This window comes from Grampus griseus (genome assembly GCF_964374135.1).
Source record: "Grampus griseus genome assembly, chromosome: 19".
NCBI lineage: Eukaryota > Metazoa > Chordata > Mammalia > Artiodactyla > Delphinidae > Grampus > Grampus griseus.
The window spans coordinates 43,988,585-44,226,693 of record NC_139013.1 but is presented as its reverse complement, the minus strand read 5'-3'; the positions used below and the strand labels follow the sequence as shown (position 1 = coordinate 44,226,693).

The following is a 238,109-nucleotide window of genomic DNA, read 5'->3' as shown; positions in this document are numbered from 1 at the left end:
TAGATGCAAAAATCCTCAATAAAATAGTAGAAAACAGAATCCAACAGCACATTAAAAGGATCATACACCATGATCAAGTGGGGTTTTTTCCAGGAATGCAAGGATTCTTCAGTATACACAAATCAATCAATGTGATAAACCATATTAACAAACTGAAGGATAAAAACCATATGATATCTCAATAGATGCAGAAAAAACTTCTGACAAAATTCAACACCCATTTATGATAAAAACCCTGCAGAAAGTAGGCATAGAGGGAACTTACCTCAACATAATAAAGGCCATATATGACAAACCCACAGCCAACATGGTTCTCAATGGTGAAAAACTGAAACCATTTCCACTAAGATCAGGAACAAGATAAGGTTGCCCACTCTAACCACTATTATTCAACACAGTTGTGGAATTTTTAGCCACAGCAATCAGAGAAGAAAAAGAAATAAAAGGAATACAAATTAGAAAAGAAGAAGTAAAACTGTCACTGATTGCAGATGACATGATACTATACATAGAGAATCCTAAATACACTACCAGAAAACTACTAGAGCTAATCAATGAATTTGGTAAAGTAGCAGAATACAAAATTAATGCACAGAAATCTCTTTTTTTGGGGGGGGGGGGAGGGTACGTGGTCCTCTCATTGTTGTGGCCTCTCTTGTTGCGGAACACAGGCTCCGGACACACAGGCTCAGCAGCCATGGCTCATGGGCCCAGCCGCTCTGCGGCATATGAGATCTTCCCGGAATGGGGCACGAACCCGTGTCCCTTGCATTGGCAGGCAGACTCTCAACCACTGCGCCACCAGGGAAGCCCAGAAATCTCTTGCATACACTAATGATGAAAAATCTGAAAGAGAAATTAAGGAAACACTCCCACTTACCACTGCAACAAAAAGAATAAAATACCTAGGAATAAACCTGCCTACGGAGGCAAAAGACCTGTATGCAGAAAATTATAAGACACTGATGAAAGAAATTAAACATGATAGAAACAGATGGAGAGATATACCATGTTCTTGGATTGGAAGAATCAACATTGTGAAAATGACTCTACTACCCACAGCAATCTACAGATTCAATGCAATCCCTATCAAACTATCAATGGCATTTTTCACAGAACTAGAACAAAAAACTGCACAATTTGTATGGAAACACAAAAGACTCCGAATAGCCAAAGCAATCTTGAGAGAGAAGAACGGAGCTGGAAGAATAAGGCTCCCTGACTTCAGTCTATATTACAAAGCTACAGTTATCAAGGCAGTATGGTACTGGCACAAAAACAGAAATATAGATCAATGGAACAGGATAGAAAGCCCAGAGGTAAACCCACACACATATGGTCACCATTTCTTTGATAAAGGAGGCAAGAATACACAATGGAGAAAAGACAGCCTCTTCAATAAATGCTGCTGTGAAAAGTGGACAGCTACATGTAAAAGAATGAAATTAGAACACTCTCTAACACCATACACAAAAATAAACTCAAAATGGATTAAAGACCTAAATATAAGGCCAGACACTATCAAACTCTTAGAGGAAAACAGGCAGAACACTCTATGACATAAATCACAGCAAGATCCTTTTTGACCCACCTCTGAGAGAAATGGAAATAAAAACAAAAATAAACAAATGGGACTTAATGAAACTTAAAAGCTTTTGCACAGCAAAGGAAACCATAAAAACGACAAAAAGACAACCCTCAGAATTGGAGAAAATATTTGCAAACAAAACAACTGACAAAGGATTAATCTCCAAAATTTACAAGCAGCTCATGCAGCTCAATATTAAAAAACAAACAACCCAATCCAAAAATGGGCAGAAGACCTAAATAGACATTTCTCCAAAGAAGATATACAGACTGCCAACGAACACATGAGAGGATGCTCAACATCACTAATCATTAGAGAAATGCAAATCAAAACTACAATGAGATATGATCTCACACCAGTCAGAATAGCCATCATCAAAAAATCTACAAACAATAAATGCTGGAGAGGGTGTGGAGAAAAGGGAACCCTCCTGCACTGTTGGTGGGAATGTAAATTGATACAGCCACTATGGAGAACAGTATGGACGTTCGTTAAAAAACTACAGATAGGGTTTCCCTGTGGCGCAGTGGTTGAGAGTCCGCCTGCCGATGCAGGGGACACGGGTTCGTGCCCCGGTCTGGGAAGATCCCACATGCCGTGGAGTGGCTGGGCCCGTGAGCCATGGCCGCTGAGCCTGCGCGTCTGGAGCCTGTGCTCCGCAACGGGAGAGGCCACAACAGTGAGAGGCCCACGTACAAAAAAAAAAAAAAAAGAAAAAAAAAAAACTACAAATAGAACTACCATATGACCCAGCAATCCCACTACTGGGCATATATCCTGAGAAAACCATAATTCAAAAAGAGTCATGTACCAAAATGTTCATTACAGCTCTATTTACATTAGGCAGGACATGGAAGCAACCTAAGTGTCCATGAACAGATGAATGGATAAAGAAGATGTGGCACATATATACAATGGAATATTATTCAGTCATAAAAAGAAACAAAACTGAGTTATTTGTAGTGAGGTGGATGGACCTAGAGTCTGTTATGCAGAATGAAGTAAGTCAGAAAGAGAAAAACAAATACCGTATGCTAACACATATATATGGAATCTAAAAAAAAAAAAAAAATTGGTCATGAAGAACCTAGGGGTAAGATGGGAATAAAGATGCAGACCTACTAGAGAATGGACTTGAGGATACGGGGAGGGGGAAGGGTAAGCTGGGACAAAGTGAGAGAGTGGCATAGACATATATATACTACCAAACGTAAAATAGATAGCTAGTGGGAAATAGCCACATAGCACAGGGAGATCAGCTCGGTGCTTTGTGACCACCTAGAGGGGTTGGATAGGGAGGATGGAAGGGAGACACAAGAGGGAGGGGATATGGGGATATATGTATACATATAGCTGATTCCCTTCGTTATAAAGCAGAAACTAACACACCATTGTAAAGCAATTATACTCCATTAAAGATGTTAAAAAATTTTACAAACATATGAGAAAAAAAAAAACAATCGAAAACTGGACATAAGACCTAAATAGATATTTTTCCAAAGAGGAAATACAAACGGCCAATAAGCATATAAAAAGCTGCTCAACATCATTAATTATTAGAGAAATGCAAATCAAAACTACAGTGAGGTACCACCTCACACCGTCAGAATGGCCATCATCAAAATCTGTACAGGGGCTTCCCTGGTGGTGCAGTGGTTGAGAGTCCGCCAGCCGATGCAGGGGACACGGGTTCGTGCCCCGGTCTGGGAGGATCCCGCATGCTGCAGAGCGGCTGGGCCCGTGGGCCATGGCCGCTGGGCCTGCGCGTCCGGAGCCTGTGCTCCGCGGTGGGAGAGGCCACAGCAGTGAGAGGCCTGCATACCGCAAAAAAAAAAAAAAAAAAAAAAAAATCTCTACAGATAACAAATTCTGGAGAGGTTGTGGAGAATAGTGAACCCTCCTACACTGCTGGTGGGAATGTAAATTGGTACAGCCAGTATGGAAAACAGTATGGAAGCTCCTCAGAAAATTAAAAATAGAATTACCATATGATCCAGCAGTCTCACTCCTGGGCATATAGCTAGACAAAACTCTAATCCAAAAAGATACATGCACTCCTATGTGCATAGCAGCACTATTCACAATAGCCAAGACATGAAAACGACCTAAGTGTCCATCAACAGATGAATGGATAAAGAAGATGTGATACATATATACAATGGAATACTACTGAGCCATATAAAAAGAACGAAATAATGTCATTTACAGCAACATGGATGCAATTAGAGATTGTCATATTGAGTGAAATAAGACAGAAAGAGAAAGACAAATACCATATAATATCACTTATATGTGGAATCTAAAATATGACACAAATGAACCTATCTACAAAACAGAAACAGACTCATGGACATAGAGAACAGACTTGTGGTTGCCAAGTGGGAAGGGGTTGGGTGAGGGATGGAGTGGGAGGTTGGGGTGAGTAGATGTAAGCTTTTATATATAGAATGGACAAACAACAAGGTCCTGCTGTATAGCACAGAGAACTATATTCAGTATCCTATGATAAACCATAATGGAAAAGAATATTAAAAAAAAGAATGTATGTGTATATATATATATATATATAAAATGGAATCACTTTGCTGTACAGCAGAAATTAACACATTGCAAATCAACTATCCTTCAATTTAAAAAAATCAATAAAAGATGAGTATTTTTGACAAGACAAGAGATTTCTCTGGTGAGGGGGCAAGTGGGGAGGTGCTGCTGGGAGAACAGGCCCTGAAGATCTGTACCAGAGATGCCGTTTCTGTTTTTCATGACTTTATTGATCCCCTTCCTCTTGAGCCTATAAATATGATTCAGTCTCGTCCTTCCCGAAAAATAGCCTCCCTTCCTTCTGGCCGTGGCCTGTCTCCTACTCTTCTCATCCAGGAGTGCAATCTGGTTCCTTGTTAGCAACTTCATGATCTAGCCAAACTCACTGACACCGTCCAAATACAATGGACACTTTCCAATCTTGAAATCACTAACTTCTCTATGATAAAAAATGTTTATAGCTACCAATATCTGACTTTCATTGAGCACTTGACATTCTTTGAGTATTTGTCTTTCATTGAATATTTAACATTCAGTGACCATGCTCTCGGCCACTTGGCACTACTTACTGATCGGTTGCCCCTTCTTGTTTATAAACAATATACTTCCTTAATATTGCCTAAATCCACTTCCTCTCCATCCCCAATGCCAAGGCCTTGGCTTGAACCAGCTTTCCCTCCCAAACATCCTGGAAGGTTATTTCTATAACAAATTTGACTGAGGTACTTTCCTGATAAAAAGCCATCTCTGATGGTTCCACACAGCCTGTAGTCACAAACCTAGCATGCACGCCAATATGCAAATATTTATTTATAAATTATATCCGTGTACCACTGTACTAATATATTGCTTATATTTACATATCATAAATCAGATATGGAAAAAGAAATTCCCAAAGAAATAGCATTTACAAACTAAATAGAAGTTCTAATTTCTTTCCCTGCACTGTAGTGGAGGTTGTATGCGCTTTGCTCAGAAACCACAGACCCACAGTGGCTAAGTCCAAATACATATGGCTGACTTTCAAGGATTCTCATGATCTGGCCCCTGCCTATCTTTTCTGTCTCTTCTCCCTTTGCTTCCTCTCTTGCTCCTAATGCTTTGGTCCTAATGGAAGGATTTGAACTTAAAGTTCCCCAAATCTGCCTGCTTTCTATTTGTTGCCCTCTTTGTTTAGAAGGCTGTCCCCTGCCTTGGCTCCCGAAGCCCCAAGCCCCTCCGTCTTATTTATTCCTAAAAGCTCTCATCCGGCACTCCTTCCTCTAGGAAGCTGTTTTTTGGTTACTTCTGCCTCACACCCCACCTACACCCCATGCACATCTTTTCTTTTGCAGTAAAACACAATGTTTACTTCTCTGCCTCTTTCATTAAGCTGTGAACTCTGTAACAAACTGTCTAGCTCACTTAGGAGTCCAGAGTGACTGATAAACAATAACAATGACAATAATAACAGCTAATACTTATTATTTATTTTTTTGCAGTACGCGGGCCTCTCACCGCTGTGGCCTCTCCCGCTGTGGAGCAACAGGCTCCGGACGCGCAGGCTCAGCGGTCATGGCTCACGGGCCCAGCCGCTCCGCGGCATGTGGGATATTCCCGGACCGGGGCACGAACATGTGTCCCCTGCATTGGCAGGCGGACTCTCAATCACTGTGCCACCAGGGAAGCCCAACAGCTAATACTTCTATAGTGTTAATATATGCCAACTACTGAGTCAAGTTTGTTGTAGACATATTTGCTTTATTTAATCTTATGATATAGGTATAATTATCCCTATTGTGCAAATGAGGACACTTGGGCACAGAGAGGCTAAGTAAGCTCCCGAGGTCATTTATGTAGTATGCAAAGTTCAGAAAGTACTGAACTAAACTGAACTGCATCCTTTCCATCCACCTGTGATGAAAGAAGTAGAGTCACCCAGGCCCAGGAGAGGGTGTATAGTGTGGGCTGCCCCAGCCTGAGCCTGCGCTGCCCCCTGCTGGCCAGCTCTGCCCTCTCTGCAGGCTTAACCAGCTCAGAAGTGCCCCCTGCCACCTGAGCTTGAGGGAGAGAGGGAGCCAGAAGGTCACGTGGAGAATATCTAGGGATCTCCCCTGATCCACACACCTGAAGGCCATCTCCCTGATAGGGATGCTGAATGAAAGCTCTCAGAGTTACAACTGGGGAAGTAAACTCTCTGCCACCAAATGCCATAGAATTTACCCCAAACCAATACAAATGTTTATTTTTTAAGGAAAAAATTAGGTAACTATTTGGATTATTCTTACATTAGGCTCTTCTTTAGGATAAAAAATTGAATGCTAACTTATATTAACAGATTGGTTCGCATATGGGTTGCCCCATGGAATGAGTGAAAAATACAGACGCCCAGGCTCCACCTCAAGCCTGGTAAGCCAGAAGCACCAGTGCTTTACTATTTCTCCTCATGTCACATTTTTCCAAACCCCCAAATCTCTAAGACCATTTAACATCCCACTTTTCCAGTTTAAGCAAAGGCAATGCCTTTCCATATGTGCTTCAGTAGAAAATGATGCTATTTTTTCAACTCTGTAAATTGTAGGTAATTGATAAGTGATGAAAAGAAAATTCTTGCCTGTAGACATGCAAATTCTACCCTGTCTGATAGAGGTTCAATTGATTTTCCTTTCCCTCTTTGGAAGAAATGAGTTTTGCTTCCTTTGTACATTGATTTCCTTATTCCTGATTTATGATGAGTCTATCTTCAGGTTCTCTTCTGAACCTGCTGTAACATCTGCCTGATTCCCTCACTGATTATTGAGTTAAATAAAATCTTTAGCATGTGTTCATTTTATATCTGAATGACAGTTGTCATTTTACCTTTTTTTGGAAAATTATCTTTAATACACAAATGGCAAGCATTTTCCTTTTCCCTCCTCTTCAGTCATCTGCTACTTGTGCTCTTTGCTTTAGTTGAAAACTCAGAGGGTTTCCTCAGAAAAGAGTCGCTGCTCTTATAACCTTCTACCATCTGCATAACGTCTAACCAAGCATTCCTGGAATAATAATGGAATGACCAAAAGATGTTACATTTTTCAAGGCAAAAGTGAGGTCAGGGCATTGGTTCCTAACCTTCTACAAAAACTAAAATAAAAGGACATAAACTTTAAATTAAATAAAAACACCATATTTTTATTGGGCTCTAACTTTGAAATATCTTATTTACTTATTTCCTCCTTATCTGTGTTGTTGATGGATTTATTAAAAATTATACACATTAGGATTGTTTTACTTTTAATGCATTTTATGCCATCTTGTGCCTTATTCAAGATGTTATGGAAAATATAAGGTCCCTGTCATCTTCCTGAGTACACAGATTCATCTAAGAACTAATGTTATTCACTCAACAATTACTTATTAAGCAGCAACTGTGTGCCATGTATAATAGCAAAGACATCGTCCCAGGGGGCTGACAGACTAGAGAGAGGAAGAGACAACACAAATAAATGTATAATTTCAAAGTTTGAGACCCACAGATGAAATGCATGTTTTCCATTCTTCCCCTCACTCTCACAGCTTTATCCCCAAATTTTTGGTTGGGTACCTAGCTACACTTCCCAGCTTCCTTTGCAGTTACCTATGGTCACGTGACTGTCTTCTGGCCAACAAGATGTGAGCAGAAGTGATGTCTCCAACTTGTTGGTCTCGCTCTTAAAGAAATGAGGAGAGCCCTTACCAATCCCTAATTTTCTTTCCTTCCTATGGGCTGAAATGTCAACACAGTGTTGACATTTTGGACCTTGTAGATGACGGCAGCAACTGAAGAGTGACAGAACAACAACATAGAAGGAGCCTGGACTTCCAAGAACTTCAGAGAGTGGAGCCACCAAATGGGCTTGGACTTTTCCAAGAGAGAAATAACTTTCTATCATGCTTAAGATACTGTTGTGTTGGGTCACTGGCTCATCCAGCCCATCTTATAACCTAACTCTGACAAGTCTCAAAGGAACAGGGGATACTCTGAATATGGAAGTTAACAGAACATTCCTATGTGGGGCTCAGGAGCAAGCATTCTCCAAATGAGGGAGCATCAAGGGAAGTGAGATCTTCAGAGAAGAGGTGGGTCAGGCCACGAGGCACAAGATGAAACCACAAAGACTGATGAGCATATCAGCATGTTTCTCCTGGTGTCAAAAGCATGTCAGAGGCAGCTTGAAGGGACTCCCACTGGCCAAATTTGGGAAATTTTAAGTATAAAAAAAATTAATAGGTTATAACACATTATTAGAGAAAAATTGTCTATCAAGTTAATATAATAGTTTGACTCCGTTTTTGACATCTGACTGCTGACATCTTTCAAGCCCCATCACTCCCCTTCCCCTTCTGTCCCATGTCTGCGCAAGTTGATAAGAAAGCCCAGGTACGCCCTTGACAATGGCAGGAAGTTCACACCATGCAAGTTCTAGTCCACACATAAGAACCTTCACCCCAGTCCTATTCCCAAATTACAATAAAACCCCAAAGCTAGTCACCTCTTCCTGCTTTCTCAAGCCATTTTCAAACCAACCTGGGAAACTGTTCTGCTCTCACCAGAAATCCTCATTATGTGAGCAACAAACATACCCCATTGGTGCATTTTTGACATCGTCAGTCTTGACATTGGAACCAAATTGGGGGTCGGGTGTACAAACTGCTTCTGCAGGATGGTCACAAAAGATGGAAGGGAAAGTTCTTCATGATAGAAGAATGCCAAAAAATCAATAAATATAGAAAGATTGATAGAGTTAGAAACTACACCTCTGCAACCACCATTGTAATAATTCATTCAGGCAAGAAAGGTTAAGAAGGAACATACAGTCTCAAAGTTATTAAATACAAATGGGAGGGGTTTCCTTTAAAATGGAGAAGATGATGGACACCACCTTATCCAAGTGATCAAATGTAACATCACCAATAATGGGACAAACTGATATCTGTGCCTCCTGATAGAACATACAAAGAAGGATATAACATCACCTATTTTAATATTCCTGCCAAAAGTATTAAACTAGTATTTAATCATAAGGAAATGATCAGACAAATTCAAATTGAGTAAGTAAGCATTCAGTGGGGAGAGTCATGTGTCTGGAACTTACACTCCAATGTTTCATCAAAAAAAGTTTATATATATATATATATAAACTATATAGCTATATAGACTATATAAACTATATAAACTATATAAACTATAGTTTATATAGTTTATATAGCTTATATTTTATAGTTTTATAGTTATATAAATATTTATTTTATATTTATATAAATATAAAATAAACTATATTTTATAGTTTATATAGTTTATATAGCTATATAAACTATATAGCTATATAAACTATATAGCTATATAGAGAAAGATAGAACAAATGTGGCAAAATACAATGTTTATCAAGGTAAAGATACAAAATAAAGCAAATGAAACAAAAAGGTAAGCTGGTATGAGGGTTTGTTTACTCAAAAAGAAGGTTCCAGAGGCCCAGAGGGAAGGTCTGAGAGAGAAAGGACCATCCTGTGTCTGCTTGTTCACAGAACTCTTCTCTAGCCATAGTTGTTCCGGGTTCAGAACAGGGTTTTGTGCAAATAAATATTTGTAGAAGGTCCCAGGATTTGGCCCCACCTTCTCCACTCTGGGAAGAAAGCTGTTGGAGTTCACAGGAGTGCTTCTGTGGGAGGGAGGTTGGTGTCTGAGCAGATAGGCCTGGTGACCCCACCCACCTCGGTTTCCTCCTATCTCACTCCTCACTTCTTAATCCTCTTGCTTTTTGGCTCTAAATGTTAGTTTTCCCTGGGCCTCTATTCTAACTCCGTCTCTCCTTAAAAGAATAACATGGCTGTTGAGGATATGACAAAAACTAGTTAGACCCTACTAGGCCCAAGATGGCAGAAGATTCGACTTCCAGTAGACCTTGAGCCTCATTATATGCTTACTGTAATATGTTAGCATATGCTAAATGACACACCCACAGGCGCCATGACAGTCCTGAGACCAACCATAAAAGGCCAAAAAGTGGGCAGCGGCCCAACTCCTGGAAATCCCCACCTCTTCCCCCCAAATAGTTCAAATAATCCTCCCACTCGTTAGCCTATGAAATTACCCAGCCCATAAAAACGAACCGCCCGTATTTCGGGGCTGCTCTCTCCTTCTGAGATGGACTACATTCTGCCTATGGAATAAACCTGCTTTCACTTTACCATGGCTTGCTCTTGAATTCTTTCCTGCACGAAGCCAAGGATCCTTACTTGGTGGCCTGTCCCAGGAACTCGCCTGAGACCTGGGACATGACCATCCTCTCTCATTTTCCTGCAACATCTTTATACAAAGGATGAGGAAGAAGGTAGTCCTCTCTCCCTCCCTACTTTTGCTTTGATTATAAATATGTAGCCCACTTAGTTCTCGAGGCAGAGCCCTCTTGCCTGCTCGCCTGTATCCTTCACAAGCATCCTATATTAACAAATCTACATCTTACCTACCGCTTTGCCTCTCGCTGAATTCCTCCTGTGCCGAGACATAAAGAACCTGAGCTTCATTAAGTCGCGGGACGAGTCGTGTGGTTTCAACACATCCAAAACGGAACTCTCCAAGTTTCCCCAAACCTGGTTCTCTCCAGTCTTCCCATCTCAGTAAAGGGTACCTCCATCCACCCATCCTTTAAGTTATTCCTCCAAACTTCAACCCAGATCTGTCCACTTCTCACCGTCAACTCAGCCACCATCACCCCTCACCTGGATTTCTTCAGTAGCTTCCTAACTCATCTCTTGACTGTGCTCTCAGGCCCAAGCAGTCCATCTTCCTCACAGAAGCCAGAGTAATCTTTATTTTTTAAAAACGTAAATCAGAGCAAGCCACTCAGTGTTTCAAAACACTTCAATATTTCCCTGTTGCTCTTTGAAAATGAAGATTCTTCACCATGAAGACCCTACACCATCTCCTGCTCTACTTCTCAGCTTCATCTCATGCCCCCTCACTCTGCTTGCAGTGACATTCTCTTTTTTTTTCATTTAAAAACTTTTGGAGCATAGTTGATTGCAGTGACCTTCTTGTACAGCTCTCTGCGTAAGTCAGGGTTTCTCTCTTTCTGGAACATTCTCTCAGCTCTCCTCAAGGCTGCCTCCTTCTCTTCTAGGCCTCAACTCAAATGTCCCCTTCCCAGATCTATATAAAGAAACCTGCTTCGTCAAAATTTAGACGTCAAATCGTCTTCTCTGTTTCTTGCCAGTTCTCCTTTTCCACACACAGTAGAATGGACGGACGCACGGTACAAGGAGGGTTCATTGCTGGATCTCCCGCGCCTGCTAGGCTAGGGGCTCACACATATTCGTTGAAAGAATTCATTAATAGACGGCAATTTTGTATGTTTTTAAATATCCTTCCCTGGCAAAAGAAAAGGCTGCCAATTCTGTGTGGTTCATCATTTTTTTAAAAAACATTTATGAGTCCAGGACTCTTGGATGAACTGGCCTCAAGTCCCCCACAACGTAGTTGTTGTAAGGATAGCAGGAGAGGGAGCAAGAGACGGACAGTGGCTGGGGGGCCGGCTGGGTGGCTGAGTGGACGGATGGGTGAGAGAGCGGATGGGTGAACACTCTGGGGAAGCATACCCAAGGTGCTAAGTTGAGAGCACAGTTCCCTAGGCAGCCCATCTTGAGGGGTCGCGAAGCGGATACTTCAGGGCCGACGGGGCACGGCGGGAGGGCGGGAGTCCCCTCCTCTGTGTGTAAAGCAGCAAGGCCCTCCAGGCTCGCACCGCATCCAGGCGCACGCGCGCCCAGACCCCGCGCCGCGCTCAGCAGCGTCCCCTGCCGGCGCGCGCGCTCAAGTGAACGCTCGCCTGGCCCGCAGCAGGGTTAGTGCGCGTGCGCGCAGGTGAGCGTCCCGTCCCGCCCCGCCCTGCCCCGCCCCCGGGCTTGGCCACCTGCCGGGGAAACTTGTGGATTGTTGCCCTCGGGTCGCTCAGGGGCGGGACGCGGAACAGAGCCATGGAACAACATACGTCGGGGAATCGCGAGTCCCGGGCCCGGCCGAGAGAGCGGGACCCAGACCGGCACCCCCGCCCGGACCGAGAACGCCACCCCGAGAGACAGCGGGACAGAGCCGGGGACCGGCGCAGGGAGAGAAACGGGGGCGGGCGGAAGGACGAGGACCGGGATAGGGGGAGGGACCGGGAACCCCGCCAGGACAGATACAGGGCCGGGGACCATCGTGGCGGTGAACAAAGAGTTTGGGAACAATCCCGCCAGAGTCGGACGCGGGACGGACCCCGGCGGCCGACCTGGGACGCGGCCCCGCCCCTCTGGCCCGCGCCTTGGGAAACCGCGGAGCCACCGCCCCTGCGGAAGGAGGGCCTCGGACGCCGAGGACCAGAAAGGTGAGGTGGGGCAGCGAGGGCCCTCTACCTCGCCCCGGAGGAAGCCTGGGTCTGAGGCCATTCTGCGCGGTTCTGCTGTCCCGGCTACTTGTCCTGGGAAGCTGGTTTAAAGGAAGTGTCATTCTTCCCTTTTGAGCTCTTAGAGGTGACCTGCGAGGGAAGGAAGACCTTACAGTGCCCCCACACACACACAAACACTCCTTGACCTGAACCTGATGAACAACGCAGAGACCTACCCCCCACCTCCCTCCACCCTCCACCCGCCCTGCCCCCCACCCCCCCTTTAGCAGTGGAAGGACCGGGGACCAGGTAAAGAGGAAGAGAGGACTTCAGGACTAGAAAGGGAAGGGGTGGGAAGGAGATTGGGTGGGTTGGGTTAATCTGAGGCCCCTCTCTGACCCCCACCCATGTGGTCACAGGACTGCCCCTTGGGGCTTCAGACCCTTGTCCTGTGCTCCACAACCAGCCCTCCCCAAAGTCCCGTTCCCTGGAGGCCCGGGCCTAATAAAAGACCAATGAAAAGCTAATAGTTTAATGTGTAATCCCTTCCAGGGGTATATGCATTTCAAAACCAGACAGCTGGGAGAAGATACACTTTTAGCCAAAGAACTGAATGTACCTAAAACTCTGCACAAAAGGGCAGAGATTTTTTTTCCCCCTTTGTCAGTGAGGTCTTTCTGGGCAGCCTCATTCAAACCCCATGATTGTTTCAGACCCCACCCTCCTGAATGAACAAACTTTGCCATCACTACCTTGTAGAACAGAGTTCCCATGAGGCCTGTGGGGTGAAAGCATCATGACGTTCTGGAAGACTGTGAGCTGGCAGAGGGCAAGGATGGAAGGAAAGAGAGGTGGTGGTCCTAGACCCCACTCCCCCTCTAGGGAAGTGGTCTTTTTTCCATTGCACATTCCATCCAACTCCACAAATATTACTGAATGCCCAGATTAGATGCCAGGCCAAGAAGGAGACAGGCAGGTACTGGAGTGATGACTGCCTTCCGGTTTTTGCCCTCGTCCCTAGGAGGAGTCCAGGCTCCTCTCTGCTATGGAACTTGGAGGCTTAAGCCCAGTCTCTCTTCTGGTTGTGTCCACACAGCGGGAAAGCTATTATCCTGAGTTTATGTTACATTATCTAGAACTAACTAGCCAAACTGTGACAAAGGGTGTGCCCAGTTACAGTCACAGGCACTGGCTACTGTCTCCCTGCCTAAAGCCACACTGCATTGCAACTGCCAGGCCTGGGAGAATCCAGAGCTTCATGTTTAGGTTTCCTTCTAAACTGGTGTCCTGGCCCCCCTGTCCCCACCCCTGCCAAGCCCCAAAGCTAGTGAAGGGAATACTTTTGCTTCTTTTGCTCACAGTTGGTGGTTTAAAACCAAGAGCAATTTATTTCTGTTTCTCCTCCACATAATAAGTATGTATTTAATGGATGGGAGGTAGGGCCAGGAACTACAGAGATCTACTCACGGTGTCTACAGGACACTGACAAGTAAACAGACCAATTTGCAGCACCTGTGAAACGTGCCACTCCAGCGCGGGGACAGACACAAAGAGAACAGAACTGGGGCCCTGACTGGGCTCTGGAATGTTTTCTGGAGGAGATAGCCTCAAAGCTGAGTTCTGGAGAAGGAGCAAGAGGCTGTCTCAAGCAGAGAAGTAGTTTCCACGGTGACCTGGAGGCATGGGAATGCAGGTCATCTTTTGGGGCGGGGAGAGGGGCAGTTCACTATGGCTGGGTCTGTGAACATGAGGTTGTGAGTGGAGAGAGATGAGCACGGGCCCTCCCTTGCTGTGCTTAAAGTTTGGACTTTATGGATTTCAAATGCAAAAAATACATGGTGAGATCTATGTTCTAGAAGGATCCCTGAAGCCCAGCTAGTAGAATGCAGCCCCCACCGTTCACCACTGAATCTTGGACAAAGCCCAGGATGTGCTGGATAAAGTGATAGGGAAGGGTGTGGGGCGGGGGGGGGGGTGGTGAGGAGAAGGAACAGAATATTCCAGGGCTGGCAGAGGAAGAGGGAGAGATGTGAAGATGTCCAAAGTTGTCTGTACCACCCATAGCCTAGAGAATGATTGTGGATTCAACTCTTTCCAAAGTAACAAGGGAAGGAAGAGAATGCCAGCCTGGGCATCAGTCTTGTGAATGCAAACTAGTTTTGAAGAGGGCCTAGTCCTCACTGAACTGAAAAGCTCTCCCAGGTGGCTCCCAGCTACCTGTTAGATATCCCCCACAACACACACACACCCTCCCCCGCAGACCAAGCCAGCATGGGAGGCGGGGCTCAGAATTACTGAGATAAGTGATGTGCTTAATTAGCAGAACTGGGCCAAGTGTTTGCAGGCCTTGTATAGCCAATAAACCAGAAAATCCTCTGGAATATGAAATCTGTGGCAGATTTTCTGTTCTGTGCATTCTTTAATGTCTGAGCCCAGCGTGAGGTGTCCAGAATTCTAATGCTGAACAAGCTATTGAATTTGAAGCCCGCTAATGGCCACACATGTGTTTGATTATAGTGAGCCCACTTCAGGGAGATATCCGCTTTCGACCCCCAGGCCTGGAGTACAGGAAGTGGAATATTACCAGTCAGAGGCGGAAGGGCTCCTGGAATGCCACAAGTGCAGATACCTGTGCACCGCGAGAGGTGAGCCATTTTGAAGGCAGCTTGACCAATTACTTACCCTTGCTGGTGGTTCTGGACGGGGTCCGAGATGATGGAGCAAAAATTCAAGCCGACTTCCCTTTTGGTTTCCTCGTATTTTCGTTTTCATACCTGCGTGAAGTTCACACTTTCTAAAGAAGGGTAGGAACATCTGAAAGGGGCGGCTAGGTTTCCCGTGTTTCTCCTCGGACGGGCCCGGATGTGGTGAGGCAGTCGTGCCTGCAGTTTTCAGAGCCAGCTCTGAGTTGCCGGCTGTCAGAGGGGAACCCCTCTGGCAAGGCAGGCCGAGTTAAAGAGAGATCACCGGAGATGGCAGCCAGGTTGAGCTCATGCCACAGGACAGGAGATCTGATGCCTAAACCTGCCATCATGGCTTTTAAATATTGTTGACTGAGACCCACAGCAAGAAATAGGTTTCACATTAAGAACAAGTTCACATGTGCGCGCATGTGCACACACACGTCATGAAACAACACGCCATCACCTACGAAGGGCAGTAACTTCTATTTCATTGAAAACAAACAAAAACAAAAAACCACACTTATTAGAATCCACAGTATGAAGAACACTTAAATAATATCATGTGTCAGCTCCAAATGTGGTTTCCCAGAGTTCCCATCCTAGCACCAGGCCTGGCCTTGCCAACAATGAAGAAAATCTGGTTTGTCAGGGTGAAGAAAATCTTACCCTTATGGCTCACATGATTGGGTAAGAAATTTTCCTCGGCTACCTATGACTAAGAGGGGAAAACTTCTTGGCCTAAGGGGGAGAAATCATGGAACTTATACCTGAAGATGTCTCTTTTTTATTTATTTATTTTTGGCTGCATTGGGTCTTCATTGCTGCGTGCGGACTTTCTCTAGTTGCGGCGAGCGGGGGCTACTCTTCACTGTGGTGTGCGGGCTTCTCATTGCGGTAGCTTCTCTTGTTGTGGAGCACAGGCTTTAGGTGTGTAGGCTTTAATAGTGGCACATGGGCTCAGTAGTTGTGGCTTGCAGGCTCTAGGGCATAGGCTTAGTAGTTGTGGCACACAGGCTTAGTTGCTCCGTGGCATGTGGGATCTTCCCGGACCAGGGCTCGAACCCGTGTCCCCTGCATTGGCAGGGGGATTCTTAACCACTGTGCCACCAGGGAAGCCCCTGAAGATGTCTCTTAGAGTGATTACAATGAGATAAATTATTATGGGATTATGTAGAACTTTCATGGAAGAGCTCTAGGCAATCCAGGTACAAGAATCCTCGCTCTAGTTTACGTATGTTGGCACACCCCGTTGCTTTTAATTCTCTCAACAACTCCTGAGGCTCAGAGAGGTACAGTAAGTTATACAAAGTCACACAGCAGTTAAGTGGAAGAGCTGGAATTGAAAGTTAGAGCCTGACTCTAAGGCCTGAAGTGGTTTACGTGCTTGACCTTCTTTTCTCGATGATATAAAGAATAGGAACAAGCCAGACGCTCTTTAACAGGTTTCTCTCTAGAGGTATTCTTCTTCAGCGATTGATTTACCAAGAGGAGAGGGCAGAGCTTGAGGCCCCTGATTTAGCTTTGATTGCTTCTGGCTGTTTGGTTGGGCCTAGATGTTGGGTTTCTGAGTCAAGATAGTGAAAGGATAGTTCAGCAGTCAGAAGCTAACAAATGAGGGCTTATAAAGATCTCTGGACATGCAGGGACCCATATAAGTACACAATGCTGTGTTGTGTTGAGAGCAACAGCCATTAAACACTGGGAACTTGTCTCAAACAGGAAATTCACACCTGGGTAAAGGTCACCTGAAGATTTTCAGGCTCGTCTTAGAGCAGATCTTTTGTGATTTCTTTTCCTCATCAGTGAAATCATGTCCTCCTCCAGCAAACTGGCAAAAATGGGAGGCAGCTGTGGCTCTCTCTAACTTCCTAGGGAGACCCTGCAGTTTGGGCTGAGTCACCCTTAGGAAGTTCAGTGGAACACTGACAAAAATAGATAAGCCCCGAATTCACGGTTACGGGCAAGACACCTCAGCTACTAAAATCTTTAAAGGCTGAGGATAAAGATCAGATAAACAGCAAGTACAGACGTCACATGTGCATATCAGATCACTAGGAATCCTGTCATATATAGGTTGTGTTATAGGTTTATTATTTGGAGGGACTGGTGAGGAATTACAAGTTCCCTGGGGAGAAGGTACATGGCCTGCTCCCCTCCTGGCTCCCTCCGATGATTTGCATTTGGAGCAGCTTCCCCTTTCCCTTTTGTCCTTTTCCTCTTTCTTTAGACCTTTGGTGCTCAAATCATGATGGAGAAGATTGTAAAAGGATAGCTAGGCCAGTGTAACAAGGAAATTGTGAAAAAAAAAAGGGGGTGATGTTTGCATTCAGCTTCATGCAAGGGCTTGATGTTTCCCTTACTTGCAAACCATCCTTAAAAATTTAATTTCATTCTCTCTCCAAACGTTGTAATCTCTATAGTCATGCTGTCTCTCACTCAGAGCCTGGAGGTTTAGGTTTTGAGATGGCTTCTCACTGCCAGTGGCATTGACTTGTGACCACACTGAAAAGGTTCAGAGGGACAGTGGTGGGGGTTTTGCCCCCCAACTTGCATTCTCCCTCCCCCTTTTATATGCTTATTTAATACCCTAGCTCAGTGCTTATGGGACTGAGCCTATGTCAGCACGTACAACTCCCAGCTCAGAAGCACCCAGCTTTATATTATGCTGAGAGAAAGAAGTAACACACAGAAGAGTACATTAACTGTATGATTCCATTTGCATGAAATTCGAGAAAGACAAACCTAGTTCCTAATGACAGAGAGCAGATCAGTGGTGGCCTGAGGAGGAAGGTGAGGGGTTGACCACAAGGGGTGACTAGGGAACTTTCTGGGGGGATGAAAACAGTCTATATCTTGATTATGATTACATGGCATACACAGTTGTCAAAACTTACTAAGCTGTTTGCTTAACACAGGTCATTTTGTTGTGTATAAGTTATATAACAGTAAAGCTGACTTTAAGGAAAGTAGCCAGCTTTGGTGGAAGATCTGGGGCTCTTTCATCGTCCAAGATAAAGCAGCCAAGGGTCCTGAAAAAATCCAGCCCTGGGAAAATATCACAGCCCAGATTTGCTCTTTAGGGAAACGAAAAGAAAACAAAATTAAACTTTAAAACATACTTATTGAATTAAAGTCTAAGAACAGTAAAACCAATTATGTTTCTCTAATTCAGTAAGCCTTATAGGTTTAATTAACTTAACCTTTCCTATCCCTAATATATGTGAACCACGGTTAACATTGTGATGGATAACTTCCATGCTTTTTTTCTAACGTCATTATATTTTTTAAGCACTATAAGTTCCTTCAAATTTGGAGAAATTTCCTCTTTCAAACTGAAGATGGCCACAAAACATGTCTAAAGAGGATATAACTATTTTTCAGTCTTCTTGGCAGGGAAGGGCTAGGGCAGAGAATGTTCTTGCCTTCCATAAAGGACACCTTTCTTTCTGCTCACTGGCCTGATTTTTGCCCCCATCGTCCTGCAGCCCACCTGGAGCAGGCTGCTTTGCTCTTTTGAGAGTTACCCTTTTCAGTCCAAAGTACCTCTGACATCATTTCTGGAGACCACAGTTCCCTGCTACCATCTAATGCTAATCATGTAGCTTTGGCTGCTCAGGCCTTGCAGGGGGCAGAATGAAGAGCTGGCTGTGGTGTGAGCTGCCACGGGGAAGATAAGCCTCAAGGTGGAAGTCTCCAAGTGCAAAGTAGCATCTCTCAAAATGGTAACACGCCCTTCTTTTGCAGCCTGCTGCCAAATGCTGGAGGTTCTCCTGAACTTGCTGATCCTGGCCTGCAGCTCTGTGTCTTACAGTTCCACAGGGGGCTACACGGGCATCACCAGCCTGGGGGGCATTTACTACTACCAGTACGGAGGGGCTTACAGTGGTTTCGATGGTGCTGACGGGGAGAAAGCACAGCAGCTGGACGTCCAGTTCTACCAGCTAAAGCTGCCCATGGTCACCGTGGCAATGGCCTGCAGCGGAGCCCTCATGGCCTTCTGCTGCCTCCTCATCGCCATGGGCGTCCTGCGGGTCCCGTGGCATTGCCCCCTATGGCTGGTGATTGAAGCCTTGTTGGACGTGCTCATTGCTGGGGCATACATCCCAGCCTTGTACTTCTACTTCCACTACCTCTCGGCTGCCTACGCCTCTCCCGTGTGTAAGGAGAGGGAGGCGCTGTACCAGAGGAAAGGATACAGTGGCTTCAGCTGCAGTTTCCATGGGGGAGACATAGGTGCTGGAATCTTTGCTGCCCTGGGCATCGGGGTCTTTGCCCTGGGGGCCGTGCTGGCCATAAGGGGTTACCGAAAGGTTAGGAAGCTGAAAGAGAAGCCTGCGGAAATGCTGGAGTTTTAGGCTTTTTAAAACGTTCCGGGGCTTCCCTGGTGGCGCAGTGGTTGAGAGTCTGCCTGCCGATGCAGGGGACGCGGGTTCGTGCCCCGTGTCCGGGAAGATCCCACATGCCGCAGAGCCATGGCCGCTGAGCCTGCGCGTCCGGAGCCTGTGCTCCGCAACGAGAGAGGCCACAACAGTGAGAGGCCCATGTACTGCAAAAAAAATTAAAAAGTTCCGAAAAACTCAAGTGATGGAAGTTACTCTGAACCACTGTCTTTCGTGGAATATTTTGTTGCAGAACTTGCCAACCCTTGGAAAGTAACAGACCAATTTTAGTTTGCTGGGCCTAGCTCCAGGCTACATAGAGCAGCACTGCCTGATGTAATAAACCCTGGTCCTGGAGCCCTCTGTCGGCAAGGGACCAACCAAAATTACTTTAAAAAACAAAAACAAAACAACAACAAAAAACAACCAAAACTAGAGCCCAAGACCCACAAGGAAAAGGCATATGCTGCAGCAAAATGCACTTCTTGAGTGAATAAAGGGAGATAACCAAGTGAATTTGAAGAACCTTATCCTCAAAGTTCACGAAAAGCCACACAGACATGAAAAACATTTCGGCCTGAAGTTCTCTAAACACAGCGGTCTTAAGCAGATTAGCCTCGAATATTTTCCTCACTGAACTCTAGGCCCTTCACTTCCTTAATGCTCTGGATGGCAGGGGATGGGGATGCCTGGGAAACTGCTGCTGTAAGATGGAAGCTGGAGGGAGATGTGGGCTGAGGAAAGAGCAATCACATTAATTCACTGGGTTGCAAAGGAGGTATTCTAACAAGCCCCTTACAATGGGCTTGAAAGCTCAATAAGTGTTTTGTACCTCTTGTAAATGTACCATTGTACGACGAATTCAACCCGACATCTGGAATTCAGGATCCATCCAAAATTAAAGAAAGTAAAATCTTTCCCAGGATAAGTATGCTACTTTTGGCCAGACAACTTCATGGGTTCTTACTGCATGTTAAATTAGGACTTATGGCCCATTATAATATATTCTTGGTACAAGTGAATATGTTCTTTGCTTTACGTGACTCCAATAAAAATCCAAAGAAAAATTTTAATTTGGAGGTGATGGTTCTCTTTACAATATGTTTATAATATTATTTTCTTTTCACATTTAAAAGATGTGTTCCATTTGGGTTTACAAAAGGAAATACATATAGTTGTTGCTTGTATATGATTAGAAAACTTCTTGAAGAATATATAAGAATGTATTAACAGTATTTGCTTCTGGAGAGGAAATTAAAAATTTTTTTTCATTTTATGTAAGACTTGACTGCACATGTCTTAGCCTTATTTTAGAAAAACATGTTTTAATTTGATTTGCTTTCCTCAGTTTTTTCACATTTACAGTGAAAAGGCAGATAGTAGATGTTTAGTTAAGCAGAGTATTAAATGATCAGCCACAAAAGCAGCCTCACCCAAAAAGATGCTATTTTACAATAAAAATCTCCTGTCTGTTTCAGTTTCCACTTCCCTCTACAGTTTATCCCTCCATAGGGATAAACCGCTAGCTCTAGTAGGCCACTCTTTTCTTTTCTCCTGATGTCTGTGAATCTTTCTGCACTAACAACATGCTTGGAAATACTTGAACCTGTTCGATGTTTTCAGCAAAGCCAGATCAGGCCTGGCTGGTGCTCTGATAATATCCAGTGGCCATATTTCTTCATCATTGGCCCCAGCAACAGACCATTATTCCTCTTGATTGTTGCAGTCAGTGGAGTGGTTGACAAGATCTATCAATAGATATATTACATTTCAGCCTGGCAGATATGGGCTGCGTGGACTATACTGCTGCTGTTTTGGCAGAATCTTGTCCCAGAAGGAAACATTCAGGTTGCCCACATCTTGTAGTAGCACAGTATCCCTGCTTCCCTTCAGGGGGTGAGAGATTAACTGCATGCAGAAGGAAAACGAAGGCAGAGAAAGGTGTTGGGTGGGGGAGATAGCTACTCCCCGTGAATTAGAATGATGTCTGGGTCAATTAATTTGCGCTGCTTGTAGGGATAGAGTAGCCAGTAGCTTATGGTGCCTGGGAGGAGAGTGGGCAGTTCTGGTCTGATGTTATTTTCAGATTTAAATTAGAGGAATGTAGCTTCTCAACTGTCAGAGCCCATAACTGCTGCGTTCCGTGGACCTCCTAGGAATTTGTGTGGGCCCAGCAGGAGATGGAATCAGCAAGCTCAGTAGCTATTGCCTAAGTACATTAGACATACTGGTCTTTAGCTGCCCAGTTTATAAACGTTGTGGTACCCCCTTGTGTATCAGAGGGTTTTCCTGACTTCTGGGAAACCATGCTTTTCATAAATTTGTCCCTTTTCTTCTTCTTTTTTTTTTTTTTTAATATTTATTTATTTATTTTGGCTGCACCGGGTCTTAATTGCGGCATGCGGGATCTAGTTCCCCAACCAGGGATTGAACGCCAGGCCCTCTGCATTGGGAGCGTGGAGTTTTCCCCACTGGACACCAAGGAAGTCCCTGTCCCTTTTGTTCTTAAATCTCTTATTAATCCCCTTTATTTTATTTTTTTTGGCCGCATTGGGTCTTCATTGCTGCACACGGGCTTTCTCTAGTTGCGGTGAGCGGGGGCTACTCTTCATTTCAGTGCCCAGGCTTCTCATTGTGATGGCTACTTTTGTTGTGGAGCACAAGCTCTAGGTGCCCGGGCTTCATTAGTTGCAGCACGTGGGCTTAGTAGTTGTGGCATGCGGGCTCAGTAGTTGTGGCATGCAGGCTCTAGAGCACAGGCTCAGTAGTTGTGGCTCACGGGCTTAGTTGCTTGGTGGCATGTGGGATCTTCCTGGACCAGGGATCAAACCCATGTCCCCTGCATTGGCACGTGGATTCTTGACCACTGCGCCACCAGGGAAGTCCCTTCTCCTTCCATTTTATATGTTACTGGGTAGCATCACCGTCCACTTGTATAACATTTTATAATTTTCCAGGTATTTTCACATACTCTTTTCATTTGGGCCTCATCCCAGCCCTGTGGGATAAGACAGGGAGGCATTACGTTCATTTGTCCGGTGAAGTGTCTGAGGCTTAGAGTCAGTGACTTGGGCACAGTCACAAGGCAGTAAAGAGCGGGGATGCGAGCCTGGCATTCCCACTCTAGGTTCATATGCTTTTCTCTTCATTCTCATCTCTGACCCCTGAGAGAACAACAGGAGACCTTCTCCCAGGAAGACGCCTAACGAGAGGCTGGGGCCCCTGTCAATGACAAATGAAAGGTGACTTTGGACAAGTCGACATTCATCTCCATTCACCTCTTGGCTTCCACTGCCTCATGGCATTTGCGGGTTCCTTAAACTTGTAAGAACCCCCCCCAAGTGAACAGGCCGAGTATCCAGCAGTAGGATCCTGGCTGAATAGACTGGTCCACCCACACAGCGGGCTTGGAGGCCACGTAACAGAGCATGTGGACACCGTAGGAGCTGATCTGAAAACATCTCCAGGAAGAGTAAAGCACGATGCAGAGCAGAGTGTGTGGTGTCCTCCCTGTGACACAAGCAGGGAAAGGGGGGATGAAATTCAGATTTGAGTGCTTTTACCTGCATAAACGAACGCTGGAAAGTTATATCAGAAAATAATGAAAGTGGTTGGAGGTAGAGAACAGGGTGGACAGGGACATGGGTGATTTTTCTCAGTTTATGCCCTTTTATGTCATTTTGATTTTTTTTTAAACTTTAAAATTTGAAATAATTATAGATTCACAAAACGTTGCTAATATAGAACAGAGATCCTGTGTATCCTTACCTGGTTTTCCCCAGTGGTGACCATAGTACAAAATCACAACCAGGAAATTGACACTCTCCAGAGCTTAGTTAGATTTTACCAGTATTACACGCACTCATGTCTGTGTGAGTGTAGGTCTGTGCGGTTTTATCACCTGTGTAGATTCGTGTGACCACTGCCACAATCAGCTACAGAACTGTTCCATCACTGAACTTCCCTACGCTCCCCACTTATAGTCACACCCATCCCCCTCCCGCTCCCCCAATCCCACTCCTCCCTGACAACCACTAATCTGTTCTCATTTTGAGACTGTTATGTAAATGGCATCATACAGTATGTAACCTTTTGAGACTGTTTTTTTTCACTCATCATGAATCCCTTGAGATCCATCCGAGCTGTTCCGAGTATCAGCTGCTCATACCTTTTCATTGCTGAGTAGAGTTTCCCCTGGGGATGGCTGTACCAGATTGTTGAACCATTCGCCCATTGGAGGGCATTAGGGTTTACTGTGACATCTGTGTACATGTTTTTGTGTAGCCCGAAGTTTTCATTTCTTTAGGATGAATGCTCAGGGGTACAGTTGCAAGGTCACATGGTAAATGTATGTATAGTTTTTAAAGTAACGGCCAAAAGTTTTTCCACAGTGGCATTTTGATTTTCAAACATGAGTATTAAAAAACAAAAACCAAGGATGTTAATGTTGAGTCTGACCGTGTCCTCACAATCAGGTGGTATTTCTCTTGCCTGACCTAGAGAGCTTTCCTGGGTAAGTGACGTCAGTGTTAAATTCCCAATCTCTCTCCTCCTAGGTGTGATACAGATAGTGGAGGTGATATTGAATGGGATGGTTCTCATGTGTATCGTGGCCTCCTACTTTGTCCTTGCTGGATTCAGTGCCAGCTTTGCCAGCGGCGGTGGCTTTGGGAACGGCTATTACTCACCGTTTGAGGGCACTGAGCTGGAGCAGGTTCGGCAGCTGGACCAGCAGTACACGATCCTCCGGGCGCCCCTGATATACAGCGGCGTGGCTGTTTCTCTGGGGCTGGGTGTCCTCACCTTGGGTGTTTTACTCCAAGGAGCCAAGAGTCTAAACAAACTGCCGGGGAAGTGGCTCCTCTTTGAGGCCGCCTTCAGCCTCCTCGCGGCATTGGGCTACTGCGTAGGCATCGGCCTTTACCTCCACGCGGCCTTGCGGATCAATGCCACAGACACCTGCAGGACAAGAGAGAGTGTCTATGCCCGCAGGGGTCTCACCTGGATGAACTGCCAGCTGGCAGGCACTGATGGAGCAGCAGCCACCTTTGCTTGTCTTCTGGTGGTGATGTATGGCGCCAGCGTGGTGCTGGCCCTGCGGAGCTACCGAGAACAGAAGCACTACAAGGACAGCCAAGAACAGCACAGCAATTATAATGATGCACCAGAATACCTATGGTCTGGGATACTCTGAGATCTACTACTGGAACCTAAAAGTCAACCCAGCTTCCTTATTTCTCTCAAAAACCACATTACATAAATGTGGTTTTCATGTACTTGATTTTATAAATGTTCCCTTTGGCACCAGTGCAAAGCTAGATGATCATCCCATTTTTCTATCAATGTCTTTGTTGGCTGAGAGGTAGAAAAAAAATACCTCCACCTTCGCTACAAAGATCAACATTGGAAGTTTGCATATACGCTTATGGTTTGACTCTCTTACCAAATGGTAAGGTAATAATACTAAGTAGCCAGAGAAATTCTGAAAGATGAGAACAACACATCAGGGGTAGCAGGCCCAGTGTTACAGTGGAAATAGCTTGCCTGACCAAACTAAAGTCACTAAGAAAAACATGCCATTTCCCCCTGTATTTGATCCCAGGGGAATGATTATAAAGCATTTGTGTGATTAGATTCCAAATGAGTAATTACATTCTGGCTCTCTCCTGGAAGAAAACTCTCCTGCCCATTCGACAGTATACCATGACTGCATGGGTCCCAGAGGTTGGATCCCTGAAACCTGAAGACAGGTAGGTGCATTTAGCATGCATGTTCCTCCTCGGGATTCCTGGGGTAGGGCTCAGATAAAATGGTTTTTGCCACCTTTCCAAGCTAGTTGCTTTCTTGTTTCAAGTCATTTGATTGGAATTCACTTTCCTGAAATATTTTATAATTTCCTGAAATATGACGCCTCCAAATAGTGAGAAATAAAATTCATAAACTTCTTAAACGTGTTATTCAGCTGAGTACAAAGATAAAGCAGTTGATTTTACTAGACTATACAGGCATTTTGGAGCCTTCTTTATTTCTGCATCCCTTCCAGCGCCCTACAGAGTAGGCCTTCAAAGGTCGATTGTAATCTCTCACAATTCTGAATTGTTTCCATAATGTAACAGATCATTAACACTGAATCTCAAAAATAAAGTTCTTTCAGTAATTTTAACCTAAAGTTTTATAGCTCTGCTTATACTTTACAACTAGTCTCAGATATTCCGTTCATGTAAGGTGCAACTAGAAATATACATGTTCTTATTATAAAGGGTAGTTTTTCTAGTTGCCATCTTTTTTTATAACATTGTTTTATTTTCATATTATAAATGAGATTAAACTATTAATAAGTTCAAACCAAATTTTTAGTATACTTCTAAAAACAGCAATTTTGACAGAAATCTCAGACTGTCTATACAGTTAGTAAGAAATCAGCAAACGTAAGCCCGTTTCAATGTATGCCAAAGTGGCTATTAAAAAAATTCAGTCAATGTCATTTTCCTCTGATGTGTGTTGGCCATTTTTACCCCTGCATGTTTGCTGACTCTTCTCTCTGGAATATATTACCTTTCCTCTCTCCTCTTAAATCCTTCCTATTGCTAGTTCTTATAGAACCTATCCAAGGTGAAGGATCAAAACTAAACCTCAAACAGAAATGAGAAAATATCTAGATTCTACTTTTACAAAAAGTAAAGCTTGGAGGAAAACAACAACTAGAAGTCTACACTGCTAGCTTAAAATACAAACACCAGTGCCACAGAAAGCTGCTTCTGCTCCACCACCTTAGCCCGAGGCAGTGGCTGGAGTCCCGCAGAGTTTTCACTGAGTGGTAAGACAAGTCTAACAGCAGCAAAAATCAAACAACCCATTTCCCACCCGAACCCCCCCAAAAAACTTCCCAACACACACTATTCTCACCTAGGATTTATTCCCTGAAACATCCCTGAGTAGAGCCTTTGCCCGTGTCTGGGTCCGGGGCTTGGAAAAATGAGGACTTTGGCCACTGCGACCCCTGTGTGGTGCACTGGTCCAGCTCAGCTCCTCTCAAATCACTGTAGCGACATTCAAAACGCCTTAGCAAAACTTGCCTTAGTTACTACCACTTGGCAGGTTGGCAGGTCAAGATTTCTTACTCACATTTTACAGATGAAATGAAGGTTCAAGAAGGCTAAGTGGCTCGCCCAATGGTTGACATTTCATTGAGTGCTCACTGTGCCGGGTCCAGTACTGAGCTAAGGAAGCATTTGTTGACATCATCTCATTTTAGCTCACAGCTGTTGAGAGAGAGACTATTATCTCCATTTAACAATCGAGAAAAAAACACCTGCCTTGGAGAGGTGACCTTAACTAAAGTCAAATCTTTTTAAGTAGCAGAGGAAAAACTCAGACCCAGTGAATCACACACGGGAAAGTGTTCTGAGTGACTAACGTGCTCTTGTGGTGCGTGATGTACCAGGGAGACAATATCACACGAAGGAGAGAACACACTCAGAGAAGTTCACTTCTGCCACCCTGTAGGCAGGTGTGCGTGTCATGGAACCGAGGTATGAAAGTAGATGGTGGCATTGAGCCCAGCACATTGGAGGTGCTCAAGGAACAGTTGGTGAACCAAGTTTTCAAAATTTCATTCTGCTAAACGAGGAGGACACCTGCAAAATGATTTCAACTGGGCCTTTATTTGGAGTGAGAGGTAGCTAATCTTGCTTGGAAGTCCAGAGATTATGGGAGACAACCAATGGGGAGAGGGGAGGGGAACAATTTAGAGGCTTAGCTAGATTAGACGTACCGTGTGAGCCAAAACTCACCACTGTCTTAAACTCTAACACCAAAGCCATTAGGACAGACACGATGGCCAGATTACCCACTTAGTTCCTCTGTATCACTGGTAGTTCTGTGGTTTGTTTAAGAGGAGCTGTAGGTTATTTACAAATTAAGTTCCCTCTAGTCAGCTAATAACCTGCATGGAAATAAGGACCATGCTTCCTGTCTTTGGGATTTCTTTAAACATATAAACCAAGTTAGAATATAATATTTCTTAATGTAAAAAATCTTTATTGCTATTTCAGCTTAAATGGTGATCAAAAATATTTATTCTTGCCTTAACTCATAGCTTCATAGAGTGTTATGGAATGTGGTTTCATTTGTTATCTTCCCCTACAACAAGAAAAAGCAGAAAAATCCTAAAGGTGCTTTTGGTTAAGAAACTAATTTCACATACAAGTTAGAGAAAATTACAGTTTCATGCTAAAAAGTATTTATAAAATAACAGGTACTCCATTTTAAAACAAAGCCATGAAAAAGATTCCATTTTATTTTATTTATTATTATTGTTATTTATTATTATTTTTTTTACAAACAATAGATTTGCTGCAACATGCTCTGGCTCATATTATTGAATTAAAAAATTTAACACATTTCAAAAATATCAAAAATACACTATAATGAGTCTTAGGACTACAATATGACAATGATTGCACAAAACCATAAGATATGAACTCACTGTCTGGATGACATCCACTGGCGACAGTGAGAGAAAACCCTACAGCTTCTGAGAGATGTGCGTGAAATTTTGAAGGAGCTTATGTGTGATTGAATGATCATCAAATGAGGGAAACAGAGCAGGATTTACTGTAGCTGCTTTTCTCAACCCAGGAAGTGCTTACCCAACTATGGGGCAAAAGTCACTAACTGGAGAGAAAGATTAACTTGCCATTGGGGGAGTCTGAAAGTCCTCACCCAGGGGGAAGTAAAAAGTGACACAAGACAGTTCTATAGTGATGCTGAGGACATCACTGAATGGCTTGGAGACTATTTAATAGTTGGTACATTTATCAATAACAGCCAAGTGCTCCCTTATGGAGGTCTCTTCATTAGTAATTATTGAGTAGATAGAGAAGGTGAGCCTGTGGCTTCCAAGTACCTGCTTTTGCTGAAAGCCTACATGGAAAGAAGGGCATCATTTGATATTCAGTAGATCAGCCAAACCTCACTGGCTCCATCTCCTAGAAAATAGCACCCAATGATCACCAAGCTGCTTGTGTTGGCTCTTCTATACACCAGGAAAATGAATTCATCAACTTATTGCACACATACACTCTACAGTAGTATAATAAAGCCCTCTCTTGTAATGAGGAGTGGTAATTCAATGACTCTATGGCAGCACGGTAGATGTATGACATACTAGCATTCAAATTTTCAAATGCATTTTCAATCCATTTGGATAAAAATAAAAATACCATGGCTGCCAAGACTTGTGTATTTTTCTTTCTTCCATGGGACTCCTGGACTGCTCCCATTAAGCAGGAGTGATGTTCTTTCAGAAATTCTCTTAAACATCTCTATTAAATGGGAGGTGCTCACAAGGACCTGAGAATCATGCAGAGGCTGGGATCTCTGGGCTAGAGATCAACGGGCCTCTGCCCACCTGGGGAACACATCTCTGGGTGAAGTCCTGGGAAGTAGATTACATTCACCTGGAGACAGATTACTGGCTTTCACCACCTGACAACCTAATCAGATCACACAATAACTGTAAATGACTTCATAGGTCAAAAGAGTTCTGTGTATTTTTGGTGATGGGCTATGGCCTTTTCATCCCCTGTTTTAACAAAGAGCAATTATAGAGGGAAATGAATCAAAGGAAGTTACAAAAAAGAGTAGTCAGTTTTGGTGTAGCCTATATTAAAGGTTTTCATACAACCTAACATTTCCTGAACATAAATCTACCACATAAAAGAACATCTGGAACTTTAGGGTCCTTCTGACTAAAAAGTAAATACATTTACTTTTAGTAAAGTCATTTCATAACTGGGTTTTGTGGTGGTTCCAGTTAGTAGGGTGGGAAGCTAAGACAAGAAAAGGTTCACAGATAAAGGATTATACTATACTATTGAAGTGGTATATTCCCAAAATAATTTCCAACACTGTCATCTTGGGTTTTTTCCGTCATTTTCATTCCCCCCCCCTAATTTTTCTATTAAAAAATAAGGCGGCAACATACTACTGTTCCCATCTTTCTTACAGCACCTGAACTTTACATGAACCACTATGTTCCCCACTTCAAATCAAGACCTGAGTTCTAAAATTTTGCAGTAGCTAACCAGTAGTTTGACACAGAAAAGCTGTGTTCCTGGTAATTTGGGGACTCAAATTCAGATCCTTGATGGGTTGAACACTAGACAGCCATTGGTATGGAACCCCCCCAAGAGTGTACCCCACTGACACACGCACATGGGTACGGGGCCTCTAAGATGAGGATACATAACCATTTGTGGAGTGGTCATCTGGTTTTCTACCACTGCTTTAACAAAACTTCCCTCCGCCCAAAAAAAAAAAAAAAAAAAGACAAATATATGTATAGATTAACCTTATCTTTAACATTTTGTTTCTCATGAAACAAATTAAAAATGGTTCCACTCTATTTTCTTTTTAATTGTGAAAGTATTTAAAAATTCAAAGCACATTCCCCACTGGGTAACATTAAGCAATGTCAAAACTTCGCAGGAATAAAGAGGAATTAATTTTCCTAAGTAAATCTTCTAAAAGAAAAGGCAACAGAACAGAATTATGGAAGGAACTGCATTTTGCAAGGGTTACATGGAATGTGCAAAAAAAATCAGTAAACCAGGTTTTCTGTAAGCTTAGGATTTTCTCAATTAAGTCTTTCAGAAATTGAGCCCAATACTGTGAAACCATGTGAGATGGATAAGCATTTTCAGAAGAAGACTCTGTTAAACATTAAGAGGTGAACCCTCAACTCACTCCTGATGTTTTAGAAAACCATCTCTCTGCTCTACAGTAAGAGAAGGAACCTGCCTAACCCGGAAGCTCCATCCATCCACCTGTGCTCGTTCGGCCTCAGTCTGTTCAGAGTCATCTATAACTCAAGGTTACTTGCACGTAAGCAGCAGCAGCCTTGGCCCTACGTGCTAGGAGGCTGACTGCCACCTCCATCACATGTTATGGAAAGAGGCCAATCCCCAAATGCCTCTCTTGTGACCTGCTGGGAGGTTCCTAGCAGGTGTCACATTTGTCAAGGAGTTATTCTTTTTGTGATTTGGGGGGAAGTAGTCTTAGTCCTCACTCCTTCCCTACCTTCATCCCCCAAAGAAGGTCCTACTCCCCTGTGTCTCAGGAACGTTCACAGCCTGACATCCAACAGTTAAATCAATTTCCCAGGGCCCCTCCTAGAACCTCCTAGAACCCTCACAGCCGGCGCCAACACCCGACGATCATCCTGCCTGTGGAGAAAGGCGCTGGGCTGCCTCTAAGAAGACTGGCTCGAGCGCAGATTCAAAAATAAAAAGTTCACAGTCAATGAAAAGTGCTCTCACTACATCACATACATAAATGATCTGTTTGATTGGTTCTACATTTCCAATAAACATCATTTTGATAGGCTGTATTCTCGTAGAGAAGAAGGAAAAGCCATGTGACTAGTCACGTTGCATCCCGTCAGGTTGAGATATAAGGTGATTTCTCTGTCACAGAGATCCAACAGCAGCAATCAGTAAAGGGAATCAATCTTCAGTTATTTCCTCCACAGAAATAGTCCCTTTCCTGCCCAGGCAGGCAAATTCTCAAAATCATCCTAGGAGAGAAAGGGTTAATGGCAGGTGGTAGGACTGGTACAGGGCAATGCCTGCCTGCTCCCCAGTAGCCCTGGGGATCCCAATGCAGGTTAAATGTGAAACTGAACACTGATGGTGTTTACTAGCTTATCCAGAGCAAGACCCTGACAGCTCTCACCATGTCTGGCTCCGAGTTCTACCCCCCTCTCATCTGTGGTTTAGAAATGCAGAGGCAGAGTGCCCCTGGTAGGGTGCCCTACCCCACACCTCACAGCCTTCCCAGCGCCATGGCCCCCAGGGGAGTACTACAGCGCCGTGTCAAACTCCTCTGCGAGCTCGGTCCGACCCTCTTCGCTGGAATCAGGCTCAGGCCTGCTTTCCTGGTGGTGTTTCATTTGTTCCTTCACTTCTTCTTCGAGGTCACGAGGTACAACGAACTGGTCCTCCGGCTCCAGCTGAGCGGGGGCAGCAAAATAGCCAGTTTTCTTCCTGGGTGCTTCTGTGGCCACTTCGATGAGGTTCAGACTATCTTCCAGGGGCACAATGGAGCCATTGGAGAGCTTCTTTCCGTAGAGACAGGAAGTGGAGGGAGACTTCTGTAACTCCGTCTTGTCTTTGTTCACTGGCAGAAGGATGCCACTATTCACACTGTTCTGTCTTCGGATCCCAAAAACTAACCCTCTAGCACGTTCCTCGAGGCACGGGATAGGAAAATTCTCTCTAAGAGTGAGAGAGTTCTCAAGCTGCCTGCCCCTACAGCAGTGGATATCTACTTCTACTTCCACCTTGCTGCCATTTGTCATGACCCCTTCAACGGGCTGGTCGTCATCACTGTCCAGGCCGTTGTCGGACTGGTTACTGGAGAAAGTCGCACAGGATGGCTGGCGCTGAAACACCCCTGATGTGGGCGTTGGGTGGAGGCTGCAGCGCCTCTCTGGCCTTGAAAGCAAGGCAGCATCCAGGCCAACAGTGTTATGCTCGTCAGAGGCAGTGGATCCCACCTCACTGCTCACCTCTGAAGTGGACATCTCGCTGCTGAACTCAGAGGCAATACCACTACTGGAGGAAGGAGTGGTTGGCTTGGGCGGGTCCTTGATGGCGGCGGTTGAAGCAAATCCCACAGGACCTGGGAGGGTGAGCCCATTCATTTCACAAGTGCAGCCTTCCTCGCCAACGTTCAAATAAACCACCATCGCACCCACATTGTCCTGACAACCATAGCTCTGCGCTAATGTGCACAGCTTCTTGGCAGCCGCTAATGGGTCTTGTACATGGCATACTGCGTTGACTGCTTCTGTGTATGACAAGTGTTCCCACAATGCTTTGTTTCCCAGAATCAGCAACTCATCCTGAATGGTAAGTGGAGTGGAAGATATGTGGGGCTTGGGGAGGATCCAAGGGTAGAGGTATGTACAGCCCAGCAGCCGGGTACAGCAGGTTACCCCATTCACTTTGTTGTCCTAGAGACAAGCAGAATGCAAACTCTGAGAAACAAGCAACAATGACACCGAATTTTATATCTCTCTAGATCACAATGCTTAGGGCTCTACAATAAAACAGAATTGACATGTTATGTGGTTTTTCCTAGGATCTGTGTAATTTTAAGTGGACTTACGAAAAATAAATGTGTAGAATTCTAAAAGGACAAAATATCAAATGGGTATTATTCTGCAAATAGTTCAGAGGACTGAGTTAAAACCAGTTAAAATTAAGTGGCTAAAAGGCACCTCCGTCTCAAAAGATATTTGCTCTAACATGAAGTATAGGCCTCAGCATGTTCTTAAATAGAGAAACATCTGTTAGAAAAACAATAAGCAAAACTATCAATTCCCCATCACTAGTATTCTTGGAGGGGCCAAAACTCAGATGGGTCACTAAATATGACTTCTCATTTAAAGGCAGAGTTGGGACTGAAGATACTGAATGGCTAAGAGAATTTTTATAGCTAAAGCACCGAATAATGCCTAAAGTCTGAAATCTGTGGCATGATTTACCTACTCTGTAATGGTTGTACCAAGAACGATGTAATTCTAAACTCAGAGGACAAGGAATAACCCTGGTTGCGGGCTGGGAATGTTTATCTGCCAGATGCTTCATATTGATGTCTTCTCAAGATAAAACCACACAAAACTGCTAAAGCCCTCAATATGCTAATTTCACAGTTGCAGTCATTCTTTGGGTGAAAATCCTGCCTCATTTATCAGAATTTGTCACAAACTCTCGAAATTTATCATCTTATTTTCCTTACCTGTAAAATGAAAATAAAAGCACTTCTATCATGGGGGTTATTGTGAAGCTTAAACAAAACAGTGAAAGTACAATGCTTAGCAAATAACAAGAAAACAATAAATGTCCGTAGTTATAAAAATGTTTCCTACTTGTCCAGGACTCCCTAAGAAAAATCTGAACATTATCTAAATTCTGTAATAGACTAATCAAGCAAAAAGTTATCTTTTATCTTTCATCTTTCATTTGTTTTGACTGAAAGACTCTCCTAAGACCAAATTTCCCGAATCTCCACAGCATCAACCACATTATAATGATACTTTTTTTGGTTTTGTGCTTCCTTGGATGGAATCTTTTATAGTCCTTATTACAGAATTCTGACAGAACAGACAGCCTAGAAGTGGACCCACACATATAGTCGACTGATCTTTGACAAAGGAGCCAAGGGAATTCAGTGAAGAAAGGACAGTCTATTTCAAAACACGGTGCTGGGTCAACTGGACATTCACATGCCAAACATGGTGCTGGGTCAACAGGACACTCACGTGCCAAAAAAGAAAAAATACCTAGACATGGAGCAGCTTACACCTTTCACAAACATTAATCCAAAATAAAACACAGACCTAAATGTAAACTTCTAGAAGATAACATAGAAGAAAATCTAAGTGACTTTGGGTTTGGCAATGAGTTTTTAGATACAACACCAAAAGCATGACCCATGAAAGAAGAAAATTGGTAAGCGGGACTTCATTAAACTAGAAACTTCTGCTCTGCAAAAGACAGTTAAAAGAATGAAAGACAAGCCACAGACCGGGAGAAAATATTTGCAAAACATTTCGGATAAGGACTTGTATCCAAAATACACAAAGAACTCAACAATAAAGAAACAAACAATCCAATTAAAAATGGGCAAAAGATCTGAACAAAATTCTGCTTTGCAGTAAACAATGTCCACATGTAATTGCTAAAGTCTTTTTGAAAGCAAAAAACGTTATGCTAACTTCTGAAAAGGGAGAAAAGTTATAGAGATACTGATGCTTCTTTATTAAAAAAAACAATACCAGAGTATACTAAGCCATATACAATATAAAAAGGAAAAATACTGTGAAACTTTTCATTTCAGAACAGGGATGTCAAACTATAAAACTTTTTTTCTTCTGTTTGGAATAACAAACCAGATGAAAATTAACCAAGGAGGACATTTACATTTATTTTACATGCTATATATGTCTCAAGGACCACAAATTAGGATTTTTCATTTCTAATTAATTTGCTTTTTCTTTCTGCTAGTCATTAGCTGCTCATTAGATTTTCTTTTATTACTATTTTCAGGATTGGATACAATTTACAGGGCTTGATAGGAAGAAAATGGACATTCACTGTTCTATGCAGAACAGCATTCATTAGATTCGGGGAGCGGAGGTGACCGGTGGAGAGCAAGATTCACCTCTGTTATGATGGCTTTTTGGTCCTTCACCCTCTGAGCCTCCTCTGGGTCCTGTTCCAGGCTGAAGACTTTAGACAGGGGCAGTGGCTTCCCACTTCGGCACAGGACTGCTTGGCACGTGCCAACGTTGGCCACGGTCAAGCTAAAGCTACTTGTTGGATCGGCAGTGTCAGGGCGGATATAACAAAGGAGAGCAGAAGAGCCCAGCTTCTGGCCAGCCATTCCTAATTTCCTGTTGAGAAAGAAAAGAAAATGAAAACATGGCAGCTAGTTTTAGAAGAAAGCAGCGGTCCTTCCTGTCCATGACTCCCTCGTTTTTTGCCGTGTGACTGAAGCCGCTTCACCCTCCTCCGTCGGAGGGCAGCCTCTTGATGTGGGTGATGATGGTGAAGACAGCCTTGCCTTCTACTCTTAGCTGAGAAATTTTACCAAAAGGGTCCGGGTAGAGGAGACAAGGTGTGGCTTTCTCTGTTGCTTCTGCTTGTCTGATCATAGACTACAATGACCTAATTCGGCGGCTTCCAACGGTAGCAAATCAGAAACACCTGAAGGGCTTGTTAAAGACAACACTGGGCCCACCCCCAGAGTTTCTGATTCAGTGGGTAAGGGGCTGGCCCAATAATCTACATTCCAATAAGTTTCTGTGATGCTGAGGCTGCTCGTCCTAGAATAACACTTTGTGAACCACTTACTTAGGCTGTAAGTTCCCTGAAGGAAGGCCCATAATTTTCCTTGTATTTCTCCCATACACATGGCATCCATCCCCCTCAGCGCTTGGTACACAATGCTAAGTACAGAGCAGATGCTATCAGAAAGATCTGGTTTCAAATTCCAGCTCTGCCATTTACGGGCTATAGATCCTCAGCAAGTTGATGCTCCTGAGAAATTTTTCTGATTAAAATACGCACCTCCACGGCTTGTTTTGAAAATTAAAGATACAGTATGAAAAATGCTTGGTACAGTGCCCAGCTCTTGAGAAGTGCTTCATAAACTGAGTTTCCTTTCCCACACCCTTTATTTTGCCAAGTCCCTAGGCTCAATTCTATTACTGAAAAACAGAATCCTTTCTCAACATCTTTGTGTTATAATGACAGATAAAACCACCTCGGGCTCCAGGTTGTTCCGTTTCAACCTTGATTATACGAAGGTACACCCTCTCAGTTGTATGTACCCTTTATGCAGCCCACCTGATGTGCAAGATGCTCTATTAGCCACTAAGAGATTTTCAACAGTTTGGTTTATAGGGTTTTTGCCCTTAAGTGGCTTAGATTTCAGTGAGGAGATTACTTGGTAAATCCCCAATAATAAGTATTTTAAACACAAGAATCTGATGAGTGCTTAACCTTTTGTAGGTCTCTTATAAAGGATTACCACCTTCCTTCCCCGAAATGCGCATACACACACACAACCTTTTGCGCATGATTTCTGGGCTTTCCAGCTTCTCAGAAGCCTTCGGTTTCAACAGAGAAAACAGATGCCTCTTCAAAGAGCCAAAGTCCCCACATTCCATGCTGATGGAGAGAATGGTCACAGAACAAAGAGCAAGATCTCACCTTGCCCCTGTACTTATAACTGAGACCCTGACCTTCTGGCTTAGTGAGATTTATTTTCCAAAAGCAGGGCCGAGTTAGGAATTATTCAACCCACCTGCTTACCTGTGAGATACCAAGAAGGTGTGAGCCATGAAAACTGTGTCATTTGTTGACTGCTGTACCTCTTCCAAAAGCACATCTGCCATGGTACACTGGAGTAGGCGAGGGAGCTCCTCATTTCGGTCCCCATCAAACATGCCATACACAGCTCCCACGCCCTCTGCAAAGTTATCCACAGCTAGAGCAGATATACATAGCCTATCACAGAAACAGGAGAAAGACAAACAACGAAGAAAGTTAGTGGTAAAGCATTCTTCTCCAGGGAGGCTTCTTTAAAAAAGTAAGTATTGATTGAGGGTGGAGAAGAATAGTAGTAAATCCTAATCTACACATGAAAAAAAGTGTTACAGAAGATAAGTAAGCAGCATCTTAAAGAGTTGATGCCATAAGAAAAGGGGGAATTCAGCCACATTCAGGAGCAGTACATATTAGCTCTGCAATGCTGTGGAAGGCTGGGAAAATTAGATGTTTTCTCTTCGTAGTGATTAAGGACTAGTATCAACACCCTTCAGCCAAACACTCCCCCGGGTGCACAACACACCTGTGGTTGCATAAGTTGAGTTTATTATGCCTTGCAACAAGAGAAAGCACACCATGGGACTCTGGGGTATATAAGAGGGTATTGGAAAAACTCTAGTACAGGATTTGTGTCTGCCTGGGTCATTTTGGGGAAGATCTAACAAAGTGGGGGATCATACTAGATTGGGTGCTGTCAGAAAGCAGGGCTATTCTATGGTTGCGTACCTCAATAAATCTTATCTACAGGGAAAGAAGATTAGCATGGGGACAAAGCTGTGATTGATAAAGAAAGCAGCAGTCACCCATCTTAGTCATGAGATGGGGTGTGGGTGTTTTGTGGACTGCACATTCATTTTGTTTTGTCTTACTGGATCATGGTCTCAGAGGAATCTTATCTGATGTTGGCATTCTGTGATTTGTTTATGTCCAACAGGAGAACAACATGGCCTAGCTTTCAGCACCAGATCCTTTCCCAGATGTCAGGGGAACTTTCTCAGTCTCCATGGCCATGATACTCACTTGTTTCTCTGTCCTGCCATCTCAGCCAGTCCATGGCTCCAGAAGGTTGATGTAACTGTAGAATCAGTGGTTGGCAAAGGTTTCTGATCAATTTTCAGGGTGGTGATATGGCTGTGGGAAGTGGAGGAAGGGAAGTTTAAACCGTATATGCTTCTGTACTTTACAGAAGCTATCCCAACAATAATTTACGTTTTTATAAAATAATCTGTTGACAGACCAAGACTAATTTCCAGAGAGACCAAAGAAAGTAGTATGCTGACCCACTAGCCAAGAAGAGAGAGAGGGCTTCCCTGGTGGCGCAGTGGTTGAGAGCCCGCCTGCCGATATAGGGGACACGGGTTCGTGCCCCGGTCTGGGAAGATCCCATATGCCGCGGAGCGGCTGGGCCCGTGAGCCATGGCCGCTGAGCCTGCGCGTCTGGAGCCTGTGCTCCGCAACAGGGGAGAGACCTGCTCACTGCTGTGGGAGAGACCACAGCAGTGAGAGGCCCGCGTTATCGCAAAAAAAAAAAAAAAAAGAAGAGAGAGAAAGGAAAGGGGTGGGAGGAAGAAATAGGGGCCAATTTTGTTATAATCGATGCCGTTCATTTCAATGAAAAACTAAGCACAACAAAGATTTCTAAGTTTCAACTGTCTACTTATTTTAAGTATTTTGATACAGTGAAGTCTTGGTACAATGAATGAGCTTGCATTGTCTTAGATGTAATGTAATGCGATCTGTGCCACCTAAATTACCTATGCCTGCTGTATAATCACACCCACTCAGGATGGCTGTTCTCTTGCTCTCTGTATGACCCTGCCCAACCAGTGCCTGCCTCACCCACACCCTACTCGCCTGACTGACCTTCCCTCTGAATCACAGAGCCTGATCGGTAAATGCCTGCATACCTACCTCCCCACCCCCACGTCACTCGGCCCCAGCTAGTGACTGTTCTCATCTTTAGATCAGAACTCTCTCTACTATGAGAGTTTTTCAAAGGGCTGGCAAGGGGGCGTGCCTCTGCTCGTTTCCCAGGTAACTGATGAGCCAACCTCCCTCTATAACTGGTAACCTCCCTCTCCCCCAGTAGTAAAGACACTACCATGTCCTGCCCACCAGATGCTGCACACAGTGGGGTGTTGCTCCGGGACCTTGCTTCAGACATGTAAGATCCTCCTACCCGTTAAAACATGATGTCTCTGTTGCTGACTCTGGGCTCTTTCTTTGGTCTCGAGGTTGGCCAAGTACAGGGCTTGCAGGCCTGTGGGGTGCAGCCCCACACCTGCCCTGTAAAGATACTGGGGTACGGCTGAGCAGTACCCACGATGTTGAGTTCGAATATCTATGGGCTGACTGCTGGACAGAACACCCATCGAAAACTGACTCAAAGAAGAGAACTGAGGGGCTTTATGATCTAATTCATTCTACTCCTTTAATGAACTGAGGTCTCCACAGTCCTTAAGAAGAACCACACAAGGCTGGTGGGAGTTACAGCACATGTGGATTCAACTTCGTAAGTCTTCCTACCTAAATGTGTCTAGCGTCTTGTGTTCCAGAACCAGATTTGTATTTCCAGTTAGGTCCAGGTCTTGTAAAGTAGCAGGCAGAGACTCTGGAATCAGGATTTCGGTCAAGTCGTTGCAACTTAGGTCTACAAACTGAGAGGAAAACACAGAGATTAAGTTAATTCTTAACTCCCTAAGGGTCAATGTCCTACTATATCCTCAAAGGGAATTTAATTTCTTCCCAGAAGTCAATTAAATATACTGTGATCCCAAACCGCCACTTTCCTCTTCCTTAGAAGAGAACTGTCTCAGTCACACGCCTCCCATCACCCCCAGACACCATTCCAGCACACAGAAGTACCTGTATCTGAGGCAACTGCAGTATTTCCGGGAAAATGCTAATGTGATTGGAGTGCGCCACCAGAGTGTGCAGCCTTTTGCAGTTTGCGATGGTCGTGGGGATGGTTTTAAGCTTGTTGCCACTTAGGTTCAGTTCCTCCAATTGCTCCAATTTATTTAGTTTGCTGTAAAGGAAACACCAAAATACCATACTGCACCCGAATGAGCAGCTGCCAAACAAGTTCCACAGCTGCCAGAGTACAGAGGTGACCGACCTGCTGCCCAATGACCAGCCAGAATGAAACAGCCACGAGGGTGGACAAACACTCTCGCCGAGCCTCAGCCGCATCTCCCTCCCTCTCAGTGCATTTCAAGGGCTGAACCCTCCTTGCGCTTCTCCTGCAGCTGCTGGATCTTTAGGGCATGAACATCTTCCTATTATCTGACTTCTAGGAAGCAGCTGAATTGGCATCAGCCTGGGGTTGGTCGACCAGTTACAGTACTTGCTTTGCCACTAACTAGTTGCAAAATACTGGGTAGATTAGTGTCAGCGGACATCAACAGCCTTGGCTATAACGTAAAGAAGTTGTACTAAATCATCACTAAGATTGTTTTTAGTTTTATTTATTTTTAATTTATTTTTTTAAATTTAATTGATTTATTTAATTCTTGGCTGCTTTGGGTCTTAGTTGCGGCACGCGGGATCTTTGTTGTGTTGCACAGGCTCTTTGACGTCATGCACAGGCTCTTTGTTGTGGCGCGTGGGCGTCTCTCTAGTTGTGGTGCGCAGGCTCCAGAGAGCGTGGGCTCTGTAGTTTGTGGCACGCGGGCTCTCTAACTGAGGTGCGAGGGCTTAGTTGCCCCGAGGCATGTGGGATCCTAGTTCCCCGACCAGGGATTGAACCCGCGTCCCCTGCATTGGAAGGCGGATTCTTTAGCACTGGACCACCAGAGAATTCCCTCCTTTTAGTTTTAAATTTCTAGGGACTTCCCTGGTGGCACAGTGGTACAGAGTCCTCCTGCTAGTGCAGGGGACACGGGTTCAAGCCCTGGTCCGGGAAGATCCCACATGCTGCAGAGCAACTAAGCCTGTGCGCCACAACTACTGAGTCTGCGTACCACAACCACTGAAGCCCACACGCCTAGAAACCGTGCTCCGCAACAAGAGAAGCCACCGCAATGAGAAGCATACACAGCGAAACGAAGAGTAGCCACCCGCTCGCCGCAGCTAGGGAAAACCCTTGTGCAGCAACAAAGACCCAACACGGCCAAAACTAAATAAATAAAATAAATTTTAAAAAAATAATAAATTTCTACAGTTATTCATAACATAATCCACCTTCAGTAAACATTTATCAAGTGCCTAGAATGCACACAGCGCTGTGCTAGGGACTGTGATGCAGGCGATTCACACTGTCCCTCCAGTAAGCAAAGTTTTCCACACAGTAAGCAAAACATCTTAAGGTGGCCTAACACCTTTATCAGATTATTACAAATTGCTCTGATTTCTCTTTATCTACCAATTTTAAACACTGTAAAAATAATAAACTGTTGTAACATAGAAAGTTTAGCAAATAAAGAAAATAAATCAATGATAATACCAATTTGAAAAAATTACTATTTTCATTTTGCTGAATTTCCTGCTAAATTTTTCATATGTAGATTTTACATGAAATTTATATCCTGCCCTTTTCACATATCATAAATATTGATAATTTTCATTGCTAGAAAATTGATAAATACTTTGTAATAGTTAAGCTCAGTAAAATTGTTTTCTTTCTTATTACAATAGTAATACTCACTGAAAAAAACTGAAAAATAAAGATGAACATAAAAAAAAAACCTTTTAATCCCACAACCAGATTTAATCTCCGACGACAATTTGGTGGAGAGTAGTCTTGGCCTTTTTAATGCATGAAACTCTATGTTTCGAATTAAAACATGATGCTTATCATATGTATTGTTTAATAATATATTTTTAAAATATTCCCACGTCCAAATTTCACGCTTTCTCTTACACAATTCCGTACTTGGATCCTTCTGACTTATAGATAGAAACGCAGCATCTGTATCTCATTCAGTGTCTTACTAAGCACCCAGAACTGTGCTAGATTCTGAAAATAGTCCAAAGGAAACAAAAGACTTGGGATTGTGCCTGTGCAATTATAACACTGTTCAGGAGATAACTTGACAGGAGATTTATTATTCAGTACGGAACATACATTTTCTTTAAAATAATGCTCTAAATTCCATTCATTCATTCATTTATTCATTCATTTAGGCTCTGTTGGGTCTTTGGTTGCTGCGCGCGGGCTTTCTCTAGTCGTGGCGAGCGGGGGCTACTCTTCGTTGTGGTGCGCAGGCTTCTCATTGTGGTGGCTTCTCTTGCTGCGGAGCATGGGCTCTAGGTGCGCAGACTTCAGTAGTTGTGGCTCATGGGCTCAGTAGTTGTGGTGCATGGGCTCAGTTGCTCTGCGGCATGTGGGATCTTCCTGGACCAGGGCTCGAACAAGTGTCACCTGCACTGGCAGGCGGATTCTTAACCACTGCGCCACCAGGGAAGTCACCCATTTAGTTTTATCATCTGTATTCAGATTATTCTAATTTTGTGTAATCTCCTGTTGATCCTTGTCCTTACTTCTAACTTCTTAGTTTCATATTCTTAGGTGTGTTTTAAGTTTTCTATCAGCCTGCTTTTGACCACTCCAACAGTAAGAGTGTCGTCAAATTAGGTGGAATTCATTAGTTTCAGAGTATTACGTCTGGTATCTCCCAACAGCTTCATAAACTAATGTAACTTGTCAGTGGTGCGTCATTTGCACTTTATATGAACATATTTGAGAAAAACTGAATTAATCTGATAGGATTTCAAGAGATCTATCACATCCTGAAATTAAGATTCTGTATTCACTTTAAAAGCCATTGTTCAGGGACTTCCCTGGTGGCCCAATGGTTAAGAATCCGCCTGCCAATGCAGGGGACACAGGTTCAAGCCCTCGTCCAAGAAGATCCCACATGCCCCAGAGCAACTAAGCTCATGTGCCACAACTACAGAGCCTGTGCTCTACAGCCCGTGAAAAACAACTACTGAAGCCCGCACGCCTAGAGCCCATGCTCCACAACAAAGAGAAGCCACCACAGGGCTTCCCTGGTGGCGCAGTGGTTGAGAGTCCACCTGCCGATGCAGGGGACATGGGTTCGTGCCCCGGTCCAGGAAGATCCCACATGCCGCGGAGCGGCTAGGTGCGTGAGCCATGGCCACTGAGCCTGCGCGTCCAGAGCCTCTGCTCCACAACGGGAGAGGCCACAACAGTGAGAGGCCCGCGTACTGGGGGAAAAAAAAAAAAAAAAAAAGAGAGAAGCCACCACAATGAGAAGCCCATACACTGCAACAAAGAGTAGCCCCCGCTCACCACAACTAGAGAAAGCCCCCACGCAGCAATGAAGACCCAATGCAGCCGGAAAAAAGGGAAAAAAAATTAATTAATAAAAGCAATTCTTCAAATTCATTCAAGGAAGCAATCAATATCTCCAAATATCTCATTTTATAATCACAAAAATTACAATTTCTACGTTTTTCAACTTTAACACATTTCTAAGAAAATTTGTGAAACAAAATTAGAATAAAAATACAGTTTTCTTTTCATTCAAATTGTATCAAACATGATATAATTTTATATGAAATATATATATAAAATTTCATTCAAATTATATCAAATGTCATTTCCCTATGTTCTTAGTTTTTGAAAACATGATTTTTAATGACTACCTTTATGGTATAAATGGATTTTTCTGGTGTCAAATTTTCTTTTTTTTAATAATTTGTTTGTTTGTTTGTTATTTTGCGGTACGCGGGCCTCTCACTGCTGTGGCCTCTCCCGTTGCGGAGCACAGCCTCTGGATGTGCAGGCTCAGCGGCCATGGCTCACGGGCCCAGCTGCTCTGCAGCACATGGGATCCTCCCAGACCAGGGCATGAACCCGCATCCCCTGCATCAGCAGGTGGACTCTCAACCACTGCGCCACCAGGGAAACCCCTAATATTTTTTTAAAAAAGTATTTATTTATTTGGCTGTGCTGGGTCTTAGTTGCGGCATGCAAAATCTTCGTTGCCACGAGTGGGATCTGCAGTTGTGGCATGTGGGATCTTTTAGTTGTGGCATGCGAACTCTTAATTGTGCCATGTGGGATCTAGTTCCCTGACCAGGGATCGAACCCAGGCGTCCTGCATTGGGAGCATGGAGTCTTGGCCACTGGACCACCAGGGAAGTGCCTCTGGTGTCAAATTTTCTAAAAAAAATTTTTTTTAGTCAAATGTATTTTGGAAGATACTTATTTCTCCACTGACACTGTTTAAAACTTTGACAAGGGATATATGTATATGTATAGCTAATTCACTTTGTTATAAAGCAGAAACTAACACACCATTGTAAAGCAATTATACTCCAATAAAGATGTAAAAAAAAAAAAACTTTGACAACACTAAATATCCCTCTTATGTCTTATAAATGTAGCCTGGCTAAATACTATTCATCTCTTCAGTGCAGCTACCCGTGCATATCTTTAACATCCTGCATTTATTACACTGCACTGCAACTGCCTATATACTTGTCTATTTCCCTAATTTGACTGCAAGTTCCTTGAGGACAGAGACTGTAACTTAATCACCACTGTTTCCCTAGTACTTACACAGTACTTGACATACAGTAGGCATTCAACATATATAAAAATGAACAAATTAATGGACTCAACAGTATTTTATATATCAGTGCTGAAAGGAGAAAAGAAAGAATTATCTTCAGAATTTAATTTATTTCATAAGCCTGTACTTTCTAGGTTGAAAATTCTTAGTCCACTATTAAGTAAATAGAACTAAGAATTCAACACATTTTAACCACAGTGTCTGTGGTTACTGATACTTAACAACAGGGTACAGATTTTCCCATTCAAGTAGTAGAATCACAGCACCAGTAAGTCGGTCAACATAAAGCAAGAGTACCCAGTAAAATAGCTGTGATGTAGTCTGACAAATGCAGAATCATGTTATGTATCTGATACGATCAAAGTTCGCGTTTGCTTACCTTGCGGGAAAAGTCTGTAGCTGGTTGTTTGCAAGATGCAAGATTCGCAGGTGCGGGTGCCCCACCAGGACGGGCACACACTGATCTGTCAGGAGGTTGTTGGTCAGGTAGAGCAGCTGCAGTGCACTCAGACTCTCCTCCCCAGTGCAAGCAGAGGGCAGAGACTCCAGACTATTCGCAGATGCATTCAAGTATCTGAGACTGACAGAACACATGCAAATCATTTCCTTTATGGCTACTGGTTGCCTTCTTGTGTGGAAACCGTCATGCCATCTCAGTATGTAACACTGCCTTTCCGTGCTCCCAAACTCATGACAAAAGTAATTTCCTCCAGGTAGTTTTCTCTGATTGAGCCTACCCAAACAAAATTCCTTCTACTCAACTCATGTAAGCCAAGCAGAGAGGGAAGAATGCAGGCTTAGTTGTGTTCCCGGGATTCTGTGGTAGTCTAATTCTAACCCAGCTTCATGTTTTACTGTCTGCATGACCACCGAAACGATGCTGTTGAGTATCGTGCACAAATATATGAACTGTGAGGACACCCTTTAGAAAAATGTTTGTCTGATTTTAATAGGATCGTATTTATTTAGCCAATCCCCCTATAATCCCCTAATAATGGGCATATCGGCTGTTTCCAATTGTTTGCCATCATAGACATTACAGTGAGCACCTTCGAGTCCTCACCCAATTATTTCTTTAGGCCATATTCCCAGAAGCAGAATATGTGGGGTCAAAGGCTACATATATCTTTAAGATTTTTATACATATACTGCCAAAATGAGCCCCAGAAAGGCTATATCAAAGTATACTTCAGAAAGGCTATGCCACTAGAAGGATATACGATTGCATTTGCTCGCACCTTTGTCAACACTGAGTATCATAATTCATTTTAATCTTCACCAATCTAAGAAGTAAAACATGGTATGATTTAAAAAATCTGCCTAGCATGGTGTTTGGTACATACAGAACATGCTCAGCAAAAGGCAGCTAATATTATTAAACTTCTGTGTTCTTAAGTCTTCTTCAAACTGTATGATCCACATTGCGAATTAGCTTTTAAGTTGTTGAGGGAACTGTGTGTCTGTTTGTGTCTTCATATATCCCGAAAGTGCTCCGTGCAGAGTTAGTATTAAATATTATTGATTTGCTACAACTGCTAGGTAACTTCCTTACTAAAGATTCTAGAGCTGAAACTAATTTTATTCAGACTGTCATCAGAATGAAATGCACTGTAATGCATTACTAACAAATACTTATTAATTAACAAATGTTACTGCACTAAAACTTTCCAAAAAGAAAATTTCCCTCAAATGTTTTTTTAGAATTTCCAAAGATTTTATTTTTAGGAAACTCCAACCAAGCATATTACACATTAAGAGATGTATTAACTGACAGAGAACAAGCCAGACACTTGAGGGCTAAATGCTTTTTGTGTGCCTCCTGCCGCCTAGTTAAATTACCACTGTTTCTCTCTGCTTTCTCCACGTCAGAATTGAAGAAAAATACTGCCTTCTCCATATTACAGAAAACTATAATTAAAAACCAATTTTCATTTAATGGTGACATACGTGTTAAATAAACCTGATTACAGGTATTAAAATAGGAAGACATACTATTTGTTAATTTACAATGAGAAAATAAATAATACTTTTGGAACAACATAACTTTAAATGCACAGTTTTCAAAGTAGGGAGTAAAAAAGCCCTGCAAATAAAGAATATAACTTAGTGATAGCTTAGCAAAGCTAGAAGCAAAAACTAAATTAACTTCAGTGGTATGCCCGTTTCTCCTAATACAAAAGCTGAAAAGTACCCAAAGAAGCTGTAACAGAATGCTGAAATCTCTATTTGAAGATCAAAGAGGCTTTCTGAGATGAAAGCCTGAACCTTCCTAAGCTCTTTAAATCTGTTTACAACACTGTAACTTCCTAAGTACTTGATGGTTATTTCACCTTTTGAGTTGAAGATTCCTGCCTCATAAGGCAGTGTCATGGGGCTTCCCTGGTGGCGCAGTGGTTGAGAATTCGCCTGCCAATGCAGGGGACAGGGGTTCGAGCCCTGGTCCGGGAAGATCCCACATGCCATGGAGCAACTAAACCCGTGTGCCATAACTACTGAGCCTGTGCTCTAGAGCCTGTGAGTCACAACTACTGAGCCCGTGTGCCACAACTACTGAAGCCTGCGCGCCTAGAGCCTGTGCTCCACAACAAGAGAAGCCACTGCAGTGAGAAGCCCGTGCACTGCAGCGAAGAGTAGCCCCCGCTCGCCACAACTAGAGAAAGACTGCATGTAGCAACGAAGACCCAACACAGTCACAACTAAATAAATAAATTTATATAAAAAAAAGACAGTGTCATATTTTATTCCATACAAATTGCAAGTAAGTCTTCACATAGCTGGATTATGAGATAAACACTCTGTAAAGATGGTTCCAAATGTTACTCCAATGACAAGTCCAGGCAATTTGCTTAGCCAATGATTCTGCTCTTCCAAATAAAATCTACAGTACTTACTTTAAGGCCTTAGAGAAGAGGGTATCTGGCAGCCTGGTGAGCAAGTTATGCTGAATATCCAACACCTCGAGAGGGATGTGCTCCACCAGTGCTGGAAGGTTCTGCACGTGATTGTGTCCCACCATTAGTTTTCTAAGACTCAAGCTACTAAGGATTCTAGGGGGATAGAGCACAAAGAAACAACAACAAAAAACGGACTTAAATCTCTCTTCCTGAGTCTTCCCTTGGCTATTTAACTAAAATCAGTAAACTAATAGAATTGTGTTCTTCTAGACAGTATAATCACTGACAGGTGCCTGAGCCAAGAAAGCAGCCACAACCATATGTTTACCCACCACCCACCAGGAAGTCATTCAGGTCATTCTGGGAAAAGGTGAATTAATGAAAGCACACAGCCCAGAACACATCTAAACAAAAAAAGCAATTTGTGTAATAAATCAATTTAGATTTTAGGTCTAGACAGATAGCACCAAAAATTCAGTGAATTTATTATTATTAATATAATTGATTATAATAAGCTAATAACAAAATTTATTATAACAAACACTACTCCTTATTCAATTCTTAAAATATGCCAGGACATTTAACTATTAGGTCCAGAAGGGTTAAGTGACTTTGATTTGCCAAAGATCTCACATCAAATGTAGTAAATGGTATAGTCAGGATTTGGATTCAAGTCTGACTCCAAAGCTGTGTTCATACCTACTATGCTACAAACCCTCTAATTTACTTTTAAAGACTCCACTAAGTAATAACCTCACATTTCACATTTTGGTACTTTTTAATATACCCCCCCACACCTCCCAACACCTATATCTTTCCCCTCCACATACAGAAATCCTACCATCTTATAAAGGTCAATTCAAACAGGCATTCTCCATGAAGCATTCTCTAATTATCCAAAGTTCTGAATTTCTAAAACATTTTATTTATATAGTGTAGTGACCAAGGGTGAGGCTTTGGAGTAAGAATGACTACTCCATTCAAATGCCAGCTCCTATTACTTCCTAGTTAAGTGCAATGTTGGACAAATTACCTACCCACTCTAAGCCTTAGTTTCGTTATTTGTAAGAGGAGGATAAAAGCACTTATAAAATAAGGTTGATACAGGATTAAATAAGATAATGAAAGTGAAGGTCTTAGAACATTGCCCAGTTCATAATAAATCATCCAATACAAATGTTCTATTATCACTATCATGTCACCGACCTATGCCAGCAACTCTTGTTACATTTTATCAGTTATCTCTGCACAAGTCACCCCAACTATCTGTTTACTAAGTTCCTTGCAGGCCAAGACTATGCCTTAGGCGTTACTGTATTCCTTACGGCACTCACGCTGCCCTGCACTTAGCAGATACTCAATATTTACTGAACAAATGAATCTAAGTACCCTTGAAAGGCAACCCAAATATAGGAAAATTAATTAAATACACACATAATATATACGTTAACACATGCATACCTCATAGGAATCTCTGTCAGGAGATTATAGCTCACATCTAATATTTCTATCTTCTTTGCTTCACAGGCCCAGTCAGGGACACACTCAAGCAGGTTTCTGCAGAAAATAAATAATTAAAAGGCATCATTTAAGATGATGAGTGGAACTCATTCCATTTCACTAGTCTGTAATGTACCGTTGATGGTCCCCTGAGCTCCCTGGGGCAGAAGCACTATCCCCAAGGCATCCCTGATGCACTGCCTGGAATACAGTAGGTGCTCAATGAATGTCGCTGATAGAAACGTGGAGAGAGACAAGCACACACACATACCTGACACTGGATCAAGCGTGCTGCGGGCTCAATGAAGATACAAAAGCCTTCGGTATAGAAAAGCACATAGGTGGTGGGGTGGGATGGGATGGGGAGGAAAGCCTTAAAGGAAGAAGAGGCATTTTAAACAAATCTTCAAAGATGAGTAGGATTTCCTCAAGTAATGATGCGGGGAGAAGAGAAGCAAATTCTGGGAAAAAATGAACGAAATGAATAAAAGTGAGGAAGTAAGGACAAAAGATAACTAGTGGGGGAAAAGTTCCGGATCATTTAGAATGTGAATTCAAATATTTACTAGTGCACTGGGCAGATACTCAGTCACAGGAATTTATTTTCAGATGTTACTTAGCTTCCCCAAGCCTCAAAGTACCTACTGATCGATGGATCAATATGATGAGGCAGAATGAAATAAGTGCTGTAAGAGAAACGCAGATGCTGCTCTGACTGCTTAGTGAAGGAAGCACTTCAAGGCAAGCTCCCTAAGAAATATGACATCCGGGGTAGAATTTGAAGAATGCTGTACACACCGGAGGTGTGGTGGACATTCCAAGTAAGAGGTGACAACATGAGCTAGAGCACAGAGGCAAGAAAAGAATAATAAGCAGTTTGGTGATGCTGGAACAGCCAATACAGAGCACAGAGTGGGAAGAAACAAGGCTAGAAATATCTGATCATGTCTAGGAGGTTGTGACTTTATCCTGCAGACATAGGGGGATCGCTGAAGGGTTGGTGAGCAGTTTTGCACTTTTAGGAGCTCACTCTGTGCATACACGGAGGTCTGGTTGAGGTGGTGATATTAGTAAAAGGAAGCGTAATCAGGAAGCTGTTATAATGAGAATTCCAGACAGGGAATGATGAGGGCCTCAATGAGTAGTAACACACCTGGAAGGGAGGGGAGGGGGGCCAGAAACATGTAGGAGACAAAAATCAAAATGACTTGGAGATGGATTAGACATGTGAGTGGAGCAGAGGGAAGAATCAAAAGTGATATTTAGGCTTTAGCCTAGATGACCAGAGAGGAAATCCTATCCAGAGAAAGGACTGATAGGCTCCAAATGAGGTTGGGAATCATGAATTTCAGTGGTGTCCATCTGGATCTGATTGTCTTATGATAACGCCAAAAGCCAAAACAGAAAACAAGTTAAAGTGCGGGTGGAGGGGTGGATAATAAATTTAATTTTGCACATATTTGAGGTACTTGGAGAAGTACAGGTTGAAACATCTGTTATGAAATTGGACATACAGGTCTGAGGCTGAAGGAAGGAGATCTGGACTGGTGATCTGGGTGATGCTGACATTGAAGTGTAGTGAAATCCTGGGAGTAAATGAGATCATGTCAAATGAGAAGTGCAGTGGGCCAAAGAGAGACCCTGGGATAACTGACCTTTAAAGGGCTAGCTAAGAAAGAGGAGTTAAGGAAGAGGCAGAAGAAATGGTTAGAGCAGCATGAAAAAAAATCAGTCTCAACCAGCCAAGGAAACAGCACATTTGAAGAAAAGAAAACAAGATGAACAGTGTCAATACAGAAAAGTTCCACAAGAGGAGATCTAAAGCCAGTTGTGGTGGGGTGAACAAAGGGGAACAGGAAATTGAGCCAAGAAATGCAGATAATTCTTGAGAAATTTGGACAAAAAGGGATGAGAGGGATAAGGGAACAGACAATAACTAGAGGGGTTGCAAGATAAAGGGAACATTTTTTGTTTGTTAAGACAGGAGCTATGAGTGTGCATAGAGACCAAGGAAAAGAAAAACACCAGGGCTTCCCTGGTGGCTCAGTGGTTGAGAGTCCGCCTGCCGATGCAGAGGACACGGGTTCGTGCCCCGGTCCAGGAAGATCCCAAATGCCGTGGAGCGGCTGGGCCCATAAGCCATGGCCGCTGAGTCTGCGCGTCCGGAGCCTGTGCTCCGCAACGGGAGAGGCCACAGCAGTGAGAGGCCCACGTACTGCAAAAAAAAAAAAAAGAAAGAAAAAAGAAAAACACCGAACACGCATGAGAGGAGGAGGAGGAGGAGGATGACTAACAGAGCAAGGTCCAGGGCAGTGGGAGTGCACGGGATCAAAGGCACAGATGGCTGGACTGGCCTTGAACAGAGGAAAGAAGCAGAGGACGGATATGAATCTACATGAATTTACACAAGGGGGTAGGAAGTTGAGAGAGATCACCCATGATGACCTCTGTATTCCCAGTCAAGTGGGAAACTGAGCCCTGGAGCCAAGGAGATGAGGGGCAGTGGGGCTGAGAGAAGCCAAGCAATTTGGAACAGATGTCAGGACACTCGAAGGAGCTGACGGCAGAAGAGACTCCAGATGAGGCTGGAAACTAAATACATGATCTTCTTCAGTAATGATCAAGCTCAGTGGGGAAGGTCAATCTTAGTCTTGATCCATGTTGGGGTTTTGATGGGAAGATATGACAGAAAGAAATGGATGGAAGGGAATCTAGAACAACAGCTTAATAATAATGATGATAAAGTAACAACAACAAAAAGAAACCTGGCTATCACAGCTAATATTTCTTGAGAGACTTATTTTATGCCAGGCACTATGCTACATATTTTGCGTTTACTGTCTCCTTTAATCTTTTTTTTTTTTTTTTTTTTTGCAGTACGCGGGCCTCTCACTGTTGTGGCCTCTCCCGTTGCAGAGCACAGGCTCCGGACGCACAGACTCAGCGGCCATGGCTCACGGGCCCAGCCACTCCGCGGCATGTGGGATCTTCCCGGACCGGGGCACGAACCCCTGTCCCCTGCTTCGGCAGGCGGACTCTCAACCACTGCGCCACCAGGGAAGCCCTCCTTTAATCTTTATGAAAACCCTGAGCATATAGGACTCTGTCCACTGCCCCTTGTACCTGCTTCTAGCACTCTATACTCACAGCACTTACGATGCTGCCCTCTTACTGCTTATTTGATGGTCAAACTCTCCACTAGACTGTAAAACTCAGCCAGTGACTCCTGAATGCCTAACACAGTATTAAAAATGAATGAAGGAAAGAAAGCAAACTTCATTTACATTTGTTCTTGACCACAAACAGAAGAAATAAAATCCTGAATATAATTAATATCTCTCTGAAAATCAGATTAACATGGGTCACAAGAGTATCAAAAAAATAAGAGAACAACATTTTAAGTCACTAAAAACCAAGAATTATCTGATTCCAATTGGAAAAAGAAAATCACTGCCATGGAGAGGAAAGAGATCTTTGTTTACAACTCATGCTAAATCCACAAACTTTAACAACGAGTAATTCAGAGGCACCTTCCTGTTTCAAGAGGACCTTCCTTTATCTAAATAGCATGGCCATTAAACTTATTCCTTCACTCAACCTTTGCTCTTCTCCTGGTTATCCAAATATTTCAATGTATTAGCATTTCTTGTACCTCAAAACTGTGCAAGTGCCCACAGACATCTCTTAAATACAGGAATCAAGCAAGCGCCACCCTCATGAGACACACTCACCGGGAGAGTTCTAGAGAAGTGAGCAGACTGGGTACTGGATAGACATTCACTGCTGTCAGCCCTAATCAGAAAACAGATTGGTGTTAGTGACGTTCTCCAAAGAAGAATGTAACTGAGAGTAAACAAGGGGGAAAGCTAATGAAAATTGATGTCACCTACTGACATGAACTAAAGATGAAAACCAGTGGGTATCGCAAAGCACTGAGCTGATCTCCCTGTGCTACACTGCTGCTTCCCACTAGCTACTTTTAATTAATTAATTTATTTATTTTTGGCTGTGTTGGTTCTTCGTTGCTGCACTCAGGCTTTCTCTGGTTGTGGTGAGCGGGGGCTACTCTTCATTGTGGTGTGTGGGCTTCTTATTGAGGTGGCTTCTCTTGTTGCAGAGCACGGGCTCTAGGTGCACGGGCTTCAGTAGTTGTGGCTCGTGGGCTGTAGAGTGCAGGCTCAGTAGTTGTGGCACACGGGCTTAGTTGCTCCGCAGCATGTGGGATCTTCCCGGACCAGGGCTCGAACCCATGTCCCCTTCATTGGCAGGTGGATTCTTAACCACTGGGCCACCAGGGAAGCCCATTCCACTAGCTACTTTACATTCGGTAGTGTATATATGTTGATGCTACTCTCACTTCGTCCCAGCTCAAGAGGAAGGGGATCCGGGGACGTGTGTATGCATGTGGCTGATTCACTTTGGTGTACAACAGAAACTAACACAGTATTGTAAAGCAATTATACTCCAATAAAGATCTATTAAAATTAAAAATTTAAAAAAAACAGTGGGTAACTCACATTGACTAACTTTATTTAACTGCTTGATCCCCATTTGAAAACCAAATACGACAACTAATTGGAGGATTTTGGGTACTGCAACGGAGTCACACTGGATCAGGCAGCTGTTAAATGTTAATAATAATTGCTTAGCTTATTAACCTTAAAAATGAATAACTGAATTTTCCCTGGCAACGTTTTTTTTTTTTTTGCGGTACACGGGCCTCTCACTGTTGTGGTCTCTCCCTTTGCGCAGCACAGGCTCCAGACGCGCAGGCTCAGCAGCCATGGCTCACGGGCCCAGCCGTTCCGCGGCATTTGGGATCTTCCCGGACCGGGGCACGAACCCGTGTCCCCTGCATTGGCAGGCGGACTCTCAAGCACTGCGCCACCAGGGAAGCCCAACATCTTAATTTTTAATTAAAGCAAAACAAATAAAGAAAAGTACAGTAACCTTAAATGTATAGATCAATGAATTTTTACAAAAGAACACACTGGTATAACCAGTAGGCAGATCAAGAAACAGAGCAGTACCAGCTGCCCGGAAACTTCTCCTCATCCCCCCTCCCTCTAGTCACTACCCCACATACAGATTACTTTTACCTATTTATATAAATATACACATCATTATATATAATTTTTTTGTCTGGCTTCATCACTGAACATTGTGCTTGTGAGATATTTGTTCATATTAGTGAATATGGTTGTAGTTCATCCATTCTCATGGCTGTATAGAATTTTTCCTGGGAATATACCACAATTTATTTACCCATTGTAGAGTTGATGGGCATTTTAAGTCTTGTCTAGCTGGGGGTTACTATGAATAGTGCCTCTGTGAACATTTTGTCCACGTCTTTTGTGGACTAACATAAGCATTTATGTTGAATACAAGCTTAGGAGAGGAACTGCTGAGTGAGGTGGGTGCATATGTGTGACTTCAGGAGATACTACCATGCAGTTTTCCAAAGTGGTTGCCCAACAACGGGCACTGGTATTTTCAGCCTTTTTTATTCTCGTCATTCTGGGAGGTGTGCAGTGGTGTCACACTGAGGTTCCAATTTGCATATCCCTGATGACCCTGGTGTGATGGCACCTCCTATGCTAGCTGGCCATTTGGAAAAATGCTTTTGTGAAGCTGAAAGCTGAGTTCTTTACTTTTGAGGTGTCAAAACTTCAAGTGTTGATGTGAATTCTTCCAGGTTGTACAATTTAAGGATTCTGTGAACAGAACAAGCCCCATTAACAGTACTGTGACAGAATCTACTAAGAAGGCCTACATGTATGTCAATGGGTCTTCTCCCAGAGGGCCAGTCATTCAGAGTCTCTAGATACTTTAAGAATACACATTAGGCCTGATAACAAGTATTTCCAGGACAAAAGAACTACTACCATCTCACAACATGTATAAACAGCACGACTCAACAACAGCCCTAACAATTAATCTAAGCTACAATTTGAAGCTTCTATAACATGATAAAAGGCAATGAAAAGAGAAGTCTTAACTCTCTTTTATCCTAATAATATATTTTAGCGATACAGAAAAGGGAATAAGGTAATGAATATTCTTTCACCCATCACCTAGCTTTTAACAAATCGTGACATTCTGCCTTATATGCTTCAGCCTTTTTAAGAATTAAAACGCTGCACATACCAAGAGGCAAACACCATCCGGAATATGATTTTTATCATTCCCATGGATTCTTTCATACTGTCATGGCATACTTAGAGCTAAGCAGACAACATTTTTATGTGTTTTAAAATTTTATATAACTATCATAGTGTACTCAACCACTGACTCCTGAATACCTAACATAGTGTTAAAAATAAGAAAGCAAACCTCATTTATGTTTATTCTTGACCACCAGTCAAAGTAATAAAATCCTGAATATAATTAATCTCTCCAAAAATCAGACCAATATGGGTCACAAGAGTATCAAAAAGGGGAACAAAATTTTAAAAAGTCAGAAAAACCAAGAATTATCTGATTACAATTGGCCAAAAGGAAATAACACCATGGAGGGGTAACAGATCTTGGTATCTCATTCTAAATCCATAGGCTTTTATTTTTTTGTTTTTGTTTTTTTAATAAATGTATTTATTTATTTATTTTTGGCTGCATTGGGTCTTCATTGCTGTATGTGGGCTTTCTCTAGTTGCGGCGAGCGGGGGGCTGTTCTTCGCTGTGGTGTGCGAGCTTCTCACTGTGGTGGCTTCTCTTTGTTGTGGAGTTCGGACTCTAGGTGCACAGGCTTCAGTAGTTGTGGCACGTGGGCTCAGCAGTTGTGGCTCGTGGGCTCTAGAGCTCAGGCTCAGTAGTTGTGGCACACAGGCTTAGTTGCTCCATGGCATGTGGATTCTTAACCACTGCACCACCAGGGAAGTCCAATCCACAGGCTTTTAGAATGAGTAATTCATAGGTACCTTTCTGTTTCAAGAGGACCATTCTTTTCACTGCTGGATATCAAAATATGCACTTTCTTTTTTTGCTCAAAAGATTTCTGAGATTTATCCATACTAATACACAAAGCTCTAGTTCATTCATTTCCACTGCTGTGCAATATTCTATTATATAAATTTATCATTGCTTTGTTTACCCATTTTCCTATTTATAGTCATATTTTTAGTTTTTTTCACTATAACATACAATGCTGTGATAAACATTCTAGGACACATCTCCTATGTGAGTGTCTGGGAGATATTCCAAGCAGGGAAGCTGCTAGAACACGGGCTCTGTGTATCTTACTTCTCTGACACCATCATGCTGCTCTCCATGTTGGCTTTACCAACTCCCCCTGGCAGCGTTTGAGAGGTACTGCTTCTCCACATCTTCAGTAAGCACTTAGTGTTATTATTTTTATTTGATGAGTATAAAATGGTATTATCTAAATTTGCATTTCTTTGACTGATACTTAGTGAAATTAAACATCTTTTCCTTTACTTCTTTAAACACAGAAAAAGTAGTTACAGTTGACCCTTGAACAACGTGGGGGTTATGGGCACTGACCCTCTGTGCAGTTGAAAATCCGCATATAACTTTATATATATATATATGTAAATACTACAACACTACACAATCCGTGGTTGGTTGAATCTACAGATACGGAATCACGGATACAGAGGGCTAACTGTAAAGTTATACTCCCACTTTTGACTTTTTAGAGGATTGGTGCCTCTAAACCCTGCATTATTCAAGGGTCAAATGTATTTACTATTGAAAAAAATCCATGTTTAAGTGGACCTGTGCAGGGAATCCCCTGGCTGTCCAGTGGTTAGGACTTAGTGCTTTCACTGCTGTGGCCCGGGTTCAATCCGTGGTTGGGGAACGAAGACCTTGCAAGCCGCACAGTGTGGCCAAAACAAAACAGAACAAACAAAGCAAAAAAAACTGTGCAGCTCAAACCCATGTTGTTCAAGGGTCAACTGTATAATTTCTTTGGTAAAGAAGAACTCTCTATAAACAGAATGGCCTCAACAAATATGTGGCCTTTTACACTGAAAAATATTCCTGAGGCAAACAAATCACTATTGAAATGAAGGGCTTCTCATTCTGGAACTGAGGCAGCACAAGGTTTTAGACTAGAGATTGGCAAAGTTTTTCTGTAAAGGGCTAAACATTTAGTAATATTTTGGCCTTTGTGGGCCACGTGGTCTCTCTTAAAACTACTCAATTTTGCCACTGTAGCATGAGAGTGGTTAATATGTAGACAAATGAATGTGGATGTGTGCCCATCAAACTTTATTCACTTAAATTTGAATTTCATATAACTTTCCCATGTCAAAATTATTCTTCCTTTGATTTTTTTAAAATCCAACCATTAAAAAATGTAAAAACCCATTCCACGTGAGCCATACAAAAACAGATGGTAGGCCAGATTTAGCCCCTGGGCTGTAGCTGGACAACCCTTGTTTTAGACCATCACTGATATTCTCTTTTGAACATGCTTGCCCACCCTCCTGACTTCCTGTCATTTTGCAGAATGCCTCTTATTATTATGTTCACTTAGTGAATCTCAAATTGTCCTGCAATGTCTTTTTATGCATATCTCAACCACTGAAGTGTTGACGGCAAACTTAAAGCTAGGTCTCAGTGAACCTCAAACTCCGCTTCGCAGAGTATCTGAGGAACACCCCAGATGCCATCGTTCTTGGAAAGCTTGGACAAGAGCTACAAGAGGAAATACAGGAGACTGGGTAGAGAACTCACTGTTCGAATTGGCGTAGAGAGTTCGAAGGGAGAAGCCACTGAGCGTCAGCTCCCTCAGCTGGTTCCGCTCACAATGCAGCTGCTCCAAGTTGCACAAGGAGCTAAGATCTAAGTCAGTCAGCTGATTGTCCCGCAGATCCATGTGGGTGATGTACTTATTTCCCTCCAGATTCTCAATGACCATGGTTTTCAGATGGTTCATCCTTAATATTCAGAAATAAGAAAATCATTAGAAATAAATTTTACTAAATGTGCTGACCAAAAGAAAAATAGAAGTATGATCCTTTTTTCTCTTTCCTAAACAGCATAAGAATTTCACTACTTGCCTCATTTTGCAAGGTACTAAGTAAATAACCACAGATAGCTGTACCTCGAGTTCTTTGTTTATAAACTAAGTTAGAGACGATCCAGATTGGCAAATACATGTACAAATTAAATAAAGAGAAAGGAAAGGGGACCATGCCCACAAACAGTTTAAAACTTGCACCCAAATACCAAGTACATTAGGTAGGGATGAAGGAATAGGACAAAGGAACAAGAAGATGAAGATAACTTGTCGGGTTAGGAGTAGCAAGGCATTCACGGAGTAAGTACTGGGTAAGAGCAAGAGGAAGCAGTCATACTTCCTCTCACTGCTCTGCCTACTCTCTCTAGTGCTAAGATTCCCATTACCTCAATTAATGAAGAGGAAAATACTCTGTATCAATATGGAATAGTTCAAGGGCAAATTACAGAAAATGACTTCTTTGTTCTCTTCTATATAAGTATCTGATTTAATGCATGCAGGCCTGTTCATTTTCCTGCATTTCAATAAATTTTTCTGTTACTATGTCTTTGTAAGGGACATCGATGACTTAGTGTAAATGACAGAACATCCAGTATGTGTGTTTTACTAGCTTCCTTTAGGAAAAGATTATAAATAAATAATATATTTAAAAAGGAAATAAAACTCTTATTAAAAATTGTTAGTAGTAAAACTGTTAACATTTTAATTATAATACAATAGATATCAAGAAGCAACCCAATGATTCAATAGAAAAATGGTCAAGTTTATGGAAAAATACAAACTACCAATAAGTATACAAAAAGACACTCAACTCACTCACCATAAATGCTGATTAAAACAATGAAATACTATTTTCTACCTACTACATTGACAACAAGGAAAAAGACTGCTAAAATCCAACAAAGACTGCTAAAATCTAACGTGATAAGAATGTGATGAAATCGGAGTTCTCATAAAACATTGCTGGGAGGGTAAGTCAGAACAACCTTTGTCTCTACCACATGGTACACCTACCTCATTCATAATCTCTCTGCCATTGAGTGAAAAATGAAGCTTAACTACAGCTTTGAAAACATACAGTGTTCTAAAATCCTAATGTTTTAAAAAGTCTTCATTAAAAGAAAATGTAAAGGTCCATTACAGGTCAGGCGAAAGGAAGGCACGGTGAAGAATGACCTCACCTCAAATCCACATGTTTGACGTGGCTCATACAGTTCAGCACCTCCAGGTTCAGCACTTCCAGTTGGTTTCCTGCCATAACCACTTTATCTAACATAGTGAGTTTCTCATAAACCTTGGGAATTTGACTAAAGTTGTTGAAGGAAATACCCAGGGAGGAAAGCTGTTGCAGATTTCCCAATTCTTCAGGTAAAGTAGTCAGAAAGTTGCCATCGAGACAGAGGGTTTGAAGACTGCAGGAAGAAAACAAAACTTGATGAAAAGTTTTAACTGGAATGGATAGAACTAGAATTATGGATTTTGACTTGTCATTAACTTATTATGAATCCAATAATGATAAAATGCCCTAGGTCTATCTAAATAGTCTTACTAAGATAACTGAAATACAGATGGTCCCTCTAACATCAAGGGTAATCAGAGCCTCTGCTGTTAAAACTGAGGGACTAGTTACTTCTGCAGGCAAGTAGCTGCTGCTGACCAGAATCCTCATAATTACATGATTTATTTCACTGCAAGAGCTCATGGAACTACCTTCATTCCAAATGCCAGACAAGTTCCTTACGCTGCAAACACAGGAAAAGACAAATCTAGTAAAAGTCAGATACTTACTTCAGCAGATTGCCAATCTGACTCGGCAGGTCGTGGAATCCATTACAGGAAAGGTTGAGCTCGGTCAGGGTAGAAATTTCACATAACAATACAGGAAATGACCCAAGCTTATTATGGGACAAGTTCAGGCCTTTAAGCTGAGAAAATCTAAAAAGCAAAGGCATATTATACTACTGAATGAAAAAGTAATCTATTTTAAATGTCCATCAAAGAATTTGTTCTGCAAATATTTACTGAGCACTCAGCATGTGCCGAACATTATGTGTGGCATAGACACTAAGATAACTAATACCCAGTGCAAGCTGTTGAGAAAACCAGGTCTGGTGTGACAGGAGTTGTTCTCTCTTCTCCTTAAAAATGCAGAAGATCTTGAAAAGCTCACATTGGTACAATTATCTTCTATCAAAGTGAATCAATCATTATTGATATGCTTCAAATGTTTTCCTTTATTAAATTTCTACGTGCGATATACGAAAGCCTTAACAATAATTAATCAACCCATGGACACAGGAATAGCTAACAAACCTTCAGATCAAATCCCATTATAAGTAATTTCTTTTTTTGTACTGAAACTATGCTGGCTCAAAAGTCACTTGAAATGAATGGGCCAGTTAGAGCTTAAAAATATGTTGGTGATACTGAGTTTTACTGTAATGTGATGATATACAACATGAACTAATTTTTAATGCTTCAGTTTTTTTTGGTAGAAGTATCTATATAATGTCTCACTGAGAGGTAGTATCATCATAAATTGGATCCACAGGAGTCACTCCTGTAATTCTACTTAGAAGTATTATACTTCATTACTATACTATTACAAGACGGTAAGGCTGAGGTGGTGTCCTCCACGATGATGAACTGTATCATCTGCTTCTAGATTTGAATCCTTGGTACCTCTCTCTAATGTTCCTCTTCCAAAATTTCAGCTTGAGTACTGATTGTTCCTTCGGCTTGGCACCTTGACTTCCAAATTGCTAATCCAGCCCTCAAACTAGATTAACCCTCTTTTCATAGAAACAGAAGGAAATACTAGAAACCCACTTCCTTAAAATTATAGCTTGTTTTTATTTTTAAATATCAATATTATTAAAATAATTATTTCATTACTAAATATAGGCTTATATTTGAAAACCTTTGCAAAACATTTCAGACGAGGTAAAAATCATGCTTTCTGAAAATTATTCTAGAAATATTAGTTACTAAGTATATAAAATATGTCATTTCAATGTGCATTTATCTTTTTAATCACCATATAATTTGAATGCTTTAATTTCCAATTTCTCTCCTCCCCACAAGAAGCCCAGACAATTACTTACACCATATATTTATTCACTTCCGTCCATTTTTAAAGGGAGGAAGGAGATGAAATGGGTAGAGGGTGGAAATGGGGAATATATTCTAACAAAGGAGATGGGAAAATATATGGGTCATTGCCCCTTAGGACTGAAATGGTTCCTTTATTAGAAGAGAGAGGTTTCATAGCTGACAAAAGACTTCAGAGTTGGCAGTAGCAGGTGCAAAGGAAAGATAAAAGCCCTAACCTTGGAGTGGAATTCTTGAAATCTGGCCTATTTCCTTTAAGTTAGTTAAGTTTGAAACTTCTGATTCAAAAACTTCCCATATACAGAATCTCTCGATTTACCCTACAGGCAGATCACGCATTGCTGTCAATGACATATAGAAAAGGATTATCCAAACCAAGGGCAGCTCAATGTAACAGAAACTGTGCATCTACCTTCTCTTGTACAGAGGGGAAAAGGGGAGTGGGAAAACTGTGAATAACATTTCTTACTTCCTCTTCAAAACGGAGGGGAAGTTTTCAAATATATATATGATGGTAAACATGCTCGCTTATAGGTACTGATTATGATTCAGTTTTAGTAAGCTAGTCTGGAAACCTATGCCCCACATACTTGTAGAAAGTGTCAAGGCCCCCTGGTCTTTCTAATTGCATGAAGTTGTGTCGCAAGTTGAGGTAGGTGATATCTTGACTGTAGAAGAGATGCTCAGGAACCTCCTCAAGGCTGTGACACGAGAGGTCCACGGTACTGATACGCTGGGACACCACCTGGACAAGGTCAAAGAGAAGAGCCATCTGAGCCAGCCCCAAATGTTTCCCACCCAGCAGAGGACGGGACGGCATTGACACAAAAAGGCACCAATTAAAAAGATGGGAGGGACTTCCCTGGTGGCGCAGTGGTTAAGAATCCGCCTGCCAATGCAGGGGATACGGGTTCAAGCCCTGGTCCGGGAAGAAGCCCTTAGACCACATAACAACTAAGCCCCGTGCACCACAACTACTGAGCCTGCACTCTAGAGCCAGCGAGCCATAACTACCGAGTCTGTGTGCCACAATTACTAAAGCCCGCGTGCCTAGAGCCTGTGCTCCACAACAAGAGAAGCCACTGCAACGAGAAGCCTGCACACTGCAATGAAGAGTAGCCCTCGGTCGCCCACACACAGCAACGAAGACCCATCGCAGCCAAAAATAAACAAATAAATAAATTTATTTATTTATTAAAAAAAATAAGATGGGAAAGAAAAGAAAGGTCATGAGATCCGATTATTCATTTATAAGAACCAGTTAATTTTTACTTTTTCCTAAAACCGTTAAGATGCTTGAAAAACAGAAAGGTATAAGCTGTAAAGTGTCTACAAGTAAAAGGTAAAAAAAAAAATACAAATCATAAAGATGGAAAGTTAACAGTTCATGCAGGAAGTTAAGATGATTCAAAGTAACTGTACAAAACTTTAGGAGGGAGTGTGATACTGAAAGACACAGCCTTTTGCAGCCACACAAGCCCTGTTCCTTACTTGTGCAATTTCTTCATCTGTCACCAGGAAAATTAAATAACCAAGCACACAGCACCACTGCTTAGCATGCAAAAGGTGCTCAAAAAATATTAATTTCTCTTTACAAGGGCAGAAGAATGAAATAGCTATTTAAAATTGAAACTAGTTTTATTCAGAGATTTTATACCACCACAAGTACAGAAAATCCAATAAAGCCAAAACAAGATTTATATTACTATAATAGTAGGCTAATACAACATGGACTGTGAAAATGGGTCTAAAACAAACAAAATATCACTGCAAAAGTCATTCATGTTTTGATGGCATGTCATTATACTGAAACAATCCTTCATGAAGCTATTTAGCTCCATAAAGAAAAATGTGTTTAAATTCTGAAAAGATGGCTAGGAGAACAAGAGAATTTGGAAAATGAAATACAATTTTAGAGCACTTCATCTTTAAAGGCTAGGAAAGCAGAAATTATGCTAAAAAGCCAATTATCCTCAGCATACAGGAATAATGGTTTGTGACAGGATCACAGGCCATGTCCCATCAATAAGTTCAAATTTAAAGTGGTTCATCAAAGCTGTGCTAAACACATACAGATACACTAGGCTATGAGTTAGGGAACAGCTCCATCTGTCATTGACCACTATGGTCGAGGGAGAGTCATTTGAATTTCATTGTGTCTCAAATCCTTCAAGGCCCTACCTTTTTCACAGAGATGGTATAAAGGTAAATGCACCTGAAAACACTTTTGTAAGCATTCTGTACTATGCAAATATAAATAATAAGTTAAGGATCTGGGAGAATTCCATTTCATTCACTATGTACTCAGAAAGGCCTAGAGTGATGTGCGTAAGAATTATAATTTGATCTCTTGGGAGTAAGTTCAGTTTCAAAATATACTTCTGTTGGGTTTCTCTGCTCTTATCTCCACATGAGGAGGTCTGACAGCTTATCACCTTGGATGATTGCCGCTGCCATCTCTGGTACTCAGCCAAAGTCTCAAAGCTGACGTGATAGGTCTGAGCTTGGGCTCCAGCTGAGCTGAATGCAAGGCAGTACTGACGTCGCTTCACTTCTTCTACCTGAAGAAGAGAAGGGGAGAAAACCAGAACCAATTAAAGTAAACAATCCCAATCAAAAATCAAAGGACAATAACAAGACAAACAACTCAATTTTTTAAAATAGGCAAAAGATCTGAACAGATATTTCTCCAAAGAAGACAGAGGAACGGCCGATAAGCACACGATATGATGTTCTACATTATTAGTTATTAGACAAATGCAAGTCAAAACCACAAAGTACCATGTCACATTCACTAGGATGGCTAAAATCAAAAACACAGATAATAACAAGTGTTAGGTAACAAGCATTAGCAAGCAGACAGAGAAACTGGAACCCTCATACACTGCTGTGGGAATGTAAAATGGTGCAGCCACTTTGGAAAACAGCCTGGCAGTTCCTCAAAAGCAACCATGCAACGCAGCAATTCCGTTCCTGGTATATACCCAAGAAAAGACGCATCCACACAAAAATTTGTATGTGAATTATTAGCAGCATTATTCATAATAGTCAAAAAGTGGAAATACCCTCAATGCTCATCAACAGGTAAATGTATAAACAAAATGTAGTACATCCATACAATGGAATACTACTCAGCCGTAAATGGGAATAAAATACTGATACACACTAAAACATGCATGAACCTTGAAAACGTTATATTAAGAGAAAGAAGTCAGTCACAAAGAACCATATATTATATGATTCCATTTATATGAAATGTCCAGAATCAGTAAATCTATAGAGACAGAAAGTAGATTAATGGGTGCCTGGGGCTGGAGAAGGAATGGGGAGATGACGGCTAAGTAGTGCAGGGTTTCTTTTCAAAGGGCCATGAAAGTATTCTAAAATCGATTATGGTGACAGTTGTACAACTCTGTGAATATACTAAAAGTCACTGAATTGTACACTTTAAATGGATTAATTGTACACTATATGAATTCTGTCTCATAAAGCTGTTTAAAAAAAAAAACCAGAGGGGGAATTCCCTAGTGGTCCAGTGGTTAAGACTCCACGCTTCTTCCACTGCAGGGGGGCATGGGTTCGATCCCTGGTCAGGGAACTAAGATCCCGCATGCCGCACAGTGTGGCCAAAAAAAAAAAGAAAAAAACAAAGAAATACTTATTTAACAGATATGTTGAAGGTGTAGGATTCATAGGGCATAGCCATAAGTAAATTTATTTATTACTCTTTAAATCACAAAACAATCTCAGTTTGATAATTATCTGCTGAATGAGTACTTTTTACTATTGTGGGTGCTGGGGACATAACAGGGGAAAAAATTAACAAACCCTCTGCCCTCAATGGAGTTTATATATCAAAATGGTGACATGAAAGCTTCCCTGGTGGCACAGTGGTTAAGAATCCGCCTGCCAGTGCAAGGGACACAGGTTCGAGCCCTGGTCCAGGAAGATCCCACATGTTGTGGAGCAACTAAGCCCATGCACCACAACTACTGAGCCTGAGCTCTAGAGCCCGCAAGCCACAACTGCTGAGCCCGTGTGCCACGCACCTAGAGCCTGTGCTCCACAACAAGAGAAGCCACCACAACTAGAGAAAGCCCGCGCACAGCAACGAAGACCCAATGCAGCCACAAATAAATAAATAAATAAAAAATGGTGACATGACATAGCATAATATGCTAAAATACAGAATGAGTAACATGAAGAAAAATAAAGCAGGGTACAGGCTTGGAGGGGAACAGGGTAGATGATCTGAGTTATGAATAGGACAGTCAAGGAAGGACTCACTGAGGAGGGAACATGTGAGCAAAGACCCCACAAGTCTTTTATTTTATTCAGGAGCAAGGTGTGGAAACCTCCTGGGGAAGGAGCATTCCCAGCTTAGCAACAGTCAGTACGAGTGCCGGTAATGCAAGAATGCATGCCTGTTTCAGAACAGGAGAGTCTGCAGCCCACATGATAAAAGCCAAAGTTTCCACTTCAAGGGTAAGATTGCTCCAATCCTTTCCCCACCACTGCGGCACACTGGAGGTAGCTGCCTGCCTGCAAGGGGTACCTTGGCCTACTTTTTGGACTCACCTCCCCCCTTACTTACTAGGTGCTGGGATAGAAGCCATTTCTGACTCCCTCCATCACTGAAGTGGGGCAGGAGGAAGGACAGGGAAGATGCAAGCCCAAAGGTTCTTACTAGACTAGTAGAGTCATAACCTGACTTCACACTCTCTGGGCCTACCAGATTTTAAAGGGGATGATCTTCCTCAGTAGGGTCCTTTTGAGGGTTCTTTGGATACCCGGCCCCCCCAATCCAACCAATGATGGCTTCTCATGTACAGATCCCTTGACCAGGCTAATGCATGCTATTCTAGCAGGTGACCACTCCCTCCTCAGACCTGAAGGAATCTGGTGGTCCACTGACAGCCCACCCTCCAGTGAAGTCTGTTTGCCCCTCCAGGTGGCCCCACTGGACATATTCTAAGAGAATCCACCCACCTACCCAATGGCTCCTGCTCTCTCTCAACCCATCTGGGTCACATACTAACAAACCCAGAGTACACAGTGATCCCAACACATGAGTTAGGCGCTTTGCTCTATCACCAAAGCAGCCGGCAGCTTATCTTTCGTCCTCAAGACTTCCTGGTTAGAAGGCAGGACACCAGCGCACTATGTCCCCCTTACTGCAGCGGACCCATATCAGGCTCTCTTGGCTTCTTTTGAAACCTCTTTCACTAGGCTTGAGGAAAGAGGCAGAAACCTCCCTCAGTACCATTTGGGGTGGTGGCAGGGATTCACTGCACCACAGCTCTTTTCAACAACCCTAGCTTTGATGAGGATGAAGTCTTTTTATAGTTATGGAACCACTTACATCTTTGTCTGACATCTCACTTTAGTATGTCATAGCTACTGAATCTTGGTGAGTCAGCTGGAAACTTCCAAGTTATACTCATAAATCACTTATCCCAAAACTGCATCACACTTTCCTTACTGAACACACCACCACACCTTGAATACTGTTCAGGATAGTTTGAGCTTTAGTTGTTTAAATTTATATTTAAAATATTAAAAATTTTAAACGTTTTTACAATCAATATTAAATTTACTACCATATTTTGTCAGTGTCTGTGCTCATCATCTATTTATCTCATGCCTTCCCTTTGAATTTACTTTCCTTTGTTGTTTTATTTCTTTTTTTTTTGTTTTTTGGAGGGGTGTTGTTTTTTAATTTTTTTAAATGAAATTCATGTCCACTATTTTATTTATTTTTGGCTGCACTGGGCCTTCGTTGCTGCACACGGGCTTTCCTTAGTTGCAGTGAGCGGGGGCTACTCTTCGTTCTGGTGTGCAGGCTTCTCACTGCAGTGGCTTCTCTTGTTGCGGAGCATGGGCTCTAGGTGCGCGGGCTTCAGCAGTTGTGGCGCACGGGCTTAGTTGCTCTACGGCATGTGGGATCTTCCCAGACCAGGGCTTGAACCTGTGTCCTCTGCATTGGCAGGTGGATTCTTAACTACTGCGCCACCAGGGAAGTACCAGTCTTTTTTTCTTTTTTTGACTGCACCGCGGCAGTGAAAGCACCCAGTCCTAACCACTGGACCGCCAGGGAACTCCCTCATTAGTCTTTATATGTCTGAAAATGTTCTATTTTGCCTTGACTTTTGTAAAGTAATTCAGCTGTATATAGCCTACAGGTTGACATTTATTTTCTCTCAGCAATTTTGCAAATAGTCTTCTACACATATTGTTGATGAAAAGAAAGCTGTTGTCAGCCTGTCAATTCTTTGCAGGTAATCTTTTCTTTCTGGAAGCTTCTGTGATTTGCTCCTTCATGTTCTGCAATGTGTCTACGTGTCAACTTATTTTTATTTATCCTGTTCAGTACTCAGTGTCTTTTCAATCTGAATACTCATGTCTGTCTTTATTTCTAGAAAAATCTCAACCGTTATTTCTTCAGATATTGCTTATCCATTCTCCTTTACTCTCCTCTCTGGAACTGCTATTAGATGTATACTGGACCCTCCCTTATGGGCTCTCTTATACGTTTTATCTGTGAAATTCTTCAGTACGTTCGTTGGTTCATTACATTCAGCTGTGAAGTAGTGGCTTAAAAACACAGCATCAGTCCAGGAGTGCTACAGCAGCTCTGCCCTGCCACCAGGGGCCCAGGCGCCTCCTGCTTTCCAGAAGGCCACACTCAGCAAATGCCTGCAGTTTCCAGCCACCATATGACTGCTCCATCTCCAATACCAAGAGACTATATTCCATAAAGGAAGGAAACGCAGGGCAAAGGGTCAAGCCATCCACGTCTCTCCCACTTTAAAGGCCTTTCCCAAAAGTCCCACCTGCAAACTTCTGTTTATATTTATTAGCCACCACTAGCTACAAGGGAGGCTGAGGAGTTTTTGATCTTGGTCACATCACCACCCTGAACACAATTCTATTCTATTAGTGAGGGAAGAGAGAGAACGGACAAGAATTACGTAAATGGGAGGTTTGTTTTTCTTTCTTTCTTGCTCTGTTTCCCACTTCCTCTCCGCCAATCCTCCAACCTTGTCCTCACTCACCTTCTCCCTTTGGAGAAATTTCACTTACTTTCTTCACTATCCTTCAGCCCCCAAGAATAGAACCAGGTCTCATACTGGTAGTAGTGGGTTCCTGTTCCACGGATGATACTGGAGTGACACACATTCATTTATTAGGCCAGGTGGGGCTTGTTCATTTCCTAGTCACAGGGCATACAACTGGGTCCACGCATCTGTTTAGAACCACAGCCAGGAACAAGCCTTGGTTCCAGTCAGTGGTTTACAGAAGTTTTTTGTTTGGGTTTTTGTTTTTTTCCAGCTTTTTATCAGGAACAAAGAATACCACTCATTTCCTAGTTTCCAGCAATAAGCTTGGGCCAGGTCCCCCATCATAACCAGAGTACTTTTAGACCCAGATACTTATAGGAGCTAAACCCCTAGGCTGCCACCTTTCAGACCCAGAGCCCAGTAGGCCCTCACCACTTACATTTCTATTCCACATTCCTAAGTCCAGCTATGTCCTTTCATATGTTTATTTTTTAAATATATGTATTTTATCTATATTGCTGTGTATCTGGATCAAACTGGCTATCTCAAAGCATGATTCACAAAGTCATTTTGTCTGGAAGTTCTCTTCAATTCAGATTGTTTTATGATCTTCAAGATTCAACATAAAGGAAATAAAATTATGTATAACTTCCTATAAACATTATCTGTTTTCCAGACTTGGAACTGCCTTTCCTATGATGGGGAATTCTCTAGTACAGATGCAAGAAATGGCAGGTTTCTCTGGCTGCTGGGTAGGAGCTTATGACCACTCCAGACTCTGAATTTCAGTCTAACAGGGGAAAAAGACAAACAGGAAAGAATCTATTTTGGAGGGGATGCTAACAGCTACTTCTAGTTTACAAAGGCAGCTTCTAGTGGCAGCATCCTCTGTCTACTCTTGGTGGTACCAATGAGAGAGCATTTAGTGCCTAGCAGTGGACGCAGGGGTTTCTCCAACAGACGGGTCCTGCAGCAGAATTTGGGGCATGGATAGTCTTTGGACCTCCCAGGGAGTCCGTGATGTACATGAACTTGTTTTATGCTTAAATTAGCCTGAGTGGTTTTGTTTAAAACTAAGAACACAAAAATTTTGTGACATAATCTTTAATAATGCTCATATTGGTTTATTTGAAAAGATGTGGAAAAAGCTCTGAAAAGCATATGTGATATTTTTTTAATTAAGATGATTAGAGGAAGAATAATTCATCTGTGAGTCTTACCTTTCCCCCAACCAGAGGCAAAATGTGCATCTTTCCAGTCTGACAATCCTTCACTGAGGAAACGATGAGGCAGGTGCCACAGAGAACAACCAGGCGTTCAGCCCACTTATGCAGCTGGGTCTTTCCCTTTCGTACATTATAGATGCCAGACAGAAGGATTCGATCCAGATGATCCATCTGGCATGGTTTTTCTGAAAAGAAAAGAGTACTTCAAAAGCCACCATTAAAGTAGCATAAAAATAATGAAAGGGAAAAAGAAAGTATTACACGTTAACATTCAGCAACCCTAATATAGATTTAAGTAACCAAGCAATATAAGTATTACAAAATAAGCTCTCAGTCTTAAAATGTTGTCCATCCCTAAGTTACATAATGGGAGCACTACAAATTGTGGTCTAGAGAACAACATGTTATTTTGGATGCCATTGTTAATCCTTCTTCCAACAGTCATATCTGCCATGTACACAAAGAAAGACAGAATGACAGAGTGGTTAAGATCATGGACTTGGGAGTCAGACACTCAAACCTGAGTTTGAATCTTGGTTCTGCCACTCACTTTGTTTCATTGAACTAGATAATCTCACTGACCTTGACTTTCCTCATTTATAGAGTTTGGATCTTAATACTATCTACCTTCAGATGGTTCTTGTAAAAAACTAAGATAATGAATGTAAAATACTAAGCATAGTTTTAGATACAAAACAAGTATGGAATAAGTGACAGCCACTGTTGTGCTTAGTCTATTCTAGAATGAAGAAATGAACAACTAGTTCTGTACACAACTAGTTCTGTACACAGAACCCCCTAAGGGTTAGGGTTAGGGTTGGGGTTAGGGTTAGGGTCAGGGAACGGGGACGGGGACGGTTTAGGGTACTGCTGCTCTTTGTGAAGAAAAGCTTTCGGCTGATATTTCAGTCAACTATCCCAATCCTGGTGGCAGAAGCAATACATGCATGCAAGAGCTTCTCTATTTTTTGCCACCCTTTAGAAATCTTTATATGACTGAGGTATAGTGAACAAAACAGAGCATTATGACAGAAGAGATGTTCTTGGTTAAAGCACTACTAGAAACAGACAGTAACTCTACACAGAAATGAACAGGATCAGCAACAGTACGAGGCTTTGCAAACACCAATAAACGGGGAACTGAGAAAACTGGGTTGTACTCAGTATTATTACATAATTGATTATGGAACCCTGAGCATTGCTTTGCCCTATTAACTATGTTTTTCCCATATAAAAAAACGAAGAAATGGGCTAGCTTACTTCAAAGCTTTTAAAACTCTGTATGTTAACACCAGATGTATGGAAGAGTCATTTCTCCTTCTATTCTAGGCCAATCCTTTCATCTCTTTTCTATTTTTTTTTTTTGCAGTATGCGGGCCTCCCACTGCCGTGGTCTCTCCCGTTGCGGAGCACAGGCTCCGGACACGCAGGCTCAGCGGCCACGGCTCACGGGCCCAGCCGCTCCGCGGCATGTGGGATCCTCCCGGACCGGGGCACGAACCCGCGTCCCCTGCATCGGCAGGCGGACTCTCAACCACTGCGCCACCAGGGAAGCCCCTTTCATCTCTTTTCTAAATTCCACCTTCCTTGGGGAGTTTGGGTCTTCATTCTTCTCACTCTTCAACTCCACCCTCCCTATTGTTTCTATCAAAGCTACAAAAGCACTCAAGTTTTCTCCCATTCCTTCATTCTCAACAGAATTCCTTTAGTTGAGGGATTCTCTAATTCCTATGTGCCCAAGAATTATCTAAGAATTAGTTTAAAATGCAGAACACCAAGACCTATCCACAGAGAGTCTAATTCAGAGGGTCTGGGATGGAACATAGGAAAATGTATTTTTAACAAGTATCCCAAGTAATTTAAATGCAGATGGCCCACAAACCATATTTTAAGAAACTATAAGTTTAACCTTTTGAGGCTCTTTTCTTCTCATTTGTGCTTCTATATTAGCTATCTCTGTTACCTCACCTTTTCTTTACTCAATTTACTTCAATCTGGCTTCCACTTCCCAAAAACTACACTATTCATATGTTGATAAGGGCTTTCAAATTTCTATCTCCTGCCCCAATCTTCCCTTAGTTCTGATCTCATATATCCAACTGCCTGCTAGACATGTCCAACAGATGTCCCCATTCACCTCAAATTTACAGATTCATAGACTCATAGACATAGAAGACAAACTTACGGTTGCCAAAGGGGAAAAGGGCAGGGGGGGATAAATTTGGAATTTGGGGTTAACAGATACAGACCACTGTATATAAAATACATAAACAACAAGGACCTACTGTATAGAAAAGAGAACTATATTCAATATCTTATAAGAATCTGTAGTGGAAAAGTATCTGAGGGGAGTTCCCTGGTGGTCTAGTGGTTAGGATTTGGCTCTTTCACTGCCATGGCCACAGGGTTCACTCCCTGGTCAAGGAACTGAGATCCCACAAGCCACGCGGCACGGCACCCCCCCCACCACCAAAATAAGTATCTCAAAAAGAATACACACACACACATACACACACACATAAAACTGAATCACTTTGCTGTAAACCTGAAACATTGTAAATCAACTATACTTCAACAAAAAAATAAAATAAAATTTTACAGATACAAAACCAGTATCAGAATGAAAAGAAAGTAAAACTATCTCTATTTGAAAATAATATGATCTTGTATATAGAAAATTACCTTCCTAGGTAAGCCACACCAAAAAAACACTATTATAACTAACAAATGAGTTCAGACAGGTTGCAGGATACAAGATTTTTAAAACATCAGCTGTATTTCTACGCACTAGAAATAAACAATTCAAAAGTGAAATTAAGAAATCAATTGCATTTATAATAGCATCAAAAAGAATAAAATGAAAATACTATAAAACTTGTATACTGAAACTATAAAACATAGTTGTAAGAAATTATAAAAGACATAAATGAATGGAAAGACAGCCAGTGTCCCTGGGTTGAAAGACTTAATATTGTTAAGATGGCAAAACCCCCCAAATTGATTTACAGATTTAACGCAATCCCTACCAAAATTCTAGATAACTTCATGACAGAAACTGACAAACTGACCCCAAAATTCCCATAGAATGCAATGGACTCAGAACAGCTTGAACAGTTGAAAACAGGCTTTTCAACTCAAAACAATCTTGAAAAAGAAAAACAAAATTGGAGGACTCATATTTCCCAATTTCAAGACGTACTACAAAGTAAGGAGCTGGCATATAAAGTGCAGTTCTGATATAAGGATAGACATAAAGCAACAGAATAGAGAGTTCACCAAAAAACCCCTACTTTATGGACAACTCATTTTTGACAAGGGTACCAAGATAATTCAATGGGGAAGGAATTGTCTTGTCAACAAATGGTGCTGGGAATTCTGGATATCCACATGCTAAAGAAAGAAGTTGAATCCCTAACCTCACACCATACACAAAAATTAATTCAAAATGGATTATAGACCTAAATGTAAGAAATAAAACTATAAAACTTTAAAAGAAAAGATAGGAATAAATCTTGTAAATTTAGAATAGGCAATGGTTTCTTAGATATTGACATAAAAAGCACAAGTGATGAAAAAGAAAATACAGATAAACTGGACTTTGAAAATAAAAGGCTGTGTGCTTCAACAGACACCATCAAGAAAGTGAAAAGAAGACTCACAAAACAGGAGAGAATATTTGCAAATCATATACCTAATAAGAGACTTGTATTCAAAATAAAGAACTATTACAATTCAGCAATAAAAAGACAAATAATCCCATTAAAAATTGGGCAAAGTAACTGAACAGGTATTTCCCCAAAGAAGATATACAAAAGACCGACAAGCACATGAAAAGATGCTCAACCTCATTAGTTATTAGATAAATGTAAATGAAAACTACGAGATACCAGTTCACACCCACTAGGATGACTATAATCAAAAAAGACAAACAATAACAAGTGCTGGCGGGAATGTAAAGAAATTAGAACCCTTCATGGTTGGGGGGATTATGAAATGGTGCGATCACTTTGGAAATCAGTCTGACAGTTCCTTAAAGCTTAAACACAGTGTCACCATATAATCCAGCAATTCTACTCCTACATCTACATCCAAGGGAACTAAAAACATATGTCCACACAAAAACTTGTACATGAATGTTCACAGTAGCATTATTCATAATAGCCAAAAAGAGGAAACAACACAAATGTCCATCAACTGATGAGTGGATAAACAGAATGTGGTATATGCATACAATGGAATATTATTCAGCCATGAAAACAAATTAAGTACTGACACATGCTACAAAATGGATGAACCTTAAAACACTATGCTGAGTACAAGAAGCCAGCCACAGAAAGCCAAGTATGTATGATTCCATTTGTATCAATTGTTCAGAATAGGCAAATCTATATAGACAGAAAGTGGATTCATGGTTGCCAGGTGTTGTGGGAGTGGGAAATAAGGAATGGCTGCTAACAGATATGGGGGTCTCATTTTACAGTGATAAACATGTTCTAAAATTGGATAGTGGTGATGGTTGCACAACTCTCTGAATATACTAAAAAGCACTGAATTGTATACTTTTAAAGAGTGAATTTTATGGTATGTGAATTATATCTCAATGAAGCTGGGTTTTTTTTAATCTCATCATTTTTCCCAAACTTGCTATTGCATTTATATTCCCCATCCTGGTTAACAGCGTGATGTATTACAAAGTTAGCTACATCAAATAAAAATGGGACTTCATTATAGCTTCTCATGCTTCCAAATTGTCTAATAGTCTCTTTTGAAGTTTACATGAAACAGATGTTAAATCAATGGATGTACAATTCTTTGAGTCTCTCTTTCCTTGGCCTTATTTCTTTATATTTAATCTATCCATCTAAATCTATCCATCACCACTCTCAGAAAGGAACATTCAATTTGGGGAGGATAAGTTATTTATACATGAAATAACATGCTGTTTATTATTATTTATGGAGGGTTTGCTAGATATTCAGAGTGCCTCAAGTCTCTGATCTTCTGAAAGTGGTAAAAAACAGAATGAGGAAGTTCTAATAAACGTTTGGAATGTCTAAGAGTTCTAATTAAAAAACAGACTTATAATCTTGAAAGCCAAGGTTCTAAGTGGAAAATCAGGGATAATTTAAATTTCCCTATACATTTATACTTTGAAATGTTCTATAAAGAAAATGGATTGCTTTTATAATTAAAAAAAAGAGCTTCGAAAACAAAGCATCAAGGACAACCCTGTAGCAATGAATACGTCTATTGCCCATAGGATAGTCTCTAAATACCATTTTTCATTAAAATGAACCAGTCCTTAGAAAAATAATCTATTCCTGGTGTGAGTCAGATGATGAAAAGATCAAGAACTTAATGGAAAATCTAGAATGCTATCAAAGACAGTAGTTGGGTCATGTTGGAAGGACATAGAAAGCAACCTGAAAGAGCTCCCCCTAGCTGAGATGGGACAAATTGAGCATCAGAAAGAAAAATGGCTGCAAATGAATCGAAACAAATATAAATAAGCCCATGAGCTCATGATAACTCGAAACAGACAATAAAAAATGAAGTCACACAGACAGATTGTGAATATAATCTGAAAGGCAAAGCAATATAGCTTCTAGAAAAGAATAAAGGGAAAGACTGTTAAATTGGACCATATCAAAATGAAATACTTCCTTTAATCAAAAGATGCCATTAAGGTTCTGGTTCTGAGTTAGACAGAGAAAGCCCACTCTACCCTGTCTCTCCCACTGAATTCACCTATAAAACCTGAACAGAATACCTGGAGCATTGGTGAACCCCAAGCAGGCTAAACTCAACGAAATTCAAGCCCAGACACTTCATAATCAAACTGCTGAAACTTAAAGACAAAGGAAAAATTTTTAAAGAAGCCAGAGAAAGATGAAGCACTATTTATACGGGAACAACAGCTCAAATGACTGTGTGTGCACTGTGTGTGCAGGAGCTCTATCATTCCAACTGCTCTGAAAATCTAAAGCTAGTTCAAAATAAAAAGTTAAACAGACAAATAAATAAATACTGGTTGATATATTTTGGGGTAAAAATGAAACATTTACTTACCTTTAAAGAGTAAAACAGGAAACCTCAAAACATATTTAAAACTCGCAATAGCCACCCCCCCCCACCCAACACAAGAACACGCTCTGATTTGAAGTATTTCAGTAGAAAATCTTGTGAAGCAGTGGTGGCTAAGCAATCCCACAATCTGGTTTTGTGACCCTGAACAAGTTCCATATTTTTAGGCCTTAGTTTCCCAAGTTTAAGACCAAGGAGTTGGATTAGATGATCCCTAGTCTTTCCCAGTTCTCACATTTTATAGATCCCTCTTATTCTTCTAAACTGTTTCCCCATTAACTATATGATAGAGTACCTTAGAGGTTAAGAAGATGAGATTTAGGGTTTCCCTGGTGGCACAGTGGTTAAGAATCCACCTGCCAATGCAGGGGACACGGGTTCGAGCCCTGGTCCGGGAAGATACCACATGCCGCGGAGCAACTAAGCCCGTGTGGCACAACTACCGAGCCTGCACTCCAGAGCCCGCGAGCCACAACTAAAGAAGCCCGCGCACCTAGAGCCCGTGCTCCGCAACAAGAGAAGCCACCGCAGTGAGAAGCCCGTGCACTGCAACAAAGAGTAGCCCCGGCTAGCCACAACTAGAGAAAGCCTGCGGGCAGCAACAAAGACCCAACTCAGCCAAATATAAATAAATAAATTAATTTAAAAAAAAAAAGAAGAGATTTAGAACCCGTTAAGACCTCTCCAGAGTAATAATATCTACCTACACGGTTGTAAGGATTAAATGAGAAAAGGTACATAGAGTGCTCAGCACCTCAGTACATGCTCAGCACATAGTAAGGGTATAAAACAAATGCTAGTTGTTATAATGAAAGTTCTGCCTTAAGCCTCCTTCTTTTCCTATATTTATTATTTTCAAGATAATCTTAACAACTTCCACGGATTTAACACTCCCATGTACCTGACTCCCAGATTTGTATTTCCAAAGCTCCTAGTTTCACACTTCCAACTACTGCCAGACATCTCCAACTGGATGTCTACCACCACTTACAATCAAACATGCCTGAAACCAATTCATCACCATCCCTGCCAACCAGATCCTTCTCACAGCTCAAGTCCTGTCAGTCTCCCGAAGCCACCCAGCCTCAAAACCTCAGAGCCAGCTTTGCCTCTTAGGTTCTCTTCCTCAACTCCTTTTTTCAATCAACCATCAACACTTACTGACTATTCCTTCAAAAAGTCTCTATACGAATGATTCCTTCCCATTCCCTAGTTCAGATCCCTACTAATTCAGGCCTGAATTATTATTCGCTCTGGTGCCAGATTCATCTTTCTCAGACTCACTTGGATCCCATCACTTCTGCTACCATCTGCCAAATGAAGGCTAAACTCCTGATATTGCACTCAAGGCCCAAAACAATCTGGACTCAAATTATCTGTGTGTGTGATTCACAGAACATGCACTGAAATTCCTAGTACCCCACCTCTGTCCTCCTTTTCCTTTCTGATTACTGAAATTCTGTCGATTTTTAAAGAACCAACCCAAATACTACATCTTCAGAAAGATTTCTTTGATTCTAGAGATATCCCTGATTTTTCAGAGAAGAAAAGTGAATGGGAACTTCCTTATCGACTATCAGAATCTATCATATAGGTATATTAAAAATAGCATTGGTATTAGCATAAGACAAAGACATCAATGTAATAGGACAGTATCCAAAAACAGACCCCCGCCTGTATAGGAACTTAATAATAATAAAGGTGATGCTTCAAATCAGCAGGAAAAGGATGAGCTATTTCATAAGTATTGTTGGGACAACTGGCTATCAACAGAGAAAAAAGTAAAGTTAGATCCCTACCTCATATCACATTCTAAAAATATAAAAGTACTAGAAGAAAATATAGAGTATGTTTATTTCCTAGGAGAGGGAAGGAACGTAAAGGTATTAAAGGAAAAGACTGACTAAATCTGATTAAATAAAACTTCTGCACAATAAAAAACAATACGCAAAACTACAAAACAAGTTACAGGTTGGGAAAAAAATGTGTCACAAATACAGTATACAGAGGATGTATATTCAGAATATATACAAAAGTCCTTCTGGGGCTTCCCTGGTAGCGCAGTAGTTGAGAGTCCACCTGCTGATGCAGGGGACGCGGGTTCGTGCCCCGGTCCGGGAAGATCCCACATGCCGCAGAGCGGCTAGGCCCGTGAGCCATGGCCGCTGAGCCTGTGCGCCTGGAGCCTGTGCTCCACAACGGGAGAGGACACAACAGTGAGAGGCCCGTGTACCGCAAAAAAAAAAAAAAAAAAAAAAAATGTCCTTCTGATCAATATGGAAAAGGATAAACAACAGAAATATCAAGGGTTAATTCAAAGGAGAAGAAAACTTAAAGATCAATGTAAATATGACACAATATTCAACCATACTAGTAATCAGGAAAACAAAATCAAAACAACGAGACCAACATTTAATCCATTAGATTAGTAAAAGTTTTAAATGCTAATAATATTAAAAGGCGATATTGTGAGCAAAGGGGTACTCTGATATACTGATGGGATATACATTCGTTTTGCAGTAGTAACTATTAGTATTTTAAATGAGAATAAATATCCTATGACCCAATAACTTCATGTTTAGAGATTTACTCTGAAGAAACATAGGTGCAGGGACTTCCCTGGTGGTGCAGTAGTTAAGAATCCGCCTGCCAATGCAGGGGACATGGGTTCGAGCCCTGGTCTGGGAAGATCCCACATGCCGAGGAGCAACAAAGCCCGTGCGCCACAACTACTGAGACTGTGCTCTAGAGCCTGCAAGCCACAATGACTGGGCCCGTGAGCCACAACTACTGAAGCCCGTGCGCCTAGAGCCCGTGCTCCACAACAAGAGAAGGCACTGCAATGAGAAGCCTGCACACTGCAACAAAGAGTATCCCCTGCTCACTGCAACTAGAGAAAGCCCGTGCACAGCAACGAAGACCCTATGCAGTCAAAAATAAATAAATTTTTAAAAATAAATAAAATAAAAATTCCAATTACATCATTTAAAATAAAAGAAACACAGGTGCACAAAGATGCAATTTTACTACAGTGCTATTTGTAATAGTCCATCACTAGGGAAATTGTTATATAAACTACAATACATACATGACATCCAATAGTATGCAACATAAAGAAATGCATATAGAAGACAGTTAAGAAAAGACCTCCAAAACACTGTTGGGAGAAAAAAAGCATGAAGACTAACACCAAATGACAGCATTTATGTAAACAAAATATATTTCTGCAAATACACATTAGATAGGAATAAAAGTTAGAAAATTCTCAACGGGTATATACCAAGTTGATTATTACATCATAATTATCACATTATATATCACTGCTTAATAGATAACCACTATCGGTATATACTTGTATTAACTCAAAAATTCTACTTGTAGGAATCACTTCCTCCCTCTACCCCAGAGGTCAGCCATTCTCTTCACTTTTATAATAATTTCCTTGTTTTCTTTATGTTTTTGCTACTCATGTATTAGTTACAGCAATTTTTAACTACCGTAACAAAAAGAATATACTGGCCCAAACACAAGATAAATGTAATTCTCTGCTAGGGTGGGCAGTCTGGGTTCCCAGGGTCAACTCTGTCGAGAAACTCCAGTTGATGGTGGCTCTGCCATTTTCAACACATGACTTCAATATTGCTCTTGATGACTGCCTTCCTACCCTACAGAAGAGGAAAAGAGCAAGAAGTGTGCACGGGAGGCTTTAGGAACCAGGTATAAAAGCGGCACACAATTCCACTCCATACCACTTTAGAAAGTCACAGGTGCACACCAAACTGCACAAAAGACTGAGAAATGAGATGTAGCTGGGCCGTCATGTGCCCACCTCTAAGTCTTATTACGGAGGAAGGAAAGAGCAGCTTTGGATGGACAGACAGTGGTACTGTCACACATCTCTAAACAATACGGCTGAGTTTTGCCTGTTTTCAAACTTTAAATGAATGGAAACATACTATATATGCAATTCTTTTGTATCTGGTTTCTTTTGTTTGTGTTTATGCTCCTTGGATGAAACGGTCTCAAACAACGTGTACAGAGAATACCAAACAGAAAGAAATGCTCAGGCTGGGTGCTATGCTACCTGAGCTATTCAACCCCAGAACTACAACATCACTAGCAAATCACACCTTCTAGATGCCACTTCCTCTTACATAATAAGGAGTTGATTAATGGGCTCTCTTAATCTCTGTGACTGATCATGCTACCCACTCATCTTTAGTTACATGTTATTTCAAGGCTTTTATATCATGAATCTGTACTGAGTCACTCCACTCAGTTTCCCCCAGCACCGCCCCCAGCAAGACTGATAACTAGCATTTGCACAATGGCCCCTGGAGTACCGGAGACGTTTCATATCCAGCAAACAAAGCAAAACACTGGTTTGAACTTAGGCCCTCTGACCCTGGCCTCATTAACAGTATATGCTAAGCTAACGCACCAAAGACTCTATGCAAGAAATACTGAAAGCTGATTGCTAAGCTATTTGCTTCAAAAAGAATACTTCAAATTCTTTACAACTCCTCTCTTCAAAAGGAGAGGCCTAAAAAAAAAAAAGGTGAGGGCTATTTCCCTTCTCTATATAGTGTGGGCTGTATTTGGTGACTCAATTCTAATAGAAAGTGGTGAAAACAATGGTGACTTATGAGGCTAGGTCATAAAAAACACTGAAGCCTGTGTGTTGTGTGTATGTGTGTGTGTGTTATGTGTTTGTGTGCACATGCATGCATGCACTCATGTGCATGTGTGTTTCTCATCACTGGGGGCAGCTAGCTGCTACATCGTGAAGACGCTTAAGCAGCCCTAGAGAAGGGTTCACATAGCGAGCAACTGAGATCTCCTGCCAAAAACTGGTGAGAAACTGGGGCCTTCTACCAACAACCACATGAGTGAGCCATGTTAGAAGTGAATCTTCCAGCCCCACTCAAGCCTTCAGATGACTGCAGCTTCAGCCAACATAATGAGTACTATCTCACTGAGACTCAACCCAAAACCATCCAGCTAATTCCTCCTAGATTTCTGACCCATAGAAACTGTATGATATAACATCGGGACTTCCTTGGCAGTCCAGAGATTAAGACTCTGTGCTACCACTGCAGGGGGTGTGGGTTTGATCCCTGGTCAGAGAACTAAGAGCCCACACGCTGCGCATGGTGTGGCCAAAAAATAAAAATAAATTAAAAAATAAATATTTAATATCATTTTAAGTCACTAAATTTTTTTTTTAATTTTTATTTATTTTTTGGCTGAATTGGGTCTCCACTGCTGTGCGTGGGCTTTCTCTAGTTGCAGCAAGCAGGGCCTACTCTTCGTTGCGGTGCATGGGCTTCTCACTGAGGTGGCTTCTCTTGTTGCGAAGCATGGGCTCTAGGCGCATGGGCTTCAGTAGCTGCAGCATGTGGGCTCAGTAGTCGTGGCTCACGGACTCTAGAGCACAGTCTCAGTAGTTGTGGTGCACGGGCTTAGCCGCTCCGCAACATGTGGGATCTTCCCAGACCAGGGATCAAACCCGCGTCCCCTGCATTGGCAGGTGGATTCTTAACCACTGCGCCACCAGGGAAGTCCTAAGTCACTAAATTTTGAGGCAATTTGTTACACAGCCAACAGAAAATACCCTTATCTATCTATCTACCTACACACACATACATACTTTTTTTAACCTTTTATTTCTGGTGCCATATACATATATTGCCTATTTTCAAAAGTAACTAGCTTTAAAAACCTCTTTCTCAAATGTAATTTTCTCACTCAAATTATACTAGCTTCTCTGAATTAAAAGAGCTCACTTTTGGAAATGTTCTCTGTTAATGACTCCCCCCCACCCCCGCAAATATAGTAAGTACTAGGAACTGGTACTCTTTTTTTTTTTTAATTTATTTATTTTTGGCTACGTTGGGCTTTGCTGCTGCACATGGGCTTTCTCTAGTTGCGCGAGCGGGGGTTACTCTTCCTTGCGGTGTGCAGGCTTCTCCTTGCGGTGGCTTCTCTTGTTGCGGAGCACAGGCTCTAGGCGTGTGGGCTGCAGCAGTTGTGGCTCACGGGCTCTAGAGCGCAGCCTCAGTAGTTGCAGCGCACGGACTTAGCTGCTCCGCGGCATGTGGGATCTTCCCGGACCGTGTCCCCTGCACTGGCAGGTGGATTCTTAACCACTGTGCCACCAGGGAAACCCTCCAAACTGGTACTCTTTTTGACTTTACTGGAAATATCCTCTTAAGGGAATATTAAGATCCTAGGCATGCTACAATTTATCAGGTGTTATTAATAAATTAATGCAATCATGCCAACTGTTGTGTTATAACTGACTTCAAATGCAATCTCACTGGTTATAAAGGAGCTCGCCAGCATCTCAAGGCTCAACTTTCATCCCAGAATGAAAACATGGAGTGAAGAACTTATGTGCAACCACATATAAAGAGCATGTTACTATCCAAGATTTATTATTATTTTTTAACCAAGCTTTACAGTAATAGATCGGTTGTGTTCCTCAAATTAGTCTTAAAAGATTTTCCTCAGATTTAACATCAACCTAGCAACTATTCTCCCTCCATGAACTAACAAAGGAGTAAAATGAATGGAAATAAAATAAAATGAAAGCAACTTTTAAGGGACATGTCAGAAAATATTGTTGTGGTGAAAAATTATAAATAAAATCTTTTGTGAAGTGCATTTAATAAAACTGGCTTGTGACATGTGTCACAAGAGTTCAGATTAAATCAATAATTTGAGGAAAGAGAGCAGGAAATCTTAGTAAATGGTTATGCCTACATACACTAATAACTTAGTTACTAGTTCAACTGTTTGATAAATGGGTCATATTAACTCAAAACTGCTAGGTGTTAAATAGCTCTGTTATTTACTAGCTGTATGACCTTGAACAAGTTAACTTCTCTGTCTCTGTAAAATGAGACAACAGTTCCTAGAGCATAAGGTGGCTATACTGAGTAAACTGGGTAATTCACAAGCATAAAAGCACACAGTAAGCACTCAAAAAATGGTACTCAGTAGTATTATTAGTTATTGATGTGTATTTGGAGAGTAATATTCAGAAATATTCTGACTTCCTTAAGGCTAACTTTATGACTAAAGTGATCAGATGAAAAATAGTCAATAGGGAAAAAATGCACCAAAAGAGAAGAGCATGTAAAATATCCAAGATTTAAAGCTTACGAAATCCAACAATATACACGTCTGATGTGTTCATCAAATGTTAAGTCATATATGATAATAACCACCTACTTTGCAACATTCTCGAACTATCCAGAAGTTCATGGACTTTATAAAGAACTTGAAAATATAACTGATACTAAAGCTATGATTTGATCAAGATGCTGGCAAAAGTACGTAACAATTCTGTAAGTCAGCAAAACACCAGAACAAAAAGAGCAAAAATAAAAAGGGAAGGCTGTTTTTGCTGTTGTTTTCTAACTACATTAGTGAATTGGCTTAAAAATGGCTTTGGATAAAATCTTTTTAAAAGGCTGAAGACAGACAGAGGTACAAATAAGCAATTAAAAGTCATTAATGTATACACACAGCCATGATAAATCCTTACCACCATAAAATCGAAGCATACAGCCAAGGTCAGGATTTGCCGCCTCCTCCTGTATGCGCACAGGGTCATCAAACCCCAGCCTGGACAAGTAATCATAAACAATCTGAAGAGGTCGTTCAGTAGGTTCCAGTCTCCTGCTTATACAATTCAAAAGAAAAATATTTGTTAAGTAATAAACACACTTCATTTGATTTTTAAAATCTTTTAATATGCTCTAGATTTTTACTTCTATATCAAGATTTTCTCTAATATCACATGATACAACTAATCTAAACAAGTGGTGCTCAAAGTTTTTGGTCTTGGGATCCCTCTATAGTTTTTGAGGCCCCCAAAGAGCTTTTGTTTACACGGGGTATATCTATTGACATTTACTGAATGAGAAACTAAACTTAAGAATTTCTAAATATTTAGTTATTCATTTTAAAATAACAACAATAAACACATTACATGTTAACAAATATTTTTTGAAAACTATATTTTCAGAATAAAATAAATTTAGTGAGAAGACTTGCATTATTTTATATTTTATAAATCTCTTTAACAGCTGGTTTAATAGAAGACAGCTAGATTCTCAGATATGTAGCCTCTAGAAAACTCCACTGTATACTTACAAGACTGAAAGTGAAAAAGAAATTAATACCTCATTATTATGAAAGAGTTTTGAGCTCATGCACCTCTTCAAAAAGTCTCAGAGACCCCCAGAGGGCCCTTTGAGAACCTCCGCTTCAAACTTAAAGGCATCGAATTGAAATTATGAGATATAAAAGATTGTACCTGGCCATAACTGATTTCACATAAGCTGCAACACAATTATAAATGGAGACTTTGGGTTGCTGACTATATCCTATATATTTCCTCTGGCTTCACAGATGATTTTTCCATAAAAACTAGGAATGAACTGCCCAGTAATTCCCCAGAAATCATTAGATTACATGGTTCTGACTGAAAGCTAGGTAAAACCAGAATGTTAGTAATCACTTGTGGCTTCTGGTGACACTGCATATTTTAAAATCACACAGACTTAAGGCAGCTCATTTACAATTCTTTTATCAGAAAGCAAAGAGTCATAAATACACCAGTTAAGAGCATGAGCTCCAAAAGTCAGACTGCCTGGGTTTGAGTCTCACTTCTGCCACTTATCAACTGCATGTATGCCCCTAGACAAGTTATTTAACCTCATTGTCTTAAATTCCTCATCAGTATAATGGGTAGTGCCTAACTCACAGAGTTGTTATTAGAAGTATTTATTTATTTGCTTACAAGAAGATATCACATAGCATACAAAGTGCTTAGCAAATTATTTGGCATGTAGTAGTGTTCAATAATGTACTGACATTATTCAAAAAAATTCTTAGGAATGGAATAAAATTTTAATTAGAATAAAAATAAAATGTCTCCCCTATCTGAAACAACAACCAAAAAACAAGTATAGGAAAGCCTGTATGTTTAAAAGATCTTGAAGAACATTATTCATATCCTAAAAGGATTCTGTTTAGAAAACTTAAGTCTTGTATTAATCAGAAGAAACATGATAAACCTTCCATCATGGCAAAAATATATGAAAGAACTCTGTGTTTTGTGGTTAAAGAACTAGAAAATACTGGTTGACAATATGCTTTAATTTAAAAAAACATGAAATGGGAATACTACAAAGTGGAATATAAACAACTGTAAAAATATGGTAATTTAGGAATGGAAATCATATTGATGAGTACAGAAAGTAAAAAATAAAAATAGGGACTTCCCTGGTGGTCCAGTGGCTAAGACTCCACGCTCCCAATGCAGGGGGCCAGGGTTCGATCCCTGGTCAGGGAACTAGATCCCTCATGCCGCAACTAAGACCCAACACAGCCAAATAAATAAACATTTTTTTAAAAATCTAAAATAAATAAATAAAAATAAAGTAAAACCACCTCCTGGCCCCTCCTGACTGTTCAGTTCTGACTTTCAGCTTCCATCAGCTCAGAACTACTACACGGGGAATGACCAAAGAACTAAAAGCCTACAAAGACCAATAAATATTGAATTTAATAGAAATGAAAAATAAACTTTTCAGAATAAAAATATCCGTTACAATTAATCTCTAGCCAAATAAAATAAAAATCCACAAAGGGCTGTGACAATTAGGCACCTTCCCAGTACAATGGTAGAATTCTTCTAAGAAGGATGCATTTTAAGAGAGACTTCTAATAAACTATATCCTGGACGGGTCAATTAGCCATGTAATAGGAAGACTGACTGAAGGATTAACTTGAAGACAAGGTGACCAAGGGCATAAAGAGCCCTCTCTACCTTCCAATGTCAAGAAGGATTAGACTTACTCTATCTAGATTGCTCCAAAGAATAGGACTAGGACCAAGGAGAAGTTGCACAGGTAGACTTGATTAAAAAATGAGGAAAAACCTTAATGATTAGAGAAGCCCAATAATGAAACACACTACCTCTCAAAATAGTTCACAGAGACCTAGAGAGCCCTCTGTCACGGACACTTTAGACGAGTCTCCTCTAAGAACCAAGTTGGGCCAGATGATCTTCAGCGTCTTTTAAAACTCAGGGCTCTTTCAGGTATTTAAGACACCTTGCTAATATAATACAAATTCTACATGAACACTGCTATTATTTTTGGATACAGAGATCAATGTATTTAAATATAATTCCATATAATGATCACATATTCAAGACCAAGAAACATTATTAATACTTTCAGGCTAAAGCTCACTAACTCAATTTTCCTATTTCTCTCTGGAAAACCAGGAGAAATGGAAATATCCTAATTCTGACATATTTTACCTGATCAAATGTCCTGGTCTAAAAAGGCTCTGTAGATTTTGGAAAACCTCTTTATATATTTCCACCTAAAGAAAGTATTCTCCCTGGTGGGATGGGGAAAAAAAAAATCAACAGAATCTCAACATCTGCTCTTATTAATTTAGCATAAATGAGCAAACAAGAAATAGTTCAAGAACTGCAAAAACAAGTAAAACGAGGGACTAATTCCATTTACTCATTAAACTCATCTGCTTAAGAGAGTAGAGTATGGGGGAGGGAAATGCTGTAATATGCTTACGGATCAATTTTGTGTTTCAAAGTTCCAAAAGTTTAACAGGCTGCTAATTAGCTGTGTGTTAAATCTCTCACAAATCAAAGGAAATATATATACTGCAAAACAGGTGTAGGAGAGAGTATGTTAGCAAAGAAAGGTTCCATTCAGCATTTGAAATACTTCCACTGCGGCTTTAAGAAGAGACAATATGACTATTGTTAACAGTTTTAGTTTGCTTCTAATGCTTCAAGGAGCTACAATAGTCCTTGTAAATCTGAATATATGTGGATATGGTTTTCTCCAAACCAGCCAACCAATACAGTAATGCTATCAACAGTGTTTGCAGCTCTTAGCCAATCTGAACAGCGCCCACAGTTAAGTTAGAGGTAAGAGAAGAGTACATTTCATTCCAGGTATCATTTCACAAGAATTCTAGTTAATAGTGGGAGGCAAAAGTATACATTCTTTTTCTTTTTTTTTTTGGTACGCGGGCCTCTCACTGTTGTGGCCTCTCCCTTTGCGGAGCACAGGCTCCGGATGCGCAGGCTCAGCGGCCATGACTCACGGGCCCAGCCGCTCCGCGGCATGTGGGATCTTCCTGGACCAGGGCACGAACCCAGGTCCCCTGCATCGGCAGGCGGACTCTAAACCACTGTGCCACCAGGGAAGCCCAAAAGTATACATTATTAAAACCCAACATATTGTATCCAAGACCCTAACAAAGCAGAGCAGCATTCTCTACATCAAAGTCAGGTTAAAACTCAATCTCTGGCCATCTATAAAGGTAAAATCTGCAAAATTTGAAGACCGACAACACAGATCATGATACAGACAACAAGGATACTTCGATGAATGTTTACCCCATACCTGACACTATGCTGGGAAGTATCTCACATTTTACAAAACTAGGAAATAAGAAAAATGAGGTTCAGAGAGTCACACAATTAGTACATATGGCATCAGGGTTTGAACCTGTGTCGGTTTCCTTACAAAGCCTAGCCTCCTTTAGGGAAACAATATTATTTTCTAAATGTAGATTAAAAATGTATGCAGAAGAGAGCTCAAAGCACTTCATATGTTAACTTACATCAAGAAACATAAAAAGTTATGTTTTAAAATTACTGTACGTCATTAGTCTAATACATCATCGTTTGAAAGATAGACTATTTTTACGCATCATTGTTGTATGAGAGTCTTTCTAGCCTTTGTGGTCCCTGGTTCCTGTGGGGTAGATTCTAAATCCTCAGAGTTTCATGAGTAATGGGAGTGTCTTAGTTATTCATGAGCCCCTTGGATAACCCCTAGGTTTATGCTAAGAAATGAGCTGACTCAGGATGGGGGCTGGTCACCAGAAAGACCAACCACGTGAAGACAGGGCTGGGGCTTGGAGTGAGCCCGACCTTGGGAGAGGGGAGGGCTGGAGATTTGAGTTCAAGCACCTACCTGATCAATGATTAAATCGGTCAAGCCTACGCTATAATACCTCAATAAAAACTCTGTACTGAAGCTTCCCGATGGATGAACACACTAATGTGCTGGGAGGGTAACAAGGATGCTCCCAGACCTCGCCCTATGTGTGTCTTCATTTTGCTGGTCCTGATTTGTATCCTTTATACGAAAATTGTAATCTTAAATACTGCTTTCTTGTGTTCTGTGAGATATTCTAGTGAATTATTGAACCTGAAGGGGTCATGGGAGCCCCCTAAATTTTTATCCAGTTGGCCTGAAGTGCAACCAGAGTGTAAAGTCAGGGTGGTCTTGTTGGAGACCAGGCCCTTTAAATTGTTTGTTTGTTTGTTTAATTTTTATTTTATATTGGAGTATAGCTGATTAACAACGTTCTGTTAGTCTCAGGTGTAATGTCCTTTAACTTGTGAAGGAAGTTTGTGCAGACTCTGCGTGGTTAGTGTCAGAACTGTACTGCAGTAAACCAGATGGCATTGTAACAACCATTAAGAAAGAAAAAACACTGCCAGTTAGACTATGACCTACCAACAACTGTAAGATACACACTGATTTTAGAAGTATTAAAATGTAAAAACAAAACAAAGTTTTAATAAAAACAAATTACTTAATGTGTAACACATTCTTTTAAAGCTTTAAAATACTACAGAAATATGAAACACAAAACAAAAATAATCCTTTTCCTTCCTCAGGGTTAATCAGCTCAGTATGTATCCTGAAACAGGACTTTTCATTCCACTTTTACAATATCAAAATATGGTAAAACAAAACTATAGTGACTTGTTAAGAGGTCACCCAGCAAGTCAGTGATAGTAAAGGAATTAGAACTCAGGATCCCAAATCCTGAGTGCATAATTTTCTGTTAGATATATTTTATCTGTTCTTAGCTTATCTTAAAAGATAGTGTATCAACCACAGAAATCTTAGTCATTTTGATGACTGAAAATAAAAGTAAAGATATGACCATGAGCCAAAGGGCACTTCATTTTGTTACATGTGATATTTTTACAACTTTTCAAAGAGAAGGCAATGACTACACTAAGCTTCACTACTGAGTCATCTGTCACTTTAACAGTCCAATAAAACAGACAGACCAAATAGTATCATGTAAAGGGCACTGGACTGGGAGACAGGATACTTGTGTTCCAACTAGAGCACTAGCACCAGGCAGCTGCAGGAATGTGCTTTGGACCTGACCTCTCCAGGCCTCTGTTTCACATCCATAAAACGAAAGAAAATGGTTTCAGTGATTCCCATGGGGAAGTTACTGGCCTTTTAGGTAGGACAATTCTTTGCTGTACAAGATGGTCCCACACATTGAGGACATTAAGGCTCCCTGTCCCGAATGCTGACCCTAGATGCTGGTAACCCTCCCCTGTAGCTGTGATAACCAAAAGCCCTGCCCCCACACGTATTTCCGGATGGAAAGGGCAGTGGATGGTGAGGCTGGTAGGTTGGGTTCATTTTACTAGTAGGCAGCAGTCTCCAGCCTTTTTGGCACCAGGGGCCGGTTTCGTGAAAGACAATTTTTCTACGGACCGGTGGCAGGGAGGCTGGTGGGGGGCAGCGGGAGGGGGTTCAGGCGGTAATGTGAGCAATGGGGAGCAGCAGATGAAGCTTCACTCACTCACTGCTTACCTCCTGCTGTGTGGCCCAGTGCCAGGGGTTGGAGACCCCTGCTAGTAGGCATCTCTCTTAGGTTCCTTCAAGTGCTAAAATTCTATAAACTAGTAATCCCTCTGTTAAATTCAAGTGACAAGTCCATGATTAAAAAAGAGTAAGGAAAGAAGGAAATCATGGATGATTTAGGAAAAACATGGGGTAATTTTAGTGCCAGTAATCCCATTTCTAGGACCTAGTTCACGGAGATCAACAATGTAAAGAGTCATGGGCAAAGGTTTAGTCATCACACTACTTCTAAGGGTTGCGTGACTTGAAACAACCCAAACAGGTAACACTTATTGAGCACTTACTAGGTCCAGGCATCATTTTAAGAAGTTTACTTCCTTGCTCCTCAAAGTGTAGCACATCACTTAGGAGCTTAATAGAAATATAGACCCATAGGCCCCACCCCAGAGCCACTGAATCAGAATCTGCATTTTAACAAGCTCCCCAGCTGGACATTCGAGTTTAAGAAGCGTTACAAGTATTAATTCACTTAATCTTCATAACATGTATAATCTATTTAATCCTCGTGATAACTCTATAATGTAGATATCATCATCCTCCATTGTACAGATTAGTAAACTGAGGACAAAGCGTCAGGCAACTTGCATAGTAACACAGCCAATTTGAACACACACACTCTCAATCCAGAATCCAAGCTCTACACCATTACTGCACATAATTTCTCAAATTTTAAACAAGTTATAGTATATGCATAAAATAGAATATTCTGTAGTTATTAAAACTGGTATCTAAGGAATTTTTAATGACACAAGGAAATTAATTGAAGTAAGCAGTAAATAAAATTGAATATATGGTGTGGGTCCAAATACGTAATTTAAAAAAATTACACACACACACACTCATTTTGAAAAAGATCTGGAAAAAAAAATGTCAGCATGGCGGGGGAAGGGGGAGGTAATATATGGAATCTGGTGTCAGAATGCCAGAGTTCAAATTCCAGCTCTACACTTACCAGCCAAGTGATTCTAGGTGAGATGATTAACTCTTTTAAGACTCATTTTCCTCATCTATAAAATAGGGAAAGTATTTACCTCACAAGATTGTTATGAGGATTAAGTGAGAAAATCTACAAAAAGCATAAGCAATGAAAATTATTTCTTTATACTTTTTCATTTTTCCAAAATTTCTACAATGAATATAAATCACACTTCATTAAGCAGCAAAAAATGTTATTAAAAAAAGATATTGTGTTAGACTGTCAACTATCTTATGAAGAGCTATTACAAAGAAAGTACCTATTCTTCTGATGCGATAAACGTAAGACTGAACTCAAGCAATTAACCGTTGAGTAAGAGGTCTAAAAAAGATCTTTAAACAATTATGATTAAATAGTGAAACTGAGCAAGGCACACTGTGCCAGTTCCCCTCCGGGAGGGCCTTTACTCGGAAGGAAGTCCACCATCTATCATGAATGATGTCAACATTCCAACTGCTTGGCAGTACCTGCCTGGCCTTGAACAAGTTACTGGACCTCTCGAAGAGCCTCAATTTTCCTCATTGGAAAGGAATAACCCTACCTCTCTTAGAGTTACTGTGAGGATTTAATGAGAAAATGTGCATAAAGCAGTAAGCGCGTTAACTAGCAAAAGAAAGCACTTAATGTTAGCTAAAATATATCATCATCATTTCTTTGGCTGGCTGAGGCTTCTTGAGCTCCTATTCCAGCGATGAGAATATATTCGGATCTCAAATAATGTATGATCGCACTTCTATGTGGAATCTAAAAACACAACAAACTAGTGAATGTAGCAAAAAAGAAGCAGCCTTGCAAATATAGAGAACAAACTAGGGGCTACCGTGGGGGGTGGAGGAGCAACACAGCCGGGGCGGGGGGCGGGGGGGGGGTGGAGGCGGTAGTGGGAGGCACAAACTACTGGGTGTCAGACAGGCTACAAGGATGTAGTGTACAGCACAGGGGATACAGCCAATATTTTATAATAACTGCAAATGGAGTGTAACCTTTAAAAATTGTACAAATTTTTTTAAATTTTTTAAAAAAGAAAATATATTCATATCTTCAAACCACAGTTCAACAGTGTTTTCATTATTTTATAATCAATTATGTTTTCAAAGAGCTATTTCATTAGAAATTATCAAGGCTACAGGACTAAAAAGAGACAAACTCTCCATTTTAAGTACAGTTTAGATTCACTAAAGTAAATTGTATCACATTTGGATTCTTAGCTACACAACTAGTAGTAGCAAGCCAATTCAAGTGGGGTTTTCTCCACTTTTCTAGTATTTTTGTGTATACACACATTAGTATACAGATGAGTAATAAGTCTTAGGTTTAAATACTTGAACTCCGTCAATCACTACCAGCTATAATGTAGGTCAAGGCTTTCCACCTGATAAAATTAGATCGGAATCGGTGTTAAGATTTAGAAAAGCCTAAGGGTCACCCAGTCTGATCCTTTCGTTTTACAAATGGATTTAGGAAATGTAGTTAACTGGTGAACAAGGAAAACATTCAAGTGCTAGTCTACTTTTTCAGGAATTAGTCCAAATCCTAAAGGAAAATAATAATAAACCCCAGTTTAGACTTTAAAATGATATCAATGTTTAGCTCAGCCAAAGGTGTTACTATCATTGCCACATTTTTAGGTGTAAGTGGGTGCCTCCTTTCTCACTTTCAACAGTACTGAATCCACAGTTTTGAATTCTGTTTTGAGACATTTATTTATTACAGGGAAAGGGAAGGAGAGAAAGTCAATGGTCAGGCACTTAAGGAGCTCTTATTTGAGGTCTAACTCAAAGAACTAATAGTTTTTTTTAAAAAGCTGAATCAGGGCTTCCCTGGTGGCGCAGTGGTTGAGAGTCCACCTGCCGATGCAGGGGACACGGGTTCGTGCCCCGGTCCGGGAAGATCCCACATGCCGCAGAACGGCTAGGCCGGTGAGCCATGGCCGCTGAGCCTGCGCGTCCGGAGCCTGTGCTCCGCGACGGGAGAGGCCACAATAGTGAGAGACCCGCGTACAACAAAAAAAAATTAAAAAAAAGATTTTAAAGAAATTAAACCTATGAAAATATGCTCAACCTAACTCATTAATATAAATGAAAATTAAAACAAAATAACAAAATTCCTATCAGATTTGCAAAAATCTAAGTCATCAGCCTTGAAAAAAGAGTTGTCCTTGGAATGCTGAATTTATGATTCTCTAAAAACTGTTGACAATCATTTCTATTCACAATCAAGTATGTGCTCGTGCATGAGGATGTGTCTGTATATGTAAAATTTAACGTATTCTGGAGAAAGTAAGGGGGAAATAGGTATACTTTGATATTATTCATCGAAGTATAAGTTCTATGAAAAGGAATTTGACAAAATCTCTCAAAATTAAACATGCACATACCCTTTGAGCCAGCAATTCCACTTCTAGGACTTTACCCTACAGATGACTTCCACATGGGAGAAGTATCACAGGTACAAGGATATTCACTGCAACAGTACTTGTAGTAAAAAAACTGGTAACAACTTACATGTCCATTAATAGGAGACTAGCTAAAATTGTGGTAGATTCATAAAATGAAATACTATTTAGCCATTAAATAAAAGAAAATTATATAAACATTAATATGGAAAGATTTCTAAGAGATATTAAGTTGACATGTTGCATGTAGCACCATTAGTTTTAAAATTTATATACAAATAATGACACATACTCATGCATGACCATAGGTACTTCTCATTCTATTTCCTTTTATACATTTCTATTTCATTCTGTTTATATGTATTGCTTAAAAACTTTAAAAATATTTATTTTGGGCTTCCCTGGCTGCGCAGTGGTTAAGAATCTGCCTGCCAATGCAGGGGACACAGGTTCGTGCCCTGGTCCGGGAGGATCCCACAGGCCACAGAGCAACTAAGCCCGCAAGCCACAGCTACTGAGCCTGTGCTCTAGAGCCTGTGAGCCACAACTACTGAAGCCTGTGCGCCTACAGCCCGTGCTCCACAACAAGAGAAGCCACCACAATGAGAAGCCCGGGTACCGCAACGAAGAGTAGCCCCCACTCACCGCAACTAGAGAAAAGCCCGCGCACAGCAACAAAGACCCCAATGCAGCCAAAAATAAATAAATTTAATTTTTTAAAAATCTTTAAAAAAAAATTTATTTTAGATATCCGACCTATGATATAATCCAAATGAAGTAATTATCAATTTTTCCTTCCTTTTCCTTTAAAAACTGACAGTTTTTAAATTCAAGAATCCTAAGTCAGCATTCCAGGGAGAAATCTTTTTTCAAGCCTAGTGACCCCATAACCATCATCAGCTCCAGCACGAATGAGGTCCTAAAGCCCACTTCCAAGCAGAAACACATGTGACTTATACTGCAGGAGAATTAGTGGTAAAACTCTGACCTCACCTGACCAGGTCTCCATGAAGCTGCAAATAAAGACGTTCCCTTCCCTCTCCAGCACAAATTTCTGACGCTGGCGTGTCTACTGTGCAAAGGACAAGATGTAAGTCGGAGGAGGAGGCAGTGGCAGAGGCGCTGGCTGCAGCGGCCGTGGCGGTGTCTGCTCCGTACAGGTAAACACAGCCTCTCTTCACATCTTCTCGCAGCCAGTCTCTCTCTCGAGAACCAAACCTACTTCTCCTATTCAGACAATGTCTGCTCCCATTGCGTTTCATAGTTCTCTAAAAACGTCAGGAAAAAGAAATCATTAGCTCAAATGTCTGACTGAATTAGACACATTCAGTCTTCAGCCCACCTTTCCACTCCGTAGTCACCAATACTTGACTCAGTACCGCCTCCTCTCACAGAGCCTTCTGCACCTGCCATGCCCAGCCCTAAACTGAAAATTTTCATTCTCTTTACTGCTAGCTGTTCATGTCTCTGTCCATCATCTTTTTTTTTTTTCTACTTTTACTTTTTTTTTACTTTTTTATTTTTGGCCACGTCAGGTCTTAGTGGCGGCACACGGGAACTTCATTGTGGTGTGCGGGTTTTCTTTCTCTAATTGTGGCGCACAGGCTCCAGGGCATGTGGGTTCTGTAGTTTGAGGCGCATGGGCTTAGTTGCCTCGTGGCATGTGGGATCTTAATTCCCCAACCAGGGATCGAAACCCATGTCCCCTGCATTGGAAGGCCGATTCTTTACCACTGGACCACCAGGAAAGTCCCTGTCAGTCATCTTCTGATCTTTTTTTTTCTTTATGTTTTCATAAAAATGTCAAGAACAGTAGTGACCTACTACCTAATTTTCACAAGCTTTAATATTTTGCCATATTTAGTTCAGATCATTATTCTAAAGAACATATATATGATATATCCTTACATATATAGCTAAAGCCACCTACTACCTAAAAAAATCCCATTCACCTCCCTCTCTCCCCAGAAATAAACACTCTACTATAGTGTTTATCATCCCATGCATTTTTTTTAATTTCTGATTTTTATTGATTGATTGGTTGATTGATTTTTGGCTGCGTTGGGTCTGTGTTGCTGCGCATGGGCCTTCTCTAGTTGTGGCGAGCGGGGGCCACTCTTCGTTGTGGTACACGGGCTTCTCATCGTGGTGGCTTCTCTTGTTGCAGAGCACGGGCTCTAGGTGCGTGGGCTTCAGTAGTTGTGGCATGTGGGCTCAGTAGTTGTGGCTCACGGGCTTAGATGCTCCATGGCATGTGGGATCTTCCCAGACCAGGGCTCAAACCCGTGCCCCCTGCATTGGAAGGCGGATTCTTAACCACTGTGCCACCAGGGAAGTCCTCCCATGCATTTTTTATGTTTGCCATATAAGTATATATCTATAAACTCTATATAGTATTGTTTTACATGATTTAAAACTTTATCTAAAACCTAACATACTTATGTTTCACCCTGCAATTTTTTTTGTTTGATTCAACATTGGTTTAGAGATGTATCTATGATTAATACACCCTGCTCATTCTCTTGAATAACATTCTATTATACAAATACACTGAAATTTATCCATTCTCCTGCTGAGGGCATTTAGTTTGTTTCTAATTTTTCAGTGTCGGAAACAATGCTGCAATAAACATTTCTGTATGTCTCCATATGCAAACTGAAAGTTCCTCTAGGGTCCTAGTCCTCTGCCTCATATTCCAAATAAGGAACTACAGAATCACCACAATACTGCACAAATATTCTTTCCATTATCCTCATGTTTCAAAAGAAAAATTACTGTTGCATTTGATAACTTAGGTATGCATATACATTGTGAAGTCACATTATCTCAGAGCAAAAACAACTGCTACAGCAATATAACAAGTTTCTAAAGATCAATATTTACCTGCTCTATTTTTTTTAAATGGGCCATTTCTATTCCCATTAATAAAAAACTAATTTCGACACACAATTACACTGACCCACCTTTCTAGGGCCACTCCCCACTGTATGTCACTCTGTTTGTCATATCCAACTCCCCGAACACACCAACTATTCCACAATTCTGTGACTTGCCTGAAATGTCCTTCTCCATCTTGTCCATCTGAGTAGTTATTCTTCAAAATTACTCAAACGTCACCCTCTCTGTGGAGCTTTCCACGTCTCCCATCCCTGCTTTCTCCTACTAATTAAAAAGAATTAATAACTCTACACTCTCCTCCACAGAACTTCTTCACCTTAAACATACTTCCATTCCCATGTAAATCACAATGAGTTTTTAATTATTTATTTGGTATTTCTTCTTCTCTTATACACTGAGAACCTATTACAGTACCTTAGCACCTGGGTGGCCCAGAGATGCATGCAGAACTCAGTGATGTCACAGACATTTATTCCCAGTCTGTACTTTAGCCTAATTAGCTTTAGCAAGAAGTTGAACAAACTTGGGGAAAAAATCTCCATTTTTATAGGAAACCCTATCACCTTTCCTCTGTATCAGCCACAAAGTAAATAAAATACTTTTGCTACTATTCCTCATTGGAAAACAGAAGTATCTATAAATAAAGCAAATATTATTTTTGTAATTACTGAGATTAAATATTTGAGGATAACTGTAGCGCCTAAAATTAAATCTCTGAAGATGATAAAGAAAGGGGAAGGAAAAGTTAGAAGGTATTCCCCACATGGAGAAAAAGAAAAACAAGAAATCAAGAATGGCTTCGTTGTTTAAATTTATGATAATAGGTGAATCGATCATTTTACAGATCTTAGGGATTTAAGTACAGCTAATCAAAACCATGAGGATTATTACTGATTCTAACTTTAGATAAATAGGATAAACCCCTGCTACAAGTGGGAACTAGGCGTCTTTCTTCTCATAAAGAGCATTTTCTCAAAGCTGAACATCTCAGAATTAACAAAGGGCTTTTGAGCACATATTTTATAAACACAGGGACCATCATATTTGCACCACTAAATAATCTTAACCACTGCATAATTAGACAGTCATTTTAAATATTCCTTATTTTTTAATCTTTGGTAAAGGTCAACTGAACCATCTGAAAACAGTATTCTATACAGTGCAGTAACATTTATACAAGGAAGCTCTGCATTCTGCACTCAGTGGAGAGAAATTTTGCTCACTGCTATTAAGAGAGGGCCAGTGGACACCACTCCACACATCCACCGAAAAGCTTCTTTAAAAAAACTTTTTAAGGTCAAATAATATCCCACTAACCTTATCAATCTTAGAAAAGTCAAGGCAGACCCCAGGAAGTATTACATTAGTTCATCCATGATTCTTCTTCTGTGAGGATTTTTAACAGTCATTTTTTAATGTGTATATCTATTTCCTATACATACATAGGGCTTCCCAGGTGGCGCAGTGGTTGAGAGTCCGTCTGCCGATGCAGGGGACACGGGTTCGTGCCCCGGTCCGGGAAGATCCCACATGCCGTGGAGCGGCTGGGCCCGTGAGCCATGGCCGCTGAGCCTGCGCGTCCGGAGCCTGTGCTCCGAAACAGAAGAGGCCACAGCAGTGAGAGGCCCACGTACCGCAAAAAAAAAAAAAAAAAAAAAAAAAAAAAGACTATATATTAAGTTTTAAGAACTTTTACACTGTTGAAACCCATGTGTTGTTGGTCAAAGAATGTATCTCCTGTTTATATGATATATTCCACCCCATGAAAATAAACTGCTGAGTTAGAACTTTAGTAGATATCATTCTCTTAAACCTGTTCAATGGGCATTTAACGGCCTAGATACCAAACAAGCATAGCCTTCTGGTAACAATCTAGATGGACTGTTTAGCTATCATTAGTTACTGCTGAATTATCTAGTGCTTCCTTCTCCACTGCCTAAACCATCAGGTAAATTTTGGAAAGGTCACTTCTGTCCTCTGAGATGCTTGCAGCTTTTAGAATCACTATTCCACTGGAAATGCTAGATGGAGAACACTTTATTTCCTCCCTTTACTCTTATATAAGAACTATTGACAAGTTTCTCTAAAAGGGAACATAACTATAATCACCCTCACATCAAACAAGTGTATAAAGAGCACATTTAAGACTTAAAGGTATTTCTAGAAAGCCGAAATCTTCAGAGTAAGCCATGATTTAAGTACCCACTTCAGTTTTACACTTTAAACCCTCTAAAAATGAGGGCTCTGATCAGTTCAAAGGTGATCAACTATTAAACACCCAATGAACTAACTCTAAGGTATGCATGGTAGAACAGGATCTACTGAAGTAACTCTTCATACTTAGTGAGTTCTACTAGACTGTGAAATATCCTGAAGTAGGAGATATGTTTCTGCATTCAGAACTGTAGAATGTGGGCTCATCTCTAGGAATATACATGCTAAGGAATATTTTGGAAGGGGTGGATGAGATAAAGAGGGGAAGAATATTTCACTTCATTAAGATCTTTTTGGTAGTAATTGATTTTAAAAGCCATACAAACACATTATTTTGATAAAAACCTGAAACTAATATTGAAAAAACGCATCTCACAGAATCCACTGACTAGATTAATTATAACTTCATTTCTTCTACAGAGTAAAAACAAAAAGAAAAAAAAACCTCTCCAAATTTCCAAACATCTGGAAATTTCTGCTTCAAGGATACTCCTAATAATCTTAAAGAGTATTAAAAATCTCATACTTATATTCCAACTACAGTTATAAAGGACTATATTCTAAATAGCAATTTGCTGTGGAGAATAGGGAACCCTCTTGCACTGTTGGTGAGAATGTAAATTGATACAGCCAGTATGGAGGTTCCTTAAAAAACTAAAAATAGAACTACCATACAACCCAGCAATCCCATTACTGGGCATATACCCTGAGAAAACCATAATTCGAAAAGAGTCATGTACCAAAATGTTCATTGCAGCTCTACTTACAATAGCCAGGACATGGAAGCAACCTAAGTGTCCATGAACAGATGAATGGATAAAGAAGATGTGGCACATATATATACAATGGAATATTACTCAGCCATAAAAAGGAACAAAACCGAGTTATTTGTAGTGAGGTGGATGGACCTAGAAACTGTCATACAGAGTGAAGTAAGTCAGAAAGAGAAAAACAAATACCATATGCTAACACATATATATGGAATCTAAAAAAAAAAAAAGAAAATGGTCAGAAGAACCTAGGGGCAAGACGGGAATAAAGATGCAGACCTACTAGAGAATGGACTTGAGGATACGGGGAGGGGAAAGGGTAAGCTGGGACAAAGTGAGAGAGTGGCACGGACATATATACACTACCAAATGTAAAATAGCTAGCTAGTGGGGAGCAACCACATAGCACAGGGAGATCAGCTCGGGGCTTTGTGACCACCTAGAGGGGTGGGATAGGGAGGGTGGGAGGGAGGGAGATGCAAGAGGGAAGAGATATGGGGACATATGTATAACTGATTCACTTTGTTATAAAGCAGAAACTGACACACCATTGTAAAGCAATTATACTCTAATAAAGATGTTTAAATAAATAAATAAATAGCAATTTGCTAAATAAATCTGGGGGCAGATTTTGAATCAAATTTTCCAGTAGGCTATACGGTGGACCTAGATCTAATCTGGCTAAAGTTACACCAGTTTAGCTATATTAGCCTTTTTATGATGATCTATACTCTTTGACAATAATGATGTTCATGATCTGGTATTAAGTATAGAAGAGTTACAAAAAAGAATGGTAAGCCTTTTTAAAAGGGTTTTCAGAAAAGAACATGTAGGAAACTATGGCTTTCTTCCCGATTCTGAAAGTCTTCTACTTACATATTCCTTTCCAGTTTCACCTGACACAAAATTCAACCACTCAGCTACTGAAGGGAACTTCTGTCTGTAGAACACACCGCACCTATTCTTCACAGCCGATCCCATTTATTTGCAAGGATGCAAAGGTCTAAGACACTGTGAGCCTCCCACATCACCAGCTCAGCACTATAATCAAGATTAATTTCTGGACTCTTTCTAATGGTCCCCAGATTGGAAACCCACGGAACCAGTGGTAGGTTGGACCACTTCCTGGAAGTGCAGGAAGGTCGAACCCTTCAAAAAAAATCCTCATTTCTCAATTCCTTCCCTCCCACAACTCACTCTCTCTCCACCAAAAAATAGTTGTAAAAATAGCCAAGGCTGTTTACCTTCTAGGCCAGAGGGCATTACCTATCTCTCAGACCTGCCCTTTCCTGATAAGCCAGGCCAGCAGAACTTTTTTAAGTTCATTCACAATTTACATTTTTGTGACCTTACAGTTTTAAGTAAATATCCAAAAACCTTTGAGTAATTATATTTAATTAAAATATAATTTTGATATAAATTATATTTAATATAATGTGATTATATTTAATATAAAACATGATTAAAGTAAATATGTATAAGGTCTATGCAGAAGTGGAGATAAACTATGAAAAGTTATTTCTTTAAGTTGCTGCATTAAGACTGGGAGGTAGCAGCAGAAAAAAAGTTTTATATTTTAGAGTTCTAATTTATGTTGTTTCATGGATTCACCAGATGCTTCAAATCTATTATTTTTTTCCAATGTTGTTGTTTCTTTGTGATGCCCTACGTATAATCTTAGTAGCGAGTATACAGTCGCACCCTCAATCCCAAAGAACAACTATTACTTAATGAATTTTTAAACATTATGTATTTTCATTGTTTTGCAAAGTAGTTTTGAAACACGTCAAATTTAAATTTTCTTTTCTCTCTTCCTTTTCTCTGGCAAGTTTTAAAGCCTGCTGATTCCTCTTCTAGAACTTTAGAAGGAATTCCACTCCATCTCCAGGACACCTAGTTTACATATCTGACCTACAGAAAAATTTCTCTCCAACTATTTCGAAGGCTAGTAGAAAACTCCATCCAGTGTGTCTCCCACAACCCCTCCTTTTAACCACCTTCACTGTCCCCTTCCCACCCTACAATTCCTGTGCATTTTAACTTCTTGTCATCACCTTCAAGACTCCACTCCCCCCCTTGCCTGCATCTGCCTTCACTCCTCCTACTCCCCCCCAATTCCTGCCAAAAGCCCCGTTAGCTGCCTGTTGCATAACTGCTCCCCCGTCACCGTCTCTCTGGATTGTCAGCCCCACTCCCGCCAGCAGGAATGCCCCTTTTTGTCCAACCCCTCCTCCCTTCTGCAACACGCCCAGCGATTCCCCGAGATTAAGCTCCTCCGGGGATTCTCACTCCAGGCCCGCGCTCCGGAGCGAGAAGCGGGTCTTAACTTCGGTGGTAAGCTCCGAGGGCAGAGGCGGCCCACTCCAGCCGGCGCAGCCCCAGCACACCGCAGCGTCCGGCCAATCACCGCCGCCATCCTCCCGCTGGGGTGATGTCTTCAGGTGTCCGGGGAGAAAGCCCTGCGTACTATAAGCTCCGCTGTCGGGCCAGGAGCCGCCGGCCTTGGGGCCCCGTGCGCAACCGGGGGAGGCAGAGACGGGCCCCGGGGTCCCAAAGGAGCCGAGTGGCGGCGGCGACCGGGTGGACGCCGGCCCCAAGGCGTGGGCCTGCGAGGCGGGTGGCACGCGGCCAGGGATGGGCAGCGGTGGGGACGGAGGCGGCCGCGGCCTCGGCGGGGGCCAGCTGCAGAGGCCTCCGCGGGTGCCGCGGCCCCTCCAGCCGGGTTCTGGGAGCGACTGAGCCGCAAGGCTGACTGACCGACGCGAGGTGGGGGTCGCCGGCTGCCTCGGCCACCGCGCGGGGTAGGGGCGGCCTCTGCCCGCTTTCGCTCCCTCCCCAACCCGCCCGCCCACCTCACCTTCAGGACCCGGATCCCGCCCGGCCGGCGGCTCGCGGGCGCTTCGGGCGGCTCCGGCGGTTCGAGCGGGCCCGCGGGGCCCGGCTCCACCTCCCCCATCTGCGGCTGGTGGAGGCTGCACAGGGACGCCCGGCCGGCGCTACGCCGCACGGAGCCTCGGCGGCGAGCGCGAACAGCCTGCGGCCCCGCCCCCCGCAGTCCGCCGGCCCCGCCCCCTGCCGCCCTGCCCGCCCTGCCGGCCCTGCCACCCGCCGCCCCGCCGGCCCCGCCCCACCCGCAGCCGTTTCGGCCCTGCGTAGCCGCGGGCCCGGTGCGTCCTGGGCGCTGCGAGCCGCAAGCCGCTGGGCGGGCTGCCGGGGACCTCGCGGGCGGAGCCCGGCGCCACCGCAGGGCTGGGCCTCCGTTGTCGGCCGCCCTCGGTTTGGCGGACTGAGGTACAGGGAGGATTATTTGCTGCTGTCCCCGCCTCCGAAGTACGGGCTGGACAAGGAAGGGGGGGTGGAGGGCTGCACCTGTCAATAGTGACGCGAGGACGCTGCCCTCCGCCAAGGGTGCCTCTTATAACTGACCTTTCCCAGACCTTCCCTCTGTACTTCAAAACCGGATGCCTATATTCAATATCCTATGATAAAACATAATGGAAAAGAATATGAAAAAATAATGTCTATATATTTATAGCTGAATCACTATGTTGTACAGCAGACATTAACACAATATTGTAAAACAACTATGCTTCAATTAAAAAAAAAACTGGACTGTCACCCTCACGTACAAAGCCACTGAACGAATTGTTGAGGGCCTTAGCAAGGCCCTTTCTCTTCCTTATTAGAGATGCTCACGGCCTTCTTCAGCAAATTCGACCCCACCTCATGTACAAAATGTCATCTCACCTCCCAGCCACTTTTAATTTCTCCTCATTTAGTAAAATTATCAGAATATTGTTCTCTGCTTCAAGCAGTAATGTGGTCTGGTCTGAAAGCCATTTTATTATTTGCAATTCTAGTTCAGAAAATTTTTATTATTTTCTTTTAGTTCCTGCAGTGATAGTTCTTTTAGTTCCTGCAGTGATAGTTTTGTGACTGGTCAGTGGGCCAAATCAGACAGCCAGATTCCAAATTTCAGCTCTACCTCTTATTATTAGATCTATACCCTTGTGCTATTTTATCTAAGCCTTTGGTTCTTAGCTGTGAAATAGAAATTAGTCTGTATAGTAGTTATTATGAAGATTTTGCAAATGCATACAAAGTGCTTGACACATAGTAGTGATTCATAGGTGTCACTATTATTCTGAATTTCCAAATTTAAGAGACACTCAATTCCTTAGAGTCCTCTTGTTAATTCTGCTCTAAATTGTCTTAGGAAACCTTCTAGACCTCTGGATTTTTAGGTCTCCCCCTCCTACACAGGTGTTGAATCTTCAGGCAACTTCTAAGGAATTAGCAGAAAAAAACAAGTTCTTGTGCTTTGAATAATTGGTATCACCTATTAACCATTGCTTCAGCTTGCCTAGTACAGACCAACTATATGTTAAGAATATTTTAATTGTAGGTTTAGAACAAGAGAGTTTGACATCTGTCAGTACAGTCTGTTCCCCTCTTCTATGTATGCGTTTATAGATATTTTAAATTCCAAGACAAAATTTGACTCTTGCAAAGATTCTGACTCTGTACAAATTATTTCTTCTGTGAAAGTTTGGTCACTACCTTCTCCCCTCTCATGAGTTACTTTGTATATACCAAAATTCCAATCTGCAGTCATCTTCATTTCTTTGTCTCATTTTAGTGAATTTAAAATGATGTCTCTGTGAGTCTGGTGTAAAGTGAAAAAAACTCTTTAAGTTGTCTACCTCCTGGGTTTTCCTTCTACCCTGAAATTACTTTCAAGAAAGCTACTCAAAGTAAAGTAGTTGGATTCCCATTTCAGTGCTTATTGGGTAACTTCTTCCAGCAAGAACACTGGTATGTAAGGGATAAGCACCAATATGGAGACAGAAGTGGAGTTGACCAAGGGCAGACAGGCAGAGAAAAGAATGAAAATGTGGTTCAGAATTAAGTGCTTCTAAAAGCCTGTTTCTTGAGGTACTACACATTACATTTTCCAGATCTCATGAGCAGAAGCTCTTTATTAGTTTATCATCTGAAGGGGAAGGATCCTGTCACACGACCAGCATTTGAGTTCATGCTGGGGAACAGCAGTAGTAGATGATTTTTTTTTTTTGTAATGGGAGAGTGGGCTAAAGCATCAATTCAGAATACAAGCATATGCTAAAAGTTATGTATTTACTACTTCTTCAACAACGTAGTACCTCTTTCAAAAAGAGAACAAAAAAGCTAGGAGCCCAGGTGTTGCAGGGGATAATTTATGACGCAGCTCTCTTTAAAGGTCTCCATGGTTTAAGACCCAATTCAGTTAAGTGGTGACAACCAGTTGATTCTGAGTTTTCTTTTCAGATCATGTATTGCCATTAACATTTTATACTGTTTCAAAGGTCACATATTCATGTTCTCCCCCAGTTCAAGGCAGTGTGCATTATGTATGCCTAGGGTTATGTAACTACAATTTCTAGAAATGGTAAACAGCTCAGACTAACCCTAAAAATAAATTCTTCTGGGATTTTTTGTGCAAATATCCATCTGCCCTCACTGCAGGTTCATCATTACAAAAATCAGTTTGAATCAAGCCAAGAGACAGATAAGTGATTACACTCCCTCCTTTCTGTATCCTTCCTGTAAGTGCATACCTCTCTTTCCACCTGGAAGGGGTTGGGAAGGGACACACACACACACTTTATCCCAGGAGCTCTTCCTAATCTTCACTACAAAATGGAAAGGTCTGGAGAAGGAGAGTTCACGTCTGTAAGATTTTGGTAGAGGAGCCATAAGAGCTTACTACATTTGCTTCTTTATAGCTAGTTCCCACTCCTTTGATGATCACAAGTCATCTTTAGGCCTAAATCCTTTGTTATTTCTACCACAGATTGAGCAGATTTAGATCTTCCTTATTTTAGTTTCAAATAAACAGGCTGTATTTACCTGGCTTCCAGGTTTGAAGGATTTTTTTTCCTTGAACATTTTTGTATTGTTGAATATGGGGACAACTGAACTAGGGAAGGAAATAGCATGAAAAATACTTTAAAAAAGTGATAAAAATTGGGCTTCCCTGGTGGCGCAGTGGTTGAGAGTCTGCCTGCCGATGCGGGGGACACGGGTTCGTGCCCCGGTCCGGGAAGATCCCACATGCCGCGGAGCAGCTGGGCCCATGAGCCATGGCCGCTGAGCCTGCGCGTCCGGAGCCTGTGCTCCACAACGGGAGAGGCCACAACAGTGAGAGGCCCGCGTACCCCAAAATAAAAAAGTGATAAAAATTAATTTGGTCCTTCTGGATGGAAGTTCAAATCTGAACACTATTCACTGTATTAAGTAAATGTCTAGAGTCTGTTACTGGCTAACATTTTCTACTGCAGCTTTTATATTTTCCTCTCGTTACATGGAGATGAAGGTGTCAAGTAAATTTAATATTAGAAACAAAGATGAATTTTAACTAAGCCACATATAAGATTATAGAAATGTCACTTATCAAACAGCACCAAAGGGCACTTCTGCATAAATTAGATAATTGCCAAGGCCTACTTCCTTCTACTTCTCAGTTAGGGGGCTAACTATCACACTCTCCCTCTTTTCAATAAGGGACTATCAGGGATCATCTGAGTACTAGAACACATAAGCTCCCAACTTTCAACCACTCTCACTTCTATGGAAGAGTTCATATAAAATAGATCATGAAACAGAATTCATTTGGCTGGTCAAGCCTTCCTCTTCTTAGACACAGATAAACTTGAACAAGTCACAAATAGACGCTTTAAACTAAAAGTTCATGACCACCTCTAACACACAATTCATCTTGACATGATTTATTCGCCTTGTTTGAGAATTCACCCATGTGGAGAATACCAGCATGGAAACAATCACTAGTTAAAATTTCCAATTGCACTTTTCACTGTCTGTAACTTCAAGTTTTTAAAAATTTGTTCAAGTTCCTCTTTTGGTGAGATTTCTGTGTAAAAGGAACATTAACAGGTCAGTAAGTTTAGCTCAAAGCTCTGGAATAAGAACTCATCAAAGGCTTCTCTAATCCACTTGTAAGAAGTGAGGAAGCAAAATTTAAATCATTGAGTATTGACTTTTTATTAGTCACTGTTCATAATTTGTTTCAACCAAAAGACAATACACACAGCAGAATTCTAATGCATCCCATGTAAATGTTTACATCCATTTCATTCCTCTCGCCTCTAAGACTTATCATTTAATTTAAAATTTTTTTTACATCTCAAAAATATGTCTGCAATAATTAGAACTTCATTAGCCGTCCCGCCTGGAAACAGCCTTTTAATATTTTTACAGTAAAGAAGATGTGATGGGGCTTAATGAAAATGTAACTTACAACATTATGAAAGAAAAGGGACTATACAGGGACATAGTGGGAGTTCACAAAGGAAAGAGTTCAGAAGCTCTTTCCCATGAAGCCCCCAAAGAGAAAACAAAAACAAAACACACAAAGCGCAACAGCAGGTTCCAAAAACAAAAACAAAAACAAAACTCCAATGTTCCATGTTGAAGTCAGAATCAGCCTCGTGGAAGTTCAAGAAGCAACTGTGCATGCTGCTTCAGCCTTTTCTTCTGTTTGAATGTTCCAGGTCCTGGAACCCTGTAGATGGGACCCACTCACCGCTATTGCTTGAAAAAGAGTTATTCACTTCCAGTTCTACAAGCAGGCCCACCCTCCTGAGCCAGAGCTGGTCAAAGCATTTTAAACTTCAGGACTTTCTGAGCACGTCTCTTTTCAGTGATCCTCCCCATTCCCAAACTCCTGAGTGCACAGATGTGTACCACCTCTCCACCAACCACAAAGCTCGTGAGTATCCACTTTTTGCTCTCTAGCTCACTCTCTGTTTAGGACAATGTGGGTAGTACACATTCACTAGAAAAAAACATACGCATTCAAACTTTCCTTCCCCTAGTTCTCATAGCCCAAATATTTTCCAATGCAGAAGATAATGAAGTTGAACCTTGAAAACAGTATCCCCTAATTTCCAACCTCTCAGAACAACATAAAAATGGAAAGCATGTTATATAGTAGACGGAAATACTCAAACCGTTAGTGCTGGACAGTTTTCTTATATAAATGGGACAAACAAGGGGTATGAAGCACATCTTTAATCTACAAGAGGGAAGAATCCCCTCCCAAATGTTACAGTGAGGAATGTTTCTTTAAATTAGAAAGACCTTAAAATGAACAGATAATCACTATACAGAGCATGAAACATTCCATGGCTGTCCAAATTACCTCGAGGTAACAGCACCGGAGCATAGTGGGAGAAGCTTCTCGGGTAGAGCACCCTTCCTACAGTTTTCTGAGATTACTTAGACGAATTCTCCTTTAGGATTACTGTGGAGGTGGGGAGGGAGTACAGAATAAAAACTACTCTGGAAGAGGGGAAAAAATGAGGTAAAGTGCATGTGAAATTGTCCAAGTAAGTGTGTTTAGGCTCACTGCTTATCACCCTGGAGTTATGAAAACAGCCATGGAAATCACCCTTTCCTCACAATGGCTCTGAAGTTGTAAATCTAAACAATTTTGCTCCCCCGTGAATGGTTATACTAGGGAAAGAAATAACTGAAATGTGCAAGTATTCATAGAAATTAAGAGATTTCTCCTTTAGCAGCACGGCCAAATGAGAGGAGAACGAATTCTGATCCTAGAAACTAAGGCACACTGAAGCTTTCAAAGATCCAATCATTTGAAACAGTCTTCACAACCATCAGTATCCTAGGCAGTTAGTTACCTGGCCGCTAGTCCTTCAATACGGTGCTCAGGTTCACTCTCTGGAATCATTTCATATTCTACACAGCACCCTTTGTGTTAAGGCCATGATTTTTACTCTGTCTAGACAAAGCTATGGATGATCACATAAACTCTACCTCAAAACTACATTCATGCAAGGAGACACTTTGTTCTGAGAATAGACCCTTTCCAGCCCCATTAGCTAGCACTGTCTCATAGCATGATCTTCAGCAAATTTCTGAGATTCAAATCAGTTCAACTAAAGAAACTTGAGCTGGTTAACTATAAACGTGAGAGAGAAAATAAAGCCTCAACCACAAGAGGAATGTTAGACAAATTCTATTCAAGAAATCCACCAATATTATGTTAATCCTATCACGTTTCACAGCATTAAGTATCCATCCAATGAAATCAGTCTGCAAAGAAACCTTTAAAGACTATTTTTCATCACACAGGCAGAGCAGTTGTTTGAAACACACTCTAGACCACAATTACTTTACTGAAAACTACGCACAAGGTAATATCCTGTTCTTGACTCAGTCAACCATTTACCCAGTAGAATAAGTTTTAGCAAATCTTGCTCTTAAATACTAAAATAAGACCAGAAAATTCCCCCTTTGGAGCCTTTAGTTCAACTCCAGTTTGTCAAATGTTAGGAATAATCTAGCATCTGATACAGAGCTAGATTTGACAAGACACTGAAGATTTTAAGTAAAGGCTTGGTGAAATGGAGGGGGAAAAATGGATATCTGTATCCAGTTTTAAGACCAAAGCCAAAGTGGTCCTTATACTGTACTCAATACAGTAATGATTGCAAATGTTTTAAGAGCAAGGTGGGCCTGACTTTTCCTTTTCTTTAGTACATCAGACATGGTACCTGTGCACCTGAACATACACAGTACATTCAACACGTGCCACAGGAGAGTCACCTTACCTCATGCCAGCAACTCAGTGTTAAGGTTTGATAACATGAGGGTCCTTTCTAAAAGCACTCGGTACTCTCACTAGTTTAAAAAGCTCCAGATCTCAAGTCTTTGATGCAGATACTCATAAGAATGGCCTCTCTTGAAAGACCAACTTCTCGCACTCAGGAAAGGATATTCCTACCCTATGGTGTCTATAAGACTTCCTCTGACATAGGGGGCAAGGAAGCTACAAGGCTTCATTCCAACACCATAAAGTACGATATAGGAAAGATTTCATTAACTGCGTGGTCTTTATTTCAGTGCCAGTGTTACAGATACAACACAAATGTTCCAGTTAGAAGAAGGAATTCAAACGGAATGCCAAGGTCCAAGCCAGGCTCAGGAAATAAAAAGGGAGATTTGGAGTAATGGAGAAGATGACTCCAATATGCTCTAGAGTGAATCAGATACTCACTCTTCCTGTGGGCAAAGGTGCTTTTGTTAAGGAGTCTGTACTTTAAAAGTGGCAAACTCCTCTTTCCACCCATTTACCATAGTTCAGGCAAGTCATGGGTTTGGGAGAAACTTTAAAATTTGTAGTGGGAATAGGGGCATTAATAACTATTAATATACCTTTTGTAAATTGTCCACTTTGCACTTTAAGGGGAATCAATTTTGAAAATCATGGAGAGTACTCATGACTACAGCTAAAGAATGCAGAGAAAGGGGGGCTGGAAGAGCCTTTGAAGTTTCTATTACAAATAGAGCACCATATCCTTCATGCCAAATCTAAACAAAAGCTCTTTTTAACTGCATCTGTCCAGTGTTTACAAATAACCTTTCAAGGTCTGACCAGTTCTTGGTAACAAACATACATACATGTGTGTGTCTGTGTGTATACAGCAATGCACAGAAAAGGCTACCAGGAGCCTAATGCCTCTTTCAAACATTGGGGGAACCGGTAGAAAAAGGCAGGGCTCCCTCATGTCCACCGTTACATTTCCATTCTCAATGCCAGATGTAAAAAGCGCCTGAAGATGGTAACCCAGCTAGTGAGGAGTAAATACCCCACCTCGCCCAGTCCACAGAGAAACACAGTAAAAAGAAGGGGCAACTCTTTGCTGCAGAGACAGAGTGAGTGTCTTCTTGCCATGAATTCCAGTCCTCTCCTCCAGACCAGCTGCTTATTTCCTCAGGGGCTCAGGGAATGTTGATTCTGGCTGTAAATGTAGGAGGGGTGGAGAAGTGCAGAAAAAGGAGAGGAGGAGGAAGAGTGCAAAGTAGCCTCCAGAAGCAGCCGGCCTCAACAGTGGAGGAGAGGAGATTAGTCTTTAACAATGCTTCAAGGTCAGCAATAACTTTAGGAAAATCCTCCTCAACAGTTCTCTTCAGCTCCTCATGCCCACGGTACAGTTGGGGGGGACTTGCAGCGATCATAATCTCCTTCCCAGAGTTCCTTTGATTGAGTGGGATAAGAATGAGAATGGTGCTGGACCCTCATTGCCAGGACTGAGGGGGAAAGTTGTTCACCTCTGCTAGATCTTGCATTGCTGAGCCCTTGTGATTATATGTGAGCTTGATCCGCATTCGCAGCTGTTGCTGTCAGAAGAAAAGAGAATAAAAAATTACACACTGAAATAAAATCTTTAGAATCTGTACAGTCTACAAATAGACTTTTAATCTTAGAAAACACATTATTTTAAAGCAGAACTCTCTTAAAAATGAAACACAGGCAAAAAACAACAACAAAAACCACCTAATACTCTAGCTATTAGCCAACATCATGCAGTCAAGTAGAGAAAATGCATCTCCAGAACTCACTGTTGGCTTCAATCCTAGAACCACATTAACAAGACAGAACCACTCAGGAGTATTTTCACAGAAACATTTGCTAAGTGCTTTTCTCAAGATTCAACCCTTGTATCCAATTTTCTAGAAAAATGAGGTAAACGTACTCATCTTATGCTCTACATTCAGATATACTGGTTGCTTTGTCCCCCTCCCCATGCAAAAACCTAGACTTTTAAGCCTCTAAATAGAGAAATCTTTAAATGTGCATTTTAAAGATTTTTTTTTTTGATGTGGACCATTTTTAAAGTCTTTATTGAATTTGTTATAATATTGCTTCTGTTTTACGTTTTGGTTTTTTGGCCATGAGGCATGTGTGATCTTAGCTCCCCGACCAGGGATCACATCCCCACTCCCTGCATTGGAAGGTGAAGTCTTAACCACTGGACCGTGGGGAAGTCCTCTAAGTGTGCATTTTAATGAGATACCACTAAACCATTTTGTGTGTCTGGGCTTCACTTATTATCTACAAAAAAACAAGGAGGTTAGACCAGACATTTAAAAAGATTTCTTTTCTGCTGTGAGTCAGAAAAACCTTTGAGAAACAAAGCAAATTTTATTTCAGGGAATATGCTTACACCTTGCTCAGATAATGTCTTCAACTGTGCTACTCACCTTCTGTGGGTTCAGAACTTTAATGACTTGTGTGATGGTCCCCGTATTAAATGCTGGGACGATGCTGCTGCTAGGAGACAGAAGCTGCAGCTGGAATGTCTGGGGGGAACAAAGGGCACTCTTCAGAAAAATACACTTAACACTATGTCAGAGATGTCAACAAATACAGTCAGACACGCAGATGATGGTTCAATTACCAGATTTACCTACTACTAAATTCTATTTGTTTTTCAGATATCAGCAATTCACAGCATGTGGGCTATCACTTCATGGCATTTATAAAACACCATTGTTTCTAGCAATGAGCTACTCTTTCCTTCCTGGTAGAAGCAACTTTAGCCTACCACTTTTCAAAAAGTAACCAATTCTCGTTCTGGCAACCTCAGTTAATAGTAACTGATCAACTATGTAACTAAAAAAACAAAACAAACAACAGCAACAAAAAAAATGGGTCCCTGCGGTTAAAAAAAACTAGAAAGAAATGAAAAGCTTTCTAAAAATAGTAAACCAGCACACTAGTCACCAACTACACGCCTTCAAACTTTTGTGTATTTGGACGGTTGGGATCAGAGACTTGAACCTTTGTTTTCTAAAGCCTATATAATCTGGAATGTGTCAAGGGTTACTCCTACAGGACAGAGGTAAAGGAAAAGCTGAAAAAAGCCAGTTTGTTAATACGTATGTGGAACACATCAGGATCTCTACATTGGGGACACAAAGCCCTAACAGAAAAATTATGTGCAGAACTAACCCATACAGCAAAAGACCTGGAAAAGCCAAACACCATAATTTATTGAGTGCTGGTGGATTTTGTTTGTTTGTTTACAGGGAAGAGAGATAAAAGAGCTGTGAGCAAGACAGGTAAGTCATAGTTAGCACTATATAGTATGTATGCAGCTATTTTACAGACTAGGGTTACAAAAATTTTCCTGAAAGTTTAGTCTCCTAAACTATTAGAGAGAGAGGAGAATTAGAGAGAGCGAAAGAGAAAGAAGAGAAGAGGGGGAGAGAGAAAGAAAGGGATGGAGGGAGAGAAAAGAGAGAAGGGCAAAGGGAAAAGAGAAAGAGAGGGAGGGAAGGAAGAAAGGAGGGAAGGAGGTTCGTGGGTCTAGGTCTTCTCTAAGGCCAAAAATTATAAAAGCAGAAATTTAATCTCAATGCACAGGTTTATTACTTTGGGACTTATTCATAAGTCTACTGTCAAGATAAATTATGTAAGCTAAAATTCATTTATTTACATTTATTTCATTAAATGTTAGATGGCATCAACTGTAATTCACACCATTATTTTATATACCACTGAGAAAGAAAATAGGCTGCCAATGAAACTATGACAAGGGTATCAATTTTAAAATGTACCTCAATTTCAGAAATAACAAAAAGTAAAAATATTATTAGTAGAATCTACGAAATACAACGTTTTGAAGTTCAAGATACATCATGATATGCAAATAGGCATTGTATAGTACAACACCAAGAAGAAGGCCATACTTTAAAGCAGAGACAGTATGTTGCTAGAACCGCAGAGTAAAATAGTAAGTATAAAACTCTAAGTTGTAGCAACTAACGTTTACTGAGCACCGAACATAAGAAAAGTGCTTAAAACAGTACCTGGCACATAAAACTCATTTATTCCTCAAAGGAACCCTATGAATTAGATATCACGATGACACACCCCCTTTGCAAATGAAGAAACTGAGGCATAGAGATTAAGTAACCTGCTTAATGTCATACAACTAGTATTGAAACCACTAACTCTACTGCTTGTAAAACATCTACATTATTCTGACTCCTAAAAATCCAAGTAAAGAAGGTTGCAAAGTCAGCAGTAACCACAAGTAAAAGGTCTTCAATTTCCAAAATTGTGTTGTCTGAATGTCATACTTCACATGTCACTGAAAAGATCAGATTAGCCTAATCTATCCCAGGGGTTGGTAAAATATGGTCCATGGGCCAAGAATGAACTGACACCTCTTTCTGCAAGTGTTTTATTGGAACAGAGCCACCACCTTTATATATCGCCCATGACAGTTTTGGCACTATGACAGCATATAGCCTAAAATACTCACTATCTCGTCTTTTACAGAAAAATTTTGCCCACTCCTCATTCTACATTTTCCTTTTTCAAAACTTTTCATTATTCAATGATGAACATAAACACTCCTTAAACTAAGATTTGGTATAAACAAAACTTCAATTTACAAAAACAAGCAGTCATTGCATCAATAGTAAACTAGATGTTAATGAAGGAGGAATGGTTCTCTCACATTATCAAGAGGCAAAAACTTTTAATTCTGATCCAGTGACTAGAAGAGAATATCAAATACATGAAGTCTCTCATCTTGATTGAACTTTAATTCCACATTACAATTTGTGCTTTTTAGGTCTTTACCACTGTACTACTGAACCCCAACCTATCCTCAGTGCCCTGAGCATTAATGAATCACCTTGTAGAATTCTGCTCTGTCGCTATTAGGCTGCCCTTCCTTTATCCATTGTAGACAATACTAACTGTAAGAATATTTTTGACTAAGCAGAAAGTATTCATTAAAAATGACGTGCTTAGTTAAAAAAAAAAAATGACATGCTTTAATGAACCATAATAGTTAATTACTGTTAGTTTGAGTTAAATCTGCAAATTTAGTTTTAATCTCTGAACATTAAAATATATCCCTTACCAAATACATAAAAAATAATCAGCCAATTTTTAATTCAAGGAAAAAGGCCAAGAAGACAATTATAGTACCTTTGGTACTGCAGCCTGGAAAACAAAGTCCGTCATGTCCAGCTCTGTGCTGTTGGAGGCCTGTATCGTTATCACTGTGACACTGGGGTTGGTGTTTGACCGTTCAAAGGTGAATTCTATCTTCAAGCCATTCTTACTGTATGCTGTGATGGAGGGGATGCCTGGGAAAGCACAGGGAGATCAGTCTAATTGTAGTCAGCCTAATGCTTGCAAAATTATTACTTCCTTTCTTCAACAACTATCTCTCATTGCTCTAATGATGATAACACCAGTGATCGTACCTGTAGCAATGTCATTGAAGAGAGGCTGTGATGAAAGCCCATCCAACAAGAAGGGGGGCTGGGATATCTGTGGGACTGAGGCAGGGGCGGGAGCAGCAGCTGGAGCACCTAAATGAAACATCCCAAAGTTAGGTCAATCTTAGCCAGAATGACAAATCTCACCAAGAAAATATGGAAGAAAATTATCATGATCTCAAATTAAGGGAAGGATGCCTTAAACAAGATGCAAAAATAACTAAAAATTCAAATACTTTAAAATGAATAACTTCTGTTCATTAAAAAAAACCATAAAAAAATAGACCAAAGGCAGAAGAAAATGTATGCTACAAAATAACAAATGGATGATTACCCAGAACTATAAATACCTTTTACAAATCAATAATGAAAAAAGTTAACCTAATTTAAAAGTGGTAAGAGAAGTGAACAAGCATTTCACAAAAGAAGGACTGCTTTGATTAATTCTTGCATATTTACACAGGGAGACATGTTACAAAAAGTGTGCATAGCAAGATAATTTCTAACAATGAAATTCTGGAAACAAAATGTCCATCATCAAAATAATGGGTAAGTAAATTGTGGTACACTGACAAAATAAAATACTATACATATACAGCAGTAAAAATGTGAATGCACTAGAAATGCACTTAACATGGATTATTCACAAATATAATGTTTAGCAAAAAAAAGCAAGGTATAAAAGTACACATGCAGTTGGATACCAGTTCTAAAAAGGCAAAAAATGGCAAAACAATACTACACACTGTATCATTCTAGAAATACACATGAATGGTAAACACCAAAGCTAACACTATTTTAGAATAGATAGTAGTTACCTCTGGGATCAAGAGGGAAGGAGATAAGGGGGCAGTACACAGGGAATGTCAACTCTCTTAGTAACATTTTATTTTACAAGCTAAGTAGATCAAGGCATTTATTAATTTTAACACACACACACACCCTGGGAGAGGTGGTGTGGAGTGGGGGAAAGAAATCATCAGATTATCATACTTATTTGATCCTTCCAAATAAGAACAAGTTAAGGAGGACCAGGGATAGAACGTGATCATGAACTAACAGAAATCAAGATTCTAAGAAGAGGCATAAGAAAATTCAGCAAAAGAAAGAGAATGCATTTTATGCTTAAATAGATTTCAAACTACTTATAAAATTAACTGAAATTACACCATTTAAAAAATTCACAAAATGAAATAAAGGCTGAATTAGCTTAAAAAAAATAATGCCCAAGTACACTAGAAAAAAAATCACATACTAAAAATTAGCAAGGAAGGTAGAAATACATATGGCTAAGCAAAGCACAAGGAGCTAAAACAAATGTGGACACCACAGGATGTGCAGTCAAGCAGATTACCAATGAAGAATATAAACAAATATTCATATAGTTATCCTAGTTTTTATAAATCTAATCTAGTAATTTTCCCACAATTTCCATTTTCAAAACAATTTTAGAAACGTGTTCCCATGGAAAATCACAGGCTACCCAAGACACACAGGCAACATATGAGTCCCTAAGTCCCCCAAATTTTAGCTTTTTTCCTCCTGCAATGGTACAATACGTAGTTTTGAGAAACAACAGAAACTCACTGCTCCAGTTCCTCTAAAAGCTCATACTAAATTTATTTCCTACTTTCTACTGATTTAAATTACCGTGCATTACGATATGACTGTAATGATGGCTTAAAGAATCTAGAACTCAAAATTTTTTTACTTAAAAATTAAAAAAATGGGAAAACGTGTTTAAACTCATTATGAATAAGGAAAGGAAAATCTAGACTTTTTAACATTTTATCATTTTACTTTTTCATTTAAGACTAGAAAAACAAGAAAGTCAGAACAAAAACAAAACATTAAGACCCCATGATAAATGAGTTAAAGGATGCAAAAGGAATGTATGAAAAGGAAATTCATGTATAATGCACATATGGATAAATATAAAACATTCCCTTGAATGAAAAAATAAAAATTAACAAAATGATAGCATCAATCTTTCAACTGTTAGGGCTTTTTAAAAAAGACGATAATATTTATGACTATACAGTGAAACTCATGGCCATATACATTGAGGAAACGATAAATAACATTTACCAAGTGCCTACTATGTGTCATGCATGTAATAAGTCACTGTTCCTCACAATACCCTATGACGTTAAGTATTTATCCTTCTTACTTTAAACAGATTCAGACAGATTAAGCCTAACTTAACTTAGCCTAAGAATGTAAACCCAAAATAAATTTGGACAAATTTATGTAATAACGATATGTTGAGGCATCAGTTATGATAAGAAAACTCTGGAAACAAACAAAATGCCCAATAGTAAGGAACTGAATAAATAATGGTTCAAACTTCTTAATGAAATATTAGACAACCATTTAAAATTATAATTGGTAAGATTATGTACTAACATGGAAATGCTATTATGTTAATAAATAAAGCATATCATCTATACACTACGGTTTGTTTTGGCCATGCCGCACAGCTTGCAGGATCCTAGTTCCCTGACCAGGGTCTGAACCCAGGCCCTAAGCAGTGAAAGCACATAGTCCTAACCACTGGACTGCCAGGGAATTCCCCATACACTATGTTTTAAACATGGGATTGTTTTTGTTTTTCCATATATCTAGGATAGCTTTGGCATCTCAAGATTTGAAAATGACTATTTGTAAATGGCTCTAAGTACATGACAAGTAACATTTTTAAATTCTGTTAAGACAAATACAAACCATAAGCTCTGGGAGGCTGTGACGTTAGGAAAAAAATCATTTAGCTTGTGATAGCCAGTCTAGATGAGCATTCAACAACTTTATCCTATGGCTGTTTTCTACGTAAGGTCATGTATGCTGTAACTCTCCATTATACTTTTAAAGAAGTCACTTAAGATAGAAATTATATGCTACAGTGATACTCTTGGACTCTTTTTTTTTTTAATTTATTTATTTTTGTCTGTGTTGAGTCTTCATTGCTGCACGCGGGCTTTCTCTAGTTGCGGTGAGTGGGGGAGCTACTCTTTGTTGTGGTGCGCAGGCTTCTCATTGCGGCGGCTTCTCTTGTTGTGGAGCATGGTCTCTAGGCATGTGAGCTTTTGTAGTTGTGGCACACAGGTTCAGTAGCTGTAGCTCACGGGCTCTAGAGCGCAGGCTCAGTAGTTGTGGCACGGGCTTAGTTGCCCTGCAGCATGTGGGATCTTCCCGGACAAGGGCTTGAACCCATGTCCCCTGCATTGGCAGGCGGATTCTTAACCACTGTGCCACCAGGGAAGCCCTCTTGGACTCTCTTGAACTCTTGTGTTCACAATATCTCTGAACACATTAATTACAAATGTCTACTACATATAAATAAAGAAAAGATATTCCCAAATGAAAAGTTATATTTGAATATTATAACCATGGATGACTTTCTCCTTCCATTGCTTTAATACCAAGGAGAGAGACAGGGAGAGAGAGGGAAGGAGGAAAACAGTTGACATCTCTCCACTCTCTACAAACGGCCACAGTTCTTGGAAACTAACCATGAGTAGAAAGAAACCTAGAAAAAGTAATGTATTTCTTGGGATGTATTTCTTTTCTAACCTGAGACAGTCCTTTCTATCTTAAAATGCTATGAGTAATTTACTCTCCAAAAAATTAAAAATTAGACTTTAAGGAATCCCTATTAATTATCTCTAGAGTATTAGTATGGCAACATATCCCAGATGTTGTGAATACTCTTGCTTTTCACTTAGCCTCTCCCATCTTCAACTGTTTCATGTGCTAGATAGAAAGGCTATGTTCAGTACAGTTTTTCCCTAAGGCCCTTATCCCTAACCAAGCATGAAATAACTCTAGTCTGGCCTCACCTGTAAGGTTGATGTCTCCCAGCAAATCAAGAAGTTCTCCACCAGCAGAAGCTGGTTTGCTTGTAGGTGCAGTTGGAATGACAGGTGTTATGTCATTTCCTCCCAACAAATCCAATAAATCATTGGCCTAAACAAGGAAATAAAATCTTATTCATTAGTCATTGCCTAATCTGTATCTGATGCAAAGCCCTTTCAACACTTAAAAATAAGGAAGAGAACCATCAATCAATCCAGGAACACTGAAAGGTATCAGCTAAGAGATAGGTTCTAAGGAACTATAAGATCATGAAGATCCCCAGATAAGCAAGGGAAAAGCTACCTGGCTGGTGGGCTGTGGCCCAGAGGGTGGTGGCTTGGTCTCTAGAGGAGCTGGTTCTGTCTCTCCATTTGTCTGCACAATCTCAGTAGGGCCATTTGTGGTTACTTTTTCCATGACAGGCATTCTCTCAAGCAGAGCAGACCTGAAAGAATCTGAAGTGGTTAAATTCTAGGCAGTTAACCTAGCTTCCCTGCCCAAAACAATCACTGTAACTATATTGGAGCCAAACATGTAGAGACATCTCCCCTCCCCACATCCCAACACAGACACTAAAATAGAAGCTGGATTACAAGAATACATGACCTAAATTCCTGGCTGGATTAAGGGCAGGCAAGAAACACTGAATGGACAAACTGTCCCTCTAAATCCCGAGACACTGGGAATTCTCAGTGATAAGAGAAATTGGAATGAAAGAACAGCAAATAAGTACATTATTAGCAGTTTCCAATTAAGAAGATACTGGGGCTTCCCTGGTGGCGCAGTGGTTGAGAGCCCACCTGCCGATGCAGCGGACACAGGTTCGTGCCCCGGTCCGGGAAGATCCCATATGCCGCAGAGCGGCTGGGCCCGTGAGCCATGGCCGCTGAGCTTGCGCGTCCAGAGCCTGTGCTCCGCAACGGGAGAGGCCACAACAGTGAGAGGCCCGCGTACCGCAAAAAAAAAAAAAGAAGATACTGCATAACAGAAGACACTGCACACCAAAATGTTAATAGTAATGATATCTGAATGCGATTCTCTTGAGAAAAAAACAACTCCCACTTCTTCACCAAATAAAATGGAAAATGAAGCAAACTTTCTCTACCAAAAGAAAGGTGAGAAGGGGACTAAAGGAACATAGTTCACTTATTTCTTTAGAGGCTAGGCAGAATAGAAGATGGACAAAACACAAGGGGCCAAGCAGTTAGAACTAAACAGAGTTGTGAAGTCCGGCTAATAAAGCACGAGGGATGAATCTCCTTTACGGGTTTATCGTGACAATTTGTTTGAGATGCTAAGAGGCACATGCATTGTTTACTTTCTTTTACTTACCTCATATGGTCATATTTCTTAAAAAGTGCATTATATTCTACTGCCCTCTGCTGGAGCTCCACATCAATGCTGCTTCCATAGATGGAAACCACTTTCTTAATTCGGCTTTGGGATAAAATGACAAACAAATTCAAATACCCAAAAGAAAGTTCATAAACAAGCAGAGAGAATAATGTTTGAAACAGAGGGTTCTGGTTAAAATTTTGAAATGCTCTTTTCTTAATGTACATAACTTTTCAAAAACAAAACACTTTTCCTTTATGTTCATTCATCTGACATATAGCTCAAGACCATCATACTTATTACCATCATACTTATTCTAGTTGTAATACTAGATTTTGTCTGTTAAATATCTCATACCCTAAAATTTGCTAGACAAAAGTACCGATTATTAATTTGCTACAAAAGAATAAATTTATAGTGTTCACTCTCTTCTTTAATAACTTTAAAATAAGCTTTTATCAACAAGTGGGTCATGGCATCAGACTTCTTTCAACAAAAGGTCATTACCTGACACCAAATTCTTCTACTTCACAATTTAAATAGTAAAAAATACCATTCTTCACGAGGCTTAACATTAAAAATTAAAGCAGAGGGCTTCCCTGGTGGCGCAGTGGTTGAGAGTCCGCCTGCCGAGGCAGGGGACACGGGTTCGTGCCCTGGTCCGGGAAGATCCCACATGCTGTGGAGCAGCTGGGCCCGTGAGCCATGGCCGCTGAGCCTGCGCGTCCAGAGCCTGTGCTCCGCAACAGGAGAGGCCACAACAGTGAGAGGCCCGCGTACCGCAAAAAAAAAAAAAAAAAAAAAAAAAAATTAAAGCAGAAGGTCTAAGAGAACTAAGTTTAAATATGCTTGGCTGGGAGACTGATCCAAGAATTAACTTTTCGTCAAAACAGTAAAAAGAAAAAAATAAACCAGAACCCTTATATGGGAAAATAACTTCACTACTTTAAAGGAGAAAACAGGCATGGGGGATGACAGGGAGCAAAGTATAGATAAAATAAGGATTAACCATGAAATGATGATTGTTATTGAGGAATAAAGGTATATGCAATTGATTTTACTATTCTACTTTTGCTTTTGCTTGAAATTTTCCATAATAAAGTTTTTAAAAATTACAAAACAACATGTTCACCCTACTTTTTCTCCATACTCACTTTACAGTACAGGTGAATCGAGTAGAAAGCTTCATAATGGCAGTGAGGGCATAACCTCGTGTCACTGAGGTGGACATATTAGAGATTAGGACACTTTCTAAAATATCCAACACTTCATCCTCTGTTACCTGTGCAGAAAAAAAAAAAGACAATATAAGATGAATTTTAACTGTAAATATCTACATCTGATATTAAGTCACAGGATGTCACCAGAAAGACAATCCTGCCATCATCATTACCAAAGCTTCTAACATAATCTGTGCTTTGCCAGAGTAACTGTACAACCTAACCCACCAACCAGAAGCAAGTAGGAGGGAGGTAAAAAGGATGGAAAATACCCATTGGGGGCTGAGAGGCATTTTATGACTTTCAAAGGCAGAAGGAGAGGAAGAAAGGAAAAAGATACATAGAGTTAAAGTGTTGTTGCCACAACTTCTCTGAAATCCAGTCCTTTAATGAGCAAATGGAAACATGGATACACTCTCATTTCTTATCAGCCAGAGGGTAAGAGAAACAATGTAAGTCAGTCTGATGGGATGGGGGATAGGTCCTAAACGCAGTTTTAATATCTCACAATGGCCCAGTAAGTTCCAACTCAAAAATCAGCAGGTTTTCCAATGTAATTCTGGAATTGCTTCTTTAAAAGGTTTTCAAGGAATCAATCTCAACTGATTAAACACTACTCTCTTAAAACCAAAAAATTGTTTTTCCCCCTCCTTAACCAAGAGTGACAAAGGGTACCTGAATAGGCTCTTCCTCTTCACATTGGCCAGACACAAGAAGATCTCCATATTCACCTATACACCAGGCAGCTACTTGCACCAAAGGTTGCTGTCAAAAGAAAGTCACCGTTTGTCAAAGATTTCAGTCCTTTAAAGGATTAATACAAATCACAGGTCATCTAATCATAAAGGTCAAAACTGAGGCACCTCTAGAGTGACAGTAGTAAGAGCATTTCAGGAAAATAAAGGGCAATTTCCCCCCAAAAGTGAAAGTACTTACCTGAGAATAATCACCAAGAATTGCTTTGTACAAGCGCTGGACAGTATAGGCATGCATCTCCACGCTATTGGTTATTAACTGGATCAAGTTGGGAACTGCATCATCACGAACATAGCTTCCTGCCTAAAAGGAAATGCGGACAGTTACCCCTAGAAACACACAGTAATAATAAGAAATGTTAGCTAGTATTGTTGCTGTTCAAAGGAGACTACTACAAAACACCCTCAAAGATAAAGTTGTTTCCAATTCTCATGTTTATAAGCAGTTCAAACTTCAAAGTCTTTTTTTTTTTTTACTGGAGTATAGTTGATTTACAATGTTGTGTTACTTTCAGGTGTACGGCAAAGTGAATCAGTTATACATATACATATATCCACTCTTTTTTTAGATTCTTTTCCCATACAGGCCATTTCAGAGTATTGAGTACAGTTCCCTATGCTCTACAGTAGGTTCTTATTAGTTACCTATTTTATATATAGTAGTGTGTATATGTCAATCCCCATCTCCCAATTTATCCCTCCCCCCTTAAAGTCTTATTTAAATGAATATTCTAAAGTTTTAAGATTTTATAAAAAATAAAAACTTCTCTTCGTCCAAAGTAAAAAAAAAAAGTTTAAAATTTAAGAAGCCTTCTCTACTCAAAACAGGTAAGGTCTACGATTACAAAAATTTAAGAAATACATTCACTGGGAACTTAATTACAACAACCTCTCCCTTCCCACAACTCCCCAACACAGGTGTTAAAATCACATGAGCTAGCTATAGTAGTCACGCTACTCTGGGGGATGGAGAAAGGAGTGTACATGAACAGTTCAAAAAGGCTTGTTAAATAAGATGAGACTGAAATAAATAGTAACTTTTAAAAAACCTGAGTTTAGGGGACTTCTTTGGTGGTCCAGTGATAAAGAATCTGCCTTCCAATGCAGGGGACGTGGGTTCGATCCCTGGTCGGGGAACTAAGACCTCACATGCTGCAGGGCTTAGAACTAAGCCCGTGCGCCTCAACACACATGCTGCAAACTACAGAGCCCACGCACTCTGGAGCCTGCGTGCCACAACTAGAGAGAGAAAACCCACACACCACAACTAGAGAGAAGCCCTTGCACCACAATGAAGAGCCCACACGTCACAACGAAAGATCCTGAGTGCCTCAAGAAGATCCTGTGTGCTGCAACTAAGACCCGATGCAGCCAAATAGATACATAAATAAGCAAACAAACAAATAAAAAACCTGAGTTTATTCACACTCCTTTAAAAACTAGTTTATAAATATAGAACCAATAAGTAGTCCCAGGAATAGGAAATATTTTGTATTTAATTATCCACATTAAAAAAAAAAAAAGAAAACCTTGATCTCTTTATTGTCCTCTTGACTAGTGGAATCTTGAGATTTACAACCACAAAAACAAAATACAGCTATTTAACCTATGAGGAAACTAAATTTTGGCCTTATCAGAGCACGATGATAACCAGGTTGCACAGGACATATAAACAGTGGAACCTGTGCCTAGTATCAGCCCACCTTGGTCAATCTCCCATTACTGGACAGAAGAGTTGATCGGATTTACAAGACTGAGATCAGGCCTACCCATGTGTACTTTAGAGAGGAAAAAGACAAAGAAAAAATCCCAGGTGGCTGGGATACCCACTCCTGTTAAGAAACACAAAGACAGGGCTTCCCTGGTGGTGCAGTGGTTGAGAGTCCACCTGCCGATGAGAGGGACACGGCTTTGTGCCCCCGTCTGGGAGGATCCCACGTGCCACGGAGCAGCTGGGCCCATGAGCCATGGCTGCTGAGCCTGCGCGTCTGGAGCCTGTGCTCCGCAACGGGAGAGGCCACAATGGTGAGAGGCCCGCGTACCGCAAAAAAAAAAAAAAAGAAACACAGAGACAGAGGGAGAAGTTTAGGGAAATGGTCAAAAAGGAAAGGTGAGAAGCTAAAAAGCAGGTAATTAGTGGTGTGACTTAGATATTTACATTCTTCCCTAATAGGAAAAAGCAGAGTGTTTTATTATTTTTTTTAATAAATTTATTTATTGTATTTATTTGTTATTTTTGGCTGCATTTGGTCTTCGTTGCTGCGAGCCAGCTCTCTCTAGTTGCAGTGAGTGGGGAGCTACTCTTCATCGCGGTGCACGGGCTTCTCATTGCGGTGGTTCTCTTGTTGCAGAGCACGGGCTCTAGGCGCGGGGGCTTCAGTAGTTGTGGTACGTGGGCTTCAGTAGTTGTGGCTCGCAGGCTTAGTTGCTCCATGGCATGTGGGATCTTCCTAAACCAGGGCTCAAACCAGTGTCCCCCTGAATTGGCAGGCAGATTCTTAACCACTGCTCCACCAGGGAAGCACAAGCAGAGAGTTTTAAATAAGAGAAATCATCAACATGATCTAATTGACATTTATAGACCACGCCATTCAACAACAGCAGAATACACATTCTTCTCAAGCTCACACAGAACATTCATTAAGACAGATCACATTCTGGGCCATTAAAAATAAATTTAAAAGAACAGAGGGACTTCCCTGGTGGTCCAGTGGTAAAGAATCCGCCTTCCAATGCAGGGGACACGGGTTCAATCCCTAGTCGGGGAACTAAGATCCCACATGCTGTGTGGTAACTAAGCCCACGCACCACAACTACTGAGCCTGCACACCTCAACTAGAGAACCTGAGTGCCACAAACTACAGAGCCCACACGCTCTGGAGCCCACGTGCCACAACTAGAGAGAGAAAAACCCAAACGTCACAACTAGAGAGAAGCCTCTGTGCCACAACTAGAGAGAAGCTCTGCAATGATGAGCCCCTGTGCCACAACAAAAAGATCCCGCGTGCCACAATGAAGACCCAAGGCAGACCAAGATAAAAATAAATAAATAAATATTTTAAAATAAATAAAAGAATAGAAATCATGCAAAATTAAACTAGAAATAAGTAATATAAAGATGGCTGAAAAGTCCCCAAATATTTGGAAATTAAATAACACACTACTAAATAACACATGGATCAAAGAAAACATCGGGAACAGAAAACTATAGACCAATATCTCTCATGAACACAGATGCAAATATTCTTAAAAAAATTAGAAAATCAAATACAACAATAATGCATTAAAAAACCTATATGTCACAACCATGTGGGATTTATTCCTGATATGGAAGGCTGATTCAGCATTCAAAATTCAATTAATGTAAGCCAACTATACTTCAATTAAATAAATAATTTTTTAAAAAATCAATTAACTTAACCTAGCACATCAATAGGCTGAAGAAGAAAAATCATATGATCATATAAAAAGAGAACATAAATTGATTGGAAAACCGAAAAGTTGGAGCAATTTTTTAAAAAAGGTTTTGATTTCGATAAACATTTTTCTCCAGGAGCTCTAATTTTTCCCTTCTTTTGAGCCTTATAAAAACCATCGTATCTTTTGTTAGAATATAATTTCCCAATTAAGTATACTGACTTTTAAACTTTTACAAAATTAATTCATTGTAGGTAAACTATTTAATTGAAATTTTAAAAATTTCAATGGTATCATTCCCTGCTACAGATGTTTCATAATTTACTTAACCCATGCCCATTGGGAGACACCTGGTTGTTTCCAGCTTTCCCCTATTATAAATAAGATTAGGATGAACACTTCTGTAATATACATTTTTGTACAGTGACCTTTTATTTTTCCAACAGAAAGTCCTAAAAACATAATTAATAAAGTACTGCCTGTTCTCTATTTTCTAACTAGCACTAGGAATTAGATTAAAAAGTATGACAAGTGAAAAATGATACCTCACTTTTATTTTATTTACTATCTCTTTAAGAGTAAGGGTATTTTTCACTGTTAACTAGCCATTTCTTCTTTTGTCAAATGTCTGTTCAAATGCCAGTTTTTCCTTTAGTGTTTCACTTTTTCCTATTAATTGTAAAGTATTTATAGATTAAAAATATTAACACACTGTCATATGTTACAATGGTTTTTCCCCTAATTGTCATCTGCCTTTTAACTTTGTAGACTTTTTTTTCCTTCTGCTATACAAGTTTTAAATTTTAACGTGGTCAACTTTGTCAACGTTTTTTACTTCTGGTGACATAATTAGACATAGATAGTTATGCCACTACATTTTCATTTTTACTCTTAAATCTCTAATCCCTGTCTATTAATTGATCGACTGAGAAGCTCCAAAATTCTGGAAGACTACCAAAGAAAGGATATTCTATAAAATCATAATTTAAAATCCAGAATTTAGCCATTCAAAACTTTCCAATGATTTCCTATCATATTCAAAATAAAATCCTAACTCCTGTAAGGCCTTATAGAATCTAGCCCCTGCATCAAGCTTACCATTCTCTGCCTCTCTCACTCTACTGGCTTCACTGGCCTTCTTGATGCTCTCCAGACAGGTCAAGCTTGTTTGCTATCCTAGGGCTTTGCAACACTTACTGTTCCTTCTGATTTGTACACTCTTAGCCCAAATCTTTGCACAGCTCCTCATTTAACCAAGTTCTCTACTCAAATATTACCTCCTCTGAGTGACCTGCCCTATTCTACCTAAGATACCTGGCCCACTGCCCCATATCCCATCCTCTTCTGCCATCAATACAGCCCCATATGCTACTTTAGTATTTTTCATAGCATTTTCCCCTGCCTGACAAGAGAGTGTTACATATTTCCCCATGAATTTCCTACCTCCCCCACTAGAATATAAGCTTCATGAGGACAAGGGCTTTGTCTGACTCGTTAATCGACACATCCAGCCCTTAGTATATGTTGACTTAAGAACACTACTTACCGTTGTCAGAACGCGCATAATTGTGTCTATATGCCACCGTTTGGAAGGTGCATACCTGAGAAAATAATGGCACTAGGTGAAAACACTGGAACCTATAAACTAAGCTCTGCTCAGTGACTTTCAAAAATCCTGTCCTACAGCATTTTTTAGGTTCACAGGTTAAATGATTATATCTGGATCCATTTTACCTTCAAAACTAGCAGCAATTCCCATTTCAAAGGGTGATGAAGTGGTACATAGTCAAATTCAGATGTTCCACGTAATATGCAATAGGAGTTGCTGAGCTGAGAACTGGGGACTCTGTCTCCAGTTTTTCAGAAAATAAATCATAAAGTCAGGACAGGAGAGGATAGAGAAGAAAGAAGAAAAGGGACTCTTCCGAGACCCAGGCACACCAGGACTAGAAACTTGCTCCCTTAAATTCACAGTGAAAAGAGGTGAAACAACCATACTACCAAAATCTTGAGGTACTTCTTCCTAAAAGTTTTACACAGAACCACCATCCAGATGCTGTAACTTTTCTATTCTTTTCATCAAAAGGACATCATAGATGAGAGGTTAAAGAACAGATAAAAGAGGAGATTTTATAAAAGTGGGATTATTTTGGTCTTAGCATAATGCTTAACATTAGATACTGGCTAGAATGGCCTTCTCAAACATAATTTCTAATGGGAAGCCTGAAATAAATGTTACATGTTTAAACATGTTTACAACATTTCCCCCATGTTTTAAAGATGCTTTCTAAAATTTTCCAAGCATTTTTAACCAATGAATATAAAAATTAAATCTTACTTTTCTGCAGCAAGGAAGATTCCAGATGCACAGTCTGCTTTAAATTCTGGCTCACATGAATCCAGAAAATAAAGCAATTCCTTCATCATGCCTCGAATATTATTCCCATTTACCAGGGCAAAACTCAATTCCATTGCACGCCTTGCAGGGGGGAGGGAAAAAAAGTTATGATATTTACAGTGGGAATGAAACAAAGACCCAGGTATGTTGTCTTTGAACACCAAGCACTAGTGGATGTATTGATGTCTTTGCATGATCTTATGATCCCAATCTTTGCACATGAGATAACCAAAGTTATCAAATTTATTTTGAACGTTCATCAACACTTTTCTTCAAAAATCCCCAAGAGATATACTACTAAAGACCAAAAATGCAGTTTGAGTTCAGCAATCTATTCTATGAAGCTGAAATTTAGATACTTAAAAGGCTCAAACAGAGAGGCAACAAAATTATTACCCAATGATAATACCTCTGCGTTATTCATTAAAAACATGATATATAGTCACCATACTCTCCTTTTATTACATCCACTTTAGTCCAAAGATGATGTAACATAGTTTACATCAAAAGGTACATAGAAGAGTAGAATAAAAACAAACCTTGAGAGCTAAGTGAAGTAAGTTAGAGAAAGACAAATATTGTACACTATCACTCATATGTGGAAGCTAAAAAAAGCTGAATGCATAGAAACAGAGACTAGAATGGTGGTTACCAGGGTCTGAGGGGTGGGAAAAATGGGGAGATGTTGGTCAAAGAGCACAAACTTCCACCTATAAGATGAATAAGTTCTGGAGATTTAATGTATAGCATGATGGCTATTGTTAATAACAATGTATTATATACTTGAAAGTTGCTAAGAGAATAGATCTTATATATTCTCACCATGAAAAAGAAATGGTAAGTATGTGATAGGATGCAGGTGTTAACTAATGCTACGGTGATAATCATTTTGCAATAGATAAGTGTGACAAGTCAATGTGATGGACATCTTTAACTTACACAATTATATCTCAATAAAGCTGGGAAAAAAACTGAAAAAGAGAATAATAGCCATGAAAAGGAAAAAAAGGGTATGTGCTATGAGAGCAAATAGGAGTTTCTAAAACCGCCTATCAAATTTGGCAATGAAGGCAAATATGGACATGTTTTACATATAAAAGTTATAAGGTTACGACAGGCATCTTTTCACATTTGGTCAATAATGTCAAACATGGCATATAATTAACTTTCAAAAATCCCAATTTAATAATACTTTCATCTTAGTTAATCTACAAGCAACAAAAACTCAATCCTTACAGAAATGCAATAATAACTAATTCTTACACAGTGCTTAAGTACTTTACATATGTTAATCCAGTTAATCCTGCATATAACCTTTTGAAGTGGGTGCTCTTGTATCCACATTTTGCATATGGGACAACTGAAGCACAGGAAGGCTAAGTAACTAGACAAAGTTTATTAAGGGCAGAGCCAGGATTTGAAATGAGGCTTTCTGGCTCCAGAGTCTAAGCTCCTACTGTTATATAACCTGTCAAAGAGACCCAGGTTTTACTTTTGAAATGCAAAGCCCAGTCATGAGCTATACAGAAACAACACAATAGAAGTCAGAAAGTCTGATTTCTATTCCCACGTCTGCCATGTCCAAGGGGTAAGGTTTGGAGTAAGTCTTTTGATTCCTTTGGTACTGTATTTTAATCTGTTAACTGGGGATAGAAGTAATTGCCTAGTCTCTCTTACTGGCTTGCTCTGAGAACCAACTGAGAGAGTGCTTATAAATCCTTTGCAAAGCACTATGTAAAAGTTGTTATTACTGACTCTAGGTCTTATCTTTAGTTTGCCCAAGCACTTAGCACCTGTTCTCTGCAAATAAAAGGAACACAATTATCAATGAATGTTTGTTAAGTGAATAGTTTCAGAGATCATTTCAAATCTAATTTTTTCTGGTTTGAACAGTAAACCAAAAGTTCACTGAGGCCAACTATAACTAGGTTTTACAAACAACTAGTCATTCTAAGACGAGAACCAGTAGAATTACTACACCAAGGAAAAAATATACATGCCTTTTCTAAGTCCTATGTGCTGCCTAAAAGTCATTCCTAGATGCACTGTTCTAAAGAAACACGGCTGCCTCTAGTATTTTGAAGTACTGTGAGAAAACGTGTGCTGTCAGCAATTTGAGTTTCAGCATTGTGATAAAACACTCAGCCGATGGATCACTCCGTATTTTCATCCTCCAACACACAGAACACAGTACCTCTGTTGAGTAAACATATGCCCAGCTTATCTGTACCTGTTTTACTCATCAAAGAACCAAGGACAACTTCAGTGTGCACTTCAGTATTCCGTACTGGCCTCTTTCATTAATCTAAACTTCTCCCTGCCAATCCTTTCGAAAAAAAGGATTTACTCTGTGAAAATAATGACTAAATACATAAATGTCTACATTCTCCCTCTCAAAACTATTACAAAGTTATCAGGTGATGGGTGGGGAGCAGAATTTTCAATAATCTGTTACCGTTTTATTGAGACATCCAAATCTTTTAGACAGTCCACAATGGTACTTCTGTGCCTCTGTACTGCGTTATGATCTGTCTGCACGGTCTTCAACAAAGATGTTAAAGCTACATATCTGGATGACATAAAGCAGAAGAACAGAATTAAAATTCAGGATAATTCTCTGCTTAACGACAAAGAAGATGTCCAATGACTAAGGGAAAGCATACATTGTTAAATATTTAAAAGACAAGACAGATTAGTGAGTAAAATGGAAACACAGTAAAGCCATAAAAAATACTATAATCTAAAGCTGTGGCAACCAGAAGCCTTGGATTTAGACATGGTCAATTCCATTTAAACTTCTAAAAGTGACTGACTTGATTCTTCCAAACTCTTTCAAATAGTACAACAAAATAAGTATATAGTATGCCTTTTCAGGCTGTCTGAGCCCCAAAACACAAGAGGAAATTATTTCAATTTTACCATTTCCTCTGCTTTTGTTTGATACCAGTACCAAAACTGCCCCTGCAAAAATTTGAGTTTATGATCCAAGTATTTAAAAATTCTTCTGGAAGGAGAAGATAATTCAGGGTACCATAATGATTATTTCCACATTTTTTCAATCGTTAACATGACAAGAAAGAATAGAAGGTAATACTGATAAATTCATCTACTTTAAAAAAGTAGCTGGAGTTCACAAACATGTTCCAGGTTTGCAACTGAAATGTTATATTTTTCTTCTTAATTTAGAGCAGGGGTCAGCGAACTACAGCCTATCTGCAAAAACCCAGCCCTCTGCTGTCTGGTTTGGTAAATCAATTTTTATTGCAATACAGCCATGCACATCATTTACACAGTCTATGGCTGCTTTCACACCAAGAGGCAGAGGTGAGTAGTTGCCAAATAGACCCTAAGGCCCATGGAGTCTAAAATACTGACCATCCATCTGGTCCCTTACAGAAAAAGTTTGCTGACTCCTAATGCTAAAGTATAAACAGGACTAAAAATTAACTCATGAGGCAAATACTTAAATTCTTATCAAAACGGTTTTAAGACCAGACTAAAAATAAAAATCCTGAGTTGAAGTTCTAGATATGTCACTCAATACATGTGTGATCTTGAGCAAAGTCACTCTTGAGTACACTGAGTTTATAATAGCCAGATACAAGACATTTTTCAGTTGACTTACCTAATATTCTTGTCGTTGTTCAATAAGAAACGACCCAGGATATTTATGGCTAGGACCTACAGAGAAACAGCATAGCTTAAAAATTTAGGAAAATCAAATATCTATATTGTTTAAGGGTCACTTTCTGGCCTCTGATAGATGCAAACTATTTAAAGGTGGTAGTTTAGTTAGTACTTCTATAGATTGCTAGCCAAAAAAAAATTCTGAAGGTAAACTCCTAAAACCATATTTTACTTCTGCTGAAAGATTGTTTTAAAGTTTTTATATCGTTAGCAGAAAAATAATATTGTTACAGCCTCACTGGAGGGAAACCTGGCAGTAACTATAAATATTTAAAATGAGGAATTCCCTGGTGGTCCAGTGATGAGGACTCTGTGCTACCACTGCAGGGGGCATGGGTTTGATCCCTGGTTAAGGAACTAAGATCCCGCATGCCACATGGTGCGGCCAAATAAATAAATAAAAGCTACAAAATGAAACTATATCCTCTGCTTCAACAATTTCACTTCTAGGAATTTAGCTGACAAATGTACTTGTACATATGCACAAAAATCTACTGCAACACTATCTATAATCACAAATGATAGGAGAGTCCATTAATAGCAAATTTGCTACATGTACTATGGCACATCCATACAACAGAATACTATGCGACCATTAAAAAGAATAAATCCTGACACATGCTGCGAAATGGATGTACCTTGAAGACATTATACTAAGTGAAATAAGCCGGACACAAACACCCCATATTATATGATTCCATTTATGTGAAATGTCCTGAACAGGCAAATCCATAGAGATAGAAGGTAGAACGGTGGTTGCCAGGGGTTGGGGACAGGGGATAAGGGAGAGTTATTGTTTAATAGGTACGTAGATTCAGTTTCGGAAGGCCAAACAGTTCTGAAGATAAATGGCTGTGTAGGTTGCAAAACACTGTGAATGTGCTTAATGCCACTGAACTACAGAATTAGAAATGGTTAAAATGATAAATTTTATGTTATGAATATTCTACCACAACCTTTTTAAAAATGAAAATGGTCTCTATACATGAATATAAACTAGTTCCAACATAATGTTTTCACCTAACATGAAATGTGTAAGGTGCAGAACAACCCAGATGACAAAAAGAACTATACACAAATACTGTAGTTAGTAAATTTGTTTCTTACAAAGCTATGGGTTAGCAATTATTATACTAATAAATGGTTGAAAGAATGAATAAATTCTTGAGGGAGAGTTTTTCCTTATAGAAGAATTCCAATTATTTAATGAGGAAAAAATGAGGGAAATAGAACGGTATCATTAGAACACCACCCTAATAACTGTTGCAGACAAGATCCTCTGATGGGTACTGAAATGGCAGGTAAAAGTCTGAGGAGAACAGAATATCTGCATAGTGTCAAAGTGTTTCCTCCAAAATATTATAATTACAAAGGGGGAAAAAAACAATTATACAGTGGAGAGACACCACCTTAACCAAAAGATCAAGCTTAATATCACCAGTAATGAGACAAACAGATAGCAGGTACCTCCTGATATGAAGCTGAGAAGGGCACACCACTTCTGTGGTAGTCTTGCCAAAAAAGCATAACCTCAAACTAATTATAAGAATGTATTGGGGGCTTCCCCTGGTGGTGCAGTGGTTGAGAGTCCGCCTGCCGATGCAGGGGACACGGGTTCGTGCCCTGGTCCGGGAAGATCCCACATGCCGCGGAACGGCTGGGCCCGTGAGCCATGGCGGCTGAGCCTGCGCGTCCGGAGCCTGTGCTCCGCAACGGGAGAGGCCACAGCAGTGAGAGGCCCGCGTACCGCAAAAAAAAAAAAGAATGTATCGGGGTGGGGGGACTTCCCTGGTGGCACAGTGGTTAGGAATCCGCCTGCCAATACAGGGGACACGGGTTCGAGCCTTGGTCCAGGAAGATCTCACATGCTGCAGAGCAACTAAGTCCATTTGCCACAACTACTGAGCCTGCGCTCTAGAGCCCGCAAGCCACAACTACTGAGCCCGTGTGCCGCAACTACTGAAGCCCCGTGCCTAGAGATCGTGCTCCAAACAAGAGAAGCCACTGCAATGAGAAGCCTGCTTACCGCAACAAAGAGTAGCCCCTGCTCGCCACAACTAGAGAAAGCCCGCATACAGCAACAAAGACCCAAAGCAGCCAAAAAATAAATTTAGAAAAAATTTTTAAAAAAAGAATATATCAGGGACTTCTCTGGTGGCGCAGTGGTTAAGACTCCATGCTCCCAGTGCAGGGGGCCCGGGTTCAATCCCTGATCAGAGAACTGGATCCCACACGCATGCCACAACTAAGAGTTCGCATGCCACAACCAAGGAGCCCGCATGCCACAACTAAGACCTGGCACAACCAAATAAATAAATAAATATTAAAAAAAAAAAGAATATATCAGACAGAGCCAAATTGAGGGACATTCTACAAAGTAACTGATCAGTACTCTTCAAAAGTGTCAAAGTCACAAAAATGAAGGAAAGACGAAGGAAATGTCATAGATTAGAGGAGACTAAGGAGACATGACAATAGATGCAATGTGGGATCAAGGATTAGTCATCAGTAGAAAAACTGGTGAAATCTGAATAAAGTCTGTAATATGGTTAATGGTACTGAACCAATATTAACTTCTTAGTTTTGATAATTATACTACAGTTATACAAGATGCTAACATTAGGGGAAGCTGAGCGAATGGTAATATTGGACTCTGAACTATTTTTGCAACTTTTGTGTAAGTCTAAAATTATTTTAAATAAAAAGTTTTTAAAAGTGGGATAGACAAGAAATACACATGTACAGACACATTTAAATATGGATAAAATATCTCCAAAAAAAAGTACATTAGAAAATGGTGAGAGTAGCATTAACACATTTACACTACCAAATGTAAAACAGATAGCTAGTGGGAAGCAGCTGCATCAGCTTGGTGCTTTGTGACCACCTAGAGGGGTGGAGTAGGGAGGGTGGGAGGGAGAGACAAGAGGGAGGGTATATATGTATACATATAGCTGATTCACATTGTTAAACAGCAGAAACTAACACCATATTGTAAAGCAATTATACTCCAATAAAGATGTTTAAAAAAAAAAGAAAAGAAAATGGTAACCGTATTTCCCACTAGAAAAATTGAGAGTCTACACATGAAAGCTACAGACAGACATCTTCCTCCCTGCATACCTTTTGTACTGTTTGAATTCTTTTACTTTGTGTTTATTTCTCAAATAAAAATTTAGAGAAATGAATTAACTCAAATATCATGTCTCATTTGAAGTGATTGAGCCCAACTCAAATCATGGCTTTAAAAAAGCTCATTCAGAAATGCTTCCTTGGGACTTCCCTGGCGGTCCAGTGGTTAAGACTTCCCGCTTCCAATGCAGGGGACATGGGTTCGATCCCTGGTCGGGGAACTAAGATCTCATATGCCACATGGTGTGGTCAAAAAAGAAAAAAAAAAAGAGAAAGAAAGAAAATTTTCCTTCACTTAACATTATCTATGTGTCTAACCATACCTAAGCTCTTCCAATTTCTATTATAATCAATATTAAGCCTTCAGTGGAGAAAATGATACTTCAGATACCAAAAAAAAGCACTATACATTCTGCATCATTCTTTACTAAAGTTAATTTCCAAATGGAATTCATTTCCAAAATCCAAGTCAATTATTTTAAATAAAATGTTTAGAGAAGAAAAGATTAAAAAGACTTACTCGCAGTCCACTCTCTGACTTAATATCCATGATAGTCAAAACCGTTTCATAAAGAATAGCATTTCCTACATTTTTACTAGTCTCCGTATTAGTGGCAACCTGAAAAGACACAGAGGGTGTTACAAAAGTGACAAAACAATGCTTCCAAAAAATATCCAGAGGTAACAGGAGACATTTTGTGACTGATTACAGCCACCAATTAGAAAACACAAATAAAAACTGCTCCATATACTCAAAATCATTCTACTCCTTGCTTTACTAAAATGAGTGTTTACTTAAATGCAAGTTTAAGTACTCACCTGTGCTAATATATCATTCATAGCTTCACTTGAGTCATCATCATTTCGTCCTAAAATTCTTAATAACCGCAAAATTCGTACCTAATGTGCAAAATATGACAAATGTCAACAAATTCCGCCTGGCACAAAGGAACTTTGCTTGATATGAAATTCAAATAACTTAAATGAAGTCTTAGATCCCAACAGAAATGGTAAAATTCAAACAGAAGAAATTTAAACATTATCTTTAGAGAAGTTATATATGGTTCTATGTCTTAATGAAGTTATTAGACAACCCACACTTTGACACTTCACAGCCAAAGGTTACCACCACCTGCAGAGCTGTATTATATTGGTAAATCAAGTTTCCATGTAGTATATGATTTGACTATTACAACTATAATTTTATCCTATTAATCTCATACAGAATTGTGTCACTATTCATTTGTTAATGTAATTAGTTTAATCAATTAACTACCAAATCTCTACCCAACACAAACATAAGAGGAAGGAAAAATCTATTCCAAAATATATCATTTATCCAAAACTTTCTTTCGACCTCACCTGCAAAAAGGGGTCACTGATCCCAGAAACATCATGTTCTGGTGAATATCCGGACATGATGAGGTTCTTTAGAATACGAACTAACTGGGGCACAAGCTGGGGGGAAGAGAGATGCATCAAAAAACAGTGAACATCAAAGAATTTCTCATGAATAGGCAGGTAATTTGACTTAGAAAAAGGATGCAAGGGTCTGAGTCCAAGCAAATTCTACTGATACAATATACTAGTATACTGTTGATGTTTGATAAATATAACTTAGGAGTATTCTGGCCAAGAACTCAAGAAGGTATATCTGAATTAAAAACAAACCAGATATTTTTACTCCAGAGTTATACATGCAAAGGTACTATAAATAACAGTAGGTTAGAAAGCCTCTGAGAACGAAGTAAAACAGGTACCTATGGGGCATATTGCATTTCTACTTCTATAGGACTTGACACACCAAGGTTGCACAAATATATTCAGTTTTTAATACATTCAACACATGTGGATATAAAATGTTATCACACCCAAAATACTGGTGATTTTATTAAAATTATAGTCTTAAAACAAACTATCTCAAATAGAGAAAAAAATTCTCCCCTCTTAATATTTGGCTAATTATATCCTTTTCCAACAAACAACAGGGAATACAAAAGCCTCCAACACTGACTAAGTGGAAAAGACACATGAAAAATTGTATCCTTCACTTTAGGAAGACAGCAAGGCCATGAATAATGTCCTTTTCCTATTCTTAACTCATATGACATAATTTTAGGTAAAATTTAATTTCAGCACCTAATTATACATTTGTTGCCTGTCTTATCTCACTGATGAAACTATACATTCCTTATGGTCAGAATGCCCTTCTTCTTTTTACTCTGTCCATTAGACTGACTGACAGTACATAGTAGACGCAATTTTACTCCCAAGCTGAACTTAAAAATGCTTTAAATATTATCATTCATTTCAAACTCAGCTGATCAATCATTTAAGGTTAAAACCCTATTCCAAAATGTTTGCCACAATAAGAACATTTCCAGTCTCAAACTACAAACTCAATTTAGCTATATAAACAATTCTAATCACCTAACATTAAGAAGTGTCCAAAGCGAACTGAATCCTATCTCTTTTGGAGGCAGTCAAAACAGCCCCAACTTTGCTGCAACTCAATTATTTTTTTCTCATCGTATTTGGATTCCTCCCTACTCTCCAATTCTAAAAGGGGATCAAGACTGAAACAAAAGCCAAGCTCTGCCCAAGGTACACACTCAAAACATTTACAACACTAAGTCTATTGCTAAATACAAGACAACATAATCTGTGGGAATTTAAATAAGTTTGGCCATAACACTTCAATTAAGCACTCCGTAAGTCACCTAAACAAAAATCTAATTTGGACAATTCCAAGATTAAAACAAATCTAAGCTATAATGACCTGTAAATTCTAAACAGAATCCTCATTAACTCTGTCAACTGTGGACAGATTCATATTAGAGGTCAGAATAATATAACTGTATAAACTGCTTTAAAATGTAATAAAACCGGGATCATCTAATTACCAAGCTCTGCACAAAAAGTAGTTCGCCTTGCATACTTCCCAATGGTCTCCTTTTTTGTACTACCCATATCCTCAATTACTTTTTGCGGTATGTGGGCCTCTCACTGCTGTGGCCTCTCCCGTTGTGGAGCACAGGCTCCGGACGCGCAGGCTCAGCGGCCATGGCTCACGGGCCTAGCCGCTCTGCGGTATGTGGGATCTTCCCGGACCGGGACACGAACCCGTGTCCCCTGCATCGGCAGGTGGACTCTCAACCACTGCGCCACCAGGGAAGCCCTCAATTACTTTTTAAAATCTGGTTTCTGGGGACTTCCCTGGTGGTCCAGTGGTAAGGAACCTGCCTTCCAATGCAGGGAACACAGGTTCGATCCCTGGTCAGGGAACTAAGATCCTTCATGCCACAGGGCAACTAAGCCTGTGCCACAACTACTGAGCTCACGTGCCTCAATGAGAGAGCCCGCATGCCACAAACTACAGAGCCCATGCAGCCTGGAGCCCGCGTGCACAACTAAAGAGAGAAAAACCCGCACACCACAACTAGAGAGAAGCCCATGCACCACAATGAAGAGACAGCGCACCACAAAGAAAGATCCCACGTGCCACAACTAAGACCTGACGCAGCCAAAAAAAATAATTATTTTTTTTAAAAAATCTGGTTTCTGTCTCAGAGAAGTCCTTTTTCCTTCAGCTACTAAACTCACACCACATAAGAGCACCCGGGACAAAAAGCACAAATGTCTAAGTGTTCTGCATACAAATTCCTGGAATCCAGCTTTATTTTTCTGACAAAAATGCAAGTTACTAAAACTGATGACAAGACAAACAAAATAAAATGACAAAGGGAAAGGCTGCAGCCATGAAAATCAGTTGATGCCCACCCACTCTACCTCAAAAAACTTTTAATATTCCAAAACTTCAAGGCAAGACTGAGGGCAAGTAAGGGGGAAATTAAAGCTCTAAGTCCGAACTGAAAGTTCAGAAGTACGTACGGAGCTTTTTAAAGCATGGGGTTACCCACACGGCTCTAAAATATCTGCTTCAAGAAGAAGCAGTGTTTGGTGTCAAGGATCCAAACTGATCTGGAACTGCCATCACCAATGGGAAACTGCTCAAAGTTTCTCAAGTGAAGACAAAGGAAAGGCAGAGAAGGAGGCTTACAAATCAGGAAAGGCTGCAACTGAAATCCAAGGCTGACTTTGGAGTCAGGAGTTTAAGTGACAAGACAAAACCTGGACTAGGAAGTTAGCCAAAAATGCTAGGACAAATAACATAGTATTAAGCACAACTTCAGCATTAGTATATTTTTAAAAGCCACATTTGTGGATGGATACACAAAAGCCACTAAGGACCTAATGCCAGCATGCACCATCTAAAAGAGGGTTAATTCTTACCTTTTCATTCTAACATACAGCAGGATTCCAAACAGACAACAGGAACAAAACATACAAAGCAAGCATTAGGGACAGATACGGGCCTCATACTATTTTATAATAATTTAATCAATACATGAACATCTAAGGGGGCAAAAAAGCCTCCCAAAAAAGAGCTGCTATTAGAGCTTCATTAGATCTAAAGTACAAAGTAAGCCCAATTTATGGAGTGATCAGCACCCTATAAAAGGAACTGAAATGCATGTAATTACCCAAAGAACAGTCTTTCTCTGAGTCCTCCTTACTAGTCCCTTCTAAACATAAGTGGAGAAAAAAATTTCCACTTTAGAATGCTCTAAGAAAGGGAGGGAGGGACTTAAGAAAGCTAGAGACTTCCATCACTGGAGTCACCACAGCGTAAAATGAATAGTGCGGGACCCTATGTTAGGTAAAAGTAATGTCAAATTTCAGTTTGCAGTTTTCACCTTTAAAAAAAAAAATTACCTGCCTTAAACTACATACATACACACACACACACACACACACACACACACACACACACACACACACACACACACACACACACACACACACACACTCTTCCTGTGTGTAATTTGACCTCAGGCTACATTTCCTAACTTCAATGTGAAACAGCAGATAAAGCAATGTGAGAGACTGGTGTGTCTGCCAACAATGAGAGAAGACTTCTGTTATGAAAGGGAAAACACTGCACTATTGCCAGTTCTTATATGCCTAAATCTGGCTTCCAGCCCTACCACACAGCAGGGCTGTTTAAGTCCTTTATTCAGCTCCACAGCTTTCTTTCAAAAGAAAATTCATAGGTGAGAAAATCATGTACTTTTCAGGAAAGCCATTTTCAATCAAGAAAGGCTTAGATATACAGAATGGCACCTACCTTTCTGAAATGTGCAAGCATGTCTGGGCTTCGCTCACACATTTCTGTGAGGAGGACTACAGAAGTGTGAAGGACACCTGAAAGAAAAGAACCAATGAAAACTAATAATGAGGCTATATTATTCAACTTCATAGTACAGGGCTCTGAGTTTTGAAGGTCAATTCCAAAAGGATAGCTGCTATTTTTGTTTTTTAATCTCTCAAAGAATCTAAGCATTGAGGTGAATACAAAGAAGGTATTAATAGATACCTGCTGATTTAATACTGGTGATGTCAATCAAAACAGAATATTCTAAAGTTATATGACCAAAATAATTGCTAAAAAATGAGAACCAATACACGTCTCTACATTTGAGAATATCCATAAAGACATGCTCCTAGTCAATATAAACTGGACATCACCTGCTCCAGACTTAATAAGCTCTTAGCTGAGTTTTGATAGATATTTCAAGAAGAAAAATCTTACTAAGATTTTAAATTTCCAGATAAAATATACGAAAAACCCAAGGTAGTTGTGAATGACAAAGTAAATTTGCTTGGTCAAGAGTGAGTGAAAAGAATCACACCATACTTTTCACTAAATAATAAATAAATATCCTAAACATTCATTTGTTCAACAAGTATATTTTGAGTCTTCTAGGCACAGGACTGCATTAATCAAATTAAATACACGTTAACATTTTTTCTCTTAGCATTTAGGACACAAGAATTTTCTTCACTCAGAACTTGTTTCACTGACTTCAAAATAAGAATAAAATGCTCGGTAAAGAACTGCCACATTTCATTTAATTTCTCTCAAGCTTTATAAAAATATATCTGGGTAACCATTACAAATTCCTGTTACAAGTAACCTAAAAGTAGTTTCACAACTCTTACACTACTATGGCAAAGCAATAAAAAAATAACTTTTTCTTCTATTATAAAATAGCCAGGAAATCAAAGGGTTTTACACATGAAAATCAAGGCTAGGATCATTTGTAATTACACTATTACTTAATATAGTATTTTTAATATAGTAAAAAAGGACCAGAAATGAAAAACAACAAGCTTACTGTAAAGGAATCAATCTCTAATTACAAAAACTAGGATATGGGAGTAGAAGAGAGATTCAACCCATTAGCCCTTCTGGAAAAGTGTCCAAGCACAGTAGAAAGGTGAGTCTACTGCATGAGACAGAAGGCCAACACTGCCTGAAGCCTGTTCTCTTTCCCCTTCTCCCTCAGTACTTCATGAGTGCATCTAAATCACATTACCATGGTTCTTTTCATTCAATAAATTTTTTGTTGCTGGTAAGAACATCTCCATAAGTTCAGGAACCTTCCTGATGACATGAACAGCACAAAGTGCTGCCTATAAAAAACATAAAAAGGACAAAAGAAGATTTATTTCAATTAAGTCAGGACAACCAATCTTATAAACAACAAAACCTTATCAACTAGTTCACCTACATGAAAAAAGAAAGGACTTAGGTATCAGATTTATTATTTATCATTATCAGACTTATTAGTTATTAACTGGTTAGGGCTTTCCAACTTATACTTACTGCATTAACGAGAACTTCTAACTCACCTGTCTCTTCGGTCATATATTACCAAATAAGTGGACAAAAGCTTTCTCGACTAGACCATGGTTAAACACAAACTTATCAAACATGCTAAACATAATTTATGTGGAGTTTCGCAAACTAAAAAATAAAGACTTCCATCTGTGATAATCATTCTTCTGAGTAAAAAGACCAAAAGGTTTTATAAAAACATTATGCAATTGAAAGATGCTTTAAATCTGCTGCTGCTTTTAATAATAGCTATACTTTCCCCAATTCACTCTCTACTGAAATCAAGAAAATCATTTGAAAGTTACTTAGGATCTTAGTTAAACGCCTCTCAGTTAGCTAGTCTCTACTGAAGAAACTTGTTCACAGGAAAGAAAGGCATTCAAAGACTGATTTTGGTTAAACGCCCCCACCCCTGGCAAAAGGAACCATAACTACTATTTGTTGGAATTGAATAACATAAAAGTTTAGATACATTAACAAGAAAAGATTTCAGCTAATTCTTCTCATGCTACAGTGGGGGAAAACAATTTTTTTCCTAATCTGTAGGAATTATTTTATTTAATAATTATTAATCTTTATTAATATTTATTTAATCTTTCTGAACAAGAGCAGCCCACACATTTTTTAAGAGAAAAGACTGGCTTTGGTCTATAGCCATCATTAACAGTACATGTTCCTGGAAAACAGCTTGGCCCTTTCAACAGCTTTGTCTCACACCATTAATACAGAGGCACAATAAACGCCAACCAGACGATATTATGTGACTCACTTCTAAAGTCCTAAATTTTACCCTTTGTTTATGAAGGTTTTAGGATTCAAGCACAATAAAATAATAACAAAATGCTTATATCAACAAATAAAAGCAAATAAGTGAATAAGATCACTGTCTTCCATTACTATTCCATTTAGATATATCAGTTTTAGGAAGTATGTTCTAAATCATTCCCTAATAATTATCTAGGTCCCCATGGAACTGCACTTCCAAGATTCAAAGGCCCTAATACAAAGACATGGGCACTAAAATAAATTTGTAAAGATCTGTTCATTATCACTTTGTTTAATACTGTTTAGAATCAGGTAACTTAGGAAGTAATTAGGTATGCCATCTAGGGTCCAATAACATTTGCTTGTTTATAAATCATTTCCTTGAAAAATGACGAATTAAGAGAATTAAAGTGTTCACAATCACTTATTAATTGGTGAGTTAAATAGCAATAAAAAAAAAAAAATCACCTCCGGGCTTCCCTGGTGGCGCAGTGGTTGAGAGTCCGCCTGCCGATGCAGGGGACACGGGTTCATGCCCCGGTCCAGGAAGATCCCACATGCCGCGGAGCGGCTAGGCCTGTGAGCCATGGCCGCTGAGCCTGTGCGTCCGGAGCCTGTGCTCCGCAACGGGAGAGGCCACAACAGTGAGAGGCCCGCGTACCACAAAAAAAAAAAAAAAAATCACCTCCAAAATTAGTATAAAAAAGATTTTGATTTATAAACAACTGATTCACATATAATCATTTAAAATACATTTACTGCACAGGGAAAGATAAGTTATATTACCATTTGAGCTTTCAAATATGAATAATCTGCCTTCTCATCTCCATAATACTGCCTAATCCAAATGCATACATTCGGTTTCATGGAAAGTTACCTTTTTTCTTAAGTAAGAGTTGGAGGTTTTCAGGAGTTTCTCTACCTCTCCTGCAAGATCTCTGCACATCTCTGAGGAGCCCATGCAGCCGAGGGTACAAAGTGCTAGCCCCTGTACATATTGCGTGCTATGATTAAGATCACTGCAAAAGAAAGAAGGTGGCAGAAATGAACATGCCCTGCCTGGTGCTCTCCATGAAGAAGCTTCACAATCTAACGAGGTAGCTCTGAACGATTCATGATTTCTCTAATATGGAAAATATTTATTAGGATTATTTTTGCAAAAAGTGTTTATTCTAACTTTATTACAAATTACAACACAGCAAACTGACTGACATTCTGTTCTACATGCTTGCAACCCAATGTTCCTAAATACCAAAGCAACATAAACTGGACAACATGCTATCTGTTGGATGTTAAAAGACAACTCTCTTTAGGAAACTCAGCAAACCACTGAAAGTAAAAACTAGCAATGACAGAATATGAAGCACAACTGTATATTTAAAAGATTTTAATATGCTCTATTACTAACTACAAAAAAAAGTAATACAGTAACCAAAACCTTAAAAAAAAAATCAGAAAACAATCTCTACTGCTAGAGCATTTAAGATGACTTAAACATCACAACAGAAACACTCTATACTATATACTCTATACTTAAACACTGTATACTCTAAATACTATACCATAAGGTCTCTGATCTTATGATATAGTATTAACCTTGATGTTACATTAATTTTTACACTTTTATTTATTCAAAAGAAGAAAAAATTAGTAACTAAAAAGATAGCTAATTAAACCATCATAAACTAAGCTAGATGTTTACAGTGAGGCTCAGTATCTAGTGATACAGATACAAAAAATTCTATTTCTAACAGGCACTGATTACTGTACAAAATTATTTCTAAACCAGCCTGAAGTATACTTTCAGAAAAGCTGAAATATTAAAAGCTTGAACCAGTAAACTCATTTACATATTATAACCAACTCTTACCATTCAGAAGCTGAATTATTGAGTTATGCTACTTCTACCAGCTTTAAGAGCATTTTAAAATCGTTTAGCTCAGTGGTTCTCAAACTGTGATTAAAGAATCTCTGGAAGTCCCCAAGGCTGTTTCAGGGGGTCCACGAAATATAAACTATTTTCACAATACTAACTCATTATTTGTCAGCTTTACTGACACCCGCACTGACAGTGCAAAGGCAATGGTGGGAAAAACTATGGCATGTTAGCACAAATCAGGGCAGAGGCACCAAATAATAGTAGTCACTGAATACACTGCCACACACTTAGAGTGAAAGAGGGGAGGGAGGGAGGGAGTTTCACTTAATACTGCCCATGACAAAGCAGTAAAAATGATTAGTTTTATTATACCTTGACTCTTTTTTTTTTTTTTTTTTTTTAAGCCACGCCACACGGCTTGCAGGATCTCAGCTCCCTGATCAGGGATTGAACCCGGGCCACTGCAGTGAAAGCCCAGAATCCTAACCACTAGACCACCAGGGAACTCCCATATACCTTGACTCTTGAGTGCACATTTTTTAACATTCTGCGTGACAAAATGGAAAGTATGCATAAAGTACTTCTGATGCATACTGGAGTAAAGTAGCAATCTCAGAGAAAAGCACTTGTGTATTTCTTTCATTTGCAAGCTAAACTACAAACTAGCTACTTTTAAAATGAACATCATTCTTATTTGAAAAATAACTGACAACTATAATTATTAAGATGTGATTATTTGCCAAACATTTTCTTGAAGAAGAGCCAAGTAACCTTATCACTTCAAGAGCAACAAATGACAATATTTGTTGCCAATGATAAAATCTAAGCTTTGAAGTGAAAATTAGAATTTTGGAATATTTTTATTGCCACCATGAACCTGACAGTCTATCAATACTCTAAAACTCAGTGAACCAATTTTCTCCAAATGCCTTAAGCATGATGTTTAAAAAGCATGCAAGAGTAAAAGGTTCATTCAAAGTGTAAGACAAACCAATGGGTTTTAATATAACAAAGAACCAAACTTCACTGATATGGTTTCAGACTCCACATTGTAATTAACCCTAAAGAAACTACCACTTATGGAGTTGTGATATACCATCATAGAACATTATCCATAGTTAATCTGAAAGGTTATTAAAGTCCTCTTTCTTTTTTAAACTACATTATCTGCGAAAGGCTAGATCTTCTTCATATACTTAATCAAAACGCAACATAAGAAACTGAATGCAGAAGCAAATATGAGCATCTAGCTTCTAGCTTCCATTAGGTTAGATATTAAAGAGATTTACAAAATTGTAAAATAATGCCATTCTTCTCACTGAAATTGTTCTTGTTCTGAAAAATAGTTTTTCATAAAAAAATTTATTTCTGTTAACATTGTAATGGGTTCATTATTGGTCTTTTTATTTATTTGGGGGGGGTAATTTTAAATGAACTAATAAATGGTTTTAGGCTTCCCTGAAGAACAAAGAAAGGAAAGGAAACAGAAGGTAAAGTGTCAATCAGTCAGATTTGCTATTGTCTACCAATTTGAATATTTAAGATAAAAATTACTGATAAAGTTTAACTTACCTATGGCTTTACCATTTAGTGTCCTAGTTCCCAAGAGTACTTAGTTGACTCTTCAATCATTTTTCAATGATTAAGAATATTTGCATAATGCAAGCTCTTAAAGTATTATATTTAATTTTTAAAGATTTAATTCCAAGATCATTAATGTCAGAGTTTTTCTAGGCCAATGAACAATGAGGTAAACATTCATCATTAAACAGAAAAACTGTTGGTACATATGATGCCCCATAAGCAAAATGCGAAAAACCTCACAAATAAAAAAACTCATTCATTAACAGATTAAAAAAACACACAGGGGACTTCCCCGTGGTCCAGTGGTAAAGAATCCGCCTTCCAGGGTTTCCTTGGTGGTGCAGTGGTTGAGAGTCCGCCTGCCGATGCAGGGGACATGGGTTCATGCCCCGGTCCAGGAAGATCCCACATGCATGGAGTGGCTAGGCCCGTGAGCCATGGCCGCTGAGCCTGCGCGTCTGGAGTTTGTGCTCCGCAAGGGGAGAGGCGACAACAGTGAGAGGGCTGCGTACCGCAAAAAAAAAAAAAAAAAAGAATCCGCCTTCCAATGCAGGGGACGCAGGTTCAATCCCTGGTTGGGGGACTAAGATACCACATGCCACAGGGCAACTAAGCCCATGCACCACAACTACTGAGCTCGCGTGCCTCAATGAGAGAGCCCACGTGCCGCAAACTACACAGCCCAGGCACCCTGGAGCCCATGCACCACAACTAGAGAGAGAAGGAGAGAGAAAACCCATAGGCCACAACTAGAGAAGACCACACGCCACAATGAAGATCCCGCACCACAATGAAAGATCCCACATGCCTCGACGATGACCCCACGTGCCGCAACTAAGACCCGACGCAGCCAAAAAAATAAAGAAAATAAATTTTTTTTAAAAACTGAATTATCCGAAGTCCTTTAACTGAGCTTAAACTTAAGTGCCAGATCAATTCCCAACTATTATTAGCTCTCTCCTAAATTCACTTGGGGCTTAGCCGGGTCTCATGAAAATTAAACACAAAGATTCCTTATTTGCCTGTATGCCTATTCTTCAATTTTTATCAAGCTACAAACCTATACTTGAGTTTGGTATTAAGTCTCTAATATGAACTTGCTGCTAGGCAGAACTGCCAAATTATCAACATATAATTGAAGGCTTGAATAATAAGGGCACAGAGCATACAAGAACAAAAATTAAAGGAACTTTCAGAGGCCTGTCCAGAATAAATATGTAAAGTCACATTAAACATCTAAAATGTAACCTCCATGACACCAAGGATTTATGTCCATTTTTTTCATTCTCCATCCCCAAAGCTCGTAACACCTCCTGGCATACAACAGGTATACAATAAATATTTGTTGAATAAATGAATCAATTTAGTATTTTCATTATTAATATTTATTACAAGGCCAAAAAGAAGATGATTCTCCCAAGTTAAGTCACAGAGTCAATATATTTACATGACACACTCTATATTTACAAGCAATCATAATTCTCATTTTGAAATTTTTCATTATTCATTGGGAAATTTTAAATTATAATTTTTACCACAGCAAAATACATGAGTTCAGTGTCTTCAAATTGATCACCTATATTCCCAATTCTACTTTCTGTCAAATACAGAAATGCTATAAATGAAAAAGAAATCTAAAAAAGGAGATTAAACCAACAGACAAACCAAAACCAAATCAAAACAAACCAAAAAGTACCTTTAATCAATATGGCCATCAGAACTTCCATAACTTTCTGTTTTTTTTTTCTTAAATTTATTTATTTAATTTATTTATTTTTGGCTGCGTTGGGTCTTTTTTCCTGCGCGCGAGCTTTTTCTCTAGTTGGCGGCGAACAGGGGCTACTCTTCATTATGGTGTGTGGGCTTCTCATTGCGGTGGCTTCTCTAGTTGCAGAGCATGGGCTCTAGTCACGGGGGCTTCAGCAGTTGTGGCTCGCGGGCTCTAGAGCGCAAGCTCAGTAGTTGTGGTGCACGGGCCTAGTTGCTCCATGGCATGTGGGATCTTCCCGGACCAGGGCTCGAACCCGTGTTCCCTGCACTGGCAGGCGGACTCTTAACCACTGCGCCACCAGGGAAACCCTAAAACTTCCATAACTTTCTAAGAGAAATTTATTATAAGAGAGATACTGAGGGGGCTTCCCTGGTGGCACAGTCATTGAGAATCCGCCTGCCAGTGCAGGGGACACGGGTTCGAGCCCTGGTCAGGGAAGACCCCACATGCCACAGAGCAACTAAGCCCATGCGCCACAACTACTGAGCCTGTGCTCTAGAGCCCGTGAGCCACAGCTACAGAGCCTGCGAGCCACAACTACTGAGCCCACGTGCCTAGAGCCCATGCTCCACAACAAGAGAAGCCACTGCAATGAGAAGCCCGCCCACCGCAATGAAGAGTAGCCCCCCCTCGCTGCAACTAGAGCAAGCCCGCGCGCAGCAACAAACACCCAACGCAGCCAAAAATAAATAAATTAATTAAAAAAAAAGAGAGAGACTGAGAACTGTTAATTCCCTACTCACAGGTCCTCTAATTTCTCCAGAATGGCAAGCATTAACTTTGTAAGTTAAACACATAACTGGGCTAGTAAATCAGTAAAGCACCCATTAGAGAAAAAAGGACTTATACACAAAAATTCACAGGGCTAAATATAATTCCCAGCAACTGAAATCTGGGATTAGACTGCTGACAAACAAGACCTCTCTTTTTACCTTTAAATGGTATTTATTAAGAATATACACTGGTAATTATTTAATAAACACAATGTTTCATTACTCATGGTATTCAAAAAAATATATGATAAGAAAGCTCAGATTTACCAATGCTCTTTCTATTCTATGAAAGTCCGAATGCTTATTCATGGCTAAATAGTTGCTATGACTCAAGATGTACAGCAATACCTTCAGTTAAATTATCCCCTACAGAAGTTTTAATCCTTTGCTTAGCCTCTTTACATATAAGCTATAGAACCAAAAGCAGCTCAAATACATTCTAGACAGTAAATATAAAATCAATAAATAGAAGCTTTTTATGCCTTATTATAAAAAAGACCTAAAAGTACAAAGTAGTTATTGGAAGAAAGAAATTAAGACTTACTTCTTGATACAGTTGGTCATGAGAAGATGGACATCTTGTCTTTCATCTAACAGCAGCATTGCCCCTAAATAGCCAATGCGTTTGTCTGTGAATTTTTGAGAGGCAATAAGCTTGAGGCACTCCAACTACAAATAAAAAATAAATAAATAATTTTTAAAAAGAAAGAAAGAAAAAAGGAAAAGAAAAAAATTAAGAAATTGCTACCATAATCAGGAAAGCAATGTTTTTAACCCAGAGTCAATGGTTAACTAAAGTACATAGTTATAACCTGTATCATCAAACCACCTAAATAAAAGGCAAAGGTTTAAGATCGTTCAATATCTTGATCATAATAATCAAGTTCTGGAATAGATCATCTTGTCAAGGTCCTATGGTATCTGCCATCCAAATGGCAGTTTACCTTAGATCTACATATTCATACAAACTACTAAAGTGTTGTCATAAGGTTTTAATAAACCTAATTCCTAATTTAATTCCCAGGTTATATTAAACGAGCACCAAGCTCATGTGTGTATTTAATGTCTGGTTCCTATTGTGAATATCAAAAACTCAGTAACTGGAAACATACCAAGGTGCCAAACAGTGTCCTAAACACCAGGAATGTACAACTGAAGAAGAGATAGACAATAACTAACTTTAACATAATGTGGAAAGTGCTACACTTAGGGCTCGAACCAAGTACTATGGAGAGGTGAGGTTTTAGAAATCAAATACAGAAGTAAACAAACACACACAAGCCAGAGGAAAACCCAGTAATGGAATTAACCTAAAATGTTTTATATGATTTCTTCTTTACATAATTCTTCTTTACACAATCCTCAGAGCTTAAGAATCCGTGTAGTTATTTACAATAGCCAAGACATGGAAACAAGCCAAGTGCCCATCAACAGATGATTGGTTTAAGATGTGGTGTGTGTGTATGTGTATAAAAATATATATGTATATATACATATAATGGAATATTAGTCATAAAAAAGAATGAAATAGTACCATTTGCAGCAACATGGATGGACCTAGAGATTATCATATTAAGTGAAGTAAGTCAGAGAAAGACGAACGTTATTTGATATCACTTATATGTGGAATCTAAAAAATAATACAAATTAATCTACTTACAAAACAGAAACAGACTCAGGAAATAGAAAACTTATGGTTACCAAAGGGGAAAGAGAGAGGGAGAGGGATAAATTAGGAGTAATTAACAGATACAAACTACTACACATAAAATAGATAAGGAACAAGGATTTACTGTATAGCACAGGAAACTATATTCAATATCTTGTAATAACTTATAATGGAAAATAATCTGAAAATATATATATATATATATATAAAAAACTCAATCACTTTGCTATACACCTGAGACAATATTGTAAATCAACAATACTTCAATTAAAAAAAAGAGTCCTTGTATTTAAACAGTTTGTCTCTCTACTTAGCCTTTCTTGAACATCACAGTCACTCTGATATACTTTATCATTCCATCTTGACTAACATGGAAGAGGCCAAACATTCCCTCTCGGGCAGTGGTTTACAAAGGGCATACACAAGTTAGACTCTTCAAGAGGGGTTTTTCAAACTATGCTCCCATTTAGAATCACTGTATTCCAAGGAAAGGGGCTCAGATGCAGACTGGTGTAGACAGGAATGTAAGATCACATGAGACGTACTTCCCACACGAATCTGCCTGTAAGTATGAAAGTCAAACTGAGAAATGTAAAAGAGTTTACAAATAAACCTGTTTCGAGCTATCTAAAAACTGCTCTCTCAATGTACCTACAATGAAAACACCTAAAGGTTGTGGGATGACTACACCATCATGAGCAAGTCAAAGAAGCCTCAAAGGGAGAATAACCAGGATCCCAAGGAAAACTGAAATGCCTCTGAGATCAACAAAGATTATCTAACAACCCTTCCCTTCCGTCTACACATTCAACTTAAATTTCAAAAACAACTTCTGAAATAGAAGATGTTTATAGTCATTCTTACAATGTCAGCAGAAAAATTACTGCTGAGGTGAATGAGAAAATCACAAGTTAAAATGTTATTAGAAAAATCTTTCTCTTTTTCAAACTGAAGGTTTTTAAATCTTCCCATTTAATCATTCTATAAATAAATATTTTAGCAGTAGAAGAAAATGTTCTAAGAATCAGGTATCACTGAAATGTTTATCATCCTCACTGAATCATGCTTCAGGCAAACAGCAAACATTACACAAACTATCCAAATTTTTTTTCTTAAGGTGAACTAATGAGAAGGACACTCAGGCATTAATATTACTTCATATTTTTAAAGGCCAAGTTTTAAGACAGTCACACTAAAAGTCATTGATGACTGGTGAGTACAATTTGTTGCTTTTTGTGACAGCTGTTAAAACTTACCTAATAACTAAATAGCCAAAAGAAAAACTAAAATTAAAGGGACAAATACTAAATTAATTCTTTTCTAATATTTCCTGTTGGTACAGTGACTTTGCTCTAAGAATGAGCTGCTGTTTTTTTTTGAAGGTGACAAATTTGCGGGGAAAATACAAGATTATATACTGGAAATGGCCTCTGAAATACATACTCCAGTGAAGGATTAACTCTGATCACACTTCACACTTACAGTGGCCAGCAAACAGAGCTCAGACTGTACTACGTGTCATCATTAAAAGTGTTATCAAGGTTTTCAAATGTTGAAAAAGAAAATGATTGGAGGAGAATACAATGGGATGTCAGTAAATGTGAGGAGAGGGCATCCACTTTTGAGCAGCAATCACTAAAAACACAACTCAACACTTACATGAGTTACAGAACAGAAAAAAAATAGTAACCAATTAAATGTATCTACCCCTTAGAAAACAACCTCAACTTCCATCTAGTACTACTGCTCCTCACTTAAAGCTACTTGAAACCGCCACCTGAAACACTGCTAACCCACAAATCTGGCTTTAAATCCACCATAAACAGTCCACCACCAAGGTAACAGAAAACTTTTGCTTTTACCCCAAACTCTTTGAGCAAAAGACAAATGACAAACTTGGAAAAAATATTTGCAACTCATTTCACAGACACGAAATCCTATACAACAGGATTCTACAAATTATTTTTAAAAAGACCAACAACGGGGCTTCCCTGGTGGCGCAGTGGTTGAGAGTCCGCCTGCCGATGCAGGGGACACAGGTTCGTGCCCCGGTCCGGGAAGATCCCACATGCTGCAGAGCAGCTGGGCCCGTGAGCCATGGCTGCTGAGCCTGTGCGTCCAGAGCCTGTGCTCCACAACGGGAGAGGCCACAACAGGGAAAGGCCCGCGTATCGCCAAAAAAAGACCAACAACGAATATAAAAAGTCAAAGAATTTGAACAGACAGTTCAAACTAAGAAATAATTCAAACATACAAAATGAAGTTCAATCTCCTCATAAAACAAATGCAAACCCATCTAGGAAAATTAACTAAAACATCATGTACTAAAATTAACCTGTACACCTGAAAAGGGTGTGTTATATGATATGCAAAATGTGATTCAATGAAGTTATTAAAAAAGAAAAAGAGGGCTTCCCTGGTGGCGCAGTGGTTAAGAATCCGCCTGCCAATGCAGACGACATGGGTTCGAGCCCTCGTCTGGGAAGATCCCACATGCCGCGGAGCAACTAGCCCCGTGAGTCACAATTACTGAGCCTGCGCGTCTGGAGCCTGTGCTCCGCAACGGGAGAGGCCACGATAGTGAGAGGCCTGCGCACCGCGATGAGGAGTGGCCCCCACTTGCCGCAACTAGAGAAAGCCCTCGCACAGAAACGAAGAGCCAACACAGCCAAAAATTAATTAATTAATTAATTAAAAAAAAAAAGAAATGCAAATCAAAACCATATTGAGATACCACTTTTTAACCTATTATATAAGCAAAGATAAAAAACTGTCATAACAGTGCAAGGACATTAGTAATGGCAGTATAAACTGGCACAAGATGCAGTAAGAAAGATTTGGTCTATCTAAATTACAAACACACATACCCTTTGACTCAACAAATCCACTTTTAGGAACTTACAATGCATTTATATTCACACATGAGCAAAATAATGGATATTATTCCATTGTAGTATTACTTTAAACAGTAAGATTGAAAACAAATGTCCATTAATAAGACATCAGTTAAATAGATTCACACATATAACAGAATATTATGCTGTATTTACTACCATGAGCATGTCAATAAAGTTGGAAAAAAATAAGTACAAGGAAGCTGATATATTGGTATGGGTTAATCTTCAAGACAGATTAATAAGGGGACAGTGCATACAGTATGTTACAATATATTTTTGGAAGAGGTGAGAATATACATGTCCATTGCCTGGAGATGTATAAAGTGTCTCTAGAAGTATAGTCAAGAAATGAATACAAGTTGCCTATAAGGAAGGAAACTAAGTGATTGGAAGAGGATAGAAAGCAGAGTTTTCATCATATATCCTTTTGTATCCTTTAAATTTTGCATCGATGAACTGTCATTATTTATTTCAAAGATAAATAATATTGGGCCGGGAGAGAAAAAACTGCAGGATAAAGAGAACTTACATCTAACTTGTAGTTAGAAAAGTTAGTACAATAATATTATAATTAAAAAGGAAAAAAACAACTGAAATCATTTGTTCCCCCTCCAAAGTTAAACATATATTTCAAAAAATAGCAAAAAAGCATTTGAGTCTTGGAATCATTTCATGAAAAAGCCTTTGAAAAATTTAAGAAAATCATATGAAAATATAACTCAGTAAATGGAAACTACCTTTTAAAGATAACTTAAATTCATAATGAGCAATTACTGTGCTATTCTATCATACCTGTGATGCCGTAGGAACATATTAAGAAGTATGCTCCCTTCTTATCTCTATTCCCCACAAGGGCTGTGCTCTTTTCTGCTGACAGTTATTTTGTATTCTTCACCTACTATCAATTTCTTCCTTAACAACCGGTCTTAATCTATTGATACTTGCTTACCCACAGCAACCTTCTCCCTCTCCCCCCACCTACATCCCAAAGGGTTGACTGTGGTAACTCTTTGCTACTCACTGATTTTTTTATATTTATTTTCCAAGTGTTTTGAGACACTGTGGTTTTCCTTTAATTTAGAAAGCTCCTGCTGTGTCCAAACCAATGTGCTAGTCATTCTCACTGACACACAGAAAGACACATAAAAGAAAACCAGCATTTGAATATTTATCATAACATATGATAGATATATACCGTGACAGTCATGCACAAGCTACTGTGAAAACAAAGTAGGAAGGCCACCCAATTCAGGTTAGAAACTAAGAAAACATCTGAGAAAGGTTTCTATCTCTTTATATAACACTTAGTGGAACAGAAAGAAACCAGTTAGGAGCTTTGCCTCTCTTATCCTGGTTCTAGCTAAGAGACCTAAGTGAGTTATTTCAACAATCTGGGCCTAATTTCCTTATCACTTAGGTAACTGAGCCACATCATGGAAGACAGCACCCTAACAGCTGTCCTACACTCCATGTCTTCCAAGGCAAATAGTCCCTAATTCTCTCCAGCTGATCCTTGAATTTTTCTCAATATTTTCTCAGCAGAAGCATTCCAGAGAGCCATAAGCAACAAGCCTTAAGGGACTGAAGTTATCAGCCTCCTTTAGAACAAATACAGTGCCTTAAAAATCACTAATCAAAATCACCTGGGAGGGTTCTAAGATTTTTATATATATATATATATATATATATATATATATATATGTCACCCCCAGGATATTCTGATGGAGTAGATTTGAGAGAAAGCCTAACAACTTAATTTTTACATACTTTTCCTAGATGACTCAATGCTCCAATTTTCCTTGAATTTCAAAGCAATTTTTAATAGGAGAACTTTACCAAGTTTCTGGCCTTGTTACATTTTTCTGAAGCAAGTACAAATATATTGCCTTTTATCAGCATTTAATCTGGTTGCCCTTTAGAAAAAGCTGCACTCATTTTGTTAGCTTTTAGAACAATTTCCCAAAAGGTCAAATGCACATATACATTTGCTTTTAATTTAACATTGAGCTTTATGATGTGAACAATCATCTTGATGAAAAGATGCAATTAAAATATTGTAAACATTAACGGATCTGCAACTGATTGGTTAGGTCTTAGTTATTTGTATTTCATTTTAATGCTCAGAAATAACTTTCCAGTTTATACACATACCCACACACACACACACACACACACACACACACACACACTCACTCACTCACACACACACAATTTTTGAAGAACAAGATTATAACTGCTTTACCACTGTGTAGCTTGGCAACATAAAATCTACATGGACCAGAGCCTGTTTTTTCATTCTTCTGGCATTAACATTCCTATTGTATCCCATTTTTTTTTCTCTTGAGAAAATTTATCATGAAATATTTTACTCAAAAATTTGACCCACCAACGAGCTTTATCAAATCTTAACATTTTACCCTATTTATTTTAATAAATTTAATATTACAAATTCAACTGAATCCCTCTGAATAGTCTGCCTCAATCTGTTCCCTCTCTCTATCCCAGGACTGACCAAAACTCAAAACTGCTGTTGATCATTGTCATGTCATGTCCTTAGCTATACATGTAGAGACAATTGTTTCTGAATGTTTTAAACTTTACACAAAGTATCATATTGTATTCCTGCTCTTTTCACTCAACATCTTTTGAGCACTACTCACATCCAGACAAGAAGCTCTAATTCAGTCATATTCATTGCTATAGAGCATCCCATGTATGAATATACAACTTACCTATTCATTTTTTAAAATAAATTTATTTTTTTTATTTATTTTATTTTTGGCTGTGTTGGGTCTTTGTTGCTGCACGCGGGCTTTCTCTAGTTGTGGCGAGCGGGGGCTACTCTTCGTTGCAGTGCGTGGGCTTCTCATTGCCGTGGCTTCTCCTGTTGCGGAGCACAGACTCTAGGCACGTGGGCTTCAGTAGTTGTGTCACACGGGCTCAGCAGTTGTGGCTCACGGGCTCTAGAGCGCAGGCTCAGCAGTTGTGGCACACAGGCTTAGCTGCTCCGTGGCATGTGGGATCTTCCCGGAGCAGGGCTCAAACCCACATCCCCTGCATTGGCAGGCAGATTCTTAACCACTGCGCCACCAGGGAAGCCCAACCTACCTATTCTTTTTATGGAGATACAGATTGTTCCCAATGCTTTCCTAACAGAAACAAAACTACAATGAACACTTATAAAACGTCTCTTTTTAAACAGACAAGGAGCCTTGATCAGATTCAGGTTTATCAGTTTTTCTTTTGTTTTGATTTAGCAAATATAATTCACAGGTGGTGGTATGAACTTTCATCAGGAGGCATATAATTATTTCTGGTGGTTGTCTCTCCTGTGACATGAGCAGCACCGGCGATCATCAGGAATTGCAAAATGGTAATATCCTAATTCTTCCATTCCTTCTTCATTAGCTGGATTATTCCTCTAAGGAGCAATTTCTCTATGTATACCATTGGATCACCAATAGTTCCTTCAGAAGGAACTTAGCAATAATTCCTTTACAAGGAACTACGGGTAAGGAAAGGCAGGATAAATGTTTGTTTCTTTCATTTATCAGTTTTCAAAATAATGAGTCAGTTCCCTAGTATCCTCCAAAGATGACCAATGAAGTTTTCAAAAAATTTTTAAATTATTATGAACTCACTGATATAAACTTACTTGGTATGTTTCAACTACAATTATTACTTTTATTAAAAGCTCAAACTTTCTCATTTTGAGCCATGACAGCCTCCTCTTGTGGCTACCATATCCTTTTAAAATGACCTCTGTAGTTTTTCTTGCCTTCTGGTACAGTACAACAGTCCAAGCTTATTTTGTACATTTCCTGCCCCAGATTTGGGATCAGCCATCTTTCTAATGGGCCTGACCCTTTTAGAATAAAAGGGTATTTGGAGACCACAATCTGAGCTTAAGTGTGCTCAAGGCAAGGATGCCTACTATCACCTCTTCTTTTCAATATTGTTCTACATGTACAGTATAATAAGGAAATAAGAAAATGTTTAAGGATGGAAAAGGAAGGGAACTGCCATCATTTGCAGACAGTATTGTTGACCATATGGAAACAACAGAGTCCACAGGGACTCTTAGAACTAAGTAGTGTTGCTAGGCAGATAAATAGACAAAAATCAATTATATTTCTATATACCTACAACATAATTATTAAAAAATTTAAAGAATGCTATTTCCAATAGGAACAAGAGCTCCAAAGAACCTACCAATAAGTTTCACCAAAGATGTGTAAGACCTTATGGAGAATACTGTAAAACTTTAGAGAACCTAAGGAAGTGAAATGCTATACTATACTATACTGATGGAGAGGAAGACTATTGCAGACAGGTAATTGGGTACAGCAGGCCAGGATGGAACTGGGGAGAAACAGAACGCATGCCCAGCCTGGAGAAGGTCCCTAGCCTACTACTACCATGTGAAAATGTGGATCCAGTGTTGCCAAATCCTCTGACTTTCTCAGAGAAACTAGAAATCCAGATTTCCATGAGAAGTTCTTTGATTTTTATACATAGACAGCAAACTCAAAACAATTTTAAGTACTGTGCAGGACAAACAAAATACATCTGTGAAGAATTTGGGCCCTGAGTCACCATTTTCTACTCCTGCAATCTACCCACTTCTTCAGATATTCAACTTTATTTCTGGGTTGTGTTTAAGCCAGACACGTGAAAGGTTACACACCCTACAGGAAATCTATCATTGCTTTTGTTGTAAAAATGTTGAGGATATTGTCTCTTACATTACTAAAAGAGCCCTAAATAAAAGACCCATGAAAGAACATCCCTTTTAGAATTCAGTGCTTTTCCTAAATTTTGTTTGCTGTCCCTTAGGAAATGGTAAAATTGGTAATGTCTGACAGTTTTTTAAGAACAAAACATAAATGTTTAACATTTATTAATTTAATTAACCTTTAGAATAACCCTATAAAGTAGTATCACAAATATCCCCATTTTACATATGAGGAAACAAGAAAGGTCAATAGGTTCTTGCTCAAAACCACACAGACAGCAAAGTAACAAAGCCAATTCACATCGAGGCAGTCTGGTTCCCACAACTGTGCTCTTAAATTCTAGTAATAACAACCACATAACTGAATCTTTTTTTTCTTGCCTGAGCTGCCTCCCTAACAGCAACTACACAGGCCTTGTGTTCTGAATTCTTCCTTCTCCTAACTCTTACCTTCTACTATTCTTTTTCCCTTTTAAATAGATGCTGGTAACATATGCCATCTCAAATCCTTTTTACTGCAAGGCAGGGCTAAAATAATTAACTTAAAGCAAATAGCTATTTATAAATTTAAACTAAACACAAAGAATGAATAGGTTTTAGAGTTATACAAGGTTGAGTCACTTAAGTCACTTAAACTCTAAATTTCAGTTTAAATAAGTCACTTAAACCCTAAATTTCAGTTTCCTCATCTGTACTATGAGGATACTATCTACCTCATGGGTTTTATTGTAAAATTTAAATAAGACTCTTAAAATATGGTTATTAGAAATTTTTAAATTATACATCTGGCTCATATTTAATTTCTGTTGTACAGTATCATGTTAGATACTGCAGTGAAAAAGAAACAGGTGAAATTAGCTTTAATAATATATTTTATTCAGCCCAATATATCTAAAATATCATTTCAACATATAATCAGCATATAAATTATTAGTTAGCTATTTTACATCTTTCTTTTGTACTAAGGCTTCTAAATACAGTATGTGTTTTACACTTACAGCACATCTTAATTTGTACACTACATATCCATCAGAAATATGTGAACTGTATTTAGATTTCATAAAACTCACAATTGATAAATAGATTCACATACCCAAGTTTTAAAACATATTTAAAAGTTTTCCAATAACTGCATCAAGTACCCACCCAAAATTTATTTTCCTTTAATATTCACCTCAGTTGAACTAGCCACATTTCCAAAGCTACACAACTAGTGGCTATCATAATGAACAGTGCACATCTAACAACTAAAATGCAATTAAAGGCTGGCTGTTTTTACACATAATTAAATGAAAATGACACTGTGATTCATACATGCAGGAGAGAGAATCTTGATAGGAACCTTTTTATGGGTACATTATAAAGGCAATTCCAATGGGTAGGGTACCAAATTACTGATACGGATAGGGCCGTGACTTATTCAGAGGGAATGTTTGAATTCCCTTATCCAAACAGAATGAGGGCCTTAAAATTATGATTCCTATTCCCACTCAGAAAAATCTTTATTTTTTTTGTATCAAAACTTTCCTTGAGTGTGAACACTCTCCGCCTAAGACTTAAATGTTTTATCTAATTAAGTTCCAAAACACCTAGACAGACCTGAAAAGCAGTTTCATTTAAACATGTTATAAAAATAAATCTTAGAGATATATAGAGAAAACTCCTTTACAAAATGAAATATCACCAAAGTCTATCCTATGATTTTAAATTCAAGAGTTTGTCTTTAAAGTACACCCTTTGGGGTTTCCCTGGTGGCGCAGTGGTTGAGAGTCCGCCTGCCGACGCAGGGGACACAGGTTCGTGCCCCGGTCTGGGAAGATCCCACATGCCGCGGAGCGGCTGGGCCCGTGAGCCATGGCCGCTGAGCCTGCGCGTCCGGAGCCTGTGCTCTGCAACGGGAGAGGCCACAACAGTGAGAGGCCCGCGTACCGCAAAAATAAATAAATAAATAAATAAATAAATAAAGTACACCCTTTGGAGTATATAAATCTACTGTTTCCATGATGTTAACAGCAGTACACTCTGAGTGGAAGGATTAGGAGTCTTCCCTTCACTTGACTATCGAACTTAATGAGTCTACTTAAAATCAACCAAAAAGAATATATGAATATCTACTTGCTCTATACTAATTATGTCACATACTACATGCATAACCACACCTAGATCCATTTCTGATATAGTAAAAGCATATGACGTTTATTTATAGAAGACAGCTGTTGTTTTTGACTGCCTAGTATCTGGTCCTTTCCTCTGATATTAACACCTCAATTTTCCTTTGGGGAATTAATGCTCTCCCACTCTCAACCATGTATTTCTAGAGAGGCTGATCTCATTTCCTGCCCCAAAATGAGCATAAAAGTAACCCAGGTCAGCCTGGTAAAATTCAATCCCATTACTTTTGCTCCTGACGCACAGGCTCAGCGGCCATGGCTCACGGGCCCAGCCGCTCCGCGGCATGTGGGATTCTCCCAGGCCGGGGCACGAATCCGTGTCCCCTGCATCGGCAGGCGGACTCTCAACCACTGCGCCACCAGGGAAGCCCAATCCCATTATTTTTTTGTTTTAACCTAAGGGTGAGGGAATTTCCTTCCACTGAAGTTAATGAGCTGAACAGAAGATAAACTGATGACCATCTTTCCTGATAAATATATCAAAACATTAACAACATTATCTTTGAATAATGCAAATATGGGTAGTATTTCTTTCTACTTGTACCTAATATTGCACATTGTTTCTTTTAATTTTGCAGTCTTTAACATAAAAAGACTACTTAGCATATAATTAAATTCTTAAGTGAAATAAAATTCAATAGCATTCATAAGAATTAAAAAACAACCCACTATTCCCTTCTCTGTGACTCAATCTCCACAACAAACGTGGAAAGAAGAAAGCACTTATCACCAAGAATATCATGCCCAGACTGGCTGTATGTGTTTGTATGTGGGAGCAAATCAAGAGGCAGACCTGTACAGTGGTTATAGCTATCAAGGAATGAGGTAATTAGGACAAAATCCTTAAATCCTATTACTTGGCAACCACCTAATTTCTTTTACTTAAAAACATCTGTCAGTGTTCCTCATAGTATCACTGCACTGAGGAAATAATTAAGAAAACATTTAGCAAACTTTTTAAAATGTATACTCATTATAGTCCAGGCCCTCTGTCAGAACAATCACAATCTACTGGTTAATCCCGGTCAATCTTTAAACTCACTGCCACCATTAAAACATACCCTAATCCACATAATGAGAGATTCCCAATGGAAAGGAATTGATGGCAATATCATGCCTTCCCAGGTCTGCAGCTTTCTCTCTCAATTCTACCCTCAGTCCACAATAATCAGACTACAAGGACATCAAAAACAGCCTGTCCTCCCCAACAGGAAAGACTAACAATCCCTGACCTATTGACATTAAAATAAGAGTACCCTTGCTAGATGTGGTCTCAGCCCAGCCTACCTGTCCAAAGTGAGCAGGGTAGCCCAGCATGTGCATATATAGTAATTTTGCCACATTCCGACACCGGTATGTATTGTCTTCTTCTCTAAAAGATGACCGAATTGCAGCACATTCTTTCTGGATCATTTCTCGTTCTTCGGCTTGGGTTCGGGCTGTCCGGATGGTCCGGATCAGCTCCCGCAATCTGATGGGGGCTGGCATCCTCTGGATATGGAAAGACATTAAATAAAGACGTTCATATTTTTTACTACCAAAACCATTCACACAACTTCCCACACACATTTCTGATTTTTAAGAATTTAAGACTTGCTGAGTCCAGTAATACAAAGTTCCAGCAAAGCTATTACATACAAACCCCTCAATTCATTAAACCTCTGGAAAGAACACAAATAAAAATGTTAAGTATTAACTAAAGCAAAATAAGACATAAAATACACCAATGACGTAAAGCCTATCACTAATATCAAACTATCTTAGGAACGAACTCAACCCATATCTTTAGGCAATCCTTAAATTAAGGAAAGGCCTATGCCTAACCTTTAAGAAGATAGATATTTTCTGCTCAACTGTTGTTAAACTCAACAAAGCTCAACAAAGTATCAGAGAAATACTGAATATGATCATAATTAAAGCTCAATTCAACAAAATGAAAGTTTAGGAGAAAAGACCAAATATCAGATTTAAACACCTTTCCAAGAAGCATAATCATCTCAGTATCCTAGGTACTCTTTGAAAATGTGATGAGGAAAAAAATAATAAACTGATCTCAGCATACAAAACTGTCAACTGAAAAAAACGCACAACCTAAGAACTGAGAACTATGTTTTATTCAGGGCATTACTGATGCCCAGGATACAGCATCTCAGATAGCTCTTCCAAAGAAGTAAGGGAGAAGCCAGGATATATAGGAGGTTTTGCTGTGGAAAAAAAACATGTAGTTGAACATCAAAAGATGACTGCTAATCCCAAAAACAGATGTCTCAAGGTAATGATTTTAGTGCTTTTCTATGTATGGGAAGATGCAAGAGTCTGGGCTGACTGAAATCATTCCTTTGATATGCATCTTAACTATCTAGGGCCCGTATCCTGTTTTTCTCCATCCCGAATTCCCCTCAAGGTGCACCATGCGGGACAGCTGCAGTGGCTGATGGTTTCACAGCTACAACATCCTTTGTTTACTGAAATGGCAGGTGACAAATTTTTGTCCAAAACACTACTGGTGTCATATTCTCATGAATATTTTTTAAAGTAATAATAATAACAGAGGACTTATAATAGACAAAACAATTACGAAAATTAAAAAAAAAAACCCACAGGTGGAGAATTTGCACTACCTAATTTCAAGAAATACTACAAAGCTACAGTAATCCAGACACTGTGGAACTTAATTTAAGGACAGACAGAGAATAATGGAGCAAAACAGAAAGTTTAGGAATAGACCTACACAAATATGTTCAACTGATTTTCAACAAAGGGGCCAAGGTTATTCAATAGGAGGAAGGACAGTCTTTCAACAAATGGTGCTGGCACAACTGGATATCTACATGAGAAGAAAAAAATTAACCCTGGACCCTAACCTCACACAATATACAAAAATTAACTCAAAATGGGACACAGAAGGAAATCTTTGGAAATGTGAGTTTAAGCAATCATTTCATACACAAGCAAAAAATACAAAAGAAATAATTAATAACTCGCATTTTATAAAAATTTTTAACTTTTACCCTTCAAAAGATGTCATTATAAAAATAAGGCAAGCCACAGAAAGAGAAATAATACAATTCCTATCCTACAAAGGACTTGTATTTAGAATATATACTTCTACAACTCAAAAATAAAACAATCTTACTTAAAAATGGGGAAAAGATTTGAATAGACACTTCTCAAAAGAAGGTATATGAATGGCTGTAAGCACATGAAAAGATGCTAACATCATCAGTCAGCAGGGAAATGCAAATTAAACTATAAAGAGATATCACTCCACACCATTAGAATGGCTAAAATTGTAGGCAAAAATATAGAACAAATGAACTTTCACAGACTGCTCACGGGAATGTAAAATGGTTCAAATACTTTGGAAAACAGTTTGGCAACTTCATATAACGTTAAATATACACTTGGCATATGATTCAGCAAATCCACTCCGTATTTACCCAAGAGAAATGAAAATATATATTCTCACCAAGACATGTACACAAATGTTCAAAGAAGCTTCATTTATAATTGCCACAAACTGGAAACAACCCAAATGTCCATAAACAGGTGAATCATAATCAGTATACCCCTATAAAAGAATACTTCTCAGAATAAAACAGAACCAATACACAACATACAAGAGTCTCAAAAACATTCTGCTGAGCAACAGGAACAAGAACAAGAGAGTACATGTTGTATGATTTCACTTATATGAAACTCTAAGAAAGACAAGTCTCACCTACAGTGATGGCAAAGAGATCAAAGATTACCTGAGAGGATAAAGATAGGGACTGGACTGGGATGCAAGGAAACCTTCTGCGGTGATAGAAATGGATATATGCACTTCTTGAAATTCACCAAACTGTATACTTAAAACAGTTGCATTTTATTTTATACATATTATACCTCAAAGTTAAGAAAAATGATAGAATTAGATAATCATTACAATCACCTTCAGTACATATTAGCTGTGGAATCCTAAACCAATGACTTTCAATGTTGTTCTAATCTAATATACCAGGAGGATGTCCCACTCCAATCAGTTCACTATGGTATCAATCCTCAAGGTAGGGATAGTACATTAGGAATTTAGAAAAGTTCCCTAGGTATTGATATGCTCTGGTATATTGGCCCTCTTAAGATTGTGTGTCCTAAACTATGCAAAACTACCTGTATAAGGCTGTTTTGTTACTTTTTTTTATATATAAATTTATTTTATTTATTTATTTTTGGCTGTGTTGGGTCTTCGTTGCTGCCTGCGGGCTTTCTCTAGTTGGGGTGAGCAGGGGCCACTCTTCGTTGCGGTGTGCAGGCTTCTCATCGCGGTGGCTTCTCTTGTTGCAGAGCATGGGCTCTAGACACGTGGGCTACAGTAGTTGTGGCTCGTGGGCTCTAGAGTGCAGAGCTCAGTAGTTGTGGCGCACGAGCTTAGTTGCTCCGCAGCATGTGGGATATTCCAGGACCAGGGCTCGAACCCGTGTCCCTTACACTGGCAGGCAGATTCTTAACCACTGCGCCACCAAGGAAGCCCCTGTTTTGTTACTTTTTAAAAGAACTATTCAAGGGTCTAGCGTTTGTAGTTTACAAAGCACTTTTACATTTATTATCTTCATCATCTCATTTGTTCCTTAGATCATTTTGAAGTAAGGGCAGAAAATCATTATCCCCACTTTGCCTTTGATGAAACTTGGTCTTAGAGCAACTATTCAACTTGCTTAACGTCACAAAGGCGGTAGCTGACAGAGCTAGCACCTGAACCTGGTATTAAAACTCCAAGAGTTCTTCCCAATACTTCAAAAATAAACATTATATTGGACTTCCCCAGCAGTCCAGTGGTTAAGACTCAGCAGTTCCAATGCAGGGGGACATAAGATCTCACATGCCGTGCGGTGCGGCCAAAAAAAAAAATTTTTTTAATAAATAAATAAACATTATATATACATGAAATAATATGATTGCTAGGATTTGTTTTAAACTACTCCCGGGGGAGGAACTTCCCTGGTGGTCCAGGGTTTAAGAATCCGCCTTCCAATGCAGGGAACGCACGTTTGATCCCTGGTCGAGGATCTAAGCCCGTGTGCCACAACTAGAGAGAAGCCCAAGCACCGCAACAAACAGCCCACACACAAAGAAGGATCCCGCATGCCGCGATGAAGATCCCAAGTGCCGCAACTAAGACTCAACGCAGCAATAAATAAATAAATAAATATTAAAAAAAAGAAAATACTCCCAGGGGAAAAAATATTGAGGAAGGAAAATAGGAGAGAAAAATATGCAACAAAATGGGCAAAATATTGATCACTGATGAAGGTATATGATAAATACATGATGGTACATTATATTATTCTCTATTTTCATGTGTATTAGAAATTGTTCATAACCAAAAGCTTTTTAAAAGTCAAAAAGCCTCAACAGGGGCTTCCCTGGTGGCGCAGTGGTTGAGAGTCCGCCTGCCGATGCAAGGGACACGGGTTCGTGCCCTGGTCCAGGAAGATCCCACATGCTGCGGGGCGGCTGGGCCCGTGAGCTATGGCCGCTGAGCCTGCACCTCCGGAGTCTGTGCTCCGCAACAGGAGAGACCACAACAGTGAGAGGCCCGCGTACCGGAAAAAAAAAAAAAAAGCCTCGACAAACAAGGCATTTCAATCCTTAAAATTTTTCATAAATAATAAAAAATATTAATAGAGATCTAAATAAAGAACTACTTTTCACAATAACCATAAATACCACGAACTTCAGGATAAAACAAAATTTAAGGGTAAGCAAAACCAACATACTCTATATTCTTTCAACACAGTGAAATATAAGAAAAGCATAAAGCTACTACAGCTCTCAGAGATCAAGAACTAAATATAAAATCAGTTTTCAACTGTCTAAAGCCCAGTCACTGTACTTTCTTTCCTTCTTCTTTTTTTTTTTTTTATCTTTTGGCCATTCTGTGCAGATGTGGGAGCTTATTCCCTGACCAGGGATCGAACCCATGCCCTCTGCACTGGAAGCATGGAGTCTTAACCACTGGACTGCCAGGGAAGTCCCTGTACTTTCAAAGAGAATAGTATTTATTATCAACCCTAACTTGGTGTGTGGGGAAAAAGAGAAATCTAAAAATCAATCGAGATTAATGGTAATACTCTGCTAAGAAATAACTTCTCTCTAGGAAGACCTCAATGATTCTACAGAGCAAACAAAGACTATCAGAAAAAGCCTAAATCTAGTCCCAAAACGTGTAGTCCAATGGGAAAAATCACAAAAGTTTAAGCCAGCTGAGAGAAAAACAAGTTACCTGGAGCAATTTCTCAGCTATCAGCCTCAGAATCACAGAAATATAGTTTATTCCACTAGCTTTTTTTTTTTTTTTGGCCGCACCATGCGGCATGTGGGATCTTAGTTCCCCGACCAGGGATCAAACCTGAGGGCCTTGCACTGGAAGCACAGAGTCTTAACCACTGGACCACCAGGAAAGTCTCAGAGCCACTACCTTTTTATGGAAGAAACTGAGGATGCAGGATGTTAACTACCTCGCACAAGGTCACAGAATTAGTTGCTAAGGCTGCCTCTAGCTTAGAGAAAAGCAGTGATTTTTTTTCCCTTGGGCTATGACAACTTACTACTACTTGACTTCTTTATATATCACAGGAAAATATCTTAATAGGTGTCAACTAAAAAATGCACATGGAAGTTGAGAATTATGTTTTATTTGAGGCATTACTGGAGACTATAGCCAGGGATAGAGCCTCTCAGACAGCTCTGAGGGACTGCTCCAAAGAGGTAATGGAGAAGCCAGGACACATGAGTTTTTGTAGGAAACAAAACAAAACAAAAAGAAACATGTAGTTAAACATCAAAAGATGTTAATCACAGGGCTTCCCTGGTGGCCGCAGTGGTTGAGAGTCCGCCTGCCGATGCAGGGGACACGAGTTCGTGCCCTGGTCTGGGAAGATCCCACATGCCACGGAGCGGCTAGGCCCATGAGCCATGGCCGCTGAGCCTGTGTGTCCAGAGTGCTCCGCAACCGGAGAGGCCACAACAGTGAGCGGCCAGCGTACCGCAAAAAGAAAAAAAAAAAAGATGTTAATCACAAAAAACAGACATCTTAAGTTAATGATTTTAGTGCTTTTCTATGTATGGGAAAATGCAAGAGTCTAGGTTTACTGAAATCATTCCTTTGATATGCATCTTAACTACTGAGGGCTGGTATCCTGTTTTTCTCCATCCTGAATTCCCTTCAGGGTACACCACTGGGGGGCTGCAGGGGCAACAGTGGCTGATGGCTTGATGGCTGGAAATGCTCTTTGTTTACTGAAATGGCAGGCAACATTTTTTTTTTTGTCCACATAGGCATGAATGAAAAACAAAAGTTTATTTACATAGTACTGAATTTAGTTTATATTTAGTATATTTCAGAATATATTCTAAGATCAAAACTAAACAAAAAGTTCTAGTTCCAGTGAAGATGGGTATAAACAACACTCCATGGAGACTCCTTCCTCTCTCTCCTCTGAATGCAACTAAAATCCTCGACAAAATGCATGCCACAGCTACCTGAGGACTCTGAAAAATAAATGACAGCAAGCAGACTGGAGAAAGAGAGCAGAATTTTAAGTTCCCTCAAACTGGCAAGAAGCTATCATTTTCCTCCAGTATTGCCCAGCCTGTACCCAAGGGCAGCCCAAAACCCAGAAGTGCTCGCTGGGTACAGAGAAGGAACTCTAAGAAAAACCCTCTCTTTCTGGTCCAAGGAGCAGGGAAAGAAATATAAAGGACAATGGAGGAAAAGGCTCTCTTTTGTTTAGTTTTGTCCTTCACTCCACCCGTGCCCCTAGGCAATACTGCAACGGTGCTGGCTGTGGCAGAAAAGCAATGGCAGTAACAGCCAGGCAGGCACCTAGAAACGGGGAAAGGGAGACTCTGCTCTTCTGACCAGAGGAGCTGTGATCCTAAGAGCATGGCATAAGTCACTCCCTATCCTCCCACTGCTTGATAAAGGGTGAATTCGCCAAGAAAATACAACAATCCTAATTGCAAACGTATTCGACAGTAGTGCTAAAACATATATGAGGCAAAAATTGATGGATATGAAAGGAAAAATAAACCACCACTCACTTATAGTTAGAGACTTCAACATGCTTTCTAAGAATAGAACTATAGACAGAGTATCAGCAAAGGTGTAAAAGACGTGAATGCCACTGTCAACTAACTGGATCTAACCAATATCTATAGAACACCCCAACCAACAACAACAGAATATACATTCTTCTCAATTACAGAACATTCACCAAGATAGACCATGTCTTGGGCCATTAAAAAAAAAAAGGGAATTCCCAGGCGGTCCAGTGGTTAAGAGTCGGTGCTTTCACTGCCGTGGCCGGGGTTCAATCCCTGGTTGGGGAACTGAGATTCCGCAAGCCACGCAGCCAAAAAAATAATTAATAAATTTAAACGAATGGAAATTATACAAAATATGGTCTCTGACTGTAAGGGAATTAAACTAGAAATCAGTAACAGAAAGCTAACTGTAAAACTCTCTGTGTACTTGGAAATTAAACAATACATTCCGAAATAATCCATGGGTAAAAGAGGAAATATCAAGGGAAATTCGTAAATACAGTGAACAAAAACATAAACACACATCAAAATCTGAGTTATACACTAAAGCAGTGCTTAGTGGGAAACATACAGCATTAAATGCTTGTATAAGAACAAAAGAAACATGTCAACAATCTGACAATATAAGGTTCTACTTTAAGAAACTAGAGGGAATTCCCTGGCAGTCCAGTGGTTAGGACTCCAAGCTTTCACTGCTGAGGGTACGGTTCAATCCAGGTCATCCGTGGTCAACCCTGGTCGGGGAACTAAGATCCTGTGAGCTGTGTGGTGCAGCAAAAAAAAAAAAAAAAAAAAAAAAAAAAAATACTAGAAAAATAGCAAAATAAACCCAAAAGAACTAAAAAAAGCAAATAATAATAATTTTTTAAAATCCAGAAATCAATTAAATTAAAAACAAAAAATATATCAAGTCAATGAAACCAAAACCTGGTTCTTTGAAAAGACCAATAAAATTGATGAACCTCTGACCAGACGATAAAACAGAAACAATACAAATTACCAATTATTAGGAATGAAAGAGGGGATATCACCACAAACATCAGAAGGATAATTAGGTAATAGTATGAACAACTCAATGCACATCACACCTGGACATCCATATGCCAAAAAAAAAAAAAAAAAGAACCTTGACCTAAATTTCACACCTATTAACTCAAAATGGATCATAGATCTAAATGTAAAACATACAACTATAAAACTTTTAGAAGAAAATATAGGAGAAAACCTTCATGACCTGGGGTTCGGCAGAATTCTTAGACATTATACCAAAGGCACAACCCACAAAAGAAAAAAATGATAAAACTGTACTTTTTTTTTTCATAAAAAGTACAAACTTTTGTGCTATGAAAAACACTACTAAGAAAATGAAAAGACAAGTTACAGAGACTGGGATATTTGCAAATCACATATCAACAAAGGACATGTTATGTATTCAGAACATATAAAGAACTCTTTGCGGTACGTGAGCCTCTCACTGTCACGGCCTCTCCCGTTGCGGAGCACAGGCTCCGGATGCACAGGCCCAGCGGCCGCGGCTCACGGGTCTAGCCGCTCCGCGGCATGTGGGATCCTCCTGGACCGGGGCACGAACCCGCGTCCCCCGCATCAGCAGGCGGACTGTCAACCACTGCGCCACCAGGGAAGCCCTGAAGAACTCTTAAAAACACAACAGTTAAAACAAACCAACCCAGTTTTTTAAAACAGGCAAAAGATTAAAATGGATACTTTACCAAAAAGGTGTAAGGATAATAAATAAGCATATTTAAAAGATGCTCAACTACATTAGGCATTAGAGAAATACAAATTAAAACCACAGTAAGATACTGCTACACACCTATTAGAGTGGCTAAAACACCAAGTGCTGGGAAGGATGCAGAGCAAATGGAACTCTCATACACCGCTGGAGGGGATGCAAAATGGTACTGCCATTCTGGAAAACAGTTTGACAGTTTCTTATGAACTTAAAACATACGCTTACCATATGACCCAGCAATCCCACAACTTGGAATTTATCATAGAAAAATGAAAACTTTTGTTCACACAAAAACCTATACATGAATGTTTATAGAAGCTCTGTTCATAACTGCCAAAAACTGGAAATAAAATGCGGTAAATCCATAAAAATGGAACACTATGTAGCAATTAAAAAGGGAACAAACTATTGCTACATGGCATTACACAGCTCTAAGGTATTATGCCTAATGAAAGAAAACTGTCTCAGAAAAGGTTACATATTGAATGATTCCATTTATATGAAATTCTCAAGAAGACAAAACTATAATGATGGAGAACAGATCAATGGTTGCCAGAGGTTAAGGTTGGGGAGACTAAAAAGGGACAGCCTGTGGAAGTTTTTCTGAGATGACAGAACTGTATGCTAATTGTGGTGGTTATTACATAAATCTATACATGTGTTAAAGTTCACAGGACTGTACACTTCAAAAAAGGTCGATTTTACTGTATGTTAACTAAAAAATTAGAGTTTTTAAAAAGTAAACAAAAAAGCCTTCAATTAAACAATTTAGACCTATTTGACCAGGTATAATAATATACACTTGGGATATTAAGTAGGCTAGTGAGAAAGTTACTAATTGTTCCAACCTGCTTTAAGACACATTTAACTGCTAATAAAACAAAACTGTTCAGCCTGTAAAAGATAATAGCAAACCCTTATTTAAGGGGTGGCTGAAGGCAGGTCTCACCTGAAAGATGAAGTCATGTTCTTTGCCAGTAAAGTAGGGATGGGTGACAGGGAACTAAAAGGTGCTCTACTGAGCTAACCCCCATGAAGGTGTGAAGGTGTCAAGCTGTCTAGAAAGGAGTTCCTGAGTGGCATGTGAAACGTAGTGCTTTCCAAACACAGGCAGGCCAGAAAAGGTGTCTGTTAAGCCTGTTAAGCTATATCCCTTTTGGACTTCTAAACAGGTGAACTGAGACTAAAAGAGGATAATGCTTTAATTACATGGAGAGGGACAATGACAAATCTTTGAGTACTTGTATTTCTCTTTATTTCTACCTTAGGGCTTCCCTGGTGGCGCAGTGGTTAAGAATCCGCCTGCCAATTCAGGGTACACGGGTTCGAGCCCTGGTCCAGGAAGATACCACATGCCGCGGAGCAACTAAGCCCGTGCGCCACAACTACTGAGCCTGCGCTCTAGAGCTCACGAGCCACAACTACTGAGCCCACATGCCACAACTACTGAAGCCTGAACGCCTAGAGCCCGTGCTCCGCAACAAGAGAAGCCATCATAATGAGAAGCCCGCGCACCACAACGAAGAGTAGCCCCTGCTCATTGCAACTAGAGAAAGCCCGCGTGCAGCAAAAAAGACACAACACAGCCAAACATAAATAAACAAAACTATATTTCTACCTTAGATATGTAAGAAAGTCTATTCTAAAATTCCAGCCATTTCAAATCCTGCAAAAGAGAAAATCAAAAAGCTTGCATCTGGTCTTCCCTGGTGGCGCAGTGGTTCAGAGTCTGCCTGCCAATGCAGGGGACACGGGTTCGAGCCCTGGTCTGGGAGGATCCCACATGCCGCGGAGCAACAAGGCCCGTGAGCCACAACTACTGAGCCTGCGCGTCTGGAGCTTGTGCTCCACAACAAGAGAGGCCGCGACAGTGAGAGGCCCGTGCACCACTATTAAGAGTGGCCCCCGCTTGCTGCAACTAGAGAAAGCCCACGCACAGAAACGAAGACCCAACAGAGCCAAAAAATAAATAAATAAAATTAAAAAAAAAAAAGCTTGTGTCTATGTTTTGGCCAAATCACTGAAAGGAGGGAGGCACACCACAGGAACTATGCATTGGAAGTAGTAGCAATTAAAGTCAAAGAATTAACAAATGGAAGGAAAAATTACTGGGCTACAGAATTGGGCCTAGTAAGGTAGCCTCTCCTCTGGCCTCCTCCCCAAGTCTTCTTACATTAATAAACCTTAGAGATTATGGTTTTATATTCTGAATGAAGATTTTGAATGACAAAGTTCTTAAATCTTTCAAATACATACTCTTAACATGTTGAATATCCCTCAGACACTGTTTCTACAAAGAACATATTTAAAAGAAATGTTAGCATCAAAACAATAAAAGAAAGATCCTAATAATCAACCACCATTGTCGGCCAAGCTACCTAAGGCAAAACCTCCAGACTTCTCCAAGTCTCTGTTCCATCAGCTAAAAAATAAGGGTATCGAATCAGCTTTAAAAATCTGTGGGGGACTTCCCTGGCGGTGCAGTGGTTAAGAATCTGCCTGCCAACGCAGGGGACATGGGTCAGAGCCCTGGTCCAGGAAGATCCCACATGCTGCAGAGCAACTAAGCCCGTGTACCACAACTACTGAGCCTGTGCTCTAGAGCCCACGAGCCACAACTATTGAGCCCACATGCTGCAACTACTGAAGCTGCCTAGAGCCCATGCTCCGCAACAAGAGAAGCCACCACAATGAGAAGCCCACACACCGCAAAGAACAGTAACCCCATTCACCACAACTAGAGAAAGCGTGCATGCAGCCATGAAGACCCAATGCAGCCAAAAATAAATTAAAAAAAAAAAAAAAAGAGCTGTTGGAGAAAGTTCACAACTCTTTCAAAAAAAAAATCTATGAGAACAAATATTTGATGATCACATTACATATCATCCTATTCTCAGTTTGTCAATTTTAAAAGTATCATTATTTATAAATCAAAGGTACTCCCTTTATTTGACTGTTTGTACAGTCAAAGCATCTGTACAAGCATCTCTGTACAAGGAAAAAATAAACTAAATCAAACTTCAATAAGGAACAAAATATCATATACTATACTTAACTGAAATACAGCCATTAAGTTTGAGAATCTTGAATTCAGAAAGCAGCAGGATCAAGGTCTTTAATCAGAAAATGAAAATGAAAAAAAGAAGTTTAACAGTTCAGGGTCCATTAGACTACAATTATAAAACAGAGAATACAACATCATAAATGACATCAACATTAGCATTATTTAAATCCATTTCAAAATGGAAAGGGAGAATGTAAAAACTTTGGAATCAGAAGTTAGCTTCGTGCACCTCTTCGTTTTCCTCCTTGTTCAATTCAATTAGTCACACTACCCCAGAGATGACCTAAGTAACACGTAAGGGAAACACGTTATACCAGTAAGTGCCAATCACTCATTCAACAAATATTTGCTGAGCATTCTCTATGCCAGGCATTGCAATAGGTGCTGGGGACTGGCAAGGACACAGTCTCTGTCCTTAAGATCTCAGTCTACTGAGGAAAACAGATTTTTAAATCGCAGCCACACAATAAAAAGCAGAAATTGCTAGTCAATGACAGAACAGAAAATTGTATTTATGATAAGCCAAATTTAGTCATGGCCAAACTAACTCAATATAATTAGAAATTTTTTCTTTTGTGAAATTTAGTGATTTCTGGATCAGCATGATGACCCTGGAGTAAAATTACCTAGGTTTGAACCCCAGCTCCACCACTTATTAGCTGTGTGTCCTTGTGTAAATGGCTTAACCTCTCAGAGTTGTGTCCTCATCTGCAAAATGGGGGGCGGGATTGTGTGTGAAGTACCTACCTCAATGGATTGTTACAAGAATTAAATCAGAATACATGTAAAATTCTTAGCAAAGTGCCTGGCACCCAGTAATCACTAAACAAATGTTGGCCATAATGTTGGCTATATGAACAAATTATTCTTGCATAAAATAATTGAGCAAAAATAAGTTGAAGAAAGATACACAGTATCAATACTTATAAAGGTTTAAAACACATGAAAGTGCCTATTCTTTAGAGATACTACAAAAATGCATTAAGAGTATATGTATAACTGAATCACTTTGCTGTATACCTGAAACACTGTAAATCAACTATACTTCAATTTTAAAAATGCAGTAAGAGAATAAGAAAGAACATGAATGTAAAAGATAACGGTCAAATCCAACACAGCGGCACATCTGGGAGGGAGGGGAATATGATCAGGGGCAGTGATACAAAGGAAACTTCAGCTATACTAGTGATGTTTTATTTCTTAGACTAGGTAGTAGGTAAGTGAAGGTTTATTATTTTCCATATGCTTTATATCTGAAACATTTCTAAAAATTAGGTTCAAATACATCTAATCTATGTAATGAATGTTGCAGACTATGTAACATACTTTTATTACAGTGTTGAGGATTTCCTTATTTTTTGAAAGTTTTTACTTGCTTTTCAAAATACTCAAAAACCACGAGATTCCTTAAAATACAACAGCTTAAACACCTATCATAAAAAACAATAAACTCTATGCTTTTTAAAAAAATTTGTAAGAATATAATGTATATAGTAATGACTCAGCTATATGGAACATAGCTGAGAATCCAAAACACATTTTCATAATCTCGTGCAGCCAATAGAGAGCATCACATCAACACACACCTACACAGAATATCTACTTTACTCTATTTGCAGGTTCTTATTCAGCCTTTTCCAGAATAGAACAAATTAGAAAACTAGAGCAACTGAAGAGGGTGGGGGCCAGGAGAAAGAAGCTGTTTTGGGAAAGGACACTGATGGTAGTTAAAGTGTCACCTAACAGCAAGGGAAAAAACAAAAACGGTAGCAAAACAAACAAATAAAACTTACATATAACAGAAAAATCATTCAAAAGCATAGTAGCAAGACTAATAAATTCTAGAGATCTGCTATAACAACACTGTGCCTATACAATATTATACTGTGCAACTGAAAATTTGTCAAGAGGATAGCTCTTATTGTATTCTTACTACAATTTAAAAAATAAAGTTTGTGCCCTTACTTGACTTCTATACTATTAAAAAAAGTTAAATGATTAATCAAAAAGGAAAAGATCAAATCACTGGTAAATCTCTGCCTTTGGGGCTTCCCTGGTGGTGCAGTGGTTCAGAGTCCACCTGCCGATGCAGGGGACACGGGTTCGTGCCCCAGTCCGGGAAGATCCCACACGCCGCGGAGCAGATAGGCCCGTGAGCCATGGCCGCTAGGCCTGCGCGTCCGGAGCGCTCCGCAACGGGAGAGGCCACATCAGTGAGAGGCCCGCGTACCGCAAAAAAAAAAAAAAACCTCTGCCTTTGACTTCCACAATAATTACCTTAATTTACAGCTTTTTAAAAAATATCCTCAATTAAAGTATTTATCTTACACACACACACACACACACACACACACACATACACAGAGCATAGTACTCTGATGATACTTAAGTGTGCTAGCAAAAAGTCTTCAAGTCTCCCTATAGTCCTAAGGGTATTAACAAATTACAAACAGTACCATAATCCATTTTTATAATAAGACCCTGGTTCATCAAGGAATGGTTCACAAAGATCAACATTTAAAGCAGAAGGTAGAAAAAACTGAATATAAAACTATATCCTAACTCATCAAATTATACATTAAATATGTGCAATTTTGTCTATTATACCTCAATAAAGCTGTTTAAAAAAATAAAGGTAACAATTACATGAAAATAAAGAGTATCCACTGAATAACCAATTTCTAAAAATTATGTAGTTCAGATACTGTCTGCTCTTATTAATTTAACTACCTGACCCATCAAAGGCTGAGAAAGATATATTTAAGTCTATTACCATGAGTATGTGCCTGTCAACTTCTCCTTTTACATCTAACCACCTACATTTAGTATTTCAGTGGTTTCAGCCAATGATTAAATGTCTATATATTTTATATGTACATGCTTGTACACTTTTTCAAAATAAAATGTCCCTCTTTGTCATCTTTTATAAAACTAATAATAAAAAGTAAAACACTAGGACAAGGACAGAAAGGAAACACAGAAAAATTAAAAGTCTGACTTGTTAAGGTACAAGGACTGTGGTTAAATATATTCTATTTAATTAATGGTTATGATAAATAATGATGAAAAATATAGAGAAAAAAGGAAGTGTGAAATTCATTTTGGAAAAATTTCTATCCAAAATGGTTAAACAAAATTAGGTTCTGGAGCTTAAACTAAATTAGATTACTTTACATACCCAAAGTAATCAAAATTATAAATGCTTCATATAGGAAAGAAAAATTTTAAACAGTATAAGAGACCAGAAAAAAAAAAATGACTGCATATGTTCCAATTCTCCTAAATTTTATCCCCCAAATGGAGAAAATGGTTATTTTCCAAAATCTCTGCAAATCCCTTTGTGGGATAAAGATTTTCCTCATACATCAATACCACCTCCAAGCCATAATCTCCTCTTTTTTTCCTTTGAAATACCTATTTTTCCCACTCAAATATAAGTTTCCTGAAGCCTGATCCTTATTTGGTTTATTCATCCTTGTATTCCTCTTGCCTAAAAGAGTAGGAACTCACTAAATACTGTATTTATTGAATTCTAAAGGCTAGATAGAAGTCTTATCTAAAGAAAATACACTTGTCCTTTCCAAAGCATACAAAATAAAGTGCACTGGCTGCTAACACCTATGGGAAAGGACTCAACCCAGTCCTCTATTCTACCCTGCTCAGTTAACTTTCTTCCTACTTCTGACCTCACTCCCGGGCTATGAGCTCTGAGCTGACAGCCAACAGTCAAAAACATATAACCAGGACTTCCCTGGTGGCACAGTGGTTAAGAATCCGCCTGCCAATGCAGGGGACATGGGTTCGAGCCCTGGTCCAGGAAGATCCCACATGCAGCAGAGCAACTAAGCCCGTGCGCCACAACTACTGAGCCCGCATGCCACAACTACTCAAGCCTGGGCACCTAGAGCCTGTGCTCCACAATAAGAGAGCCCCGGCAATGAGAACCCCACGCACTGCAATGAAGAGTAGCCTCCACTCGCCGCAACTAGAGAAAGCCTGTGTGCAGCAACAAAGACCCAATGCAGCCATAAAAAAATAAATGTACTTATTTTATTTATTTATTATTTAAAAAGCATATAACCAAGAGGCTGGGGCTCCTGCTTGCTATTTGGTCCTTCTTCCTCTAAACCTAAAGCTTAGATTTGAGCTCTAAATCTAAAAAGAAATCCTAAATTAAAAGCGATTTTCAATATTAAAATTATCTCCTTTTCTATCGACTCACTATACTTGAAGTCTTTCTTGCTAAACAATCAGAAATTAGATCTCAGTTAACTTTACCACTCATTACTGTTTAACAATCCAGTCACAGATTTCTAAGTATGGCTGAAAATACTCAAGGACCTAAGTTAACACTGGGCAAAACCCTCCAAAAGAAGTTACTCTGCTTTCTCTCTCATACTCTCCATATGGCCTATAATTTCAAATTATGCTCCCCACAGAACCTCTATTTCAGATTTTTATCTTGTATGTATATTTGAATTGCTTTAGTGCACTTAAAACTTGCAAAATACTATGATCAAAATAGTAAGAATGCTTAATAGTAAGAAACTTAAACCAAATTGATCAACAGTATTATGCTTCAATCAGACTTTTACTTTCCAATATATCTTACAGACACCACCTGTCATTAATATGACTTAGCTTTCTCACTGTGTTTTTATGGTTTTCTTTCTTTTGGGGAAAGTGGGCGGGGAGGGGGAGGCAGTGCACATCTATTTCTCCTGTATGAAGAATGCGTTCATAGAAGGGAATGTTCTACAGAGTGAAGAAAAAGGAGAGACCAGTGTTAGTACATCATTGTTTGAATAAAAGAGATTAAATCTGGGGATAAGTATTTTGGCCTCTGGAGAGGCAAACACCATTGTGGGACAGGGATAGTTCTTTCATCAAGTTTCACAGTGGCCTAGAATGATGAAACACTCAAGACCAGCCAACTTTATATGCTCTGGTTTCAGGCTCACAATGCAGCTTTCTGATTATTAATCACCTTCTTAAGTACCTTGCCTCCCAAACACCTCCATACAAGGAACAGAAGAATGCCCTGGAAAGTAGACACAGGTAATTCAGTAGAAAAGCACAACCCCTTATGAATTACAACACTGTTATTTTAACTTACACATTAGTGAGTTCAATCAAGATGAATCATTCCAAGGTGAAATACTGAAATGGAATTTCTGGATCTTCAAGGCTAAGGCTGTGAAACGAGTGACCACAGTAAGATACCATCACACCCTCTCTAGGCAGCCAGTCGGCATCCCTCTGAGAGATCTTAAGCTCAATTCTCCCTAAAATGCCACAGTGTTACAGGAATCTTCTTTTATGCTTAATTATCCATAACCAAAACTGAGATTTTAAAAATGGATGTATGTAAATGCAAATGTCTACTGAACGATTCGATCACATTAATTCACATGAAAAGCAATAAAGGCCGAATAGGGCTTCCCTGGTGGCACAGTGGTTAAGAATCCGCCTGCCAATGCAGGAAACATGGGTTCGAACCCTAGTCTGGGAAGATCCCACATGCCGTGGATCAACTAAGCCCGTGTGCCACGACTACTGAGCCTGCGCTGTAGAACCCATGAGCCACAACTCCTGAAGCCCGTGGGCCTAGAGCCCATGCTCTGCAACGAGAAGCCACCGCAATGAGAAGCCCGGGCACTACAAAGAGTAGCCCCCAGTCACCGCAACTAGAGGAAAGCCCGCGTGCAGCAACAAAGACCCAATGCAGCCAAAAATAAATAAATAAATAAATTCATTTTTAAAAAAGGCCCAATAAACAATGATAGATGAACATGATCAACATCAAATTTGACACAAGTAAAATAAAAAGCAATTTTTCACTCTCCTAACCCTGATTTTAGCAAAGATATCCTAGAGTCCTCAATTATCAAAAACTGTCACAAAATTCTCCAAATAAAATCTTAATTTTCTTAAAGATACGCTCCAAAGGATAAGATAAATTTTAAGGGAAATATCTGTGCCTAGTGTAAATATAGATGCATTTTTAACCTCTGTATATTTTGATATCTTTCATATAATGAACATACATAATTTGAGAATTCTTGCTTTGAAGAGTCAAACAAATTAACAAAAACTACAAGAATGGATAAATAAAGCAAAACTGCAAACTTTCAAAATAATAAGATGGTATTCATCCTAAAAGGACAGAGTCACAGTTATCTATGGGCATTTTTCTACACGGTGACATTAGAAAGTTATGAGAAAATGATTTAAAACTAAGACAACAAATTCTCCCTAGCACTTTCTTCATGAATCCAAGTTCTGTTAATTTGGGATAGCAAGAAGGGGGTGGGGATGAGGGGCTCTGGTCTATAAGAAATGAAAGATTCATTTTTAACCTATATTTGACATTAGTTAGAAATAGAGGGGGGAAAAGTCCCACTTACAACAGTGCCGAAAACTATAAAATATCTAGGAATAAATTTAGCAAGAAAGGTACATGAACTAGATGAAGAAAGGTATTAAATCTATGAAACCTCTACTGAAGAACCTAAAACTAAAATAAGACCTCAATAAATGGAAACATCATAATAAGGAAAAGTTATCCTCATTAAAAAATGTCAGAAAAAAAAATGTCAGGCCTCCCAAAATTAATATATGAATACAGTGCAATTCCAAACACTGGGCTTGGGCTTCCCTGGTGGCACAGTGGTTAAGAATCTATCTGCCAATGCAGAGGACGCGGGTTCCAGCCCTAGTCCAGAAAGATCCCACATGCTGCAATTAAGCCCGTCTGTCACAACTACTGAGCCTGTGCTCTAGAGCCCACGTGCCACAACTACTGAGTCCACATGCCACAACTACTGAAGCCCGCGCACATAGAGCCCATGCCTCTCAACAATAGAAGCCACCACAATGAGAAGCCCGCACACTGCAGAGGAGCCCCCACTCGCTGCAACTAAACAAAGCCCACGCACAGCAATGAAGACCTAACACAGCCAAAAATAAAATAAATTTTTAAAAATTAATTAAAAATAAAAAAACACTGGGCTTTTCTGAGGTTTTCTGAACTCAACAGAATTATTTTCAACCCATACAGATATAAGAATAAATGTTTAAGAACAGTCAAGAAAATGGAAAAGTACAGTGACAGGAGCTATTCTTAACAGAGTGTAAGTTTCTATAAAGTTATGATATTCAAAACAGTAAAATAATGGTACAGGAAGAATAAAACAGAACATTCAGAAATAGAGCAAACATATATGGGAACTTTACATATGATAAGGTGGCATTTAATTCATTGAGAAAAGGATGGTTTATTTAGTCTAGACATAGTTGGCTCTTTATACAAAGGAAAACCATAAGACCCCTTCACACTATATAAAAATTAACTCCAGATTAATAAACGTATGTGTTATACAACAAAGAATTAATGTACCATAAGATGTTCCTACAAGATAAGGAGAAAAATAACTTGAAAGAAAAATGAACCAAGGACATAGACAATTCTCAGTAAAGGAAATCCAAAAGGCCAAAAATCATATCAAAAGAGGCTAGCTCCAGCAATAGTCAAGGAAATAAAATTAAGACGAAACTGAGAAACCATTTACCAACTAGCAGAGCAGCAAAAATTAAATTAAGTAATTACGTCTAATGATGTGATGTTATGGAGAACCCACTGCTAGTGGAGATGGAAATTATGACAACCTATTTAGAGAGTAATCTGGCAATAATAACATTTAAAATATAATTCCTTAAAAAAATAAATAAAATATAATTCCTTTAACTCAGAAATCCCACCTTGGAGATTCTAGCCTGTAGAAATAATAGCATCAGCAAATAAGGTGACATGTACAAGGATGTTTACTGTAGCGCTGTTTGTAGTGGCAAAATCTAGAAACAGCCCAAACGTCCACAAGAAAATAACTGAATAAGTTACGTAGAGTACATCCATACGATGAGACATAATAGGGATATTTAAAAAAACAAGATAGAATTATATTTACTGACTATGATGTGTTAAGAAAACCTTGTTACAGAGTAACATAAAAAGTATGATCAAAAAAAAAAGTACGATCAAAAAAAAAAGGTATGCTCTACCTTTTGTAAAAACAAAGAATCCTTATATATGCACATTTATGTTGTATATATAGTACTTAACAAAGCATGGAGAGAAATGTTGAAGTATACCCATAACCTGGTAAAATGGCTGGGCAGTAATAACAAAGGGATTAGGGAAATGAACAGCTTTTTTAGAAGTATGTCTTTAGATTTTTTTCATTTATTACAATGGACCTCTATGATGTTGTAAATTAAATGAATTAAAGACTTTTAAAAATCCTCAGCACTATTAAAGTAGATTATTCAAACACAAGGGGAGAGGGACTTCCCTGGTGGCACAGTGGTTAAGACTCCTTGCTCCCAATGCAGGGAGCCTGGGTTCAAGCCCTGATCAGGGAACTATATCCCACATGCATGCCGCAACTAAGAGTTCACATGCCACAACTAAGGAGCCCACATGCCACAACTAAGACCCAGTGCAACCGAATAAATATTAAAAAAAAATTCACTTTGTTATACAGCAGAAACTAACACAATATTGTAAAGCAATTACACTCCAATAAAGATGTTAAAAAACAAAAAACACAAAGGGAGAGTCAGTAACAAATCACTGAACTATTTCCATTTTGGGGGAAAACAAATCACTGAACTATTTCCATTTTGGGGGAAAAGACTGAAGTTCTCAACTTACTATTAGTTTCTTCAGTATAATGAATTACATAATAGGTATTCAAAAGAAAGAAAAAAGATGGCAGGAAGAGTAGATTTCTTTGCTGTCACTTGAAGCTTTTGCATAAGAAAGAGTCTGAACAAATTGCAAAGAGGAAAGGATAATACCAATTTTAGAATTAAACATCTAAATAATATTTTCAAAGACACGAGATAAGGTTTTGTATACGTTCTAAACCTGAAAATAAACTTCACTAACATCAACTCTATCGGTCACAAGTAAATGACCTGTAGTAAACTTCCATAGCTCACTTAGGACCCTGACTGCTTTTGGCTTGACCAATTACCATATATCTGAGGACCTGAACATGTTTCCATATTATTTTCATTCACATCATCTATTCTGCAGAGTAGCTACTAAGTGCCAGACACTGTGCTATGTACTAGGGATGCCATCAATTAGATAGTTCTTGTCCTCTGAAGCTCAGGAAAAGCAAACAATTCAACAAATACTAAAAAAAAAAAAAAAAAAAAAGTACTATACTCCTTTGCCTGGTGTAGAGAGGAAGGAAGAATAGGTTCACCAGATGGAAGGAGAAAGAAAAGCATTCCAGGTAAAAGCAGAACAGGTACAATGAATGAAAGAACATGGAGTATTCAAGGAACAGCAAAAAGTTCAGTGTGTGTAAATAGAATAATATAACCAAGTGCTAGTAAAGTCAAATTGTAAGCAACTTCCTCATTCTACTTTCTTAAATAATCAACGCCATCTATTAAGCTTTCATCATGTAAAGTTTCTAAAGAAAATACAGAGGTCATGTCTTCACTGACAGAGAGAAATACACATTTTAAAAAATCAAATATATTTATTGAGTACTATCAGAAAAAGAGGCTCAGGGACTTCCCTGGTGGTCCGGTGGCTGGGACTCCATGCTCCCAATGCATGGGGCCAGGGTTCGACCCCTGGTCAGGGAGATGGATCCCACGTGCTGCAACAGAGCGCCTCATGCCGCAACTAAGACCCGATGCAGCCAAATAAATAAATAAGTAAATATTTTTGAAAAAGAAAAAGAGACTCTTTCTTTTTTGTTTGGTTGACTGTTTTTTAAATTTTTGGCCACACAGAGTGGCATGCAGGATCTTAGTTCCCTGACCAGGGATCGAACCCACACCCCCTGCAATGGAAGCAGTCTTAACCACTGGACCGCCAGAGAAAGCCCAAGACTGCTTCTTCTTACAACAGTTTTTCTTCGGTAATCATACCCAAAAAACCCTAATATCTACAAAGATTCAATTAACTCTACACAGTGTACCTATTTTTTCAGTTAGTTTCCCCATTTATTTCAAACCAGTATTTTCACCATATTTTAAAAGTATCATGTTATGAAAAATTTCAAAAAGTGGGAAGGGAATCTTTCGTGCAGACTTTAAAAAGGAATTTAAAAAATTAACTTCCCTTCCTTTTCTTCAGCTTGAAACTGAACAATTTCCCAAGAGTGAGGTTTAGTAAGTAGCTACTAAACTGAGCTGCAAAAACACTGATGGAACTTCTTTTAATTTGAGTTGTTCAACTGTGTGATCATTTACAAAAGTTACATCTTATAACCAAGTAGTGTACATCATCTATGCTCTGACAGTCTTAATTTTAACCCAAAGGCTTATAAGGAGGGGAGTGCAAATATTTTACAGTTCCAAAGATCTAAGTTCATGTCTTTCTCATATTTGCTCTTCCCAAGAATCCATAACATTAACCTCAAAGCCAGATAAGCTGCAAAGCCTAGGATGCTCAGCCCAACACAATCAGCTATAACATGCAAACTGGAGTGAGCAAAGCAACTGCATATCAGGTTACACTGTGACTGCTGCACTGTAACAGAGAAAGGAGGGTAAAAACTACTTGCCTTTAAGATGTCTTTAATTATTAATAAAGTGCAAAGGTCACATATGTTTTCTCCATCTTTAAAAAAAGAAAAAACAATTTTTTTTCCTTCTAAGACTGTTTTTCACTGGTAATACTTATAACTCATTAATTTTCTCTCTCCAATGGTCTGAGTAGGCCAAAACAAGGCCCCCCCAAAAAAGGCAAAATTTCCAAGTACCTAGTGAAAAAAGCATTTCTCATTTTAATCATATTATCCTAACCCTTGCCCGTTTTTGTACAAAAGTGTTAGTTAATACTGACTCAACAAGTTTGGCAAGTGTGGGGGTTTTTTTCTTCCACTTTTGGACTCTTCAAACTTTGACAAGAGATTGTTCCAGTAAGCAGAACTCATGGCAAATTAAGCGTTTTATGTTACTCCTTCAGTGAAGAAAAACCTTACATGTGCTTTGAAGGTAGAAATGACGCCTTTACTGATACAAAATTTTCTATACAAAAAGCAAATGGAGGGCTTCCCTGGTGGCGCAGTGGTTAAGAATCCGTCTGCCAATGCAAGAAACATGGGTTCGAGCCCTGGTCCGGGAAGATCCCACATGCCACGGAGCAACTAAGCCCATGTGCCACAACTAAAGAGCCTGTGCTCTAGAGCCCGCGAACCACAACTACTGAGCCCATGTGCCACGACTACTGAAGCCCACGCACCTAGAGCCCATGCTCTGCAATGAGAAGCCACCACAATGAGAAGCGCACACCGCAACGAAGAATAGCCCCCGCTCGATGCAACTAAAGAAAGCCCACATGCAGCAATGAAAACCTAATGCAGCCAAAAATAAATTAATTTTTTTAAAAAGCAAATGGAAAAATCCTAATACTTTTTAACAAAGATGATTCTCAAAACCTATAAACCAAGAAACATAAGAACTTAGATAAATCTATATGTTCCCTTAATTTTAAAACTGCTACTTTAATACCATCCTGCATGAAAGAAACTGAATGTAAGTAACAAAGGGATGAAAGAACGCCAAAATCAACTGAGAACGATTCATAAAGGAAGACTGAATGATAAGCACCTAAAACAGATAAACAGGTTGCTGCAGTTTGAAGAAAGGAATAGTTTTAGATTTTCTGAAGCTAAATCTAAATAAGAGTTTTAAAGTTTTGATATCAAATCCTGCTGTATACACAAAATTTTTAAATTCTCAGCAAATGCAAATAAGGGGATTAAGCATTTTGAAAATCTGTTTTGGTATGTATTTTCCCAATTCAATTTTTTTAATTAAAAAATAATCTTTCGGAAAATACTCATTCAACTTTTTCAATTTGCATAGAGTTGTTACAAATCACATAAAAACTTGAGTTTTTGTTTTTGTACACGACTGATTTCAAGACTACTTTAAAAATAGTGAGATGAAATATCACCAAGGCATTGCTGACAATTTTTGTACTTTATAGTTTCACTCTAAAATTCATCTTCAAATCTAGAACTGCTGTCAGTGAAACAGATCAAAGAACAAGCAACTGCTCCAAAAGAAAATAAACTGAGGTTTCCTAAACAATGTTTATTTCAAGTATAATCCCAAGAACCCCTTAGACAAAGCAGACATTCAAGTATGTGCTGATCAATCAAAGGTGCACTAAAACAGGTGCTTCCCTGGTGGTGCAGTGGTAAGAATCTGCCGGCCAATGCAGGGTACACGGGTTTGAGCCCTGGTCCAGGAAGATCCCATATGCCGCAGAGCAACTAAGCCTGCACTAAGCAACTAAGCCTGCACTCAAGAGCCCGCGGGCCACAACTCCTGAAGCCCGGGCGCCTGAAGCCCATGCTCTGCAACAAGAGAAGCCACCACAACGAGAAGCCTGCGCACCGCAACGAAGAGTAGCCCCTGCTCACCACAACTAGAAAAAGCCCACGCACAGCAACAAGGACCCAACGCAGCCAAAAATAAATAAATAAAATAAATAATAATAAAAATTTTTTAAATGTGCACTAAAATAAACACTTTACTTATCATTTGCAAGGCAAAGGATGCTTTCTCCAATTGAACGCAAACTACCTAAGAATGAATGACATTTAAATACCAGTACATAATACCATGAAATGAACTGAGTAAATAACACCTATCTGATAGCTCTTCCAATACCTTGTTTTAAAAGTGTATCTCAGAGACTTCCCTGGTGGCACAGTGGTTAAGAATCCGCCTGCCAAGGCACTGGTTCGAGCTCTGGTCTGGGAAGACCCCACATGCCGTGGAGCAACTAAGCGCATGCACCACAACTACTGAGCCTGCGCTCTAGAGCCCGCGAGCCACAACTACTGGGGCCGTGTGCACAACTACTGAAGCCCACACACCTAGAGCCCGTGCTCCTTAACAAAGACGAGCCACCCCAATGAGAAGCCCGCACACCGCAACCAAGAGTAGCCCCTGCTCACTGCAACTAGAGAAAGCCTGTGCGCAGCAACGAAGACTCAATGCAGCCAAAGATAAATAAATTTATTTATTTAAAAAATAAATAAAATAAAAAATATATATAGAAGTGTATCTCAGAAATGGAACATTTCAGTAACAACTACAAGGGGATACTTAGTAAATGAGTGAGGATTCCATATATGTTCTGTTTGACAGTTCTTCAAACCAAAAGAGAAAATTCCATAGCTTCAGAGTAAATACACAAATAGTAAATATATTTTTGAAAAGTCTCCTTAAAACAAATAACAAGAACACTATTTACAATGAAAACATTCACTTTTCTACTAAGACATCATAAGACTAGTACAGGAATTTATCTACCTGATAATAACCTGATAAGAACAACGCACTTATACATGGATTAGCAGTATTAAAAGATTTGATCCAGTTCAAGTTATAAACTTAAGTTTCAGCAGTCACTAGGCTACAATCTCAAATAAGTTATTTCTCTTTTGCAGATGTTAAAACGCAGGCTGAGGTGAAATAGAGGTGACTAAATCACACCTAACTTGAAATGTAAGAAATAATCAGTGAATTGCAGTGAAATGCTTTTTATTCAAGCATGCTATACTGCAAAACATATGTTAAGAGTAGAATAAAATTGGTGAAATTATGGGTACCTGGAGAGTCTATATTTTTAAAACAAAAGTTAAGGGGTATACAGTCTGACAAGCACTATGGAGAACAGTAAAAGTGAGTATTTAAAATCCAACTATCTCCAGAAAAATCCAATATTCGAAGTCAATCCAAGTATCTTTTTGGAGTTAGTCAACGAAGAACACTACTGTACAGACCACTTGAAAGTTAAAATCACTAAGAAATTTTCATTCACTCCTCTCTTCTGTTAACTAATCCCTACAGTAGCCAAAAAAGTTACTTTCCTTTCTACCAATGTCAGATTAAGATTCTTTTTCAAAAAAAAAAAAAAATTCTTTTTCACAGGCAGAGTTCCATGGTCAGGGATATACATCAAGAAAAATACTAAGTGTCAAAAAGTACCCAAAAGCTAAGTGTTCAGCACAGAAAAGGGAATCCACAAATGAGAAAACATTTGACAGCCTCTGCCTACCACCTTCCCCCCCAAAGCCCTTTAATGAACTTTATAAACATTTACTGTTGAAGTACACTCTGAGCGAGTGGTTCGACGAATCTCCTATACCTAACAAGGAAACACAACCAACGTCCCGACTCGGTCAAGAAGATCGGGAGAATTATTAGTTATCGACGCCTGCAGGATCAGGAGTTTGAGAGAAGAGTAAGCAGTGTATTCGCAGGTGAGTTTAAGAAAATAGAGGAGAGAGAAAAAAGCCCGGAAAATTGGGAAAGAAGTTGGTCGGAAGGCTAGAGAGAAGCGAGGCCAATGTCCAGTTTGAAAAGAACGGCAATGCAGGTGCAGACGACGTTCAACTGAGCATTTGGAAGTGCTGAAGAGAGTTCCACGAAAGACCTGACCCAGGTACGAGATACAAGAACGCTGATACGTGGCATAGAGAATACACGCGGGGGTGAGACCCGCCCCGCAAACCCTAGGCTCTCTGAATGAGCCCCAAAAGGAGGAGCGCAGGCTGAGAAAATCAATGGGTCCAAGGAGGCCCGCACCGGCCGGGCAACGCCACAGCAAGGAACGCAGCCGCGCGCGGACCCTCCCGGTCCGACGCTTCGGGGTCGGCGCTCAAGAAGTCGTAACAACCCCTGAGCTCCGGGCCCCTCCTGGCCCAGCTTCTGTCCTCTCTTCACCCCCCACGGTCTGGGACCGGACACCTGGGATTGACAGGAAGCTTCTGGCCGAGCGCTCCCGGCAGGCGCGGGGTAAAAAAGGCAATATGCTCTTTGCGCCGCGAGTGACACTCACCGGCCCGAAACCTCGAACGAAACCTGCAGCTCCGGGGGCGGCGGCAGCAGTGGCAGCAGGGACAGCAGGAACCTAACATCCAAAATGGCGGCTCCCTCGGCCTCACCACCGCTACTGCAGGCGGAGGGATCCGTAGGTCGGAAGGAGTTTTTAACTAAGTTTGCACACTATCGCAGAAACTTCGGTCCCTATCTCCCTCTGCTTGTCGATCCCGCGTCCCCTGACCGCAACTTCTCGTGCCTCCCCTCTCCTATTATCCAAGAACTCGGACCCCACCGAGGACTATTTGCCAAGGAGGAGGTGACTGCTCCTGGCAGAGCGACGCAAAGCGTAGCAAGAATCGGGGCTGTCACTGATGACGCGAGACGCTGCTGCCGAGTCACCGCTGCGAAGAGTCTGAGCGAGAAAGATCCGGTCGACCCCAGAGCCCACGGACATTGGTTCCGCATTGGTGGAAGTGGGGGGGCTACCAGGAAGTGGCGGGGCCACCTGAAGAGGGTGGGGCTAGCAAGGTAGCGAAGGAAGTGGGGAGGCGAGGCAGATGGGGGCGGAGAACACTGAACCAGGCTGTGCCGGTCCTAATCCACCAGAACCCCAAATTCTCACCCATCACGTTTGAGACCTTAGCTTTCTCTTTAGGTTAACTTCAGGAACATGCTCCAAGTGGTCTTGGATTCTGAGGTTTTTATGGCATCTTTGCAATGTATTTTATAAAAATAAAAAGGATGACGCAGAAGAATAGATTCCAAGCCCAGTATCACCTTTCAACCTGTGCATTGAACAAGATATTTAAACTCTCTGGGCTTCAATTTCCTCAAACGTAAAAAGAGAGGATTTGGACTAGTGATAGCTGAAACCATTCCAGAATGGGCTTTCTGACTGATTCCATGCACTAATGACCTGAGCCAAAACAGTCCAACCATACAGGTCCTGGCTTGATAAATAATCACTAACACCTGACACGAATATTTTCCATGTTTATGTAAAGAGAGCCAAGATATCTTGGCCCGTTTAAATGAAAGGTGACCTACCATTCCTTCAGATGAAATGGCAATAAAGTATCCCTGAAAGTGAATAAAGCAGAGCACCTAGCTAAATGACAAAGAGAACTGAACTAACCACAAATCTTGAGTTTAGGACCTGTCATCAGCAGGAGGTTGTACTTTTTTACTTTGCGGGTTTCATGCAGGGGATTTCAAAACAGTTTACAAAAATTGAATTTAGTAGGCCCGCCTGTACAATTTCGTTCTTGAACTACTGGGGCATGCCAAGTGGCCGTAAAGAAAGGAGGCCAAGGGCGTAATAATAGTAATTATCATTTTTCATGATCAAATATTGATATCACATTGTTTATAAAAGCATCTTCGTATATGTAATCTAATTTGACCCTCGCGACAACCTCCTGAGTCAGACTGGACAAGCATAAGTAACTTAGTTTTACAAATAAGGAGACTGAGGCTCAGAGAAGCTGTAACTTGCTAAACGACCCTCCCTCTCTCCTCCCCCACTAGGGTTCATCTATGTGGTACCACCTTAGGAGTAAGGAAATTGTAGGTACCCACTCACCCTCCCCCACACTGAGCGGTATCAACCGAGAGCAAATGATTTGGGGAGCAGAATGCTTATGGAATTCAGTCACTTCATATCCCCTCCATGCGCTACTGTATAGTACAGCTGTTGATCACAGGGCAAGTAAAGTGTAAAACTAGAACACCATAATAATGCCATAACGCAGATTTCACTGAGGTATAGCTATACATGATAAAGTACATTATGGGGCTCCCGTAAAAGTAAGGAGTGTGCAGGTTCCAAAGCAGTTACCTACAGCATTCTGTTTGCAAGTCACAAAAATTTGCTTAGAAGTCGAATTTAAGTGTTTACCATTGCAAACCACAAAAGAAAAGTTAAACTATCTTCTTAAGAAACAGGAAGGAGCTTGGATTCTACCATGCCAAGTGGCAGAACATTAAAGAGAAAATGACAGACATTATAAAATGTAAATCCTCTTCATGTATTTTTTTACTTATATTTATCTTTATAATTACTAAGCTCCTCTCGTAATGCAACTGAAAATTAAAAGCAATTGACCCAATATATAGCATAATCATCATTATCCTGGGATCTTTGGTTTCTGTGGCTGGCTATTAAAGTTTGGGAAAACTTACTGCCCATCTACTCAAACATAACCTCAAATTTCAGATAAATAAATTACAGCACATCAATAAAGTAGAATACTATGCTGCCAATAAAAATGAAGCTACACCTCTATCTTTACTAGCAGGGTATGGCAGATTTTTAAAAACATATTACAAAATAGTATTATAGGGCTTCCCTGGTGGCACAGTGGTTAAGAATCTGCCGGCCAATGCAGGGGACACGGGTTCAAGCCCTGGTCCGGGAAGATCCCACATGCTGCCGAGCAACTAAGCCCATGCACCACAACTACTGAGCCTGCGCTCTAGAGCCCAGGACCACAACTACTGAAGCCCACATGCCTAAAGCCCGTGCTCCACAACAAGAGAAGCCACCACAATGAGAAGCCCACGCACTGCAATGAGGAGTCGCTCCCGCTCGCCACAACTAGACAAAGCCTGCGCGCAGCAACAAAGACCCAACGCAGCCAGAAATAAATAAAATAATATTTTTAAAATTTAATTTATTTATGGCTGTGTTGGGTCTTCGTTTCTGTGAGAGGACTTTCTCTAGTTGCAGCAAGTGGGGCCCACTCTTCATCGCGGTGCGCGGACCTCTCACTATCGCGGCCTCTCGTGTGGAGCACAGGCTCCAGACGCGCAGGCTCAGTAATTGTGGCTCACGGGCCTAGCCGCTCCGTGGCATGTGGGATCTTCCCAGACCGGGGCACGAACCCGTGTCCCCACTAAAATAAATTTTTAAAAAATAGTATTATAGGGCTTCCCTGGTGGCGCAGTGGTTGAGAATCCGCCTACCGATGCAGGCGACACGGGTTCGTGCCCCGGTCTGGGAAGATCCCACATGCCGCGGAGCGGCTGGGTCCGTGAGCCATGGCCGCTGAGCCTGCGGGTCCGGAGCCTGTGCTCCGCAACGGAAGAGGCCGCAACAGTGAGAGGCCCGCGTACCGCAAAAAATAAAATAAAATAAAATGAGCTTGTAAAAAGTGTATATATACACAGAAAAAATGTTGAAGGATAAAACTAAAATGTAAAAGTGATTATCTTTGGATGGTGGGATTATAGAGGACTTTTATTTTCTTTATTACGTTTTGTTTTTTGCAATAAGTATACTGTATTTTTATCTGGAAAAAAAGACTTTCACATTTTGGGGGGGGGAAAGTCCTTATAAGATAATGTAGTTTTATGGATCCAAATACTAGAGGAGATTTTTGTTTTTATTTGTTTTAATTTATTTTACTTTATTTATTTTTGGCTGTGTTGGGTCTTTGTTGTTGCGCGTGGGCTTTCCCTAGTTGCGGCAAGTGGGGGCCACTCCCTGTTGCGGTTCCCGGGCCTCTCATTGTGGCGGTTTCTCCTGTTGCGGAGCACGGGCTCCAGGGGCACGGGCCCAGTAGTTGTGGCACACAGGCTCAGTAGTTGTGCCTCATGGGCTCTAGAGAACAGGCTCAGTAGCTGTGGCACACGGGCTTAGTTGCTCCGCAGCATGTGGGATCTTCCCAGACCAGGGCTTGAAGCCGTGTCCCCTGCATTGGCAGGCGATTCTTAACCACTGTGCCACCAGGAAAGTCCCAGATTTTTGTTTTGAAAACAGCAACAACCAGAAAGGATTCAACAAATTTCCAGCAATAGATAATGGTTGGGGAAAAAAGATCATTGTTTTTATGGTTTTGTTTATTATTGATAACTAGTATGCTTCGATTTAACAAATAATAACAACAAAAACCAAAAACAAACTGAAGAGGCATCTCCAGGAGTCAGACCACACAGATGTCAGTCCTGGCTGGGTTTAACTGAATTTGTGCCCTGAGCAAAGTGTTTAATATCTCTGAACCTGTTTCCTCGGCTGTCCAATATTTATTTATGACTTGCTTTATTCCAGAATGGATTCTAAGTGGCTTATTATCCAGAGGGATCAAATGTGTGAAAGCACTTTGAAAAGTATCACGCATCATGAGAATATAAGTGTAAACACTTTTTGTGCCACCTCATAATTCAACCAAATCATTTACTGATTGTCCACTACTGGTGCAGTAGTGTGTTCTGTCTTACAATTTACAAAAATATTTTCATATATATTGATTCATTTGCTCCTCACCCACCATGAGCTTGTAAACCATGCAGGCTCTATAGCATAGTAGTTAAAAGTGTTGTTTTCTGGTGCCAGACTGCCTGGATTTAAACTTGCTCTTCCTCTCTTCATTGTGTGGCCTTCAGCAAGTTCCCTAACATCTCTGAGCATTTCTGAACCTCAGTGTACCCGTCTGTAAAATGGAGTTAATAGTAGCACCAGCATCTTGGGACTTCCCTGACGGTCCAGTGGTTAGAACTCCACATTTTCACTGCAGAGGGCATGGGGTTGATCCCTGGTTGGGGAACTAAGGTCCCACATGCCACGTGGCATGGCCAAAAAAAAAGTATCATCATCATCTTAAGGCTGATATGATCATTAAATGAGCTGATACATGTAAAGTATTTAGAAACAGCAGGTGGCACTAAGTAAGGACTCAATAGATATTAGCTCTTTTTAGGATAAATATTATCATCCCTATTTTAGATACAAGGAAACAGAAGGTCAGGGAAATTAAATGATTTGTCACAGCTTCAAACAGCAGAGATCAGATTCAAATCTAGATCGTCCAACTTTGAAAGTAACTTTTAGTCCATACAGTAATCATTCAATGAATGTGCTGCCTGAGTCTTTCCACTACACCACACTGCCCTGGGTGCACAGAATATGTAATAGACAATGCAAAAGAGACAGTCCCTACCCTGCAGATAATTATAATCTCATTGAGGAAAACTGGATTTTTTTTAATCCGGAAAAATATCAGTGATATTATTACTCAGCAGATAAGTCCTAGTTCCCCAAAATCAGAAATATGAGAGGCCACTGGGCACCAGAGCAGTGAAAGATGGTTTTTAGAAGACGTGGCATGTCAGTTGGAATCTGTGGTACTAGAAGGGGACCTGTTCTCTTGGGCCTAGATGCCGCAGGATTCTTAAGTGACTCGGTATCAGCAGCTGAAGCCATATGACCTTTGCAGCGCATGGGGAAAGCTCTCACTACAGAAACGTGGTCAGCGTCTTTCACAAGGGATTATTCCTGCTTCTCCACGTGCCAGAGACCTCAGCCTAGAAAGAAAAGGAAAGAGGGGATGCAACCCTGGAGGAAATACACTGACGTGAGTCAAAGAGGCAGTTCCACTGGCCTGTTTTGCTATCCTTTGAGTCACCTGAATCTATAAATAAGCCTGAGAGACAGAGTAAAATTAGTCCCTCTGTTTTCTATGTAATGTTTGCACAAAAAGCATTTTTACAATTCTTTTAAGGGTGGCCCCTAAGCACAATTTATCCTGGCCTGAGAAAAGGTTTTAGGAATCAATCCTACAGTTATAACAAAAACCAGAAATGATGTAAAAATTAATTTTCCAACAGCTAACTCCATACACTCTTTGGCCTCCTACCAAGAGCATTAGAAATCTGCTATATGTTCCTTCAAAGTAAAGACCAAAGCCCAGAGGATATGAGGCTCTGACAAGCTTCCTCTTAGCTTTTTAAGGACTTTTTAAAAAGAGGAAACCCATAACTAATAAGAACCTGCTGTTTAAAAAAAAAAAAAGAGGCCACCTGAGATGTTTTATGTCACAATATTTTTTTAATTAATTAGATTTTTGGCTGCGTTGCGTCTTCGTTGTTGCACACGGGCTTTCTCTAGTTGTGGCGAGCAGGGGGTACTCTATTGCGGTGGCTTCTCTTGTTGCGGAGAATGGACTCTAGGTGTGCGGGCTTCAGTAGTTGTGGCACGCAGGCTCAGTAGTTGTGGCTCACGGGCTCTAGAGTGCAGGCTCAGTAGTTGTGGCTCACGGGCTTAGTTGCTCCACAGCATGTGGGATCTTCCCAGACCAGGGCTCGAACCCGTGTCCCCTGCATTAGCAAGCGGATTCTTAACCACTGCACCACCAGGGAAGTCCCTATGTCACAATATTTTGTTTTTTCTAGAGTAGCTGTACTTCGTGTGTAAATGATTCTATACTATGCTAGCACCTTTGGAGTGAAAAATCTTACCAGATATGAGACTGCAACCACCTCAAACCCCAACTTGAGGAAATGGTGCCAGTTTCCTGTTTAGGAAGACAAAACTGAGGAGGGGGACTTAGGGGAGGGGGGAATGAAGGCAGTCAAAAGGTACAAACTTCCAGTTATAAGATAAATAAGTACTAGGGATGTTATGTACAACATGATAATGAAAGTTGCTAAGAGAATAAATCCTAAGAGTTCTCATCACAAGAAAAAAAAATTAACTTTATACCTATTTGAGATGATGGGTGTTCACTAAACTTGTGACAATCACTTCATGATGTATGTAAGTCAAATCATTATGCTGTATACCTTATTCTTCCACAGTGCTGTGTGTCAATTATATCTCAATAGACTGGAAGAAAAAGAACAACTGAGGCCATCAGAGAAGGATGCACCATCCAGAAACAGAGCAGGGCTTCTGACTCATTGTTTCCTACTCAAGTTATTTTATTTCCTTAGTATGGGCACTGTCATTTCCCTGGAAGGATTCACGGTAAAATGGTTTACTTTTCCTTTAAGTGCATAGCCCCATCCTTGTTCTTTTAAAATCAGTCAGTCCTACAAGTTGCTTTAAAATTAGCCTGGGGGCTTCCCTGGTGGCGCAGTGGTTGAGAGTCTGCCTGCCGACGGAGGGGACACGGGTTCGTGCCCCGGTCCGGGAAGATCCCACATGCCGCGGAGCGGCTGGGGCCGTCCAGAACATGTGCTCCGCAAAGGGAGAGGCCACAATAGTGAGAGGCCCGCGTACTGCAAAAAAAAAAAAAAAAATTAGCCTGGGAAGTCCAAGAAGTGTTGGGACATCCGCAGTAACTGGGGCAGCCAGTTCCTGGTACCCAGTTCAGAGAACACCAAACTCCTCCGCCAAGCTATTCACACATGCCAGAGGATGATCTAGGACTTGACCAGGTGCCAGGGTGAGGTGGCTTATCCCAAGGAGAGGCAGACAGAGAACAATAAAGTTTAAGAGATGAAAGATATTGTAAATGAGAAAACTACAGACCCACACACAGGTGGCCATATTAAAATTTGTGCCCAGGTGCCCTGATTCCCAAAAAAAATAGGCAATCCAGGACTAAGGAATTAGGTGGTTTCATCAGCATTTCAAGTCTCGGTTAAGAGCTTCAAAATCGACTTCCTCAGAACCATAATGACACTGTTTAATATTATGAAAGTAAAGAGTATGTGTTACACATATATACTGAAATATTTACAGATGAAATTATAGGCATAATGTTTAAGATTTACTTTAAATTCCTTCTGTATCAAAAGAAAAATAGGAAGAGATAGGTAGATGAAATAAAAGCAGCACAATATTGATAACTGTTGAAACTGAGGGATGGGTACATGAAAGTTCATTATATTATTCGCTCTAATTTTGTATATGTTTAAATTTTTCATAATAAAGTTTTCTTTGTTTTATTTTTAAGCAGAGGACTTGAATACCTAGAAGCTGAGCAATACACAAAGTGGTTCAGACAAAAATTTCAGCAAGGAAAATCAGAGTCAAATTATGTCTGAGGACTTCCCTGGTGGCACAGTGGTTAAGAATCCGCCTTGCCAATGCAGGGGACATGGGTTGGAGCCCTGGTCCGGGAAGATCCCACATGCAGCGGAGCAACTAAGTCCGTGCGCCACAACTACTGAGTGTGCGCTCTAGAGCCCGCGAACCGCAACTACTGACCCAACGTGCCACAACTACTGAACCCCGTGCGCCTAGAGCCCATGCTCCGCAACAAGAGAAGCCACCGCAATGAGAAGCCTGCGCACCGCAACGAAGAGTAGCCCCCGCTCGCTGGAACTAGAGAAAGCCCGCGCAAAGCAACGAAGACCCAACACAGCCAAAAATAAATTTAAAAAAAATTATGTCTGAAATATAAAATCTTTTAAAAAAAGAGCTTCAAGAGGTCAGAAATACTTAGGAAGGCGAAAAGAATAAAACAATTTCTCTTTACTTCATACCGAAGGAACAAAGAGTAAAAATAATTAATGCATATGGTTCTTTAGGTTTTTTTTTTTACTTCTCCAGAATTATGTACACAAAGTTATGAGATTTTTATACTATTTTCAACATAAGAGAAAATTGTTTTCACTACATAGTAATTAAATATATCTACTCTAAATCACTACACATTAAAGACTTTCAAAATTGACCAGCTCTTAAAAATGTTCTTTGCAGTCTATACTGTGGTATTGTCAAGAGGTAGATATAAGACTACAGCCCTATTTTCTCATGAATTCATCATAAAAACCATCAAATATCAGCTAAATGATTGCAAATATGCTCCCTGGCTTTAAAAAAAACTTCACAAAGATCATTTTACTATTCAAAAGCCCATTTAGAAATATGTTCTAGCGCTGCTTGGAGTCCCATTCCAGATTCAGTTTCTCTAACCATACTGACCTGTCTTTCAGGAGAAAGGGGTGAGAAATAAGGGGCTGGAGATGACACAAGTGAGGGCCCTGCTGCTAATACTGGCGATGCCCCAAATGGATCACCCGTTCCTGCTACAGTTCCACCTCCTCTGCAAAGAGCACTTTTCTTGACATCCTCGGTGAATTCAGTATTAACCAGGCCTGCTGGGGCTTCAGCCTGAGGCAAGAATCACATTGGCTTCTCAATTTACCACACATTTGTTCACTGCATACCTACTACACTCCAAGCACTCTTGGAAATTCGGGGGAAGAAACAGCGAGCAAGGACACGTGGTTTCTGCCCTCATGAAGTTTAGGGACCAGGGTAAGTCAATGACAGTTACAGCAAACTTCAGGCTTACTGGCCCACATACTTCTTCTTTCTCTCTGTTTCAATGGCTGTGTTTTGAGTGCTTATGAGGTCAGACACTGTGGTACACCAGTGATTAAGAGCTAGATGTCAAAAAAAAGAGTTAGATGTCAATATGCATAGATATGTCTACAAGAAAGTTTACCATACTTTAAGCAGTGGTAAACTCTGGATGTATCCGTTCATTTGACAAAATCTATTGACCTTGTAATATAAACTAGGCATAGTGCTGGGAATGCCACAGTGAACAAACCAGACAAAAGTCCCTGTCCTCGTGGATCTGATATTGCAGGGGGAGAGACAGATAAGAAACAAGATCACTAAGTGAACGATAACGGTGTGTTAGATAGAGATAAGATTGATAGAGAAAAAATATAAAACAGTGAAGAGGGAAGAGAAGGTAGCTGGGAAGGGCTTTGCAGAGACGAGAACACTCAAATACAGACCTGAAGTGAGGGAGGGACCAGGCGGAGAGCTAGAGAACACAGAGTCCCAAAGTACAAAGGTCCTGAGGAGGGAGCAGGTGTGTGTTTGAAGAAGCACGAGGAGGCCAGTGTGGCTGAGGCAGAGTAAACACGCGGAGAGTAGAGGGAGTGAGGCGAGAGAGAAGAGGTGACAGTAGGTGTGGGTGGCCTCCTCAGTCATAGGAAAGCTGTTGCCTATTATCCTAAGTGAAATAAAAAGCCACTGGAGGGTTTTAAAAGCAGAGGAGTTACATGATCTGACCTAGGTACTAACCAGATCTCTGACTGCTGCATTGAACATCAGTTAATGGGGAAAAGGGGTGGAAGCAGAAAAACCAGTTAAGAGGGTACTGCAATCAATTCAGACCAGAGACTATTGCAGGTTAGATCGTGGTACTGTCAGTGGAGATGGTGAGAAGTGACAGAAATCTGGAATGTAGAGTAACCAGCATTTGTTGAAGATTGGTTGGGCTAGGGGTTGAGAAAAAGGGAAGATATCAAGATTTTCCCCTAGCATAGAATTACCACTAACTATAGAATGAGTACGTTCTTGGAAAGGGTGAGAGCACTTTTGGACATGGTAAGTTTGAGATGCATCTGAAACATCCTAGTGAAGATATCAAGAAGGGAGGCGAGGGACTTCCTTGGCACTCCAGTGGTTAAGACTCCCGCACTTCCAATGCAGGGGGCGTGGGTTCCAGCCCTGGTTGGGGAACTAAGATCCCGCGGGTCATGCTGCATGGCCAAAAAGAAGACGAAGAAAAAAAAAGGCAGGTGAATGCATCAGCCTGGAGTTCATATCAGCCTAGAGGCCTTAGCTAGTGATAAACATGTGGAAGTCCTCACCACAAAGATGGGATTAAAAACTACAATGTTGGATGAAATCACCTAGAGAATAGGGAAGAAGAAGTTGTCCAGAGACTGAGCTCTTAGGCACAACTCTGGTGGCATTTCATGTGGCTTTTACTTCTTCTTAGTCCCTTTCTGTATTGTTTAAATTTTTTTTACAACATGTCATTTTTCAACAAACCACATACTCTTTGGAAAAGAAAAAAAGAGTCCCTTTCAGGAAACCATCAAGAGCAAAGCATCAGAAAAGACAGGTGTGCCCTTTAATCACAATCCAACATGGTACCTGCTGCCAATTTGAGGGCATTAGGGAGAAATTTCTCTTGCCCTAAAACAATTCATGATCACTTTTGGAAGCTTCATCCATCCTCTGTGATAATGATGAGGATGAAAAGCAAAACTTGATTATATTTGCTATGTGCCAGGTACTGCATATAAATTCCTCGTACGTATTAGCTCATTTAATCATCTCAACAAATTTATGAGATTTTAAAATAACTCTTAACTGTTATTATCCCCCTTCTTACAGTCCAGAGAACTGAGTCTTTGAGAGGGTAGGCCACTTGCCTGAAGTCTCACAGTTAATAAATGGCGGAGCTAGGATCTGAATATGGGTTGTTTCACTACTGAACTTAAACTGTGAAACAAGGCTAAATGATGGTGCCTTGTGCCTTTGGATCTTGTAGCCTTTATTCCAAGAGCTCTTTATTAAAATGCAAAATAACCCTCGGATAAAGCTGAGATCTTAAGAACTAAAAACATTTTATACGCTTCTAGGTATAACACCAGGTAACTTCATCTTTGTTTTCCACTCTATTGTTAACAACTTAAAAGGGTTATCTGACCACAGAAGTCCAGCTCTGCTAGAAAAAGTATGTGGGTGGAGAAAAGGTGCAGATGTCACCTGTTTACAATCCTGCCAGAGCTACGGTGGAAGCCACATACCTAAGTTGAAAAAAAATCTTCTGGTGCACAGTAAGAATCTCTGCTTTAAGTCAATTCTCTCTTCTTGAAAGTACTGACCATAAAGGTTGCTTTGGATTTATATGGGCCATTATAGTTCTTAGCCATTTCTGTTAGGTACTGTTCCACTGGAACCTGGGGTAGAGCGTTTACATTCAATTTACACATTAGCTGCAAAATAAAGAGCATAAGAAACAAAAAGTGTTTAAGTGGTCTTTCACTTTTGAATCATAGTACTTCATTTTTCTAGTCTCTGTTATGTAAGATGTATAATTTGTTTTTATTTTATTTTATTTTTTATTTATTATTTATTTGGCTGTGTCGGGTCTTAGTTGTGGCATGTGGGGTCTTTTGTTGTGGCACCTGGGCTTCTCTCTAGTTGTGGCGCAGGCTCCAGAGCACGCGGGCTCAGCAGTTGTGGCGCGCAGGCTTAGTTGCCCCGTGGCATGTGGGATCTTAGTTCCCTGACCAGGGATCAAACCCACGTCCCCTGCGTTGGAAGGCAGATTCTTAACCACCAAGAAGTCCCAAGATGTATAATTTTTAAAAGATGTATAATTTAGCAACAACAAGGAGGGGCCCTGCTTGTTTCATAAGACAGCCTATCCTAGGGCAAAGGAACCAAGTAGAATAAGAGGAAGAATATAAACACAAGAAAAAATACTTTGAGGTAAGAATTCTGATTTCATGATAAACATTTTGAATTATGTCAGAGGTAATAGTCAACATATTCAACAAGGCACTATCCAATCAGAATGGACACCCTGAATGATGAGAGTGTCCACCAGCCTGAAACAACTACTGTGGCCACATGCCCGTGTCCCAGCTGAATGTCTGTCTGAATTATGTATGTGGTCATGATTAAGATGTTCAAAAGTTGAAACTTCTAAGTTGGATTAACTTCCTTCATATTACTAGGCCAGTTACATTTAGGAAAATGTATGCTTTCTTAATAAAGAAATCAGCTCAGTTTTCTTGACTCTAGCTTTTTGATAAAGATCTGAGTTTTCTAGTCCAAAAGGTTTATTCAAAGTTGTGCTGCCTCTAATGCAAAACTTATTTCTAAACATCTTTCAGTCTGTACAAAATTATATGATCTGAGTTTGCTCATATTTGCTTCTCCCAGACTTCTTGGTTTAAAAAATAATGTGTGTCTCTGGAAATGGTACTACCCAAGAGCTGACAGTTCCAATCTCATTGCTTTGACACAGCTGACCATAATTCTCAGCTGTACTTTTTACACAGCCGATTAGATACCTGCAGAAAACCATCACCAAGAAAGAAAGAAAGGCAAAATTCATCAAGTTATGGCAACTTTGCTTTAGATGAAGAACCACCAAAATAGCAAAACTAATTTCATGTTACCTCTTTGGAATTATGTTCTATTAGCTTCAGAACAACAATAACAATAAAACAAGTGCTTTGCTTTTAAGTATCTGATAAATGTGAAACTTAAAACCTCTATTTCTAAACACCTGATAAATTATAACACCCCAACCCTCACAAAAGAAACCCAGTTTCAAGTTTTTGGGTTTTTATAAATTTATTTATTTACCTAGTTATGGCTGTGTTGGGTCTTTGTTGCTGGGTGCAGGCTTCCTCTAGTTGTGGCGAACGGGGGCTACTCTTCGTTGCGGTGCACGGACTTCTTATTGTGGTGGCTTCTCTTGTTGCGGAGCACGAGCTCTAGGCGCATGGGCTTCAGTAGTTGTGGCACGTGGGCTCAGTAGTTGTGGTGCACGAGTTTAGTTGCTCTGTGCATGTGGGATCTTTCCAGACCAGGACTTGAACCTGTGTCCCCTGCATTGGCAGGGGGATTCTTAACCAGTGCACCACCAGGGAAGCCCCCCCCCCATTTTCAAGTTTTGTTTTATTTGTTGCCATTGCCATTTTTTTTAAAAAAAGTATTTTTCACTTAAAGACCAACAGAAGAAAATACTTCTTTGGTTAACCCTTAGGAGAAAAAAGGATCCTCCAATTAATCCTAAAACACCAAGCAAGTAACACTAGTGATACCCTCACCTACGTCGTGACACAGGCAGTTAAAAACAGTCAAACAACTATTTTCAACTCAGGCACCTCTGACTGGAGGTGAGAAGCTACCCAGATTAGTGTAGATACAGATTCAGACAGACCAGAATCCAGTTCCTTAAAGGAAACATAAAAATATCAGGGCTTTATGCTTCCCTCTTTTCCCACGGACAATACTCAAAACATAATGTTAAATAAAAAATTTTTTTAAACTTAAATTAGAATACAAACCTATATGTATATATCTGTATATATACACACACATAGATAAATACAGACATATAGACTGAAAGGAATATATTAAAATTCTTTTTTTTTTTTTTTTTGGTACGTGGGCCTCTCACCGCTGTGGCCTCTCCCGTTGCGCAGCACAGGCTCCGGATGCGCAGGCTCAGCGGCCATGGCTCACAGGCCCAGCCACTCCGCGGCACGTGGGATCTTCCCGGACCGGGGCACGAACCCGTGTCCCCTGCATCAGCAGGCGGACTCTCAACCACTGCGCCACCAAGGAAGCCCCAGGTTACTTTTATGTTCTAAAATGTTCCATACTGAACATTTATTATTTTTGTAATAAAAAGAGTAGTTATTTTCAAAATGAGAGTGCATGTCATGGTTTGCATTTTAAAAAATGTTTTCTTATATACAGTTCCACTTGATCTGAGTAACACCTGTGTGAGGTTTGCATGTTATCTGCATTTTGCAGCTGACAAAATTGGGATTCTGAGAGATTAAATGGCTTGCCCATGTTCACATGACTAGGAGTAACTGGTCAAATTGGAACTCAAAACTAAATCTTCAGGCTGCAAATTCCTATGCTTTTCCACCACATTATGCCATAGAATGAACAAGTCAAGTCATGTTGGAGATGTAACAAATGTAACCTGTCCCAGATTAATCCACTGCGATAAGGGAGGTCTTACTACCTTGAGCTATCAACTGATGACTGAGCCTGGGGAAATAGGCTTTTCATGAGTCGGGGAAACCTGAACCTGCAAATCATACACTCTGCCTGTCTGCCATACCCTAAAAGTGATGCTCACCTTCTAATCATGAATAGAAAGAGTTACTCTTTCATTGCAAAAAATCTTGACATGAGACTGTACTTGAATCTGAAATAAATGCAAAGCTCAGTACTTGGAAGGTTGCTTAGCTAAGTTCAAAGTACGAAAATGGCCTTTGCCCTGGACATCACAGAGAAGAGAAATCACAGTAAAACTGGACTGTTTCAGATAAATGCTGAACTGTTGTTACACAAGTGCTAATATTGGCAAACATTTATTGGGTGCCCAGGTTATAGTCTGTATTACATATAGAACCCTGGAGTGATAGAAGGTCAAGATTATCGTCTCCCTTTAAAAAAGAATATATTTAGTTAAGAGAGCACTCATTAGCTTTATTTATCTTGAATCATTCAGGCATTCCATGTTTAAATTTCTCTATTTGTAAGAAGGGGATAAAATGTATCTGAATAATAATATGTATCCCTGATTGTCAAAACCGAATAAAAGAACACATGGGCATGCAGTTTAAAATTCACAAGTTCTATGTACACCATCAATGTCATCCTCTTTGTTCATGGTAACCATAATGGGTACAACTGGTTTTCCCTAAATTTCATTTGTTTTGGGTACTTTCCTTAGGCTCCTGTTATCTAAGTAATGCACAAACACCCTCTGCAAGATTTGGCTAAAGAATGCCCAAAAATCGGTTTGGAAGTTTGGGTAACATCTGCCTCTCTACTACTATAATAGGCTATAGTAATTCAATAATAAATAGTGCTATTTACGGAGCACTAGGAAAACTGTGTTTACATGAAATACTTATTTCACCTGAACCCTCCTCATAATCAGAGATCACGTTTCTCAGTTTATTGAGGGGTCCATCCCACATGTGATCCATTGGAACAAGGAAAGAGAAAAAGGCAACATAAAATAAGTTGGACTTACAGCAAGAAGACAACAGGCATCAGCTACTACTCCTGCTCATGGGTGTGACACTACTTGAGCTGTCATGTGATAGAAGAAATAGCATTTTTTGTGTGTGTTTGAAAAAAGCTAAGGAAGCTCTTTCAGAAATATTTGCCCGGGAGCTCAAACTTAATAGCTACTGCACATCTAAAAAGGCTTGGCTAGATAAAGTTCTATGCTTTGGTGGAGAGAAATCCAGTAATTTGGACATAATGCTACATTTTAAACCTTTGGAAACATTTTCTTTTTCTTTCTTTTTTTTTTGTCCACACCAGGCAGCACTCGGGATCTTAGTTCCCTGAGCAGGGATAGAACCTGTGGCCCCTGAAGTGGAAGCACGGAGTCCAAACCATTGGTCCGCCAGGGAATTCCCTAGAAACCTCTTTTTAAATTAAACTTTTTATTTTGAGATAATTGTAGATTCACATGCAGTTTGTAAAAAGTAATACAGAACAACCCAGGGTACTCTTTACCCAGTTTTCCCTGGTGGTAATATCTTGCAAAACCAAAGATATTGGTATTGACACAGAACTGTCAAGATACAGAATGTCAAGATACAGAACTGTGTTTGGAAACTTTTAAATGATTTGATCACCGTAATAATCATTCCCACAATTCAGAAACACTCCTTTAAATTCCAGAGTTGCTAAGTAAGGTCTTAGGAGATATGTCATGGGGCTGGGAGGTGGTGGCACAGAGGATTGCACAGGAATCTGAGAGGCAGCTTGCTGTGCTGCCTGGAGAATTTACTCATTTATCTTTTTTTTCCAGGAATTTTAAGCGGTTGACAACCAGTGGCAAGTTGACGCAAAGGGGATCAGCTTTGAAGGAAGAGCTGAAATGATTTCACCACAAGGCACAGCAGCTCGCAAGTCACCTTGCTGAGAAGTTCCCCAGCCAAAGAGAGTTATCAGAGGCTCTAATTTTTCCACATCCACGTTATTTATTCAACAAATCCCGTGTAAGGAATTCCTGGCTGCTTAGTACTGGCCTTAATGCACTTGTTTCTCTGTGGACCAGTTCCCCAGATACAACTCTTGTGATTCAAATAAGGGTTAGATCTCTTTCAGTTTATTCCAATTGTCAGTGTTTTTACTGCAACTTTTGAGAGTTCTGCAGGAAGTTTCTGACAAAAATGAAAGTCTTTGGCAAGTGTCTGAGGAAGTAGACAACAGAGGGAGATTTCCCTCCCCAACGAACATAATAGTCACTTACGGAGAAGTTATAAAACCTCCTTCTAAATAAAATATTTATGAATTTGAAAGGGAAATCCCCATTGGAATCTGGAGAGGTTGCATAACGTTAAAAGCACATGCAAATGAGAACACAGAGAAGTAGATAAAACAGAAGCTTGAAAATTGCACATTCCTATATTTGGCCAGCTAGAAAACTTTTGAAAAATAGTTTAATACCAGGAACCAACACGTTTCTAGGGAAAGCTAAATCTGCTAAGGATTTCTATAATTTCAATGTATGCTTGAGATTAGTTGTTGTTTCTGCCATTGGATCTAAAGATAAAAGTTCCAGGGGCTTCCCTGGTGGCACAGTGGTTAAGAATCCACCTGCCAGTGCAGGGGACACGGGTTCGAGCCCTGGTCCAGGAAGATCCCACATGCTGTGGAGCAGCTAAACCCGTGCGCCACAACTCCTGAAGCCCTGGCGCCTAGAGCCCGTGCTCTGCAACAAGAGAAGCCACCACAATGAGAAGCCCACGCACCGCAATGAAGAGTAGCCCCCGCTCACTGCAACTAGAGAAAGCCCGCGCGCAACAGCAAAGACCCAATGCAGACAAAAATAAATAAATAATAATAAAATTAAAAATAATAATAATATAAAGACAAAAGTTCCTTTCCTAAAATGACACCTTGGCATGCTAAAGCATACAAGCAGGAAGACATGACAGTATGAAAAAAGCCACCTACTCCTCTTATGACACACATGGTTTCCCAAGTTAACAGCACTTCTCTCTGGTTTGATCCCTTAATGTCAAAAAAAGTTGGGATAGTTGTCTGAGCTTACCCTGCCTGTACTACATGTCTAGAAAAATCGCCAACTAGGAACTAAGCAAACATAGAGCTGGTTTGAAACTCCTGCTTGCTTTTAGGCAGAGTAACTAGCATGGCAGGGTTTTGTCCTTGTTATTTTCTGTCCAGCAGAGTAGCTCAAGCTCTCTCATCACACAAATTCAACCTACACACATCAAAGAAATTTAATAGGAATCCAGGGAAATGGAAGAGGTGGACAAAGCAGACTAAAGTTTAATTTTTCAGTCCCCAAATGTCCCAAATACCTTTAAAAAAATCTCTTTTCACTGCATCAGTTCTTAAAATTCTGTGGAAATTTAAGAAAAAAAAGCTGTGAAAGAAATGAAGGATTTTCAGATGAGACTAAAAAAAGCCAATAGGCAAAATAGATGAGAATAGAAACGAGGAAATGAGAGCAAAAGAATTAGCAAGGGAAGTCTCCCATTTGGGGATTTCTTTGTGAAATTTCATTCAACGACTATTTATTGAGCCAATTACAGTTTTTTAAACCCTAGGTTGACTTAAAAAACTTTAATAGGGAATTGTCCACATTCCAGAGAATAATACAGATTTTTAGAGAAGTGAGGTAACTTTGGGTTATTTAAGTATCTTAAATTTAAAACTGTATTAGTTTACTTGTCACTAACATTCCTGTCAAACTGTCACTATGGGGCTTCCTACCATCAATATGCACAACCAAAGAAATGCGGATGGCTTGGAGTAAAGAGTTCTAGAAGAGGATACAGAAGATATGACCCACCCTTTTGGGACTGCAGCACCAAACCAGGAAGTCACCAGTGCTTCACCAATCAGAACATCCTTTTTTAAAAAAATTAGACACACCTTTGCACCAAGTGATTATGTTAATGTCTGGTAGCCAAAAAACTTTTTGTTTGCATCTACCAGTGTCTGCTCTTTCAACTTTGCCTGAAAACCAGCTCTCTGAGGGTGTATCTTGATCTGGGAGAAACTGATTATCCTTGAATACACCTGGATGGTCTCTATCTTGGCAGTTTTAATGCCGGTTTAGTGAGCTAAGCAATGAACTAGAAACCATTCTGCCAGTTAGTACTAAAATGGGGCCACTGAGCGACCACAGGACTTCCTTCTTGGACAAACTGAGAAGACAACTGTTATGAATAATATTAATATTCACAAAGCAAAGTTCCCTGTTGATTTAGATGGCTACAAATCAGTAGTGTCACTATATTTTACCCACTGGTGCAAGGTGCGTGTGTCTGTGTAGTGTTCAATAATTTTGATAATTCTCTGTTCCCACCCAAGTGAGAAAATATCAAAGTTGAGGTCTAAGGGTTCTCTAGAAAGAATCTTAGCGATCATATACTTTATTTGTATTTTAACTTACTCATTTTAGTATTTCTAAGGTAATAGTCTCCTTAAAAAATCCAAACAGTAACATAAGTCCCTTTTGTTCCTCTTGGCCACCACCCAATTCCACTTTCCTCTCCCGAGATAACAAATGTTAGCTAGTTGTTACATATCCTTCCACTCCTTTTCTCTACAAATACATAAATATATGCAACTGTAACATTACATGTCTTTTAACAACAAATATGTGATCTCACACTGTATATATGTGCTTATTTTTTCATTTAAAATGTTTTGAGAGCTCTCCTATCTACATTTCACCCCCACTCCTTCATTCAGTTCAAGTTCCTCATTTCACAGAAGTGGAAACCCAAGTATAAAGTAGTAAAACGATTTTCCAAAGGCTGGATAGCTAGAGCCCAGCCAGTAGTACTTTCAAAATCAAACAAAAATCAATGATTATTTATTGAACAAAGTTTGCAGAAACTGAAAAGGGAAAAATCTGCTCAGAATCCAATTTCTCCAATAGCTAAAGTTACTTTTTTCTCAGTTCAGTTTTTGTCTGTATGCAGAACTACTTTTTTACATAGTTGTAATCAAAGCATAAATTCAATTGGTGTTCATTTTTTTTTCACTTAGTTTTTTTTTTTTTTCTCTTCTATTTTGGCTGAGCTGTGGGGCTTGCAGGGACGTGGAATTTTAGTTCCCTGGTCAGGGACTGAACCCGGGACCAGCAGTGAAAGCGCCGGGTCCTAACCACTGGACCACCAGGGAATTCTCTTTTTTCATTTAAGTTAATCAGATGTTCATATTACTATAAAGTCAGCTAGTTTATTGGCAATGAATGGTGACCTCATAGTTCATCAAGTAGTCAAGCCCTCTTCCCTCTAAACTAAGCTGCTTCCCACTGTACTAATCCCCATCCTCTCATTCCTCACAGACTTTCAAGACATTAGCTTCACTTTCCCCTAGGTCCTGGTTCCGGCCCATTCTCATCCCCCTCAGAGCCATTTCTCAACTCTTAAAGAGCTCCATCTCCATCCTGGGTCTCTAGGGGGATCTCATTACCCTCCTGGGCCGGGGTCGCCTCGGAGCTCTCTGAGGTTCCCCAATGAAGTCTTCACAAAGTCAGGTCCCGAAGTCCAGGAAATGATGGCCACGCCTCAGGGCTGTGTTTGGGAACCCCCAGAATTTACTGGAGTAGACAGATATCAGGGTCCTTGTGGGGTCAGGGTGAAGGGGCCGGGCCCAGTCCTATTTACGTGACCCGGCCCCAGGGAGAGGAGTTCGTTTTCCCACCAGAGGGGGGCGCTGGGGGCGACGGTCGGACAGCCTGCACAGTCCTCTCCCGGGTACTCCTGGGCGTCGCTCTCCGGCCCAGGGCCGTGACGCAATCTCCCCGCGCCGGGGGCGGTACGCGCTTGACACCATCTTCGGGCGCCCGTCTTGGGGGGCGTTGGGTGTGGGGCGGCTCCGGGGCCGGGGATGGCGGCGGCCGCCGTTGCGGCGTCTCCGGGACCAGCGGGAGGAGCCCGGGGAGCGCCGTGAGATGGGCCGGTGAGTGTCGCCGGGAATGGAGGACGCCGAGTCGGCCTCACTGGGGCCAAGCAGGCCTGGGCTCGGAGCTCTGGAGGAAGTGGCCCCCCAGAGCCCGTTGCCCCGCGGACCGAGGGAGCGAAAGAGGCCGCGCCTAGACCCCCGATCGCTTCTCACCGGCCCGGCCCAGAGAGAGGCCTCAGGTTCCTGCTCCCCCGCGACTGTGTCCTGGCGGGGCGGGGTGTCCGAGTCCTCGGGGCGGGAAGGGGCCCCCAAACAAGGAAGCAGCGCCTGCGGGGCCTCGCCCTTACCCGTCTGCTTGAAAGGTCGACCCCCCACTCTCTAAATGCAGAGTTTCCAATTTCGGGCCCTACCCCTTTTGGGGCAAGGATTGCGGGATCAAGGGAAGCCATAACCCCTGTCTCTTCTAAGCTCCTGTCTTTCTGGCGGGTGCACCTCTCGCCCTCAGCGAATTCGAGTCCGAGGCTGGGTTCACCCTCTTGATTCCGGGCTGTGCTGCCAGCGCTGGCAGCTCTCCGGAATGGTCCTCCTTTCCCGTTAGCTCGGTTGGGGTCACAAGCTGCGTCTTCCCCTGGAGAAATCCTCATTGAGCCTCTTCAGAGGCCGAAGTTTCAGATTCCGAAATGTGTTTTGCGTTGTGGGAACTTAGTGCACAGGCTTGGCTCTTTGTTATTCCTGCAGACCTTTTGCCTCTTTCAGTCCTTTTATTAGCCTGTGTTTGGCTAACCCCTCTGTGACCTAGAGGCAGGTTTTCTTTAATGCTTTAGTTGTGAGAAGCAAGTATCATTCTGAAATTGAAGTTGTGACCCCATTTTCAGTTGGGAATGAGAGAGAAATCTAACTGCTTTTCAGTCACTGGAACTGCTGGCAAAGAAGGGATGCAAGACTTGTGCCCACTGTGTGAATTTGTGTTTATGGAACCAAGAATTTGTCTTTCCACCTTGTTTTCCTATCTTGTCACTTTTTTCTTTTTGTACATCTGCACCTTGCTGATCTTAAGAGGGAAGTGTCTTCAGTTTGGTTTGAGGCGTGCAGTGTTCTTTAGGACTTGGACAGCGCAGTGGGTAGTAGTTTCTCTGAGTACTGGTCAGTAGTACTTTCTCTGTTTTTAGAGATTAAGGCTCTGTTCTTCAGTGCTTAACGTTTCTGGCATGTGTAGATTCAGATATTGACAGTTTAGCATGAGTTTTGTTTCCCACTGGTAGGCTACATGAGGACAAAGGGAATGTTTTCAGTTACTGTCACACCTGATTCAGCACGTGGTACAAAGTTGTCACTTAGAAAATTTTACACACACACACACACACACACACACACACACACACACACACAGAGGAGCCTGTTTTTTTACCCTGGAAATCTGCTAATAAGGCTTCCCTTTGAGTGACTCCCCCTTGACCTCTTTTTCTGCCCCAGAAACATAAATAATTGTTCTTTTTCCTCTAGTGCCTCTTATCTCATTTAAATAACCTCCACATCTGTGTTTTCATCAGCCCTGAATAAAAGTGAAATCCGTGAGGCTGATTTTTCCTGCTTCCCTTTGTTCACATGGGGACAATGTTGAGTCTTCCACGTTTATTTGTACATTTACCTGAAATTGGGATTGGAAGTAAATTTAACCTTTGGGGAATAGGTACAGGTAGAGAATGAAGAATATGATGTTAAGGAAAACAATGAAGTTTGACACATGGAAATTTTTTTCCAGAGATGTTGTCCTACAAATTAGAATTTAATGTGTTGTTACCTCTGGAGAAGAGTAGGAGGCAGGGCCTCCTGGACTTTAATGTCTTTGTGGTTTTGGAATTACCTTTCTTGATGATCCTGGGGAGGATCAGAGGCTAGGTTCCTGCTTACTCTATTCCTATTTCTGTCTCCTAGGCTCCCAAGCCAGTGGGGAGGACACTGCTTCTTATTACAGCTGCTCAGAAGCACCACTGGAAGCTCAGGTAATACAGGCGCTTTGGATACCTTGTTGTGGAAAAACATCTGGAATTCAGCAGTGGAAAAACAGAACAGAGTGTAATATCATAGAAATCTCATTTCAGATCCGAAGAACTGAAGCCTGATAGGAAGAAATAGGTGAAAAATTTCGTATGTGTTGAAATGTTCAGACCAGAAAGATACTTTATGAAAATGGACAAAAGCATGTGTGAAAGGTGATAGAGAAAGGGGAGAGAGAACTTTCTTATGAATCATATAGACCTGAGATAGCAATAAACAGGCATGTTTGGAGGAATAGAACCAGAATTTTAAGAAGTGGTGCCTAGAGCAGACCTACAATGGAAAAGGAGCCATTGGCAAAAGAAGAAAGAAAGGGAATGCATGAAGAAGGCCAATTGATGGTGGTCAATGGGAAGAAAAGAAGTCTTGCCAAACTAGGGAACACAAAGTCTATGGAAGGTCAGAAGAGTTTTGTTGCCCTTTGGAGAGGAGAAATAAATAAACTGTAGAAAACACCAGTACAACTACCTCCCCATAGGGCCCAAGTTTGAATGTAGTATTTCATGGGGTGAAGAAGATACTTTCATAACATGTTTAGGGAACATGTTTTAAAAAAAAAAACAAGACGTGCAGCCCTCAGGACCTATTGACTGACCCCTGGGTCCTTGGGGTAGTGGTGATATGAGGCAAAGGAGGATGAGAGTTTAGGCAGGCCTGGGGTGGGGGGGATGGGGATAGGTGAGATAATAACCCAAATTAGGCTGGGGAAAGGAAGCAAGGATGAGATCATATGTTCAGGAAAGAAGATAGCATGGTAGTGTTTGGTGGCAAAAGGAGAAAGTTAGGAAAAGGAGCCAGCAGCAAAGACCACGTGTTCAAATCCCCCTTAAGGGAAAAGGCTTAGAATAGTCAAGGTCCCCATCAGAGGAACAGCTAATCATGAAGCTGTTGGTTTCCCTGGGGTTGTGGAGCCCACAGGTTATTTATGCATTGTTGAATGCTTGTCCTTGTACCTCTTTGTGGTTTCCGTGATTGTTTCTTTCACGTCCTAGGCTGGATGAGCGAGAAGGGTAGCATCTTTGTCTGCTCCTTTCTCATTCCTCTTTTTTTCCAGCAGTCCCCTTTGTTACATCTTCCTCCGTGGACACAGTTCCTGCTCTTTCCTTTGACTTGGTTTACCCCTAGGTTACTTTTCTTTGCCTCTGATTTGTTCCCTAGCAGATGTGGGCGCCCCAGCCAGCAGCAGAGAGGGGTGCAGGGGAGCCACAAAGAAGCCCCTTCTGATGCCCCAAGGAGCAAGCCGACCCCTTCCAGGCTCCAGGAACACCACAAAGCAATATGAAACCTGTTCATGAGAGGAGTCAGGAATGCCTTCCACCAAAGAAACGAGACCTCCCCGTGACCAGCGAGGATATGGGGAGAACTACCAGCTGCTCAACTAACCACACACCCTCCAGTGATGCCTCTGAATGGTCCCGAGGGGTGGTGGTGGCCGGGCAGAGCCAGGCAGGAGCCAGAGTCAGCCTGGGGGGTGATGGAGCTGAGGCCATCACTGGTTTGACGGTGGACCAGTATGGCATGCTGTATAAGGTGGCTGTGCCACCTGCCACCTTCTCCCCAACTGGCCTCCCGTCTGTGGTGAACATGAGCCCCTTGCCCCCCACATTTAATGTAGCGTCTTCACTGATTCAACATCCAGGAATCCACTATCCCCCAATCCACTATGCTCAGCTCCCGTCCACCTCTCTGCAGTTTATCGGGTCTCCTTATAGCCTTCCCTATGCTGTGCCACCTAATTTCCTACCGAGTCCCCTCCTTTCTCCTTCTGCCAACCTCGCCACCTCTCACCTTCCACACTTTGTGCCATATGCCTCACTCCTGGCAGAAGGAGCCACTCCTCCCCCCCAGGCTTCATCCCCGGCCCGTTCATTCAACAAAGCCCCCTCTGCCACCTCCCCACCTGGGCAGTTGCCACATCACTCGAGTACTCAGCCACTGGACCTCGCTCCAGGCCGGATGCCCATTTATTATCAGATGTCCAGGCTGCCTGCTGGGTACACCATGCATGAAACCCCTCCAGCAGGTGCCAGCCCAGTTCTTACCCCTCAGGAGGGCCAGTCTGCTCTGGAAGCAGCCGCTGCCAATGGACAGAGACAACGAGAGCGAAATTTAGTGAGACGGGAAAGCGAAGCCCTCGACTCCCCCAACAGCAAGGGTGAGGGCCAGGGACTGGTGCCAGTGGTAGAATGTGTGGTGGATGGACAGTTGTTTTCAGGTTCTCAGACTGCGCGGGTAGAGGTGGCAGTGCCAGCACACCGAGGGACCCCAGACACCGACCTCGAGGTCCAGCGGGTGGTTGGTGCTTTAGCTTCTCAGGACTATCGTGTGGTGGCAGCTCAGAGGAAGGGTGAGCCCAGCCCCCTCAACCTGTCCCATCATAACCCCGACCATCAGGGTGAGGGGCGAGGGTCAGCCAGGAACGCAGCAGAGATGGCCGAGAAAAATCAGGCCCGAGGGTTCTACCCTCAATCCCATCAGGAGCCCCTGAAACATAGACCTTTACCCAAAGCAATGGTTGTAGCCAATGGCAACCTGGTGCCCACTGGAACTGACCCAGGCCTGCTACCCATGGGCTCGGAGATCCTGGTGGCGTCAAGTTTGGACATGCAGGCCAGAGCCGCCTTCCCAGACAAGGAGTCAACGCCACCCCCCTTTACCTCTTCCCACTTGCCCTCCCATTTCATGAAAGGCGCCATCATCCAGCTGGCTACAGGGGAGCTGAAGCGGGTGGAGGACCTCCAGACCCAGGATTTTGTGCGCAGTGCCGAAGTGAGCGGGGGGCTGAAGATTGACTCTAGCACAGTCGTGGACATTCAGGAGAGCCAGTGGCCTGGATTTGTCATGCTGCATTTCGTGGTGGGTGAGCAGCAGAGCAAAGTGAGCATCGAGGTGCCCCCCGAGCACCCCTTCTTTGTATATGGCCAGGGTTGGTCCTCCTGCAGCCCTGGGCGGACTGCACAGCTCTTCTCTCTGCCCTGCCATCGGCTACAGGTGGGAGATGTCTGCATCTCTATCAGTTTACAGAGCTTGAACAGTCACTCAGTTTCTCAGTCCAGCTGTGCTCCCCCAGGCCAGCTGGCTCCTCCCCGAGAAAGGCCTGAGAGGACAGTCTTGGGACCCCGAGAGCAATGTGACAGTGATGGGAAAAGCCGGCCGTTAGGCGAGGGCTCCCGAATGGTAGAGCCCTTGCAGCCAGAGCCTGGTGCTCAGGCCTGCTGGCCAGCCCCGAGCTTCCAAAGATACGGCATGCAAGGGGAGGAGGCACGGGCTGCGCTGCTCCGTCCCTCTTTCATTCCACAGGAGGTAAAGCTGTCCATTGAAGGGCGTTCCAATGCAGGAAAATGAACCTCTCCCAGACCTGGACTGGGATGCTACCCCAGAGCTGGGCCTCACCGTGAGCAAGCAGAGGATTTGCACATGCCGAGCAGGGGATGGCTCTCTTGGCAGTGAGGTTAGTGGGGAAGAGAAGGCGTGAAGGCAGCCTCCCAAGGCATGGTCTGTTGCCCATTACCCCATGGCATCTTTTCAGAACAGCCCCAGAGGGTGCTGTGATGGGGAGCAGCAGGCCCGGGCCAAGGAAGGAAGGGGGTGCACGCAGGATAAGAAACATTCCAAATATCAGGGCCTCCCTGTTCTTTCCTCCTCATCCCTAGCTCCTGCAAGGAGAGAGTCAGGCTTTGGGAGCAGGTGCAGAGGGAGGGAGCAAAGAAAGAGCCAAAAATGATGATCCACAGCTTATAGTAGCAGTTCAGCTTTCTGAAGTTTTTTGTTTTTTTGTTTTTTTTCCTTTCTTTTTTGTGATGGGAGGGCAGGAGGCCCCATGCTTGGAAATAAGAGGGTTCCCACCCAGAACTCTTCTTTTGAGAGCTGTGCACTTTAAAGGGTAGTTTTGTTACAGATGTCTAAGGCTGGGTGTGCAGGGGACTCTGCTTGATCCTCTGCTTCAGCCCTTTCCCATCTCTCCCCATCATTCCTCCCACAAGGCTTCTAGCATTAGGAGAGAGAAGCCGCTCCAGGGTTCAGAGTGAAGTACTGCCTTGGCGGGGACCCAGTCACGGGACTTTGGGAGAAAGACCCGATGGCCAGACTGACCGGGCTGTAGGCAGGGCTTCTGGAAAGGTAGCTGACCTAACAAGGCTCCTCCTACTCAGCATGCCAGACCCACTTTGAAATTGTACTGAATCTCTAGTTGGTAATGGTGACTTTTGAAAGAACCAGTGGACCCTTTTCCCTGGGCCCCTACACCCGATCCTCTGTCTGTCTATGTTGTGCCTAAGTGCCTGCACTGCCCCCACCCTTCCGCTGACCTAACCTGTCTGCATGGTGTCTTGACCTGGGCCTATTTGTAGCTGCACTGCCTTTCCCCTTCTGCAAAACTGGTTTTGTCCACTCTGACCAAGACCTCTAGTTTTTGGTGTGTAGGGGTCTCTCTGGTTTCCCTTTCAGTTCTATTCTCTATTTTTAAAAACTCAGAATCATGTCCTCTCCTCTTCTGCAGCTGAACCAGTTGGTGGAGAAATGAATGGAATTATGCCCCGGGTTGGGACCAGTACAGCTGGCTGGGCAGTGCCCATCCTTGCGCTTTTAGAGTCCCTCCCATCTTACTCCACTCCTCCCAGCATTCAGGCTTCTCCAGGCTGTCTCCTCCCATAGCCAGCTCTAAGGTTTTGGGATACTCTTTTTTTTTTTTAAATTTTGGCCACACCATGTGGCATGTGGGATCTTAGTTCCCCGACCAGGGACTGAACCTGGGCCCTCAGCAGTGAAAGCGCAGAGTCCTAACCACTGGACTGCCAGGGAATTCCCTAGAATAGTCTTGATAATGTTTCAATACCTGAAAAGTCTCCTAGATTCCATTTCATGGTGGAGTATTCCTCTGCCAGGAGTATTTTCAATCTTAGTTGCGTTTGCCCCCTGTGTCTTAAGCCCACTTTTTCTTCACGACTTTCAGCATCACCTCGGACTGTGGGATTCCAGTGGGTGTTGAGAATTAGGCTTCCCCCATCAGCTTTCAGGTGGGTGGGTGGGTTTTTTGTTTGTTTTTTTGGGGGTCTTTAGACTCTTGAACAACTCAGGGTATTGTCCACTCAGCTCTCTTATGAGGCTTCTCCTGGGGTATGACCCTGGCATTTCCTTTCAAGATGGACTGGCCAAGGCCTAGCCTGTTGTCAGGAGTCCCAAACCTCTGAGGTCTGATATCTGCTCTGTCAGAGACTTTAGGCAAGTCTTGTGACCTTTCGCTCTTTCACTTCCTCCCCAGCTGCCAAATGGGGATAAATAATCTTACCTACCTCCTAGGGGGAGGGGGAGTTCTGAGAATGGAGTCCTTCTTAGTGTTCAGGTGCTAAAGGTTGTTCTCCTGGGGGAACAAAGTGACTGAGACTGGCTTGTTCGCTGCAAGCCCTACACTCCACTGTTTCATTCCTTGAGAGCAGTTACCTGGTCAGTCAGCTTTTGGAGCCCCGTCCAGAGGAAGCTGCTGACCTGACCACAAGTATGTAAGTCTCCAGTTCACCTCAGAACCAAATACCAACCGTGTCTGGTGAACACTCAACCTTGTACACATTTGGGATCATGTCTTTTCCCTTCTCTGTCCCCTTATCTCTCTGAATGCTGCTTTCTCTGGCTTGTTTCCCACAGTTGGGGGCCTGTGGGGCTGAGTCTCGAGGAATCCTCTCAGAGGACGGCCCTCGGAGAAGGCCTTGTTTCTGGCTGTTCCATGAGCAACTCATTCCTAGTTTCTCATGCATGGGTTTCTCAGAAACATCCTTCCTCATTAGGAAGGCTCATCAACTGAATATAGCGACAGGCACACAGTGGACACTAAAGAAATATCCACCAAGGGCACCAACCGAGCTTCCTCCTTATGGGAACAAACCTATATCTAACCAGATAGAGGCCAAGTAGTGTAAATACAAGAAACCCTCACTGCCCAGCCTGATAACTTCCCCTTAATCATGGAAAGAGAAAATCTTGTGCACCTTGGCGAGTTGGGCCCTGAACTTTCTGCTGCTGTTCCTCTTCTGTCTCTTGCTGGTGAAGCAGCACCAGCACTTCCTATAATACTGTGCCATGCGTATGTAATATATTAATACTTGACTTTGTTGAGCTGCAGAGGTGTCTTCTCCCAGGGGAAGAAGCTCTGCTCTAAATCTTGGTCAGAGCTGAGGTATTCCCCTTACCTTTTCCCTCTGTTTCAGTCTTTTCTTCCAGGCATGAGGAATGAGAGTAACCTATGGTGTGTCCATTCGTCCTTTTAAAGATTTCATAAGTGTTATTATAAGAGATGTAAGAGCAGTTTTGAGACAGCATTTTGGAGGGAAGCTGTCAGCTTTTGGGGGAATGGGCAGTTAAAGAAGGCCAATGTCATTAGTAGGACAGTCCCAGAGCTTAGGGGTAGAAAGGAAGATGGCTAACTCTGGCATTAAATAGAAATGCCTATACCAGTTTGGGAGTAGGGGAACCAGGTGAAGGACGGTAATACATCCAAGTCTTGGATCATCATTCCTATCAAGATTAGTGTACACAGAGGAGGGAGAGTGGCATGGGGGAAGGGGAGACTGGGAGGTCAGAGCTGAGCACTCGTACCCAAGGGGGAGGGACCCCAGTAGATCTGGACTGACCCTTCTACACTCTTGGTCCCAGTTGGTCTGTGCTGCTTTGCCACTGCTGCTGTCTATTCACTGTCCTGCTTGCTGCCCTTGATAGCTCTCTGTCTTTCTGTGTCTTTGGCCATATAGGTGAAATCCAGGCATCCTGTCCATCCTTACATGTGCAAGGGTTACTTTATAACAAAGTCATCTTGAGTAGGGATAGTATGAAATGCTGCTGGTGGGCTGGTGAATCCAAAGGGATATGGCTTCAGTGCTTGTTGGGAGCCCTTTGGCTCCAAATATCTGACTCTCTTGAGGGAGAGACAAGCAGGTCCTATAAGTGGGTGTTTTCTTTGTATTAACTGCTTTCCTTTATGATATCTTGTGTCCTGTTTTAAAAATTGAATGATGGGGAACCAGATTAGGGCCTGTGTCAGCATCCCAGGGAGGTTCATCTGGCTCCAGTTAAATGGATTCTGGGGTTGGGGGAGCGTTTGAAGTTTGAAATAGACCCTCAGGTGGGGTTTAGTTTTATTTTTACCACTGGGCGCCATAGAAGATGCACAGGGTGGTGGTATGATTTAAACCTGCAACAAGCAGGCATGTTGAAGAGTTGAGTGATCACACTGGAGATAAAGGGTGGACGTGGGTTCACTGGGCAAGGGCTTGGGTCCATTGGAGTAAAGATAACCAGATTGGTTGAATTGGCCATGGGAGATTAAGTCACAGTCTTAAAAACAAAGCAAATAGGGCAGAGGCCAAGTTTTAGGGAGATTTCTTGGCCTCCTAGGGCTAAGTTTACTAAACCACACTGAAGCTACAATACTTTCCAGATGGGAAAAAGTGTACACTACAGTTGAAGAGCTGAACCGTGTTAGGTTGGATGTTGACCAGGAACCTGTTAGCCCTTTGCCGGGAAGCCTTCACCCTCCAGCATCCCTGGGAGAGGGAAGGCCTCCCACATTATGCAATAATAAAATAAGCATCTGGGTCCTTGCAGCTGTCAGTTGCTCTTTCAACTCTAGGATCCATCTTTGGGCCAGAATCCTGGTCTGGGCCTAGGATGACACTGGCCCTTGAGATGCTAGAGTTGACTGCACTCTCTCCTTACCTGCAGACTATGCACAGTGCCTGGGGCGGAAGGAGGAGAGGTGGTGCGGTTTACCCTGCTGAGCCTCCCCAGCAGGAACAGTAGTAATAAATGCACTTTTCACACTAAGGTTTCTTTATTCGTTCTCCTGTTAAGCCTAGATCCTCCCCTGGTAGACTGCAAATTCAAAGTCTGTGTGATCCCCAAGCCATTCTGCTGCAAATGCCCAGCAGTGAAGATGGCCTCAAACTGGGTTCCTGTCTGCAGTGTGTGTGGCGGCAGCCCATGTGCCTTTACCTATTGTCAAACTTTCAAGCATTTATTTCTGTCTTTATGACTGTCATGGGGACTGAGGTTCTTCAGAGAGAGAGAGAGAGAGAGAGAGCGCGAGTGTGAACAAGCTGATGACACAGTGGTTTTACACCCACTCCCCAGACAGGGAGTATGCACATAGTTGTGAGCTGTGAGTGGTTAGTGCATTGCTGATGTTGCTGAAGGCAGGGTTCATCCCTCATTTGCGTGACACTCGCATTCAGGAGAAGCTTGTGTCGGGGAAGAGACTCGTGGCAAACTTGAAGTATTAAAAATAAGGCTGTCCCCTACAACCTTCCTAGTCACACACAGGATCCCTGTAGCCAAAACAGTATATGTTCCAGCTGCAGAGAGCAGACTGCTCTCAGCTTGCACAGCACCTTAGGGGAGGGAAGAATATATGGATAGGGAATGGGGTGGAGAAAGGATGGAAATGTTGTCATCCAGGTGGCTTTAGGGTCCTCAGGAGTAGTAGAGAAGGACGGCACTGGGGAGGTCTGATGGATGGATCTGATTTGTGTAGGAGTTCCCTGTAGATAAATTACTGATCCCCCAACTACTATCCCCAGTATGTAATGGCTAAATTAATATGTAATCAACTGCATTGTATCTAAAGCCTTAGAACTAGTCAGGTGCTCCCCCCACCCGATACCATTTCTTACCCTCTAATCCTACCTGATCTTTAACAAAGCATTAATAATTCTAAGGATAATCTCTATTTTGTTGTGCTTTTTTGTAACTGTTTTAAATAAATCAATTTGTACTGTATATTTGTACTTTTGTGAGATCCTTTTTGCTGTTTTACCATTTTAAGTCTCTGTACTTGGCTACACACAGATTGTATTTTTATTGTTAATGCTCTTCTTATGGATACCTGCATTTAACTTGTGGACTATGTAAACACAATATATATCAATATCTATATATCTATATATCTATCTATATAAACTACTAGCTTTTCCTTTTGGTGTTTGCGCCTTCTTCGTATCCCAGCCTTAGATGGTGGCCATGGGGTGGGGGATAGAAGGCCTATGCGGCAGAGCTTGAAATAGAGAGCAAATGGTGCCCATCTTCATGTGGTGGGCTGGGGGCAGATTGCACGAGCTAGTCCTGAAGCATGGTCTGTGTGTTCTGTTGTGTGTGTTTCAGGGACCCAGAAATCTACCTGTAGACTCAGATATTGTTCTAGCACAATCAGTCACAAGGACCTGTAGATGCCCTCACTGCTGGCCTTTTCTCCAATTCTTTTCTCAGGAATACTGCCAGAAATTTCTGGAATAAGTCAGCTCCAGAACTTAGCTTGCCACTAGTAAGAGGTGAAGCACTCAGATACATGATAGTTACTCATACATTTATTGAGCACTTGCTACATGCCACAAAATAGCCTAGGTGCATTATATATTAATACCCATTTGTTGCTAGTACTATTATTTTCACTTTGTGGGTGGGGAAACCAGGAGGTTTAAGTAACTTACCCAAAGTTACACAGCTAATAATTAGCAGTACAGAATGTTAAATCCAGGCACCTAATTCCTGAGTTTGCGTTAACTCACAGTTCGTTGTAAAAATTAAATGAGATAATCCACGAAAGTGCTCAGAACAATCTTTGACACATAATGAGTGCTCAACCATTTTGAAACATCCCAAGTAGGACTTCCATGTGGGGCTCTGTGAGAAAAAGCCATTTGGCTCAATTAAATATTTTCTTTTAAATGTCCAGTATTTTGTAAAAAGCTTATTAATATTTTTGTATTTTTCAAGACAAATATTTCGGCCTGCCTGGTGGGAATTAAACCTGGTTTGGTGGGGGGTCAGTTAACACTCTTAAATAGCCTTGAACCTGTGGAGGTCAGAGAGGAGTCCAAGTTTCCTTGTTACGATATTGGAAGAGGTCCACATTCCTGGCATAGTTATTTTTCTGGCTACAACTTAACTAGGGCACTTCCTTCTGGACTTCAAGATCTGTAATTATCTAAACTGTATACAACCTTTGGTGCAGGCTAAGGAAAGTTCTGTGCTTGTTGTGTACCATCACAGAACCTTTTTAGAAATGACCTCAGCTCGTCTCCTCCATGGTTTGGCAGCCATACAAACTGCCAGAGTCGTCATTTTGCTCTGGCCTTGACCGCTACTGACCTGAGCTCTCGTGGCACCTTAATTCTGGATTTTCCTCAATTATCCTACCTTGGCTCTGAGGAATAAATAAAAAGATGGGTTTTTACCTCTTCTCTCAAACATGAGTTCCTCGGCACTATGAACCTTAATATTGCAGCTATTTCTATGAATGTATTCCTGAATGCAACTGAGTGCTGTCTAGGGTAGAATATTTAAAAGTTTGGCAGACTGGGAAAAGTAGCTGGTACCTGGTCTAAATACGTCATCCTCTTTAGAAATGCCAGTTATGAGGAAAGGCGTCTACTTCTGAGTTTGGAAAAGGAAGCTGAGCTGAAATAGCTCTTGGGATCACAGGTGATCTTCATTAGTGTTGTGGGCATGCACCCTCACAAAGTCAGCATCGGTTCTTCCTTAATGTCATTAACTTGTGAAGGGCCAGATAAGGGATCTCTGCTGGGAGAGCCTTTGTTGAGGAGCACCCTCCCTCGGAAAAAGACAATGGCTAGACGTCCCTGCCTGAAAACTTCCATCCACGTCTCTCCTAGATTTGCTAGAATGAAATCGAGAGAAAAGCAGGAAAGGGCCAGTAAAGATAAAATTAATTTATTAGCCCTCACAACTCCGTGGGGTGGGTGTGGGCCACACTAGGGCCCCAGAGTCCTATGCTCATGCCCTGCAGCAGTGGGCTGGGGAGTCAAGGTGTCTGGAGTGCCTGCTCCCTCATCCAGAGCTGCCTTGAGCTGGGTCCCTCCTGACCCCATCATCCTGCTCCCATATGCAAGGGGTACACAGGTCCACCTGCAACAAACTCGGGCCTGCCTCCAGCAGCAAGGACAGGACCCTGGGGACGGCTGAGTGGGAAGGCAGGCAGGAGGGTGTGGTTCAGTGCAGAGAGCTGCTGTTCTGCTCTTCAAAGGCCATCTTGCCCAGGAGCTGGCTGTCCAACTCCACCCCACTCACAGGTAGCTGGAAGAAGTTCATTTCGGCTGCTAAGGCTGCCATGGCAGAAGGGTCCTGGCCAAACTGAGCTCGCAACATCATGTCCATTTTCTCCAGCCTCCTCTTGAGCCGCTTGGCCTCCCGCTCCCGGATGAGCCGGGCCTGCCGCTTCTCCGGGGTTTCATTGGCCCGCTTCAGCCTCATGGCCTCCCGATCTCGCTGCAGCCGGCGTGCCCGCTGCTCGTCTGTCTCCTGCATGCGCTGCAGGCGCTTGGCTTCTCGGTCCCTCATGCGCCTTACCTCCCGCTCCTCGGGGGTCTCATTGTCCCGCCGGCTCTTCTTGGCTGTGCGCTCTCGTTCCAGCCGCTGCAGCCGGACTTCCAAAGGCTCGTTCTGTCGACGCAGGGCCCACTTGCGTACACTGGGGGTCTGGGCTTCTAGCAGTTTCCGGTAGGCAGCACAGTTGTTGCACACAAGCAGAATTCCAGCAGGGTACACTGGAGGACTAAAGGCAATGTCCTTCCCCTCAGCACTGGAGGGGCCCTCACTGTGGGCTGGTGGTAGGGATTCCATATTAAGGACTTCAGGAAGTTTCTCACTGGAAAGCAAAAAGTTTAGATGGTTAATGCCACGGTCTAACAAGGCTCAGGTATCCAGCCCTGACTTACTCTGTCCTACCAGGCCAGTTGCTCCAAGTTCACCACTAGGGGTCAGTATGAGTGCTTGGGAGACCTCCTCTACCTTTCCACCCTTGCCCTTCTTTGGGCTAGGTTGTCTACCAAGTCTTAAAGCCCACCTGGAGTTAGGGGCTGAGCCAACCACCACAGCAAGCCACCAGAAACCAGATGAGCCCTTACAATGTGCAGTTCCATTCAAGCTGGACTGATGGTATTTGTAGGAACTGTGCAGGGCAGTCCTCCTTGAGGCGGAGGCTGCCTTCAGGGGAGGTCCAGTCCACTGGCTCCACCTCCCCCCAGCCGACCCTGCGTTGTACACTAGCAAATGGGACTCAGACACAATTTACACAGTTCCAGTCTTCCTGGGACACAGTGGAGACTCTGTCCTCACATTAGGGTCCTCTCAGCACCCTGTAACTTCTTTCTCATGAATGGTCTTGGTCTTCCCCACATCTCTTTCTAGTTGAAGATATTCTGATCGAGGAAAGAAATAAGAATTCATTTCCCTTTAAGGATGTCTAATGGAATGGACATATTTACTAGCCTCATTACTTGTATTTACAAAGAGTCAAGAGTCAGTTCCCTTTGCATTGCCCATCTCTAACCTTCACTTCGACTTGGGAAAGCAGAACCCACACCCAGTAATTTGTTCCCAGCACAGAGGGTCAGTTGCCCGGCTAACCTGTTAAACGTGGCATGGCTAGTAAAACGGGCTCCACACACAGCACAGTTAGACCGCTGGTCCTCCGAGTGGATTAAGAGGTGGCGACCCAATGACCCGGGGGAGCTAAGGGCCCGGCCACAGACAGGACACATGTAGCTCTTGGCGCTCACCACTGCTGCAGTGTGCTGTAAAAGAGAGCCTTAATCTGTCAACTCACACCAGCTCCAGGACAATCTGTACCCACTTAGGAACTACTTTCTGGGAAACGTCCCCTTTCCTTAGTGTTAGAACAAGGACTTGCAACTATTCTCCGTATCTAGCACCTGGAAAAGTAAGAGTCTCTTGTGTTAAAGGGCCTTCAGAAGGGCAAGGCCATCCAGACCATCACTCAGATTTCATTAGTTTGAGTTCTGACTACGTACTGGGACATGTGGCTGGCTTGGGGGACAACGGGACTCCACAGCCTGAGAAGAATTCTTGCTCAGGATAATTTCTCACGGCCTGCTTGCCACATGCTGTGTACAAGTGCATTTTTGTGTGTGTGTGTGTGGTACACGGGCCTCTCACTGTTGTGGCCTCTCCCATTGCGGAGCACAGGCTCCGGACACGCAGGCTCAGCGTCCATGGCTCATGGGCCCAGCCGCTCCGCGGCATGTGGGATCTTCCTGGACTGGGGCACGAACCCGCGTCCCCTGCATCGGCAGGCGGACTCTCAACCACTGCGCCACCAGGGAAGCCCACAAGTGCGTTTTAAAGGAGCACTGAAGGTCAAGTCTAGAAGCTGGATGGAAAGACTGATATCCAAAAGGTATTTAAATGCACTGCCTTTTCTTCAGTCTTTTAAAATCAGTCTCCTGAAGAAATGCTTCTCCTCATGAACCAATTATTTTTATGGTAAAACTCAGGCTGCCATGTGTGCTCATGCCTGTTCAATACAGAGCATAAGGCACATGTTCTGCGACTGGATCAGGAAAAAAAAGGAAACAAAAGTTTGTCTAGTTCTGATCCCCTGGTTTACACTATCTTTCTCCAATACTTCAGAAACACCTATGTTAACTCATTTTTTCTTCTTTAAAACAAAGCCCACTTTCTATTTCACTGTTTTAAATATGTCTTAAGTAATTTAGAAAAAAAATGATACTTAATTTTCACAGTGTGTCTGCCTGGGAACCCAGAACATATTCACTCAACATATCCCACTTATTCTCTATAATTTTCTGAGGATTGGAGTGGAGTCTTGGTGGAAGCAACAACCCAAGGTTCTTTCCGGGGTTGGAGGCAAAGGCTACACAAGTTGTTGGCGCCCGTGTTCTGGAGCATGCGGCTCCGCACGCCATACCTGGTACACATGCGCAATTAGCTGCCCTCGACTCCCACAGTCCAGCTGGCAGAGGGGACACTGGCAGAGTCCAAGTAAGGGGTCGGAATTCAAATTCTCCGTGACCTGCAATTTAACAAGTAGGCAATTCATGAACACAGTTTACCAGTCTCTTCCCTGCCCCTACTTCTTTTAAAAGGGTATCCTGTTAAAAGGAACACAACCTCTTATCATATGTTATTATTAGGTTCCCACTGTGGGTCAAAGGAAAAAGTGATAGGGGAAAGGGAATTAAATTTGCTCCCATCTTCATTTTCTCCAAGGCTTCCTGCCATGAAGACATAGTATTACTCCAGAGAGAGCTTATCTATTTTTTTTTCCCCTAAGGTAAACTCTGTAGAGAAGATCAGCTTTCCCTACTGCCATGCCTCTTGCAGGAATCCTTAGGAAACAGTTTAGTGAAAAGATGGCACCTCAGTTAATACTTTGACTGAAATTTGCAAGCATATTCAAGAGTACACCTGAGGAAGTCAACTAATAGTTTTGCAAAGACGGATGTTCTGCTGGGAAGAAGTGGGGAGCTTTAGGAAGAAGAGCTGTGTGGGAGTGAAGTGATATGTGGGTGGAAAAGGAAAGCTGGGTGTGAAGAGAACTGTGTGTCTGAGGTTTGGGTAACTCATGTTGGGAAGGAAGACAGGCTTCATATGAAGCCCAGGGGACCCTCAGAGGCAAGAGTGTTACATGTGGAAGAGAGGCATCTTGGGCAGAGTAGAAGGGTAAGGAGGCTCCCGGACTCAGGAGCTATTTGTCACTTGCCTCATGCTCTACCACACTGTTCCCACCAACAGGCTGTTCTGCATTTTCTAACTCTTTTTCCACTTTGACCACCCCTCCGTCTTCCTCTGATGTATGGGAAGAGACTTCATCTTGTGTGGTCTCCTCTTCATCACCCTCACTGTCACCTGGAACACACAAACTGGTCACTTCTTCTGATTTTTGCATGAATACATCTTACGTTGCTTTCCACCCTAAAGTTTGCAGCTAAAATGGAAAACATTCTCAGATCTTCCATAATATAGTTTGTATCAGTGCTTATTTGGGTACAAATCACGTTAAGTGGAAGCCAGCTATAATTGTTTATATTGCCATATACACACTAAAGAGAAAATCAGAGGCAAAACTGTATTGGAAAATGGTTATTAGGTCCTGTATATTATCATAAAAATGATAACTTCTTACACAGGGTTCCCAAATATCTCACACTTTCAAATCACACCTCCTATGCACCTCACACCATGCTCATTCCAACACACCACTTCTGACTTACCAATGCTTATCACTGATTTTATTACTTACTTTTCTCCATAACCTCCCTGCACAATTTCTCCATGGTGTCACATACACTATTCTATTCTGAAACCCACTAATCTGTTCTCTCCCAACAAACCCCAAGGCATGATTACAGAAACACCAACAAGTTTTTCTTTCCTCTTATCAATAAAGGAGGCAGTAGGAAATTAGGTAAAAATGTCACTTTATAGGGAAAAAGCTCAGTACAGTGGAAAAGTTAGCACAGCAACCAACCTCGGGCATTCTGTCGTGGTATTTGACTCACAGCGTTCTTACCCTGCTAGTAACTCAGCATTCTACGTTAAATAAGTCCATTGTTTCTGTTGGTTCTTTGGATTATCTGATGGATTATTGAATGCATCAAGTGGAGGGAACAGGACATTCTTTACTTTAGGATGAAATATAATTTCTCGTGGCTAAAGAAAGAATTGATTTGTTTTAGTTCAGGGTGCAAGATGTGGCCATGCAGAGGTCTGCCTGTGGCTAGGGGATCTGCAAGGTTTGTGTGTGCTGATTTCTTTCCTCTATTACTTATAACATTGGAAAAGAAATGATTTTTAAAAAACACAATAACATAGGGAGTTCTTTCTGAAAGGAAAAAAAAGTGCTAGTACTTTGAAGATCACAAGAGGAAGCCAAACCTAGGGAAGCTGTCAGACTCCAGTCCCATCCTAACACCACCTAGATCCTGGACTCCTGGGCCTGACTGTCAGCAAGAGAAATACAGGATAGAGTTTCACCAGGCTCTCAGCATCAGCAGTGAGACTCAGCTTTCCTAGCTAACAGTGTGCTTCGTATCTTCTCTCTACTATCCCTTACATAATTTCTAAATCTACCAAGAACTGGGCAAAACTGGTTACATTCCCTTTCTTCAAAAGAAAATCTAACCAAATCATCTGCTAGTAGATACATGTGTCTCTGTTAGATACTTCACTTGGTTGGTGGACTGGATTTGGGCCCTGGAAAGATCTACAGTATGCCTTATTCCTTGGTCCAAAGCTTTAGTGTGAATCCATCTCAGTAATAAGGGTTGGCACAGATTAAATCATACTATATTTTCTCACCAGCTTATTTGGAATACTTGTAGTCTAAGACAACACTGTATCAAACACTTTTTGTAATTCATCAAAAATCCAAATATATCTCTCTACTAGAAAGGTTAAAAAAAGAATAAGTATGCCATGCAGAGGGATGATGCAACTTTTCCAGAATGGAAACCTATCAGACTTCTATAGATATTGCCATTCCTACCTATTACTCAAACTGGTGGCTCCCACAGATTTTCTAGAAATATTTGGTTCACTTTTCTGTACCTGAGCAATTACTTGCTAAATTATTATTTTTATTGCTAGAGTATTAGTTTAAATAGAAAATGTAGTTCCTGGAAGGTACAGAACTCTCTGCCTCTTCTTTCTTTTACAACCCCGAACATGGAGAAAAATCAGAAATGTCAATATGAATTGACACTAATAATAACCAATATCAGATGGATCAGATGTGGAAATCATCCTAGGAAATAACACATCTCAAAGTGTATTTGTTCAAGCAAGTCACAGAACAGACAATCCATGAGGCTCAACCAGTTACCAGCCACTGTCTTTTCAATCTCTTAAGCAAAGGGATCTACTCAGGACTTGGTGTGGGAAGACCTCGACATTAGCATTTTACATGCTGCATAATCTCACTGGTAAGCAAGTCCTCTTATAAAACATTAAAACTGGGTCCTCAAGCAAAACTTTCGTTAATACCACTCTTACATTTTATTAATTATGAATAAACAGATCCTAAGAGACAGGGATTTTTTTCTTTTCATTTGACCTAGCCCAGGGGCTGCTTGAGCACTCATTATTCCTATGCCCCTGTCTATCACAGTCATCACAAATCTATCTGTGTATGGCACTATGCCAAGTACTGCAGTCCTTGAGTTAAAAAAACCTGTTCTCTCTCTGGACAAACATATGCCCATACACCTTAGAACACCTTTGGGAACACTGAGGATCCACAAATCTCCTTCTTCATGTCTTCCTCCCAACCCCCATGCATAATCCCCAGAGCACACACACTCTGATAATTCTTCTCCCATTGCCCTGAGTCATTACCAGAAGGTGCAGAACTCACTGCTACTGGAGTCCTGATCTCTTAGTTGTTGGATAGCTTGTCGCTGACTGCCAAGGTCTCCAGGAAAATCAGTTTTCATCATCGCCTGGCGGGCTTGCTCTTCTAGCCCAGCAAATACTTGATCCCCTGGTGGTCACAAGGAAAAATAGTCAGGCCACCAGCTGGGCAGTACATCCCCAGGCAAGCTGGTTGGAAAGTCAGACCATTCAAAGGTAGGAGACAGGCAGGTACCCTGTGGTGGGGTCATTCATCTCCAAGTCAGCTTGTTGCCTCCAGTGGTTTCCGGGGACAGCTACTCTTCTTGGGCAACAAGCCAGATGCTCTAGAAAGCATCATTTGCTTCTCTTAAATCCTCCTAATATTGACTCCTTTTAAAGGTGATCAATTGCTACTTTACCAATTTAACATCAAAATCTCAATTCTATTTATAACCTTCCATCAGGACTGGGGAGACAGAGGCAAGTGGCAAAGTGATGGAATGAAGATGGGGCAAAAAATCTGGGCACAATCTCTGAATCTCAGTGTATTAGCAATATGGTCCTGATTCTGTCTGCCTCTGACTATAAACAAGTGCTTCAAATAATCCAACTGAAACAGTATCTATGACCCCATCTTTCATCCATTCTCCTTATAAGACGTACTCTAGAAGTTCTTCCTTTACTCTCTCACATCTATTAGAATTAGCCACGAGCAAATAAAAAATAATGGATTAAAAGGAAAACAGATAATATGTGAACTCATTTCTGCTGAGGAACAAACTTCCTGAAACATGCCAACCAATTTGCAACAGGTAATATTTCATCTAGTCTCCTTGGTTTAGTGTGGTCTTTTTTTTTTTTCTTCTTTGTATGCAGTATCCAAAAGCCCCGGACCCATCCTTGATTATGCATTTACTGTGAGGAACTCTGCCTGGGATCTGTGTGGTTATTGAAGAGTTAACATTTAAGTGCTCTTTTATTTCCAAGAGGCCAGGCATAAGGAGAAAAGAGAATTGGGTTTCTTGAGGTTTCCATTATCTCAGTCAGAGTGGAAACTACAGTCCCCATTCTCCAGCCACCAAGAGAGAATAATAAAAAGCCCTAGTGAAATGTCTGACAATAGACCAGGCGCTTTCTTAATGAAGAGAGAGAGGAAATTAAACAGGCTCAGGTTCCGAGGCTGATACAATGATGTAGGAGGAATGAACTGGTCAGTTGACCTGTACAACTAGTCCTTGGGCAGTGAAAGAACTGATGTGAAGTAGGCTTCATATGATTCATTTAGGTATTTGTTCAGCAAATATTCATTGAACATCTACTATATGCTAAGTGCCAAATGCTAATAATAGTGATTATTTGGCACTTCCTAGTTCCAGGCTCTACGTTAAGTGCATTATAGTGGCTACCTCACCTTAATTCTCTGCAAAACTCTATGTGGTAGGTATTACTATCCATATTTTACTTAGAAGAAAACTAAGGTCTATGGTAGAACAAAGTATTCAGACCCCAGTCTGTCCAACCCTTAATTACCATATTTTTCAGTTGCTTTCTAGCAGAGTTGTAAACAGAATTTTAAGCGGTTCATTAGAGCAATTTTACTGAAAACAAACGCTTGTCTCTGTGTGACAAGAATAGCTCTGATCCTAGTGTGTTACCTTCCTACCATCAGAAACTGATATATACAACTCAAATACCAAAATAATGTTCTCAAGGCCAAGACTGACGGAAGGAACCATCATTTTTATGGTTCTGATTCCATGTGATGAGTTACCATGCCTGGGTTAGAGTAATATTATGGCTATTCTGACTGACACTATGAATGGGAATAGAGGTGCTAAGAGTCCAAGTGTACTTCTAGCCACTCAGCCCTCAAGTAAACGAAAAATAACCTGCTTTAAGTCCACTTTCGTAATATTCAGGATGACACACTGGATATAAATTACCGCTAGGGAGAGCAAAATATGAATTCTGTGTTATAGCGCCTCCTCTTCCCTCTTTGCAGGAGTAAAATATTTAATTTCTCCACGTTGGTTCCTCTGTAACCACAAGACCATGGCTAACTGGAATAGTTACTGAATTCTTCTGGGTAAATGCATGTTTTTGGACCTGGTGGCTGTGGGCAGATATGACACTAAGGAACAAGTTATGTACCAGCATATAATGATCAAGGGCAGACCATTCTCATCAATGACATCTCTAAAGAAACCTATCCAGAAACCAGCTAGGTTTATAACATACTAAGAATCTACACTTCCCCCCCTTTCTTTTTTTTTTTTAATTTATTTATTTTATTTTTGGCTGTGTTGGGTCTTCATTGCTGTGCGCGGGCTTTCTCTAGTTGTGGCAAGGGGGGGCTACTCTTCGTTGCGGTGCGCGTGCTTCTCATTGTGGTGGCTTCTCTTGTTGCAGAGCATGGGCTCTAGGCGCACGGACTTCAGTAGTTGTGGCTCGCGGGTTCTACAGCACAGGCTCAGTAGTTGTGGCACTCGGGTTTCAGTAGTTGTGGTGCATGGGCTTAGTTTGCTCCGCGGCAGGTGGGATCTTCCCAGACCAGGGATCAAACTCGTGTTCCCTGCACTGGCAGGTGGATTCTTAACCACTGTGCCACCAGGGAAGTCCCCCCCCTTTCTTAATGGGGAATCACCACTGAATTAGAAGGACATCTATAAAGATATGTAATTTTCAAGATCAGCTAGTAATTCAGTCTAGTCTCCATCAAACTTGAGCTAAAAATTTATTCCTATTGAAGCTGTCTAAACATTTCAGCCTTCACAGAACAGAGAAGAGTCTTTTCAATACAGCTGCCCTATCTAGGACTTTTGGGAGCATTCTCACCTAGGATAGTTGGGCTATTCCTTTTTTGGCAGTTTGGAAAGAAAAGCTATGCTCTTCTATTTTATTCCATTCCTGACTTGGGAAAAAGGCTAAGGTAAACTTTACTCCTTAGGGCTATTCTTATTTAAATACCAACATAAAGCAAAATATATAAAAACCATAAAGAGGGATTCTGGCAGACCTCACAGAAAAAGATATGTGAATGATCTCCCAGTAGTCACTATTCACCTAATCCCTAAATCTGACTGTCCAGAATTATCCTTTCATAAGAAGGTAGTGATAATTGCTAAAAGTATGTCATATTAACTCAAGTATAATGTGATCCATAGAGATACTAGTGATTAAGAAGTGTTATACAGTTGCCTGCTTTTACAATGTAGCAGTATTATTTCCTTCTATCTTGAGACTGTTGGAGTAGGTTAAAAAAAATCCTCTGTCTTCTAGATATTAATGTAGGGCAACCATCTTCTTTAACATGGTATTTACTTGTCTATTAATAGTGGAGAAAAAGTCATCTAAGTTCAACAGTAAAAAGCAAGGTACTACCTCTCCTTTTTGTGGTATGAAATCAAGATACTGTTGGTCTGATTTGGCTAAGGTTTTTTAGACCAGATAAGAACAAAGCCATGCAAACAAGCCTGTAGAACAGATGAGAAGCCTGAGATGAAAGTTACTGGAAGACAAAGATTTTACAATTCTCTTTCTTGAGTCTTTGGTGCAGTTAAATAAATGCAATGTCTGGCTGACTTAAATTAAGTAAAGCAGCTGAGACATATTCTAAGAGAGCAGATGCCTAATTCAGAATAAAATGAGCTAGAACTGGGAGTGAGGCACTTAGGATTCCTTTTCTAGCTGACAGTCTCCGTAATCCGAGGTGCTATCACATATTGGGAACAGAACCATTTACCTCACAAGGATGCTAACAATGAATGAAGACAAAACAAACTGCACTTTTTAGAAGAGAAGGGACTTTAAAGGCTTCTTTTTCCTACTTCTCTGTAAAAGCTGAAAACTTTAATTGAAGTTGAAAGTTTTTAGTCTCATATATAATCTGAAAACAAAAGTCTCTTAAGAAACGGAAGTTTTCCTTTACTTAGTGGTTTGCTTGGTACAAAAGCACCAAATGAGAGTGTGCAAAGGATTGTATTTTCAACCTCTCTAGAAACAGTTACAGAAATCTGTATTCAGAAGGGGGTGAGATGAGGAAGGAGGGAGGGAAGAGGTCTACAGAGATTTCAACCCATATGCAGTTCCTCTGTGACTAACAGTTCTGGACTTTTATTCCAAAAGCTCTGCATCAAGTCTATTAAGGAACTGGGCAAAACACAAGAGTCTGCCTGGACGTTTCTGGGTAAAGGAGAGATCATGACGGTAATTTAGATACAGAGACAATCCTGAGGAAAGCCAAGTATATGCCAGAGCAGCCTGCCCATTGACTTCTAAAGTGGATCTGACAGATGCTGCCAGGCTACAGCAATGGGATTCTTAATATATTCTTTTAGGAGGGCTTCTTAATATATTCTTTTAGGAGCTGCCTGCTACACAATCCTCTTGTTCCCAGAAGGCAGATCTAATGGAGCTCAGCCATTACTCTGCTCAAATGCCATTGGCTTTGACATTTAAGCAAAGCTTCTGCAGACCTTCCTGCCTCCCAGACCTTGAGTTCATTCTGTTTACTTTAAATAGATGAGCAGCATTAAATTCAATACATTTGATTGGTTCTATTTCACTGCAAGGGGTTAGGAGACGCACGTGGTCAGAAGACTGAAATTACCTATTTCTACTTGGCATTATTGTGGGCAATGAGAAGATGACCTTTCAAAAAATGTAGGACCAGCTTCAGTCCCCAAATAGTAAATAAGTAGAAGGTCCTCAGAGACCAGCAAATCTCAGTGTCTTTCTTCTTTCTTAGTCCATCATGTGAGATGCCTTCACATTTCCCTGCCCAAATGCATCACTGAAAATAGCCCCTCCCTGCGGGTCTGCTTTTTAGTTGCACCGAACATTTCTGTTCACAGCCCTCTTAATGGTCACCACTGCAAAGTCCCACCCGCTCCACCACAATACTACAAGCATCACTAGCTCAACTCTAGAAACTGCATTTCTGCAGCTGCGGATATGATATTCCCTCCTTCTCTGTGGTCTGTTTGTCCATCTGTTTTCCAACTCCAGTACCAGCTCATCTTGGCTTTGACTGATTACGGTGGGAGGAGATGCAGCTATCGACTTATGCTATGTGGGCGCAGGCACTGGCCACACAAGCATTTACTGGCTTCCCTGTACCTACCTGATCATACTATCATCCCCACCAGCTACTTTTCTCAGTCTCTTTGGACACGTGGCTTTTAGAGGTAAATGCCCAACTCCAGTGATTGCCTTATTTGTGAACCCATCACTCTACTAAGAGTTCCTTTCCTGCCCTGCCTTCTTGGGGTCACATCTGTGTCTCTTCTCAATATCCACCTTCAACCAGAGAGGAGAAGACAATCCTTCTGAACCTCTGTGTTGTATTACCTATGGTAGAGATACTTCATTTTCTCTCTCTTGAAAATCGTCACATTCAGGCCCACTAAATTTCACTGTTTTAGCAGCAGTTTCTAAATCCTTCCTGAACCACTCACCTTTATATTAGGCAGCCTTCCATATCCACCTACTCCAGAATACACTCCTAGAAGTATCCAACTTGTGCTGTCTTATAAAACTTTTCTAGGACTTGAAGAATTAATTGTATATGAAAGTTTGCTACCCTAATCTCATTTAATCTATAAAACGCTGAAGTCCTCTTAATTCCTCTGAACCTACTGTTTTCTCTCCTACTTTTGAAATTACCCAATAAAATAAAATAAGGTACATACTGTCTGGCATATGGTATGTTTTTAATAAATTTTAGTCCTCTTATATTAACTCCATGACTGATCTATCCTCTCAAATGTAGGTTTTTTTCCTTAAAAAAAACAAAAAACTTTCATATGTTATACCACTGAATTCCCTTCAAATGTTGCTGTAGTCAGTCCTCCATAAAAACACGGAGCCATTTGTCTCTTTTTTACATTTGAATGAGGATGCTTATCTCCCCAGATCATAGGAAACTGGTTAATTGTCTCAAATCTACATAGATATATTAGTGTTAATTTAATAAGGCACTTTTGAAAACCCACTATGAGCAGTGCTAGAAGTAGAGAGGGATAGCAGGAATTATATATGGGACATAGTGTCTGCCCTCCAGAAATTTACAATCCAATTACTAAAATAAAACGTATATATGAACCTGCTGAGAAATAATGCAAGGCAATAGTGCATAGCTGGTTCTTGTTACCAGTCTCTTCTTCATGTGATCCAGCCCACACACTGTTTTGTAGTCCCAAAACACTGTATTCTGAATGTCACTCCATTCTCCCTGCTTAAAAACCTTCAGTAGCTCCTTACAGTCAGGATGAAGTGTGAACTTGGCCTGGCCTTCGGGCCTCTACAATGCAGAGTTAAATGTCTCCAACGTCATGTTCTATGGCTTCTGGACAAATGCAACTTCTGCTTCATACAAAGTCTCCTTGTCCCCTGAGCATACCACGTGCATTCCCTCTTTGTTTCTTTGCTTTCCCCTACCTGATTTTACCTCTCCTTTCCTCTTTTTTTAAAGAATCCACTTTCTACCTTCCAAGGTCCAGTTCAAGTTCATAGTCTAAGGCCTCTTCCATCAAGCATTCCCTGGCTATCTCAGTCCATGGAGCTCTCTCCCTCCTCTTTTTTTTTTTTGGCCTCAGGGCATGTGGGATTTTAGTTCCCCGACTATGGATCAAACCCATGGCTCGAATCCTTGGCCCCTGCAGTGGAAGTACAGTCTTACCCACTGGACCGCAAGGGAAGTCCCTCTCCCTCCTCTTAATTTCTGTAGTACACACAGTCTGCAGCATCCCTATTTGGCACTTAGCATATATTATCTTGCTATATGCCCATCTATCTATCTATATATCTGTGGCTACGTTATAGTCTTACATATCTTTATATTGTTTTACGGCCTTGGCATCTAGCACAAGGCTTTGCACAGAGTAGGAATCCTATAAATGTTTGTTAATGTGAATACTAAGGATGAATCAAGAGCATCTATTCCTAAGACAGGTTTCTAAGACCTCCTCCAGCATAGAAACACTTTAAATCCATCATGTTTGACACCTTTAACCCTTTTTTCTTCACAAATTAGTGTGAGTCAATCACCTAAATTCAGATTACACTTCCTTTCCAACCCTCAGGGTTCTCAGGTTCCAGAATAAAAAGCCCAGTACTCACAGTGAACTTTATTTGGATTTGTCTGTTTCCGACGGGACATGTTTCCCTGATCCAAGAGCTCTGGCTTTTCCCAGTTTCACAACTGGATGTTACTACCTCCTTGCAAGATGCTGACCTACAAAAAAAAGGATAATGTTAGCACATGTCATTTTGCTCATAAATTATACACAATTAAAAGATGAGAGACTTTTTAAAATAGTTTTTGAGTATATATAAAACTCACCAGTTATAAATCATTGAACTTCTTAAAGAAAGAAAGAAATGAATAAATCTCTAGCACACTTTAAGGTCCCAAGAAGTTTCAGAGAGAATTCCAAAGGATTTAGAGAATTCCACTCTAAATCCAACTCTGGAATCCATAATACTGTTAAGTGTTCATGATCAAGCTCAGAGGGTAGAAAAGGAAGCAAAAAAACTCAGGCAACCAGCGTTAGAAGCACCATAGGCTCAAAGGGATAACCCTCATGAATTGTAAAAGGAAGCAAAGGAAGCTAAACAGGGTGGCAGCTCATATGTCACATGCCCTCTGGAAGTCAAGCCCTGCAATCTGCACCAATGAGAACCTCCAGATGTTTTTTTCAAGAAGTTATCTCTCCTAGAGGTGACGAAGGCACCACATCCCTGTGAGACAAGAAATATCTCAAAACTTCTGGGCATCTGTAAATGAAACATGGGAAATAGAGCCTCTACCTAGGGATGCAGGCACAGTGCTAGGCACTGTGGATGACAGGGCACTAAAGCAAATCAGACTTCCTGTTGAAGATGGGCTTTTACCAGAAGAGCCAGGTGCCATACACATTGTTGGGTACTAATTCAATACCTCAATGTGGAACATCAACCTGACCCTGCTCACATGCTCCCGAGTGGTGGTCAAAGTTAATAACTTTAGTGCCTCTTCTCAATCCAGCCTCTTGTAGCAAAGAGTGGGAAGAACAAAGAGAAAAGGTCCCCAAATGAGAAGTGCTGCAGAGACATGCACCTGCTTCCCTGAAATAGGAGAGAACAGATACTTAAGCCTAGAGGTTCCTGGTTAGTTATAAGAAAGGCTTTCCCAGCATTAAGTGTTGTTAGAGAGTCCAAAATGGATTAGTAGTGGAAGCTGTGAATTTTCTTTGAAAGACAGAGTGAATAAACAGACATAGATTAAAAGGAGATATTCTCTTTCCTACCAAAGATGAGAACGTGGATCTGGTCACCCTCTAACTTTTCTTTCAGTTCCTGCCTTCTCAAATTGTACTCACACTAATAAGCAAATACAAAATTGTAGTTTATTGCCTTAAGAGGCATTATGAGAGGCTACTTACTATCATCTACACTTTGCACTCCAGTTAGTGAAGACTCACCTCCTGTTATGCCAACTAACTCCTCTATGTAGCTAGAAAGGACCTCAGACCTGTAATCAGATCCTGCCTCCCCTTACCAAAAGAAGAAAGAAACCGCAAATGGCAAAGACAGGCCTCCACAGGAAGTGGCAAAGGAAGCAGCTTTCAGGCAGTCTTCTATCATATCTGCATATCAAACACAGTTCTTTTTCAGACCTTTAATTAAAAAAAAAAAAAACAAACTCCAAATGTATACAGTAAAAATCAATTTTAAGGTAGTATGTTGAGTGCTAATGCTAATGACACGTGTTCTCTAAGTTTTGTTTGTGTAGATCATTTCTTTCTAATCAAGTAGTTATTTTACAAATTGAAGCAGTGAATGAATATTACACTTTGGATTTTTTCCTATAAGTCTGTGGAATCACAAAGTGGAAAGTTGAATGAAATGCAGGTTGCCTATCATTTTTTTTTCTAAAATTTGCAGAGCTATAGCTCTCTATTGTATAAGGAAGAAAATGAAACCTTAACTAATCTTTAAATTTTCTTCCTATTAAGATCAGAAATTGAAACTGTGAGATAAAGGTAATAAAGATCCTTCTGAATGAAGGCCAAATAATATGACACAGGCTCTGTTCAGATCATCTTGGTGAGGCAACAGCTCAATACTAAAGCTACAAGTCAGCAACAGAAATCAACATCTGGCATATTTAAAGCACCAGTGTCCACTGCATCTCACAATCCTCCTAGTGGCCAAATGGGGAACCAACCAGATGGTACCCAATGGGACTTCACACCTGAGGGATTAAGGGGAAAACATAAGCAAATACTCTTCCTCTCTCAAAAAAAGAAAGCCTGTGGGGTCGTGGACTCTTGAAAATAAGTAAGTTAATTAATTATGTAATTAATTAACAATAAAAAACTAGCACTAGCAGATAACATTCTTGACTGCACAACAAGATCTCAGAGGTTAAACAATTGTTTTATAGCAGTAAAAGCTAATAAAATCCATAGACACATTGCCGTAAAGTTCACTAACTCAGTTTTACTTTCAACACTGCCTCAGTTCCCAAGCCTGAATCTGAAACCGATACAAAAATGTAAATGGATAGCCCGAACATCACCATCTGGAAGAAAAACAGGATGGGAAGAAAGGTAACCGGTGAGATTCAGGTCTACAAGGGATTCTATTTAAAAAGGGAAGCAGTTTTGTCCATCTTTTGTTTTTTTTCGGTACGTGGGCCTCTCACTGTTGTGGCCTCTCCCGTTGCGGAGCACAGGCTCCGGATGCGCAGGCTCAGTGGCCATGGCTCACGTGCCTAGCCGCTCCGCGGCATGTGGGATCTTCCCGGACCGGGGCACGAACCCGTGTCCCCTGCATCGGCAGGCGGACTCTCAACCACTGCGCCACCAGAGAAGCCCAGTTTTGTCCATCTTTAGAATGTGGTTAAGAATACTTGGGAGCGGGGCCAACGTCTCCCCTTAACACTGTCCCTGCTCTCCCACAGGTGTTAGGTTGCAGCTTCCAGGACACACCACAGACTTTAGCAAGAAAATACGGGTGAAATCCAAGCTTTAAGAAAAGAGGGTGCACTCCCACCTCCAGCTCTGGTGCAGTTCCCACGGAGCAAAGTAAACTCGCCTGAATCCCCGGTATCTGTATCTGCCAAAAAGGAGAGGACAAGAAAGCTGGTCACGTAGCCGCCTCACAGTTCACCCTGTTCCCGGGTGTATAACCAGCCGAGACGGTCCCTCTGGCTTCCTGAAGCATGAGCACAGGTAGATTCCCGGGAATTATCAGACAAGAGCCAGAGGTCTTCCGAGGCGGCTCAGACAAACCCTCAGACAATACAGTCTTCTCAGAAATCTAAATTTAGAAGCCCTTCTGCGAGAAGGCGACTCGGGACTGACACCCGGGTCGGCGCCCCCACGCCCATCCTCCCCTTCCCCCAGCTCCAGCCCAGCCTGTCAGACGCCCGGGCCGTCCCGGCGCTGCCCGGCTGAGCCCGACCTGGGCCCACGCGGGGAGGGCGGCGACGCGGACGCCCCTTCCGCGCCCGAGACCTCCAGAGGGACGGAAAGTGGAACAGCCGCTGTGGGGAGCCAGCCCGGTCCGGCCTCGTCGCGGGAACCCGGGGCAGGGGGAGGGTCAGAGCCAAGGCGGCCCCCGCCCCCCAGGCCAGAGCGAGCCCCTGTTCCCCTCCCCAGACACAGACTGACAAAAGGACCGACAGCCGGCGACCAAGGGAGGGGGCGAGGAGCCCCTGCATCCTCAGCCTGGTCCCGGAGGGAAAGAGTCGGGGGTCTTTTTACCCGGCGCCTTGGCGCTCCGCGGCGCTCCGGGTCCCTGGGCCCCGCCTCCGGACAGACGGACCCCCGGACAATGGGCCCTGGGCCGCAGCTCGGGCCGGCCGGGCCGGGGCTCTCCTGGACTGGGCCCCGGCTGGCAGAGGGCAGCTCCGGGCCGAGCTGGTGGCGGGGAGCCGAGGGGCGGCGCTGCAGACGGACAAAGCCAAAAGCAGACAGACAGACGGAGGGGGAAAAGATGGCGACGCGGGCGGCGGGAGCGCGCTGCTCGCGCACCCGCAGCGAGTGGGGCGCGTGCACGAGTCTCTCCTATCCCCTCCTCCCCCCTTCGCAAGCTTCGTCCCCCTCCCCGCTCCCCAGGCGCGCGCCCGGAGGCATGGGCGGGGCTTAAGGGGAGAGGGGTCCGGGGAGGCAGGACTTAAGGGAGCATCCAATCACAGACATTCGAGAGGGGCCTCGCCTTGTTTCTCGCGCCATGGAGACCACCGAGCCTCGCACCCTCCTAGGTCTTTTTCTGGTCCTGTCAACTCCTCAGCTCCCCTATGCTCTCCTGAACCTTTAAACTCTACCCTGACTGTCAGCTCTGATCCTGGTTTCCTACCCCACCTTCGAGTTCAGCCACAAAAGCCCACATCCCCCAACCACAGCTCCACCGCAGGCTCCCCCTCTCCTTAGCCCAACCTCTTCCCCTTCCCCCAACTCAAACCCTCTTCCCTTCATTTCCCCACATCTCACGGTTTCTTCGGTCCCCACGGCGTTTAATGTGACCGAGATCTAGGGGCCACGGACCTTTGTGGGAGGGGCTAAGTTCGGCTGTCAGAACCTCAGAGGAGAAAAATCTTTAGCTTCGTTTTAGACATGTAAGTCTCCAACATGATTCTCAACTAATAAAACAACAGTAGCTGTAGACCCTGGGGCATAGAATTAATTTAGAGAAGGGTAACTTGTGGCACTGTTGCCACTTAAGGGGCATTTGGGGCAATTGAAAGTGGTTAGACTCACTTCCTAATAAAACACCTCCTTCCCCTCTCATTGTCCCTTTCTATTTCCTCACCGCTTTCCTTCCTTTCCTCTAATTCTCTCGTCTTGTAGAATGCCTAAGCCTGCCTTTGACATAGCTCACTTGGAGAAGTAGGGCATGCGGTGGAAAGATGGAATCTGACATTAGAAGATCCAGCTTTGAGTCTGCAGCTGACCAGCCTGGTTACTTTGGGCAAGTCACTTCCCTATTCTGAATCCCTGCTTCCTAAAAATGTAAAATAGTTAATAATATAATAATTCCTGGTCTCTACTCTCATAGGGTTGTTGTGCTGATTAAGTAAAATGAATATATGAAAGAGTTATGTAAACATCCCTTATGATCACTGGCCCCACAACGGTGGAGCTAATGAGGATGCTGATCATTGCTTATAAAGCAACAAGTCTTGGTATTTGCATAAAGCGCTCTTGCAAAATGTCCTTTCCAGAAATCTCTAACGAGATGATATCATTGTCTGCATCTTGTGTTTAATGTGAGAGGATCTTGGTCCTTCACAATTCTGTGGTAAATGGCTCATTCATTCATTCATTCATTCTTTGTGGCTGGGATATGAGGTAGGAATTATTCTTTTTTTAATAAATTTATTTTATTTATTTACTTTTGGCTGCGTTGGGTCTTCATTGCTGTGCACGGGCTTTCTCTAGTTGCGGCGAGCGCGGGCTACTCTTTGTTGCAGTGTGCAGGCTTCTCACTGCTGTGGCTTTTCTTGTTGTCAAGCACGGGCTCTAGGCGCACGGGCTTCAGTAGTTGTGGCTCGCGGGCTCTAGAGTGCAGGCCCAGTAGTTGTGGCGCACTGGCCTAGCCACTCCGTGGCATGTGGGATCCTCTCGGACCAGGTCTCTAACCCGTGTCCCCTGCATTGGCAGGTGGATTCTCAACCACTGCACCACCAGGGAAGCCCAAGGTAGGAATTATTATTGTTTAACTTCAGTTAAGGAAACTTTTAAATTTCATTTAAAATTTTAATTCTTGGGTAGGTAGCCAGAAAATGGAATATTCTCAACCAATCAGAAGGTTTTTAGTCAGTGTAAGAATGCAAGCTGGAATAAGCACTGGCTTTTGTACTTAACAGTAATTCTTGATGAGTTTAGACTGAGGGATACAAAGATGACTTTATTATGTCACTTTAAAGTTGATGTAGTTGACATTTTCAACATGACAATAGCTAGCAGGTAAAGTATTAGGAGAGAGCCTCCAGTGAAATTTCTTGGCTTCATCAAATAATAATGTGTAATACTGGGCGTCTTGTTTCATCTCCTTGAGCTGCAAATAAAATGGGATCGTAATAATGCTATTCTTAAAACCTTCATGTGTCCTAGAAATGCCTCTGAGGTGTTGTGATTCAGGGTTATAGTCAAATAAGGCAAAAATTATTAAATAAGGAATTAGTTTACTTTTGCTCTCACCTAAACTTGTTCTGGAGCTA

At 41.0% G+C, this 238,109-nt stretch overlaps 5 protein-coding genes across 9 annotated transcripts; 2 read left to right on the top strand and 3 right to left on the bottom strand.

Moving 5' to 3' along the window:
* Window positions 1-12,100: 12,100 nt before the first annotated feature.
* On the top strand, window positions 12,101-24,746 carry MARVELD3 (MARVEL domain containing 3; the record flags this gene model as incomplete). The annotated part of the gene is made up of 3 exons (XM_082676950.1): window positions 12,101-12,489; window positions 15,007-15,134; window positions 24,109-24,746. 3 exons carry the CDS (start codon window positions 12,101-12,103, stop codon window positions 24,744-24,746), a joined length of 1,155 nt encoding a protein of 384 aa, XP_082533076.1.
* Window positions 24,747-27,912: 3,166 nt separating this feature from the next.
* On the bottom strand, window positions 27,913-100,834 carry PHLPP2 (PH domain and leucine rich repeat protein phosphatase 2). The gene is made up of 19 exons (XM_082676376.1): window positions 100,718-100,834; window positions 92,972-93,246; window positions 82,412-82,545; window positions 68,770-68,960; window positions 62,924-63,049; window positions 61,079-61,233; window positions 59,166-59,312; window positions 58,559-58,789; window positions 57,092-57,294; window positions 52,123-52,183; window positions 48,353-48,448; window positions 46,889-47,044; window positions 44,377-44,577; window positions 39,319-39,481; window positions 38,980-39,110; window positions 37,474-37,584; window positions 36,439-36,633; window positions 34,784-35,015; window positions 27,913-32,570 (listed from the first exon to the last, which is right to left on the bottom strand). The coding sequence occupies exons 1-19, from the start codon at window positions 100,814-100,816 to the stop codon at window positions 31,416-31,418; spliced, it is 4,062 nt and encodes a 1,353-aa protein (XP_082532502.1). The 5' UTR covers window positions 100,817-100,834; the 3' UTR covers window positions 27,913-31,415.
* A 4,042-nt stretch (window positions 100,835-104,876) lies between these two features.
* AP1G1 (adaptor related protein complex 1 subunit gamma 1) lies at window positions 104,877-185,856 on the bottom strand (the record flags this gene model as incomplete). Of its 2 annotated transcripts, XM_082676434.1 has the most annotated exons (23): window positions 104,877-109,062; window positions 109,927-110,025; window positions 112,673-112,833; window positions 112,954-113,061; window positions 116,805-116,931; window positions 117,124-117,265; window positions 118,153-118,257; window positions 119,310-119,437; window positions 120,051-120,140; window positions 120,312-120,434; window positions 125,094-125,148; window positions 125,886-126,026; window positions 128,401-128,514; window positions 129,571-129,626; window positions 133,285-133,383; window positions 133,584-133,664; window positions 134,127-134,222; window positions 137,953-138,029; window positions 139,205-139,301; window positions 141,149-141,290; window positions 146,823-146,947; window positions 159,038-159,241; window positions 185,546-185,856. In XM_082676434.1, 22 exons carry the CDS (start codon window positions 159,236-159,238, stop codon window positions 108,961-108,963), a joined length of 2,469 nt encoding a protein of 822 aa, XP_082532560.1. In that variant the 3' UTR covers window positions 104,877-108,960. The 2 variants fall into 2 exon arrangements, with proteins under 2 accessions (XP_082532560.1, XP_082532559.1); XM_082676433.1 differs by lacking the exon at window positions 185,546-185,856 and having other exon boundaries at window positions 159,038-159,259.
* A 19,762-nt stretch (window positions 185,857-205,618) lies between these two features.
* On the top strand, window positions 205,619-216,690 carry ATXN1L (ataxin 1 like). 2 transcript variants are annotated; one of them, XM_082677411.1, is made up of 3 exons: window positions 205,619-205,744; window positions 207,623-207,690; window positions 208,907-216,690. In XM_082677411.1, the coding sequence occupies exon 3, from the start codon at window positions 209,024-209,026 to the stop codon at window positions 211,088-211,090; it is 2,067 nt and encodes a 688-aa protein (XP_082533537.1). In that variant the 5' UTR covers window positions 205,619-205,744; window positions 207,623-207,690; window positions 208,907-209,023; the 3' UTR covers window positions 211,091-216,690. The 2 variants fall into 2 exon arrangements, with proteins under 2 accessions (XP_082533537.1, XP_082533538.1); XM_082677412.1 differs by having other exon boundaries at window positions 208,904-216,690.
* A 1,780-nt stretch (window positions 216,691-218,470) lies between these two features.
* ZNF821 (zinc finger protein 821) lies at window positions 218,471-235,876 on the bottom strand. 3 transcript variants are annotated; one of them, XM_082677918.1, is made up of 9 exons: window positions 235,651-235,876; window positions 234,938-235,000; window positions 233,439-233,556; window positions 232,019-232,133; window positions 224,922-225,047; window positions 222,270-222,415; window positions 221,475-221,579; window positions 220,154-220,320; window positions 218,471-219,392 (listed from the first exon to the last, which is right to left on the bottom strand). In XM_082677918.1, the coding sequence occupies exons 4-9, from the start codon at window positions 232,056-232,058 to the stop codon at window positions 218,738-218,740; spliced, it is 1,239 nt and encodes a 412-aa protein (XP_082534044.1). In that variant the 5' UTR covers window positions 232,059-232,133; window positions 233,439-233,556; window positions 234,938-235,000; window positions 235,651-235,876; the 3' UTR covers window positions 218,471-218,737. The 3 variants fall into 3 exon arrangements, with proteins under 3 accessions (XP_082534044.1, XP_082534045.1, XP_082534046.1); XM_082677919.1 differs by lacking the exon at window positions 233,439-233,556; XM_082677920.1 differs by lacking the exon at window positions 220,154-220,320 and having other exon boundaries at window positions 219,348-219,392.
* Window positions 235,877-238,109: the final 2,233 nt, after the last annotated feature.

Coding starts and splice junctions, on each gene's coding strand:
- PHLPP2 (XM_082676376.1), bottom strand. CDS start 100,816: ATGGGGGAGGTGGAGCCGGGCCCCGCGGGCCCGCTCGAACCGCCGGAG. Junction 48,449..52,122: donor ACTTCTCTAGAACTCTCCCG/GTGAGTGTGTCT, acceptor TATTTTCTGCAG/AAACCTGCTTGAGTGTGTCC. Junction 44,578..46,888: donor CTCTTCTCTAAGGCCTTAAA/GTAAGTACTGTA, acceptor GTGTTCTGTCAG/TCTCAGATACTTGAATGCAT.
- ATXN1L (XM_082677411.1), top strand. CDS start 209,024: ATGAAACCTGTTCATGAGAGGAGTCAGGAATGCCTTCCACCAAAGAAA.
- ZNF821 (XM_082677918.1), bottom strand. CDS start 232,058: ATGTCCCGTCGGAAACAGACAAATCCAAATAAAGTTCACT. Junction 225,048..232,018: donor AAATCCAAATAAAGTTCACT/GTGAGTACTGGG, acceptor TGTGACCACCAG/GGGATCAAGTATTTGCTGGG. Junction 220,321..221,474: donor TAATTGCGCATGTGTACCAG/GTATGGCGTGCG, acceptor TCTCTTTTACAG/CACACTGCAGCAGTGGTGAG.